This window comes from Melanotaenia boesemani, chromosome 8 (genome assembly GCF_017639745.1).
Source record: "Melanotaenia boesemani isolate fMelBoe1 chromosome 8, fMelBoe1.pri, whole genome shotgun sequence".
Lineage (NCBI taxonomy): Eukaryota > Metazoa > Chordata > Actinopteri > Atheriniformes > Melanotaeniidae > Melanotaenia > Melanotaenia boesemani.
In genome coordinates, this window is record NC_055689.1 from 10823506 (window position 1) to 11077831 (window position 254326).

Genomic DNA, 254326 nt, shown 5'->3' on the forward strand with positions numbered 1-254326 from the left:
CTCTTCTCTCTACTTTCTTTTCTATCTCTCTCTCTCTCTGTCCCCTCCGGTCGAGTCCAGCATTAAGAGTCTGATTTAATAAAGTTTTTCATGTCATCAAGAGGGACTTTATACATGTAGTATAAATCCCTGCTTGATAGAGTAAAATTGCCCAGCACCAGACAGCAGCCAGACAATCATTCTGTTTGCAACGATGCTGGACAAGACAAGTTAAAAAAAAAAAAAAAAAAAAAAAAAAGAAAATTCTCCTTCATCCAGGTGTTTATTTGCTCCAGACACTGACACATTAAGTCTATTGGACTGCAGTCATCTGGTGACAGAGACACATAAAGTTGTGTATCATCTGCATAACTTTGATAATTAATGCTATAGTTCTGTAATATTTGACCCAGAGGGAGCATATACAAGTTGAACAGAAGAGGTCCAAGGACTGACCCCTGGGGGACTCCACAATTCTTGGCCACTCGCTCGGATTCATAGCTGCCGATCGTAACAAAATAACTCCGGCCTTCTAAATAGGACCTGAACCAGTTAAGAACCGCTCCAGAAAGTTCAACCCAGTTTTCCTGCCTGTGCAACAGGATTCTGTGATCTACAGTGTCAAACGCAGCACTGAGATCCAACAGAACCAGGACTGATACTTGACCAGAATCAGTATTCAACCTAATATCATTTAACACTTTGACCAGAGCTGTTTCAGTGCTGTGATGAGGTCGGAAGCCGGACTGAAATTTATCAAGATTTCCACTTTGATTTAAAAAGTCATTTGTCTGGTGAAATACAACTTTCTAAAAATCTTGGAAATAAAAGAGAGGTTAGAGACAGGTCTATAGTTGTTCATTATAGAGGCGTCTAGAGTCCTTTTCTTTAGGAGTGACTTAATAGCAGCTATCTTTAGTGACTTGAAAAAAATGCCTGATGCCAGTAAGCTGTTAACTATCAGTAGGAGATCACTTTCTACTGAGGTAAAAACTGTTTTTAAAAAGTCAGATGGTATCATGTCCAGAGTGCATGTTGTTGATTTCAAATGTCAAACTGTTCCTTGTAGGATTTTTAAATCAACCATTTTAAATTGCGACATAACATCAGAATTATTTCTGGGTTTTAGACACAGACTAGTTTTCTTGTGCGACTGTGTGGAATTAATATTTTGCCTAATTGTTTTAATTTTTTGGCTAAAAAAGTTGGCAAATTGGTTGCATTTCTCAGTGGAAAGGAGCTCTGGGCTTATCTGTATAGGAGGATTTATAAGTTTTTAATCATAGCAAACAGAGTGCGAGAATTGTTGATATTCCTGTTAATTATTTCAGATAAATGCAGCTCTCTGGCCTTGCACAGCTCATTGTTATAGTTACGCAGGCTTTGTTTGTACAGCTCATAGTGAATTTGAAGTTTATTTTTCCGCCATTTCTGCTCAGTTTTTCTGCATTTTCTTTTTAGGCTGGTAACCACAGTGGTGTTTCTCCATGGTATTTTCTGTTTGCTTCAAGTGCTCTTGATTCTTATCGGTGCAACAGAATCCATTACATTCAAGACTTTCAGATTGAAATGATCCAGGAGTCCATCAACTGACTCTGCACTGGTTGTTGGGAAAAATAGCTAAGGCCTCAACAAACTTAGCACTTGTTCTTTCATTAATGTACCTCTTCCTAACCGAGGAGCAGGTTGGTTGGACATTCTAAATGATCAGTAAATCAAACAAAATACAAAAATGGTCAGACAAGGCCAAGTCAGTGACCACAACAGAAGAAATATCAACATCCTTTGAAATAACCAGGTCCAGAATGTGACCTCGAATGTGGGTCGGTTCTTTTACATGTTGCCACAAACCAAACATGTCCAATATGGAAGAAAATTCTTTGACATTACCATCCGTCATGTTATCTATGTGAATGTTAAAATCCCCACTTAAGATGAAATGGTTAAAATCAGTAGCGATAACCGACAATAATTCAGAAAATTCATCAATAAAATTTACTGTGTCCTGGACGTCTGTAGATGATTAGAAATAGGATTTTAGGAATGCCCCTTAAAATAAAGCTAAGATATTCAAAAGAAGTAAAATCAGCAAATGAAATCTCTTTACACTGGAATGAATCTTTAAATACGGCAGCTTCTCCTCCCCCTTTCCTCCCGTTTTAACATTTATTCATAAAACTAAAATACTGCTGAACATCTGTCTGTGATTATTATTGAACAATTACATAGCAGTTGTTTAATTTTTTCCACCATAAATTTGAAAATGACAAAGTAAACAACAAACAAACCCAGTCAGCTGCAAAATTAATAAACATATAATCTCGTTTTAATGGAACAACGCCCACTGCTCTCTTGCCATGACCAATACGGCAGACACATTGATCGTATCCTAGCAACGGGCCAAAGCTGTTTTTGCCAAAGAAGAACAATTTCCGGTGGCGAGGTCACGTGACTTCCGGAATAGAGTTGAGATATGGCGGCGCTGTTGTCAGCAATCTTAACTGCAGTTGGGTACTCTTGCGGAAGAGGCAAAATCAGGACAAAAACAGCCCAAATATCATCATGTGTGTACCAGGCTTTATTCTGTTCTAATTATATTATCCCGCATTTGGACAGTGTTAGATATTATTTTAATTTGACTTTGAATGTATAACTTGTGTATGACCTTAACAAGAACATTGTGTAATCTTGGATTAACATGCGTTGCTTTCTGTTTCTAAGTGAAGAAAAGGAAAAGCTGACATTTAAAGACTCAAACTGGTATTAGGGGATATGTCTGGCCTGCGACATGTGGATGTTTTTGGCCGTACTTCTGTTTTTGCAGAAACAGGAAACCGGCACCTCAGATGGAGCCAAAGCAGACAGATAAGGTTAAAAACAGAAGATGCAGAAAAAATCTGCCTTGCAACAGTTGATTAGTTAGTTATAGCGTCCAGTCACTGTTTAGTTTAGGCAAGGTATAATTACTGGGTTCAGGGAAAGAAGCGGGTTCTGATTTCAGTAGCAGAACTCCTTCCTCTGTAACCAGAGAGGGTGAGATAGTCTCAGAACCCAGAATTCTGTAACATTTCCAATTAAATGTAAAAATAAAAATCTTGACTTTGTTGTTCTCTGACCAAATCAACGAACATGCGTGGAAGGAAAACATGAACAGATCATATTATGAACTGTTCATCTGAGGATGTTGGTGACATTATCAGAGGTTGCCAGCTTCACAATAAGATGGTTTATGCAAAGAAATAATTTTTGTAAAAAAAAATTACTTAGGCCATTATTTTAGGAAGGTAATTTTATCTTAACTATGTAGCCCATTGTGCAACATTTTATTTAATCTGCTTTTAAAGTGGTTGCTTTGTTCTTTCCCAATCAAATGGTAACCTTAAAGGGATAGGTCTGATTTTATGTATGTTTAGTCAGTGTAAAACCTGTAGTAGCATTCAGCACTCTCTGAAACTAAAAAAAAGTTCAACCTCAAAAGAAATACACCAGGGTACATGGACACTGTATTAGAAACATTTTCAGTCCTTCACCTGGTGGGAAGACTGGGAGAGTGCTGTCTACTGCAAGTACACTGGCATAAGTACAGCTCCACCTCAAATACCAAAATCCAACTGATTAAGCATGTTTTATGTTACAGTATGTAACATATGTGCAGTTTGTAGCAACCCCAGTAGAAACAAGGATGTGTCTTTTCTGATGTTTCAAATGTGTTTAAAAATAAATTAGTCTTTTGCAGAAGTTGTTTACACTTTAAAGGAGTTTGAGTAACATTGTTTTGTAACTATCAATATGAAGCTGGCTAACTGGTTTGACCTGTTTTTTCATCCACGTCATTTCTCTGTAAATAACTCTGAAGGTCTCTGACCACTACGTTCTCAGTGCCCATGTCAGTTCGTACAAGCTTGTGAAAGCCCCCAGAGCACTCCATTTCTTCCACAAAGTACCCCCCGATAACTTTTGGGTCACTGTTAGTGTAGGCGGCCCGCAGCCAAATGATGTTGTGTGAGAATCCGTTGATGCATCCATTAATGCAGATCCCATATGGCTTTAGTTTGTCATATGAGTCTAGGTGCCACACAAAGTTAGGTCCCTGAGCAAAATATTGCCTCCTTCTGAGACGTTTGGCCTGGGCGAACTTGGGAACCAACTTGGTCCAGGAGAGAGAGAAGGATCCTGATGTCTTCTTTTCTGATAGAAATACCATGTCGTTTACACTTTGTAAACATCCACAGGTACCCGTGATCCTTTCCAGGGCCTTGCAGTTGGTCAACAATTAAATCTATCCCGGTGCCCAAGTCGTACCTTCGCCGGTAAAGGAACCTGGTTCTCAATAGCCTGTTTAAATGTCTCTCATTAATGATGGTTCCTTGTAAAACCAGGCTTTTCAGAATGCGTTTGTAGCTCATTCCCAGCCTAAAATAAAACTCGATCATACTGTCCCTGTCCATCATTTAGCTGTAGCCCCTATAATGCTCCTATCTTAGACCTTTGAAAAGATGTGCTCAATTTATTTACCCAGCTGTCCAAGAATGATAACATCATTATTTAGTATTTCACGGTCACGAATTAGTATTTCGTGTGCACGTTATACTTAGTTCGTGGACACAATTTATAATTTTATTTTTTTTACCATGACATCAGCGATGACTGTGCCATTATTTTTGTACCTCTTAAAATGACTGAAATCCTTGAAACACCTCTGCAGGTTCAAGACTATAAAATATCATACATCTAAAAATGACCTATACTACAAGTGGAAGAATCAGTAGGGTTACTAAGGAAGATTATTTCTTGGGTGAAATATGAAATTGAATACAGAAGCCTCCACTCATAAGCACAACACAAAGTTTTTAATTTAAATCATGGAAACTATGCATTATTATTCTATTATGTTTCTGATTATTATAATTTTTAGTAGCAGACCATTGAAAGTTGTGTTCCATTACATCTGTGAAAAATAGTCTTCATTCATTATCTAATATGTCATTACAGGCTTCAATTGTTGTAGGTGAATTTGATGCCGTTTCCTGTTGTTTCCACAAATAAATCATAAGACACTGTCTAGAATGGGGACCTCTTGGTCCAGTTCCTACTCTCCAAGAAGCACCTGCCAAACAAAGGCCTTTCCTCCTATCAAAATGTTTAATCCATATCTACGTTGTATGCCTCTACTAAATTGTGGATTGTCTCCCTTTTGGCTGATTGAGATTCATGGAGTTCAAGTACATAAAGCTTCAACCATTTTTTCAGATTATAAACATTTCAAGTTTTTCAGCATCACTTTATATTAATTATGTCAGTTAAATAATAGGTTATGTTCACACATTTCACACTGAGTGTTACTCATCTTAGTGGACAAATAATGAGGATAGACATTCCTGTAGTGTGTAGTGTGCTTTTCAAATTGAGTAAAATTACTAAGAAAGATTAGGTAGATTTGGAAGTATTTTAATTTTTTTAACTCAATTACACTGAAGGAAAAAAAAGCATATAAACAGATGATAAAATAATAAACTTGTCATTCAAGAATGTCACTGAAAAGCTTCCGCTTCTTGGACTCTCCGGTCTGTATTTCCTGCCAGTGGGCTCTTCTGTGTACAAAGTGGTAGAGGGCAAACTTGGCCCACACGTGACGAGCAAACTGATCCGACCTCAGCTGGCTTTCACTTGTAACTGGTGAAGGAAAAGAGATGGAAATGAGAGACATGAGCAGAGAAGGGAGGCAGTGAAAACTTGTAATGGTGTGAAGAAGCAATTGTCAGCCGTTAACGTTACCAAGTTCCTGTGCAATGCTTTGCCTCTGACTGACTGAAGCGCTGTTCCACACAGCTTCAAGTACCCGGCTTCCCAACCTGGAGCAGGCCATTTGGACGAACAGGCCCTGGGAGGACAAACAGTGTGACAAAAAGAACCATAGTTATTTTATGTTAGTTACTTTTTTGTCATTTTAACAAGTATAAATACAAATATAACAAATATCATGTACCTCCAGTCTCTTGAGGATCTTGCCCCTGCCTTTGTCACTGGATGTAGTAATGAGTGACTGAAGGACATGGCTGCCAGCAGGGTCTAAAGCCAAAGTGAGAAGGTCTGCAGGGCTCAGAGCACGCAGGCTGCTGAGGAGGAATGAGCGCTCCTTAAACTTAGCAAGTGCTTGGACCAGTCGGGATCCATGGTAGCAGATGGAGGTCAGAGGTACCTAAAAACAAGGAACAAGCATCCACATGAATAAATAAGTTTAAATGTGTCAACTGCCACATTTAATAGATTTCTTTGACTGCTTACCTTGTTGCTTATGGCGCCCTCTGCTGTGTCAGAGTGGTAATACACCTCATAAGTAAGCAGGGACATGAAGAGAGGGAGGCAGGTGGCAAGTCGAGAGCCTGGCTCTGCACAGTGGAAAGCCTAAAGGTAGCAAATATAACACGGCTTCAATTACTCACAAGTTCAACGTTGAAGAAATCACCTGGTCTTTACCAGCGTTTTAAACTAGCCAAGTATAACCTAGGAAGATCAACTACACACATTAGACTTCCTCATATTTTATTAAAGAAAAATGAAGCCAAAATGCTGAAAAAGTGTGTGAAAAAACTTCATTACTTTAAGTAAGTGATTGCTGGTACTTTAAAAGGTCTTGTAAGAGTATTTTAGTTGCATACAGAGAAGTTCATGGGTATTGCAGAATCGCATGGGAAGTGATGATTCTTTCAGTCAATCAATGGACTGCAGTGCGTTTAGGTTGGATCAGTAAGACTGGGAACCCAGGGGCCCCAAAAAAAGTATGACAGCTTGGATCAGATTTCCAGCACCGTTCCCAGTTTTTGCCTGAGTTTGGTGGAAACAGGGCTTTGGCACATGGTTTTCTACAAACCTGTTGCTGTGCATCATTACCAAACATTTCCACTTTGGTCTCTTCTGGCCAAAGGACCATTGTTCCAGAAGTCTTGCGGTTTGTACAGATGCAACTTAGCAAACTTTTGTTTACAGACATGCTCACACTTACTGATGATACATTAATGCATTTAATTAGCATCAACTGTCTGCAACTTAACCAGTACAGGTGTACTAAGTTTTTGTTAAATGTCCTGATGTGTAAAACGTTCAAATCTAACTACACCCTCTACTTTCTGTGTAACTCCACCCACTGCCAATTTTCAAAAAAATTGGCCTGAAACTGCAAGGGTTGGCGAGCAAGATGTGGGGTGATCGGGGAGTGGAGAGTGGGTGGGACACACAGGCAGAAATAATTGATTGACAAAGAGCAGCTCAGCAGTCGATAGCAAGATGGAAAGCGAGATTCACAAAGCACCAATGCCACAGAACGGTATTTGAGGTGGAAGACTTTTTCCCGCCTGAATCTCCTCAGCTACACATGAACAAGGTGGTCCTGAACCATATCAGTCTAAGCCATTAGAGTTGTTCCACTGACCAGTCAGCAACTTTGGAAAGCTGTGGAGACTCACAGCAGGTTGTAGCAGCTGCAGGAAGTGCAGCTAAGTTGCCGCTGCCACAATTTGAGCTGCTGTCTGTCGCCAGATGAGGTTCAGCAGGTAAAGAATAAAGTCCGATGTTACTTTTACCACCCTCAAAAGCACAAATCTATCCCATTGCAGGAATATTTAGTCCAAAACTCTGTGAAAGAATTCACAAAGAGTTCACATCCGTTCATAAGCGCGGTTTTCTATGTCTCCAATGCAAGGACCTGTCTATTTGCATCTGGAGGGAGGGGGTTGTCAAGTTGAGGGCGTTTTGAGGCATTTTTGACCCACAAAATTAAAGTTCCAAGTTCACTCCTGCGAACCAATGTCAGTTTCAGACATTGGTTAGCAGTGGTAATGCATCGTTATGAACTTACTTCCAACCGCCTATAGTTTTGTCATTTCTATAGTTGTGCTCATCTTCATTCTTCTGCTTCTTTGTTCTATTCCTAAATTTTTCTTTTTTTTCTCAGGTTTGTTTCTATTGCTTGTCGCATGTCAGCTATTCTGCTCAGCACTGCCCCTCTGATTTCCAGTGGTACTGCTCCATCTTCTCCAACAAGCGAAGGATAGCTCAGCTCCCTAAAAACAGACCAAATTACCCGTGTAACCGCCGCAGACGATGCAGACAAACTGTCTGTCCGTCGGCATATCCATCTTCTGCGTTAAATAAATAAATAAATAAATAAATAAATAAATAAATAAATAAATAAATGGACCTTAAAGCTAAATAAGGACGTACCTTCTTTATTCCATGCATGTAAATGGAAACAAAGCTGTTCTGATACTGATTCAAAACCCACTACAACTTCTTTGTTATAAAAGCAAAAACTTTTTGGTACTTACACGGAGAAGGCACTGCATCATCTCATCCTGCTTCTCTCCACTTTCTGCACAACTTTCTGCCAGCTGAACGATCACCCCCATGTGACCTGCAGCCAAGATGGCCTCTACACCCTGGACCAGCTCATCAAACAACTTCAGGAACTGGACAAACGTTAAAGACGTTATGGAGGAAAATCCCAGCAGTCATTAAATGTTCTCCACCTGCTCCATCAGTGGTGTAACCTACCATTTTATACTTGGCTGAGGCAGCAGTTAGCCTTTGTATGGGGAAGTTAGCGATGGGATGGAGGGCTAAGTCGACCAGATGGCCCTTTAGGTGGTTTTTGTAGAAGTCACGAAGAAGAGCTTTGTGGGACAGCTGTACAATCGTCTCTATGAGATGACTGGAGGCCTGGTCCTTCAGAAAGACCAGAAGTGGACTGTTGGACATGTAAAAATAATGTTAACCAACACACCAGTTTTAATAAACTACTTCAGGATTAAAACTGAGCAAAAAACATTGTCTCTAACCTAACTCCAGGAGCGGCACTGCGGCTCGTCAGGTACTCCATGCTGCGTTTGAGGAGTTGTTTGCAGAGTTTGGGTCGTTTTCTATGACACACAGTCAACATGGTCTGGAACACTGCGCTGGCAACAGCATCTGTAACACTTACTAAAGAGAAAGGAAATGTTTATTTAAACTCCCTGACAATCTAAAGATGAGCTGTGGCAAATAACCTGTAAAAACACCTAAGGCATTCACCTGCCAGACCTCCACTTTCATGTCCATTTCTTGGCTTTTTTTTGTCCAAAGAAACTCTGACATTTGACATGACTTAAACTGCTACTTTAAAGTCAGAGTAGAAGTTAACTGAGAAATTTTCACGGAAACATGTAATGTGCTGTAGAGTAGTCGCTTAAAACATGAGACTGAGAGAAGTGGTGTACTGAAATGTTGACTTGGACAGTTGAATGTTTTTCACTGGATTTTCTTTTAGAGCGCGTCTGAAATCAGGCCTCCATGATGCTGGAGGAGTGAGTATATGGAGTTAGCAAAAACTGGCCCCACCTATAACTGTATTTCTTTTAAATAAGCATGATGCATTAACCTTCAACTGCTAAATGTTCTGTCTTCATCATGTACATGCAACTTTCTGGATAGCAGAGCACTAGAGGAAGTGAGAAATCCAAAATTTGAAGAAATTAACTTTGACTTTTCCTTGCAACATTCATTGTTTTTGCAATAAATATTGTGCCAAAGCAAATATTTCAAGGTTACACAGCAGCTCATACACCACCGTTTCCATAAAATTCACTTTATAATGCCTGCAAAATTTAGTTGCAGTAACTCTTGTGCCAAGTTCCTTCACTGTCAGATTAACAGATTTCTACAGTTTGAAGCCAATAGGTTAAATCAAAATAGGCATGGGCTGTTTATTAATAGATAGAAACAGACAAAACAACATTTCTTTTGCTCAGACAGCTCTAAAAGCCACTCCGGTGCCTCTGCAGTGTGTGTTTTTGCCCTGAGGGTATTTATTGATTATTTGATTTTGCTCTGCTATAAAAACAACAGTGTAAGCTGTGTGGCAGAAGCTAGCTCTAGGGACATGGAACGCCACCTCTTTGGAGGGAAAGGAGCCTGAGCTGGTGCACGACGTTGAGCGGTTCCAGTTAGATATAGTTGGACTGACCTCGACGCATGGCTTGAGGCTTGGGGTCTCGAACCAGTGCCCCAGAGAAGGGCTGGATCCTCTTACATTTTGCAGTTACTCCCAGTGATAGACGCAGAGCAAGCGTGGGAATACTCATCGCCCTCTGGCTTGGAGCCTGCACATTGTGTTTTACCCTGCTGGATGAGAGGGTGGCCTCTGTCTGCCTTTGGGTAGAGGGATGGGCCTTGACTGTTGTTTGTGCTTACACAATGAACAGCAGTTCAGAGTACCCACGCTTTTTGAAGTCCTTGAATGAGGTGTTGGAGAGTACTCCTTCCGGGCACTCCCTCATTCCACTGGGGGATGTCAGTGCTCATGTGGGCAATGACAGTGAGACCTAGAGGGGCACGATTGGGAGGAATGGTCCCCCTGATCTGAACCTGAATGGTATTTTGTTATTTGATTTCTGTGCTAGTCATGGATTGTCCAATATGAACACCATGTTCAAGCTGTTCAAGAGGGGCAGCGTTGTCAACTGATCACCACCTGGTGGTAAGTTGGCTCAGATGGCGGAGGAGGATGCCGGCAAGGCCTGGCAGAACCAAACATGTTGTGATGGTATGAATGTCTGGCAGCGTCTCCTATCAGAATGAGTTTCAACTTCCATCTCTGCATTTCCACCGTGATTCTGAGTGGGCTGTGTTCCTGCCTTTATTATTGAGGTGGCTGACCAGAGGAAACTGGAATTTTTCTGGGTTTTGTTAATGTAAAAAGCTAATTTACACTCGGGTAAAACTGAACGTATGCAGGTATGAACTGTGGCATTCTGAAGGAAAATGACTCACGATTTATGTTTTCCATCAAGGTCTCTGTGAGGGTCTTCAATTCGTACCAAAATGAGGTGGGGATCTCAAAGTCTGTCAGCTGAGGAGCAATGCTGCGCTCTTTTGCACCTGGTTAAAAGCAAAAATATCAAAAGAGAAATGGAGGCATGAATACAAAACTTATAATGAACATGTACAGAGGCCCTGACTCAGCCTTGAAGAACCAGTGCTGAAAGGCCAACAGATCAAAAGATTTATGAAACTGAGGTTGAAAAACATGAAAATCTGTATCTTTTTCAGCTCTGTTTATCTCCTACAGCTACTTCTAGCATTACTCATAGAGTCAATTAAGGTACTTTAAACCCTGAGCGACCGTCCACAGCATGAACATTAACTACAATGATAATGATGTGGGCATCCAAACCAAAAAGAGATAAACATCTGTAAACAGTGATGCAGGGAACTTGCTGCACACTCCAGCTGCACCGAGGCCCCAAAGTAGATTTTAATGATCTGTTCCAGAGAAACAAAGGCTGCACAGACAAGAAGAGCGAGCAGGAGCTGCCACTCAGCGCAATCTTTTGCATGTCACTGGTTTGATGACATCCTTGCAATGGTCAGAGGACAACAGTAGACCATCAGAAGGCAGCGTGTCGCAGGTAATCTGATGCTTTTCTATGTGTGCTTTAGTTGAACATTTTAGAAATTGCAGCTTACAAGGGTGATATCAAAGGGAAAGTATTTCCTTCACCTTTAGTTCCTTACCAGAGGGCATGTTGAAGATCACAGGGAATATGTGAGGTTTTTTAATCCACATGGGCTGTCAAAACCAGAACTTCACTTGTAACAAATCAGAAATCATAAGTCAATTAACTGGATTATAAAAAGTTTAGTGGGACTGAAGCCTATAAAACACCAAGAGGTTCACTGGTTGACGTGAACGATTGTTTATGCATTGGAACTGTGGGAAATAGATCACCAATTAAAACAATGAACCTCACACACACATTCACTCTACAATGAGACAAACATCCTGAATCGAGACATCGTGCTGTGAAAATATGTGTTTCATGTCTACACTGGAGTACAAAGTTAAAAAAAGAAAAAGTCCATTTTCAAACAGTCCTGTGGCGCTGCACATGCATATATACTCTGCACCAAATTGCACTGCAATTTAATTTGCATATGACATGCTTCAGGCAGAGACTTGGTCTTGTTTTATTGACTTCACTGACTTGTAAAGGAATCATAAGTTTTGGACCTCTGCACTTCCAGCCTCGAGGATGTGGAATACCTCAGCTGTGAAGCTTGCTCACATCCAGTCAAAGAAAAGTGTCAAAGAAATATTTCCAGAGGAAAAAATAAGGTTGGGCTCATCAACGGGCAAGTTGCTGCACCAAGACAGGCCAAACATGCCGTTTCAAGTTATTCTCTGAGTATCACACACCTGTCAAACGCTTCAGCACTTTGTAAAAATAAAAACAAAAACCAGTAACAAGCTGTCACGAACACATGTCTCATCCCTGATTGGCGGTATGGAACTCAAAATGTGAGTTATAAAAACAAATCCTAAGGATTCATCTTTAAATGCATATGTGTGCACTTGAACAATGGAGGGGCCTTCCAGGAAACCTGCATCATCAATAGGCTCACATAAAATGATTTACCTGCTGTGTTTAGATGGTTTATAGTTATATTGCCATGAATGTGATCCCTACAGTGATTGCTGTCACCACCACTGGTGAACAGTGTATATAAAAAAAACGTTACACACCCGTTTTTAAAATGTCGGGTTAGGGTTATGCTTAGGGGTCATTGTTGTGCTAAAAGGAGAAATTCCTCCTCATCTTCCGCTTTCTTGGAGACTGATGAAGGTTCTGATCCAAAATTGAAATTATTTGGAACTGTTCATAATTCTATTAAAAGAAACACAACCCCAAACCATGATGCTTTCACTACCATGCTTCAGGTATGGTGTTCTTTTGGTGACACTCAGTGTCAACATACCTCAAAATTTAGTGGGTCCAGGATATTTTTCATTGCAAGAAAAACCTTCCATCTTGTAACCCTGTTATCCAGAATCATGGAGAACACGTCAGATTGTTGTCATGTGTAATACACAAACAGTATTTGCCTTCAGTGTTTCTGTTAGCCTCTTGCTAGCCTCCTGGACTAGTTTTAGTCCTGCCTTTTAATTAGTTTAGGAAAACCTGTCTGGATCTTAAACATTTCAAAGTTGTCCCATATTTTTAGCTGTGTTCTGTATTATATCCAGTACTATAGAAACATCTTTACCCTTCAGCTGAATTCTCCTGAATGTGATCCCTTTTCAAGCTTTGTACGCACTCGATGAACCAAAGACCAGAACCAGAGTCACATTAAAGGTGGAATAAGATTTGGAATTTCTCTTGGGTCTCCTTTTTTTAAAGATTACAACAATCTGACACTTCAACAGGGTGTTTACACTTTAAATCCACTTTCATGAGAATTCCCCTAATTTGAACAATATTGACGACCATCCCTTTTTTTTTTTTTTGTCGTTATAGTGATTGTTCCTGATGGGGACGATTTTTACCGACCAATCGCTGCACTTTACCTCAGAACTTTCACTCTGTGTCAGTTCTTAACACACAAGCCTAACAGATGCTTTTTTAGATTGTGTGACATCATGGGGACATCATTGTCATCATCATCATCTTTGGCATGAATTGGAAAAATGCATTGGCTTTACATGGAAACAATTTTTCTCTGTGAGCAAGTGTCTGCTGCTTCCTGTTGTTTAGGGTTTTTTGACCCCTTGCAAAAATCCTACCATTTCCAATTTTAACATCATCCTTAATGTTTCCACATTTTGGCTGGACACTGGTTTATCTTCTGTCCTTATTTGTACCAACACGTAGTACAGGTGTTACCAGAAAAATCTGTTGCTTTGATGCCGTTTGACCAAACACTTTAGCCACGACTGATTTCTCCTTACTGAACTGAAAGTCAGACAAACAAACTATAATCTAACTGTGTGTGTGTTTACCTGGACGGGCTTCGGTGCGAGGAGGTCCCACACATCCTCCCAGCACATGTAAAAGTGTGCGGACCACGTGTGAGCCGTGAACGTGTCTAATGAACTCTGCGCTGTTGTCTCTCACCACCTGACTTAGAGACAACACCTGGACCTCCAAAGCTCCACCACCCGCCTCCTCTTCTTCCTCTGTGGTAGATGTTGGATCACTCGGCGATGACTCTAGAGCACAAATTCACAGATCACACACACATGCGCGCGCGCACACACACACATACACCCAGAGGTGATTTTTATTAAACTACACCTGAGAAAAACTGTTATTAGTGGGAATACTTTGAATGTAATCAAACCACCATCCATAATAAATCGTAGCTGTTATCTTACCCATCCACCTGGACATCTGTCTGAGCGCGCTCTCCACTACGTGGCCACCACATCGGTCACATGACACCGCCTTAAATTCCGAGCCTGACTCTCCACCCAGTTCAACCAGCACCTCCGCCACCTGGTCAAGGCTGGACAGCGGGAGCAACCGCTGCAGAGTGATGCTTCCTGTTCGGTCCATCGCCACCAGGGCCGCTTTACCTTTAACTTCTGTTAGGACGTTCTCCACAAACATCTCTAGAAATGATATTGAGAGAATCAACAGCAATGACAGTGGCTGTAGTGCAGCTGGAGTCACAAATGCAGTAAAACCCACCTATTTTAAGTAAAATGCTACAGACAATAATGATAAATTCATGTGCAAGAACACTTGATCAATGTAATATTCTGGTTAAGTTCAGCAATAAGAAGTAGGTATAACAGTTTGGTCAAACAGCAGAAAATTAGTCATCAACTCTTCACATTTAGGTAATTTTTCAAACATGGCATTTTCATTCCCTCCAATTTTATTGTTTTCTCCATCACATGTGACAGCATACAAAACCACCATAAATGAAGCTGAAGTCTGGTTGGCTAAAACAAGCCATATCATGGCTAGAGGGGGATCCAGCAGCTGATTTATGTGCTGCGCTCAGGAGCACTGCTGCTGTTACAACCGAGGCATTACTGTTGGTGAAAGAAGAGGTGTTGGAGCTGGCCACGGCTGGCTGCATGTGGAAGTTATTCAGAATCAGCTTCTGAGGGACATTCAAATGTTTGATAGAATAAAGTTCAGTTTATTGGCTCACATGGACCCCAGAGAGCCTTAAATGTATAAAAATTTAGAGGTTTTTTTACTCGCAAATACTGACATCTACGTTCAGATTATCACTTATAGATGGTTTATGTATCTTGTAACTTGCATCAACACATCTGAACGTGTGAAAACAATAAGACAGAAACGGAAAATGAGGCCTCTGTGTCTGCAACCAAGCTTTATACCATCTGGAAAAGTGGGTCAGATAGTGGTTGGTGAGAAAACAAATTAATCTAATTAGTTTATTTAATTAAGCATCTTCATTAGGTATTCGGTCAGGTGTGTAAAAGAACTGACCCATACCTGAAGATCTGATTTTTATTTGCTCAAACACATTCAAAATTATGTCTCCATCTTAACCCTGTACTTTCAAAGCTTTTTTTTTTTTTTAGAGGGAAGCTACCCCGTAAAGCAACTGATGAATTGATTAACATGTCCTTAGCAAAGGGTGTCGTCCCAACCAGCATTAAGTCAGTCATTCCTGCCCCAAAAAAGGTGATGGTGAAGTGCCTGAATAACTACTGATCCATTGCTCCCACACCCCCTGTTAATAAGTGCCTTGACAGACGGAGACAAACCATGGACCGCCTCCACACTAACCTTGATCTACATCAGTTTACATACAGAGAAAAAAAAAGATACAGAGGAGTCGATTTCAAATGCTCTCCACTTGGCAGCACAGGACTTGAAGCACAGGGGATGTTAGAGCTGGGTGCTTTGTTGACTACTGCATGCTGATAAACAAACTACTCCGCCTGGGCCTCCACACCCAACTCTGCTCCTGGATCGCAGACTTTCTCAAAAATTGCCCACAGATGGTTAAGCTTGGCTCCCGACCTGACTAGCCCCAAGGATGTGTGCTGAGTCCACCCTTGTACTATCTTTACACTTATGACTGCTCTCCTATCCACTCTTCCAACTCTATCATTTAACAATAATTGGACATTGCAATGTTCTGACAATAGTTTGTCACTTAATACCAAGAATACAACAGAACAGGTCCCGAACTTCAGGAAAAACAAAACTGACCAATTCCTAATCTTAATTAACTGTTATTATTATTTAACGATGAGTGGAAGGAACTAGTGGACAGCTCCCCCAGGGTCCTGAAGAGGAATAAGTTGTGCATCTTCATGCAGTGTTTGCTCTGTTATAATGTGCACTGGTACGGAAAATAAAAAGTGACCTTCCAGCACACACTACCAACATTATTTATTTTCAGCTTCAGCAATTAATCATCACTTCAGTAAAGTAATCCTCACCTCTCTCCTCGTTATCTTCAAAGCCTTCACTTAGCCTCTCTCCCACTCTGCGGAAATAGCCCACACTCAGAGCATCCAGATGTTTCTTGTCACCATCCCTCTGAGCTTTTGGTCCATCCTTAACCCCCCTCTTCTTCTTTTTCTCTCCCCCTTCATCTTCCCTGAGGTGCTTCCTCTTCTTTCCTCCCCCTTTCTGCGGCCTCTTACCCTCTACTTTTGCCAGCATGTCTTGGACTTTGATCTGAAAGAGAAAATGCTAGTTTGATTTTCTGGTTAATTGATATTAAATTATTACAAAAGCCTGTACAGACACATCAAACCGTACAGCTCATAAAACTGAACATAGCCAACATATTGGGTTGTCATGAGATGAAGTACTTACCCTGGAACAGAAATACATAATATACGTGTTTATACGCCGGTAAAAAGGTAACACTGATTGTTTTCGATCTGCACAAACGACATGGCGGAACATTCAGGACAGACTGAAGCTTCAGTCAGTTTAAGGAATAAATATTAGGTGAGAGAAGAATAAGCAAATTTTATCATTAGCAATTAATATTTATTTTGATTCCACAAGTCATGCTGTACAAGGTTTATATGGCTTTCTATGACACATTTTTGTTCTTTTAAAGCGACATTATAAAAAGACCCAGGACTGTCACGCGACGCTAGCTGGCTGCACCGAAACTACATGAATCACCTCGATATTTTTGTCCAACTAAATAGACCAAGTTTATAAAGAATACGTCTTTTTTATCTGAGTAGATGTTTTGTTGAAACCATTAACGTATAAACATTTAACATGAGGAAGGTAACAGAGCATTTAACTCACATGTGAGATCTGTGGACAGGGGCAGCAGCGGTGTATTGTTGACGCACAGTGATGACGTAGCTCTCTCTCTCTCTGTCTCTTTCTCTCTCTCAATTGTTTTAAAACATTGTCCTGCTGGGTTTTGACCGGCAGAGGGCAGCAGAGTGTTTTTCCTGGTAGAATGAACGATATTTAACTTGTTTCTCTCGCTTATCCAGGGATAGGGTTAAAAGCTTCTCTCGACTTGAATATAACTTTAACCAGAACAACTGGTGACTTTATCACAGTTTTTGATGTGGGACACCACATTTCATCCCCAACCATAAAAAAGGAGAACTGTACAAGTTTTAAAACTGTAACGTTGTTTAAAGTTACTCAGTTTTTATGAATGTTTAAATATAGGGTTTCTATTTAAGAGCTAGACTTTTTTCAGCTCACATAATGAAAATAGTGAATTAATTGTTAACACTTAAACAATTTTAGCAAATATTTTGGATCAATCTTTAGTTTTTATAGATTTAAAAGTTACCTTACATTTCCATTTTTTGCCTTAGGATCAGTGCGGTTTTTTTTTTTTTTTTTTTTTTTTTTTTTTGTCTGTTTTGTTTTTTTTAAATGTAGAAACAAGTTTTGTCTGATGTCATAAATAATGGCATGTAAGGTTCTCTGTTAGGACTTGACATACATGATCAAACACACGGCCCCTTTCACCCCTGTGAAGATTACATCATCACACTTGCTGTGAAGTGCCGTCTATGTTGGGGTGTGTAGTCAAGTGAATTAGAGGTGAAACAGCCTGAGATGTTGAAGAAAATGGCATGACATACTTTCCACAGATACAGGGACAAAGTAGAAGAAAGTGGAGTATCAAATATACCATGAGTCAAAAACCTGTTGAGGCTTACACAAGAAAAGTGTTTTATTAGATCACCTAAAATTTCAAAGAAATACAGTAGAAAGATTAGATTTGTCCATGCTTTTAACTGTAATGATTGCATGGCTTCTGGGATGACAACAGTCATCTAGTCAGTCAGTTTACAAGCTTTAAGATGCATTATATAGACATTGAGGATGCCCAGAGGCTGATATTGTATGAGTTCCAATGACTGTGTGGCCATAGCTCAGCTGGAGGAGTGGTTGTTTTCAGGTGAAAATATGTTTGAGTCAATCTCCATCCATTCCAAGTGTTAGAGTATCCTTAAAGTACTATACTGAACCATGAAATTTGTCCCCACTATCCAAACATCGTTCACGGGATTGCAGAAAAAATTCACTGCATTACCAGTCAAAAGTTTGGACACACTTTCAAAGTGTGTTTAAACTTTTGACTGATATTGTATGATAAGAAGCACTATATGTGTTTGTGTGAACAGCCACCTAAGCAAACAAAGTTAAAATGCAAATGGGCACCTCTCCTTGAAATTCATGCAGCCCAGCCATGATAGTCTTTATTGTTTTGGACAATTTCAGTGCTTTAAATTTTCAATCAAACACAAAACACAAAAAAATAGTTACTAGTCTTTCTTGTCAAATTTCTTGAACAAAATTACAAATTAACCCCTCTCTTTAAAATTCACATAGCTCATCCATTAAAGTCTTTACTGTTGTGGATACTGATAGTGTATTTGTTTTATTATCATTTTATAAACAAATAAACAAATAATAACAGTCTTTGCCTTTTGTCCCAATTTTTTTGTCAAACTAGTTCGCTAAATTTGCTACCTATAACATCCATTCAGCATAGCCTAATGCTAATTTACAAAAGTCATGTAAAGGTATCAGACCAGTTCAATCTAATACCAGTTCCAGCACAATCAAATTATACTGACTAAAAACTAAATTAGTCCAGTTTATTGTAACTCTGTTAATTAAATGCTGGTTCATAAAAAGCAGCCTAGCAAAAGAAACCAATTGATTGCAGCTATTTAGTCAACCATCCTGCATACTATGTTCTTAGGCAACAATTAAGAAGAAAACTTCTTTTGAAAAGGAAGAAACTGATAGCAAAGCCACACCCAGGATGAGCAACTATCTGCCTCAACCAGTTGAGGGTTAAGAAGACAGTAAAAAAGGGGTCAACAGGCACAAGAACTATTGGCCAAGGATACTCAAAAAGAAAGAATAAAACAGAAACACAAGTTAAAGACAACAATGTCATATATTTATACATGAAAAGTGCAGGGCTGCTCAGTGGGATCATAGGATGAAGCACACAACAATAAGTCACACAATCCAACTATTTCTGTGTGTAATATACCTACAAACCAAATTTAATTTCTTCCCACTCTCCAGAATAGCAGTTAGTAAAATTAGAAGATAACAGCCAAAACAGAGACAAAATAAATCAAGCAGTAGTTGTTTTTTTATTATGCTAACATGTCCTCTTCACTACTGTTGCATCATCCCATTTTATCTTCTACCAGCAAAGTATGTGCAAGACAGATGCAAGGAAGTGATGTAAAAACTACTAAATATGAAATTTTAAGGTTTAATGTGTCATTCTAAATCAACATCAGTCATGTTAGAAAGATGTCTGATAATAGATGATGCACAGCATACATCACATACTGTATAAGGACGGTTGGCCTTGATTTCACGATGATTTCACCATGAGAATCATAATTATGGGTCTGTGCTTGTTGCCTGTCTGATAGCAGCATTAAGCTTCACAAGATAGCTCTTTTATATGTATGTGTGTGTGTGTGTGTGTGTGGGTGGGTGTATGTATAACTGTCCCACAGAGCTGTACTGCTTTAATGCTGATTAAAGTTGAAAATTGCTCAAATGAAACTTGCAACACAAGATAATCATAATGCTCTAAACAAACAATGTCAAGTTTATTTACTAATCATATACCTTCACTTGCTTTATAGCTTTATATTATCCATCTTCTGAATCTTCTACATCTTCTATGTCAATTTTTTTTGTTTGTTTGTTTTTAACTTGTCCTGTCCAGTATCCACCATGATAATCTGGTTGCTGTATCATGCTGAACAAATTTGCTCTGCCAAGGGGAGGCCTATGGGTAAGGCTCCTCTTGATAATCTGATTCATTTATTTATTTATTTACTTTGAATCACGGAATCTATGCATGAGGCATGAGCATGAGGAATAAGGAGTGATCAGTGATGAAGAGTGGTGAGTGAGATCGTGCAAATGCGACCACGCCTCTACGGAGGTCAAAGGCAGACCAGAGCAGCCCAGAGACCCGGGCCCTCAGCAGCAGCTGCCCCACCTCCCAAACGGCAGAGGGCCCGCACCATGCCTAGGAGGACCAGGGCCCCCCAGACAACCACCCCGCGTAGGCCAGCACACACCCCGATGTTCCAGCCGCACACCCTGGGAACCAGGGCGCCTTCGACCCCCTCCCCCCACCCCCCACTCCCCACCTACTCCAATCTGCACCCCATATAACCTCACACTCACACCCTCCCCTGTGCTGTACCCACAAGCACTCACCATCACGCAGTCACACATAACCCACCCACCATGCCCCGTGGGGGACACCCCAGGCCGGACCAGTGGACAGCGAGCCCCAAAAGCACCCCCCCCCCCGGATCTATGTCAACTTCAAAAGATAAATATATTAGAAATAGATATGTTCAGGTCTGTTTCTTAGAAAAGTACAGGAAAATACATTGGAGAATCTTGCAAACTAATGTTATTTGATACAATAATTCATTAATATGCTGATTTATTTGGGATTTTTTTATTGTAAGAACAACGAGCTTAGAGCAAAGAGACAGTGCAGCAGGTAAATGACTTGTTCACTAGCAGAGCTCCTGTGGGTTTTGTCTGTTTATGTGCGTCTCCAGGGCAACTGAAACAGCATGTGAATCAGCTCTTGCACAAGAACTTTAAACTAACACTGTAAGTGACAAATGGACACATTTCATCACATCAATGCATTCACACACATCTTTTGATGTCACAGAGTGCATATTATTATGAGTCATATGAATCAGAGCAAGAGCACAAATCTCATTGCGTTATATGCCACTCCTATCAAATCATAGGAGTCGACATGCCTAACAAAATAAATATGAAAACAGTAACTTCTGTGTTCATCTAAGGTTATAATTCATTTAGCTGTAGTCATCGTTTCAGCTGCTGTTTGCTGTAAAAAAAAATGCTTGCTATAGTAATAGTGTTGGTAAAAACTGTGTTAAATTAAAAATTATCTATCTGTTATCTCAACAAGCTTCAACCAGAAACCGGTTGATTACTCTATTGTGTTATAAGAAACAAGCAAAAAAACAAACCAAGTCGGACTAGAAGGGTTAGTAAACTATTTTTGGCTAGCTGTAGAGCTAAGAAGATTTTAAACCTTTATGCTAACTAGCTATTGTCACTACTAGCTAACAAATCACCTGTTGGCCTAAGAAATATGCTTTTTTTTCAACTCTAAAAAGCTGAACCGCAACTACTCTTTTTATATTTTACATAGATAAACAAATACAATGGCAATTTATAGGCACTGGAGAAAACAACAGTTTTCAACAACAACAACGACAGCTAACAGTTTCTGCTTGTCTCATTATTCATGCTAATAAAAGCTAATTAGCTGCATTTAGACATAGGATTGAATTTCTGTAGCAGATGGACATACAGAAAGAGCTGTTATGTCTTTGCTCTTTAATTTTCACTTAAAATACATATAGCTGTTTGAGCAGTAGGTTTGCTGTGCCTTTTTGATTCTCCTAACAAGAATGGTTAGAGGAACTGGGTTATTATTTAAGATATGTGTCAATACTAACAGCACAAACTAAAAATATGCACACGGTCACTACTCAGCATAATGGCACTGTGTCTAACTGTAGCCTACTGCACAACTGCAGAGAAAATCACTTTTTATATCAGTCATTTTTTACATTATTGACACTTTTATTTGATTATGTATTGTGGAAGTTACTGGGCGCATGTCTTTTGTAAGTTTAATATACCACAAAGGGTTCTTTTCATCCAAACGCTTTAATACATTTCCCTTGGCCTGCTGCAGGCTGTTTGGTTTCCCATGTACAGTGTGATAGCCAAGACCTGATCCCATCTATTATACTAAGATCCTCAGCGATCCCAAGTCACCTTCTTGTTTCCTCTCACAGCCTCGCTCTGCAGCAGCTGCAAATGTTGTCTATGCCATTTATCATGCCAACATTAGGCCAGAAGCATCAAGATTGCTAAATTGTCTCAATTTTTCAAATTACAAATATCCATGACAAAATTCTAACATAAAACTTTAAAAAATTATATAATGGAATAATATTTGTTTTAATTTGCAACTGTAAATGAACTGTATTTTTGGTCAGAAACTGAATATTACCATGTATTACATCACCTCAATCCTTGACAAAATTATAAAACTAATTTATTCTAGAGAATAAACTAAATTGTTTGTGCCCAAGGCTTGAATTATACCGGGGCTTTTAGAGGAGCCTTTGTCCAGCATGCACTGTGACTTTCCACATCATGTGCATGCGCATAGTGCGCACTAAAATAGTGCACATAGCGCAGTCAAAAATATGGTTACTATAACTGTATGCAGCTTGTTTAATCAGAAACAGGGACAGAAAGTTCTTTTACAACCACAAAAGAAAGCATATAAAGTGTTTTTTGTATGAACACTTTCTATGCTTTATATGCTCACAGCACGCTACAAACAACCAACGCTGCTGTCCACAGTGCTGAAGAACGAATCACATTTGGAGAATTTAATTAAATAAAGAAATAAAATACAAAGCTGACAAATGAATGCTATTCTTTTCAAGACCCATCAGGAACCTTTTCGAAAAATTAAATGTAACCTGAAAGTGAACTATTTTTTTTGCTGGGTTTTTAATGTTCTTTTGCCAGCCTTACTGTTGTTTGAAGACACATTTCCAGTTCGGACCCAAATAGCTGGATTCCCACCCCCCTATGTCAACCATCATTCATTTAGAAGATGTCTTTATCCAAAGTGTATTTGGGGTACAACAAGGGGTTAGGACACTTCAGCATGTGAACTGGCAAAGTTAGGGATCTATTCAGCCCCTATCCTACTTTATATTGTCAACTCTCAGTACTGTTCATATTTAGGTTAGTAGTATTTCATACTGACTTTATCCACACCACACTAACAAGTGGCTTCAGTGATAAAAAAAAAAAGCCAGTTAACCACTTTGGTTTAGACTAAAATATCTTGACATTAGATAGGTGCTTTGTGGTGAAATGTCATGCAATCATGACTCCACAGACGACGAGGAAAACCAAATGAGGAAGTCCTCTGACTTTTCTTCTTTTAATACCATAAGTGAAATTATTTTTCTTTCACCACAAATTGTGGGATTCTTAAAATGTGGTAATGTGTGTTTTCAGTGGTGATCCCTTGACTGAACACCTACTGAGTGAAGTAGAAGCAACTGGAACTCCTGTCGAATGTAATGTTATTTGAGGCATGAAGAGTCAGTAGATGAGGCATTCCAGTAACTTTGATGGTTCTGTAACATTCAGTTAAGAACCAACATGTGGTCCAGAGTTTCAAAAATTTAATAAAACCTCAAATCTGTAATTTTTTCCAGTTTTTTAAACCTTTAGATATCAGACACAAATCCAGATAAATCATTTGAGCTGTTTTCACAGAGCAAATTTGTTATATTTATTAAATAAGTAAAAAGTGATGGCAGCAATGCACTTTTTCAAGAAAATGTTGGGAGACATGGAGGCATGTTTACAATTGTTTACAAAAGTTTACACCACTCTTCTATTTAATGACATTTTATGGTCATTTAATAATAGCTTTTGCAGTTTTGCAGAAAAATCTGGAAGATTTTAGCTGCTCAGCAGTTTGTGGCATCTTGTTGTCTAATTCTTCATTCCCCATTATGTGCCATATATGATCAATATAAGACAGCTCAGGATGGAAAGAAAGTCAGAGAAGCACACATACTGTGTGAATTTGAAACCAAAGAGTAAGTGAAGATGTGAAGAATTGACGTACAGCATTCTTCTGTGCACAAAACCATAGGCCATAACATGGGCTGCTGTGCTGCATCCCATGTGATCTGCCTCAAACCTTTGTGCTACGTATCAAACATACCCTTCCAGTCTGGCTGGTCTCTTTAAGCCCCAAGATCCTGAAGAAAGATTTTTCTCTGCTGTTGGAGAGACTGTGTCATCACATTCACATTTCAGGACCCATTCCTACAGCGGGTAAAGGAATTGAACTTTTCAGTAGACTTCTTGGCCTGAACACATGGTTATCAAATGCATGTATCGCCCATGGGATAAAGTTCATTGATAACTTCAATAACTTTTGAAACTGTAAGGAATGACTCAGACCTGATGGTGTGCATTCAAATCTAACTAGATGTAGGTTACTTGGTGCACACTTGCGTCATGCTGTTGGGGTGGAAAACCCAAACATGAGTGTACAGATAAGAGCGAAGGACACAGCAGAGAGGCGATGAACTCCCAGCTCTCCCCCCTCACCAGACCCTCTTCTTCACATCACCCAAGGTCTTCAAAGGATGTCTCTATCTCGGTCTGGACCCACCATCTACCAAAAAATACAGGGCTCCCCCTTTTTCCCCTCCTCTTAGATAATCTGTCCTGGCAGAGCAGGGCATGGTAGGATGTGCAGGAGGTTCACGGAGCAGCAGCAGAATTCACAACAAAGATAACAGGCCATGATGCGTTCAGGGTCCTTGCTGTAGTTTTGCTACTACTGACAGCTGTTCTGAGAGCAAGCCTGGACCCAGTAGGATTCCTGTGTTAGTAAAATAAGGAATCGAACACGGTCAACTTGTGGGGTGAATCAATCAAATCTGTTAACTGTACCTTGTATAACTCAGAATACAACAGAGACCAGTGTAAACTTCATGTACTTAATATAAGATCTCTGTCCAACAAGTTAGTTAATGACTTCATCATTTCTCACAGTTTAGATAGTGTTGATAGACTCAGACCTGACTTTCAGCAGCCACATCAAAGCTGTCACTAAGACAGCTTTTTACCAACTCAGGAACATCAACAGAATTAAAAGTTTAGTCTACCAGAAAGACCAGGAGAAACTCATCCATGCATTCATCTCCAGCAAGCTGGATTACTGTAATGGTCTTTTAACAGGACTTCCTAAAAAGAGCATTAAACATCTGCTGCTAGAGTTTTAACCAGGACTAAGAGATCTAAACACATCACACCAGTTTTGAAATCTTTACACTGGCTTCCAGTCAGTCACAGAATAGACATGCGCCTATCCTAACTTCAACGTGCTGCTGGCATTACATTTAATAAGATTAGTCAGTCAAGTCACTGACATTTAATATTTGGACTTGTGTCTATTAAACAAAGATAGGGCAAACTGCATCCTGCATCTATTATAACAGTGTGGCTCTGTAGCGAAGGAGTCCAGGTTCTGGACTATCCTGCCTGAAGTCCAGACCTTTCAAATGAAAACATTTAATGCTTCACAAAACCCAACATATGATAAATTTATAGGATAGTTGAGCCGCTAGAATCCTATATCAACCTGGAATGAGACAAAATTCCTTTCCCAAATGTCCAGCATCTGCTCTCCTCAGTTCCCAGATGTTTACAGACTTTACAGATGAGATGCTGCAAGGTGGTAAACTTGGCCTTGTCCCAGCTTTTGTTGAGGTGTTGCTGTCATCAAATTCAAAATGCTCATATAATATGACAATAATATGCTTTACTTTAAATAATTAGCTGTTCATATGATTGAACTGTGAGAGCATTTAGAGATATTTAGTTTGCTATTTTAAATGCACTTTTAGCCTGATGAAGGGCCAAACACTGACTCCTTAGTTGTTGCTGGAATTTCAGGCAAAAAACAACAAAGTGTGCATTTTTTACATATTTTGTTATTTGGGGTGCCACAGTTGAGGTTCCACATTACCTTCAACAGGTGTTACACCTAAATCTGTGACCCATCAGAATCTGTGACCACAGGGGGCTACAGTGTGGATTTCTCTGCATGTGCGTCTTAGAAGATGAGCGAAGTCTTGAAAAAAACTTGTATTTAAGTCTGAGTTCATTATAATGCAGGTACAGTAAAGTCACACATTCTCATCATAGCTGTGAAAAATTGTGACCTATGTCACCAATTTTATAATCTGGACTCTTCTAACATAATATGTGACCCTCACATAGCCAAGAACACAGAGGTCACCATTTTTGATAGCTATCAGAAGCGTTACAATGAACTCAGGCCTAAATACAAGCGTTTTCAAGACTTTGTTCCTCTTCTAAGATGCACAGAAATGTACACTATCACTCTCTTGTGGTCACAGATTTTGGTGTAACACCAGCACTAGTTACCAATATGCTGATGTTTCACATCATTTTTGTGTGACTAAGTGGATCATAAAGCTAGTAGCTGTTGTGTTTCCTCTAATTCTCAGAACTTTATTGGGGCCAATTTTAAGTCTTACGAACATATCTATCTGTTTAGAGTCCTCCAAAAAAATGCTAACAATGCATATCCAGTAGAACTGATGCTACACACCGGTCGAATGCTGGTTGGCTGAAAGTTAATTCAAGCCAACACTGACCAACAACATCAGATTCCATGACAAACAAGACAAAACAGCAGGGCTCATCAGCACAAAAGCATTGCTTAAAAATGTTTCTGGCATCGATCCATAATCATTGAAACTTGGTTTTGCGATGTTTACATTCGCCACAAGCACAAATTAGCTCTTTCTCATGTCTAATGCCAACAAAAACAAGCAACAGGAAAAACAGAACAGATTTTCAGAACTGCCCCTATGTAAAGCTAAAACAGGTAGTCAGATGCAGGATCTGTTGATAACACTGTGCAGAGGTCCAGCTCTACATGTGCTTAATATTTATTGCTGAAAATTGGATGCAAACAGGCTTCTACAGACATTAGAATATCATGTGTAAGAATTACTGACTTTCAGTAGTAAAGATGAGGATAGAAATCAAGTCAAAACCAAGTCTAATTTATTTATAAAGCACATTTAAAAGCAACCTCAGCTGACCAAAGTGCTGTACAAAGCAAAGCAGGTAAAATACCCAGGCCATCATTAAAATAAAATAAAATAAATCAAATATATCTCATAATACAAAATACAAGAATAAAATAATATAAAATTACATTAAAATGACACAAAACACATATAAACATGAATACAATAAAAACGCAATTAAAATGTTCAAGCTGGAGGAAAAGCCAGTGAGAAAATGTGTGTTTTTAATAATGATTTAAACTGCTCAATACTTTAAAATTAAAAGGCAGACTGTTCCAGAGTTTGGGAGCAGCAACAGAAAAAGCTCTATCAGCTCTGCCTTTTAACCTTTTAAGAGCAGCTGGTTTGTTGATCTTAGTGCTCTGACAGGACTGTGAACGATTAAATACTCTGATAAATAAGAAGGTGCTGTGCTATTAAGACTTTTAAAAACAAGTAATAAAGTAGATCCTTTAAGAGATCCTGTACTGTACAGGAAGCCAGTGAAGTGAAGCCAGCACCAGAGTGATATATTCACATCGTTTTCTCCCTGTAAGAACACGAGCGGCCGAGTTTTGAACAATTTATAAATGACGGAGCAGCAACTGATCAATTCCAAAAATAGAGAGTTATTTTACCCTGCTCAAGAGCCATAAAAGAAAGAAGCTAGATTTGACCAGAGAGCTAGTTTGTTTATCAAATTTAAAATTAGAATCAAAGATCACACCAAGGTTTATCACAAAGTGAGATAACAGGCCAACTATACTGACATGACCAGCCAATAAGTGAGACTGACCAAAAACAATGACTTCAGTCTTGTCTTTGTTTAAAGAAAGGGAGTTTTTCCCAAACCACAAATAAACTTCCACAAGACAGACCACTGAAACCACTTCAGAGCTGCACCTCTAACACCAACACGTGTTACAACAGGATAGGATTTGATAATCAACCATATCAAAGGCTGATGTAAGGTCTAAAAGAAGCAGAGCAGCAGAGCTACCACTGTCAGCGACATGAGCAGGTCATTAAAAACTCTCAGCAGTATTGTTTCTGTCCTTTGAAACCATTTAAAACCAGACTGAAATTTTTCAGAAATACAATTAAGATCAAGGTATGACTGCAGCTGACCTCTCTAAAACCTCTGACAAGAAAGGAAGTTTAGAGATTGGTCTGTAATTCGAAAGTTAGAAGTGTCAAGATTTCTCTTTTTGATGAGAGGCTACGCAACAGCATGTTTGAAGGCAGCTGGAACACAGCCAGACCTCAGAATAACATAATAAAATGGCTGTTATGGACTCACAGCAAACTAGATATTAATGGCTCATTCTAAGAGATGGAAAACATAAAACAATCTGTAAAGCAAATAGATACCAGTACAAAAGCAGTTTTAATAATATGTATTTTTTGTAACTGACTTTTATTTAGGTACACACTGCGCCTTTAATGCTTCAGATTGCATGATTCAGATATGACTTCATTATGTCTCTTACTTGTGTTGTTTGACTTTGTTTTGAGGTTAGGATGTGGTTTTAATGGATCAGAGGTCAGAATGGATTTATCTTTTTATTTTATTTATTATATATATAGTTGATAGGAAAAAGTTGAATATTTTGCAACAAAGGGATGTCAACAAAACTGACAGTAGGGACTAATATTTTCTTTCAAGACTGTCCTGCTTCAGACAGAAGGTTATCTTTAAGGGGTCACAATATGCTTCCTGTGAGAAGTCGGTTAGAGAAAAACAGTCTAAAGCATCTCTCTACCCTTCCTCTGACTGCCTGTTTTACATTCTGCTTCCTGCATCGGAATAATAAGAATAAATAAAAAAAAAAATAGTAAACTCTCCGCTCTTCCTCTACCCATGTCTGCGCGCGTACATAGTATGACATCACACCGTGAGTGTCATGGGAATGAGCAAGATTTCAGCCCACACGGGGTAGGGCGAGGGTGGGCTGAGCATTGAGTTTGAGGGCTGTGTATATCAGCTTTAAGTACCGTGCACTGCATTCCTGTACAGGCGTATACGTATTCTGGTCCCACCGCGGAGCGAGTCGGAACAAAAGTTTCCAAAACCCTCGTTTATAGAGTGAGGTACAATTACACGGGAAGAAGCAGAGTTTTCACCACTGATCCGAAAAAGAATCTACAAAAGAGAAAGTAAGTGTTTCAGTCTCTCCTGACTTATTCTCTCTCCTTTTCTAAGTCATATTCTGTGTTGAGTTTAGTGTAAACTTGAAGTCTGACTGGATAATCAGTTTCAGACAGAATCTCAAAAAATTCTGGCATGCTTGTCAACAACAACAATAACACTGATAGAAATCTGATCTCATTCAGTTCCTAATTAATCTCTTACACAGAATATTTCCTTCCCTTTACCAGATTTCTGACACCTGGTTGTCTCTTTCTAAACCCTCCAAACTCCAAAAAAAGTAGCTGACTAAAATGCATTTTATAAACATATTGAATTAGTTCAGGTATTTCCATGGCTTCAGGCTGCTGGTTTGTAGCCAACCAGATGATGCATTTTTTATTTTTTATGCTGTTATTTCTTGAACCTTGAATGTGTTCTGAATAGTCAGTAAACAACAAACTCTTCCATTGGACTCACAGTTCTGACTATTGGTTGCTATTTGCAAACAGTTGACTTGAATTTATTTATTTAAGTGTAGCGGTCTTGCTTGCATGCAGCACACACTGATAGAGGATTGAAAAGTTTCAGAGACAGAGCAAGCAGCACAGAATAAGAAGTAAGGTGTATTAACAGAAAAGATTAGGAGTGCTTTATTTCAAGTTTGGCTGGCATCAGTATTATATAGTCTACTTTTCTTAAGTTTGTGAGGAGAAGACCAAGGCTGACAGAATTCTTCATTTAAGAGCTTAACTTGGGTCACATAGATTCATTAATGATATAATTCTGTGTTTTTAAAGCCTATCAAAACACAAATTACTCAAAAAGTGGCCAGGAAATCATTTTATACAGCATTTCTATTTAGAAAGGCCTAATTTTTGCAGTGATTAGTCTAAATGTTAACTTGTATTTTATCGCCTTAGTCATTTGACCCCCTTTTACTGTGGATTGGTATGCATATGCAAAAAAGTTTAATTTATGAATCTGAAGTCTGCAAGTATAAGGTGTTGGTTTCTATCATGTTATTACTCATTAGAGTTAACATGTTAGTTCCCTTTTAACTAAAATGAAAGGGTCAAAGGGTGTGAATCCACAGTTGGGTGGAGAACATGTTGCAAAATCATACAACCGATCCGCTCCATTGTGTCTGACACAATGTTTCTGCCAAATATAAGGAGGATCTGGAACTCTGTGAAGGAAGGGGACTGTCATTTGCCCGGCCGATGAACTCAACAAATCACAGAGTTGAAAAATCTCCAGTGTGCAACATATTGTCCTGCACACACACACACACACACACAGATGGTTCACACACAGGCATTCTTTTCACAAATGGATTTTGAGGTGTTTGATAGTGTGAGGTGCTCCTCCCTACAACCTCTTCAGCTGTTGTCTGCCCTTTCACCTCTGCCACATAACTTTAAGATCACTACACTTTTCCCAACAACACAACAGCAACACTTAGCGGTACCATGCTAATAAAGGATGTTTGCTAAGAAAGCTAATCGTTCTATAAACCAAGTACCTCCTATAAACTTAATAATGCTGTATTTCACCTGACTATGTACATTACTGCCATTCATTACAGTTTGTGGGCATTTCACAAGAGCTACCGAAAAATTACTAGGTGCTTTAATGTTTGGATAAATTAGATTTTTTTTTTTTTTTTTTTTTTAGCATAGCCCCTTTCACAGTTTTTTCTCTTACTTTCCCTAATAATGCTGTAAGGGGTCTGACATTTAACCCTGAGTAACAAATATGGAAATAGGCTGGGCTTATCTGCAATGAGACAAATGATCTTATTTCTTTACTGTTATTAGTGCGTTGTTAGTGTGACAAATGTTCATATGTTGCATGTTCCACCTACACCAGCAGTAAATTGTGTGTGCACGTTACGAGCGTAGAAACTACATTAATCTGCAGCAGCTGGGGTGCAGCAGATGGAGCCCAGCTGTTTGTAGGAGTTACGTTAGAGCACACAGGGAGTGTACCATACAAGGATGGCTTAATAACCCAGAATGCTTTGACATCTGACGGTCAAGCAAAGTCCAAGTCAGGAATGTGATAATTGTGGGAAAAAGAGAAAGAAAAGTGACATGACTGTTTTATAATGGAGAGATGAAAGTAAGGGAAGGTGAGACAGATGTTTGGTTATTTACATTGTTGTCAATACAAGGGTTCAGTGGAAAAGAATGAAATATTCAGAAGCATTGCCTCTTCATCAACTTCCATGTTTAGTTGTTTTAGCCACCAGCTTAAACTGATTCTCTGTTAAGGATTTATTGATTAATTCATTTGTAATATTTTTTTTTCCACTTTGATGTAATGGGGTGTTATTTCATGACATGGTTAAAAAAATGAAGGCGGACAACTGTGGTTATCTTGTTAATACAGCTTTTTATTTCCAATTTTAAACTTTTTGCACCCCTCACTTCTGAAATCATTATTTTTAATTTCTTATATATAATCTGATTTGTGTTAAATTTATTTACCTCGTTAACTTATTTTTGATCTTTAAATTGGGTCATTTTCAGGATGCCGGGCGAGAGGTTGACTGTAAGAGACACATCGGAGATTGGGCGTTTCCCCGGAGTAGCCCCGCCCACTAGAGTGGAGGTTACAATCCAGAAGGAGGGGGAGAAGAAGCAGGAGGAGGGAGGTTGTCGTCGCTGGCTCAGGAAGATGTGCCCGTGCTGCTTTAAGCGCCAGAACAGTACATCCTATGATGTTACAGATAAGTTGGAATTGACTAAACTCCCAACCACTGCCCCTGTTGTGACCCTAGCCCCAGAGCCTGCCAAGCCAAAGCCTGAGAATGGGGAAACAAAGGAAAAAGAAAATGAAAAAGAAGGTAAAATGACTAACTTTTAAACTGACATTTTTTTTTAGCACCAAAAGAGTTACTTGTGTTAAAATTTGAGATCCTATGTTCCACTAGAAATTAAGCTGTCTGTGTGCTCGGTGGACCTCCTGAGCTCCAAGACTGGTCAGAATAGAGTGGAGCATCACACTGATCTGTATCATGGGGATGAGCTGATTATCCGCAGAGGACAAACCTTTCAGATGGAGATGGAGCTGAACCGACCTTTCAATGCTGACACCGATAAGATGCACTTGGACCTAAAAACAGGTAACACACAAGCACTCAGAGAAATAATGCTGATAATATAAAGAATTGTCATAATCAGATTGATTTTTAGCAACAGAAGATACGTCTATTTTCTTTTCCAGTGAAATTTTGTTAAAATTGTTATGATTGAGATTTGTGCTGGGCACAACCACATTTATAAAAACAAAGACATTAAATCTCCAAAATATGAGAGATCCAGAGTCCTGATCATAGCCCTGAATATATCTTTCTCCACAGTGCTTAGTAGAACCTTTTTTTTGTTTTGTTTTGTTTCCCTTTCAGTGTCTCAGTAATATTTATTTGCTTTTTAGTTTATCAAAAGATAATTTCTGACTTGCTTCACTAGTAAACACTCATGTGTCACATGAGCTCATACAAAATTGGTAAAACATTCTAAGTTAGCAAAAAGTATTAGATTATTACAATTAATTAATAAAAGTAGTTAAAAGGAGTAGAAAAACGCTGAAATCTCCAGTGGGAACAACATACAGTATGTAACTAAATGGAGAGAAGCTGAAAGAGCTGGCAGAAAGTATGGACTTTGGATGCATGGCTAGGTAAAAACTAATGAAAAATAACTAAAAGAAACATAATTTAGTTGCACTTGTTGCAATGACAATAAAGTTCTGTTCTATAAATTGTGCAGTGTTTCTCATAAATAACTGACGTTTGTGAAACAGAATGGGTGGTACAAGCATGTGAATGTTAGGTGGTGGTTTCAGTCAACAAAACCCATTGAGCCATAGACAACTGGTTTCAGAATATGCACTGCTATCCTATGAAGTGCCTTTTCAACTGATATTAGCCGCATGTGAAAACACAAAGAAACAAACCACTGATAGAGCAAACCATGGGAAATGTGGTTACAATACTACAGATAGCCTCTGTGTTTAAATCGAGCAACAGTCCAATCATAGTTGCACCACAAGTTTTGGATTCCACCCAGCAGCCCTCAGTGTTAACAGTTTCCAGACCTCAGGACATTGGACACCTCCCTCTGGTATTTACCAGCCTCATACTACACACTGGGGAGTAATACATCACCACCCAGCAGTAATTTGCTGTAAATCACTGCTGAGATAATTTACCATAATTTTCTCAGTTGCACATGCAGCGCATAGATTGATTTATTTTTATTCCAAAGATTTGTCATTGTATGGCTTTTTAAGTAGGAAGTTGAACACAATTTCTGAGATCAATATCTACACAAAGTCAAAGGTGATTTGAGTAGATTTTCTTCTAAATAAATATTCAGTGATAAAAGAGGAAGGGTGGGGAACAAGGGTTTCCTGGTAAACTTCACACTGTCTTGACAAACTGGCTGCTCATCTGGGTGCCAAAAAAAAATATATATATATCAAAAAGAGTTCAGAGGAAAAGCATTTAGTGAGTTTTAAATAAGCTTGTAGGCATATTATCCTATAGCAAAATGCTAAATTATGTGGAAAAGGACTAAGATTGCTTTTCAAAGGGGGTTTGTGGAGCAGTTTCCCAGCATCACAGCTTTGTTTACTCAGACACATCATGCACAGCTGGGAAATAGGCTTTTATGCATATATGCTTTAGAGTTTTGTGTCATCTAGCAGAACTAATGAATGGTTTATGTGATAGGAATACATTTATTTTATTTCTTCTTATTGTTCTTGTAGTGAGATTTTACCTTTTAGAAGGTTGGCAGAGCATTAAAGTTCAAATGGTTCAAAGGAAGTCTGTTGCAAGCACGTGACTTTAAACACATTCACTGGAGTGAGAGGATCCATGAAATGCATGAAGCTACTGAGAACAAATGAGAGTGGTATTAGTGATGTACATTTTGTACAACAAGAATATAACCTGTCTGCTGTAGGTCCTTTGCCGACTGTATCCAAAGGAACCCATGTCATCATCCCGCTGGTGGACGATCTGGAAGATGAACGCTGGGAGGCCAAGATTACAAAGCAGGACGGCAACAAGATCAAGCTGTCCGTCAACTCTCCGGCTGACGCTGTTATCGGTCTGTACGGGCTCACAGTGATGACCAGGTCTTCGGAGAATGAGCCGGCAACAGCTTACAACTCCAGCAAGAACATCGTCATCCTCTTCAACCCTTGGTGTGAGGGTAAGTTGACCGGGAGTGGCAGCAGGGCAGAGAGTTTGTGGATGGAGGACTGTGGAAGGTGGGGTGAAGAAGATAAGTCATGGGCGATAAGAGAAGCAGAATAAGGGAAGAAAGGAAAGGCTAGAAGATATGGCTAGAACAACTCAAACACTGTTTGGATTTATATCATGTTGTAAATAGAATTTTTTTTAAGTTTCAGTATTTCTTATCCACTGTGTGGCAGAACTGCTGTGTTACAAATGCTTATCCATCAGCCTGGTAGCAAATACTCGGTGAAAATAGATAACTATTTCACCATTTAATCTCTGAAAGGAATCCTGGTATAATTTTACACATGGGTGAGAAAGGCCAGCAGAATCCATGACAGTTGCTGTCCATCAAATAGCTGCAGCATGACCGTGTGTAACTATGGGAGTTATGCAACTCCACTGGCCACCATTCAAGACTTCTGGCAGACTTGGTCTGTGTTTAAGATGAAACATACCTTAAGCTGCCTCATTTATGAAACATTTCTACATTCAGTCATGTTTTTTTAACCTACTATTCCACTGGGATGTGAATGCAACTCAAGAAAATACATGCAAATGCCAAATAAAATAGATTTTAAAAATGCAAATGCAAAGTATGTACAAGAAAGTCATTACAATAAAGTGAACCCTGCATATTCCACAGTGAGCTGCAAGTCAACCATTCATCATTACACTGTATTTTAATATTTATTTGCTCATTTAAATTATACAATTTATACATCATTGCAGAGATAGCAGATAAACTAGTGTTTATTTATTATGATTATCAAAATAATCATTCCAATAATCGGAGGAAATACTGGTAATCAACTGTGAAACCAGCCGTCATCTGGCTTTAACGTAGTTAGCTTCTTTCAGAGTCCACCTCCTGGGAGCACATGAACAACATTAGACATACCTTGCCTAATTGGTTTAAATGGCAATTTGATAAACATGACGATTCCTTGAAAGTATCTACTGTGGGGACATCAACTCTATTTACTCCCAATAAGGTTGTTTGCTACACTTTGAACAATCTAAGCAAGCTAAGTTTAAATCAAGCATGTTCTCAGACATGCAAGATATTTGAGTTAAGCCTTTAGTGCATTCAAACAGATAAATGGAGGACGTACTGTCTGTTTGCTCATTTTCCAAAACCACATGGATACTTTTCTTAATTTAATTTATGTTGTAACCTCAATCATGGCTCAACTGTGTTTATCACTTTTAAGTTCAAGTTTAGGTGATTTTTTTATCATTTGACTTCTTCATCCACATAAAATCTGTGCTTTAGCAACTGGAAAATGTAAAATTTTAAAACCAGGTCCCAAAGTGAATCAATTTGAAAATGCCAAAGTTTTCGTTACCTTGTTAACAACCCATATGCATCTTCCTTGAAGCCCACCTCTCTTTTAACCTGCGTGCACAAACCCGCTAGCAGCTACAGCAGTGTTGGAATAAAGTGGTTTGTTGCGTTCATGCTGCAGAACCTACAGAGCGTGATATGACTTTTACAACAAAATCTGCAGAAAATATAAATTCCACACAAAAATTTCATTTTTAGCTTAATTTCTACTTTTCCTGTGATGTAAAGAGACATTGCACGAGTTATTTATGTATTTATTTTTGTTTTGGTGTATTTTTATGGCAATGTTACTTACAAGCTTGGCGTATATACTCATGTTTACAGTGTTTACACAATGTTTACACATTTCTTGAAACGTTTCTTCTTCACAGAAAAGTGTTTTAAAACTAAATCAGTTCCATCTCTGGAAAGTAGCCTCAGCCTCTCCTCGATCCTCTTTTTATACCTAATAATGTTGCTACATATATTTATTTATACAACATCTGATAAGTTGTTTTTTATCTATTTTCAATCAAACAATCGTACAGAGTTTCAGTGTATTTGAAGATGTTAGAATAAAACAGGTAAGTCTTTTTTTTCATGGTGGAAGCTTATTATTCCTTTATACAGTTAAGAAAGCATTAGGAAATGAGGTTCATTGTTTATTCGGCAGAGTTTGGCAGATTATCCACACAGGATATTTGACAGAAAGAAGAGTATTTGCAAGCAGCAAACTAAAAGAAACAGTTGACCTAGCTTTGATATAAAACACTGTCTGTCTTTCATTATGGGTTGGCTGCTTTTGGCGGTGTGCCCAATCTCTTTTTCCCTCTTTCAATCTCTTTTTTCCCGAGACCAAACTCTCCCTCACGCTCATAAAAGTCAAAATCCTACAATTACTGTATAAAATGCCACGGGCCAAGTTCAGAGTAATCCATGCAGCTGGTGACAACCTGTCTTCTGCCTCGCTTTTACTGCCTTCATGTGTATTTCATGCTCCCCCCGCCTCCTTCCTCTCCCAGCCAGCTTTGTTCCTTTCTTGCTATCTGCTGACCCGACCCTCACTCCATCGCCACATTGCTCTGATTTCAGATCTACTCCCTCATATCCTCCTCTGTATTTCTTCTACATTCCAGAAATTTCTTAAAGAAGAGAAAACGGTGATTGTCACAGCTGACAGATACTCTTTTTCAAAACTCTCAAAACAGCATGTTTTTCTTTACTTTCTTCCCTGCCCCCACATTACCCTCCTAAGCATAACTTCCCCTCTTTCTCCAAACTATGCCCCTGTGACTTATTAAACCTTTTCCTTCCACTTGCTTATTCTTATGTCCGTCTTAAATAATTAGCTGCTTTGACTGATTTCCCTTTTTTTCACGTAAATCATTTTTCTTTCCCCCCCCCCCCCCCACCCAAGGGTTATCACGCTGGTGATAGAATGAGATTAAAAGGATGGAAAAAAAATAAACAGATTTGCAAAGCTCATGTACAGAGTCCACGCCCAAGTCGGTATTGCTGATTTCTCTCAAAACAGACTGTTTCCCTTAAATGACTAAGGGCCCCACTGCAAGGTTCATGAATTCATTGTTTCTTAACAATTTCCTGACTGTGAAGACTTGTGAAAATAATATGTGAAAAGGGCACATTCTTAGGGGTTTAGTCACTTTTTTTAAAAAGATTTTTACAATGAGAGAAGCAAGAAATCTTCAGTGCATTTCATCAAAGCAAATAACCCCAAAAGATGCTACCACTGTCAAGGTTGGATTTTATTTAACTTTAGGGATTACTGCATTGAAAGTATACAAATAAATAAATAAATAAAGGCTGTAAGAGTAATTGTGTCTTCCATACAGAGAGCTCAATTTTCAGTTGCATGACATAAAATAAAAGAAAATGGCAATATGTGTATTTACAATGTGTCTTGTACATTTTCAGAGGACACTGTGTTCCTGGATGATGAGGAGCAGAGGAAGGAGTATGTGTTGAATGATACTGGGCGGATCTACTACGGGACAGAGAAACAAATTGGTGCCCGCACGTGGAATTTCGGGCAGGTACAGACTGCAGAGCTGCATGCTTGAGTTACTGAATGATAATTACAGCATCAGTAGCCTGTGAAGCCCTGTCTGCATGTTTCAACTGAAGGCATTAATCCTAAAAGCAGGTTTACAAATACAACAGTTTTAACAAGTTCTAGAAATTATCTGAAATTTGATAAAATGAAAGCTCTGCAGCTACTCACCAGGAAGTAAGCGGCACATTTGCAGGGGACTACAGTAGTGATTACCAACAGCAGTTGAATGGTGAATGTGGAATACTTATTTATAGGATCAGGTTATTTATTAAAACATGTGTAAACAGAAAAGTAGACACAGTTTTTGAGGCAAAAACAGAGTTTGTATATCTCCTTAGAAGCTTTAGAGTCAACATTTCTTTACAGTCTGACCACTTTTATCCTTTCACAAGCCGGAACCATCTTACACAAGTATTCTTGTAATTTCAAGTAGTCTTCAGGAATAGTTCTCTAGGATTATTAAAGGACTTTCTAAAGCTCTTATTTGGATGTTGGCTGTCTTTTGTTCCATTCTCTGTCAAGATGATCCCACACTGCTTCAGTAAAGTTAAGGTCCGGGCTCTGGGGAGGATTCATCACTCCATAGGACAGGTTGTCTGATTTTTGGTCCAGTTTATGTGTCAAATGGCACTTTCAGCCTTTTCTTCCAATGAAGCATGGCTTCTTGACAGCCACCCTACCTCGGGGGTTAATTTCTGATGAGGCTTCATTGATTTTCTTCAATTTCCTAAAGACATTACTTTCAGATACATCTGCTGTAGATAAAACCTCTTAGCAACTTCTTGCAAAATTACTATTTATTCCAATTAAAAATAATGTAAATGTAACTTTTTTTGTCTTTGCTAAGCTATCAGTTTTGCTATATCCCTAAAGTTTGGTAACACAGTCCTATGAAAATGGTTGGGTATGGGAACTGGACTATTAAAAGCAGCCACTGTCCAAAGAAAAACTTTAAAAGAAAACCTTTAAAAAGCCTGCAAAGATGCTCAGGACCACTTTAAAAGATTAAAAGAAAGTCTGGTTCCTTGGAAGCTAAAAACAAAAATAAAATGTGGATAGCGATTCAAGAGCTTTTCACAGAAACGTAATTCAATTCCTTCTTCTTTTCGCCATTGTAGTTTCATGAGGGAATCCTGGAAGCATGCTTGTTTATTCTAGAGAAGAGTGACATGCCGCCATCTGGTCGAATGGATCCTGTCAATGTTGTCAGAGTCATATCTGCCATGGTAAACTTATTTTTATAACAAAATAAAGAAAAATTGTGAATATGTTACGATTTAGACTAAAATACCAATAATTTCTCAAATTCCTGAAAGAATTTTTTTTCCACACAAAACAAATCCCCAAAATGATCATGTCTCTACATCTCTTTGTCTTTTTTTTCCAGATAAATGCTCAGGATGATTTGGGAGTTCTGGTTGGGAACTGGTCAGGAAATTACTCTAGTGGGGTTTCTCCTGCGGCATGGAGCAGCAGTGTGGAGATCCTGAGGAAATACCACTCCACCAGTGGAACACCAGTGTGTTATGGACAGTGCTGGGTCTTCTCTGGGGTCACTACAACAGGTGAATGTCATAAAAAAAATAAACAAACAACAAACAAAAACCAAACAGAAGCTGCATTTTGTGGGGTTTTGAAAGCCAGTAGAGTGTTTACCATTTCTAACTTTTTTTAAATATAGTTGAAATCACTGCAAAAACATCATCTTTACATTAAACAGATGGTGATTTTGTTAGACAACACTATGATTAGGAGCAGAGCAGCAGCTTTTCAGTGCTTTTAAATGGACCGCAGCTGAACTCTTAGACCAAGAATAAACTTGCTTGTGTTCATGTTGGCATCTGCCTCCATCATGAGTGGAATTGTTCACATACTTGCTTCTGTACTATGCTTCTTATTGAAAGATTCCACTAGGAGGCAGCCTAGAGAATCCAGTTTGGAAAGAGTTGTAGAATTTGTGGGAAATTAGCTGCAGCAGAAAGGCATTTGATGAAATTGCTGAGCCAACTCAGGCATCTGATGACAAAACATGGTGGGCAAAACACCCCATTGGTAGCACCCCCACTGCGTTTCTCCATAAGCTTCCTCCATGCATGGATGTAATGGTCTTGAACTTGATTCCACATAATTTTACAAGTCAACTTCTAAAATGACTGATCTCTCTCCAGCTAATGTGTCAACCATATTCAAGCATATCGATCACTGTGCAGTGGAAATCATTGATCCTACAGAAGAGATCATTTCAGACTTGGTCAACAAACTTGTCTTTGAAACTTACATGTGGTCATATTGGTCCCAACACTGCCCCTACCATTTCCTTGCAATGCAAACATGTAGGATTCATTTCTGATGACATGCACAAATGACTCTTCAAACACAAAATGTGCGAGGCAGCTGTGATAAACACAAAGAAGCAAAAATATGTGAATGAGAGCTTTGTTGGTGTTTCAGCTGTGTGACATACTGTATAAGAGTAGAAAAGCAGCAAACTAGATGCAAACATCATGAACATAGTAGAAGGTCATGAATACAGTAATTAGCATATGTCAGTTTCTTGCTACTTTTAGCAATCATTGCTGGTACTGTCTATAGTAAGTGGTGGTAAGCTGTACAGCAGAAGGCATGTGACAGGAGGGTACTGTGTGTTCATTCTGTGTGTGCACACGTAAAGAGGCCACAGAGGATCCCTAAGAGTGTTCCCCATGTGCTCCATGTCAACTCAATTAACAATCCACAAGAATTTTTGATCTTATCAGTCCCTTTTCATTAGCCCTTACTGTAACACAACAGAACACTCCAGTCATTGTGTTTATTCGGGGAACCTCACGTGATAGCTAGCTGACTTTAGCACATAGCCTTATAGTTAATTTACACCCTAAATACCATGCACTGGCATTCCTGTCATACCTGCTACTTTTGTCACAAATGGAGCTACATGTGTTGCTTTCAATCACCCAGAGTGATAAAACTAGTCCCGTCATCATGACAGAAATATATGAAACATTATTGTCAAATTCAAGTCAGCTCAGTTATTAAATAGCCTTACAAATGCAATTATATTGTATCTGTCTGTCCTTGTTTCAGTGCTGCGCTGTCTTGGGATACCCGCTCGTAGTGTGACCAATTTCCAGTCTGCCCATGACACTGATGTATCCATCACTACAGACGTGTATTTTGATGAGAATATGCAGCCAATTGACCACCTCAATAATGACTCTGTCTGGTAAGATGTGAAAATTTTCAGGGACATGCTAATAAAAACACCTGCTATTAAAAACTATATCCTGAAAATGCACTGCATATATAGATCTACTCCAAAAGCCATCTCCTCTAAACGTGAAACCCCAGAGAAGTCATGGGCTTTCAATTACCTGCAACTCTGCTTTTTGAAGAAAGTAATCTTCGATCTGTCATTTATTGATCTCCTCAGTATGACAAAACGAGAGTTCAATTTCTCATTCCATGAGGCTTTTTAATACACTTTTGACGCATACAAAGAGGCATTAATGTAGTAGGTTAACTGGATCCACTGATTTCAATAATTTTTTTAAAAAATTTAAGCTAAGCTAGCTGTTTTCTAATCTATGCTAGGCTAATCTAGCTGTGGTGTTGAGGGAGCAGATGCCATAGTGTTGTTAATCCTATTAGCTGCATTGGCAAAAATGTGGATAACCCTCCCTATTCAAATAAAAATAAAATTAAACCTATTTCTTTTTAGGAATTTCCATGTATGGAATGATTGCTGGATGGCTAGACCAGACCTGCCTCCTGGCAACGGAGGTTGGCAGGCCGTTGATGCCACTCCCCAGGAGACGAGTCAGGGCACCTTCTGCTGTGGCCCTGCCTCTGTCAACGCCATCCGCTTGGGTCAAGTCTACCTCAAACATGACACACCTTTTGTCTTTGCTGAAGTGAGTGCAAATGTTCTTAACTAGGGATCTCTATGATGGCAAGCTATAATCACTAAGGATTTTCAAAGATAATCTTTTAAGCTGTAAAAAAGAAATCTAACTTTTTCCCCCAGCTTTTTTTCTTGTGTTCCTGAGATAAATTATCTATGGTGATGTTACAGAGTGGAATTTCATTGCTTTTTACGCAAAATGCACATTTGGGCTCAACTTCATCATCGGTATAAAAAGCTGATAATCTTTATTGTTATTTTCTTGCCAGGTCAACAGTGATAAAATCTACTGGCAGAGAAACCTGGATGGTACATTCAGCCAGATTCACAGTGAAAAGAAAGCCGTCGGCCGCTGCATTAGCACTAAAGCAGTGGGCTCCGAAGAGCGGGAGGACATCACACATCTGTACAAACACGAAGAAGGTACTGACAAGCACATTTTCCCTGACTAATTGCTAGCTTAGATTAATGTCTAAGAACCAGACAGAATGCCTTCTTAACTACATGGAACTCCTGAAAAGTGATGATTAAATCATTTCATTCTGCATAGATCATTTTTTTCGGCACAGATTCCTTCCAGCAGCCACTCTTCTTCACAATATGAAAATATGCCTCTATGTTTGCTTTATTTGGAAGAACTTTGTGCCATATCTCTTGTATCTTTCAATAAATCATGGATCCATGGACAGAATGAGACGCACTAACCCCTTCCTCCCTTTTCTCATCCAGGTTCAGAAGAGGAACGTATTGCTGTGGAGACTGCTTGTCGCCATGGCAGCAAATCAAAAACCTACTATCCACCCATTGAAGAGGATGTATGTGTGGAGGTTAAAATGGAGGGCGAGGGGCCCAGGATGGGAACTGACGCCCAGCTGAGTATTGTGGTGAAGAACCTAAGCTCACAACCACGTCAGACAACTCTGTACAGCCAGGTGGCCGTCATGTACTACACTGGTGTGCTGAAGAACGCTATCAGAAAGAATGAAATACCTGTGGAGCTATTGCCTAATGAAGGTGTGATTTCTACCGACATTAATTGCTCATACTTAATCTGCTTAGTATTACATCACAAATTTATGTGCATAATCTGTCAAAGTTCTGAGAAAAACCAAACAAAAAATACATCAGTGGCTCTATCGGGTGTGCCATGTCTTTTGGTAGTAGGACACCGTACAGTATTTATGGAAATTGTAAAAAAAAAAAAAAATGAGAAAAGAAAAGAAGAAAACCTGTAAAATTTCTCTGGAAATAAATGGGATTTTGCAGAAATATGTGAAAAACCAAGCACACTTTGGAGCCCAATAACTCAGACACATTCTGACATAGAAGCTTCATTCAAAATTTAAATGGACCAAAAAAAAACAAACAATTTGTCTCTGAAAAGGCTATTTTAATCTCGTTTACGATTTTGACGCAATCTCTGTTTACATTTGATGAAATTTTGGAAATTCCCTTCATAGAGTCCACACAGGTGATTAATGAAGTCATGCACTCTAATTTAAACTTTTCAGAAGTTTCACAGTTTCTCCTGTATTTATACAAATTGTACATCAAAACGTAGGCAATTTTCTCTTCTTTCACCCAACATGACCATCATTGTGATAGCCCTTATGGTTTTCGGTCAAATTGCCTTACAGTGCAGAATGCACCCACCCCACACTCCATTGACTTAGATTCATTTTTCTCCTCAAGTCAGGAGGTAAGGGGTATATTTAACTTGCCATAAAACTGCGTAAGAGATGGCAGAGTCACACAAATTACACCCGTTATTTCAGCAGACCTTTCTGCTGCTCACAGTTGAATTTTCTTTTGATACAACATATTATTTTTGAACAGCTACTGTTTTTTGAGGGGTGCGCTGAGCCTGAAACCAACTGAAACCTGTACCTTTATGTCTGCCTCTGTGTTACTTAGAAAAGATAGTACTGCAAATCTTTGAAGCTAACAACCAGCAAGAAAGTAAATATCTGTTATGCAGAATTGTTCCCTTGTAAAACCTTCTTTTTTTATAGAAAAAACCATTGAATGGGTCCTGCCCTACCAACAGTACCAGGAGCAACTGGTGGATCAGGCAGCACTGATGCTGACATTATCTGGAAGAGTCAATGAAACCAAGCAAGTGATAGCCAACCAAACAACCTTCAGGCTCCGTACACCTGACCTCACCATCACGGTAGGCTTTTAAATAGCATTTGAGTAAAAATTATTTTCCCACTTTCTCTTTAATCGCTAATGGTTTTCTTGTCTTGCAGCCTGTGGGCGAAGCTGTGGTCGGTAAGGAAATGGCAGCCAAGATTACCTTCACTAACCCTCTGCCACGCACACTCAAGCAAGTGGTGTTCAGAGTGGAGGGCCTGGGTCTCCAGAAGGGTCACGAAGTGGTTGTCGGGTTAGCAATCTTCCCTCCCCTTATTACCATCCATATATCTCTTCCCCACAGACTTTGTTCTTCTCCAGACTAACATTTCTCTTTTCATTGTCCCTTTCAGTGATGTTGGAGGTCACTCCACCGTGACACTGACTGAGCACTTCATCCCCAATCAGCCAGGACCCAGGAAGCTGGTGGCATCTCTCGACTGCAAACAGCTCACACAAGTGCATGGAGTGGCTGACATTGTTGTTTATGAACAACAGGAGTGAACCACAACATGCAGGTCCTCTCATATCATTTTTACTTAGAGGATTAAAGCTGAGAGCTTCTATTCTACTATTCTAATATTCTAAGTGTGCCAAGTCCCTGTACTTTAAACATTTTTTTATTCTGTACTTATGCTAAATTTGTAATTTTGATATATTAAAACTACAAATAGACAATTAATAACTGTAACATTATCAGCATTATTATGCTTTTTTATTTCAGTACTATAAACACATTTTTGACTTGCTGTGGTGAAGTATGATGCAGGATTTACAGTTAATGTGTACACAGCAGCCATAGTATTTTTATTAATATGCATTCATGCAGTGAAGTTTTAAATTTATTCTAATACAAGTGCAATTCAAGACTCTGAAAAAAACATGTGAAGATGCAAAGTTACCATTTTGTGATAATGTAAATAGTGTATGGGTATTATTCGGTTAGCTTGTCATAATGTGAAAAGTACTGACAAAATGAACTTCACGTGGCTTTAACTGGGGGAATGAAAAGCAAAAAAACTTCACCTCCAAACATTGTTTTTAATATTCTTGTATTTCTTCATCATTCTAACTCTAAGCACTTGACATAAAATGTGAAGGAAACTATGTATAACCATCACAGTATTTATCTACATCATCTACCTGGAATGTTTTTGTATCTGTGTTGTGTTATTAATAAAACTCATGGAAAGCTACCCATGAATCACTTGATTCGATGAGACCACTGGTTAAAAGGAGAAGCATGTTAAAATGAGCTGAGCTTCACACAGGAAACAAGTTTATTTTTCCATTTCTGCAATCAAAGAGTTTTAAAGTACCAAATTGTAGCCCGCTGTTAGAACAATGCCCCAATCTCAGGTGTGCAAGTTGAAGCAGGAGACACACCTTAGCAACATGTCATTAAAGATGACTGATGTTTTTAGAGCTGCTTCAAATGGCACATAATCAGCGGTGGTATTGCGTCATCTCATGCTAACATACTGTGTTGATTTAACACTGTAACTCAAGTCTTTTTAACATTTTTATTTACTGACTTTCTTTATTATATCTTCATTATATCAGATCCTAACTTCACTTTAACAAGGGTCAAAACTCTCCTCTATCCATGAAGTAAAATGAATCATTTAGTCTTTCTAATGAAAAGAACAGAAAAGTCAGTGTCCAAGAATATCTGCTGCTACTGGAGTAGCTGGCTTAAAGATGTTTCTGTATTCTAATTCTCATGTTTGCACTAGATTTTGAAGTTTTTATAGCTGGTTGATAGCGGAATCAAGTAAGGAAAATATGATAAATACATATAATAGGGTTCTGTCTTAATGTAAATACATAGGTATTCCAAGTTCAAGGTATTTCTACTGTAAAATATTGTACTTCTCACTGTTATTTAATTTATTAGGCAGCCATGGCTGATTTACTATAATCAGTAATCAAAAATAAATAAATGAGTAATTATTATTCAAATCAACTTTCAGACTTGGCTTGTCCTGGTTTAACCAGCCATTTAATGCACAATAACTAGAACTTAACCCGGGTTTGCAATATAGGCACCTAGTCTATCAGTTTTTTGAACGGTAGTGATTAAGTAATTATTTTTTCTGTTCTTCTACTTTAAATAGAAAAGTTTGAGGTCTAACTCTTTATTTTTTACACAAGCTGAATATTTAATTTCACAGGGTTGTGGTTGAGTTAGTTGATTGGCTGGTTGGCTGACTACAAGTGTCCTGCTGACCTTCAGCTGCTGCCCTTTATACTTGTTTCCTTCCATTTCTACCTCATCCTTTGTCTTGCTGGTCTGAAGGCTTGACACAGGCACAACAACGCAGAGGGGCTTTGGGGGTTCGTGTAAGAACTTTTTTGAGGACGGAAATGTTACACCCATCCTTGTCCTCGCTGGCCTTACAACGACAGCGGTAAATTAGGTTACTTTCCATTATTTCTTACAGCCTGAACCAGTGAGATAGTTGATAAGAGGTATGCCCTGTAAAGCATGCAAAGAAAACATTCCTGGCTTCTGCTCACTTTGGATCCCTTTATCTCTCTTGACTGTCAAAATTTTGCTTTTCATCCAAAGTATTTGTTACAACTCATTTATTTGTAGATATCTAAAACAGTCTTCTAAAAAGTTGATAATAATGAAAGACAGTGGTTGATATAATTATTTTACTTTAGCAGAAATCTGGCTGTAACTCTTAAAACTAACATAAAATAGTAATTTCTCTCACCATCCACATTTCTTTTTCTGAGTACCCCACCAAACATCCTATTTCCTTGGACGTTACTTTTATAGCTAAGTTCGGTCATAAAAAAATATATTGAAATTTGAGCCGTGTTTAGACGTCCGACGCGGACCAGATTTAGTAAAAAGTACTGTTGTCTTTTCTAAAAAGGAAGGTATGTATGAAGTCGAGCGTTGTAAAGCTGCTATGCCCCCTCAGCAGTGAGTAAAATAGTGCTCCAAGCTGCCAGACAGCGGTGGAACAGACCTGGTATCTGCACAGCTGACAGGCTTCTCAACTGAGACATCAGTAGAGCCAAAGTCAGTGATTGGTACTGTTCAGTTTTATCAGAGATTCATTTTTTTATTTGATGTCCTGGTAAAAAAAAACAAACAAAAAAAACCTTTTGGACTGAGTGTCAGCAGCAATTTCCACCTGCTGCTTCAGAATCATCTAAAACACACAGACAGTTTAAATGAAGAACAAGACTATTTTCAAATGGTTCCAGAAAAGTGAGAAAATTTTATGAAAAAAAAAAAAGTGATAGAAAATGCAGCCTTGATGCAAAATTGGTTTGATTAGTTTCTCAAAAATTTGTTCAGCTGATGTGGCCAGTTAGGAAAATTTTAACTTATAATTGTGGATGTACTCCCCCCTGTCACTGAGTTTGGCCCATCCAGCCACTGGTACTTTTCCCATTCTTCAAAATAAAACTGTAAAAAAACAAATAAATCTCAGAAAGACAGATTTTCCAAACACATTTTCTCTGTACCATTCAATATTCCTTCAATTCTGACCAGTTTCCCAATCCCAGCTGATAAAATCATCTGTACATTATGATGCTGCCACCACCATGTTTTGCCATGGGGATGGTGTTTTTGGGGTGAAGAGCTGTGTTGGCTTTGCAGCAACCATGGTGTTTTCCTTGAGGGTCAAAACAAAAACCTCTTATTTTAGTGTCACCTGAGGAGCCTCGGATCATATATCTGTGTTTTCCACTTTTGCTTAACTTTTCTTTACACATTTATAATTATTATCATTGTCATATGTATTTATGTGTGTTTTGCTGGTCACTTCTAAAGTTTATATTGGTCAAATCAAGTTGTCTTTGCTGCAGAGTTTTCTTGCTCCTTTAGTATTACCTTTGGTCTGACTCTGAAGTAATTGTTTAGCTTATTCATGGGCTTAAAAGCTTCATGCATACATGCAACTTAAAAAAATATTTTGAATATGTTTGAAGTATATTTATTTTACTTCATTTTACTTCAACACACAAATTATTTTTAGGGATTAATAACAGCTGGAACATTATTTCAATAAGTCTTGAATTTTATTACACTTAAGAAATTCAGAGTCAAAACCAGTGTCAAATCCAAATCATAGTATTGTACATAAATTAAGTCACAATGATTTATTTATTTATTTATTTATAGAAAACAGAATAGCTATTTAAAAATCTGCTCTGGGTCTTCTGAGGAAAAAACACCCTTTGTAAATTAGTTTTCTCTGTTTAGAGACCTTGTTTATAGGTTTTAATCCACACTTACACTACACAGTCATAATGCTAAAATATATTTGTGTGCATCCAATAAAATCCTAAAACTGTTAAGAAAAATATATGCATTTCTATTTTTGTTCATTTACGTCTCCCTTTCAGCATGGGGCTCATCCTTTTAATCAGTGTTAATATGACTAGATTTCAAAGTTATGGGGTAGGTATATTTAATAAGATTCAGTGGTAGGAAGTAAACCTACATCCAGAACTGCTGGTAACTCCTCTCTTTCTCCTTCCCCTCAAGTTAGGAGTCTGAGTGTTATCCTTGACATCACAATCTTTCCAATCTCACATCAATAACATCACTCGTTCAGCATTTTTCCTTCTACGTAACATTAATCGCTCTCGCCCCTCCCTTACCCCCCATCCTCCGCCACCGTCCTTGTCCACAGCCTTGTCACCTCCTGGATTGATTACTGCAACACCTTCTTGTTTAGTTTTACTCAAAACCCCTGCATAAACTTTAACTTGTCTAGAACTCAGCCCTTCATATTATAAGCAGAACCCCCCTCACCCACCACATCTGCTTCACTGGCTTCCTGTTAAACATTGCATTGACTTGAAAATCCTTCTGTATACATTCAAGGCCATCCACCACCTTTCCCCTCCATATTTGTCTGAGTTGGTACAGATCAATGCTTCATCCCAGACCTTCCTCCTCTCTTCATCTTTCTGTCAGAGATATCATCTCTTCTCCACTTTATTCATCCAAACTTAAAATTTACCGTATCAAAATTGCTACTCCATATAACTTGATTCACTCCCCAGCATTTAATTAATTTCTCTTTGATTTTATTTTCTCTTATCTGGTGATTCAGCATTTGCATTTTATGATTCATGCTGAGTTTTATTGTACAGTGTCCTTGTATGTTTTGAAAGGCACTTTAAAATAAAATGTATTATTATTGGTATTGTTTTATGTTGATTCTTTTCAAATATGAACATGGTACAGAATAAGCTTCTAGTTCTAGTTTTCAAATCTGTGAGGCTTTCTAAGTCCAATTTAAACTGAAAAAAAAAGTATGTTAATATTAAATATTTTGAATGGTTTTAGTTTGTTTGCATTTGACATTTGCTAAACTACCTGATCTGACTGGGAGAAACGGATTAAAAATACCACTTGTTACTGACCTCTGCTGGTTATTTCATGCATTGCAAGTAGGTTTTCCAAATAGACATTTTAATTTGTGTAAGGGTATAAAATACAGACAAAATGTGTGACATAGAGTGAAACAACATGAAACAGACACCAGAGGCAAAAAAAAACGTGTCAGGCACATGTTAAAGTGTGAGCCAGTAGCTGGAGGGCTGCTACATAATAAATTAGGCCAGTTCATCCTGAGAGATGAATTTACACTGGATATCGTAGTTTGGCTGATGTGTGATCAGAAAGTCCATCATGAAAATAAATATATTTTACTCATTATACTAATACACTGACTAACAAAAATGCAAGCAAAGAGCTTCACTAAAGTATTATTAAGAATTGACTTTAAACTCATGTCTGCGTATGCCTCAAAACACTACATCAACTTGATTCACATGCAAATGATGCAGTGTTAAAACCACCACAATAAATTGTCTATGGTACTTTCAGTCCTTGCAGAGCATCACAGGTGTGTTCAGTCGACAGATTTACAAATACTTTCCACCACTCTGTTGAACTCTTCTGGCTGGTCAGCATACACATGGTGCGAGGCTTCATTTATCAGCTGCAAAATGGAACAAACAAGGAAAGTGCTGTCATGGCCCTACTAACATTTCCATTTTAAACCTAATTTAAAGGTTACTCATTTAGAGTGCAACTGGACAATTTTAGGTTCACAGCTGTATAAAGTTCATGTGTATCTCTGTCTGCACTCACCAGCACTCTGGTGTGGGTCTGGCTCCTGATTTCGGCCATTCTGTCCCCAGATGAGCTGCTGACCCAGGAACGGCCTCCGTACAGCAATGTGACAGGCATCTTTGGAGGCAGCAGATGGACCCGCTGCAGCATGGGCCTCTTAGCCCAGCCCAGGGTCTCCGACATGGCTCGGAAACCCACTTCTCCACTGGAAGAGAGATGGGAAAAAGAGAAATGAAATGAAAATTTTGCTTTTTTTTCACTGTCAGAAATGAGATTTTGGGATAGGTGGTGGGCTTTTTTGGACATACCTTGGACTTTGGGCATTACAGTGGTAGATGTACTGCGTCATAGTGTCGTCATCAAACAGATCTTCAAATTTTCTTTTAAAATCAGGCCGGAATCTGTTCACCAAGCCTGGACCTGAATCAGTTATGATGATAGGAGAATATTACAACATGACATATTTCAACAGCAGATTAATTTCCACTTCTTACCCCATGGGCCTGCTGCTCTGATGACAGCCAGCGGGTTGAAGAGGGAAACAATCGATGCAAGAACTTTCACCCAGCGGGGAGGAGACGGCCTCTTCCCTATCTCTGAGCTCTGACCCTCCTGGGTCTGTGTCTGAGATCGTTCAGGGAAGCCCCATGGATCCACCAGGATAAGGTGTGACACCCTACAGGATACAGTACAACACATTACCAGGTGGTATCTGTTATCAGCTTGCATGTAGAAAAAGGTGCAGTGCAATGCTGCTTTTCAGTAATCCTCCACTGGGACCAAGTGATAGAAAATAATATTGTGATCATTTTTTTTGCCATGTCGCTTAGATGTACATATAATTCACAACTTTTCTAAGTTTGCCAGTATCACAAATTCTACCACAACACAATTTGTATTTGATTTAATTCAGGAGCCAGTGATCAGAATAAGACTACATCACATGCTAATGTAACACAGTCACTTCCACCATATTAAATCAGAAAGAGCAAATAAAACATTAAAATATAATTTCATTCCTGAGCTCAGACTTATAATGAAAATTAATCTGTTCTTTTAGTAAAAATAGACGGTACCACATTCTGCTAAATGAGCTTTAAAATGTTCACATCATGAAAAAGAAAACAAAGAATAAAATCAATTTGCTTGATCAGTATTTTAAGTCTGGATTGATGTTTTTGGCTCAATAATCACTGGATTGATGTGTGGGTCAAAGTGTTGTTACACCCCTAGTAAATATAACCCACTTCACTGCACTTATGTTCCACAGACCACCATTTTTTTCCAACATAGACGACCAGATGTGCAGTCCTCCAAAAGTCTAACAAAGCGTGACCCTTGGAAATGGAACTATGCACTGGTCAAATGCTGATTGGCTGAAAGTTTGTTCAAATCAGGAGGGACCAAACAACCAATTTAATAACGAAGCTAAAGGACCAACGGCACCAACACGAACAGCCTACAACTCAGGTTGCTCCACATATTTCTGATACTGCCCCCAAGTGGCAGGAAAATGCTACAACATATAGAAATACAGGTAAGAGCTTTCAGAGATCTTCAGACTCGAATATGTTCTCGTGCGCTTTTTGAATTCCAGTTTTTTGTTTGACTAGCAAAATTAACTTATTTCTAATGTTATGTGGACATATTGATTATAGGTGTGTTTTTTGAAGAGGACAATCTAAAGATAAAGCATAACGGTGAGGCTGTACCCTCCTCCATATAATACTTTGAGAAGAAATGCAGTTTAGCAGGACCACTGCGTTAAGAAGGATAAGTTGTAAACACAAGCTGATATAGAAAAACATGCCTCAAAAACAAAAAGTCATTTTTACTCAGAGATTGGGCAACTAATGCCACCAGAAAGAAAGCATGCTGGCATTGATGAAGGATTTTCTCTGTTTGTTACAGACTTTCACATTGCATACTGTAATCTGATCCAATGATGAAATAACAATATTGATTATTGCAGTTTTAATTGTAAGCTGAAGGAAATTGTTTGGTAAAACACATGTATTTTGTTCTCATAAAAAACTTTAATTCCACACCAGTAAAAAGAAATGAATAAATTAAGCTCTAGCCAGCATGAGAGGTTTAGCTTAATGTGGAAATTGGCTGACATAAAGTAATAAAATCACCCCACAGGCACATCTTGAGGTCACTAACTGAAACTCTGTATTTTGTTGGTCAAATGCTTGCATTAGGCTCTGTGTGCAAAGATAAGCTAAACTTTCCAGCTGCTAACGGCAGATCCATAATTATTACTGCCACGCATTGCAGCAACTTTCCCTTCAGCATCGTCAGTGGTTAACTGTGTTGCTGATGCAGGCCTGCAGGATATTTAACATGTCAAAATGTACAGTGGTGCTTGAAAGTTTACGAACTAGACTATCATGACAAGTCCTTGCTGCCATAATACAACCTGAATAGTCTGCCTGTGCATCGCAGGGCGGACACAGATGCAAATAATTGAATTCAGATTTCTCTTCTCAACTAGTTTTTATTTTATTTCTAGTTTTCTTCAGTGGCTGAGAAATTAAAGGGTTTGGTTTACAGTTTTAAGCTTTCTAGAAAATTCTACCATTTGAAAGAAAGCCTTAGGTCCTAATGAATTACGCATGACACAGCCCACTTAAACTCAGTTGCTATCCCATTGATTAGAACCACATGACTCAAATTATACTAACAAATTAAATGCATATCCTACTCAGTCACATAGTTTTGCCACTCATTAAAGTATGTATAATTTTTCTCTGTTAATGCATTTTTAGCTATGCTATTTTTGTCTAAATAGGTGCAGCTGGGACCAGATCCAGATAAATCTCAAGAAAAAGGAAATTACCCAACAAAGAATGGCTGGAGAATGATGAAGTTAAGGTTTGGGAATATCTCTGCAGTAGCCTCAGTCACACTAAGCTTGGGGAGGATGTGTGAATAAACCCACCATCATGTTAAAGTTGAGACTCTTAAGTGGATTTTCTTTAGTTAATTATGGATCTGCCATTTGCAGCTGGACATGAAGTATGAAGTATAGACATATTCAAAAAGGTTCACAACTTTTTAAACATCGCTGTATAATTCTCAAGACAAAACAGAAAAGTCTGCAATGTTTTCCATATTGTTTTAGGTTGCATCAGCATCTGCATCCTTTACCTAGAGGGGTACTGGATAGCGTAAGAGGTAGCCAGGTAGCCCCCAAGACTGTGTCCCAGCAGGATCATGTTCTCCAGACCTACAGATTCCCTCCATTGTTCAATAGAGTCAACAAACTGCTCCTCTGCCTTGGCAGCATCTGAGGGGAAGTAAGGTCTGGAACTTCTGCCAAAACCTAGGAGGTCAAAGGCGTAGACGGGTCGTGAGTGGCTCAGAGCATCCAGGTTCCTGATCCACAGTCCGACTCCTCCTCCAAAGCCATGGACCATTACCAGGGGAGTCTTATGTGCTGGAGGAAAAGCAAGAACAGGAAAGACACGAGGCCCAGTGTCACTGATAATACAATGCATAATCTGAAGGACACACCTGTTGCCTCAGAGTAAAGAAACAAAGACTGGGATGAGATTGGCAAAGGCCAGTACCTTGTTCTGCAGGTTTACAGGCCGACTTTTTGGTGAGGGTTAGAGTCCATATTCGGTTCTGGTTTGGAAGGGTCACAAATCTGGCCCACAGGTCATTCTGAATACCTGTTATGAGGAGTAATGGAGGTGTAAGCAATATTTCTAAATTAGCGCTCTGTGGTTATGTAATCACCCAGTGTAGGGTATGTCAACAGTCTTACAGGCGAGAATCTTGGACTCTGTAGTCTTCAAAAGGGACATGGAGGTTGGACGCCAGGAAGGCCACCAGCTCCAGATTGAACTTGACCTAACCAAGTTGAGATGGGAAGAGTGGCATGCCAGGAATGAAGTGATAGCAGATCGTGGAGCTGTTCAATACAAGCTGAATGAATATGACCAGCTCTTTAAGAGAAAGTCCAATGTGCACTACACACTATCATTATTTGCATGAGCTCACACAAAGGATACACAGCCAGGGGACACATTTTATAGCCATCATGCTGTAAATCAAAGACAAACCCACACCTTAAAAACAGATTAAGCTTTTAATGCATATTATGCTTAGTCATGAGCTTTTATTAGTAATAATTACATAACAATGCAACTGGTTTCTTACCTAATACTTTTAGTTTCCAAACTGAAACAAAGAAAGTGAGTAAACTAAGCTAAATTGGGATCATCTTGTGCTTTCCCAGTCTGTCTGATGGTAGAAATGGACCAATGTCTTGTTTATCCCTCCGCCTTCGGGCAACCAGGTACCTGTCACCTCAACAATGATGCAGCTAAAATTTGCTGAGTCATTCAGATTAGTGTCACTCACCACTGCTCTTTTTCTATATACCCAGTTACAATTATAAAAGACCTGTTTATTGGAATCAAGACAGTCTGGTTTAATGACTATTACCACTCCTGTGGGGGTCCTACTTCTTAAGCATTACCTTGACAGTGTTACATAACACAGGAAGTCAGTGACAGGTTGCATTTGATGTAGTTTTATTTTGCTTGTGTCTTATTCATGTTCCATATAGCCAAGTGATGATAGTTTTTATGTTAAAATGCTGTAAACTTAATGACCACATTTCCACGTGTTAAAAAAGTGTTAATTTGACTAATTGTAACACATTACAGGCAAATATAATGTGAACATGAACATTTAATAAAGCCTAGACTATAAAATTAATGCAAGTACAATGGCAAAAATTTTGTTAAATTCTGCTCACACATACTAATAAATGTCTTCACACCTACAGTTTATCTAAGACACAATATGATGTAAGCAAAGTGAAATTGTACGGAGGAGAGATGTATTTAGCTGAACTACTCACTCTGTTTCACAGTCGTTCTGCATTGGAGCCGTGGTTGTAGCGGGATCCATTAGCTGACATATTCCGGTCATAACATTCAGATGAAACAAGAGTGACAACACACTATCCCTTTGCTGCTTTGAAATTACATTAAGTCCTCTATGCTAATTTCTCATGTTTTGTAACCCGTGAATTCCAACGTCATCTGACGGGGACAAAGATCGTCTCTACTAAAGATGCCATTACTGTAGCAAATAATACACTGTTTTATATTTATTACGAGTGAGATATTCGTTATTCGAAATTTAAACATAGGGGGAAAAAAGTCGTATTCCTATGATTGAACTTCATACTCGTCTTTCAAGTACAAAACGCGTGAGAATAACACCAGCACAGTCACATCTCCAAATGCTGTAAGAACACACCATCTTCATTTTATCTACCTCTCTATGTTCTGTGGTAGTCGACACCAGTGCCATTTAAATAGCTCGAAAGAGACGCCTCCTCTTTCCGGGGTACTCGGAATATTTTGTGAGCAACACCAAGTCCGCTTCCGGTTAAGGAGGACACGTCACTTATTCGACTGAGGAAGAGAACCCGTGCAAATCTCGCATTAAAGCTATAGTTTGTAAAAGAAAATCTAAGCATGTCGAGCTCGGTCTTGTCGGTTATTTCTCGGTTTCTGGAGGAATACACCACCACAACCCCCACTAGGCTGAAAGTGGTGGACGCATACTTGCTTTACATCTTGCTAACAGGAGCGCTGCAGTTCCTTTACTGCCTACTCGTCGGCACCTTCCCATTCAATAGCTTTTTGTCGGGCTTCATTTCATGTGTGGGCTCTTTCATTCTCGCAGGTAAATATCCAGATAATTATAAAATGTATTTTCCTGCCAATTGTACTATTTTTTGTCCCTCAGGTAAAGGTTTTCCCTCTGTAACTGGACTTGTGGCCTTTGGTCGCGCGTGCAGAAGCAAGCTAGCTAACCAAGCTAAAACAAATAATGACTTGTATTGTAAATTTTATTATTATTATTAAAAGCGTAATTTCAGTGTGTAGGGAGCCAAATCGGTTGACCAGTTAAATTAAAATGTACAAAATCACCAACTTGTACTTCACATTCATCCGAAGTCCGAAGATTTTATTTAAAAATTTTTTTAAAACCTTTAACGTCATGCACTTGCACCAGTGTGGTTCAGAGCAACAGCATTAATTAATGATAATAAAAATTAAAAATCTAAAGAGATCTAAAGAGAGCAGAGGGCTTCCATGTTTAGGTGCCTGGGAAGCAGTTGGGAGGGGTTAAGGACCTCTGTTGGCTCACTGGGGACTTGATCCTGAGTTCTCCAGACCTAAGACCACTGTTGTAACCACAAGGCAAGGCCAATTTATTTGTATAGCATATTTCATGCACAAGACAATTCAAAGTGCTTTACATAAAACATTTCAGCAGGGTGCAGAAAGCAATACAAGTGCATTAAAAAAAACAAAGATTAAAAGAAATGCAATTATTGAAATAAAAACTGAAGGAAGATGCTAAAATAAAATGGATAAAATGCAAGGAATAAAGTTCCAGTGTGGGAAAAGACAATATTAAAATATGATTCCAGCTTAAAAAAACCAGATGTAGATTTTGACTTCTAAATAAAAACTGTTGAAATGCAGCAGAGAACAGGTGGGTCTTTAACCTGGATTTAAATAAACTGTGTTTCAGCTGATCTAAGGCTTTCTGGGAGTTTTTTCCAGACTCTTTAAGGATTACATTTACAGCATACAGGACATAAATGAATAAATTCAGTTTTCAGAAACATAAAGGAATGGTTCCGCATGAAGAAAAAAAGGAAAAAAAGCGACGTGATGGCTGTGATAAGGTGCACCCCATCCCTCTGCCATATTACATCAGCATTAAATGTAAATAATAGTGGAGGAGAATCTCATTCTGACCAAAAAGTAAACTGGCTCAGATAAACAGTCTTTTAGCCATTAATTGATTCATAGTTCAAATAACATGAAGCAGTGATGAAATTGTGAAAATACAAGAGACTCCTGTCAGTAATAATGAGACATAATGATTCATGTTTGACTAGACTCGCATAATAACTTTGAATAGGTTGGTCGTAATCAGTTGGTTTTTGGGAACAACCATACATGCATGCCTCATACATGCCACATGTAGCCATGTGACCTGGAAGTGCTTGATCAAATAAAATTTTACGTATAAAGTGCTTTTCATGCACAAAGCAACACAAAGTGCTTTATATAATAAAACAAGTTATGCATATTAAAAAAAAAAAAAGAAAATGCCCTCACATCAGAGTATATAACAGCAATTAAAAAACACACACCTCATATTTTCTTTCACACATGAACCAATAAAAATCACATGTACACCCACCCCTACCCCATGCGGTCCAGGTCTATCCCTTCTTGTTTTCCTTTAAACTGCTGGTGGACCAAGTTGCTCTTTAGGCAGTCCTGAAATCTTTCTGCTGCTTCTCCAGTCTTTCTGTTCCAGATGATGAACCTTAATGCAACATGGAGTGCAGCTGACCACTGTATTCTTTGTTCTGCTCGCTTGGATCCACTGAGGTGAACCTGCAGTTGGCAAAGAAGTGGTTCTATTAAAAATAAGCCAATCTCACTGAGGCTGCAGAGCAGAACAAGGACAGCTGCTGTCAGCTGCAATCCAAGATGCTGGAATTGGGATCCACAGGAGGAGCGACTGATTATACAGACAGCTGAGCACATAGTTATTAATCTGTCATAAAGGCTTTACAGGGGAACACTATATTTTGAAAAAATAATCTTGTACAAAACAAACATCCAAACTGTTCAAGTAATCTTGAAAATGGTTAGCTCAAGTCCTACTGCCTTCGTTATGGAGTTAAAGATAACAGTGAGTTCTCTTTGTCTTTTTCAGTGTGTCTTCGCATCCAGATCAACCCTCAGAACAAAGGAGACTTCTTGTCCGTTTCCCCAGAGAGAGCCTTCGCTGACTTCCTGTTTGCTCACACCGTCCTCCATCTTGTTGTGATGAACTTCATCGGCTGAATCAGACGTACATCAAACTAAGATCAACCCCTAAACTTTCAGAAGGTTTATATTCTACACATTTTTTTTAAAAAGGAATGTTGTGTTGTGTACTGCTCATGACCTTAAAGAGATTGAATTGCTAAATTTTTGCTCAGCTTTTAAGAATCTTCAGCGCCCACTTGTTTCCACGGCAGCCCTTAGCTTCATACTTCTTATTATCTCTTGTTTTCCTCTGCATCAGAACATTTTTTTTATGTACAAAACAGTTCACAACAAGAATCAATACCAGTCAGTGCATGGAAATAATGCAGCAAGTATCTTTTAAAGACACCAAAAAAGATTATTCTTTCAGTGGGAAATGACCAGACATGGAGGAACCATACCTTTGTCCTTTGAGTGCTTTCAGTCTTTCTTGTTGTTGCCTTGTACAGGGCTTAAAAGTATTCCGGCACCGTGCCGGATCTCTGGCTTTTCACTATGATTCAGGAAAAAAAAAAAACTATGGATATAGTGGTTGAGACTTTGAATTGTAGAAAATGAATTTAACAATGAACAATGTTAAAGTCGGAAATTACACATATTCATCTTCGAAAATAAGCAGAACTTGCTGCATATATTTCCAGTGTTTAGCAAATAATGATATGCCACACTTCGTTTTTCTCCGCCGAGTTAACCTGTAGCCTGAACGTTATCTCCGAGTGGTCTTAAACGCACCATCCAAGCTGATGATTGTTTCACCAAAATCAGAAAAAAGGAGAGTAAATTCATGAAGCCAGGGAAAGACGTCCTAATTGACAATGGCCTTAGAACCAAATGGCGCTGGGCATGGATAGAAGAAAGGGTGGAGACGACAAGCTTTTTGGGAGCTGGTGCCAGAAATTAAGAGAGCCAGGTAGGCCTACTTGTTTCTGTGTTGTGCTCGAAGAAGCTGGTGTATGCAACTAGTGGCAAAAAAGTTCTATGACACCACGAAGGAGACCCCGGCAGCAGTCCAACAACAAAGTCGTTTGGCGGGAGCAACAGCCACAGCTGACGTAGCGGCCCTGGTGACTGATCCATGTTAAAAGGGAGAGGAGAGGAGTCAAAGCCCAACCAAAAAAAAAAGAAGAAATAGAACAGGAAAAAAAACATGTCAATGAGCTGTGGTGATTGCACTGGAGGCTTCAGTTTAGCAGTTCTCAGTTTCTGAAGTAAACTGTATTTATTTTCTATCCATTTCTTATGCAGGTTAATCAGGTCTTGGAGCATTTTAACCTTTTTGTTGCTGTTGTTAATTGAACTGACTTGTAGTTTAGTGTATTAAATTGCATTTGTTTATTTTGTATTTTCTATAACCTAATTTGATATTGTTTTGAACAAAAAAACGATGGAAATGTTGCAATTTAAAATTACAATGTTACCTAAAGTTCACTGTTGCTCTGTAACTTTTTTTTTTTTTGCATAAATGGCCCTTTACTAAATTAAATGATTGCTAAATGAATAATTTAAATTAATTAGCCTGACTGAGTTTCACATGTCCTTATAACATTATTACCTTTACTTTCTAAAATTCACATTTAAACAAACACAATGCCAAAAGTTGTTTGCCTATAGTGTGTATGCATCAGATCCGCTGCACCTCCGCTCCCCAGAAAAAAGTTCAGGCTCAGGCTTTTTTTACTTTAAGCCCTGCTTATGACCTTGTTGTCGGAGGAACAACTCCAGATAGAGGATGTTACAGGCTGCCTGACTGGAGTGCTTCTTTGTGCATCTAAGTCAATACTTTACTAACTCGAACATCACTAATCCAAACACTTCTTCCTTTTCCACCTTACAGATCATGCCAAGATATTAAAACTCCCCCTGCAAGACATGAAGCTGCATCGCTGTTTGGACCGCGTCCTCCCACCGTCAGCGCTGAATGAGATGCAGCATTTTTTCATTTGATGCAGAACATCTTTTTTTTTTTTTTTTTTTTTTACTGATGGTTAATTTTTTTTACGCTGACATTTGTAAAGCAATTCCTCTTTGCACTCAAATAAAAACTATAATTGTAAATGTGTTTCTGCCTATTGGATTTCTAGAAATTTAAATGAGTAGGTCTTGAGTTTCTCCACTTTCATTCAGATAAAAATGCTAGAGTTAACTGAGAAGCTGAGAAGTTTAGCCTTTTTAACCAAAATTGGTTAAAAAAATAATTTAAAATGTAATAAATTATAGTTAATATTTATCATAACGAATTTGCAGACATTAGGGATGGTTTAATGAAGCCCCGTGAATGTGTTGAGTCTTTCTGGCCAACTGCATTGCCAAAAGTGTGGAGACCCCACAGCTGATTTGGTAGAACTGACATCTGCTGGTCATTTAATGTCCAGCAGTCCTGTAAACTACATATTGGTGGAAATGTAAACACAATGATGCAACTATATTGTAAATCTATAAATATATTCAAATATGAATAAAGTTTATCTATCTATCGATCTATTTCAGCAGTTTAAAGTTAAATCTTAACTTATTGCAATGTATCATATACAATCATTCCCAAGCTGCCAATGTATTTTGGTTTTGTTGGTGCTGCATGTGTTGTATCACCTCAATGTTACCTGGACTTAGGCAGCGCATTTCTTGCATTTCCCGCGGCTTTTTCAGCAGCCGAATCACACAAGACACTCGCGTGAATCAGAAAAAACGGGGCCTCATTTGTCTTTGGTCACGTGATGTTCAGGAAAATAATATGGACTTCGCATCAGGCTTCATTTGGACACGCCCCCTTTACTCGATGCAGGCTTTGGGGCTTTTGTGTCAGACGTAACATCACTAGCAGACATCAACAGGCATTTTGTGAGATGTCACATCTTTACTGCACACACAGTCAGCTCTTGCTTGTGGGACCTCTGGCCTCAGTCTGCAGAAACTGAAATGCAGCCAAGTGTCCTCTTGGTTTTTAAACCATTGCATTTTGAACACGATGTATTAAGAAAAGACTTTATCTCCCACATGGCTCCATCAATATTGGTATAAACCTGCAAGCTTAGACTAGTCCCTGATCCATTATTTTATGTGAAATGAAATGTGCTGAAGCATAGAGCCCTGGGATTGGGGGAAAAAAAGTCTGGATGATGTTAAAAAAAAAACATACTGCATTCAATATCCTTGTTAAATGTGGTGTGATATATTGTATAAACACTTAAATTGTACAGATCTTGGGTTTATTAATGAGGGCTGCATTCCCATTAATTGTACATAAAAGAATTTACTCCGATTCATGCACTGATGCCTGTTATATTGCAAGTCTAATGTATGGGAAACAAATTCCTGGACTGTATTTTATAGTAAAAACAAAAGGATAAATTCCTCCTATTGCATAACATTGCATGTATTTAGTATCTGATAGTTTATTGGCTAATGAAAACCTAAGGCAATCAAAAAACGACAAATACAACATTTAAATGTTGTCAGCGTATAAAATGAGGCATATTTTAAGTTCCTGATACATTCATAACTCAGTAATCAAATCATATATTTAATGGAAGCACTGAAGACACCGCAGACCTCTGCCAAGCCACTGTCATTTGTTAGTTTTATTTATTTATTTTTTGCCAATGATTGTGTGCGTTAGTTTTGGAGTTAGAAGCTCTAATGGCAAAATTATCGCTATCTCCCCAGAGAAAAAGAATCCTTTAAAAAAATTCCTGTATTTATGTGGTGATTTGGATCATCCCCAAAATCTAACCAACTGTTCTTTATCCCATTTCTGAGATTTCCATTAAAATCCATTCATTGCTTTTTGAGTTATCTTGCAGGCAGACAGGGAGGCAGACGCTGCTGGATACATTACCTTCACCTTGGTGGAGGTAATGAGATGAAAGTAAGCAACAGCATGCAAATCACTGTTAAACATTAAACATTAAAGCACTGTTAAAAAGATGTTATCTGAGAAGCGATTTGAATGTGGATAGTCCTGTGTTGTCTCTGACTGAATGTGGGAGAAAGTTCCAAAGTGAGGGGGCTGCAGTGGTGAAGGCTCTGCCTCCCCAGGTTAGCTTGGTCCTGAGCTGGGGGAGAAGGAAGTTGGAGTCTGAGGAAAAGAGACTTTGGGATGAAGTGTAAGGGTGAAGAAGGAGGGGGCCTGGTTATAAAAGGCTTTGAAATTGATGAGGAGGATTTGAAGTATGATGAGGGATGGAAAGCTTGTGGAGGTTCTTAAGAACAGAGGTCATGTGGTCTGAGATGCAGGGTTGGATAAAAGAAGGCAAGCGGTTGTGCTCTGAGTGTACTAGAGTTTGTTGAGTTTAGAAAGCTGTTGCAGTAATCCAGTCAAGGGGTGACTGGAGATAAATCCCAAATATGGCTGACTAAAATCAATAAAACCTTAAACTATATAAAAACATTTCCTCAACTAGTGTTAAAAGCCAAGGGAAAAAAAGTGTGTTTTAAGGAGATTTTTGAAAACAGACAATGAAGAGGCTTTATGTTGGAAGGCAGCTCATTACACAGTTTCAGTGTTGCCAAAGCAACGTCTTAAGAGTGACCATGAGCTGTTGGTCAGTAGACCTTAAAAGCCCTGATGAGGTGTAGGGCTGAAGCAAGTCAGATAAATATGATGGTGCTAGATCATTCAAGGATTTATACATTAAAAGAAGGACTTTAAAATGGACTCTAAAACCAACAGGAAGCCAATGAAGTGAAGCCAGTCGTTCAGTTTTAACTCAGAGTCAACCTTTACGCCCAGACTAGTAACAATGGGCTTAACAAAGGGTGACAAAATATCCAGACATGCAGGGAGAGCAGCCGAGGAGCAACTAGGTACGAACAAAATTACCCCAGTCTTCTTCTCATTAAAACTCAGGAAGTTGGAGGCCAGCCACTCCTTCATGTCTCTAAGGCACAGCAGAACATTCTCCTTAGTCTTCTTTAATGAGGGATATATCTGGCAATCATTTGCATAAAAATGAAATGGAATATTATATTTACATAATATGGTCCCTTAGGGAAGCAAAAAGAAAGTTAAAATGAGAGGGCCAAGAATAGAGCCCTGTGGCACTCCACAAGAAAGGGGGGCCGGTGAAGACATAAAATCTTCAAGATTCACAGAGAAGCTTCTCTCGGATAAATAGGACTTGAACCATTTTAGGGCAGAACCTTGTATGCCAACATAGTGTTCCAAGTGTGATCATTAAATTTTTATGGTTGGCCATGTCAAAGGCTGCCATTGAATCTAAAATCATCAGTAGAACAGTCTCCCCAAAGTCTGTGGGCAGTAAGATGTCATTAAAACCTTTTAATAGTGCAGTTTCTGTACTGTGAGGGGTTTTAAAACCAGACTGAAAGACCTCAAGAATTTTGTTTCTATCTAAAAAGGCCTTTAATTGGACAAAACCACATTTTTTTTAAATTTTGGAAGAGAAAGGAAGCCCAGATAATGGTCTAAAATTAGACAAAGCTGATGGGTCCATACCAGGTTTTTTGAAAACTGGTTTTATGATTGCGTGTTTACAATCACTGGGCACTACACCAGAGGACAGACTGCTGTTTCTAACACTGCAGACATGAGGGCCAATCACAGGTAAGGCATCTTTAAACAGTGGAGGGGGCACAACATTCATTGATGAGCCTGATGGTTTAAGCTGACTAATAATGTCCTCTAACACCCTTAGGGCCATTACTGATAAAGCAGATCAGATTATGCTGTCTACAAGGTCCCTTGAATTATGGGATAACGCCAGAAATCAGGTAATGATCAGATGTTTGGTGTACATGTAAATGAAACAAACCTATCATGATGGAAATCTTTTAGTGCAGCTGTTTGTTCTAAATATGGGTCTTGGCATTGTGCCCTTCTGACTTTAATGCTTTGCTTGATGTTTAACCAAGCATGTCCCAAACTGTAACATACTCAACATCCAACTTACCTAATGTGCAAATATAATTTTCAGCTGTATGTTAGTAAAATATAAGAGGTCTTTGTGTTGCACTTTTGAGCTTGTATGTCTGCTGAGTGTAATTATTTTTATACTATTTAATAAAGTGTCTTAGAGTGTGTAGTAGGGTTACACCCATGGGCAACTTTATGAAGTATTCCCCTTCAGTTGCTTGTTAATAGCTAATCAATGCATTTAGGCATGTAAAGATGGTAATGATGACTTGCTGAAGTTCAACTGAGCTTTAAAATGTAGAAGAAAGGGGATTTAATTGACTTCAATTGGATCATGTTTGTCAATGCAGACAGGCTGGTCTGAGACAGCCATCTCTAGGATTTACAGGGAATGATCGGGAAAAAAAAGAGTCAGTTGTCTGGATGAATATCCCTTGTTGATATCAGAGGTCAGATGAGAATGGACAGACTAGTTGGATATGATAGAAAGGCAACAGTAACTCATAACCACTGGTTCCAAGCAAGATTTGCAGAATACCATCTCTGAACGGACAGCACGTCCAGCTTTGAAGCAGATGGGCTACAGCAGCAGAAGACCACACCAGGTGCTGGTCTTGTCAGCTAAGAACAGGAATCTGAGGCACCAATGCACACACACTCACCAAAACTGGACAACAGAAGATGGAAAAGCGTTGCCTGGTCTGATGAGACTCAATTTTTGCTGTCACATTCAGATGGGATTTGAATTTGGTGTAAACACCATGAAAGCTTGGATCCATCCTGCCTTGTATGAGTGTTCCGGGCTGGTGGTGTAGTAATGTGGGAGTTATATTGCTAACAGACAGACAGACAGACAGACAAACCATCTTTAATGAAAACACAGCCTCCACCTTGGTGGATGTAATGAATACTTCAAAAGCATATTTGTTATCTGTAAATTCACATATGGGTGTTTGATTGGTGATTTCACATATGGGTGATTGCAGGACATCGTAACAAAGTTAATGATGAGGTAATGATTCGGTACTTTTTAAGTACTCAGTATGAGTTTTCACTTTACTCAGAGGCCATAAAAAGTTAATGACTGGTGAGTTAATGATGAAGATCTGTAGAACTGTTGATCAAAATTAGTCTTTTAGCAAATAGTAAAAAGGAGTTGTTACAGATTTGCTACTGTTCAGTTAATTTGAATCACTCACCAGAAAAGAAGTAAGATAAGGAATAATTAATTAATCATTACCAATTTAATGATTAATTAGCAACTGGTCTGTGATTGACCAACTGACCATTAAGTAATCATTCAGTAAGCATTAGCCAGTTTATCATATTTCACGGGAACGCAACGCTCAGGTAATCATTAATTGCCTGGATAGTTAAGTTGGCAGGCCATCCATCTCCCATGCGGTCGACCTGAGTTTGAATCCCACAGGGACGAATGATAACACCTTCTAGTTGGATCTTTAGGCAAGACCCTTAACACTACTGCCTAACCACCTTTAGATGTAAGTCACTTTGGAAAAAAAGCATCTGCTAAATGACTGTAGAATAGAATAAATGAATCATTAGCCCCTGATTTGCTCCTCATTAGTTGCTGAGTAACAAAGCAAATTTTACAAACTTTTACCAAAAGTGATACAAATCAAACATTATTTTAAATGGAGATCATTCATTATCACTGAGATTTAACTTTAAAGGCAAAAGGCCTTAATGTTGTGGGAAATTGGCCAGTTCCAATATTTGATACATCCAAATTGTACTGGTGGATTCATGTAAAGCACAAAACACGAGTTAATAAGTAGAAAAAGAGAAATTCATGAACTGCATGTAGCCTGTTAGCCAGAGTGTTGCCATTATTACAAACAATGAAGAAATGAATTATGCAGCCACAGTAATAAAACCAGACATTAGGAGGCATCATGGTTCTATTTTGTATGATTTACATAGAAGCAAGTTTGCCAAACATGACTCATATTCAAGGTGGAGCTTCTAAATGATGCCAGACAAACTACCAGTCAAAGGAAAAGTTAACCCAAAATAAAACATTTTAGATCTTATATAACAGAAATATAAGGCAGACTTTCACAAATCTGAAAGAATGCTGAGATATGAAAAGGAAATAATTAGTTTGGAACATCAGATTGACTTGACCATATTTTTTTTAGAAATAACAACTGAAGAGCGAAGGGAGCGATTTAAGGGGAACTTCGTTTTTGTTTTTAGGTTAGTGACACTTTAGATATTGTTTATTGTCATTACATAAATCTTATCCATCAGCTTAGAGTCAGTTCATATTCTTCCCCTGCTAATCCATGCATGCCTCAGTCATATTTTCCCCCAAGAAGATTATTCCAAAAGCTGAGTGTCTGACAGTGTTTAAAGATGAAAAAAAATCTTCGATTATTTTAAAGTAACACAGCTGTTTTTTATTTTTTATTTTACAACTTTTCACACATTTGGAGTTAAAACGTTGTTTAATCCGCTCAGTTTATTTCCAAAAACTCAGAAAAATGCAGCAAATTCAGCTTATTGGAATTTTTTTTTTGTTAAACGTAACTCAGCACTGGAAACAATCTGGCACTTACACAGTTAACATCTGGAACATCTGGATCCAACTTACAGTCATGTGACCAACAGGAAATCCGACATTGCGGAACTTTGAGTAAGTCTGTGTTTGCGCTGGGCAGAAAAATTCATCAAATAAACCACAAACCTGAAATTGAAACATGTCCCAGCTCTTCATACTCACCCTCAGCCTGTTACCATGGATCCCAGGTATGACTACTGAGGTCATCTAATTACAAAAGCTGTCAAAAAAACATTTGCAGCTACAGATAATTGTAGGGGGAAAAAAAAAGATGATTAATGTTGCTGCCTCCTCAATTTATTATTGTATTTTTGGCAAGTGCTTTTACTACAATGTAAGATGCTCTTTATGCCTCACTTCACTTTACTATTGCAGTACTTTGCTGTATTAATCATATGGTGAAGACAGACTTGAAAGGTTGATAAAGCTGCTGTTTTCTGCAGGAGCAAGAGAGAGATTTAGTGTTTTTGTAAATCTTCCAAGCTTTCATTCTGTTTGCCCCCTGGCAGCATTATGTTTAATGTTTATTCTGTCAGGCCTTTGGATTCCTTTGTATTATAAAAGGATGATAAAATTTTGGAATATAAAAACTTAAAAAAGGGAAGTTAACTCTTGTAGATTGCTATATTTTGGTGTCTTTTTGGGTCATTGAAGGACAAAAAAGTTCCCTAAAAGTTAGTAACAAAATAGATTTTGCTTCATTGTTTTTTTTTTTTTTTTTTTTTTTTTGGCAGTCAGATTAATGATTTACTTTCCTTTCAGGTCAATAGAGGACAAAAACAGTCCTATCCCAAAAAACTGCTATAATAAAAACAGAATAATTTGCTCAGATGTTTTAATCATCTTCAGTCCTAATGAAAAATACCAAATATGTAATCATTCAAATTATTTTAACCATTTAAATGCCAGTTTTCTAACACAAGGTCACTGTTTTCATGAACCAGAGGGACGAAAAAGTCCCAGTGACTCCCATTAAAAACATATATTTTCATTTCTCAACCATTAGAAAATATAAACCTGCATCCTCTAATGTGAGTGTTTTATTTTAGAAAAAAAATAGTAAAATTTTTTCATTATGACATGGTGCCATTTTCCCATTATAGGCCTATGTTTAAAACACCTGCCCTTACTCAGTAGTAAAACCATTTAAAAAAAAGTCCCAGATTACCTGCAGGACCGTGCTAAGTAACTCAGGAAATTGACATGAAAAATGTGGCTATTCCTCAAAGCAGATAAAAGCAAGTGTCTTCTATTCTGGTTGTGGCAACTCTTAAAGCATAAATTAGTGCTCATCTTTCATCATCTCCACTTTCTATCAGGGGTCCTCTGTAAGGTAACCACAGAGACAGAGTTCACAGTTCTCGAGGGTCAATCCCTCACGATCCCGTGCCACTATGAGCCTCAGTATGCCAGCTATGTGAAGTACTGGTGTCATGGGAGGACGAAGGAGTTCTGCACCAGCTTGGCTCGGACCGATGACCCCCTCATGATCAATCCAGCTGAGGAGAAAGTCAGCATCTTTGATGACCCAATCCAGCTGGTGTTCAGTGTGACCATGAACAACCTGAAGGAAGAGGACTCAGGATGGTACATTTGTGGCGTGGAGATTGGTAACATGTGGAGCGCTGATGATATCGCTTTCACAAATGTTAAAATCATTCACGGTAAGTAATAGAAGGTATTTTTATCTGATAAGTCCCATCTACAAAGATAGTTTCATTACATTTTCATGATATTTTTTGCAGGCATGTCAGCAGTGAACAGCAGACTGAGCGGAGAGGAGGGAAGAAGTCTCACAATCGAATGTCTCTACAGTGAAAGATACAGGCATTTCTATTTCCTTTGGATCAAAATTTCATTATTGTGCTAGTTTTAGAGTTTCCCACTACACCAGCTGCTCAAAGAGCCCCGGTCACATCAGGAAACTTCAAGAACATGATTATTTGTAGGAAATTTTATCATTAAAGTCAGCTGTTGTTGGACCGTCAGCATTCACTGACTCCCCTCTGACTGCTGCCAACAGACAAAGTGAGAAGAAGTGGTGTCGGAGTGGAGACTGGAGATCCTGCCTGTCGACCGGTTCTGAAGGAAGCTACGAAGACTCCTCAGTGGCCATCAGAGATGACAGAACTAGGTCTTTCACTATAACGTTTAAGAAGCTGCATGTGAAAGACACGGCCTGGTACTGGTGTTCTGCAGGGCAGCAGAAGATAACTGTGCATGTGCTGGTCACACCACGACCCACCACGACCAGTAGGTTGAAAAAAAAAAAAAAAAAAAAAAAAAAACTAAAAAAGTGGTTTGCGAGTGTATATTGAAATATGCCATAATAATAGTCCTCCAACCACAATGTGTTACTTTTAAAGGCATTTAGTAGAATAGATCTGTTAAGCCAAATGACTCTTACCAGCAATCTTTAGTTACTCTTACTTAGTGACATTTTGTCAGTAAGGGAGACAACATGCTTGTCTCATTATTCCAGTAGTCATGGTTTTATTCTGAATCATGTAAAGTAGTAACACCCCAGAGAATTTCTTTCTCTACTTGGGATTACTGGAATGAAATGATCTTTAAGGCATGTCCATCTTGGCTTCATGTCTTACAGCAGATGGCTTTGTCATTATCATTACACAACAAGTAGCTTTGTGCCGCTTTATTGTTTTTTTTTTTTTTTTTTTAAATATTTTATACTTGACTTTTAAAAGGTTTCACATTAAATTTCTCGATGTTACAGTTAGACACATTTCACACTGAGGGAAAACGGTCCAAATTAAAAATGTAACATAATGATAGAACTATATAAAAAGTTAGAGAATCTCCAAAGTTTCTGTCTGAACGGAGCAAAGACCTTGGTTACCTCTAAAAATTTTATTGAATCTTCCTCTGGTGTTTTAAAAATGGTGTGAAAAGTTGGACCGACTGAAGTGGTCAGTCATTTCAGCAGTCTGATCAGTGATATTTATACAGGCTCCCTGAAGGTCTGATTAAAGTACAGAGAAGTGCACCCTTAAAATACATTTATTTGTTCTAAGCCAAGCTTTCATTGACAGTCAGACTTGCCTCCTGAAACTACTAAATGTCACTTAAATTTGTTGAAATCAAACAGTTGAGTGCATCAAATATATTTAGTTTGCATAGCAGGGGCTTGAATACTGATGTTATGTTGGATGCTGTATTGTGAACATGCATGTGCTTGCAACAATGTGTAATTTTTCACTTCTATGTTTAATTTCTTCATCTACAGCAGTACTGTCTGTGACATCTCCACCAGTACCAAGTCATTCTCTTGCACACATGCCTCCACCCAAACCCATCACTAAAGAGTCTTGGAATAGTCAAAGGTAAGCGTGAGGAACCTTCTCATGTCATGTGTTTAAATGGCTGTTGACTCCTTTTACAGACTGCTTTCTGTCTGTTTCAGTCTCATGTTGGCATCTGTGACAGTGTGTTTGTCGGTCATTGTCCTTGTGGCTTTGGTTGTATTGGCAAGAAAGCTGTGGAAAGTGCACAGTAAGGATTATTCATCTCTTTTTTTCTAACATGCATTTACTAATCATGTAAAAAGCAACAAATACACTAAGACAATTTGATAATTATCACTTTCCATTCCTAGAGAAAGATCCACTGATAAGAGCGGTTGGAGAGATGAAAGCTAAATACAGTGTACGTCCACATTACGTACATTTTCAAACATCCTGTCAGATAATATTTAATAACAGCTTTATGTAGATTTTCCCTCCATGCTCATGTTATGTTTGTCTCCTGCAGGGTTATTCAGCAGATACAGCTGATCTGCAAAATGGAACTGTGATTTTCCTCAACAAGGATTCTCAAGATGTACACATGTACTAAGATCCTTCTGCACAATGTTTCATGTTATTCTTTGTAACCGAATGTAATTTTTGTGTTAATCTACTGCACATGCCTTCCCTTGTTAGGGTTCTGTTTATACTTTATGTTCATACTACACAGTGTTACACTTGCGACTGAGACAGTCTGAAGAGCTCACAAAGCTATCTACATTAAAAATGTTCATAGGATTGTTTTCTTCAAGAAACAGATGAGACAATGAGAGCTGACTTGAACATAAATTTTCAGTTTGATGTACCACTGTGTGTTTTGCACAGGGGAGTCTTCTACTCGGTGTGACATTTTAATTACAAACAATACTCTTATTCTGTTTCCAGTTTTGACTCAATAAAAATTCCACCTTCCACGCTTGTCACTACTATTTATTAAATACAGATTTCTTTGTCTTTCATGCACCATTTTGCACTGAAAAATATTCTTTGTGAATTTCAGTAACAGATTTAGTTGACTGGCTTTTGCTCTTTTTATTCACATTTAGAAGATGCAAGACACATAAATATAAGGTAAAAAGAAAAGTTACAAGTCTGAAAGAAAGTTAACGAAACAACAAAAAGTTTCTATCTTTTAGGTGGTTTTTGTTTGTTTGAAAGAAGACTTATGGGTATAACGAGGAATGAAGACAGGTTAAATTTTTCTATGATCTACATTAACAATGTGCATCAGAACATCATGGGGTTTTAACATATTTAAAATAATATTATTTATTGTTGTGACCTGTTTCACCTGGTTTTTCAATGCCTCCAGTCACCTTTTGACATAATTTGATCCCACTTGTTTTATCTGAAACTGGTACTAAATGCTGACAAAACAATTGGTATGTTATTCTCTAATAACTAGGAAGGGGCCTGTAATCTTCCCTTCCATTAAAACCGCACAGGTTACACATATTGAGTTTGTGGTCTTTTATGAATATTTAGGCATTTTAGTTGATAAAAGCTTTCTTTTAAGTTCCACACTGAATAGCTTTTATAGAAGCTGAAACTAAAATAAGGTTTCTTCTTTAGGAACAGAGTGTATTTTAAATTTAATGCCAGGAAAAGGCATGTTCTCTTTCATAATATTCCGCTCGATGTCTCACTATGGGATGCAAGCCTCTCTGCAGCCCTCAGAAGCATTAATCTCATTACGCCAACCCTGATTGGCTGATGAACGTGTGAATGTATCCGTCCGCATCATGTAGTGCCATCTGCCTTAAATAGCTCATGCGGACGGACCAACTCATTCAAAAACCTCTTCTCACTCGGAGCATATCTCGCGTCCACGGCTAGCTAGCTTAACTGCTCACAGGCTGATCCTTCGGCTTCGGTCGCCGAGCGCTACCTAGCTTGGACTCTTGGCTCTTTGGTCACACCAGACCACAGTGCTTCCTTGCCCCTCCACGGTTCGGTCGCACTATCCTTGTCGCCCCACCATGGCGTCTCGAGCACCGGGTATTAGCACACCAGCTAATTTCTCTGTCTCCCCACAGTTAGCACACCAGCTAGCTGCCTCTATTCCCTGCGTGCACACCAGCTCGCGAGGAATGGAGGCTAAAACCCCTCACACCAGAGGGCTCGGAGACTCTGGGGCTCGTCCCTGTCGTTGCGGGAACAAGATATCGAGCAGAGACCCACACCAGGTCTGCTCGAGTTGCCTGGGGCTGGAACATGCCCGACTGGCTATCAATGTTCCCGGTTCGTGTCAACACTGCTCGGTGTTCACCACGAAGAGTCTCCACAGACGGCTAGCCCGCCAGGTTAGCCTGTCTGGGTAGGACCCCTATCTCCCCTCCGCCGGTGCTGAGGTCAAGGAGGAGGAGAAGGGAGCTGCCGCGGTGGTGGTACCGCAGGCTGGCGCCAGCTGGGGCTCCCAGCTCGACGTAGCCGCGGATTCCCCGCCGGAGGAAGACGTCCTGGATTTGGACTACGGGGAAGACGACGATGTCGCCTCAAACTTCCTCATTTCCGAGGATGAAGAGGAGGACGATGTCTTCATCACTCCTACCCATGCTGCACAGCATGCGGCCTCCGTTGCTTCTCGGGATGGAGACGAGAGTGGCACACCAGCTTCTCCCCTCCCCAGCTCGGACATGCTCGACGTGTGTAAACGCACGGCCGCCCGACTGGCCGTCCCCTGGCCCGCAGTCGTAGCTGAGACCTCCAGATCCCGCTACGAGGGGAAGAGATTGCCCTTGGCCAAAAGTGCTACGAAGCAACTTCTCCCCGTCTTCCCAGAGCTGCTGGTTGAAGTGACACGTTCATGGAAGGACCGTCCTTACAGCAGCAGGAGCCCGATTCCCGGGGCCTCGTCCCTCGATTGTGAGGCAATGGAGAGCCTGGGCTTGCTCCGCATGCCTCCGATGGAGCCTCTTGTTGCAGCCCACCTCCACCCCCGGCTGTCTGCAGTGTCCTCCAGGAGTCCCAGCCTGCCGTCTAAATCTGACCGTTTTCAGTCGGCCCTGACTGAGAAGGCTTATAAGGCAGCGGTGCTTTCGGCCCGGGCGCTTAATGTCCTCTCCCTGCTCACTGCTTACCAAGCCGAATTGTGCGAGGATTTTGGACACACACAGGACCCAGCAACGTGGGAGGAGATTCCGGTCATCACCGACCTATGTCTCCGCGTCCAACGCTGTGCGGTTCAGGCCACGGGCAGAGCGTTGGGAACTATGGTGCTGCAGGAACGGGCGCGGTGGCTGAACCTCGCCAACCTGTCGGACAGGGAGAAGGATGACATGCTGGACATGCCCATTGTCCCGGAGGGGATTTTTGGCTCTGCATTGGCTTCGATGCAACGGCGTTGTGAAGCCAAGAAGAAGGAGGATGAAGCTCTCCAGCTCTGCCTCCCTCGGAAACCTCCTACTCCCTCTCCGCCTGTGCAGCGCAAAACCTTCACGCCGGCTGTTTCTCAGGTTTCACGTTTCAAAATACCCAAACAGCCAAGGCCCCAGCCCGCCCCGCCTCCTCCACCCGGTCGGGCCGGCTGGTCTAAGAAGCCCTCGGCCTCTGTTGCAGCCCCGCCGGCTCCGCCCGCGCAAGCTGCTAACTTCCAGGCCAGGAAGAAGAAACGGGCGGCCTGACAGCCCTGCATCTTGCCAGTGCAGCTAGACGTTCCTCGTTCTCTAGCTCCACCTGTGTGGCTTCCAAGCGTGCTCCCGGGGATATCTCCCGCCCCCTTCTCCCAGCTGCCACGGACCGTGCCAGAGCATGGGGAGAGGAACGGACATTTGTCAGCAGAGGTTTTGGCGGTTGCCCCTCTCAAACGTCCACAAGCACGCACACACACATTATGTTTGAAAAAATTAAAATGTGTTCCGCTGCAGCATCCAGGCCAAAGGCCGAGGGCGCAGCTAATAAAAAAAGCCAAAATCATGAACGGCGCGGTGGCGGCACCTGCCGCTTCCCGGTGGCAGGCGGTTGCCCCTCCCGGGACAGCGGCAGCAGTACACCCATCGCTGCGCTGTCATCTCGGACGTGGATGCACGGCGCAGTCCCGGAACCATTTCGCTGTTTCGGCGAGAGAGGGCGCTACCGCATCACGGATAGAGCCTCCTATGGTGGACGGGCTGCAGGGTGCGCCTCCTCCCTCCCTCAGGTGGGAGAGGTGGGCCGCACACGCAGCCCCACCCTGGGTGTTAAGGACGATTTCGAGGGGATACAGGTTGCAGTTCGCCACCGTTCCCCCTCGTTTCGCCGGCATTTTGCATTCCCAGGCTTGAGGGGAGTCAGCCCACGTTTTACAGGGGGAAATCAGCTCCTTGTTAAACAAGGGAGCGATTTGTGTTGTACCTCCTGCACAGTGTCAGAGCGGGTTTTACTCCAGGTATTTTCTGGTCCCCAAACGGGGGGGGGGAACGGGATTCGCCCTATCCTGGATCTTCGTGCTCTGAACAGATATCTCCGGAAATACAAATTCAGGATGCTCCCTGTTGCGTCTTGTGCGACAGAACGATTGGTTCACTTCTGTCGACCTGAAGGACGCGTATTTCCACATCCCTATCTACCCTCCCCAAAATTCCTGAGGTTCGCTTTCCAGGGGATTTGCTACGAGTACCGAGTGCTTCCTTTCGGTCTCTCTCTGAGTCCGCGGGTGTTCGTGCGGTGCACGGAAGCGGCAATAGCTCCGCTGAGGCGCCAGGGCATCCGCTTGGCCACATACCTGGACGACTGGCTGCTGCTGGCACAGTCGGAGCAGGAGGCCAGGGCGCACACGCATGTTCTCGTGGAGCACCTGTCCGATCTGGGTTTTGTGATAAACACAGAAAAAAGCGTGCTGTCCCCAGCGCAGAGCATAATTTTTCTGGGCCTGTCTCTGGACTCGCTGTCTTTCACAGCGCGCCTCTCGGCGGACCGCGTGAGGGTTTTCAGGACATGTCTCGGATTTTTTCGTCCGGGAAAATCGGTCCAATTCAGGCTGTGTCTTCGATTGCTCGGACTGATGGCGTCCGCCATTCTCGTTGTCCGGCTCGGTCGCCTCCACATGAGGGATTTTCAGCTTTGGGTGGCCTCATGCGGCCTGGACCCCGCCCGTCATGGCGCACGCAGGGTGCGGATCACTGCTGCGTGTGCCAGGACACTGCGTCACTGGCGGATCCCGGCCTTTCTGACGCAGGGAGTCCCTATGGGCTCCATCATGTCCAGGTGGTCACTACGGATGCGAGCCTGACGGGCTGGGGTGGGATCCACGAGGGCCGAACTGTGAGGGGCAGATGGAGCGTCGGTCTCCAGCGGTCCCACATAAACTTTCTGGAGCTTTCGGCGGTTTTTCTCTCCCTGAAGCATTTCCTTCCGTCCCTCGTGGGCCATCATGTCCTGGTAAGGACGGACAATACAACGACGGTGGCGTACATCAACCGTCAAGGGGGTTTGCGCTCCCACCAGTTACACATGCTGGCACGCAGACTGATCCTCTGGAGCGGCGATCGCCTCCTCTCTCTGAGGGCAACTCACGTCCAGGGGGTCCTGAATACGGGCGCGGACCTGCTGTCCAGAGGCGCGCCTGTATACGGGGAATGGACTCTGCACCCAGAGGTGGTGGGACAGATTTGGACCCGTTACGGTCGGGCCACAGTGGATCTGTTCGCATCAAGAGAAAATGCGCACTGCGCTCTGTTTTATTCTCTGCGCAGCATGGATGCTCCTCTGGGCGTAGACGCACTAGCGCACGTCTGGCCGCCCGGGCTCCTTTATGCATTCCCTCCCCTGGCGTTGATACCCCTCACTCTGGCCAGAGTGAGGGAATATGGCCACACACTGATATTGGTAGCTCCGCTTTGGCCTGCCATGCATTGGCTGGCGGAGATATATCAGTTGCTGCGTGCTCAGCCTTGGCAACTCCCGCTACGCAGGGACCTGTTACTTCAGGGGAGGGGGACGGTCTTCCACCCACACCCAGAACGCCTGGCACTGTGGGCTTGGCCCCTGAGTGGCTCAGTCTGTCAGCTATGGGACTCCCACCGCGGGTGATTTCCACTATACAGAGTGCTCGAGCCCCCTCCACTAGATCTCTGTATGGTTCTAAGTGGGGGGTCTTCGTGGAGTGGTGCAATAGACACGGCCACGTTCCTCTTCAGTGCCCGGTGGGGGTGATTTTGTCATTCTTGCAGGACCTGATTGACAAGAAGAAAGCCTTCTCCACGGTAAAAGTGTATTTGGCAGCTATTGCTGCCTGTCACGTGGGGTTTGAGAAGCACACGGCGAGTCAGCATCCATTGGTCTGCCGCTTTATGAAGGGTGCACGCAGGCTCCTTCCTGTGTCCAGACCGCTGGTACCACCGTGGGATCTGGCTGTGGTTCTGGAGGGGCTTAAGGGCCCTCCCTTTGAGCCACTGGAGGGGGCAGATTTAAAACACGTCTCCCTCAAGGCGGTGTTGTTGCTGGCTCTGGCGTCAGCTAAGCGAGTCAGTGACGTCCATGCGCTTTCGGTGCATCCGACATGTGCCCAGTTTTTCCCGGGCGGTGTGAGGATGGTTTTGAGGCCCAACCCGACTTTTGTGCCTAAGGTGGTGGGCTCATGTTCTCCTATTGATCTTGTGGCTTTCCCTGCCTCGTCAGGGGACTCGCGGTCACATGCCTTGTGTCCAGTATGCGCGGTGCGCGCTTACACGGATAGGACTGGGGGTTTCAGGCGGAGCGATCAGTTGTTCGTCTCCTGGTCTGGTCCTCATAAGGGAAAACCTGTCACAAAGCAGCGCCTGTCACACTGGGTGGTGGAGGCGATTGCTTTGGCCTATACGGGTCAGGGTTTGCAGCCTCCTGGGGGCCTGCGGGCACATTCGACTCGGGGCATGGCCGCTTCCTGGGCCCTATTCAGAGGGGTCTCTGTTCAGGACATCTGTGCAGCGGCGAGTTGGTCCTCGCCTCTCACCTTTGTCCGTTTCTATATGCTGGACGTCTCCGCTCCGTGCGTGGCACGCGCAGTTTTGCTGTCCTGACCGGATCGGAGTTCTTTTCCCGGTGGGTTGGTGGACGCTAGATAAGCTTGTCTGGCAATTCGGGAGCTACCACATCCCATAGTGAGACATCGAGCGGAATATTATGAAAGAGAACTTTAGGTTATTTACATAACCCCGGTTCTCTGAGTAATATGAGCGAGATGTCTCACCAGACAACCCTTCTTGCTGGGGCGAGTGAGAAGAGGTGCTTATCTTGAATGAGTTGGTCCGTCCGCATGAGCTATTTAAGGCAGATGGCACTACATGATGCGGACGGATACATTCACACATTCATCAGCCAATCAGGGTTGGCGTAATGAGATTAATGCTTCTGAGGGCTGCAGAGAGGCTTGCATCCCATAGTGAGACATCTCGCTCATATTACTCAGAGAACCGGGGTTATGTAAATAACCTAAAGTTATATCTTCCTGATTACAGTGACATTAATTTTGTTACATGGACAATTTTTTTTATCTATGTGGCTGAAATCAATCTGATCAGAGATTCCATGACATGTGGATGCTGGTTAAAGTGATCAGATGAGTTGTGTGTTTACATAATGGAAAGATTAATGTGATGCTTTTGACATTTGCATTGGGTACTAATTTGGAAGAAGATAAAAACAAAATTTTTTTTTTATGTTAAACCTTTTGACTGTTGAGCTGCTCCACTCTTTCAGTTTCCAACAAAAACATATCCACCACAGTCCTTTTGTATTTTGCTGCTGCCATTTTAAAAGTCTTTAGTAAGTCTCCTAACCCCCATGTGGTTCAAGCATCTGGAGAAACAACATCCACTGCAGAAATGATTAGAATGAGGGCGTGCATGGTTCATTTTTCCTGCTGATCCCATTGTGAAAAGGTTCAAACCACCCCTCTCGATCGGATTGTAAATTCTTACTGATCAAAGCCACTCGGCTGCGTACGTGATGCATTTCTGTTCTGATTGGACATTCGATTGTACCAAAAGAGCTTCATGTAAATGCAACTTATGTTTATAAGAATGCTCTCTACACATGTTGGGTACTGTCTATCAAGGAGTAAAATATTTGCAAAAGGATATAAACCCCTCATTCATTACTGCACTTACTCTGGTTAATTGGTCATCATTATCCAGAGGCGAGGCAAAGCAAGGCAAAAGCAAACACATTCCATATATAAGACATTTCAAAGTGCTTTGCTTAAAACATTACAAGTGGTGCAAAAAAAAGCATTAAAAGTAGTAAATGGCAGCAACAAATAGCAAAAATCACAATAAAATAATGAAAAATTATATATTAAATTAAAATTATTAAAAGCAAAATAATCAAAAGCTACCATGCAGATTTCATGCATAAGCGCATGACAAAAGAAATGTTTTTAACCTGGATTCAAAAGTGTCTACATTTGGTGAAAGATTAATCTCCATTCACAGTTTATTCTACTTATTTGCAGCATAACAGCTAAATGCTGCTTCTCCCTGTTTAGCCTGGACAAGTTGACCTGAGTTTTAAGAGCTCTGCTAGGTTTATTAGGTTTATATCCTCTGAAAATATCCCAGATGTATTGTGGACCTAAACCGTTCTGGGATTTGTAACCAATAGGGTTTGAAAATCTATTCTGCGACTGACTGGAAGCCAGTGTAAAGATTTCATACACCCAGACTCCTGCCAGCAAATTTATCTTCTTACATGTCACACAGACTGTCCAGTCATAGCCTTCACTCCCAGTCCTTCATTAACTTCAGTGTTCCCTCAGTACGTACAGAGATCAGATGAAAGGAATTCCCCTCAACATGGAATTCATTACAGCAGGATTTCAAGCTTGCTTGATCCCGTTGAGGAATTTTAAACTCATTTTAAGCAAACTGGAAAACATAACATTGAGGTCTTGTTTGTGTTTGTATTTACTTTTAATTCCATTTCATTTAACACTTTTATAAGACTATTATCTGTCTGTACTGCACAGCATGTTTGTAACTACTTGTATGTATTTGTGGACAGGCCACCCTGGTAAATGAGACCCTGTGTCTCAATGAGTTAAACCTGCATATGGTAAAATAATAATAACAATAAATAAAATATATTGGTATTCCGATCTCCAAATCCAAAATGTTAAAGTAAAACATGTTCAATATAAAGAAAGAGAGAGACACAGAGAGAGCGATAACAACTGTGTCACAATGGCAAGTGAATGAGCAAAATATCCAACAGAACACCTAGAGCAAGCTTGTTAGCTAATGAAGGCTAATCATGTAGCAGAAATGTTTGCGTTCAGTAGCTTACTTTCCCTTGATAAAGGTGCAGTAAATAATGTTTAACTAGCTCTGCTGTAATGTTATAATGTATATTTTTTCTGTTAAATTAAACTTTGTTGTCTTTTGTTCTCTTTTTAGAACAATATTGAGGCTACATGTTGCTAGCTTGGTGCGCTAATCTCGCTTCAACATTGTTTGGATCTGCTGTTTCTGAAAAAGCTACTATAGAGTGCCATAACACAACAGGCACACAATAGAGTGCTCCCGCTATATTACATCCAGAAATGTGAAACTGACTCCCCAAAGAAAGACCAAAACCTTGTGAAAATAACCATTAAAGTTGCAGAGTCTGTATTTTTAGTGTTGTTTGGGAGCTCCTCTCATTCAAACTTTTAATTAAATGAAGAGATGAGACGAGTGATGCTGCTCAAGAAATATGAAACCCTTTAAACTAAATGACTTACACAGTAAGAATCTGTCAGATCCAAACTACTGTTGTTGCTGGAAATAAATAAATACAAGTGGAATATTAAATGTATGATAATAAATATGTTAAAGCTCATGTGACTGAGATGGAAAACATATGTTCAGATTCTGGTGAAATGATAAAACCTGTTTATTTAATGACAGCATAATAAAATGACACATTTAGATGGGAAAAAGCGAGAGCTTCCCTATTTTATAAAGTTATTCTAACAAAGAAGGAAACAAATTAAGTCAGAATAAATTAAGAGTTCACAAATTAACACTGAAAAGAAAAGAACATTTCATGCTTGAACTAGCTGTTCTCATACTGAACCATAAACACTGTGTTGGGATAAATCGAATTAACGAGAGCCAAAATAAACAAATAAAAAGCTGTGAAGCTGACAACATCCTGAATTAATTCATTTCAGTGTTTGTCCTGCATATGAATACAAATAAAATCCTTCTTTAGTTATTATAATTGTTTAAAAATGCCTAATTATTGATTATCATTATTGTTCATTGTATTGTATTGTCGCCATGCCTGTCATATCATTTAAGACAAATTGTAGTGCATATTAACAATAACAAAGCACAGTTATTAATGCACAGTTAATAATAAAAACTTTGTGTACGGTTACAAGAGGCTTTTTTGGAAAATACAGAGTTCAGCATGTACACCAGACTTGGTAGTCAGAATAATCATCTATTCTTTACATGCACAGTAAATGACCAGATTTAGCTCAGTTCCAGACTAGTGATTGTCACAAGAAGATGTGGGTTTTTTCCACATGTCCAAAATGCGGAAAGGGCACATAAATCGTGCGATGTTAGCATTTTACATTTCCAGTGGTCAGCTGACATGATGTAATGTCATCATCCATCCCCCTTCTCTGCCCTGTGATATCACTTTTGGGACAGTTTCATGTGTCATATTATTTAAAAATTTAAACAAATGCAGAACAAAAACATGTTACTATTTCAAAAAGAAGACAACGATGCAGATATTTACAACTCAATGAGGGGAGTAGATTTACTAAATTTAAATATTTTTTTGTGAAACTGCTGCTTTACTGACTGGATCAGTGCACCAATTTAAAATCCTGCTTTTACACAACATTCTCAGTCAGACTCCCTCAGCTAAATGTGTTTCTAGGTTAATACAAACCTGATGGAGGAAATTAAAAGGAACAATGAACTCGCACTCGCTTCTGGATTGGGAGTACAACGTTGTTTCATTTAATTAAATTTATTTTCTAATTAAAACATTTCTTTGTGTGCAACCTCTTTTGCGATTGTAATTGCCATGTACATTGTACATTCTGAAAGAATTTAATTTATAACATACTGGTAATGTTTTTGAATCACAGTATTTCCGTAATGACCCTGGGAAAAAATCTTAATTTTGCTGATTACTAAAACTTGGTGATGATTGTCAAAAAATGTTATAATTTGCCAACTTCTTAGTGCAGCATCACAGTTTTGCTCTTAATGTTTTTTTTTCCTTCTATAAATGATGGGGTTATATTCTGTGAACATAAGTGCATTGAATTCATTGCAGCTGATTCTACACTCCTGTCTTCTCTCCTCAGTGTTGCAGGGACTCGTCATTAATCTTAATGCATTTTTAGCTGAATTGGTTCTGCCACTAGATGGAGGTCAATGCTGCATGAAATATGTTGTTTTCATTATAGTTTGAATGTGTATGTGTGTCCATGCTCTAAACATGTTTCTTTGTGTTCTTCACCAAACACAAATGATGTTGCTACAGCCCGCAGAGCACAGCAAAATGTACAACTCCAACATTTTAATATTCACACAATGTGTTTGCTTGTCATTGTCAGTTTGAAAACATTCAAATTCTTGCATTTCATGCATTAGGAACTGCATTTTTGTAACATTTCCCTTGAGTACTGCTGTTCGCCTGTATCAACAATCAATAAATTTGTACTCACCTTGTGCTCTCCTGCTGCAAATAATACGGCATCAGTTTGAAATAGGCTAAAGGATAACACTCTTCTATGCTCTGCAACTATTGATATGAAGGCCAGCTGTTGGACAGACATACGTGGTCAACAACAAATGCTCAGATATTCTTATTCATGTAAGACCTTATTGAAATGAGGAGTGGGGTGCATCTTAATGAGAACAAAAGTAATCAAATGACCATATATTTAAAAAAAAATCAAAGAACAAAACATAAACTCTTAAAAAATACCTTGAGCAGCCAAATTCTTAAAATATTTTAATGCATAAATCATTTTGCACCCTGTAAGGCATAATCTCACAATAACTGGATATAGAAACACAAAAACACACACATTCTGTGTAAATCTGAATATGTTATTTTGCTTGTAGACACCTGGATTTATTTTGCTGGTGTTACAAAAACACTCCGGTCTACGCATGCTGTGGTATGTAAACAGCTTATCCAGGTTTCTGAAAATTCTCTGCTTTTAAAGATGTATTTGACTCAATCAGACACAATCATGTTAATGTCATACATCTAGTGTGATTAAAACCTGGAAAAGACTCAAAAATTGGGTACAAGCTGCACTGAGTGAAAGGAATAAATCCCATCTGTGTCTCTATAGTAACGGTACATTAAAAATGAGACAAAATAAAGTGGTTTCTTAGTGCAGAGTCATTGTGAGCCACAGGAGCCACCAAAATGCTAAGGTTGGAAATAAAGGGCACCAGCTGGTCCTTCTGCAGACATGAATTTCCCTCTCTGTTAGACATACACCTTCAGACCAGACTTCACTTGCCTTAAAAACTAACCGTTTATATGTCAAACTATTTTTATGAGAATGTTACAGTGAGGAAAACATGAGTCATAACCTTTTACTTACTGTTTTTCCTCCAAAGTCCCAGTGTACAGCCTTTCATTGTGTAAAATAAAGCAATATCCAAGATGGTTTCAATATAGCTGAAGCAAGGATAGAACCAGGAGCAGCTTGATATAGAAATGAGCTGCTTTTTAAAAAGAATTGTAAAAAAGACACCAGTCTTCGCCAACATAATGGCTTTCAGAATGAAATAAATTATTACCTGCCTGAAAAAGAAAAGGTTCATTTTTCAAATGCTTGCTAAGTTAAAATTGATCTGCATAATTTTTCTGCTTCACTTTTATTTCCACAATCTGAACAGCGTTGTCTTGGTTTTTACTCACTGCCTGTAGCCTTTTTTTTCTCATTTTCAAAAAGATAAAGTTGTAGATCAATTTTACATTTCCATCAATAATTGGATAAAAAACATAAACAAGAACACCATGAAGGACTAAAAACATGCAACCTATGAGAGAGGTACCGGTAAAGGAATGTACAGGGTTCTGTTATGATGTCTTTCAGCCACTCAGCAGATTCAGAAATGTTGTAATACTGCTTTATTTCAAACACTGCATATACAAGATGACATTTCAGTATTTTCAGGACCTTGATAAACATAGTTATGTGCAATGACTGTATGTAATGTCAAAATCTGGTCCTTACTAAGTCCTTAATGAATTAAGTTAAACCTCAGATGAACAACACATGGCACTATACTGCTTTATTATTTACTTAACAGAAACTAAGCCAAAATATAGAAGTGTGTGAAAAACTAAGTACATCGTGTGGTTTAATAGTTTGTTGAACTGCCTTTGTTCATCTCTTGTCAGATATTGCCAAAGGCTTTCCAAAAAATGGAAAGCTTATAGGCAGGATTTTAAGGTAACTACACACTTGTTGTGCCTGAGTTTAGTGGACATACATCCACATGATGAGACTCTAAAAGGCTCAATTGTCCTTTTTAACCAACTGTTATTTTGGAAAAGTCAGCAGGGCACTGTGTGCAGATCTCTACAGTCCCAAAGGCACATAACAGGTCAATGGGTCTTTTTTAAAACAAGGCCACTTAAGGGTCTGAAGGTGAGCAACAGGATTTTAAAACTGAAATGAAGAGTAGCACAGCTGTGGATCTAGTTTTAGCATTTTTAATAAAGTGGAAGGAGCTTACACAACTTGTTATAAAGCCACAACTGAAAAAGATGACCGGATTTTTGAGATTGATTTAATTAGGAAAAAAAAAGGAAACAAAGAACAACAACAACAACACACAAAAAAAACAACAATACTGAACAACAGGCTTACTTTAGAGAAAAACGTTTTTCTGGCAAATTTTCCAAACAAGTGTACTTGTTCAGTTTCTGTACTGTCATTGGCTTTAATGTTTAACATAGCAACTGAGGCCTGTAGAGTCTGAGATGTATTGCTTGGGTTTTATGTACTTTTATTTTTAACCCTCCACAGTCTGAGATTGGGGTAAACCTTCTTGCACATCCTTAGCGAGTTTGGCACCTGACTTGAATGTTTTCCCGGTGGCCTGTACCCGAAAGTGCTTGTCAAATAAATAAATAATAATAAAAAAAAAAGCATGGTGCATTACATTGGTGTGGTTGATTGGTCTGCCTGGCACTGACACCTGTGCACAGACAAAATTATTTGTGCATGTCAGTTGTCCCTAATAATGGCGACTAGTCAAAATGGTAGTAATTTTTATTTATTTATTGCTTTTTATCAACACGAGCAAAGTGTGCAGAGGCAGAACGGCTGAGATGCAGAGAAACGTGGTGGCAAAATGGACTCTGAAAAGATGATAAGATGAAAGGGGGAAAACATGATGAGGAGGAGGCAAGTGTCAGAAAATGTCAGATATTTTAAAATCAGCAGCAGCGTTCAGTTCACTGTTTAATAAATTAGTGATGGAGGAGAGACAGCTGGTCTGTTACAAGCTACAAACTTTAGTCTGACCATAACATGATGAGCACAAGTTGAAATTCTCCATGCCACTTTTTATGTAGCTGTAATAACCCCAATAACCCTGGTACTACAGCTGTAGTAATGACCCTGGTACTACAGCTGTAGTAATGACCCTGGTACTACAGCTGTAGTAATGACCCTGGTACTGCTGCTGTAGTAATAACCCTGGTACTAAAGCTGTAGTAATAACCCTGGTACTACAGCTGTAGTAATAACCCTGGTACTACTGCTGTAGTAATAACCCTGGTACTACTGCTGTAGTAATGACCCCAGCACTGCTGCTGTAGTAATAACCCTGGTACTACAGCTGTAGTAATAACCCTGGTACTACTGCTGTAGTAATTATCTTGATAATACTTGTTGTCAAAACTTCATTCTATTGTTAAAGTTGCTGTGGTTTGTTGCTGTACTGTTGTATCTCTCATCACCCCAAACATAAAAACTTCTGGTTAGTCCAACCTTGGACATACTGGGGCTCCTATATGGGATTTCCTTGTATCATAGATAAACTATTAGTTAATTTTGTGACGGGTGGATATGTCAATACTAAGGCTACTCAGCTTAACTAGTCTGTACACATAGACTACTGTCCACATCTGTCCACATCTGTCCTTGTCCATTTCAGAACCAGCTGTAAACTGGGCCAATGAGGAACATTTTATTAGTCCAGGTTAAAACCTGAAACTTTTTGACTTCATCAGTTTGTCAGTGTGTTTATCTGATTCTAAACGATGTAATTGCAGCATTTTATGCTTGTTGGCTTATTTTACTGCATGAAATATTTGGTGGATCCTGTTGGATGAAGCGTACCTCCACATGTGTATTGCTAAATGATAAAGTTTGGGAACCCCTTTTAAGGATGGACAGTCTCCTATCTAAGTTGAGTCGAATTTTTCATATTCTAATGTTAGTTGAATCACATCAGGTGAAGCTGCTGTTCACCATTTTTTGTTTTTACTGTTGCAGCAGAAATTGATGTTGACAAGTTATATTTATGATAAACTGACAAAATGACACAATCATGTTGTTTCAGATTAACATGCGAATAACAGAGTTTTGTTGGGACTGTTGTATTCAGTCTTTTGATGAGAGTAAGAGAGAGAAAAGCTCTGGACTGGTGGCATATAATTGTGTGGGAATTGGTCTAAATAGAATATTTCTCTTTGGTGATTACTAAGCCTGTGTGTGCACATGCATCTGTGTATTTGCATGTAAGCATATGTGTGCAGTAAATGAATTAGGGCAGTCTGGGCCAGTGTACGACTCCTGGCCTGACTTTTTGTGCCTGCTTACCAGATTGATGGACAGTGATGGAGGTTCTCTGAAAGAATTGCTGTTATTTTTCCTTCCTGGCATTGTGTTAACACAGTGGAATGCTGCTGACCAGCAAACTGCGAAAACTTTGGCTTTGATGGAGGTGATCACACTTATAGATGACCAATTAATCAAGTGCATTTAATTAGCAGTTCTTGGCTGCTTCTCATACTCAATTTCTGTGGAAGCAGGAAGTTTGTATCTAGGTTTCGCTTCTGCATTTTGGCTTAGTTTTTGTTGAATAAATAAAGACATGGTGTCATATGCATATATCTGAAATTGTATTTACCTTATTTTAATACTTGGTAAGAAGCAGAGGATTTTTGTTTTTTTATGTCCTGATACATAAAACCTTTAGAATTGAAAGAGGCTCTGCTTTCTTTTTCACATAAGTGTGCATTAGTATGCTTTATGTGTTATGCCTATTGCAAATAAGCCTCAGCTCAAATGTCTACAATCCATTAAAAAGCTATCGTAGCTAGATGGAAGTACATGTTTGAGGTTCAAAACAAAAACTGGGCGAACAAAATCTTGATGGTAATCAAATTTGTTCATTTTATATCTCTAGTTGGCAACGACTGTTGATGTTCTGCTAAAAGTCATTTAGGTAAACACCCCCCTTTTTTCCCCCCAAATTAGACTAATATCATCTCTCTGGGTCTATTGAAAAACAACTGAAAGTTTTTCAATTAGCTCTGATCGAAAAACCATTTCAAACTATAACGTGAGCCACAAGGGACTCTTTATAAAATAACAGGGAAAGATGTCTCAGATTATAGCGTCCTTACGCTAACAGGGGAAAAAAAGGTATGAGGCACAACAGAAATTGGATAACATTTTTGTTTATTCATACTCCAGTGCCCACACATATCAGGACTGCAAATATTTATGATTAATATTTCATCACTGAGGTGATTTTTCCATTTGCTTTAACATTCATTTGTTCAGTTAAAATAGTCTGATTGTTCTGCAGCATGCTGTAAATGTGATTATTTTGTATTCTTCTGGCTCACAAATAAGGCTAAATTGTTTATTTCTGGGGTAGCTGTGTCCTTCTGTAAAAGCAAAATGCCAGAGGATAAGAAATGGTTTTGACCGTTCACTTATGGGGCTGTGTCATGGTTCAAATCCTTTGACAACGAGAATTGTGATTTTAAATGTCATTGCCAGCATGGAGCAGCATTCCCACAATGTGGCCTAACTGGGTCAAGAGGCATTGTATTCTCATCATCTGCAGAAAATGCACGGTGATGACAATGCGCACAGAGAGCAGACGGAGGCCTGTTGTGAATTTGATGTCGACTATCTCTGCCTCCCAGAAAAAAAGAAGAAAAATGACTGTCTATAGTGCAGTCCATAATTGGATGCTAAAAACTCTGACCCATGATTTGTTTTCTTACCTGCATGTTTGTTTCCTTCCCTAAACTCACAGTTTTAAAACTTTCTGCATTTGAAGCTCAACAAATCTTTAATATTTGTTCCTTTTTTGTTTTTCATTAGTGTGAATGTGTACTTGTCATAAAATGAAACAAAATGTGAACAGACTCTCAAATGATTATTACTTTCCTTAGAAAGATGCTGAAGAAAACAAAAGCACACACGGATCAATATCTATTTCATGCTTCTGAAGAACCATTTGCAATGTACTATTTATTGTTACCACGACTCAATTTTGACCTGCATTGGTGCATATGGGGATATTAAGGTGAGCTGGGTAATTTAGAAACCGATGATGCCAACAGCTCGTGTGTTACAGTCCGACTCATTTTCAGTACTGACTTCTGGAGCAAAAACTCCGACTCAGCAGGGCCCTAATGTTTTCTGGGACAGTGCACCCTCAATGGTCCTTTTACTCACTTTTCCATTGCAGACTTCTGTCTTATTTTAAAGCCGTTGCAAGTGGGAACCGTTAGCTTTTACTGACAGGTTTGGCATTAACGTAGCCCTGGATAAGCAGGTCTTAGCCTGCGGATAGCTTTGTGGGCTTGTTTGTTGTTTGTGGCTTTGTCTCTTCTCAATAAAGCCATCATCAAGAATTTTCTATTGTCAGCAGTGTTCCAGATAACTTGCAAATTCTTGGTGATCTGCACCCTTGGCATTAGGTGTTGATGTGCTGACACAAGCTGCTCGATAGCCTGAAGGAGTGAGCTCACGGCATTTTTTATTGGAATCATTTGAAGGTCCAGATGCAACTCTAAGGTCCTGTGTCAGGGCTTTGCTTTCCTATATTTTAAGAGCAACACTTTCAGATACCATTCGACTGTAGTAAATAGTTTTTGTTGTTGTGTTTTTTAGGTCTGCCACTTCTTCTATTGTCCTCCATTTGGTCAATTTCCTTGGTTTTCCTAAGGACACAATACAGACCACGCTGAGCGGTGGCATGTTTTCAGCTGGTATTATTGCACCTGCCAGAATCAGATGGTTTTTGCAAAAATACATTTTTTATGGCTGTCAAACTGTCATTTTTGCTGTTTTTTTTTTGTAGAAACAAATTATGTGTCGTTACAACAGCCTGCTGATAACAAAAGTGCCTAAAGATACAATTTAAAATAACTTTTATAGAAAAAAATAAATAAAAAGCATACCTCTGAAAATAGTTAGACACAAGGACTAGACTGACAATAAGAGGAAAAAGTAGACAATACCCCCTCTAAAGAACCTCAGAAAGCCTGGAGAATTATTGCTTAACAATACTTTTAAAGATTAAAAGACCGTTTGGCAGCTTGGATGCAAAATAGAAAGAAATACTCAGTAGATAAAAACTTTTGTTCTGTATTTCACTGTTTGCCAAAAAATCATTTTACCAACATATAGAAGTCCATGAAAATCGTGCAAGAGAACAACCCGTCATTGTTCATACACTGGACAGAACAGTCTTCTTTACTGGTCTGTATGTGTACTGGACATTAGGAAAAAAATAAAATCACATGTTAAACTACTGATGTAAATTCGAACTTAATGAAATTACTTGAAGTTAACTTTCCCCTGTATGTGTAGTATATGTTTGTCTAACCTCAAGCTCACCTCAGGGCTCTCTCTCTCTCTCTCTCTCTCTCTCTCTCTCTCTCTATATATATATATATATATATATATATATATTTATATACATGTTGTTTATCGTTTTATTTGGATGCCCATTAGTGGCAAAACTGCAGCTATTCTTCCTGGGCTCCGACACATAAAAATGTAGAACCTTTCTAACAATTAGAAACAAACATAAAGATGTAGATGAGGAAAGTAAACAATCACATTTATATAGTTTATATATATATATATAAACTATATAAATGTGATTGTTTTCTAACTTTACACATAAAAGATTTCCTTTTTCATTTGTCATTATTATTTAGATTCTATTTTTTTTAATTTATATATTTTTCATTTGTTGCCATGTTCCATTTATTTTCCATGTTACAAATTTACATAACTCTGAATGAATTTAGAAAATCACAAGACATTTAATCGAAGGTATTTGGAAATGTAAAATACAGTGTTTCATATTATGAGTAGAATATTTAGTCAAGATCTAAAACTTCTGTAAAGAAATGTATATTTCCACATGTATGTAGTAATCCTGACCACCTAAACTGGCTCACCACATGATACAAACTGAAGTCAGACATATATTTAGTAAGAAGGATATAAAAGGTATAACAAATTATGTCCCTGCCTTGGAAATGTTTTAGATTTAAACATAAAAAAATGCAGCCTCAATCTAGAATTTCCATTATGTTAACCAGTTTTAACCTTGCTTTAAATCTGAACCTGCAGCTTATTTGTTAATATCTACTCGTTGTAGCCAAACAACATTAAAGAGATCAAATTTGCTGCAGTGATCTAATGGTTCAGAGAAGTCAGTTTCCTTTTATTTAGATGACCACACCTTAAAAGAATGGATGCTCCAAGGTGAGTAGAAATGGGTGTTTTATGCAGGCTTTGGGTATGCTTTGTCTGTGCACAACAGTCTGTCGCATATACAAATGAAAAGACAGTTGCTTTTTAGAAATCAAACTTCATTGCAATCCTCGCCAAAAACCTAACATAAAGCATTAAAAAAATTAATTGAAAGGCTCCAAAGACAAAAAAAATCCATTGTGTTAACCTCTTTCAAATCAATGGACCACTAGTGCTGGTCGCCAGCACAGGACTGGGGGGTGCAGAAAAAGGTAACAACACAGTTGAGCTGCTCCATATTTAAGAGTTATCAGAAGCATTGCCAAGGTCTGCAATCTCATAGAGCTGCCACATTTCACCGTATGACATTCGTCTGCTGCGGGATGATGGGAAGGAAGCAGCAACCGTGACGGTTAGGGATGAAGGACACACTTGTGCTGGAGTGTCATTTACATCAGGGTCAAAAAGGCAACGCCAGCCCTGCCATACTGAATATTGTATTTCTATTCTGTAAACAATACAAGATAGAAAACCTTTTCATCGGAGACAACACTTATGATAAATGGCTGTTTTGGAAAGGCAAAGTGAAATAGGACATTAAGTCGGTATTCAAGAAGCAAGAAAACCTCATGTCAAACTATGCAAATATAAACATGCAGCATTTTTTAAAGTCAATAACATTAATAGGTTGTGACTTGACAGAATACTTGTCACTAATTGCTGCTTAGGCAGGGGAGGAGATGAATCAGTGTACAATTGGTATTATGCATTAGAAAAACAAAGAAACAAACAAACAGAAAAAAACAATCCCAGGAAAAGGCATCTAACGTTAGCACTTAAGCTGTTAATGGCACATAAAAGCTTTTCAGTAAACTGTGAGATGACATTTAGTTTAAAATTTGAATAACAGTACAAAATCAATAATTCACTGTATAGTGAAGAGATTAATATTCCAAACACAAACATAATTTATTTATAAACTTAATGGACAAACTATCGTTTTATTATTTATTTCATGCTACAAGTCAAACTGTGATAAATGTATAGACTTTAGCCAAACCAGTCTCATAATAAGTGGCAAAATAAAATAAAAACTTTTCTACACATGTGTCAGGTAGCAGCACATCATGTGATGTTTTGCATTAAGTATAAAATGAGCGACGATATATAACTCTATACATATATAAAATAGTTATAATTTACATTGTATGTTGAATAATTTACATTTGAGAGTGAAGCAGAAGCACTGGTGGAAGTGAAAATGCAAATATACTGAGGAAAAGCTTTCTCTGTCACAAAGGACTTGAGCCTTAAAGCCTGTGCATACTCTGCAAGAAAAGAGAAATTTGTTCTCTCTCACGGGAAAGCAAAAAAAAAAAAAAAAAAAAAAAAAAAGGCTGGGCAGAACTTTTTTTTATGCTGTGTCTGACAGCTATTGTGTAATTGGTCAGAAATTTGAACTGGGTGTGGTTAATGGTTAAAACAGGAAGCAGAAAGCTGCTATTTTGGCTTTTCTACTGATGTAAAAAGTTCAACAAGGTTAAACAGATATTTCAGAGGAACAGCTGACTGAGGCAGTGAGAAAGTACGAAAAGCTATACAACACACAATGTAAGGCTGTAAAGACATAGACGCCACCCCGTCACATTGTGCCACAGAAGATGTTTCTTGTAAAGTATCAAATGTCCTGGCCAGAATTAACTGTATTCTATCCACCTAAAAAACTTAACTTATTTTGAATTTCAAGGCAGCAACACATCTAAACAAAAGTTTGGACCGGTGCAACAAAAGGCTGAAAGAATAATTGGTAAAACCAACTGGAGGACCATTGTACAACTATTTAGGTGAACTGGCAACAGGTCAGGTAAATGACTGGGTATAAAAGCAGCATTTCAGAGAGGCAGAGCCTCTCAGATATAAAGCTGGGCAAGCTGTAAAAAACTGTCTCTAAAATTGTGGGTCAATTTCAGAAAAATGTTCCTTAACGTATAATTGTTAAGCCCCTGACAGCCTACAGTGTATTATATCATGAAAAGATGCAAGAAATCAAGACGGCTCTCTTTCTGCATGGGATCAGGTCTCCGGCAGCACTGCATTAAAAATAGGCAGGACTGGTCGGGGTATTGAGTGGCGCAAAACCACAAATAACTACAGATATGTTTTTTTTTTTTTTTTGTGTTGCTGATGTTTTTGTTGTTGTTATGATTGTTTTTTTAAAGCTTGACTGACTTTTAAAAAGTGCTTTACTTGCAGATAACATAGGTAGTATTCTGTATCTTTGCAAGTGTAGCAGTTGTTCTGTTTTGATGCTATTGCTTTCTATGTGGTGTATCTTTGTCTTATTTTCACTCTCTTTTTATCTTTTGTTTACTCTCTCTTTTCTTTTGCCCTTCCTGTCAGGTCTAGCATTGATATGTAAATTAAGCAATACACAAATTAAAGTATCAAGAGTAGCTGTATATAAAATTCTACCTGGTAGAGCAAATTTGTTGGGCACAACACAGCAGCCAGACCATTATTCTGCTTGCTGATGCTGGACAGGACAAGTAAAAAAAACATAAAAATACACACAACCACAAAACTAAACAAATAAAGAAAAACAGTCATGATTCTCTACTAGAAATCACTACATGACTTCCAGAAATCACTGTCTGTGAAGAGAGTTCACCCAGAAATCCACAAATGCAGGTTAAAGCTCTATCATGCAAAGAAGACCTTATAATTGAACTTGATCCCGAAATGCTGCCATCTTTTCTCAACCAAAGCTCATTTTAAATGTTCTGAGACAAGGTGGAAAGTTGCACTTTGATCAGATTAGTCCGAATTTAAAATTCTTTCTGAAAACCATGAAAGCTGTCCCATGGACTAAAGAGGAGATGGACCATCCAGCTTGTTATCAGAGGACAGCTGAAAAGCCTGCATCTGTAATCCTGCTCCTCCTGCTCCCATCCACACATCTCCTCAAGGAAAGGCTTGCATATTTGAGCAATATAGCAATAGTATGTAGTTTAGCATGGACATTAGGCAATGCTAAACCACATACTACACAACAGCATGGTTTCGCAGGAGAAGACTCCAGGCATTGAACTGGCCTGTCTCCAGTCCAGACCTTTCACCAGTAGAAAATATGTGGTCAATCAAGAAATGAAAAATTTGGTAATGAAGGCAGGTATGTTGATTTGCTAGAATCCTGCATCAGACCAGAATGGGACATTCCTCTCCTAAAATTCCAGCAACTTCCCGGATGATAGCAGTTAAATCACCCTGCTACAACTTTTTTGAAAAGCATCGCTTCCATCAAATTCAAAATGTTATCAGAGGACAGCTGACAAGCCTGCATCTGTAAATGGTAAAATGTGTCACTTTTAACCTCTAATATGTTGTTTATGACTTATTAAGAAGAAAATATGAATTATTGAAATTTGCAGCTGATTGTATTATGTTTTATTCACATTTAACACAGCATCCCAACTTTATTGGAACTGAAGTTTTAAGATTAATCAGCAAACTTTTAGTTAACATATAACATATTATAAGTGTGTGTGTGTGTTTATTTTTTTTTACATCAGTTTAGAGTGAGAGCCTATTTTGTTGTTTTTGTAACACTGGGGTTAAATTTTTTTCTGGATTATTATTTGTGTATTTGTGTGTATGTGAGTCATTGCAGTCATATACTAAAGGCTCAGCTCTTGATATAACTCCTCTGGTTCATTTTAGTGTATTCCCCATGCATTGTGAGGCTGTATATGTGTAGCAGAGAAGGGAAGTGTCAGTGCTCCATGTGAGGAATACCAACTGAGGCAAAAGTGTAGAATTATCTCAGCCTTTTGCAGGTACAAAGGGAAATCATTAGAGAAGAATAGAATTAGATTGGGGTGATGGGATGTTGTAAGTAGTGTGTGAGAAACTGTATATGCAGCAACTGTTCAGAGGTTTTGAAAGCAAATCCAAGCTAGAAAACCTCTGGCTATCCTCCTCCACAGTGAACATTTGCAAAGAGGCTGTACTGTTATTGCACTTAAAGTTTCAATCATTGTCTACCTGCCCTTCACTAACTAGCTGCTCACACTTTATGCACTGGAGTCCTGAAATGTACAAGTGATGCTCTGGAATGATGGCATGTGGGTGCACAAATGTCCTCAGCATTCACACTGCAATATCTCTGTGATTCAAGTAAAGTTATCTGGAACATTAGTGGGAAGATTACTGTTTGTGCGAACTTGTGTGTGTTGGTGGAAGTTTGACCTTTCTTCTGACCTGTCTGCAGCTTTCTGCTCCCTTCCTGTTATTGTGGGTGATTACAGATGCAGTATTCCTATCTACACAAAAAGAAACTTCTCCTGTTTGTATGAACGTGTTGTAAAGGAAACACAGCGATTCCCACAACTTGGTTTCTGCTTCATGTGCTGCCTCCTCCGCACTGTTCCCCGCCCTCAAATTTCCAGCTGGAAGGGCAGATTTTTTTTTAGCAGAAGGCCGCCTGCTGTGCAGTGCATGTGTGAACAGCAACTGCAGGAAAAAAAACAAACTGTCTGGACTTCCTCTTGAAAATCTAAGGTATTCATATCTGAAGTCAGGTATAGAGCAGAATGAAACTACAGGCGACCTAAATCTTCACCTTTTTCAGACCTCAAGTTTGACAAGATGTTACAGTGAAATGGGGGTTTAAGCTAGCCTTAGCAATTTAGCATGCTACTGTCAGTGTGCCTCCACAAAACAAAACATATTCTTAGGCTTAATATTACAGCTGTTGTCACATTCCGCCAATCAGTCTAGTTAAATTAATATTTATACAGTCCTTAAACAATCTTAAAAAGTGAGAAATATGAGTTAAAAGGGGATAAATCTGGAGCTGACTGTCCATCCATCCATCCATCCATCCATCCATCCATCCATCCATCCATTTTCCACCACTCATTTAGGGTCAGGTTGTGGGGGCAGTAACTTAAGCAGAGAAGCTTAGACTTCCCTCTGCTCTTTCACTTCTTCCAGCTCCCCTGGGGGAATCCCAAGGCGTGCTTAGATTAGCCAAGAGACATAGTCCCTCCAGTGTGTTTTTGGGTCTTCCCTGGGATCACACATCTCAGTTTCCCTGCTCTTTTGTTTAGGGGTCCTGGAGAGGAGGGTCCATCAGATGGTCAAACTTTGGATTTAAGTGGAGCAGTGTGGTGTTCTCCCAGGCCGTGAAACAATGGACCATCTCTGCACCCTCTACAGGGTCTTGGAGGGGTCATGGGAGTTCGTCCAATCAGTCTACATGTGTTTTGTGGACGTCGAGAAGGTGTTTGACCCCCCCCCCCCAGGACTCCCCATCGGGGGGTGCTCCAGGAGTACGGAGAACCAGATCCCCTTGTACAAGCTGTTTGATCCCTGTATGACCAGTGGACCTCACCAAGGCTCCCCTTTGTCACAAATCTAAATAAAAAAACAATAAAGATTTAAAACTGAAAATTATAAAAACAAGTTGCAAACCGCAATTAATAATAATATAGAAAGTGATAAAAGTAAGAGGATAGGCGCTTGGTTTCCCTTTTAATATACTTGATGAGCACCAGTCAGAACAGAAGCCTTTATACCTGGGTACTCTAGCTTCCTCCCACAGTCCAGAGGAATGCATGTCAGGTTAGCTGGTCACTCTAAATTCTCCATGGCAACCTGTCCAGGGTGTACCCTGCCTCTCGACTGCTAATTACTGGGATAGGCTCCAGTTCCCGCGCAACCCTGAATTGGAATAAGTAGTAGAGAAAATGAATGTATGCATTAATGAATGAGTAGTGTTGTGTCAAAGCAAACTAAAAAATAAAGAAAGTGCAAAATTTCTTGGCATCCCCCTCCCAACTGAACTGAGGCTCCTGGACTTCTTTACTCTGCATCATCACTATGCAGCTGTTTCGCCCCCCTACGTCTTCAGTCAGATGAATATAGCTTCAGTGTGCTTATGATAATAACACGTCACATTTTTGGCAGTAACAGTAACAGAGCTGTAGCCATGGAAACAGTAATTAGCTAAATTACTCATAACTAAAAACAAATAAATAAATAACAGCATTTTTCCCATCAGTGTGCATCAATGAGTTCACTTCAAGTGATTTTTACTGGTGAGCTACAGAGATCTTGGAGTACTTGTATCCGTTTAAAGGAGGAAAACTGAAGGAAATGAAATTTCAAGGAGGGTCCTCTAGGTTCAGCATGACTCATCACAAGCTTTGGATTTTTATGTCTGTTGTCTGTTTTGACAAATGTTGCATTTGTAGAAATAAGAAAAAAAAGAAGAGAAAAATCTAGTTATGTCCTGAATTTATTTTTCTGACTTGTGCAATCCAGGATGAAAAATATTGTTGATTTGTGCCTTGAATAAAAAATGGGCACACTTAACATTCTGTACCAAAACTTAACTGCATTTTCTGTTGTGTACTTTAATCAGTAATACTGAAAAGTATGTATTCAAGTCGATGTGTTTATATAAAAGCCCAACATCTTTAACTATCTGTTAAATATGTATGGATCCAACTGATGCCAAACATGATTTAAAAATAAACCAAAAATAAATTAATTTCAAACAAAATGTATGTGCACAAAGTCTTTGACACCAAACATGTAAGAATTTTGTACAAATCCAACACCTATTGGAAAAACTATTGTAAAGGGCCACGCGGGACTACATCAATAATTCAGTTCGAGGTATCTCACATTTGACCTCATAGAAAAATTCATTCCCTTTTGTTGGACCAAGTTCTGACAAAGATGAGAGGAGATACTTGAAAGAAGACAGGAAAAAGGAGAGCAGCATCAGTATGATAACTGTGAGCTCTCGCAGCGTTGCTGCATTCTCACTTCACATGGTGATTGATGGGATCATGGACAACCTTATAAAAAGAGGAAATCAAATTCTGATTGGAAAACATCCCAGCAATAAAGATGTGTATGCATCCACTGACAGAGTATATATTATGATGCCAGTGTGTTGGCTCTTCTTTTTTATTTAATTTGAATGAAATCATATTTTAATGTTGAAAGATGTCCTTGAAAATATAATGCAAGTGCATTCAGTTTAAATCGCTCTACAATATGCTTTTAAATAGTTATATAAACCAGACAAAGACAAAGACTTACGTCCTATTACAAAGTGCCAGTTGATTTTAGAGGAGGTAAATCGTGCACTGTTCTGCTTAGTCAGGGTACTCTTAGAAATGGCACTACTTTAAAACCTTAATTTCCATATAACTGCCATCATTAGTGTAATTTCTTTCGGCTGTTGAATAAATTCTGGAGGTCTTTAATCAACGGTGCGCGCCTGTAGGTGCACTAATGGAGATCCCTGAGAAAGATTTTTGGAATGATTATAAAACATGCATGTAATTTAGTCCTTGCGGCATGTTCACCGTGGCACAGAATTTGGACAAGATGACTGCAGCAAATAGGAAGACAGCTTTTTCATACTTGTTTTGACAGCAGGATAATTGTCAAATTTGATATGGTAGTTATATCTTTTTTTTCTACCTGCTGTGGGCAAGACGAAAAAAGAAAAAATAGTAGTCTACTTATATTTTTCAAGTCAAATGTGTCTATGACAACCATTGTAAGCTGGGCTTTTGTAGACAGCTAATGACACAGACTGAGAATTAGATTCCTACAGATATAGAAGACATCTATTTGCTTTATGGGATGGCTAGGATTAAGGTATTTTACAGCCATTGTGTTAGGTAAACTGTGCAATGTGTCATCAGCTGTGATAAAGAGGTGTTGTGATGGGCTTTGAGATGGTTGCATCTTTTGTGTGTGGGGATAATTTACTTTTTTATTCCCGTGTATTTGCTCAGTTGCACGAGATAAGGCCAGGGGCATCAGCAGACATGAAGCTCTACTGGGGCAAAGGCCTCCCATTACTCAAATCACATCTTTTATTATTAAGGTCTGTGTGTGTGTGTGTGTGTGTGTGTGTGTGTGTGTGTGAAATGTACAATACAATATGTTACACGAAGGTCCCTTCAAAAACCCATTATTTCTGCTACTTCCATGCAGCTGCTACCTAACTGAAATAACTGATAGAGAAAAATGTAGGCCAGTGTTATTAGTCTTTGTGAAAAATATCATTTATGATCATGATCTTTTACAGGTATGATCAATGGTTTGGCAGCAGCTTGGCAGCATTTAGTCAAGTTAACGTGTCAAGATGACTTGTTGAAGTTCAAACTGAGCATCAGAATGAGAAAGAAAGGGGATTCAAGTCTCAAAGACTATGGAGCCAGATTTGTTACAGGTTGTGAACTTGTCTTTAATTTTGTGCATCTTTCCAGAGCCTCTGAAAATCACTGTAATCAAGCCTCTACTAAAAATGGACGATCTAGACAATACACAAATGGACAACCACAGGGTGATCTCGAATCTTCCAATTTTTAGCAAAATAAATGGAAAAGTTGTTTTTCATTAGCTAAATGACTTTTTAGCTAAAAACAACTGCTATGATGTTTTCCAGTCAGGTTTTAGACAGCACCACAGCACTGAGGCTGCTCTGACTGAAGTCATTAATGACATATAATAATAATAGATCAGATTTATATAGCGTTTTTCAAGGCATCCAAAGTGCTTTTACATTGTATCCATTATTCATCCACTCCTCACTCATACCTGGTGATGGTAAGCTACATGTGTAGCCACAGCTGCCCTGGGGCAGACTGAGGGAAATGTGGAAGCCAACCCATGCCTACGGCCTCTCCGATTACCACCGAACATTCATATCCACATTCATACACCAGCGATGCCAACACTGGAGGCAAGGAGGGTGAAGTCTCTTGCCCAAGGACACAATGTCAAATGACTAGGGTTGGAATCAAACTGCCAACCTTCCAATTATTGGATGACCCACTCTATCACCTGAGCCACTGCTGCCCCAGTGGCTCAAGTGGTTTGATATGTTTGAATACAGACGATGGAAAAATGTCAGTCTGGACCTCAGTGCTGCATTTGATACAGTTGACCACAATATATTACTCAAACGACTGGAGAACTAAGTGGGCCTCTCTGGCACTGTACTGAACTGGTTAAAAAGTACTTAGAGAATAGGAATTACTTGATGTCAATAGGTAACTTTACATCTGAGCAGGCAAGAATTACATGCTGAGTTCCCCAAGATTCCATCCTGGGGCCTCTTCTGTTAAACATCTACATCAGGCCTTGATGTTGGTGACCCCTGATGTAGATGGTGTGGGGGGGGGGTCTTTTGTAAAAGGAAGCTGCATGTTTTTCATTTCATTTGCGGGGTGACTGAGGAGACGGTGAAACGACACAATGTGGAGCAATACTTCACTACGAGTTGTTAAAGTTACATGTAGAAAAGTATAGTGGCCTGTTTGGTTCAACGTATCTTGTGAATCTGCATTTTCAGATATGAATTTCATAAAGAACAAACACAGAACATGCCTCACTGTTGCACATCTGCAAGATTCACCTGTTACAGTGTCAAGTTACACACCTGATTACAATACACTGGTAAACAGCATGGAAGGCCAGTCTTCACAATAAAAAAGAAACAGATACCAGATACTGTCAGTGGAAACATGGTTGTCAGAAATGTTTAATTAAAATATTGAAGAATTTTGTTGAATTCAAAAGTGTGTTTATAAAATGTAACAGATTTTGATCAGAACTGCAGCAGATTTGTTCAGTTGAAATATGTTCAAATTTATTTAATATAAAAGTATGCTTTTCTTAAATAGTACATACCTTTTCAAACATGGTTCAACATAGTTTATGAATTGCTATAAGTGTCAGTGACTGGTGATGTAAAGATCGTTTCAGGAAGACCCAGAAATTCAGCCCACACATGGTGATGAGTTTAAACAATTTATTTGGAGCTGAAGAGTAGAGGCAGGAAGGGAGCAGTTTGACGGCAGGCACAGCAACCAGGTACAGGAAGTGGGGCTAGGCAGAAAAAAAAAAAAAAAAAAAAAGAAAGAGGTGGTCGGTCCAGAAAGAGGTCAATTCCAGGTAGGCAGAGATCAGGTAAGTCCGGCAGGGGATCAGGCAATGGGGAGTCCAGGTGTGGTAGCAAGGTCGGCAACAGAGATCTACAGTAGAACAAGACAAGGATTTACTGCAGGATATCTCACAGGGAAGGTAAATGACCATCTGGCAGGGAAGCATGAACGAGAGAGGGTTTAAGTAGGGCAGAGCAAAGGTGCAGGTAGTGTGGTAATCAGGGGTGCCACAGGAACCGCTGAAGCTGTGCTCCGCTTAGCCTGCCGAGGTTACCGCCACAACAGGCACCGGCGACCTTACTGCCACAGCTGCAGCTGGCCACCTCGACAATATAGGCACAGAACACAGCCCATTCGGACTCAATGTCCCCCGCCTCATCCGGGACATGGTTGAAGCTCTGCCGGAGATGGGAGTTGAAACTCTTTCTAACAGGGGACTCTACCAGACGTTCCCAGCAGACCCTCACAAAACGCTTGGGTCTGCCAGGCCTGACCGGCATCCTCCCCCACCATCTGAGCCAACTCACCACCAGGTGGTGATCAGCTGACAGCTCTGCCCCTCTCTTCACCCGAGTAGCCATAACATGCGATTGCAAGTCCGACGACACGACTACAAAGTCGGACTGCAACCTAGGGTGTCCTGGTACCAAGTGCACATGTGGGCACTCTTATGTCTGAACAAGGTGTTCGTTATGGACAGTCCATGATGAGCCCAGAAGTCCAACAACAAAACACCACTCGGTTTTAGATTAGGGGGGCTGTTCCTCCCAATCACGCCCCTCCAGGTCTCGCTGTCATTGCCCACGTGAGCACTGAAGTCCTCCGGCAGAACGAGGGAGTCCCCAGAAGGAGTGTTCACCAACACCCCCTCCAAGGACTCCAAAAAGGGTGGGTACTTTGAACTGCTATTTGGTGCATAAGCACAAACAACAGTCAGGACCCGTCCCCTGACCCGAAGGCTGAGGGTGGCAACCCTTTCGTCCACCGGGGTGAACCCCAACGTACAGGCACCAAGCTGGAGGGGAATGAGCATGCCCACACCTGCTCGGCGCCTCTCATAAGGAGCAACTCCAGAATGGAAGAGGGTCCCGCCCCTCTCAAGGACAGTGGTTCCAGAGCCCAAGCTGTGCGTCGAGGTGAGTCCAACTATATCTAGCCGGAACCGCTCAACCTCGCGCACCAGCTCAGGCTCCCTCCCCGCCAGAGAGGTGACATTCCACATCCCTAGAGCTAGCTTTTGCAGCCAAGGATCACACCGCCAGGGTCCCCAGCTCACACTGCACCCGACCCCTATGGCCCCACCTGCAGGTGGTTAGCCCACGGGAGGGGAGGCCCATGTCCCCCTTTCGGGCTGAGCCTGACCGGGCCCCATGGGCAAAGGCCCGGCCACCAAGCGCTCGCTTCCGTGCCCCACCTCCAGGCCTGGCTCCAGAAGGGGGACCCCGGTGACACACGTCCGGACAAGGGAAACCTTGGGTCTGGCTTTCTCCTCATCATAGGGGTGATTTGAGCCGCACTTCGTCTGGTCCCTCAACTAGACACCTGTTTGCCAGGGTGTCTACTAGGGGCATGAGCCCCCGACAACATAGCTGCTAGGATCGTCAGGACGCGCAAACCCCTCCATCACCACCACCACCAACAAGAGCCACGGCATCGTTAAGAAATCAGACAATATTGAGGGTCTAAGGCAGGGCTACTCAATTCGGTCCTACGAGGGCCGCAATCCAGCAGGTTTTCCATGTATCCCTGCAACAACACACCTAAGTCAAATTAATGAGTCATTGTGTAGAACCTGATTGGCTGTTAGAGCCACCTAATTTGACTCAGAACATATGGAAATTTGTCTTTGCAAATCATTCAACAAAAAGCTATTTATAAAAGGAGTGCCATAATTTTGTCTCTTGTTTGATACACAGTTAGCTTGTTTACATTTAGATGTAAACATTTTCCATTTGTTGTACATGAAGTTTGGTATTATAATTCCAATTCACAACAAAAGCTTTTGTGATGTAGCCAAACTGCAACAAAACTGTACCAGTTGCTTTACATAAAACATCACATAGAGGCGTAACTTAGAGTTAACAGGAATCTTCTCAAGATATTGAACCATTCCTCTATATAACCATTAAACTGACCGTCTTCCGTGACCGTGTTCAGTTTTTTACTCCACTATACATACTGAAATTGTGCCTGTGTCCTATATTGTTTAGGGTAAACTACTAAAATAGCAGCCGCTTCGAAGAGAAAATTGACAAGCCTTTCACTCAGAATCAATATGGCTCTCTGAGTCTTTGTGAATCACAGGTTATTTGGTTTTGCAAAGCAGATTTTCAATAGTATTGCTCTATCTTAGCCCACAAGAAGCAGTGAAAGCAAACCTTATACTTAGCAGAAAAGAATAAGAAGAAAATGTTTATGAACTGTATGATTGACATACATACTTACATACTATCTAAAAGCCACAGTCTTTCTGTGAAAACATGTTTTTCATTCAGATCTGCTCCATCTCATGAGATGAAAGGAAGATAGAATTTCTATGAGCTCTAAAGGATGTACCACAAAAAATAGAAATAAAAAGCCTTGACCCAGTGACATTGAAAGAAAAGAGATGCTGACACTTTTAAATTTAATTTTATTGTAAATAAACTGAAGACACATTTGTACATTTGTACAATATTCACATTCAAAGCGTTTGCAATCTAATGTAAGCAGACTGAGATCTCCCAAATAAGTACTTTTTTACGGTGGCCCCGAGGCTCAAAACACAACAAAACACAAGAACAAAACAAAACAAAACAAAAAACCCCAGAAACATTTCAGAAAACCCAACAACATAATTGAAAAACAAAACACAACATTTCTTCTGAGGTTGTAATAAAGATAGCATGTTGGTTTAGTTGTTTTTTGTCAAATCTTTTTGCTTCAGCTTATCCTTCAACAACAATGTATTAATGGTTGTGATATATTTTCTGAAATGTTTTTTTTTGTTTGTTTGTTTTGTCAAATGCTTTATTTTCTCTTTTGTTGACTTTTCTAAAACGTCATCTTTGGTTTTGATGTTGTATGTCAGCCAGTATTGTTGTGTCCTTCACCCCAAGTCCTCAAAGTTAATTCTTTGTTCTTATGTTGCAATAAACAAAGAAAATCCATAACATATAAACAATAATGGTTACAATGTTATGGTAAAAATGTTAGAAATAAAAAGAAGACTTGCTTCCCTTTAATAAAGTCCAGCCACCCACTCATACATTTGAGTATTGCTGTAGGTCTATTTCTAATGGGATCTACAACAGGGTCGACAAGACAGCTGTACTTCACATTGAAAATTAGCTTCATTATATTTACAGGAAACACAGACAAAACACAGAAAACTAAGCATAAAGAAATAAATTTGTACAAAAAATTAATCACTACATAAAGCACATTTTAAGCCTTCAGTTTGTCATATTAACCATTTGTTTTTGGATGAATTTAGCCACTTAAAATAATTTTAAAGGGTTCATTTGGTGACAAAAAAGTAATGTCTATTTATTATTTTCCCTGTATTTTTCACTGTTTTGCCCCCTTACCCATCTTTATGTCAAACAATCAATCTGATAACAATCTCTGTGGACTGCATGAGATGCAGGTTTTCCCCAGCAATCACCTACTGACTCCCTCCCCTCTTTCAAAGGCCAGACAATAATCTTATACATTTAATCAATGCACCAAGATTATTTATTTAATGTCTTAAAGTAAGTCCATTGACTTTTCTTTCATGTTGGAACATAACAAACATACCTTAGCAGTGGATCTCGTAGGCAACCTGTGACCCAAAGAGGAGGCTCTGACTCAGAAAGAGTTCCTCCGGATCTGTCGTTAGGGGTCCCTCTCCTCCTTCTGCTGGGTTTCTGCGAAGCCCCATGCCCCCCGATCTTGTCAGCGTCTGCACAACTTCATGGTCGAGGAGAGCCTCCTTCATACCTTTGTGTTGGACAAACCCACTCATCATGGGGCACCTGGATGAAGTAGAGCCCATGACAGGCTTGGACCGGTTGAGTACGTACATTTCATGACCGTGGTCGTCACGGTACTCTTCCAGCTGTGCAAAGGTCGTCGGTCCATCTGAGTAGTCGTTCACATAGAGAATGCTCTCTTCTTTGCTGGTACAGTAAGAGCCAGAATCCTCTTTCTGGTATTGCTGGTGACGAGTGTAGATCATAATCAAGAGAAGAACAGCAGTGAGCGCCAATAAGGAGATGCCAACAGCAATAGCAGTCTGTGTGGCAGGACCCAGGGCGTTGAAGTCCATGCTATCCTGTTCATACAATGGCTCCTGGCTAATGTCCAGAACTTCCGGCTGATAGAAGGAGCTGGATGAAGACGAAACGTAGGAATGTGTGTTCAAACGAGGCCAGAATTGGGATGAATATGATGAAGAAGACATGTTGACAGCCAAGTGAAAAGTAACTCTAGCCACACCACCTGGATTCCAAGCCTCACATTCGTAGCGCCCTGCATGTGCCACAGTCACATTACTGAGGAACAGCATGCCGCTGCCCATGTCAGGATCAAAACTGTCCCTTTCACCACCTTCCTCAGCCCCACGCACCAGCCCATGATTCCCTCCACCACTTCCCACTTTCATCCCCTCACTGCTGGGAAGAGCTGTCACCACGGCCCCAGGTCTAAATAGCTCCCCATTGGGTCCGAGCTCTTGAAACAAGCCACGAGGGGATAACTGGGCCTTACCATGGGAGGATTTCTTCCACGTAACCTGAGGCTGAGGGTATCCTGAGGCCTGGCAAGAGACCCGGAGGCTTTCCCCGAGTCGCACAGTAAGGTGGCTGGGCTCCAGCTGCACCACCGGAGGGATGCACACAAGACTGTTGGGAGCCACCTCCACTAGACTGAGGTGGGAAAGACGAGGTGGTTCTGAACACATCAGCCGACGTTGCTCTGCAGAACTCAACAGTCGCTGTCCGTCCTCACTGATCCAGGTTCTCAGCCAGCCAAGAGCACAATCACAACGCCATGGGTTGTCTGAAAGAGAGAGAGCATGGATTGAATATAAAGTTGTTTAAAAGTTGACTGAAATTTTAAGCAATCTCCAAAATATTATTTTCAGCACACTGTATGCTGGAGAAGATCATTTTATTTACTACCATCAGGAATAGCTCTTCAGGCTTGTTGAAGAACATTTCAAAGCTCTTCTGTTGATGTTGGCTGCTTTTTCTTCTGTTGTCAGTCAAGATGATCTCGTACTGCTTTAATAATGTTAAGATCAGAGGAGGATTCATCACTCCATAAGACCTGTGGCCACTGATTTTTAGTCCAGTCTATTTTTTGACAGCCTCCCTTCCACAAAGGCCGTTTCTGAGTTTCGGTGAACAGCATCAACTGCATCAAGGCAAGGTCTAAATGCATTTTTCTGTTTTTTTCTTTTTTTTTTTTTTGGCTAGTATTTGTTTGATTTTTTTCTCTATTTCTTAAGAACATCACTACTACATATTGTTGTAGATGGACTTTTAAGACAGTCATTTCTTCTTTTGCCCTTCAAGTCTAGTTTCGTCTAGGTTTTAATGAAATACTGCACATGATGCTGAGATTTGCCAAGTTTTCAGCTAATAGCTCTCTCGTAATGGCCTTGTTGGTGCAAAAGTACAATTCTACTTCTGTCAAGATGTGTTATCTTTAGTATTTTCTGTGGAGGCAACAAAAAATGGGGGCAAATTGTATATTTTTTCATAAAGCTCCATTAACAAGGTGCCCAGATACAAATTACTCTTTGCCACGTTTTTTTAAGTGCAGACACATGCTAGTGAGTTGTGTCGTCTTTTTAAATAGATCAGTTGTTAAGTCATTATAAAGTGTGTGTGAGAAAACAAACAAAAGAAAAAGAAAAACAACAAACAAACCCCACATTGCTCTGCAAATGATCAGGTTAAATGATTGAACTGAAAATAAGTGAAAAAAGTCTTCAAAGAAAAATTCACCTTTGCCTTTAGACAACCTAGAGAACTGCTGCTTAAGACCACTTTCAGAGCTTACAAGAGAACTAGGCTCTTTTGAAGCAAGATATAATAAAAATATATGGCTCAAGAGTTTTCCACAACCATGTTATTTTTTATTCACAACTCATCTGTTATCTGACCATGTTGGAGAGTTAAAAAGGTTAGTCGGTAAACCACACTCTGAGGCAGTGTGAAGAAACAGCTGCTACATAAAAGACCAAATAGTACTTGTTATTGTATAAAGACCTAAAAGGAGCAAAGAAAAGTCCCGTCCCCAGTTCCCATGTCACCTGCGTACAGATGGCCAATTACCGTAAGAAGTACATCAGACTGTCAGATTGTTGGTTTGAGAAAGTTACAGAAATAGTTGGTCTGATTTTACAAAGGTGTGGGAAGGAGGATTTCTGTAACGAAAATATACTATCTCCCTAATTGGCCTCTACATGAGGTCCTTTTAATTGGCTGTTTCTTCACTACACTTTAAAATTTCTCATTAGGAGGTCTATGGTTGCATGAAATCCTTTGATGTGTAAATTGTGTTTAACGGCACTTCACTTTCTTTAGCTGTTGTGACTGGGTGTAAAAAAGATTTGGGGTAAATTTATGTAGCGGTGTTAGTTCTTCAGAAATAAAATCAGCCAAATTGGACAATTACATTATATTACTATAAAGTATAATTTGATCAAGCAAATTCTCCCTACCTGTGACACGGAGCACCTGCAGACTGACAAGTGGCTTAAGGAACGAGGGTCCCAGGGTGCGGAGGTGATTCCTGCTGAGGTCCAGCAGGGCTAGAGACGACAACCCGGACAGAGCATGCTCCGCTAGCAACTCTATGCTGTTTTCCTGCAGATGGAGCTCTTGTAGGCGCTGTAAAGAGAAATAGTAAAAGAAATATTATATAAAAAAATAAAAATAAAGCAGAGGAAAGAAAAGTTAAACAAGTCTTCCACCTAAAATGACCACAGGTTGCTTTTAACACCCTTATATATGGGTCTGGTAAAGTAGCCCCTACAGTTGGGAGCAAGGAAATAGGACTCATGAGCATTTCACATCAGGTCAGAATAATCTGTAATAAAAAAAAAAAAAGAAGAAAAGCAAAAGAAATGTGTCTTTTACATCTGTCAAGAATTGTTTTACACCTCTGAGTTACCTTTATTACACTTTTTAAAACATCCTTGTACTTATTGGTTGGGTTTGAACAACAACATTACTTGGCTAGAGGTAGAAATTCAAAACTACTTGATTAGGATTAGGAAATATCATGGTATGGGCTAAAATACTTTCCTTTTAGAACAAAACCATTCCCTTAATAAATGCCATTTGTTAGTTTGTGTTACATGTAAACACAACATGAAGAATTTTCACTCCCTGGTAGGGTTAACATCACTACGATAAGGCTAGAGTTAAAAAAAAGACTTGGTTAAGGTTAGGAGACCATCATTACCATCGTTAGGGCTAAATGCTTTATTTAAACACCATGACAACGTTCTTACCATTTACATGCAGCACCTGTCATGGCCACTGGGGGTCACATTCTTTGAATATAATTATAAGTATCTTTTCCGTGTATTGGGGAAATGGCCCCACATTGGATTTAATGCTAATTTTAAAATTTTAAGATTTTGTTTAGCTGGACATGTTATAATTTGGATTTACAGTTGCACATATTCTTTTGACATTTTCTGTTAAAATGCATGCTATATTTAGTTTTTATTACTGTAAAAGTATCCCTCATGCAGCTCACACAGCCTAACCTGCAGTCCCCTGAAGGTGTGGTCCTGGACACGGGTGATCTGGTTGCTGGCAAGATAAAGGATCCGAAGGTGCTCCAGACCCCGAAACATGTCAGGAGTGACCAGATGGATGAGGTTACCATTTAGGGCCAGCTCCAGCAACTGCCCCTGGTTAAGAAAAGCGCCTGGCTCCAGGGCAGAGATGCTGTTGTTCTGGAGGTACAGATAATGGAGGCTTCTGAGGCGAGTCAGGTCCTGAAGACGGATCTGCACTATGGCGTTATCCTGGAGGAAGATAGTCTTTGTGGAAGACAGGGGTAATGAAATTAGTAAAGTTATCCCAGACAGTTTTTTTAATTAGTTTGTGTTACTCTCTTGACAGGTAGAAAAATTTCTCAACCATAAAGAGCTGCCTTTGAAAGCTACCTCACTGGGGTCTGCAAAGCTTTGGAAATATGTTAATGAATGCAACCAAATCAAAATTAAATGAGATTCTTAAGAATCATCATTGCAATAACATTCACTTGTGCTACTTTTTTCTTGTTTTGTGGTTCAAGTTTTGCATAAATCTGCAGAAACAATAGACTGATAAGTGCACCGTAGGTGTGATAGACAATGGATGGTTGCCTGCCTGCTTGGTAATGTACCGTCATCATGAATTGAGGTGAGGTATGATCGACGACATAGACCTGCTGATTGAGGTTAATGGAACAATTTATGCAGACCTTGCTATTCATTAATATTAATGAGCTGCAGTAATGTTGGAGGGCCTGAACCTGAGAGGAAACTATGATGTAATGCTAAACATCTTCTCAACAGATGATCAGAGGGTGTATGAGAGTTACTTTCTGAGAAAGAATGAATAATTACACAACCAACAGCACAGCCCCTCCCTTAGGCTTACATCAAAGAGGGTCACAGCGAATTGATTAACCACAGTCATTTCAGGGTAATAAGAATGGATCACAGGGGAAGCCAACTGGAAACCGCAGAGGCAAAGAGGACGGGTCAGCTGCAATGCACTGACAGCCTGTGCCCTGACTTCTTGTCGATCAACCCACTGACCTCGGTGATAGAAGGGATGCCCTGCGGGATTTCTTTGATCCCGAGGGATCCGCACTCCACTGTGAGGCTGTAGCAGCGACATCCGGAGGGACAACCCAGGGACTGGTGTGGGAAGAGAGCCAAGGTGATCAGGGTGAGTCTGTAAAACCATAAGTGGTCCATGATGTTTCTGTTGTGTGGTTTGTCTTCTGAGAGAAAACCTGACGGAATAAGTAGGATAAGGAGTGGAAATCAAACATCAATCTCTCACCTAAGTTGCACAGCCATCATCTTTTCCCCCTCACAGTGATGTATTTCATCCTCAAAGCAGAGACTGACAGTATTTGAATATGTTGAATAAGCAGATGATTGTGAAATGGCAAGGGAGGATTGACAAAAAAGCAAGAGGAACATAAGCATATCTCTTCATCCTTGGCTGATTACTATTCAACTGTGTCTGTTCAGTGGAATTGCTGCAGCTTTTATTATGGGCTTCAATTAATTAAAGATGTGATAAAAGATGTGCAGGTTGCCTCAAGGACCTTTCTCTTGTCTATTTAATGCATGCACAAACACATCCACACTATCCCTGCAGTTCTATCTCTATCTTTGTCTTATAAACACACACATAAATGTGCAGCGCAGAAAGAGAGGGTCTGTTTTAAACCCTGTAATCTCACAAAACACCTTTACCTCCTCGAAGCAAATCTCAAGTGGTAACAACTCTAATGATCTGATGAAAGTCATCATTACTGGCAGCTTTCTGCACCTAACAGCAATATCTCAGATATGATCCCATCACTGAGTAACTCATCCATGCACTTTTTTTTCTCTACAAGCCAGAAGGGACTTATCATTCTGCCTGACTGCTCACGTCAAAACGGCCTCATACTCTCTACCCAATACCATGTAGCACAGCAGTGTACACAATCGTTCCTTAGCAGCAGATCGCATGAAGATACAGCACAGTTGGGGATTAATACATGTTGACATGTCACACTGGGTCACTCATTCTGCTCCACTGACAAAGGGTTGATATCCTGCACCACCTGCCTATAGAAGCTCCTTTCTTTAGAGAAGCAGACTTCTCATTGATCCAAGCTGCAGCCTCCCATCATTATAAAACATTCATGTGCACCCAGGCCCCTTCTCCTTATCCCATCAAGCTTGCCTCACATGTTAAATTTCTGATTTGCTTTTGGTTGCGGAGGCACCCACACAGATAACTGATGGCGTTTACAGCTAGCTGGGAATTATCTGACAATGATCTAGTTTATTAATTACTGGAATGTGTGCAGATCTAATTAAAGCAGCGTGATGAAAGGCCCTGTGCCTGAAATAAACTACGACTGATAAATATTTAGTGTGCGGGCTGCGTTCATGGACCAATATCAAGCATGTCCCATTTGTAATGTTTTAATACAGACCAGTAATTTAATGCCTAAGTGCAAAAGCACTTGGATCATCATTTCAGTTGACGAGAAGTAATTCCCACCACAGCCACACTGCATTATTAAGCCAATGAACAATGAACTCAATTTTAATATTGTATGTGCGCTTTCGAGCGCATTTACGAGGATAGCCGACCTGATTAATTCAATGTGACCTACATGAGCTTTTCAATCGTCATCTCTCAGGAAGAATAATATTAAAAAAAAGCCAAGACATTTCTTATCAAAAGCATACCGTGTCCCCCAAACAGGCATGAAGAGAAATCATGTGTTTCTATTGTTGGGGACAGAAAGCACAAAAATTGAATTTTGAATAAGGCCTTGGTCTGTCATTGAGCTTTTGTTATTTTTTTCTCTGCGAGATGATTTCTAAATAGCTTTGAATTGCCTGAAATGTGTCAAAAGGAAAGCAGAGAGGAAGACACTGACCTGCCCTCGGCTAAGAATACACAGAACAGGATGCACAGGATGATATTTGCTGAGAAATATGAGCCCATCAATGCAAATGACACCCTGCCAGGTAGAGAAAATAGATTTTTTTTCCTCCTCATCATAGAGACTCTTATTTTTAAAGAATAAAAATAAATATGTATATTCTATTGCATTTGCAGTGTTTGGATGGTGTGCTGCGGCAGGAGGATATAATATGTTCTGGCATTGGAAAGAAGATGGTGACAAATGTGAAGCAACAGGACTCTTTAAATGTTGTTTTACTGTACAATATGGGCCCTAAAGTTACAAATCAAGCCTCCAATTGACTCTTTTGTCATGCTGATGTGGGATTTTAGTAGTAAGAGGTCAATTTGTTCATTTCAGGCTGAGTAATCCTCTGTGGAACATGCATAATCTGCACAATCAGATGCTTGTTAGTTAAGCTGCTCTCGGCAAAGTCGACATTTTCATGGAGGGAGCTGCTTTGTTCAGCTTTAGGAAGGAAAAAAAAAAACAAAAACAAGGTCAGGCATATATCTCTGTGTGAAAATGTGTAAATTGCATGATTAAAGCTTAATGTTGTGTACATAGACCAATCTGTCAAATAAAAGTGACTGCAGAGACCTGGTTGTGGCAGATGTCAGTCAACAAATGCCAAAGGAAATCTAACTAAGCCACACATCGAACAAAGCCTTTTCAGCATTCATCTCCAGCATCTAAGTCCTTAAATGCATCCACAAACATCTCTGCAACCATTATTTGACACTTTACATCATCTTGGAGTGTGTTTATTCAGGCATTTCTGAAAATGACATATGTTTGTTTTATTGTTGACATAATGCCTTATTTTCACAGACCAAACAAATCTTTCTCTGCCCAGCAATCACACTCTGCTAGCCAAACATTCACGGTACACGTAATGCACTGCAATGTTTTTCCAGGAAAGATAGGCATTGATGTGCCGGAGGATCAGCAGCCAGCTGAAGTGCTGCAGGCAGAAACAAAGTTCACCTCCCTGTGCTGCCACCGGTGCAGGTCGACCTAATCTGTTGTTATGGTAACTCTTGTGATGAGGGAAGGTCTGCTCACTGGGCCCGAAGGCCAGTCATGGTTCCCATGAGTTGGTGTTAGGCAAACAACTGCAGAAATCGAAGCTGTCATTTCCCAGGGAAAATAGCTCACAGGCACTTGAGCTATCAGATGACCCAGAGCTAAATTGCAAATTTGCTTTTAGTCTAACTTTCCGTCTTCTTCGTCGACTTTGACTTTTTCTGCTGCTTTGCTCTCTCTCGCTCTATACTCTCTCGTTCCCTTCACGGTTGCTCTGAAAGACTCAATCATTTTTTCATCCTGTGTCTCTGACCTCTCTCTTTTCTCATCTCCCGTCCTTCTGCTGTGACTGACAGGTGCTAAATCATTTGTCTTAGAGCATCCTTTTGTCCACAAATAGACTGAGGCCAAGGCACTAACCCAACACCGTGGCACTAACCCAAGAGCAACACACGGTCTTTGAGAGACTGTCACAAAAATGCACACACACTTGCTCATACGCATGCAGGGCACGCCTACAAAGTAGCAGTTTAGCACAAACACAGGCCACCAGCATTCAGGGACACACTCAGGAAAACGCCGATGCTTAAACATTCGCACATCCTGCCTCCATCGGCAGCAGCTACTATCACTCGCAGACATGGATCAAGTCGGACACAAGCACTCACATATTTTTGTGTCAGTAGTAAAAGAAGCTGTGCTCAGTTAATAGGTCTGCATTGATTGCTTTATTTTTCCACGACTGCTCTGTCCAGTTTGTATCTGCAGTCATTGATTTTCACAGTGAAAGCAGATGGGAGGGGGTGGGGAGGGGACTGGCATTTGTGAATGTCTATGTTGAAGAGAAACAGAGTAAATGAGTGCACGCTTCTTATTGCTGGACTCCTTGTGTGTATGCATATCTCTCTCTCTGTAGAAACTTGTGTCTAGCTTACTGTCAGACTGCCTGAAGGAGAATCGCCCTCCAAGCAGAGCAGCAGCAGCAGCGCGCTACCACCACTCCCAGTGGAACATTTAGACTAAAACACTTCATCCATTGCCCCCTTACTCAGAAAAACTTCATGAATCCCTCTTTTTTTAAAAAGTGTGTACATGATAAACTGTTGTGACAACTAAAGACAGTTGTTGGTAGAAAAGCTCTGAAGTTATTGATGTAAATGCACACATGTTTGAATAAACCACAGCAACTAATGTTATGTAGCAGCCAGCGGCAGCACCATTACTATAGATACTATAGATGGAACAAAATAGAAAACTGAACATGCCTCGTCGCCTCACGTGTAACAAGTTTCTGACTTTAAATTCTTGCAAGTCAATTTGATTTGTGGCTGATAATTGAGAGCTAAAAGCACAATGGCATTCGCAAAGCTGCATAATCAATGTCCATTTTCTGCACGAGATTTATTGTTAGGCTTTCGCTACTACGACAGCGTGATTGTAACATCACATTGTGATTGCTTGAAGCTTAAAAGGAGATTTGAAACCTCATTTAAGCCCTTTTCAGTGTTTTTCTTTCACTCTGAGCTGCCTTTCTTCTAAATCCAGTGCTTTATCTGCATGATGAAACAGAGGCAATGTTGTAAAAGCTTTATAAAAAATGCATGATTTCCAAACAACAAAAGCATTATGCAGAAGAAAGTCATACATTTTTTAGACTGATATACATTTATCCAAATCAAATTAATGTAATATAAAAGGATTCCACTTTTCTCATCAAGCAGCAATATAAGAGACCACAATTTAATAAAACCGCTGTCAGCATGTTTATTACTGCTTGTTTACAAAACACACAAGCACAATGCTCAAGTGTAAAGCACTGTTTTGGGGTCTAACAATCCACTGAAAGGGAACAAGAACACAGGAAGGGAATTCTCTCTTTGCCTCTTGATACAGAGAAATACAATCAACAAAATGATACTGAGAACAACTGTTGATTTTCTATACAACAGGGAAGATGGCTATTGGCGTTTGAATACCAGTTTTTGCAAATACACTTTAAAAAGCTATTTAGATGATGCCCTTAGTCAACTGAAACAACAGTTAAGAAAAACTTTGTGGCTGACAAGTCTTGAAATCGTCCTTGATTACTTCAAGATACAAAATGTTAAAAATGTTTGTAAAGTTAAGGATATCCAGGTACTAAAAATAGATTATGCTGTCTTCATTTTCAGCCAAATAAAATCTAAAACTATAACACAAACAGCATGTGAAAAATACATACAGTACTTGACTTCTCCAGCTGATATCTGAATGAAATGATTAACACTGGGAGGTAAATTCAGTTAGCTTAGCTTAAGTTTGCATAATGACTGGAGACAGTGTTCATCTGGCTGTGTCAATAAGGTCACAAAATTGTCCCAGCACTTACAAAAAAAAACATCATAACTTATTAATAAATAATTATTAAAGAGGTTTTTATGTTTTCTTGCTGATATTTGGATGTGGTGAATAAAACCACTCAGAGGCTAACATTAGCTTAGCTTAGCATAACTGTAAATGAATTCCCACGCTTTTGTCACAAAGGGGACAGCCCTACAGCTGTCACTATTTCACAAAATTATAGGAAGAAATCTGTTTACATTTTCAAGAATATAACATAAACTGGTATTATTGAAGGAAAAGTGTGTTAATCTTTGAGACTTAAATATTTTTATTTTTCTAGCTGATATTAGGATGAGCAGACTTGGAGGCTAACTTGCTCATCTTAGCATAAACACTGTAAACATATTTACATGCCTTTGTCAAAAAAGGTGATAGTATCTTCCTAAAATAAACTAACATATTTAGGAGTTAACATAGTATTTTTTTATGTAATATATTTAGATGTGAAGATTAACTAAAATTAATACTACTACTACTACTACTACTACTACTGCTTATAATAATAATAATAATAATAATAATAATAATAATAATAATAATAATAATAATAATAATAATAATAAAAACCTATAGAATGACATATTTAATTTTGGAAAAAAAAAAAAAACAAAAAAAAAACAACAATATCCTCCAGCAATCCTTGCAACTCTTGTTTATTGACCCATTCAGTCATTTTATTTTAATGCTCAAAACACAAGACATGCATTCACAAATAATGATAATAAAATGTAATACTGATATGAGGTTTTACAAGTGTATTCTGGACTGACAGCTGATTTAATGGATTATCATACCCTAGGCTGGCACATAAAGGCAATCTGTTTCATATCTGAAAATGTTTATCCTAAGCGAAGCTAAATTATCATATTTTCATAATAAAGTTTGATCTGCCATCCTAACATATGGCAAAAAAGCAAACAAGGACATTAATCCGAGTGTCAAACTGTTTATTCAAAATGATAATTATGCATATTTTAAGGAAACAATAAGGTGAATAAAACATCATCATTGTGTGCATTTGTGTGATTCTGTAAACACTGGCAGCAGTTACATAAATATGTTACCTTTTAAGTAAAGCTGTCAACATTTCCTGTTCCTCCCCTTTTTCCAATGAACCTTTGAGTCAATATCACCTGTCTGACACTTTCTTCTGTGGTTTCTGATGATCTCTTGTGTCAGTTCTTTTCAAATGCCAATTTTGTCTAACCTCTCTGTCTCACATATTGTCATTCTAACAGTTAAGGTTGGTTGATGAAATCAACCAGAGGTATTTCATTCACAGGTGGCCCTTCGGACAGGCAGTAGAATTTATGAGTCAGTAGATTATGCCCGATCAAAACAGCTGGCTTGATTTTTATATGTTGTTTTGCCCCATTTTTGCCAGTCAGGTTACAACCCTCTTCCTCTTTTCCTCTCCATCTATATAAGTCACTGACACACATACATACACCATTCACATTTGATGGCCGCTCAGTGGAGGCCTGTTTTACATTGTAAGGGATAAATGAGATCAGACAGGTTGGCGGATGGGTGTAGAGGAGCCATATCTTCCACTGAGAAGCACAACAGTCCCTTTCATTTTGATTTTTCTCTCAGTTCTGAAATGAAGTATTCACATGGATGGCTTTTTTGTTCAACTGTTTGCTTTTAAGCCTTAGTATTTCTGTGTTTCCTCCGGATGTTCCAGATGGATGAATCTGAATTGAGAATATTGCTTATTTTTTAATGGAGGTTCAGTTGAACATGCTAATTTTAATCAAGCAGCACTAAAAGTGAAAGTTTATTTGTATCTGAAAATAGAAATGATGGATTGATAACCACTGCTTATCATCCCACTCTATTGCATTTCTGTAATATTGGGGGTGCAGTGATGTGTGCTGTGGGAGTCAATGAATCCTCATAAATTATGTTTCTTTGTTGCCATGGAAGTGACAGCATCTGCTGACTCCAAGTGATGGATGTCAGATTGATGTCAAATTACAGTCAGGCACAGAACCTATATTGTGGTTACATATGCATTTTCACATAAAGAAAACAAATATTAAAGCTGTAAAATAATCTATTTTTCTCTTTACTTTTCTTCTTATGAATTTAATATATTGCTGATCTTTGTCATCTACCCAGAGTCAGGCCAGAATTGAGGCACCAGTACAATTACAGCCTATAGAGAGAATCCAACCATCATTGTCTGGCCCGACAGTACCCAATTAAAAATTAAAAATCTCTGAAGGCGTTAGAAGTCAGCTTGTCCATTCGGATCTGTCAATGCAATACAAATTCCCCACCCTTGGAGTTAAACAAACGAGGTCCTATCTATTGGCCCAGTACTTGGCTTCACAATATTCCTGTGCTGAATAGCAATTACCTGCAGGGATGTGCACTACAACTCTGACATTACCAAAGAAACAGCAATGCTGAACATTCAGAATGTGAAAACATGTTGGTCTTCCTGTAGGGACATATAATATTAAATAGTGAGCCATTGCTAACCTAATCATGGCATATTGCTCCTGGCAACTCCCATAGTGTCACTGTAATATCTCTGCCAGATTCCTATGGGGTGCATGCTGTGCTCAGCATGGACCCTGTCAAGCACTGTTTTTCCCATCACAACATTATGTCTTTTTATATTTCAGTGTGACTTGGTCACACAGAAATTTTGCAAAGAGACAGACTTGATTTGTGTATAAAATGTCATGTAGTGTTATACTCCATGATGGCTCAAACTTAAGTTCTGAATAACTGCATGGACCTGTTTGCCTCCTAGTTGATTGCCTTTCTAAACTACATCTTAAGAACAGAAATGGGGAGTAGATTTGACATCCCATCACCACAGTGAGTCCAAGCAATGACCCAATTGTCAATATAGTGTGCAAACTTTGCTTAACCTAATGCAGTCCTATACAGCAGCTCTGCAGCAAAGCCAGCATTTATGATGATAGAATTTGATGATTCCTCTACAAAAACGACGACCTCCTCTGTGGTGCTCTTAAGCTTTTTTATATCATTATTTGATTATTAAAAGATAGTAGATGATTAGGTACATTGCTCAGTTTAATCCGCAACAGCCCTGATGTAGCTGTTGTCTTAACAAAGCTTAGTTTGATCTTTTGTTCTTTCTATTTACATAATCTACATAAGACACACAATATGAGGGAACATTATAGGCATCATTATAGGCATCACAGACATCTGCCCAAGTATACTAAAACAAATAATGATTGGTCCTACATGTGAATAGGAAGCACCTAAAAAGGCTGGCAACTATCGACATGAAATTATAAATAACAGTAGTTATTTAACTCATAGCTACATATAAAAAGGTGTATAATTATTTAGTCATAGCTATCCTGATTAAAGTGGTCAGACTAAGTACTGGAATAATAGGCTATGGGTAATCTGTATTTAGCTACACAAAAACAAAAATCATTTCTACACCACGTGTAACTAAGCTATTGAGACATAACGAGGAGGTGCAACGTTTTAGTTGGGTGGCACTTGAAATCATGGCGTTTAATTTCATATTAAACTTCAATTATGCCATTATTCCAGTCACAGAAACAACTCGTCTCTTTTGTTTCACTCCCACTCTGTAATCTCACAAAGCACCCAGCAGGCAGTTTTAAACCACTTCAAAAAATACATCCGTACAAAACCATTCCGTTTTTATATCAAGTGGGGGTCGCAATGTTTGTGAAACCTCAGTAGTATCCCAGGCGCATGCTGTTTCCCCTGATTTTTTACCCCCCGAAAACACAACCGCGACCTACCTGCTTTCTGGCGTGCACAGACTTGATCTCCGCAGCAGTCTCCCTTCTCCACTTGCTCGAGCGACTTGAAAAGGAAAATTATTCTAAAAAAAATAAAACAAAACAAAACAAAACAAAACAAAATGAAGAGTCGTACTTTCAGTCTGCTCCCTCGCTTCTAACTGAGCAGCGGCTTACAGCTCGTCCATTGTAACTGGAAACTGCTCTCATCTGCCAAGGCTGGACGTCAGCGCTGATGATGGTCGGCTCTGATATTGTTATGCGGCTTTCATTCGTTTCCCCGCTTATCCCTGCCTCCGCCGGATGCTGTCCTCCAATAGTGACCCACTCTTCTAATTACCTCTGCTCGGATGGATTCCCTCCCCCTCTCTCTTTCTCTCTGTGTGCATGAGTGAGAAAGTGAAGGGGATGTCTTTGTATTCCTTATTTTTAATTATTTACTTTTAAATGCATTAACTGTTAGGTCTCGTCGCTACGTGGAGTAGTTAGTTAACTTTAAGTGAGGAAAAAGGCGAGACTTTATACAGTAGTGTCACTTTATGGAGAAAAGACACGTTTATTATGAGCACAGTGATTTCAGGACCATGGACAGCTGCCGTGTCTTTTATTATGGAAGGTTGGGGGCATGTCAAATGTAATCCTCGGCTCTCTGATGCCGAAAGACAAACGCTTCAATTTATATTTCCGGCTGTGACGAAGGCAAGAAATGGGTAGAAAACCCGTGACGAGACTGAGCTTTATAAAGTACCATTTCTGTCAGGCCAAGGGCAAGTGAATTCAAGCTGAACCGCAACCTTTCAATATCCTGAAAAACCATATTGCGCAGCCAGAGCGCGTGGCGGCCGACAGAGAGGCTGGGCAGAGGTTATTCTTTGTTTTCTCGTACTTTAGGGACATCTGTTGCTGACTGTCTCAAACTGTTCTGTTGTATATGATGCATTTTTAGACAAGCGCTCAATTTCCCTTAAAAAAAAACAAAAAAACAAACAAACAAACAAACAAAAAAAAACACAAACCAAACAAAAAAAGACCCCACAAACAAACAAACAACCAAAAAAAAAAAAAAAAAAAAAAAAAAAAACAGCTTCAAGCTTTTTTCGATGCCAAGAACAAAACCAGACATTTTTGAAGAATATTATAGAACATATGGACTTTGAAAAATAGCTAATTGGTATTCTAAAAATCAAAGGTCATTTATTTAGCAGAGGAAAAAAAAAGATTTTAAACATTATTCACACTGAAGAGTAAACAGAGAAAAACCAATGATGAATACAAGTGCAGTTGTTCTTGTAGCTGCTGGTATCTACTGGCTGAGGTATGGATCTGTTTTAAAGCTAACAGAGGATAACCCACCAAACCCTCAAACCCCACTACCCCAGTCTCATGTCTGCCCATATTTCACACATTGGTTATCCATGTATAGAAGTGAACAAATACGTCTAACATTTGTTGTCCCCTTCTGTCACAGATGTATATTTCATGAAAATATTCAGCTCAGCTTTATTTATACATGGCTTTATCATATGCATAAGAACAACCCAAAGTGCTTTATGGTTCAGAGAAAAACTCATTTAAATTGGACAATTATAAAGGCAAATTGCAAACAATAAGCAATAGTGATAGTAATAAAACAAGAAAATAGATGTTTACTTTGGTTGATAAGCTGCCAGTCAGAATAGGAGTGGCACATATAATTTCATGGTGGGAGTGGAGGAGATCATGTTGAGATGAGAGATCATTTGACACTTAGATTGTGTACAGACATTAAACTAATTGTGACTTGGTCTCCATAGCAAATACTTACATAACATATACCCTTTTTAAATTATTTAATTTAATTATTTTTTAAAAACACTAATTTGTTGATATAAGTTTACAGCCTTCACAGACACCGCAACAGGGATCATTATTGGGCCAGTCTCCTGCAGGTTTTAGATGCTTCCCCAGCTGCAGCACACCTGATTTAAATTAAATGGTTCTCCAATAGCTTGTTGTCAAGTTCTGCACTTGCCTCTTGATGACCCCCTAATTTGAGTCAGGTGTGTTACAGCGGAAAAACATCCAAAACCTGCAGGAGTCCAGCCCAAGATGTCTGGACTTGGTGATCCCTGCACCACAAAATATATTAGCCTACTTTGGCCAGCCTAGTTATCTCCATTGAGGCCCAACAATAATTCTTAGTTCTTTTTGCTACTCATGTAGCTGGCTAATCTGTCATAATTCTTAATCCAAGCCTAATCTGCTATTTACATTCACTTACTTTATTACATGCTCATTGCTATTACTGGGTCGGACACTCTTTCTTCATAGCATAGATTCAACATAGTGTCTGAAATAGATTTTGATTCATATTGACATGATAGCATCACTAGTTGCTGCAGATTTGCTGGCTGATCGGAGCACATTGAACTCAATGTCATGTTCAAGAAACCAGTTGTTGATGATTTGAGCTTTGTGACAGTATTTTCCTGCTGGAAGTCTCCATCAGAAGATGCTACACAGCAGTCCTAAAGGGATGGATATGGTCAGCAACCAATACTCAGGTAGGCTGTTCAAATGATGCTCAGCTGGTACTAAAAGGTTTAAATTGTGCCCAGAAAATATCCTCCACACCATAACACCACCATCACCCGGAACTGTTGATACAAGGCAGGATGAATCCATGCTTTCATGTTGTTTACATCAAATTCTGCTGTGGTATTTCTGGTTACCTGTAAGTTATTTTTCTTTGCCGAGTATTATTGGGTAGCAATTTATTTAGGTGAAGACCTGACTATTTATGAATAGTTCTTACAATCAAGTTGCGGTTTGTGATTTTTCTGTGTAGTTACTAAAATTCTTCACATGTAATCACTCCTCCTACCACACCACAAGCAACAAAGTCCACTTGGGATCAGCTGAGTTTGGATCACAGACGTTACATGCCCATGCCTGATTGAATGCATCTCCCCTTTGATCATGACTTCATCACACAGTAATCCCATATCACACACCAACACTGACCCACATTTAGCTTAGCTTGATTACCAGCTGTCTTGTTGCATATGTGTACATATTTATGTAAGTTTGTGTAAACATGTACATATACATGGCTAAATGTACACTGGTGTATATGAAAAGGCTTCCATGCCTGAAGAACATTAGTATATGTCTAACTGTGTGTCTTTGAAATGTTGAGTGTGCTGTAGAGTGTGTATGTGTGAGTTCTGATTTTAATGATCTCCTCCTACCCCCCCCTCTGGGCCAGAATGAGCCTGTACGACCCACATCAGGATAATTAATATCACATTTAAATGTCTGTTAGAGCACAAGGGTCCTTTCCTTACATCCTGCTGCTCTTAACTCACCTTTTCTGGCTCACATGAGAAGCAACAAATGTTAAATCTAAACACACAGGCATTTTGTATGTATTCAAAGCCCCATTAGGATTTTATTTGCACATTAACTGGTCCACAAACTTTGTTGCAAGTTTTGTTTTCCACCATTAAAAACCAGAAGCCCCTTATTAAACAGCACCAGAGTGTGACTGGTTGGCTTATAAATGGTTATAAAGCCAAAGTTGCTCATTTGAAGTCTCAGATCTGCAGAGAAATCACTCCTTTGTACAAACTCAACACTGCTCAACTAAGTGCACTTGACCTGGTCCCAGTTCCATTAGTGCTGTTCCGAGGCTGACTGTACAATACGGAGGATCTTTGGACTGTTTTTGGGAGTGTGTGTGTGTGTGTGCATGTGAGTGTGTTTGAATAAAAACCCTTCATCCCTTTGCAGATACTCCTGTGAGAATTTGGCTGTAATTAGTGTTCTCTATCTCAACTTGCCTTGTAAATAAAAACACCTCCAAATCAAAGTGGGAACACATTGGGTCCATCCCTCCTACAGAAGCTTTGCCCCTTCTGATCTTGAAATTATGTGCTGCTTTGTTGCCATTTGGTTTCTGTATAGCCAAGAAACCATGTTTTTCAGTTTTATTTTTCTCCTCTCTTTGTCACAGCATGTGAAAGAAACTTAAATCAATAAGCACAGGCTGACACAGAAGTAGACACGACCTCTTTGTCATTGTGAAACATAAATTTGTGACAGATTCATCCATCTCTTTGTTACTGAAATTGACAGATTTGAGCAATTTTCAAAATGGTAGGAAAACATAAACTTTGATGACTTCATTCACAGTCAGACAGATAGATGGAGTTGAAACCATCCAAACAAAACTAAATTACCAACAGGGCAGTAACCATTTACATATTTTAGGGAGTAATATAAATGGGCACAATTTCCATTTAAATATGGTGAAAAAAAGAATATCCAGGTGAGTAAATTGCCTTATTTGTTCCGGATTTGGTCTACATGGGTTAGAATCAATAACATGCACAGGCAGATGCTGGAAAGAAAGCAGTGATTTAATTCAAAACTACACACACCCACACCCACATAAACACACCGTGTAATGAGATGATCTCCCACTGAAAAGCATGCAGGACATGAAAGCTTTACAAATCGCCGGCAAAACAACAGCTGTAATGCGACAAGCAGACATTTGTTTCACTAATCACTGAGGGGATTGTCACGTAGCCGAATGGAGGCTACCAGCGACTTATGTTATTAGGTCCTACAAGAGTGACTCCAAAACACCAGCATATACCAAAGCACACTGTGGATGGGTCTGTTGTCCAGCATCCCGAGCCTTGGTCCTCACACCTTGACATCTGTCAGGGATTTTGACGTATGAGATCACAGAGTGAGGGATTACACTGATCTGTGGGGAGAAAAGAGGTTTGTTCCTGTCAGATAACACATGGATGTAGGGTACATATCAAGTAAACAAGACTGGGTTATACAAGCCTGTAGATTAAAGGTTTAGGCTTATTTAAATTACAAAACCAGAATTTTCACATTCTATGCCAGTGTCTCTAAAATACAGTCTTTCTAAAACATGTGCCTTTGGCAACTGGTTTTGATTAAATCTGCATGCTGGAACTAATTATTATTTTTTTTTACCCATTAGAGGAACAGAATATATTATAAAAAGCATCAATATGTCACATTGCTCTGCCAAACATGTTAAAAACCTGATGGTTTGTGGGTTTTTATGGTTTGGATTTGTATTTTGTTCTGTCATACTTGGGTTAGTTTAAGGTTTGTGTTTATTGCTTTTGGTTTAGTTAGTATTCAAGTTATTTTTGCTTCCCAGTTTATTTCTCACAGCCAGTTTCTTTGATTCAATCTAGTCGAACTTGCCATCCATATGGTCTCAGTTTGTGTCACGTTTAGTCACACCTGTTGGTCATTTGTCACCTGTCCCTTAGTGTATTTATTCTGTCCAGCTTCACATGTACCTTGCCAGGTCATTGTCATCATCTTGTTCCTGCTCCCAGTTCTTCCTCATGTCACATTTCAGATCGGCTCTATTGATTTACTGTTTTCTGTCTTTGAACCTGTAAGGAATTTAAGTCTCTTTTTGTCTTTATAAATTGCCTCCTGGTGAGCCCTAAACCTTTTTTTTTCTTTTTTTTTCTGTGAACTGGGACAAAGAAACACACCATTATTTTCATATCCAACAATATAACATTTATTTTACTGGTTGTGTTCCTGGTGAAATAGTTAACTTGACTGCCTGTTGCTCAAAGTCAACTAGGGAAGCCTTCAGCTCTCTATAATCATCTACAAAACCAAACCCAGTAGTTTTTTTTTATATCAGTAGAGCAGCATTTATCTCATTTTTCTCTTTTGCCTTTAGAGCCTTAGTTTAAAGTAAAATTGTTGAAGGTTTTAAATGTGAAAGTCTCCTAGATGTAATCTACACATTAATTCAATTCTATGTTTCCATGGAGAGCAATGTGATGTCAGGTTGTGGGATCATTTACATACATAGATATGCATTGCTTCAATGATTCACTAGTATCAATATATATTGAAAGTAACAATCAAACGTTGATGAAGTAGTAATTGTAAGATGTGCTTAAGTAAGAATTGTTTACATTTGTTTTGTCCAATAAACAAAATATCTTTTAAATTTGATGAGGAAACATCAAACGTGTGGTGAGTAACTATGATAGAGTCAGACTGTTGCTATAACTAAGTTTTTTTATTTTTAAGACTGTATAGGGAAAAGATTTACACAATATCCTGCTTTAATGTCTAAAAACAGAAATGTTGTCTTTCAGTTTTCTTTTACTTGATATGAACATTTGAAAAGCTAAATGAAGATAATGTGACAGTCTTTTTCTAATTAAAAGACCAAATTGTTTTTACTTTAAACATCAGAATGATTTCATGAATAGATTTAGATTTTGATACTTTATGTTTTTCTTGCCATTTGATACAAAATCAGCATTTCATGTCCTGTTATATAGATCACTGGCTCCTGAATCAAAATCATGACAGAATTTGTAACATCAAGCTGAATGAATATAGAATTGTATCATGATCAAATTTGTGACTTACACCCCAAACAACAAGAATAAATTGGATTAAAATTGTGAACTGGATTAAATTGGATTTTGATGAACTTGATTATAGTTAATAAAACTTAAGTGTATCAAAACATATTCTCTTGTATTGTATCATTTCATATTGTATTGTACCATATCGTAACATATCATATCATGTCATATCATTTCGTATCGCGTCACATCGTACTGTATTGTGTTGCATCGCATCGCATCATATCGTATCGTATCGTATCGTATCGTATCGTATCGTATCGTATCGTATCGTATCGTATTGTATTGTAACGTAATGTAATGTATCATGTCGTGAATTGTGCTGAATTGAATTTTTATGTATTTGGACATACATTAAACTTGTTTACTTTGTGTTTAAATGAGCACTATGTTACATTTTGACCTTTGAAGTGTGTCTCTGACTCATCTTGATGGCACACTGACATTCAGTATGTACATACTGCCTGGCCAAAAAAATAGTCACTACCTGGATTTAACTAAGCAAATAAGTCTGAGCCTCCTATTAAATAATTACTGCATGGGCGATTATCTTTTAGCTGGCAGACATTTCTTAAACAACCATGTGGAAAGACACATCCTGTGGTCGTGGAAAAGTCTGTTTAAGAAGGGTCAAATCATTGGCATGCATCAAGCAGAGGAAACATCTAAAGAGCTTGCAGAAACTACTAAAATTGGGTAAAGTACTGTCCAACACATTAAAAGCTATTGTAGAAAGTGAGGAAAAGAAAAGAAAAGAGCAGAAATGTCCTGAGAGATCTTGCTGATTCAAGACAAAACTATTATCATCTCCAAGGAGATATCAACAGAGGGAATAAGAAGAAAAGATTGTCAAATTCTAAACAGATCCTTTAATAGGGTTTATCTGTCAGCTGCTTGCATTAGTACATGAAAAGGTTCTTTCTGTCAGACACACGTCCAAACAGATAACAAGGTGCCAACAATCGGGGAAACAGTATCTCCCCTTGTTCTGGGTATCCCCTGGTGCCTTTTCATCTGTGATTTCAGGAAGTCCATTACTATTGCAGATGGGTATCGTGCTCCTTCACCACAATCAATACTCTTCCATTAAGGTGATGAACGGTATGTTTCCCAAACCGTCTGCAGTCAAGACAAATTCTCAGGACCCACTGATCCGAATCAGTCAGTGTCAGCATGACAGCACAACACCCAGGCAATGTGAAGGGTGAAGAGGATGACTGAAGGGCCATGTCCAACCAACTCCCCCAGCCTCACGTTTGGACACCTGCTATGTAATTAAATTCTGTCCTTTACCTTAGCACTCAAATCAGACATACTCATTCATTTCCCACACCTTGAACAAGTAATAATTTTTATCTGTTGAGTCTCCAAGGTAATTTTGATTCAGTTTGAAATTATGAGGCTAGAAAATGGCATTATTTACTTTAATATTGAATATTTGTTCAATAGTTCTACCTTCTCTTCTATGGTGAAACACAATGGCTCATATCCACAAACAAAACTCAATATCAAGTAAATGAAATGGGATTTAAATTCCTAACACAAGTTCCTTTTTTGTTTTGTAAATTGTTTATCATATAAGATGAACCAGGCTGGTTTTAAAAAAGTGCCCATTCTGGCTGCTAAAAAGGTGGTATGGAAACTGGTATGGCACCTGTGCAAATTCAAAAGTCAGCATAATGACAAGAAAATACATTTCTTCTCATCCTCAGTAAACATTAGAACCAATGCTGACAGAAAACACCCACTATTCTTTTTAATTCATAAAAGGAATGCAAAGTCACCGCCTCGGGAAATGGGAATTAGCTTTACTATTTTTTTCCCAGAGATGGCCATGCTGTGAAAACCTTGGCAAAGACAGCAGCATTTAATTTAATAAAGTCTGCACTGTTAGCTTGCTCCACAAGCTGTTTTCCCCCAATTTAACAGCTGACATGTTCTACTATCCTTTGGTAATCCAAAGAGAAAAGAGAAATGCAGAGTAACAAAGCAATTACTGGGTGACTGACGGCCTCGCAGTTGCATATTCAGCAGAGCCAGCAAGCAAATCCTGCAGAAAGCCTAAAGTTCAAATCTCTCTATGACTTGCAAAGGATGATATGAGTGTTGCTGATGAGTAAGATGATGACATCATGAAATAAAACAAATAATTTAGGTGCTGTGTTTTAATTATTCAAACAGAAAAGAGATGAAAGTTATGGTCAATTTAATACCAGAACCACAAGGACATATGTGATTATTTTGCTGTTGGTCAACTTTCAAACAAGCTCTGGGCCTTTTTATTTATATATATATATATATATATATATATATATATATATATATATATATATATATATATATATATGTAGTAATGTGAGCTTACAGAAATATGTGAGTTCTTCTGTTAGTCTTGTCAGAAGCACCACTTTCCTCTGTCATCCAAGAAATTAGACCCAAAAGAAAAAATAAAAAAAGTCACTTTTCAGGACTGTAGTAAAATTTTATCTAACCAAATGAGTCACTTGAGAAGAAATTCTCATCTACACTGAAATCCTGGCAAGAGGCAGCACTTGCCCAGGCTAAAAGAGATGGTGATGAAGTGCATAGCTATTCTGCAGTGCTCCTTAGGGCTCGGCATCACCACTAATTTCCTGAATTGATTTGATTTCATTCGGCTCACGAGACCCTGATTCAATTCCGATTAAATATCATTTGATTCTGTATTGATTAATTTCCAGATATTTCTGTAAATTTATTGATTATTAAAGACTCTCAGGTAACTATTATTATGAAACACTAAGGCATTGTGTATATATATTTAAAAAATATTCAAGTTAACTTTTATGTCCGGAAGCAGTGGCATGTCACATAACTGTTACTTTTATTTTATTTTTAATAAATGAAATACCAAACAAAATTACTATGCAAACTGTACACCTTAAGTGCACTTGTAATAGCTGTGTATTGGTTATGCAGGTTATTATTGTAAACATGGTGAAAAGCTGCCTGATCTCTGGACAGTTTATTAAACAAAAAGACATAGCATAATATAAAAACCATGTTTAAAAAATAAATCGTAAAGTGAATGAAAAGACAGCCTGAGATAAAATGACTAACAACAATTCACTTATACCTGAGGAAGAACATATTTCAGATCAAACTGTGAACCCCTTATTGTTATTGTTACAGTTTGCCTTAGGATCAGTTCATGCCTTAAATCTTTACACTTTATTTATTATCACTGTGCAATGTCAGATATTTGTTGTGCCTGTGCACTTTTTATTTTTAATGGCTACTTCAGTGTTAAAATGTCCTGTCTCGTCTTCACCGTGGGACAGTGGGAAGAGTAATCCCGATTCCTTTGTATGTCTTGTACATGAAATTGACAAACCACGGTCAATGTCAGACCTTTAACTGCGATGAAGGAAGCGCAAAGTTTGAGTCCCGGCTGATTTTAATTATTTTTTTTTGTAAATTTAGAGAAACTCATATCTGTCTCAAATCACCTGAGAAGTGACCCCAAAAGATAAACATGTGATGAAGAATACAGAATATCAGAATTGTAAATGCTCCAAACTGACTTTACATGCAAAACAAAGAACAAAAAATGTTTTTTCCCCTCTGTGAGGGCATTATATAAAAACTGCAAACAGTTCAAATAACAAAGTCCATGAAACTGAAGAAGCTGTTACAGAAGATTACATTCAGATTTTTCTGCAAGAAAAGGAGCTGGTCTACAACTTGCGGTTTGAGGCAGCTCCTTTTGCTGTTACAATGTCCTCAGTCATCTGAGAGGACAGTGGTTCCAGGTATCTCCTTGCTCGATGACCCAAAAGGGGATACTCCCTCGCATGTGCTCCCCACCAGGTCAGTGGGTTGTCAGAGAGTAGGATCGGTTTTCCCTCCATATATCTGCTCACTTCTTCCTGTGCCTCTTCAGCTGGAGTAGTCTGTGATGGTGCTGTTTTTAGATGCGTAGGGAGGTCCAAGGAGAGTCATCAAGACTGATTTCTTAAATCTCTTTAGTGAAGGAGGGATTGCATCCTTTTCCTTAACAGGACAAGGAGGGATGTATTTCTCCTTTGCACCACCATCAGCTTGCTGTCCCTGGACAAGAAGGGCAGTGTACTGAAGAGAGGATCTAATACAGATTCTACATCCAGCTTGTCCTTCAGGGTTAAATACCTTAAAAAATATTACACATACTCATCATTACAGCTGCAATTAATATTGTGCAATAATGTAGATATTTTGTACACCCTTACACACAAATACATGCATTGACAAACTCATGCACAGCATGCATTTAGTTAGCCTAGCTTGAGCTTAAGGTCTTTGCAGACAGCTACACTGCTCATCTCCATGTTTGCCTCAATCAATGTGCAGCGATTACTCTCCTTCCTGTGGACTTCAGGTGATAGAAGAGCTGCTGAGATGGTTGGCTGCTGCTCCAGGAAGCACACCAACATATCCTGTACACTATTCCACAGGCTTACCACATCAATAACCAGCTTATGTGCAGGCAGATTCAGCATTTGTTGCTTTTCTTTTAACTTGAGACCGGCCGTTGCGCTACAACGAAAGAATGAAAAAATGTGCCTCACTGTCCCGAGCAGGCGTGCAGTTGCTGGAATCTTGAGGGCTGCTTGTGAGGCCAAGTTTAGCTTGTGTGTAACAGAAATATTAACTCCACAGCTCGGACTATATTAGCGTCATGTTCTTTCACAATGACGAGGTCTTTGTCTGTTAGTTACCACTCCTGTAATGTATCAGAAAGTAGGTCTGCCAGATTTTTTTGCTGTGTGATTTGATTGAATTTGCCTGGTTTGTAAAACATGAGACAATAGTAGCCACTCCTCGTCTATATAGTGACAAGTTATTGTCAGATACGAATCAGTAGATATCGATGTCCAGCTGTCACAGGTTAGGACAACCCTCATAACAAACTTCAACAAAGTTGTGATGCCATTTTTCACCTCTGCATGGAGCTTAGGTATGGTCTCCTTGCTAAAATGTTTACGTGTTGGCAACACATTGAATAGCTCTAGTAAGTTAACGAGAACTTGGAATTCCTCTTTTTCACAGATGCTACTGTACTTAAGATGAATGGGTTTAGGAAGATTTATGATTTAAACAGCTAAATGTTATAAAAAAAAAAAAAAATACAACTGCAACTTGATTTCTATGCTTACAAAAGTAGTGGTCATCATCCTGGTGTCTGTTAGTCATCAGTCAACCAAAGATAAACCTCTTAACTCTGTGCAGTAGGGATGTCCAATGTCGATTCTCAAGGGGCTGCTATTTTGCAGGTATTCTATGGCTGATAGAAAATGAGCTGCTTTTCTAATACAAAAAATAACAAAAAACAACAATGGTCCAAGGTTAAAAATAAAATAAAAAAAAAAAATATATATATAAAAATCTATCATGCAGACAAAAAAACCCACAAGCTTCCATCTGATAAAAGCACCTCAGCCACCCTTGATGCACAGGCAGAAGCACTTCACTGCACAATATGATGGTCACACAAGGATTACAAACATCAGACATGCCTTTCTTTAGTTACATTCCTGAAAAAGTGATCATAGGTTAGCTGCTAATCCATTCTATGAGTCATGTTGTTTATTATCTGTGCCAAACAGGACTGCAGGAGCTGATGAGATTGTGCATCTTATGACAGAATTACACTCAACACAGCATGCTGGCAATCACAAGGAGAAGTGTTGTGTCTGTTGGCAGTTAATAGACATGTTGCTGAGTTCATTATGTAGCGTAATCCTGTGGCCTGGCTGCATTCATGATGGATGTTACGACCTGATGGTGAAATGGCTTTCTGCAGCAGTGGTGCCTTACAAGAATCTTGACTCACTTAAAGTCAGAATTATGCTTTTCTGATTCCAACTGATAGTGAATAATGGACTGCTCAGCACATTTTAAGAAAGTGTGCTTTCATCTCATCATCAAACATGAGACTTGAACTACTTTCAGCCAAATGGAATCTGACAAGCACATTCTTCCCTGTTAATGATTAATATTGTGGTCCTTTGGGTTGATGATTTTCAACTTGTGGTGCAATACTGCAAGAAGCAAAATAAGGACTAGTACTGGTGATAAAAATACCAACGCTTTTTAATAGGGATGCATATTATTGGATTTTTGGCTGATATTCGACATGCCAGTATGTTGCTACTCATTTGGCTGATATCCCATATTTAATTTTGAAGCTGATATCAGCCGATACTGATATCGTGCCAATAATCTCTGCTTTTCAACAGGGCTGTCAAAATGAACGTGTTTATGAAAAAAGATGAATCTGTGGAAATAACACATAAACAACAAAATTATTACTCATACCATATCAAAAATCTGAATTTAGCATTATTTTGATGAGAAAAGCTGATTTAGGTGCCTTGTCACAGCAGTAAACCAAATCCAACAAAAATCACTTTATTTTTTTTATTTATGAAGTTTCTGGTAATTTTCAAGACTTATATTTACATGGTTTTGTTTTTATATTATTGGGTGTTACAAACAAAATAAGAGTAACAAAATAATTACTTTTTCTTTTTTTAAATATGAATTTGGCATTAACTCGTTGAGAGAAGCTGATTTTGGGCATGTAGGTGCCTTGTCACAAGGGTGAACCAAATCCACCATAAACACCATTATCCTCATTTATGATCCTGACAGTTTTCAAATCTAGCATTTAGACGATGGCCGCATCATGACCCATTTGATAGCTAACATAAATGAACACTCAGACTTTGCATCTGACATTCCGGTTCACACTCATTACCAGTTGGTGGTGTATGTGATGCTGATGGGTGCTTGTTTGCTTGCTCGTTTACCTGCGCAGCTGATTCACATGACGGTACAACATCAAAACACAACAAGGGAAAAGAGGCGCAAAGTGTGATTGTGACAGAGGCACTTTAGACCAGAAATGTTCTTTTTTAGATAGTCCAAGCCGCAAGTCACTTTTAGTTGTATTAGTTGCATTATAATATCCAAGGAATTTTAAATCTATACTCAACCTTCATCTATTAGCAATTTCTTTGTGTTACTGAATTTGGAAAACATGTAGATCAGTGGTTCCCAAACTTTTTCTGCAGGGTCCCCTTTTCATCAACAACAATAATGTCAAGTGCCCCCTCCTGATCCCACTACCACATGCACCTTGATGCTTGTGGCTCTAAGCTCTTTGCTAACATAGATGCTAACATTAGCTTTTATATTACAGGGACTAGCAGGTGTATTTTAAGTTGGGTGAAAGTGGATGTGGTCGATCCAGCATCCTGGATTTTCATACCACCAACGTTCCAGTTTACTGCTCTGTCCAGGGAAATGACAGCAAGTAACGCAGACATCAGACATCAGACATCAGACATCAGACATCAGACAGAGAAACGCTCATGAAAAAATAAAAGGTTGCATACAAAATGCATACATCTTCAATACTGTGTTTGTAGTGACCCTGAAACACACAAATCTTACAGGAAACAACCGTTTGCAGTAAATTGGAAGACTGTCTCTGAAGGGTCATACAATGCTTTCATTTATGTAATCGGAGTAATTAGATAATTAGTAAAAGAATAAGTAGTAAGTGTTGTCATGGAGGCATGGACTTAAACTGCTCAACTAGCTTTAGTATTTATTTCTATTTTATGGTACATTAGTTGTGCAAAATCAATGGAAAGTGACAGTAAAAATGTAGATGTAATTAAAAACCGTGTTTCTATTGGTATCTAATTGCTTCAATAAAAAAATTATGATGTTTTTATTATTATAAAATGAGCCGTATACTGCCATATTTGTGCCACCATTTTTACTATTGTGTCTCTGAATGGACAAACAACTCTGCTTGTGAAGTGAGACCTCGCTGAGATTTAAAAATGTCGTGCTGGCTTTGTTTGATAGCTGCTAGAGCCCCATCTAAATGGAAGAGTAATGCCTCAAAAGACACATAGAAGGAGACAGGACACATGTACACAATTTTGAAGTAGTTACCTGTAATGCAGTCATTGCTGCACCGGAGGCCACTGGATCCTCTCACAGATGAAAACATGTTTATGTCTGGAAAATTGTTGGACACTGACAGCCACCATCCATTCTAAACTATATGCCCATCTTTACAACGAGATGTCAATAATTTTTATACCCCGTACCTTTAAAGTCAAACATTTCCTGAAGATTGTGCCAGTTTAAAATTTTGTCATGTTTTAGCTGGGTGTGCTGCTCTGGTCAACCAGAACACAGTGCAGACACTTTGTCCTTGCTGGAGAGGACTTTGACATATCTCTCTTTCTGTGCTGTCCTCCCTCAGGCTCCTGCACAAGAGACTCCAGCATAGAAAATTGACTTTGATCAATCCAGACTCAGCTGACACCTGAAGCACGGTGCCACCCACAGTGAAAATTGCAATCAAGAAAATTTTTGCATAACAAGATCTGGATATCAAAAATCAAGATCTTGCAATTTCTACCTCATCTCTGTTCACAAAAAAAAAAAAAAAAAAAGATGCTATGCAGGGTTTCAGTGAAGCAAGTTACAAACCCAGGTGTTGTTATTTGTAGCTTTATTCATCCATTGACATGCGTATGAGTGGAATCAAATGCAGGCTCAGGAGAGAAGCAGGTGAAGCAAATAAACCTTTATTTAACAAAATACAAAGCGCTGCAGTGGCAGGGAGTCCAGGAATCATAAATCCAAAAGTTCAGATCTGAAAGAGGCAGGGACAAGGGAGGGAGAGAGAACAAAAAAAAAACCAGAACAAACAAACAAAAAGAGAGAGATATGAGGAGAATGCACACAACAAAGAAATGTGAGGGTATGGCAAGCAAGAACAAAAACAAGTCTTGGGGTATATGCAATGTGGAGGGATAATGACTAACACGGTGCTGGTGAATTAATTGGAAGGCTAAGAGCACCTGAATGAAAGCAGTGAAAGACAAACTGAAAGGAATGAGCATGAAGACAGACTGCAAAACCCAATATAGATACATAAATAATGGAAATACTAACCAAGCATAGAGTAGCATGTACAACAAGTAATCAACAAGAAAACCAAAAGATCAAACAAAACCCTTGCAACACAAACCATAGACCATGACATTTATTTTAAATCAAAGATAAATCAGATTCCTTGGCAACAGAAAGCACTTTAAACAAAATCTCTTCCAAATAGAAGGTCTCAGTAAGCATTTCTACTTTTAGATTTTCTTTTTAGCAACAAGCACAGTTAAGTTTTTATTATTTTTATTATCTAATTACATCCAAAAAGAAGACATTAAAAAGAATGTAAAGAAGTGAAATGTCATGACAATATTTATAGCATCCACAGCTGAAACTTCAAATAGTCCAAATCTGTACAGGCTTTCTGAAGAGCAGCTGTGACTGTTTGTGGATAATTTTTTATAATTACAGTCATGCTGCCCTCCTCTGACTCTGTATGGTACTGTTTAATTAATTCCAGATGAGCCATATGGTGTTATTTTTTAATGCATTAGTTCTGCATCAGAGTACAGTATAGGTGTTTTGATGAGAGTGTTATTATTCTGTGTCAAAGAAAGTCAAATTTTTTTTTTTTTTTTTTTGCAAACAAAAGGCCATTCCACACATTGTAATCCATAGTGAGGGGATGTTGTGCAACTGTATCAAACTAATCTATGGCAAGAAAAAGCACTTCGAATTTTACACTTAGGGTAATACCCTCTCCAACCCCATATAATGGGAAAGTAATAACAAGGCTCTCCACCTGCCTTCTGTAGTTCAGTGCCTGAGGCTAAGTCAGCGCTGAATTACAAACAGGGCAGAGAAGTGCTGCTGCATTGCTCTCAGTGGGTGGAAAGGTTTTTATTATACTTCTATCCCCACAACACAACCCACAGAGATCAGTGCATTTATGCTTTTTTTCTCTCCAAGTTATCTTCTGTTGGAAAAACTGCAGTTTTACCTTTGCAAGCTGCTTAAGATGAGATGAGAGGGGGTTAAATGATGACTACTTGTGACTCACTCAGTATGCAAGGTGTGACAGGCCTTCATAACCATACACTGCTTTTAAGCAGTCTGCATATGATCGCTGGGTGCATTTTAAGTGCTGAGCATTAAAGGCATGAATATGAAGAAGTTGGAGAGCAGTATAAATTGTAAATTTAATAAAGTGTAAATTACAAGTTATACATTTTCCCTTTATCCCCCAAAAGTTATGTCAGTAGCTTCAAAGCAGTGTTTCTCAATCCTGCCCTCCATGTTTGTAAGAGCTTTCCATGCTATCGCTAGTAATAATGAGCTAGCTAGTATAGAACATAGCTGGTTCTACGTTAACATAGAGAATATTTTGACTTGATGCTTTAACAAGACAAATACAAATGAAAGATTTTATTTCTGTTTCTGCCAACAGTTGGGTATCTTGCTAATAAAAAAGAAGTGGATGTGCACAAATTCAGTGAATCCAAAGCTGTGGTTGGTGCTCACAAAACTACTTCTTTAATAAATGTACATTTTCATTGTTTATGAATTACTTTGTGATAAAATAAATCAGTCTGAAAATATTGTTACATGGTTCAGAAATTGAATATCAGCAATTTTTCTTAATAATCTTAGCTGGATTTTGATAGTGGTTGCGTGTTTGTTTTTCAATCTTATTCCCATGGCCTCAATATGTCATCATTTTTATTATCTATATATAATATTTATTATATTTATTATTGAATGATATATTTACTATCATTCAATCTTTCAAAAATTCAAAGCCAGAGAAAGTCTTGCCTTTTAACTTTTAGCTAATCTTTTTTGCCTATTGCAGGCAGTTGTTAAAATATTCTGCCTGGCACTTTTGTTAGAAGACAGTTGCGGGGCTTTCTCTTTGTTTCCTATCAATGACAAGTTTGTAGCTTTGTTTGCACGTTTTATTGAAAATATGTCTGATGAGGTTGCACCCTTTGATTATACTCTTGTCACATATCAAACATACTGACTGTAAACTTTGAGAAAATATTCATACACTCTAGGTAAAATAAATAAATAAATAAATAAACTAAAAGACAAAACAGCATACAGTAAACACAGTTGCAGTTTGCCCACTAATGCTGTATTCTTGGCCACATTTGCTAGCTAGCTAGTGTAGGATAATGTTAGCCACAAAATGTCAGCAGGGACAAAAACCTCTTACTATACTGTTAGAGAGGGGGAATTTTACTTGTCAAATATTAAATGTATCTAATATTAGTTTGTGAGGTAAAAATAGTATTTATTCTTGACAAAAATCACAGTGTCATAAAGCTGCAACTATTCAAATGATGCTAGCTCATAACCTATTTAAGTCTTGGTATAGAAACCTAGTCAGTTTCATGAATTAAACTAAAATTAGCAAAGGAGAAACTAAACTGAATGCGGAAAAGAAATAATATTTAAACAAGAAGCACATGTAAAACAGTAAATATCTGTAATAAACAGAAAAAAATTGTTTTCCAAACCAATGAAATCAACACACAGCTCCCCATAATGAAACACAAAAATTGATCTTTAAAATAGATTTTATTTACCATTTTGTAATTCAACAGTTTTACGATATACAGCTGACAGGACTAAGACATTTCAATGGATTTTGGCCCTAAAGGTTGAAGAACAAGAAGAACAGACAAGGTTAGATAGATAGACAGATATATATGATAGAAGGTACCAGAAGAACTGTGTTCTTTTTTTTCTCTCTAGTGCTTTTCTCTCCTTCTTCCTTTATTGAAACAAAATCAACAACACTGCAAATTCTTTCAGCCATACCACTGAAAGACATTATTTACTTGTGCTGTTTTAAATTGAAGTGAATTATTAATCACATGTATATCTTGCTGCTTATTAAAAAACTTTGATTTCTTTAAAGTGCTGCAACATGAGATTATGCTTATATGAGCAGTAGTAAGAAATTCAAGAGGTAATGTTTACAGAGAACCACAAAAATAGGGTAAAATCAGTTTTGCTTTTTCTCTATAGTTGAACAGTAGTGCTATGTATTCAAATGCAAAAGTGGTACGACTAGTTTACGTTCTTCAACATCAGCGACTTTCTGCACAGTGATGGTAAATAATGTTACATTAATATTTGAAGACCTGGGTCAATAATTTATTGTTCTCAGTTGTGTTTTTCAGGAGCAAGGTTTGGTAGCCACAAAAATGAAGGTTTACATAGCCAACAAGACAATTAAATCAATTTAAAATAGTTAATGGATCCCTGTCTTATACATATGCCACATTATTTGCCTAAAATATCACCATAAAACAACATTTTCTGAAGAATGAAATTTCTAGTTTCACGTGCTGATTTAATCCTGGTAGCACAGTCATTTTGGTATTTGATATTTTTCTTTTTTTTACAACACCTAAAATGACCAAAATGCTCGCATTTAGGGCCACAGGATAAAGGTAAACAGCAATGTATGACTGTTGGCACTATGCTGTGTGAAACAGCTTGAAGATGTAATACTGTTAAAAAAAACAAAAACAAAACAAAAAAAAACAACAAACAAACAAAAGCATAATCATATAGCTGCAGTTTCTGCCTACACCAGAGCTCACAGTAAAAAGTAACCATTCTTTTGTAGTTCAAGTTTCGATCCAAAGCTTTTTGTTTGGCAATGCTTTTAATATCAGCTGGCTTTATCTTATTTTCTATGAATACAACCTCAAATACAAACAAAAAGCAGTGTCATTGAACAATGATTAAAATCTGAATAGGTTTCTTTCTTGTCTTTAAGTATAAAATGTCTGTTTTTTCAAAAGATAAGACTGTTTATGATTAGCAGAATAGGACAGGGCTAGTTCTGGTAGATTAGAGGTACATGGACATCAATACTGACACTACACCTGCTTTACATGCAGGCTCAGCAGTAAGAGCTAAACTACTACACAAAGAATGCACAATACACCTGACATAATCTACATTACACTATCAGAAACATGACAAATCAAAACTTAGATCAATTCATACCGGCCCTCCCCTGACCCGCAGAAACACACCCTCCCCCAAAAATAAAAGTAAAGATAAACAAACGCACATACACAATCTGATTATATTTATGTTTTCTTTTTTTTCCTTTTTGTTTTATTACATTACTGTACATTAGGAGGAAGAGATGTGGGGCCAGCAGAGATGGCGGAGGTTGGGATTTATGGGGAGTGTGGTGGCTTAGCTTCACTTATTACAACAAGAACATACAAGACAATTACAAGAAGAATACGGTCTGAGCTACATGCTGTCCCACTATATACTGAGCACAAGAAGTTCCTGTTCACATCCTTCAACAAGTAAAACTTATTTAGAAAGAGGATGTCCTAATGTTTCACAAGAACAGTAAATTTAGATTAGAAGATACTGGCTTGTGTCACAGAGCACCTGATTTTGCAGGATTAATTAAAAAAATAATTATAAAAAAGATTAGAAAATATGCCATATGGTTTGAATTATTACAAATAAATCAGAAGCTTGAGCTAAAAACAGCTAATTACCCCCACAAAGTTATGCTTTTCCATTTAGGGGATTAGGCAGAGCCCATTCCTGTATTTTTTTCTGCATGAAAGCCAGTTAAGCTGGCTAGAAATGTGTGCTTGTTTCAAAATGCTTATTGTGCTTGATGTGGTTCATTACATCCAAGTGCCTTTGCTGAACACTGAATCCTTCCCAAACATTATTTTCATTTTTTTCAGATCTCAGCTACAGGTCTTCTCTGTCCTGAGTTTCAGCATTGCGCCATCTTGTGGATTTCTGGAGCAGCCGGTATTTTAACCTTAAACATCTTTCGTCTTAAAATTAGATTGTAGGTATAAATGAATGAATAAATATGTGCAAATTTAGTTCAAAGCTGTGCTTTAAATTTAATTATTTTTTAAAAAATATGTCAATTCATTTTTTTTAAAAAAAGGGAAATGTGCTTATTTGATGTCTTTCAGACTTTTGAATAAGATTATAATTTTTTTCTTTTGTTTTCTTTCTAAATATAAAGCTACAACCTGTATAAGGTTAGCTTAGCTTAGCATAAAAAACACACTGCCCTGCCAATCCAAAACTAAAACTCTATCCTTTTGAGCATTAGCTTTATTTGTATACAAAACAGTGAGCTGATTTATGTATTGTCAGTCTCTGGACAGTCTCTTGGATGAAATCAGCTGCCAGACTGTTTTCTTTTATTTTGTTTTGAACAAAAGGTTTTGATAAGTTAAATTTGAAAGATTTAGAAGTGGTGGAAGTTGAACAGTGCTAACTGCTATTTGTTAGGCTAGATGTCGCCTCCTGTTTTTGAGCTTCATGCTCAGCTAAGCTAAGCTAACTGTAGCTGCTCAACTAACTTTTGTCAAGAACAGCATGTCTGCTGTATATATAAATGTGCTGTATATCATGTTTATATATTTTAAGTGCTTACACCAGTTTTGCAACCCTAAATTTAATAATTACCAAATTTTATAAACCTGAAGACACAATGGAAAGAAGCAGAGCCACAGCTGATGGAATTCCCAAAATGGTCCCTGTTTGTGAAGCTAGAGGCATCTCCCCACCATTTGAACCTGTTGGTTCATCACTGCACACCTCTACCACCACACTACAACAACACTGTACTGGACATTATCCAATCAGACACTCTGGGTAAACCCAGCTGTGTATGCTAAAGAGACCCCTCTGAATCACACCTCACCCTCCAACAAAACAGCAACAAGAAGTCACAGATAAGAAATGGTAAACATGGTTAATGATTCTATAGTTTATATCTTTGTACAAAATAAATGTATGCATTCTTTATTATTATTATTTACTAAATTACTTTACAACAAGAGGTAAAAAGGAGAAATCTACTGAAAGAACAATACTGTGCAGCTACATTTAAAACTACATAATTCTTTACAGAGTTCTTGCTTTCTTCTTAAAACAAGCAGCATCTCTATGCTTTCTGTCTCTCCATCAGTTACAGAACAGCTTGGCTCAGAGCTTTAATACATTAAAGGATTCCACTGACAGTAAGAAACTGACAGCATGTCAGTATCTGAGAGATATATGTTACCAAAAACACGTGCAACACTCATGTAGCTTAGGTAATGTTTTTGGTAACACGCATGAACAGGGCAGACTACTGCTACCCAATGGAGATGCCAACAATGACGCAGATTCTCCTTCACAGACCACATCGCCAGAAGCATTTCACCCAAAATCAATGCCTGGAAGACTTAAGAAGAGATGGCACTTCTAATATATATATGTATATATATATGTATATATATATATATATATATATATATATATATATATATATATATATATATATACTTGCATCCACCTGTCCTGTGTATATGCATGGGTGCTTTTTGACAGCGAGTACAGTTAGGTGGTTTCTGTCCCTTTAACAGTTTCCACAGACAAGGAACCGTAAAGTTTAACTTCACTCGGACCCTGAGAAATGGGCGCTGGGACCTCTTCTGTCATATACAAATGTGCTTTGTGCATGCATGTGGGTAAATGCAGCATTACAGTACAACTCACTGACATTTATCTGCCTACTTCTCAAAGTCTAAGCAGTTTTAGTGGAAAAAATGTTACTAATGGAGGAAATTTCCACAGAAAAATCTGTCTTAAATATCACTTATCTTCTCAGGTGGTTGTTAAATATTTGTGCTCTATCAAACTTGTATTAAAGAAGCAGCAGCATAAAAAAAGCAAGAACCTTATTCTTAAGCTGAGATCAACTGTGTTTGAGGTCACTGTGTGCTGTGAAATATACAGAGTGTATGAACGTGACTCCTTCTGTTGCTATAGAATAGATCTTTCAATTTTTCAGCATCTTAAGACTGTAAATGGCCAGTTCTGACACAGCTTACCCTCCTTCCTCTACAGTTGCAGCACCACACGTTTCCAGCTGTCCAATCTACAAAGTCGCTACAAAGTCATCCTTCCCAAACAGCCCCGGCTAACTGAATTCAGGAGAACAGTGGGTCTATATGCTGCTGCATGCACAAAACAAAACACATGCAGCTTCACAATCTACTGTACCTCTAACTGCTGATGGAGATGGCATTTACAAGTTTAACAAAAAAAAAGAAAGGAAAAACAAACTGCATTATTAAATTATGCAGAACAAATTAACAACTCACCCACACACACAGACTTACACACAAACATACACACACATCTTTTGGATGATGACCCAGTTTCTTCTTCCTTTCATTTTTTTTCTTCATTTATCTAGAGACGACACGCAGACAGATAGAAGTGGTTAGGACAGATATAATAAGCCCTTACAATATGTAAAGGTCTCCAGTGAATGGGATCTCCCCCACAGAGGACTGTGGGAAAGTGGGGTGAGGATGGAGAAGAAGGGAGGAAAAGGGAGGAAGAGAAGGAGGAGACGGTGGGCCGCAGAGGCCGTGCCCAGTAGCACTGATAGGAGGGAGGGGGGGGGGCGTCTATGCGCTGGGGTTGGGGTTGTTGTGTGTGTTGGTGGAGCCGTTGCTTCCCTGGATGGTGAGGCTGATCTCATCCTTCCTCTCCTTCTCTTTCTCGTCTTCATTTTGCTCTTCCTTCAGCTCCTCCTTCTCCTTTAAGGGACGAGCCTCAACAGTGTCTTCGGAGGCCACGGGGGCATAGCGGCCTGTCCTGTGCTCCTGCAGGGCAGGGCCCCACTTTGGATGTGCTTGGCATGCGAACTTCAACCGCTGGGGCAGAAGTGGAGAGAAAGACGTCAGTGAGAGCAAACACTTTAGGCTGCTGTCATTTAAACAAGTTCAAAAAGGATTATTATTATCTATTAGCAGAGAAGCAAACTAGCCATCATTACCAATTGATATATCAGTAACAGAAATTGTCAATTAATTATGAAATCAATAAAAAGTAGTAAGCATTTTTAAAAAATAATGTAAAATATCAGTCAAAAGGTTGGACGTACTTTACCATTAAACCTAACATGAAAGTGTGTCTAAATGTTTAACTGGTACTGTATTACATTTATTGTTACTTTTGAAGATATACAGTATATAATAAAGTGTTTTTGGAACATGACAGAGAGTCAGCATTGTCTTTACAGTGTGTAAGAACTACTGACATCTAGTGGTAAAGATGAGCACAGCAATGACTTTAAATGCCAAACACAGTTCTGAATGGATGGTGGCCATCAGTGGCCACAATTCTTCCAGACATAAACATGTTTTCATCTGTGAATGGATCAGTGGAACAGGTGCAGCAACGGCTGCACTACAAGTAACTTCTTCATAATTGTGTTCATGTGTACTGTCGTCCTCTATGTACCTTTTAAGACTTATCCCAAATGTGCTCTAGCACCTGTCAAACAACACCGGTACTGTTAAAGTTCAGGGGGTTCTCATTACAAAAAAAAAAAAAAAAAAAAAATTGCCCCTCATTTCTTGGGTCAGGTTTTGACTGTTTTTAAATGTTTTAAAATGCAAAACATCAATTAATGCACTGGTGAGCAAAAGATGCATCATATTCTAAACAACTGGATTTTTCAATATATTTTTAAACTGTCAGAAGTCTGAGAAAGTCATACATCATATGTGACTTTTGGCATAATAAAGTTAAGTAAGTTTGAACTGGTTTAGTTAATATAGTGCTGGGTACTGCACTACAGTACAGCTCATATCTGCTTTATCTCAGAACAGAAAAGTTTCAAAGGCCTTTTCTGACTGGAACAACATCTTGAACTTGGTACTGTACCTCTCTAAAGGTGGCCCCTGGGGACCGAGAGATCTTGTAGAGTGCATAGATGGGTATGCAGACCACTGAGGACAGAGCCATGGCGAAGCCAATAGCCAAGGACCAGCCAGGGTAAACATAGTCATTGTAGGTGATGGGCTTGTACTGGATCACTGTGAAGATCAGGATGAACTATGGGATCACAAGAAAAATAGATCATGTTATTTAAAATAGTTTATGTACTGAATATTATAATTATATCTTATAAATGTCCCTCAGAACATCTCTGAGATCCAATGCATTTAAAGCAAAACAACAACTGAAAGAAGGCAGATTATAAATTTTCTTATAATGCATGTTTAATTAGATAACCCACCAAAGTGTACTGAAAAAGGATATTTACTATCAATGGAAATATATATATATATATATTATTTATTTATTTATTTTAAGTAGGTAGTTTTTCTACCAAACCCAAAGTTATGCACACAAACATATACTAGAAATGAGCATTCGGTACAGTTAGACAGAACCACTTATTTTTTATCTAAAAGCTGCAGATTATTAATAAAAAAAAATCCTTGCTAGCAGCAGAGAGTTTAGTCACAGTTCTGACAGGGACCCAGAGAGCAGCATGTTCTTCTCTGGAGCAACACAAGAGAGAAGAAAAGTGCCTGAATTCTGACCAGTAATCCACAACAATTAATTTCTTGGTTGACCGAGTAGCTTAGTGGACTAATTCGCCTGTTTGGGAAATACCATTGACAGCCGCTGCATGTGTCCAGTTCCCACTCAGAAAGATTTGTTTTGAGTGCTTTATACTGGAAACAAAGCCAACAACAACCAAAGAGATTAGCGGTGATGGCAGCTCAAATGTAGGTCAGGTCCTTAACAACTGCCAGTAACACAGGAAGGTTTAAAAAAAACCTTCCTTAAAATAAACTTTATATCATTCAGCCACAGAGCGGTTTGTTGTTCTGCTAAGAAAAATCTCGGGAGCTGTTATAGCAGACTAACATGACTCAAAGTAACTGAACTGTCAGGACTGGTCTCAGATCAGCAGGTGTGTGTATAGCCCTTTTCACACATAAGACCAATGGATTTGATCAATCTGTTAAAGTGACGACATGCATTCATTCTAATGGTAGTCATTTTTCTGTTAATATTCCTCACACTTAATTCAGACAGAATGAGCTGTGATACAACTGTAGGGGAACTGACCCCAGAAGTGCAAGCATTACAGAAATAAATAAATGAGCATTATCTGCATTTTCATGAATAGAATCATTGTTTCTCAAATCAGGAACTGTTTCAATTAATCTACCAGCTCTGTAGAATAATTCAGTCCAGATTTGAACATCCAAAGTCATGTAGTTTTTCAGCAGAACCTAGTGAAATGTGACCAAAGCCCCCAAAGAGCAGTGGAATCACCCTTTTTATCACACATGAGACGCTAACTTCAGCAACGTCTGCCACGATGTGCAAAGACACATGCGCATGCACACACAGGTGAGCACACTCCTACCAGCTGACAGGCAAAGCGTGTGTCAGAAAATACGCGAAAATAGTATAAAAATAATAGGCTTCAAAAATTTACCCGCCATCCTGCCAATAAAGCTGATGTACTGTAGTTTTTCTTCAAAGATTTCTTACAGCCCTTCATCACCGTCTCTGCTCTATCGTACCAATCTGTGGTCTAGTGTAGATTTAAACTGCAGCTGGATCTCTCAACCACACGTTTTCTAACACCCAGCCTTTTCCAATTCATGAGCATACAAACCACAGCGGGTGACAGTGGTGATGAAAAACTCCTTTTTTAAGCCACAATACTTAACTTTGGCAGATTTTCTCTCTGAGGCGCCCCCTAACAAAGGTTAATTAATCATCTGTCTTACATCCTGTCTTTTCTCTGAGCTCTCTTCAGCCATTAAAAGTCAGTCGCTCTTGTCTTGTCTCTTGTTCTGTCATTCTCATTCTTTTCCTTGATTCCTCGGATAGTGTCCTCCTGCATTTCTTTGCTGAATCAGCCACGGTGCACATTAAAAACAGCCAGTGTGCTGATATTCAGCTGGTGGCTTGTAATGCGGTGCCATAAAACACAAAACAGCTGCCACGTGACGCCCTGGGCTGGAAAAAGGAAGTTGTGAAGCAGGGTTTCTCAGCCTCAAGACGCTGCAGGTCAATAACAACTCGTGGGATGTGCATAATTAATATCAGCGTGACAACAAAACGAGTCAAAAGCACAGAGGTTTAATGTTGAAAACTTATATAGTGCTGCTTTAACAGGAAGAAAAAGCCTCCAGCAGAACCAGACCAACAACAGAATAAGAGTTGATATTAGCATCCTAAGAGCGAAGCACTTGTGTAAAACATGAACAGAAGTAGTTGAAAATATCACTTTTTCACATATCCTCCTGACTACCTGTAGTTCAAATTTGTCCTCTGTGGGGGACATTTGTAAACTTGTAAATTTGTGAATATCTCTCACCCACTGCATTCTACTGAGTTAACTCCTTTTGCTATCTACAAAGGACGTTTAGGGCTTTTCAATGATACCAAATGTGAAGGGGTGGGGCTTTGGTACCTTTTGGTAACAAAAAAAATGTGACTGGACAGTATTTTTTTTCCTGGTAGTCAAGAGGATATTTAAACTTACAAAAGAGTCAGTTTAATACTATATGGGTTTAATTAGGCTAAAGTAACCATATAATTATCATCACAAGCAAAAACATGATATTTTACTTCACCAGAGGACAGCGTCTCCACATTGTCACTGCTGTTTGTCAGATTTAAACGAATAACACCGCACAAATCTTCAACTCCTTTGAGAATGACAGTTTTCTAATAACTTTTTTTTTTACATAAAAAATGCATAGTTATAGACATAGTGGTGAGTGGGAATGGTTGGCATACTGAGAAGGCAGAAATGTTTCCTCTTATTCACTTTTCACATGATGTGAAACAGCATGGTGCTGCTGCTGCTTGTTATTGTGGGTAAAAACACAGAGAAGGAAAGTTTAAACAGAGCTGTTGCTTATTTATTCAATAATGCAAACCTTTGGACTGTGCTTAACCATATGTCAGATTAACACACCTCTGCTGTGTGTGTTCACCTGTTAATATGACAGCAGCATTTCCCACCTGCTTGTTGAAAGCGATACGTATTTGTTTCCTGGTCAGATTGCTGCTGCTAAGTGTTAAGTAAAGTGTGTTGCTGTGAACTCAAATACAACACAGAGTTCAGTCACTGCAGTGTGTGTGTGAAACAGCTTCACTAGATGTGTATGTGTTAACTTACAGAGATGATGACGGGGGAGATGAATCTCCAGCAGACTTTGAAGAAGAGAGGAGGAGGGAAGCCCAGCATCATCTCCACATCTTTGAAGTAGTTCCTGTGACCTGCAAAGAAGCAAAAAAGAGAAAATGTTTTTCCAAAAAGTTTCATGTTCTGGGTCCAAAGAGCTGAAACTAAGACAGAGAAGTGAAGAGCAATCCTGTGCTTTACATGTGATACAGGTTTTCCTCTTTCTTCTTTTTTAAACTCTACATCTGAGATAGTTTCTTTTCTCGGTGAGCAAAGCATTCGCATTGATCTCTCCTGACGGTGTGTCCCATTATGCTGCATGAATACAACTTATACTCTTCAGTGTTTTAAGTTTTGTACTGACGCCTTTGACCTCAGAGCAGCCATAAGTGAAAAAGACCTCTTTGCTTTCAAGAACTATTTAAATTTTGACACTTCTGCTTCGCTCTGCCGCCATGTTTTCTATGATCACAGGCCTGCTTTGTGAGCAACATCCTGCTGGAAACCGGAGGCAGGGTTATATTTCAAACTGCTGAACACAATGACTGGAGTTATTTTAACTGTAACAAACCTCTGATGAGTTGATAAAATCGTTTGAAACACTGTTAAAATGAAAGGACTAAACTTATAAAAACCTTTTGCAGTCATTAGAGAGAAGGGAACACATTTGCTTTAGCCTGAAAACACAAAATATAAAATATTGTAATATTAAAAAAAAAAAATACATGTAAGAACTTCTTGTCTTTTATATTGTCTTTCTTGCAGAGCTCCAACTTTCCAATTTTTCCAGGTCCAGAAATGTTGGTTTCTGTATTTCCTTTATGTCATCTGATCCTTTTCTTTTAACATTTCAGAACATGTCTTAAAATGAATGGATATGACATGATAACAACCCTGAAAGTCAAAATATTTTGCTATTTAATGGTATCAACTGAACTGTGAGCATTTACAAAATTCACATGATAATGTAAACTAGGATATAACAGTTACTGCAAAGTCAGTATTAAGCTGCAAAACTGATTCAGCAGCCTCAGGAGCAGCTGTGCTAAGTTAAAAGATTCAGAAGTGAACGGCCTGTCATCGGTTACTCCTGTTGCTTTTATTCAGCTTTTGTTTTCAGTACATAATAAACTACAGTTAGTTAATCTGACTGCTGGAGATACTAACAAAAGGTAGAATGGATAAATACACATATTCAGCTGCAATATAATTAACTGACAGTAAAGTTTCTGCAAAAGAAAAAAGCATGCATTGTTTTCTTAAACAAATTGTCTGTTTCTTTGTATTTTGTCTTTCTGTGCATGAGTGCTTTTGCCTTTGCTTTCCAATAGCACAACTAGCTTAACATGTATGAGGGGAGAATAAGACTGCTTTACATTTTTACAATTTAAAGGTTCATCATTTATGTTAAACAAGATTATTACTTGAACAAAAAAGGCAAACAAATCCACATACTTATCATAAATGAGATATGAAGATCCTAAGGAAGTTGAGTCCATACAACTGGGTTTGAATATAACTTTCCCAAAAGTGCCCTGAGAGGATTGGGGGTGTATAAACACAACTGATCTGAATTGATATAAGACTTATGTGAAGTCCGTTACCCAGTAATCATCCAAGAAGAACTTTCTCCTGTATGATTTTTTAAAAATGGGGTTATAAATACAATAAGCTAGCAGTTTTAAAATGAAAAGAAAAAGACAGATTCAAAGAACGATTGTAATACCAACTACAGGAATCATGTGGAAATCTTTGATTTTTATTTTCACAGAGAGAAAAATAATAAATTTGTCCCATTATGTGTCATGAAAGCATGTTTAGTCAATTTCCCTCTTACCGTAAATATACATGATGCAGATACACATGATGCAGGAGATGATGACCAATGAGAAGCTAGCAGCATAGTTGTCCATCAGTAGCAGCCAATAGATTCCTGCCTGCACACAGGAGGAAGAGATTATTATTCCTCATGACAGAAGACAGTTTGAAATCCTCGACATGACTGCATGTGTTCAGGACCTACCTGTGTTGTTAGAGGCACCCCCAACAGAAAGCCAACGATGGCCACAGACAGCGTAACTATGGTCTTGTTCCGGATAATCCAGTCTGTACCGATCTCATCAACGATGGCTGTCACCAACGTCTCCAGCAGACAGAACTGCAAGAACAGGAAGGTTTGAGGATTCAATTAAAATGAGAGATGAGACAGTTAGTTCTCAAGTTTCTGCTAACATGATGTGGTAAATGGGACAGATGACTGAGGGCAGTCCTCCATGTTTTATTTAACACATCTGCTCTTCAGTAAAGATGTGCTGTAGCTAACAATCTCATTTCAATTTACAATTTTACATTTAAAAGGGGAAAATGTTCTTGTTTGTCATAAATATCCCTTTGAACTGACTATAATACAAATGTTAGTCATTGGAAAAATGATGTATCACAGTGTAATACAAAAAGTATCTTAAAATGATGCATCACACAGTGATTACGTACCCACAAAACGAAGCCAAAATGCAGCAGTGTGTAAAAGATTAGGGGCACTCAATGACTCAATAACTTCAATAAACCACCTGATGAGAAGTAGCAGCTTCAACTTGAAGGAACTATATTCTGAATGACGTTATCAGTCACTCACGTCATAATGAAGGAATTTTTGGCTTCTCTTCGTCATTGAGTTTTTTGAGCAAGTGTGGTTTACTCACTTGGGTTGCTCAGCCCCGTATTTGTTCAAAAACACTGTCAGTCCATGACAAATTGAGCAAATATTTGTTTGATTCATAGTGAAACACACTGTCTTTGTATTTATTTCTTTGTGTAACACAGTCTCCTGCTCTCACCTGAGTTCCCAGTCCCAGAAGGATGAGCATGAAGAAGAACAGCAGTGACCAGAGTGGTGAGATGGGCAGCAGAGTAAGGGCTTCTGGGTAAGCCACAAAGGCTAATCCTGGGCCGTGATCAGCCACCTCTGACACGGGGACGTTCAGGTGGAGCGCCATGAAGCCCAGGATGGAAAAAATAACAAAGCCGGCATACACACTGGTCGCACAGTTGGTTATACTGATGATGATGCTGTCTCTGTATGTCACACAGGGAGGGAAAAAGACATGATGCACTTTTGCATATGCTATATGAAGTGTACTCAGCCTTGTTACCACCAAATACCTAATGTTACTGTCAGAAGATTATTCAGAAACTTTTTGTATTTCATATTTGCATGTTTATCTGTCTGAGAGAAAATGACTTAGAGCTTTATAACTACTTCCAACATGGTCTAAAACATTTCCCTCAAGATGTTTCACAGCTTGGCTGAAAGTAATTTCTTTGGTACATTTTCCATCCCACTCTTCCAGGGAAAAGTTTTATAATCTGAGATTCTTGGCCCCTTGATGGACAAAATCCTCAGCCTCCAAAACCTGAGATAATTTTGAGATGCTTTAAGAACATGTAGTTCCCTATTTTTATCTTGAGCTCTGTTTATTTTGAGAATTTGTTGGTATTGATTTGGGCCCATTCTTCCCTCTAAAATTTAAATGTTTCTGTCGCTACCGACTGCAACAAAGAATAATTGATCTACGCTGCATTGAATAGGGGAAATCAATAGCGTTTTATTAAACTGTGGGTGGATTTTCTCCAAAGCTTTATATTGCTTTATTTAGAAAGTTTTATTATATCTTTGTCACTTCACGGCTGCATCAAGGCCTGTTTAAATGTTTATTTAAGAGTCTGATAAATCTTCCTCTGGGCTTAATGTCTTTTGTGGTCACAGAGTGGTTTTGATTTAACAATAGAAATATGACTTAAATGTTTCTTGCTTCCCTCACCCTTTAAACAGTGATGGCTAAACTTTGGACATTTCATAGCATTGTTATTTAAATATATTACAAATGAAATAGTAAACTACTGTACCAGTCAAAAATATGGACACTTATCCATTAAATCCAGTGGGTAAGTGTGTCCAAACCTTTGACTGCTAGTGTATTTATCTGACTCAAGAAGACGAGTGTAGTGAGTTTTCTGACAGTGAATCTGGAATATACCTGCAGAGCCACGTCTCGTCTTTTCCCTCTCAGTCTGAGGCTTTGTTCAGATTTAACAAGGGAATTATGTGGTTTCACACTGCTTTCATCCCTCACATTTCCTGTTTGGGTTATCACAGTGTCTGACTCTCACTCTGCACTTCTGCATGTGCACCGATTGATGGTGTAACGGGAAAGCAGGGATGGAGCTGCTTTCTGATTAGGACCTTCATGCAGCTGTTTGCACAGATAAAAGTCTCCTGGAAGAGAATCTCAGGCTCCTGGAAGAGCAGCAAATTATATCCTCTACCTTCTTCTTTGCCCTCTGCAACTCCTTGAGGCCTTCACTGTCAGCATGTGAGGACGATCAAAGGAAATAAAGGACATCTTTTTTGCCTTTATCGCTTCTTTTCCACGATTTTAACCTTTTGCATGGCTTCATGCTCACTCCCTTGGTGGCCAAACACTGTCAGACTAGCCCCTTAATACAAGTTCTGAAAGTGCTATCTCTGTCCTTCATCCTGCTGAAGTGTTTCTCACTTTCTCTCACTTCTCTTTTTATGCCTTACATCTGGAAGTTGGCTCCTGATTGATTAACTTTCTGCTTAAAGGATCTTTCAACTGACTCATGACAACTTTTCATGTTAACCTTGACAACTAAAAGAGATCATAACCATATAAATTATTCTTTACTTGTTTTATCATTTGGAAAAGTTGCAGCTGATGCATTTTGTGTATGCAATTTTATTTCTTTTATATTTTTTTCTAAAATGAATCTTTGGTTAAATATAATCTAACAGCTAGCAATTCTTTGCTATTTTAGGTCAAATCTGTTTAATCATGTTTAATCAATTTCTCTGAATAAGTCTGGACATCTAGAAAACCTTTGCCTTTAATCTAATTTAGCCACGTTTTAGCTCAGATATCTACACACTATCTGGTCGCCTTTTAGATCTTTTAGAACATATAGCTAGCAGATCTGAGGAGAGGTTTGATTTACTTTGACTAAGCTTATATTGGAAGACAAAGACTGAGTTGAGTTTTCATAAATTATGTTTAATTCTATTAAAATTTGAAAATAAAAAGGTGAAGCTGTATTATAAAGTGGGCTAATGCGGTTGACTTAACAGTCACTTTCTGAACAAGCAGCATAGTAATAAATTATTATCTTTTTCGTAATACCCCATGAAACCACCCCATGGTTTCACCTTTTTTTTAGTGTAAAAGTAAACATTAAGAACTTGGCTTTTAAGTTTAGTGTTGAAGCAGGTGGATTTAAGTACTTTAAGATAGAAACAAGTTAGAAGTTTTCCTGTGTCCTGCCTTCCTGCTAAACATCTACTGACTTAGTTTAACGTTAGCTTGAACTTTACATTTCACTATTTCATTTCAATTCATTTGGATAAATTAAATGAAAACTTTATGACAGCTTTAAGAACCAGAATAATAAATATACACATAAACAAACTTAGCTAAAATGTACAGAAGTTTGTGTTGGCCAAGTAGAGAATATTGCAGGGGATTTGGGCACATGTTATGCTATGTTGCTCATTCCACAAAAGTATTACCCTTACAAGTTATTTCTCATTGTAAAGGTGACTTATTAGGTTTTCCAAAGACATATAATGAAACACCAATCGGTATAAATAAAAGGCAAAAATAACCGACCAAATACAAATTTCCTTACTGTTTGTGCAAGCATCTAAATATACAAACACTCTAATAAGTGGTTGGATTTCTCCAAAGTAGGGAACAACTCATATAAATCAGCTTTTCTCTGCAGTCTGGAGTACCAACCTGAAACAGTTGTTGTGAAACTTATTATAAGAAGCCATAGTAATGAGACCACCCCAGGCACAGCCCAGGGAGTAGAAGATCTGTGAGGCAGCATCTCCCCACACCTACGAGGAAAAAAGCCCACAAGCAAGCAAAAGCAGAGATGAAAAAATAAGAAAAAAAATTATTTTCCCACATTGACTTTCCACCTACCAGGTAATGTTAGCTCATACCTTTGCATCAAGGACCTTCTGCCACTGTGGAGTCAGGTAATACTTAATGCCATTTATGGCTCCATCCAGGGTGATCCCACGTATGAAGAGGATGGTCAGAACGACATATGGGAATGTGGCTGTAAAGTAAACCACCTGGACATGCACAAATAATCATGGAAAGAGTGAGCCGCAGAAGAGCCTACAAGACTTTCAATATACATATGTCAGTAGTAGATCAGTGTGTATCTGTTTTTGCATGCTGACCTTTCCGGAGGATTTAACTCCTCTGATGAGACAGAGGAAAACCACAAACCAGGACACAGCCAAGCAGCCCAGGATAGGGAGACGGACCTCTCCAAAATTCCCAATATCATCAGAGATGTTCAACACATAGTGCCTGAGATAGAAAGTCAAATAAACAGAGAAAATATGATTAAATATTTCACTTTCACAGGCTCAGATTTTTTTCCTCTAGAAAAAGTCACTAAAACTTTAAACATGTCAATACTGGCAAAGTGATGTTTGTCTTTGCTCAAGGAAGCATAATATCACTATATCTGCACCGGCAATGCATGCATCCAACTAGCAAGAGAGCACAGAGAAGATCAGGAACTTTAGAAACCCTAGGAACACTGCCTCAGATACATGGTGCTGGCACTCAGAAATCAGTTGTTGGTTTGGACCACTTTTACACTCATAGACAACCTTTCTTGTAATTTCTTTAAGAAGTCTTTAGAAAATAGTTCTCTAAACTTCTTGAAGGACTTTAAAGCTGTTCTTTAGATGTTGGATGCCTTTGGTTCTGTTCTCTGACCAGATGATCCCACAGTGGTTCAGTAATGTTAAAATCCAGGCTTTGGGGAAGATTCATCCCTCCATAAGTTTCCATATGCTGGATTTTTTCCTGTTTCTTAAGGACATTACTTTCAGATACTGTTCATTTGCTGTTCACACTTTTTATAGCCTGATGCTTCTTTGTTGTCCTTCACTTGTCAAGTTTCATCAGTTCTTTGACACACCATGAGATATGTAAAGTTTCCAGCTAACAGTCGTCTGAGATCACCTTGTTTTTGAAAAATGCTATTTTATGTCTGTCCAACTGTGTTGTTGTTTTTGTAGATTAAACCAGAAAAAAAGAGCATATTATGTTTCTTTGGAAATATTTTCTGCTATTTGTAGACATACAATTGTTCATCCCTTGAGTTAGATGCCTTTTGATTCACTAGACAGTGTTAAGGCCAAAACAAATAAATAAAAAAAAAATACAAGGGCTGGACTGAAATGATTAATTAAAAAAAAAAAACATACAATGTCCAAATGAAAACTCTAAGAGACCTTCAGAAAGCCTGGAGGACTATTCCTCAAAACACAAAAAAAGAAAGTCTGGCTTAGAGATGAGGGGTGGCTCAAGACTTCTGCCAAGTACTTCTGACTGTTAAGACTGCACCATTAAAAGCCGATTAAACAGTACAGTAATCTGGGAAACCTTCAGCATGGCACTACTGATGACGCAATCCCAAATTCAAATCTAGTTCAAATATTTGAATGCTGTCAACAACCACGAGACACATTCAAGGCCAGCTTACCTAGCAAGTGTAAGTTCATTTTGACCTGTGAGTCAAGTATGATTGTCCTGCAGAACTCAGTCCAAAGTGGCTGTTTGTGTAACTTGGCAGAATAAAGTGTATTACACAACCAATCTTTACTTAACCAAAATTTAGTGATTTACAAATAGAGAAGTCACGTGTCCTTTCTACACGACTGTTTAAACTTCCTGACCTGGAAGTGAAAAAAAAGTGTTTGTGTACTCTGGTAAAACAGACAGTGTGTCATTAAAGGTTCATAAATCCCTTCTAGGTCTTACTTCCAGTACTCCTCGCTGGGGCTGGTCCTTTTGGTGCGATTGACCACCTCTGACACGCCTGCTACCAGCCTGGTGGCGTTTACCAGGGTGCTGTTGAGCTGTGAGCCGGAGCCAACCACTCCGCTGCAGTCGGGTGTGTTCCAGGGGTTGTTGCAGTACGTCCACGGCAGCAAGTTGGTCATGGACATAAAAAAGTAGTAGAAGGCAATGCAAATGACCACGTTGTAATAGATCCCAATGTAGGTGGACACCACCATCATGCCGTAGCCCACACCTGCAGGATAGAGAACATAACCACATACTGAGTTACGTTTATGTAAGAGTCTGTACATTTAAGCTATTCACTTACAGTCAGATTTTATACCAGAGACGTCACATAAACATGACTTCCCTTTCTTTTCTTTACCCCTTTAAATAATTGTCCATACATATTTACATGTGGATAACAAGATTAGAAGCCCCCACCCCACCCACAGCACTGACCTTTGAACATAGGGCTGATCTTCCAGACCCCCAGACACCCCTGGCTGGCGAACTGTCCAAAGGAAAGCTCGAGGAAGAAGAGGGGAATGCCGCAGAATACCAACATGATGAAGTATGGTAGCATGAAGGCACCTGAGGGAGATGCAGCAAGTCAGAATCTGTCTCACTTTAGTTTACTGTTTCCTGTAAACAGCAAGAAGCACTTTTTATTGCACATTACTGGTAACGTATATATTGGATCCTTTATGAAATTGTTGTGGTGACCCAAGTGTGTAGCTGAACATGATGACTTTGTTACTGCAGAGATATCAGATAAATCATAAAATTATTTATCAAATATCAGTAAGGGTAAAAACAGGCTAGTGTGCACATAAGAATTATTAAACATGTATGCAATTAGATATTTAAACAAACACTTACATGCAAAGAGCACTATATTATAGACCTTAAATAAACACAGCAAACTAACTATCCAAACAGATTTGATCACTGTCTAAAATATTTCCCTCTGAGATTAATGAAGTACTTTTAATTCATTTAATAAGTAATATTAACTTTGTCCATTAAAACTGGAGTAACTCTTTCAAAGCTAATGCTTTTTGTTGCTTTTTGTTAGTATCTGAACTGCAGAGTTATGATTGAGCTGAAGTATTTCAATTTATTTATTTATTTATTGCTGTTGTTTTTGTTTATTTGTTTTTTAAGACCAGGATGTCTTGAAAATGTGTTTCAGTAATGAAGCCAACTTTGAAACAGCTGCATGAATCATGAAGCTTGGAGCATCTTCATGTGTTTTTAACAAAAATGATGCTTTTGTGACCTTTATAGGAGACTTAAAGCCCAACTTATGGCCTCAGATCTAACCCAGAGAGTTTTTTTCTTCCCAAAATACTGGACAGCATAACTCTTTTGGTCTTAGAACCAGTAAATACGTTAATCAATTTCCCTCTATTACTTTTTTATTGATTTTTGAGTCTTTTGTTACCTCTGGGCATGGTAACTGTTTTGAGACATGTAACCGATGTCATATTGAAAATGAATTTACACTAGCAGTCAAAGGTTTAGACACACTTAGTGGAAAAGTATTTCCAAACTTTTGATTTGTACTGTATGTTTCAACAAACACTTTCTCTGTTGCAACATCTTTCTATTATTTTGAGTTAAATTTAGGCTTTAAATGATTTTTTAAAGATATGTATTACCAAGTCAAAAATGTATTAAATCATAAATAAAGGAGACATATATATATGTCTCCTTTATTTATGATTTAATACATTTTTGACTTGATATATATATATATATATATATAAACAATTAAGAGAATATGTAATATCTTGTCTGTCATGGAAACCTCCCCCACATGAGCAGAGAGGTCATTAAATATCCAGCTTGGTTGTTCAGACTGATATCAGACATCTATAAGGAACATTTGTTTGTGTTTTTATATTTTACTTAATCATTAAGTCAACAATGTCATCTCAGCCGCTGACACTGGCAAAACCAAAAGCTTATCACTGCTGGTAAAACTCAGCCGTCCCACCACACTCTCCACTGCTGGATGCATGGCCCACATACAGTGAGTCAGTGCATGGGAATGCAGGTCTCCGACATGAATAACACTAATCCAAATATTTGCAGCATAAACATATGAACCAATGTGGGAGTCGTGCCAGGGAAATAATCTCAATCACTGGGTGAGGGAACCTTGACCGAATTGGCAGCCGTTTGGAGAGTTTTGGACATTTTCCAGAGCATTTTCAAAGACACAAAAGTGCCTAAAACATATTTCTGTCTTTTGAATCCAGAGATTTTTGGTTGCATCTGCTTTTAGGGAGAAAAAAAACAAAACATATATACTGACAGGAAAAGAGGCTGAATTTCCATCTCTGTCATCACGCTCCTGTGTTGTAGACACAGCTGCTGCATGAAGAAAGCTGCACGTCAGCAGCACCTGGATTCTCCCAGTGTGCTCAGACATATTTTGACACTGCTCACAGCTCAATAAACAATAACGTATTTATGCAAAATGAACAATAAAAGATGCTTTGGATGCAAGTTATCCACAGAGAGTGAGAGTGTGTGTGGCTGGTGTGGGCAGCTGCACTGAGCATGCTCATATAGAACATACTCGACACATCTGGACTAAAGAAAAAAAAAATGCCCTGAAAAGATTTTATGCACGAAAATACAAAGCACACCTCAAATTAGAAGTTATTTGCCTGGTAATTTTAGGCTACAGGTTGGGGGTGTTGCAGTGAGAACAATGTGGGTCTGACTCCAAACCTCCTCCTGTGCTTCCAGTCAGATGCGTGACAGAAAGCCGGCACTGTTTAAAGCTTCAAGATGCAAACTGGAATCAGGAGTCATTGAGTCTGAGCCCGAAATCAAGAGAATTTAAAGCTATTTTGCTCACCTGTATCATGGAGTAGTTTGAATAAAAGAAACAAGCATCTTAAACAATTGTTAGTTTTGCAAAAGCAACATTTCATCAACATGGTTTTATTTTGAAATGTTTAATGTTATAGTTTGTAGCGTGGAGCATTTTTGTTTGTATAGTTTGTTCTCATGAATGCATCTGCTGCTCCAGCTCTCACGTTCATTTGCACAGATGATTTATTCCAGCTAGTATAACAATGTGTTCCAACACAATGAGATAGATGTCAGTATTCGCCAATATTATTAGATTACTGTCTTTGAAGATTTTCACTGTGTGATTATAACAGCCAAAAGGACTCTAGTCGTATTGTTGCCCTATAAGAAAATGATAAAAAGAATTAAATTAGAGTACAAAAAGGTCCAATTTCTCTGAATAATTTAAATGAACTTAAATTAAATATACTTTATTTATCTCAGAGAGAAACTGGAATGTTGTAGTAAGGTGTTTTTTTAAGGCAGCCATATACATTCATTTAAAAACAATTCAAAAACTTTCTCAAAATTTCTCAAAAAGTTGAGAATCAGTTTCTAATATTTGGCAGATTTTAATGTTTTAAGAGGTTAGATGTGTTGATCATGTTACATGTAAGCATGGTAATAACATGCCTGCTGACAAAAACTTATTACTATCTATGATGAGAATGTAAATATTTTATCTTATAAAATCACATAACTGAACCATAAATTTATTTGTACAAACATAATGACAAAAAAATAGAAACATTATTTAAAATACAGCACTGCTAAAAGTTTGGACACACTTTTCCATTAAAAGTGTGTCCAAACTGTTGACTGATACTGTATGTATTTTCTTTTTAATGAACTTGGTTGCTGTGAGATCTACTTCCATTATATGAGCCCAAAACCTCTCTTCAGAAATAAATGTGGGTGCGCTGTTTATCTCTGAATACAAATCTTGTTATCTTGCTTGTGATATTTATGTTGACGTACTTGTGACAAGATTTGCAATAACCAAACAGCAGGCGGTTTGATGACTGTGCCTTGCTTATTTGTGGAGCATCGGCTGTTATACTACGGTGGCAAGCTAACAAACAACAACATTTACAATTTAAAATCCATATTACCTCCAAACCCTGCTTCTCACTTTATGAGGTCTCATGATTGTTCTCTTAAGCTAGCTAGTTTTATTTATTTTTGCAGCTATGTAACCAGCTAACTTTAGCTTACTTTACTGATTGATTAAGTCAAGATGATACGAGAGCGCCCTCTGATGGTGAGTTGGATAAACTACTTCTAACAGTCTGATGCGCCCAAACAAACAGGTTTTAGTCTGAAGCTTTTACTGACTGTAATTTTGTACTAGCATACCAGCATAATGTTCAAAACTTGCCCATATTTAAAGTTTAATCAAATGTTTGAACCAAATAGGTATATAGGAACAGCTTCACACTCTATCAAAGTCAAAGTTAATCATACCTCCTCCATTTCTGTAGCAGAGGTAGGGAAACCTCCAGACGTTGCCCAGGCCCACTGCATAGCCCACACTTGTGAGGACAAACTCAATCTGGTTGCCCCAGTTCCCCCTCCGGGAGTTTTCATCCTTCTTCACTGGCTCCCCTGGAACTGCTCCATTCTACAAAGACAGAGACAGACATGGAGGTGACTTTGGCTGAAAGGAAAGAAAGTGTGTTTCTGAGACTGTTTGGCTCTCATACATCCAACCACATTAAAAACAACTTATTACAAGCTTGATACTCATAAACAGAGAAAACTATACCAAGAAATCTTAGTTACCCCTTGTTACCATGAGATTATAAGACTGGGTGTTTTTAGGGGGTTATTTTCATCAAAATCATGCAATACAACACAAAAATAAACTATAAACATCTTTTAGGTGCATGTGAAGTGATGCTTACACTTGTTACTGAATACGTTTAGTAGAGCACTGTCCCGTCCACCCCAAAGTTTAGCAGAAGGTGGGCTCGCTGGAGCAGACAGGATGTGAAGTGAAATCAGCGCCTTCAGAGTTGCCCAAAAGCATTTGCTCTTGTCCTGATTTCCAGCTTTTCCTCTCCTGCCTCGATCACTCCATCTGCTGGCATCAGATGGTCCCTCTCTCGTGACCTCTCCTATACCCTCAGCTGTGTCTGTCCGTCCTGTTACATGCGCTTTTGCATGTGTGTGTGTGCATGTAAGAGTGGTTGTGGATTTGATGCTCTTTTTGAAAAATAAATATTCCTAACTAAGATCACTGAGGTAAAGACCCAAAACTTTAAATGTCGACAAAGTCTTCAGCTCTGGCTAATTTGGCTCGACATGGCCCGAGTTAGTACAGTAAACGTAAATTAATCCAACTGGAGAATCTTCTAACAAAAATGTATAAAGTTATAGTCAATGCAAAAGTGTCTAAAAACACAAAATAATCTCTTAAAGTTTACACAAGTTTAAAGTTACAGTAAGTTTAAGTCATTTCTTTAGACTTATAAAACATTCAGGTTGAGGTTCAGTGATATTGGTAAGGTGGAAATGTTCTTATATGCCGTTTAAAAGGCTTGACCATACCTGGTTATCCAGAGCCCTAAAGGCAGCTGGGAGGCATATTTTGAAGATGGACTGGTTTGTCTGGTTAAAATTAGTAATTGCACTGCCTCACACGCAACTAAGTGTTTGGAGTCTGGAGCCCTGCTATCCCCTGGTGTTCAGAATGAAAACAGGACTGATTGTGAACTTTGTAACCAAATTAAATTTGGGATTTATAAATGTGATTTTTCTTTTTATGGTTACAGTTGAACAGTGCACATTTAGCCTTCTGCATTTGTCTTATAAAAATATTTGGTGTCATATGAGCACATTCAGACTTTTTGTGCATGACACAGCATAAAAAAACATTCATGCTGTCTGTGTGCAGCAGAAGCTAAACTATGGATGAAACTCTAAAACCACAGCATTCATCTGCAGATGAATATTTCACCATTAACATGAAAGTTTATATTACAAATCCCATTTCCACAAAAACTTGGTAGTTTTGTAAAATGCATCAAAATGATCATTTTAATTGTTTTGGCAGTTTTGCAAGAGAAATCTTTGTAAATAGTGTAAATGATCTATTCCAGAATATAAAGTCCTCTTTTTGAGCCTTAAGTCCTGCAATCATGAGCATTTAAGCACTAAAGGCTAATGTGTCTTATCCTTGGCCATTTGGGGATGTGGAAGCGTAGACCTTCTGGTTTAAGAACAATAACCTTTATGGTAACTTTTTAACTCTTGCTTTTAATCATTTTATTGTAATTTATTATTTTTTTGTGATTCTTGCTATTTGTTGCTGCCATTTACTATTTCTTAATATCTGCAATGCTTTTGTTTTATTTAAAGCACTTTGAATTGTCCTGTACATGAAATGTACTATACAAATAAACTGCCTTGCCTTATCTTGCATCTTACTTTTAAGCATGCACACTGTTGGGTAAGGTAGCTTTAATTACATGTTCCATATAATAGCTGTTTATTTTTCATTTATAAGTAAAATAAAAAAGTACATATGTGTTGATTGTGCTTTTTTAACAGCAAAATAAAGGCTACTAACCACAAGACAGAGCAAGTACCAATATTGGGTCATGGTTGTACTATTTAGTGGTCTTTAATTTCAACATAAGCTATGTACCAAATGATGGTTTTGTACTTGAAGAGCACTTAATTTCTACCAGGATTTAATGCTGTAATTGTAACTCTGGAATTCTTGACCTCAATAATCTTTCTTTTTTACAAATATGTTTTATATGAGAATGTTTTGCCAGAAAAGAAGAAAGGGAAAGCATAAAAAAACAAAACTAAACAAAAAAAAAAAAAAAATTGGACCAAAATAATGAAGCCATGACACACTGCTTGAAAAACAGGTGAATACTTTTATATCCAATTCTGACACCCTTACCTGTCAACTATGGATCTAATGATTTTACAGTCTGATTTTCTCCTCTGAATCAAATTCTAGATTTGTTTCACATTTAAATTATTTTTAAAATTATTTTCATTTGACAATGTTTTAAATATGTAAACAAATTAACTACAGATTTAAAGATACAGACCTTTACAAATTTTCTTAACGTGTTTTTAATTTTGTTCCATAAAACTGCAGGAGACAAAAGTCCTGCTGAATAAAAACAGAAACACCAAAGACCACCTCTTTTTAATGCACTGCTACCAAGACTTAGTCAAAAATTTTTTAAACCAGACAGCAAAATTGCAATGGCCACATAAAATAAACAGCTGCTAAATTTTCTCCAGAGCTCTGTAGTTTGTCTTCGAGTCTGGCTGTTAGAAGGGAAAAACAAACATGAGCTCTCCAACATCCTTGGCTTTTCTTTGCAGGGCTTTTCGGCTGCAGGTGCAACAAACAGGAAGGTCAGCAAACATAAGCTTTGTTAGAGACGGGAATCTCAGAGTGAGCCCTCAGTCACTGCAGCGTATGGGTCAAAACCACCAGCAGCTAGCCCGCCATCGCAGTAGGTTGCACATTATATAGTCTCTGTCCAGAGTTGACTTTGGAAGGAAAAGAAGCGTTGGAGGCAGTGTGCAGCTGTGTGTGTTCTTGTTCTATTCAACAGAACTTCTTGTACTGACTCCCTGTCAGCATCCAGGTCTGGGTGCACAGAAAAAAATAAAAAATAAAAAAATACACATGCATAAATATACAGGCTGACAGGTTGTGCTCTGGTCTATAACCAGACCAGCAGGAGAGGAAACACTAGGAATAGCAATGACCCTTGAATCTGTGGTGTTCATTCTCCAAAGCTTAACCTGATGCATTCAAGACAGGTGTATACACACCGTCAACATAGCTGAATTTGAATTAAGTGGTGTAGTGAGTGAACTAAAACAAACAAACAAAAAAAAACTCTTCAGTTTTTATACAGAATTAAAACATGGATGTCTTTTACCAAACACAAAACTGATTTATTATTAACTAAATGCAACTTCTTGTCCTTCAATTGTTCTTTTTTAACAGCTGAAGCTAAAGAGTTGAAACCTTTTACTTTTAATGCCATTCCAATACAACCTCAATTCCACAAAAGTTGGAACGCTGTGCTCTAGTTACAGCAGTCCTCTGTCTGCTTCACCACTGCTGGGCAAAGGGAAAGAAGTTGAGCCTGAAGCTAGCTGCAGCTTTTTCCAGGAGTAATCACTTCTCCTCCGCCTCCTGACGTCTGTGTGGAGGCGGAAAGTTTAGCAGCTGTTGCTATCTGAGTTTTTAGACAGTTTTTGGTAGTGGAGGCAAGAGACCAGAGCAGCAAGTTTACTAAACCCTCAGAAATGTTGCTTCAGGAGCGAAAAGATCAGACGGAAAGATGAGGAAAACAAAATGGTTTTGTTGTTGCTGAACGTTCCTGTGGGCGGTGTTTAACTTACTTAGCATAACAGCCGCTAACCTATATAAAGCAGCCAACACAGATTTGATCCCGAACTCTCACTTTCTCATCTACATGCTGAACAACAAAGGACACTAGAGTCCACACAATGTTAAAATATAACAATGTAAACACACTTGTTTATAGAACATAGAACACACAAACAATATACAAACAACATCTCATACATATCATATCCAGTTTAATATTTCTCTGTAGACACCATGAGTTGTCTATAACTGTCATTTATAGCTAGTGATAAATACAGTATGCATCACATACACAGTGGTGAAAATAAGTATTTTAACTCCATGTTTTGTTTTCCTTTTTGGCCATTTACAAAAGAAATGAACAGTACAGTTTTAATGGTGTGTGCATTGCAATCGTAAAAGTAATTAAAGCCGCAAGCGGCATCCATCGGGTCCGAGCGTCCTGGACCCCGCCACCCGATGTCGCCATGACAAGAGGTGGTGTAAAGCGTTAAGGACCCAACATGTATGAATCCTGTCAAGTTTGGTGCAGTTCCCATTTATTTCTATGGAGATATAAGCAAACCGTGTTTCATGGCGAGAAGGTCATTTTCCGTCGGTTGCCACGGCAACACGCTTTCTGCTATTACAAAGATTTGAGGAGCGTTTGGTCCCCAACTTGTCAGGAAGCTTCCCACCAAGTTTGGAGTCAGTCGCACGAATCCCCTCAGACTAGTTCGTTCAAATGTGAGTGAAATCCAAGATGGCGGCCACTCCGTTGCCATGGCAACAGGTGTTCGATTGACTTGTTTGCTGGACTTGGGGTGTGACAGGTATGAATACTGTGAACTCTGGTGCAGATCCCATGTATTTCTGTGGAGATATGAGCAAACCGTGTTTCATGGCGAGAAGGCGTTTTTCCGTCTGTTGCCACGGTAACATGCTTTCTGCTATTAGAAAGATTTGAGGAGCGTTTGGTCCCCAACTTGTCAGGAAGCTTCCCACCAAGTTTGGAGTCAATCGCACGAATCCCCTCAGACTAGTTCGTTCAAATACGATGTGTGTAAAGTGGAAAAAATGGCAAAAAAATGGCCGCACACGCCACGATGGCGGGCACCCCGTTGCCATGGCGACAGGTGTTACATTGAGTTTTTTTGGTCAACACGGGGTGGTACACGTGTGTGCCGAGTTTCGTCTTCCTACGTTGAAGTAGACTTCCTGGGCCCCATTCATGTGGTGATTTTTGGTGACTCTAGGTGGCGCTGTTGAGCCAATTTTGCATTGAATAGTATGCGGACCTAAGAATATTGCGATTTTCACCGGGCTTGACATGTGTGCCAAGTTTCACAACTTTTCATGGGTGTTTAGGGGGTCAAATTTGGGGTCGAAGCACTTAGAAGGAGGAGGAGGAGGAGGAGACTAAACATTTCAACTACAATAGGGCCTTGCCATACTTTGTATGGCTCGGACCCTAATGAGTGTTTTCCACTTAATGAAGTTCTGCTTTCATACATGTTCATAGCGAGTATTTATATTTAATAAATGTTCAAATGTTTTCTATATTAAGTTACACTTAAGATTTTAATGATAAACTGCTGACTTGTTAAGGGTCAAAAAGAGTATTTCATCAGGGAGCTGAATCATTGTTTACACAATTTGTATATTTCTTTATAATTGTTTAGAGATTATTTAGTTATTAAATTTTATTTTAATCTTCAGACGTTCAAGGCTCACTACTATTGATGGGGGCAGGAACAGACGAAAAGACTGGGAATGGTGGATTGACTGGCTTTTCTTTATTTCTTTCACAGACACTTGAAAGCAATAGTCAACCAAAAAACTGCTTTTTTGTAAACAACCAGATCTTTCATGTCTTAAATTTCAGACGTTAGGACATCAGAAGGATGCTGAAGAAATGGTAACTATAAACACACACATTTATACATATTTTTCACTGAAATTATAAATGTATGTTTCAATTATTTTACAGTTTTAGATATGCATATCATAACAATTTAAAGGGAATGTGGATTTCTTTATTGTGAGTTGTCAAAAATGAAAGATTGTGGCTTTTGCATTTGTCCAGAAGATTTTTTTAGCTAGTTTATCTGTACACCCAATGAACTCCTTCCACTACTGCCCCATTTTGCGTCCCACAGCGGAGTTTAGTAATTTAGTAGTTTGGTAATTTTTTTCATGATATCCTTAAAAAACAACAACAACTGTCTCTGCCCAGCCACCTTGGTCATCAGTCATTCAGTCTGTCAGAAAGATAGCCTCCACACCCTCCCTCCTTTCCTTCCACTGACACATGATCCTCTAGGACCATCTGGGCTTTACATAACAATCTACATTACCATCCCCTCTTGCATTCGGTCATATTTAATCTGCAACTTTCCAAGATATCTGTTATTGGAGTCAGACTACAGACTTACTGCCTACATACAGGTCTTGAAAAGGTTACACTTGATATTTCAAATACCTGTGTTTCCCTCAGGCACAATACTTGTGCCTGAGGGAATATAGTAAGTAAACATGTCAAGATAAGAGAGGAAAATGTTATAAAATGCTGTTGCATAACTTTTACAAAAACAGAGCAAAAAGATTTGGAAGTGGTGATAAGAAAAGGTGATGCAATACCAAATCCACAACAACAATAGAAGAATTCCCAAGAAAATGACAGCAAATCAAAATTTCCAAGATAGTTCATTTTAAAAGCAATCGTGTATTAACAATTGTGAACATAAAAGGCAGTTGTGAATTTCCTGTGAAAATCTTACTGCTTTGAATGTCAAACAGTCCATTCTTTCTTACAGATGTAGAGCTACGGGACTATCATGCACAGACCGACTGATAACGCAAAACTATGTTGTGCAGCAAAGAACTTTTATTTATAGTCCAAAAGTCCAGGTTTGTGAACTTATTTTCACACCTTCAGACACTTAAACTATATATTGAACATACTGAAAAGAAATCTTGCACACAACTGTAGTAAATCCAGTAAAACAAACTCACGACACAATACGATATGTAAGTCATTAAGTGTGACATAAGCAGGGGTGCACATTAACACTTGTAGTCATGTTATCAGGGGAGAACCTATGGTTGTTGCTTGGTCTTCAGATTTTTAAAGACATATTTTCCTTAACCCACCTCACAGGAGGAACAAAAAAGAGGGATGCGGGGTTCATCATTCATTTGAAGCCAGCTGACCTCCTGCAAACATCTTTCCGAGAGCATGCTCTTCTTTTGCGGTTCAGACTCAGTCTGGCATTATTTTAGGGGTGGAGGAACACCAGAGTAATTGCTTAATTAAAACAATGGCTCATAACCAGTAACTCAGTAGCATCAACAACCTGCCGTCAGACGCTCATTAACAAACACTTTTAGCTGCTTTAACTTTAATATTTTGGAAACCTTCTGACAGAAGCCACAGGACGTTAGTTCTTCTCTGTTTATCGTTGTTTGAAGCAATTCATGCTTTTTCTTTATTTTGTCTCTCTTTTATCTGTTGGGAGATGTGTGCTTCCCTCGACAGGTCTATGAACCACATAGTACCTTTACAGGACTATCTATCCCAAATAAGGTACACAAACTAGCGCTGCAACGCTTCATTTTTTATTTTGGTAGCGCATGTTCAATTGCACGCCACTTATGTGCACCTTTGGACATAAGGAAGCTGGATGGAGCTCACGTTGGTGATTCCTGGTTGCACTTCTTCCCATTTAGCTAAGAGATTGCTGACAATGAAAATGTGACTGAAGTTACATGCTGCTCCTCAGCAGTGCCACATAAACCAAAAGGATGGTAAGCAGGTCAGGTTGTATTAATAAGGTAATACATTTTCACATACGGAAATCAAACATTATTACACTTTGCTTCTGGTGAGCTTGTGTCTTTTTCAGTTTGAAGCCTGCTACTTTGTATGGTCAGCACAAACAGTACATTCGTGCTGGCAGTCGTATTAATGAACTTTTCTGTAACATTCAGAAAGTTTCAGTCCAGCAGTCTGTCGATTAGTGACTAAAAAGAATCACAAGTTCCTAACTCTGTTCTCCACTAAGCTGATCTTAAAAAGAACGCCAGCTCAGTGCCTGAAATGTAAATGCCAGCAGAGCCACTCATCTCTGCTGTGCAGGCTCAGACTGTAAGTGCTGGAAGTGACAGAAGGTTGGTTCAGTGTGATTTACCCAAAAACATGTCACCAGTCTGTAACAGCCTGCAGCAGTAAGGTGAAGAAAATACGTGGTATTCTGTTGGAAGGTGAGGATGGTGGATGCAGAACCATTCATAAAGTGCTGTTAACTTGTCACAAGAAACAGCGACATACTCAAAGCTCTGCCTTTGCAGAGAAATGGCATTTTTCACCATTTAGGAGCAATGACAGACTTAAAGTAGCACTATGTAACTCTCTGAGTATAAAAATGTGTTTCTGACTTGTTTTGATGGCCCAGTTACATTTCCAACGTACAATCATGGAGCCGTTGTTGCCCAGCAACATACCACGGTTAAGAAACCACACTTTGCAACTTTATGTTCCAGCCATGGATCATTACATTAGAGTAATTTCACTAAGAAAAAGTCTGTCAAAGTTCAGTAGTGCTTCTTAAAGTTCTCTTTAAGCTTCCTACCAGATTAGATCCCCATTATTTTGCAAGTTTCTCACAGTTATTGCAGAAGCATTCAAGCTTATTAGGATGGACTGGTACAGTCACCTGTAGGTCTCTCTAGAGGTGATCTTGTTTGATGTCTTGCTGGACCACTCTAGCATTTTCACAAAATTTTTATGAATCAGCTTGAATTTTTTTTCCTGAATGTGCTTTGGGTTATTCTGTATTGAAACTTTTTTTTTCTAGTCTGAGATCCTGAGGTCTCTAGAGAAGAATTTCACAAAGGTAGCAGAATAATAACACCTCAGCATGATACTTCCACTGCCATGTTTGACTGTAGAGGTGACAAAAATGAGGAAAAGCTTAGTGCATGGACTTTCTTTCTTGTTTGTAAGCTGTCATTTTCGGAGAAATATCCACCTAACAAGCAGTTGTAACTAAGTGACATTGTCCAGGCGGTTTGGTTCACTTGACTCAAATGCTGTGTGAAAGCAAACCAAACCAAATAAAGCTGCAAAATATTTTGGAATTCCCCGCCTAACTGAACTAAGTCCCCAGCCCAATGCGACCATAGAATGACTTCTGTTTGCCAATTCAAACAAAAAGTCCTGATTTGCAAAAAGTTGCACTGAGTCCATTTCTTATATCTTTTCACAAACCACAAATAACATAAATAATGCGCAAAAGTCTTGAACATCCCCTAATTGCCTTATTACTTGTAAAACAGAAAATGGGTTCAGGGATTTATTCAAATATGACTAACCACTGGGTCATACCTCGATGTAGGTGTCGTTTTCTCTGCTTAAAATATTCATACATCCATTCCTATGAAAATAATCAGTCACATTGACTGAATAAATATGACATAAAAAGAGTGGTTGTTAAAGGTGTTTTTAATTTAGACTGTAAACAATTTCTTCAAACCTCTGGCTTTGGTTTTCACTCTAGAACAAGCAACTGTGAGACCACTTAAAGACAGATGATTGATTGCCTTTTTGATTATGTCCACTGAATTTCTTTAGACACAGGTAGACTCTACTGATAGCAGCACCCGAACTCAGATATGATAATAAGTTCTAAATATTTTTAATGCTGTCAAAATCAAGTCCACACAGTGTAAAGAGATGCCAGCCATCGGAGTGTTTCAACAAATACAAAGTTCCTTACAGGCTGTGAAAACACAAACATGAAGTTACTTTACCTTCCCTTCAAACACAAAAAGTGGTTTACACAGATTTTAAAGAAGCAGTGCACACATTTGCACTTCTCTTGCTTTGACAATACCTTGCATTATTTCCATCTGTGGTACGCTTCATCAGCTACAACTCCCTCGTACAATTGCAACAAGAAAGCAGTCGGTTGAGTGCAGAGCTCTGCAAAGGTCTGATAATCTCCAACAGAAAGTGATTTGCTAATATCGTGCAACTGCTTACTGTGCATCTCATTTCCTGTCTGAAAGAATTTTATTTTGTGGTACCTCCAGTAGAGCGATGGCATTTTACTGACAGCTCACGGCCCCTCATGGGAAGCCGTCCTTCTGTGATGCAGTGAAAGTTCAAACTGCTAGTTGAGCATAAAGATGTATCCTAATGCTGTGAAATCTATATGCGAACATATGAACTGGTGCTACAGGAGAGATAATAACTGTTAGTGGTGTTATGAGGAAGGGATAAGCAAGGAAAAATGATTTATATGAGCTAAACATTTAAGCATGAGTATGACATTTAAGAAGAAATACTAAGATCATGATGAATTTCTACTGTTCATTCAAGTAATTCTAAAAGCTGCTAATGTAGGTTAATTTAACCAGTTTTGCACCTTTTAAATATATAGAAGTCACCAACTTTAAACACACATAACAAGCAGAATCGCTTCAGTATGTTCAGCTAGTGTCGTGGAATGTATGGAGGGGGTAGCCGGCAAACCCAGAACAGCATGGAAACAACTCAAAATTAGCCTTTAACTAATGCTTTGCATAAAAAAGGTTTGTTGTTTTTACCTCTTGCTGCAATTGCAGATGTTCTGGTCACTGTCCCTGACTGTGCAGCTGTGCCCTTCAGAGCCTTGCATCTGAACTCAGGACGTTTGCTCAGCACTACTCAACAACAAACAATCTGTTGTCCACCCTGAAGCTCCTCTCACTGTTCTTGGACAAGTTAAACAAGGCTTATTTTATGCTAAATTGGTTCACACTGACAGGAAATCCCCATAATTACACATAGCTGCACAGCCTCATTGGACTTTGTTATTGAAAACAAAGATCAATAGGACTATTCTGAATGGTTCATTTCAACACTGCAGAAAAACAAAAAAGATTGAGCAATGATGCAGCATTGTTGTGACAGAGTGACATGCCTTCAGCCTAAATCCACAAGTAGATGTATACCTTTTGTTATTTTTCTTTACATTTTTGTTCATCTTGACAGAAGTTTAGACAAACCTGTTCTTGCATGCGTCCCGTGCTATTACATAATCATGCTTGTAACATGTTAAAGGACCCATTCATCAGAATAATAAAGATCAAGATGGAAAACTTTAATAATTATTGAACATGTCTCTGTGTTTTTGCTACCTTTTGAAAACCATTTTGTTCTTTTTAAGATGCACCATTTAACTTTTCGATCTGAAAACTTTCCTGACTTGTTTAATGGCACAGTGACATCTATTATGTACATTTCTGGAGTCATCACTGCCCAGCAGCGTCCTGAAGCTGAGAAACCGCACTTCACAACTTTTGCTTCCAGGTAGCTGCATGAAGTTGTAACAAAATATTGCTTAACACACTGTGTCACACACTTACAAGCAGATATCAACACACCAGTTGCTTTGAATGCACATCAAGGCTGATTCAATAAAGAAACCTAAGAAGAGTAGAAAGAGACGGAGCAAGATATAAACCAAGAGTGGCTGGAGAGAGCTCACGGTACAGGTACGATTAATGCCGAATTAGCCGTCGTTAGGGGTCTCACTAAAAAAAACTGCCTAAGTTCCATGTTGCATCTTTAAAAATAATAACTAAACCAGCTGTGATTCCTTGACATAACAGTGAAGCTATTTTGAATCCTGGATCAAAAATGATGTAAGCTGCGTTGTTGAATGTGATGGAGCTGAACAGTGTGGGAAGGAAGAGGTGATGCAGGAAATGTTTTGTCGGTACAGACATCTGTCTAAACACAGAAAAGGCAAGGGGTCAGACCAGTGTGTATATATATCTTTTTATAAAAACAGTTTATCAAGATTGTGCTCAGTGATCAGTGCTCAAGAGCTGCCTACTGGGTACATCTCTTGGTATCTGAAGTCAGTACCAACTTGAGAACTCAGAAAACACAACCTTAAACCTTTGTTAGGGGTTCATTTGGTCCGAAAATAACTCTGAATGATTTAGATTTTCAGGGGATGTTTTTCATCACAAGTTCACCTGCTTATTTCTTTTTCCACCTAAGCTAAAGTTCAAACCACGTTGCTTCCCCTGTATTTTAGAAGTGTGAAGTGGAAAAATGGCTTTTTTCCAGCTTTAGCTGTTAAAAGCAAATTCATATCACCAGTTGAATAGTTTTCTCAACTAAAGAAAGAAATGCATTAATAAAAGTTGAGTATTTGTGTAAAATTTCATATTCCAACTAATTCCAATGTCCCATTTGTCACTGAAATTACTATTAGTAGTTGTGCCAGAATTTAAATACACTTACAGCTCGCTTTGGTGAAAAGAAGCTCATGTAAGTTAAAATCCAGAATTTACTCAGCTAATATGTGACAGAGGAATTACAAAGTCAGCTTTGATGGTGAACTTGCTGTTATATTGTGGTGTTTTTAACAAGCTGGGCCATATCAATGAGTTACCTGCAACGAGATTGTGGTTAAAAGAGGAATAAATTGTGGCTGAAGTACAGACAAAACAAATATTTGACAGTAAAATTGAGCTGGTGAAGCCGCCTGAGCTTGGGTTGCAGTGTGAACTCTGAGGGTAAATTCACACCAGCCCTTCTGATGTGAATTCCTAGTTTGTTTGCTCGGAAAGTTTGGTGTGATTGGGGAGGTTTCGAATGTGCAAACATACTCTGATGCAGATCAACAAAGTGAGCTCTGGTCCACCTTCAAATGTAGGTCTTGGTCTACAGGTCTACAGGAAGCGGACTACAATGCAAAAGGGACTACAATGCAGCTCATTGTTGGTAAACAAAACCAAAACACATGTAAAAAGATAGCCGGAAGAAGTGGCTCAAATACTGTACAAGTTCTGATAGATATGGTCAGGATTTGACGCAGTTCCATGTTTTGCTCTTATGAGGTAGAAACAAAAGTTTTCCAGCACTAACCAATAGATGAGAGTTTTCTTCTTCATTGTTTATCCTGCCCTCTCCTCTCCTCTGGTGACGATGGTAATGCATTATTCAAAAAGTTTGTTTTTACCTGAGTGGACTATTAGGAGTAAATGCACCTGAAGATTCAGTAGTTTGCTCTCTCATATTGTAATAGTGTGCTTCAAGAGTTGAAAGAAGGAGACCCTTTGGCAGAGAGTGGTAGAGTAGTATTGAGTGGGTCAGTCCACTCCATAAAAGTGATCTGAATCCATGAATGAAATCATGGTGTTGGTGGTGTTTTGCTCTACATCTGTAGTATTTGACCAAAGCATCCCACAGAAATTGTGTAAATATGTTGAATTAGGTCATAATACACCTCCTTTAAATGCTAAATGGACTTCTGATAAATGCAAAACGTCTGGACTTCTTTTGCACGAAAAAAATATTTTAAGCCAGACAATACACAACTGAGCTAATGTAGGTAAAATGTCAGAACAAGTAACTTTTTTCATGCTAGTGCTTTCCTTTTTAGTTGGTATGAATGCTGTAAAGTTTCTGGATCTGAAGACTAGTGATTCATGTCAGTAGAATTCCTTGCATTAAATTTAAATCAATCCTTTCTATATTTAAATTTTAATAATGCAAACATGAATCTCTCCTGTCACAATTTAGTAAACAGCTCAATGCTGTATTAAAGCCAGTCCAAGGTGGTATTTTTCTATGAAGCAGAAAACAACATGTTGTCATTTGGTAGAGGTTTCCCAGCCTATAATCAGACTCCGATTCATTAAAAGTGGCACACGTAATCTCCCCTGCAGCACCTATGCAGAGTTTAGTAAACATGTCTGTCTGCAATGATTGAATCCACTCAGCTTTTATAAGACAAAAAGCCTACCGGATCCCCCCTAAAACCAGGCAGCTCAAAGCATCCTTTATGAGTGAGCTGTGAGGTGAGAGTAATAGGCCTAAAGACAGTGTAGACTGTGGCTTCTCAACCTGCTACCATTGGGGCCACATACCAAAGAATCTCATTGGGCAGGGCTGAATAAATCTCCCTCCACGGCTGATTAATTGAATCCAATAGCTGGGGTGTCATGAGGAGGAGAGAGGAGGATGAGAGAAAGCTGGGTGCTGTCAGATGAAGAGTGGGATAGGAGCTGGGGGTCACGTACAGGATACATCACTCCAAACAGTCGTATTAAAAAGAAGGCAGTCCCTTTTTTCACTGCTCAGATTTTACATGTCGGGAAATACTGAAGAATCATCTGTTTCTTACACACTATAAAAATTTGGTAAACACAACCCTGTGCAATAACTCACTTAAAAATAAAAAAGTAAAAAAAAATGCAGAAGCACACTGTGGTAAAACTAAGTACACCCCAGTAAAGCAATGACTTTTGGAAGCACCTTTACACAAATAATTGTGAAGGAATTTTGGTTTGCGCTTCTTCACCATGTTACTTCATTACACTGAGGTTTTTAGCATTTGTTTATGTACAGTTTTATTACAGCATTTCAATGTTGACTCTGATTGGGTCATTACAAAACCTTGATTCTTTTATTTTTCGGCTATTCTGTTGTAAATTTGCAGCAGTATTTGCTTTTTTACATTTGAATGACCAGACTTTGGTTAAAGACAGATTTTGTGGCGACAAAACAAGCCCAAATCATTGCTCCTCCACCACCATGCTTAACAGTTGGTATGAGATGTTGATATGTGTTGACGTGCTGCGTTTTGTTTTCACCAAATTTCCTGCTGTGCATTGTGACCAAACATCTTTACTGGGCACTGGGCAGTTCTAAGGGTTATTTCAGAAGAAATCTGGGAAATCAGGAATTCTTACCTGGTAATCCTACAAACAAGTAGTATGAATTCAGTTTACAGATAGATAAAAATCTTTGAATTGAAAGAGGATGTAATCTCTTATACAATGGTATATTGAGAGTCTTTATTTTATTTATCTTTAATTTATCTGCATTCACCAATGCTACAGTCATTGTCATATCACTCATTCTATAGGTGTCATGTGTACACATCCTAAGAAATCCCACAACCACAAAGTGAAATAAAACATCGCAATGACAAGCAGCAGTATATCAAGATGTGATAAAAGATTAGAGTCTGAAAACAATCGCAACATAACAAAATCTCAAAGAGCTTGTTAGCAAATACCTGTATGATCTAATCCCCCTTCGAGTCAACACATCTTTCACTTCTAAAGGTAGATAATATATGACTGTGAACAATACTACTTACGCTGCTCTTGCTTTGTATGTGAAATAAAAAATTAAAATAAAAAGAAGAAAAAAACAAGTACTTTATAAGTGTCAGAAGATCAGATCATACACAGATCTAAAAGCATGGGAAGAGTAGCTTTCTGGTAAGATGACAGCTGATGTATAGCCAGCACAGTGATGCACCCACAAGTACGTGATGAGTCTTGACAGCCATCTAAAACACAGCTGAATACAGTCAAAGTATTGGAGGACCTTTAATACTAAAAAATGATGTGGCATCCCGAAGCTCTGTAGCATGTCACACATTTTGCTTTCTCGCTTTCTGTAAATAAAACCATCAGCAACAATTTAGTTGGAGACGTGTTTGCCCCATCATCTCCTTTCTCCTATCTGGCCTTTGGAACAGGTGCAAACACAGTTTCCTTTAGACATGATTTTACATGAACCTGTTACTTAAAAAAAAAAAAAAAAACGTTATATTTTGCTTGTACATTTCCCTGAATTGAAATTGATAAAGCTTTATAATCAAAAACAATGTTCTGGATATCAGATATGTGTCTGATTCTCCTGAATGAAACCTGTAACCTCTGTTATTGGTTAGTAGTTCCATACATTTAGCAAGTAAAGACAGCTTGTCATGATCTGTGGGTTTTTAGTCTTGTCATTCCGAGTTCTTTGTTTTATTTTTCAGTTTTTTCCCCTTGTGTATTCTGTTTTGCTTTCTGCTTCCTGTCATTATTGCACCTGGTTTGATTAGGTAACTCACTTTATTTGTATCTTGTTAGCTGTCCTCAGTGTATTTGAACCCACTGGTTTAAGTTTCTCCTGGCCAGATCATCGTCATTGCCTAGTCCCTTTGTCTTTGTAGTTTTTCTATCAGTCTAGTCTGTTTCTTTATTTTTTCATTTTAGTTTGTGTTCCAGAGGACTGCTGTAGCAGTACCATTTGTTTTTGGACAAATAAACATCCAATGCCTTCATCAGCCTTCCTCTTTTCACATTTTGAGTCTTGTCTCAATACCACGCCCTGACATAACTACCCTCTTACTCTTACACATGTCTAAGATCTCTCTCTGATAAGAAGCTGTTCTTGGGGAGTTGAAATCTGATCTGAGATCTTCACTGAAGTATTATTTTGGTATCAAAGACCAAACATAAACTAGAGTGAGCTTGTTTCAATCATAACTGTTCCAAGTCCCTTGTTAAAAGGTCAATTGGTTACAGAGGGCAATGGCCAAATCCCAGATGTACAAATGCTCCATACACTGTTTAACAGTGAAAGTAAAATTCTAACACAAAACCACAATATGTTGAACCTAAACACTACTATTGCATTATTTACAATCCCATCCAGTTCCCTACCTTTAGAAAATTCTTCATTTTGAGGAAGTTGATGCAAAAACCTTTAGAATAGTCCAAAAAAGCCCAGAGACAGACTGACTCTTCTCCATCTCTGAGACAATTATAGCAACAAACTTACCAGGCTGGAATCCTCAAATACCTTCCCTGGGTAAAGAAGGAGTGGGGGGGCTGCATGTGCAGACATCTTTGTCAGAAAGAAAGGTGGGGGTGAGGGCGAGGAGGGGTGTGGCTAGAGCAGAGGTTAAATGTTTGAAATTTTAAGTCAGAAATCAATCTTTCCTGTTGTAAGTGAAAAGTGAAGTTTCATTCCAGGGATAACCACTGACTGTGGATGTAATCTGCATGTAAGATCCTGGTAAAATCCGTAAACATGATTTATTTTTGATAAGCAGCTCTATAGCACGCAGAGGCAAAATCTGTTTTTGACAGACTCCTCTGCTGTCCATTTTCTGAGAGTTTTGGATGACAGCACCCTGTCAAAGCATTGTGAAGATAATCTCCCGATCCAATTCAGAAATAGGCTGTTCTCTGATTAAACAATGGTATTACGTGAGCTCAAATGGACGAGAGAGATGGGAAGAGGCAGACAGAAACAGAGACGGACACTGAGAGCTCTGAGAGGAAGACGGAGTGGCAGATAAGAGAGTCAGAGAGACAGAGGGGCGAGGGGCAGCGATGGCCGATGTGTGTCATCAGGCAGGCAGGTCTAGTAGGAGCTGCTGTAGCCATGTGCACCCACCCAACCCCTGCCCCCAACCCTCTTGCTTGTTCACTCATTTGCTTAACAAGTTCATTTGTGCATAGGCCTTCATCGGGGTATGGCAGTCAAGTGATGCGCGAGACTGGCCCCGGGAGCTGTTGGCCCTTGCAAGCTGTTCACCTGCATCCTACTCACCCCCCTGCACAACCCTCCTGTGCAAGAGCATAAACATGGCATCCAATAATGCCAGCAGTGTGATCAAATGGTGTGTGAATACAGGGTTCAAGCTGCAGTATTTCCACAACATCAGCTGCGGAGCTAAAATTCAAGTCGTTCCTTTGACTTGTGTTGCTTGTAGATTAAAAGATCAGTTTAAAAACAGACAGTCCACAGAAGCTGCTTTGATAATCGGCCGCTTTATAACTTATTGTTCCAACTCCCGATGTACCTATGTGGAAAAAAAAGCCAAACATATTCTGTAATTTGCTGCATTTCTTTGACTTATGTTGGTAAACACATGAAACAGCATCTTTCTGTCTTTTAGAGGGCAGCAGAAGCCTTTTGCCATGTTGGATTCAGTCAGCTGGAAGTTAGAGGACGATGATGAAGTGCCTAAGAACCCTGAGGTTGTGTAATTATGAAGTGCATGACATCTGCAGCACCATCAGTCATGTTTTTACTGTAAAACATTTACTTATCCTGCAAATTACATTAAGGGGACCTCAAGGACATTTAAAACGGAGTAACTTTGGGGTTTAAATATTAAATGACAGTAAATCTGAAAACAATAATATCTTTGCACACATGGCTCCCTGCACAGGTATTAAAGCATTTAAAACATATTAAATGTGGCCTTTATTCACACACAAATTATGTAAAAATAAAGATGCTGTAAGGAAAAGAACTGAATAATAATAATAAAAAAAAGATCATCATCTAAATGCTTTATTCATTTTACAATCTTTTCTTAAAATATGTGCCGGATTTCTCAAATTCATATATATATATATATATATATATATATATATATATATATTTATTTTTTTTTTTTTACTATAACATTTTGATTTAATTATTTTTAGGAAGTAATTAATAATTCTTAATGTTCGGCAATTTATATAAGAATCCAAAAACTAATTCTATTTTTTTGGGGGGGTATTTTACCAGCTAACATCTCTTTCACTTAAAACAGATAATCAGTTAAATGAAAAAAATTATAGATAGATCTTTTAAAAATCTATTAAAAAAATATTTAAAAATCTATTTCGGTCCAAGATAGGTTTTGAGTTTTCTCTCTGGGACAAATTGTTTTAAAAAAGGACATAGTGTGAGGTTGAATTATTGACCTTTATCTTCAGTAACTGCCTTGTTCTCCGCTTTTGAAATACCAAAAAAATGTGCATCAAACCATCAAACTAAATCACCGATCATTCTTCATTCCTCTTGTTTGCCTGTTTCAGCCCTCTCCACAGAGCTGCTGTTAACAAACATCATCTCCACGGAGTTGCCCTCAATCCTTGTACTGCACAGCTAGTTTGCTGTTTCAACAAGCGCGTGCACACGGGCACAAACACACACACGCAGGCTCAATAAGCACTATCGGCCTTAAACCCCCCTCATGTTTCCTTGCTAACACGGTGAGCACGCTGCCTCAATGAGCCTCATCATCAGCTCTTTTCTCCCCTGGTCTTTGCTTCCTACAAATACATGACAAAGCTGATGAATAAGCCTCATCAGCCTTTTCTCCTCACCCAGTTTCCGAGTTTTTCTTAAACTTTCCATTCTTTCTAAAACTTGCAGCACAATGAAATGCAAATATGGAGCATGCAGGTTAGAACATTTTATCACTTATAACTGCTGAAGAACGTGGGTTGTTACAAGAATGCCGTTATTTCAGTTTATTTATGCTTTGCTCTTTATATCACACACCATCCATTTAAATATAGTTTATTTAATAATGCGCCATATTTCATGTAGCTATAGTGATACGAGTGTGCTCTGAGTTATGAGTACCCTGAATTGTTTGTGCTGAATTGTAACTATTTGCTATGAGTCTAAAGGTCTATCATTATAATCAATGAATGCTAGAAGATGACACTTGACTTAATAGATCAAGCACCAATGTTTCTAAGTGAATGAACAGAATTATAATCTTTTCTCTTTTCATTCTCTTCTTTTATATCTTGAATGTAGAAACCCAGCAACAATAATTTTTCTAGCATGAGCATGTTCTTACGTCAGATGATAGCTAGCAGAGCCTTGGTCAACAAAATGTGATCAACAAGGGATGAAAAGACTTCACTGACAGAAAAACTATGAATATAAATTCAGATGCTCTGAAACATGAACTTTTTACATCATTTTTGCATTGTATTTTGGATTCTCAATTTCATCTGCTAAAGGGTTTAATGTTTAAGGTAAGAAAATGTGTATTTCCTTTTGGATAAATGAAAGCTTCACTGCAGCAACAGAAAAGGGAAATTTGAGCAGTTTTCCTGTCCAATTTTAGTGTTTGTCTGTGTTGTGGTTATTTTTATTAAAAAACACCATTTAAAGGCATATGAACCACCATGCATAATGTTGTACATTAAACAGATTACCATCAAATTCAACCAGTGCTGGTTAAATACAACCATGAAGCTTTCACTGTATTGCATTGAGAACATTTAACACATGCACAGCATTCATCATTAATGATGGCGAGACATGGAGGTGTCTACAGGCAAAACAGAAAAAGATGACTGGCTCTCTGCGTGGATTTGAGGGCATCACACCTGTGGGAGATGAGGGTGCTGTAACACCCACAGTTTACTGGTGAGAGGGTTAAACACCTGCACTTTTCCCGTATTTTTTTTTTAAATAAACTTTTCACATATTTTGCATAAATGTCACTGCGCTGGCCGTCTGCACTCTGCCCAGCACTGCAGCCTCCTCCTCTCCCCCTCCCTCACCAGTTTTGAATCATCTGCACGTCTTTTAGATGCGCAGAGGGTTGACACAGCGCTAGTCTGGTCTGCTGACAACAACGTTTCTTCTGCTAGTTACTGTGATTTTAAACACGAATTGTTGTTCACAATTTAGCACTTTTAATGGGAGAAAAGAGGATTTTTCCCGTGACGCATTGATAGGACGTTTACTACATTCTTTGAGATTTTATTGTGTCAGGGATGCAGGAGGCGTAATGTGTCTTTCTGAGAATGCACATTATCATGATCTATTGCACCACCATTGTTGTCTGAAACTGATGCCAGAACTCTAAACTCTGCACTGCCCTCTAGTGGACGTACTGACTAACAACCTTGCCAATGTAAAGGACACAAGGGAGTATGTGGGCATTGACCTTTGACAACCTTTGACACATATGTACCTATTTACATACATAAGTGAAGCATAAATGCTTACCAGAGGAGAAAAATATCCATTGTCTTTCCCCTTTTTCTTAATATTTTCTTTAAGGCAAGTAATGTTTTTTTGCACGTTCCAAACCTACCTCCTGCTTTCCTTTTATGTTTAAACCATGACATAAGCTGCATTTACTGATGCATGATAATGTGCATTACTGAGATCTTTTCATTTTATTTTTATGGAGGGGGTTGGTGGTGTTAGTGTATCACACATCTTTGTATTGGGCCTACATTTTTAGTAATTGGTTAAAGGTAATATTACTGCATGAGGCTTCTATATAATAACACTGGCAGGAAATGCTGAATACATCTATTCAGCATGTTCCAACATCCTGCATAGATATCATTGCACTCATATCAACCTAAATGAATACAAGATTTACAACAAAGAGGGAATTAACTTTGCATCATAACAGCAATCACAGCATAGATGGATGTTTGACATACAGTCATATCTTTACTAAAAAAGTTTGCAAGTGAGTGAATAAAATCTAACAAAGTCTAAAATAACCTCAACTATCTGTATATTTAAAAGTTGGAATTTATATCAGAAAGGCATAAGGAGTGAAAAGGACCCTCAGACCTATTTCCCACAGTATTAAAGCGTAGCACCTTACAAGCCTGAATGTGAAGTAGCTTAGTGCCACTTTCACACAGAAAGGCAAATCTGAACTCACCACAATGGTCCTGTTAGTTCTGGTTTGCAATGAGGAGTTCCAGGAACCAGAATTAATGGGTGGTGTGGTACAGTTAAAAGTCAAGGGGTCCTAAAAGAAGTTTTTCAGTGACGATTATCTTGATACAGATTGTTGGAATTTTAGGAACTCATGGTGTGTTCACATACAAATATCTTCAAGTTTCCTTCTGCCTGTCTGTGTATGCTTTTTTTATTTATATATTTATTATATTTTTTATAATTGAATTAAAATTAGGACTAAATAGGCTCATGCACAGTTATAATTACTAATATTGGAATATATCCATGTCAATTCACATCTCAATTGACACACACAAGAACAGAAAATGCTACCAGTTGCCACTGTAGGCTTTGGGCTGTTCGCTCTTGCCATGACCCCATCATTCTTTAATGGAGTATTTTTGCCTGAGGAGGGAAACTCAAGCAGGGTTACTGACCACAGTATGACCTTCACAGTTATGTGTTTTACTCACAGCCCCTAAAATACTAAGTAAAACTTAATAAAACTAATGAACCCAGCGATCAAATACAATCCTTAAGCCTTTTGAATTACCTCAAAGTGATAATGAAAGAGCTTGTGAAGCTTGTACATAAAGCAGCTTTAACTTTAGCTAATGCATGGTTTACCTAAATTTTTGTCGTGTTTTACGGCAGAGGGAAAATCATAAAATCCAGACTGTTTCCTACTATATTTTATGATTAATTATAGTATTTACAGAATACTATCAGGACAGGAGATAAAAAGTTTTACAAAATGAACAGAGCATAAACACATGAACAAACAACTCAATTCTGAATGACCTCAAGGTCTGACCCCTTTAACCCAAGTCAAAGTCTGTCTCGGTTTTCCCTGTTGCTGCCAGCTGTTGTCTGAAATCCTGACATTTTTAACATCTCTAAGGTATGAGACACATTCTGAAAAGGAGCTCTTCAGTTTCTTATTTCAGTTACTTGGCTGCCTTGAACCATCCATGCATGCATTCATGTATCCATTCATCCTCTATACCAGTACATCCCGTTCAGAGTTGTGGTCGGCTGAAGCCTTCGCCAGCTGTAACGAGGCAAAAGGAAGGGAGCACCATGAAGAAGCTGCCAGTCAGTTACAGCAGCTTTTCTCAATCCTGGTCCTCAGGACTCACTGCCTACATGTTTTAGATGTTTTCCTACACCAACACATCTGATTCAGATTATTGGACAGTCTCATTAAGTTATCTGGAAGCCTGTTAACAAACTATTTTTTTTTTTAAAAAAAGAACCACTGTGTTAAAGCATTGGTTCTCAAACCTGGGGTCGGGACCCCTATGGGGGTCACAATATAATTTAATGGGGTTACCAGATAATTGTACAAGATATACAGCCTACATTTATCAAAAAAAAAAAAAAGAGAATTTTTACCAGGGCTCATGGTTAAACAATTAATGAAGAGATAAATGTTTGAAAATAGCTCTTTAATTTTTAAACATATTAAACAACAAAGTTAGTACACATGCCATATAAAAAATCTGAATTTGACATTATCTCCACCAGAGAAGCTGATTGTGGGCCTGTAGGTGCCTTGTCACAGTGGAGAGCCACTGAAAACCTCTTTATCTTCATTTATGAAGCAAGAACATTTTTCTTGTTCTGGAGGCCACGAGAACAAAATGACGTCAGTTTGCTTTCGCGGACGTGAATGGGGACAGTTTTTGACACATTAGCTGAGCAGCACTTTCTTCTTGTGGGGATCCGAGAAGTATTGTGTGATTTATCAGATGTTTGAGGTGGGCATTGGTAATGCGGAAAAGAATGAAGCGGAAAGCTGTGGCGTCCGTATTTCCCATGATGAGCGGATAAACGGATAGTTTTAATGAACAGCTGATCAAAGTTGTGAGAAAGTACGTAAGTGTAAATAGCATGTGTGCTTTAAAGACACGGCCACCTCCACGTGCATCCCCACCCCATCGCAAAAGAAGCTTCTCGTGGAGTATGAAATGACTGGACCAATACAAACTTTTTTGCTGTTCTTTCGGCCTCGAGAGCAAGAACAAAGTTCTCGCTTCTTGCTGAGTATGTAACAAGCTTAAGCCGTTGCGTGGGCTGTGGGGGTCGCAAATACCAACTTATGTTATCTTGGGGGTTGTGGCTGAAAATGTTTGAGAACCACTGAAACGTCTAAACGTCTTGCTTTGTCACCGAACATTAACAGCATTTTCTGGTAGAGTACATTGAAAGGGCGGCTTTTTAACAGTAGTACATTTGATCTTTTAAATTTTATCCAACTTTCTTTCATTTCTCTGGCATATGGACATGAGCGTAATCTGTGTTTGTCTTAACTATCAACAGCGACCACTACACCATAAGAACAGCAGACATAACAATCTGCTAGATGAGCTGCATGATTATAGCTTGCTCTATCTGGTGCTTTATGTTGACTGATGGATTAGGTCACACAGGGGATTTTATAACCATCATGCAATAAAGCATAAATGTAGCAAGATGTGCTAAATTGCTCTTGTTAATTCTGCCTTCTGATGACAAGTTATAGGGAGCAGTAATTATCTGCTGTTTCATTTTATAACTCTCCTTTAACACGATAGACAAGAAGCTGAAATTATTCAGTAACATTTCATTTATATGGTAGAAATGCACAACAAAAACTCATTTCTGGGCACTTTGAACACACAGAAATCCAATTATTATGTTCTAAAAAGTTTTTCCTTAACCCAAGAATAGTCTTAATTCAAGAAAACACAGCCTCTAGACAGTAGGGGTGTAACAGTACATTAATGTACTTTTAATACATCAATTCAATTATCAATGATACAATTTAATTGATCCAATTGATAAAATATGAATAAATTATTTAAATCTGCATGTTATATTAAGCGCTGGCTACTGAATCTAATCCAATCAAAGTCGAGGCAGAATTTCTGATACAAATACTGTATCACCATTTACTGAATCTATATAATATCATGCTCAACTTCTTATTTGCACCCCCACTAGAAAGGGCTAATTCAACCATCTCTCAACTTTAGACTCGAGTCGCACTTAGGTCCCATTTCCAGTGAGTTGAGAGTCAACTTGGACTTGTACTCAAAAGACTTGAGACTTGACTCGGACTCAAGATTTGAGACTTGTGTACAATAATATATATATTTTTTATGATCTTCTCTTTGTCTGATCTCCTGTCTGCTGTCATTTCTCCAGACGTAATACTGACGTAAAATCACACAGATACGCCTGCAGTACACGTGCAATCCATCAAAACATTGACAGTACTGGTGAAAGCAAGCAGCTGTTGCTACAGCGCCATCGTAACCTTTGGGTATTAAAAACCGAACAAAAAGGGACCAATATAAAAGCAGCAAACTGGAACATCTGTGGTATAAAAATCCAAGATGCTGCTGGATCCACCACAACCTCTTCATCCACCAAGAGGTTAGTCACTGTTATATAAAAGCTAATGTTAGCATCTATGTTAGCAAGGAGCACTCTCCCTTCAAATGTTATGATGCAACAAGCCACAGTAGTGTAAACACTAGCTTGTTACTACCTTTGTACTAAAATAATGTTAACTTCATCAGACTGGCTCCACTGAATGTTTTCAGAAGGAGAATGATAAATTTACTGAAGACAGTTTCCATAAACTGTGACTTTACTATGATGGAGTTAAACTGGGGCCAAACTGGGATTAGACCTACTGTAAACAACGTGGCGTTACTGGGTCTGTTTATTAGAAAAGTACAGCTGTTGCTGATTTAGGAATGTAAGGAATATTTACAGGGCCTGCAAGTATTTTATCTAAATAAATGAAAAGATTGAGTTTTTTATTTTTACTCAATTTTAAAAAGTTTGAAATGATTATTTTCTGTACTCATCTTGGAGTTATTTCAAACCCTTTAAAAAAATTAAGACTTTCACACAACATGTTGAGCCACTGTCCTGCGTATTTTACCTCATTTTTACTGCTGCTATAGACTTGAGTCAAATTATTAATGGATCATTAAGAGGCTTGGTTGCAAAACTTGGCAACAAGCTGTTATTTGGATCAGGTGTGTTTCAGCAGGTAAATGTTTAAATACTGCAGGACAGTTTGTGATCCTGCACAAAAGTTCATCATGTTGGCCCACCTCTACATTCAGGAAAAAAAAACATGCTATAAATGCAGTTTTAGTATTTTTAATTTTTTCTGTGGGTCGAGATAGATTTTGGTTTACATTAAAAACTCTTAGATAAATTATGTTAAGAGCATTTTTACTAATCTGAATACATTTCCATGCTCATCTACAGGTTTTCCGAATTCAGTAAAGCAAGAAAATCATCCAGAGCATTTGCCAGTTTAAGCTATAGATTAGTACTGTTAAATGCTGGCAGACGAAGGCTGAGTAGGGATTTCACATTCCTTGGATATTATAATGAAGTCTTCTAAGCAGACCAGACTACAGGCGTTGCAAAGCAGATTTCTCATTACAACTGAAAGTGACTTGTGACTTAACTTGGACTTGAAAAAAAGAACTGGTGAAAATGGTTGATTTAACATTTAAATATATAGTATCAATGGTGAAATGGTCAAAACTTGAAAGAGTAATGGGATAACAAACACTTACTTCTGGCACTACATACTCAAACCAAGTGGTAGCGATGGCTCATGCAGGTTAACCTTCACACATTTGTAATAAGATTCATTATAACTGAAAAAAGTGTTGTACCAAACAGTTGAGCAGGCAGTAAAGGGTTAAAATAGCAAAACACATTACTATAAATAATGGACTTTTACTACCATGTTAGCAAGAAACGTTCAGAACATAAGTCATTAATACAATACACCATACATCATACCTTCTTCTGTTGATGATTTAAGTCAATACGGGGACAATTTTACGTTACAATCTTACATACGGCCCGTTAAAGAAAGTATTAATTAGTGAGATCTAAACTTTTCCTCTTTTTAACCTTTAACAATAACAAGTTGCCTTTTGGTTAGCTAGCTGTCTTTTTGTTAAGCTAGCTGCTTGGTTAAATTTAGCTTGATATTTAATGCAAATTTACTCTTTTATAAGAAAGCTAATAAGCACAAAGATATTTAAAGGCCTATAGTTTGTTTTTTCTCTTAGTGAAGTTGTATGTAGCATTTTCAGTTTGGTGAATCAGGAAGTATTTCTTGAGTGGTGAACTAAGCTAATAGCTACTCATTATGGAGCAAGCAAAAAAGCTATTTTTCCCTCCAACTTAAACAACTTTAACTTTAAAAACTTCCACATTGATTAAAGCAAAGTATGTTATGGACCGTTACACCAAATCACTTTAATGTCAGACATTTACATGGGCCGTGGACCCTGTTACAACATGAATGTTCTGCATTAAACAAAATGTAAAGACAGCAAAAATAACTGATGTAACAGTAGCTGTTTCATCGTAGTCGTTTGCTTGGCTTGGTTGTTATTCTGATTCTGATTCTTAAAACACGCTGATTGCAGGTAAGACACTTGAAACAACATAACCTTCAAAAGAAGATCTAAATCAACTATAATACTCAAGAAATATCTCAGGGAAAAATTTTTTAAAGTATTAGCAGTACCCTACTGAAATCCAAGGGGTGAATTCGGCAACTTAGAGTTAGAGAGAGAGAATTAGAGATGTAAACTCTGCTAAAAGACTTCAATCAAACCTGCTTTTTTAATGCCAAAGATTTATGTGAAGAAGCTTGAGTTTGAATATGCACATATGAAGTCAATGACATTTCCTTCCACTTCTCCATCCCTTTCATCAGTATCCCAGCTCTTCTCTCAGTAAACTCATCAGTTGACCTCTCCACTCACACATCCTTAATTCCTTTGTTCATCCACATGATGCACATGTCATCTGTTTGCTATGTTTTGTGTAGTATGAGTGAATGTTTTTGTAAAGCAGCTGTGAGCCCGGAAGCCAAACTTAGTGAAGTCAGAAGCAGACCTAAGGTTGGAGCCACCACAGGGAGATGGACAAGAGGCACAAATATGCATGTTCACACATTAACACACACATTTTCTAAATCTATTTCTGTCTCTTTTCCACATGTGTCTGTTCCCTTGCTTACAAAACCTTGGCGCAGCGAGTAAACACAGCTACTTTGCACTTCCGCTCCATAAACTGCAACACCTGCCCCCAGATGGGTATTGTGGGTGTGTGTGTGTGTGTGTGTGGAAAGGGGGGCTCTGCTGGCTTCCAACACCAGATGTAATGTACTGAACTGTATATTAGCAGCTACGTAAACCTTTTGTATGATGACCGTGGATGTTTCACAGCTGATTCCATTTAAATAAGTTTCACAGCACTTTTCTTGCTGTTTGTGATGTTTAAACTAAACAGTTATTCTGGGAAAACGTATAAAGTTCTTCACTGAAACCATAACAACTTGTAGGGCAGACGGGCTAAATTTATATCAATGCACGGCTATAGATAAACAGGTAGGTATTGGGAGTGCAGCAAATCTCTGGATGAATGCCTATACGGTGAAAAGATTAGTACTTTTCTTCACAACCATCTCCTAAGCATCTTTGACACCAATAGCAGTTTGAGTTAGTTTTCAGATGTCGCAATCAGAAATAACCTGATCTCACCTACTGTATGTAGTCAGTAAAACATTGACTGACTGAATAAATTAGATTATTAAACATTAGATAATTATTAGAATAATTAGACTACATGAAGACAGAGCTTTTGTCTGGGTATGGATATGGTATCATCTAATCTTTTCTTTCTGTAAAAGGATGTCAAAGCCAGTCACCAGTGTTCACTTTGCAATTTCCATATCCGTCTGAACTTCTTATTATTCCAATTACTATCCAAGCATGCCTTGAAATCACACACATGACCTCAGACGATTGTCCCAACATGGCAGGGTCATTTTACCGCTGTGAGAAAAGACGTCAGCCATGTAATGACAACGGAAATGGGGAAAAACAAGGTTTTGATCAGAGCTAGGCAACCAAACTACTTGTGAAAGAGGAAACTGGGTGATTTAGGATGTTTTTGAAGATAGTGAAAGAGTTGTTATTCCAAGTGTGCTGAAAACAACTCTCTTGAAAACCCAAAGCAGACTTTACTGCTTCGAATCATCCCTCCCTGCCTACCTGTAGAAAAGGATTAAATACAGTGTAGTCTGATGTTCTGTTGGCTTGACAATTATCTGTGAAAAAATCGTGCGTGCACGGGTATAAGCAATCAGCTCAATTAGCTCAGTCTGATTCAATAATACAGACATTGTGAGATATTTCTCCTTATTACACCCAGCATCACTTAGGAAATGTTAGAAGAAAGAGAAAAACGTGCACAATAATATTACAAGTACAGATTTAATTTTCTTTTTGCCCTTTCTTGTACAACCAAGTCACAGTGGAGCAGCAATTAAAGACTGTATCTTGTATAAACAGTGGACAAATTGTAAGAAAAAAACTACTGGAATAAAATTAAACGCTCAGTTCAAGGAATCTCATGTAAAAATCTGTGTACTCTCGTTTTTTTTAAATCAGCAAACCTCTGAGCTGCAACCTACAGGTTGAAAATGCTCTTGCTTGCTTGCCCTTCAAATCCACTTTAACATCTTTCCACTTGACAACACTTTACCAGATCTCTTTCATTGCACCCTGGGATTTGTGCCACCCAAGACAATTGTTATTGGTTTATAAATATACTAACAAATTGAGGTGTTTTTCCAGAATATATCCCAGAAAATTAGGCTGTCCATATCAGACTATTCTCCAGATCTGGCTAAGAGAGACTAGACAGGACAGCTCTACCTCATTCAAAAACTGGTCCAACTTTAGCATTTAAGGCAACTCCAGTTTAGCTATGTTCTCTCAGCACTGTGACTTCAACAGTATCTACAGTTTCTGAGATTATTTAAACTTTTCACTTAAATTTTCACAAAATAGATGCTTTTAAGTCCTGCTAATTAACATCCATTTTATAAATTCAACAGAAGTAGAGAAGAGCTTCCCCACACAACTAAATTCAAAACTAAACTAAATACAACTTAGAAATTCCTTCAATGACGGTAGATTCAGCTTGTTCAGCTGTGTGAGTTTCCGTGACGACCGTGACACTATCGGCAGGAGAAATCCTCCATCTGCTCCTCACCGGAGCAAGATCCATGCACCTGCATGAGAGCTTTTTGAAAATGCTCATATGTTTTGTCTGATTTTCAGCTGGTTGAAGTGTTTTCCAAAGCGTGTGCCCTGTCCTCTGATGGAAACCTGTGTATGCGTGCATGTGTCTGTGTGTGGGTGCTCACTGCCGTCAACACGGAGAGCAGGCACAGCTATGACATGCCGTCATGTAAGTCAGATAAATAGCACCAGACTGTTTACTTTTTGATAAAAGGATTAAATTTAAACCTGTTCTAGAGGAAATATAACTTTAATGACCATGTTGGATTATTTGAAAGTACATATGTGTGTGGTGACTTCACTTCCTGCTGTGGAATGTGGCAGTGACCGCAGTCTTAGCATTAGCTGCTAATATGAGAGTCCGTGGTCCTAGTGTTAGCTGCTAATGTGAGCGGTAATACGCTGCAAAATACTTTACAGGTTAATGTAATCCACACTGGTGAATGAAAACATCTGAATGTGACATGATCTCAGAAAGAGAAGCTGATTTTGGACGGAAATGACACAGGAAACCAGTTGTGTATGTATATGCTAAGATCTTGTTGAGTCTCGGTAAGTCATATGGGAGTGGGGTCACGTTTCCAGAAGAGAGGCACATAAAAAAATCGATGTCCAAGTTTTATAAATCAATATTGAATTTATTTAATTTGAATCAATTCAAATTGATAAATCAGTCTTTTAAACCCAGCCCTAATGAGGATATTACCATTGTTTTGGGCAGACATGAGCCACTGGACATCTGGTACTTCATATAACTTGAAGGAGATGTTGAAGAAGAGATCCTGTCTGAATAGAATAAGTGGTAATATCGGGATGGCAAATTAAACAGGATCTTTGGGCTCATAAATGAATTATTTTTCCATAAATATGATTTGTATAAGGTAAAAAGACACATTTCTATTTCCATGTTTGATCTCTGTCATATTTGAACTCAATGTCTGCACACTGTTATAAAGCTCTCTAAAGAGAGAAAACCTTCAAATAGAAATCAAGGTAGATTTAGCTCACCATTCGAATGTAGACATAAAGTTGCCTCGATTAAAAATTTTTAACTTATTTTCACTGTTTATGATTAATATAAATGGTATTTTTTTATGTTAATTAACCTCTAAAGAGGGATATATTTGTAAGGCATATTCATAGGAAAGATTTTATATGTTATTTATTACTGATTACAAGAAAAAAAACAAACTCTCAAACTATACTACTGAACTTTGGAGGCTAACTATACTGTATACACATAAATTTAAACGATAGTCGTCACATACGACTGCCGGAACAGTCAGTGATTAGACAAGTTAGACTCGACTCTGTAGCGTGCCCGCTGGTTCTGAAGCGAGTGTATAATTTGACAGCAGATCAGAAAGAGGATGAGTCTGTAATTATGAAGAAAAATTTGGACACGCATGCACAGGCAGCACTATTTGTAGAAGAAAAAAGAAGAAAAAGCTGTCAGTTAAAGGTTTGGGAGAAATATGTTGTATGGCTGTTAACAAATCTAAACAGTCCAGATATGTAGGATTAGCACACATATGCACACACACACACAAGCTCCCACATGCACATAATCTGAAACTCTAAATAACTTCCACCCTTCACCTACAAGAACCATCCATTTCTGAGATTTGTGAGTGAAAGAATTGAGCATCTGCTGTGTTGGTCATTTGAGGAGCATAAAAACAAACAAACATTTGCGTACATCCCTGTAGATGTGTGTTTTTATGTGTGTCTCCCCAGAAAACTATAGTGAGCTGACTCAGCCTTGACAGTTGCAAACGGAATCAGGAGACAAGGACTTGGCAAATAACGTATGCCGGCTGCAAGGTCGGATGCACACACACACACACACACAAACACACACACAACTTTTATTGTCTTTAACCGGCTACAATGGAAATAACTGTATATCTTATCTTGAACAGATCAGAGGATTTAATTGCTTCAGTGAGTCGTCGGTTCATAAAGGACAGCAGAGCGAGGGATGCATGTGCCAAAGTGTGCAATTAACGCTGCTTGTGGAAGGGGATGGGTGGGCAGCTGGTGGTGGTGGGTGGGGGTTGGAAGGGGGCATAAATATCATCCTTTTCTGGAGACTTCTACTTTTCTCCTCTGTCACTCTCTTTCACACACACGGCAGACCAGCCCACTTCCTTACCAACTCCATCTCTCGCAGCACTGCCCGGACTTCCCACTGCAATTACTTCTAAAACTTTTCAGGGCCGCCACACGTGGTCAGGTTTTTAAAGAGCTGTGTCCCCCTCCTCACGTGGCGTGGGGGGTATTGAGTCGTCACCGACCCCCTGAATGATCACCGAAAAATAAGGCGGCGTAGACAATAGCTCGTCTTGATGAATTCAATTCTTTCAGGACCCTGTACCGTTGTCCAGGCAGCTCCGAGCAAAACAATCGTTGCTTTGATAGTCCAAGAAACACACACTCACTCCGTCGCTCTTAGAAACCCCCCCCCCCCACCCCCCTTAACTACTTCCGAATTAGGATCTAAAGATGATATACATCTCACCGGAACTTGGGATTCTGTTCAGTCTTTTTCCCTTTTTTCCAAGCCTCTTTTCTATGACTTCAGACAAAGAAAAGCTTCTTTCTGCTTTAATCGATGTCAGGTGCAACAAATTCAGAAGAAGCAACAACATCTGTTTTGCTTCCTTGTGAGTAAAAACATCAACATGAAATAAATTAAAAAACAATATGATGGCTTGGACTGACCTGGTCTGCGGTGGAAGCGGCAATGGTGTTCGACTCGGACATGATTTGATGCTGTGACCCAGTGGTGCTTCTCTGCCGGCCACTGTGGGCTCCTTCATTCACACCTTGCCTTTCAGTTCCGCAGCGAAAGAGGGGGGAGAAAACACAGTATACCCTCCCTTTTGCCCTGGCTTGATTAATGCCTGAATTACTTTCACCTCATTTCATCTGATGGAGCTCTGCTTCCTCTCCGCCTCTCTTGCTCATTCGGCATGGTAGCCCACTCTCTTGCCTATCTCTCTTTTTCTCTCTCACCCCCCTCCCTTTCCTCTGTGATCCCAGTTCAGCCACCCCTCTCCATCCATCCATCCCTCCCTCTCTCTTCACTCTTACTTTTTACTCACCCCTCCCTCACTTTCCTCTCCCTAGTTTACTTTCTCTTTCTGTCCCCCTTTTTCTGTTGCATTTCTTCATTGCAGGATTATGATCCCACCCTCCTTTTCCTCTGCCATCCGCCTCCCACGTCACCCCCCCCCACCCCATAAAAAAGACACAGGAGAGATCCACAGTCCTTTTGCTCTACCTCCACAATGAATGGCTCGTTGTCACTCCAGCACCTAGGCTGAATACAGAGCAAGCAAGCAGGACAGAGGAGGACCCATGGTGGGGGTGATGGTGGAGGGGACAGGGGGGTGCTGAACTTCAAGTTTAGCTGGCCGGAGTAAAGTGGTGGGGGTGGGAGAGGGTATGGGGGAACCCATAGGCTCCAGCCAAGTTCTCTTTCTCGCTCCCTCACTTTTTTCCCTCAACAGATTAACACAAGGACACAAAAAAAAGTGGGAAGCCCGAAAAGTGAGGAGCCTGCAAGCCTTCCACCGGACTCCCCTTTGCCCCCCATCTCCCTCCTCCCATCCCATTTTCTCTCTGTCTCTCTTATTTCTTCCGTTTGTTTTCAGGGGTAGCTGCTGCAACTCTGCAGACCACCAACAACTTCTCTTTCAGTAGTACTTGACTCTTCCAAATCCTCGTCTGTCTCTACAACCTGACATTGCCAATGCCCCCCGCCCGCCTGCCGTGTCACACCAAGAGGCCGGCCCGAGCCAAAGCCCACCTCCTTCGCCTCATCTGCAACATGTTTGCAGAGTTACACCCTTTGAAATGCAAGCGCTTCCCTCCTGAGCCTCTGTTTTGATGCCCACATTGACGTGCTTGTTTGCCAGCATATGGCTAAAGGCTACCCACAACAAAAAGGGCATGGGGGGGGGGGGGGGCAGGAAAAAAGGTAAGAGTGCATCCACAATAGAGGAGTGATTGAGAGATCCACAAAAACATCACTCAAGCGGAAGTATGAGATGCTGTCTTTCAACAGGTCACTCAGCATTAATTCTCTGACAGGATGGGGCGCGGGTGATGTCGAAAGTTGACAAGCAACTGGCACTCGGCCTAATGGGTGTTTGATAGCTGCGGACAATGGCCGCTTGCCGCTTGAGTGGAGGCCCTCAAGTTATGTTTAACACGAGACGAGCAACACAGACAGGATGCTATTCATTTGTCTATCAATTCAAAGCAATAGAATCTCACAGGGGATGCAATAAAAGAATAATTAGCATTTACCCGCCCTATTCAGTGAGCTGAGAGGAAGTACTAAAAGCAAAGAAAACAAGTGCTCCTGTCAAACGATTGCACAAGCTGATACATGTAGAACAGACACATTATTATTTCGGAGACACTAATGGAGTTAAAAAAGAAATAATTCATCAACTGTCAACTCATCCTTTACAAAAAGAAAAAAAAAACATACATGTTTCACATGTGAAACCCATGTGAATGTCAATGTGAAACCTATATTTTCACATGTCAGCCTAAGCAAATTTCCATGTAAAACCTATACAAAACCGCAAGTGTTTCACACAGGAATTAACATGGGTTTTCCATTATATTATCATAAAAAAATGTATAAAATCACTTGTTTCACATGTGCAAAATATGTGTTACATGTGCAAATTCACATGGTTTTTCCATAAGACATTTGACACTTTTTCTATTTAAGAATAGTCATTGTTAAAGAGTTAAGAAAACAGCAGAAAATAGCAAGTTTTTAGCTTTCATAGCACAGAGCCTTTTTCTTTTTACCATTAACAGTTACATGACATATCACTTTTCCTCACTGGAGTGGAAAAAAGAAAAACAGAATCTGTTGCAGTACCTGCTCTGAGAGAACAACTTTACCTCCTTACCCTCTAATCCGAGGCTGGTTTCATGTCATGGATCAGAAAAGGACGTCAGCTTGGCTTTCTTGAAAGAAAAATCTGACACTCGGACAAGCCAGTCAGATACTAAAGCCAGCAAATACTAATGTGTTTATCTATCCATCCAATTTTTTTTATAAGTTACTGACTAATTAATTTAACAGGAGTGTCCCTATCACATTTTTTGTACTGATTTAAGCTATATATGGATGAAGTACATGCCAACACCACATTTAAGCCAAGTTTGCATTTTTTATACGGTATTCTTTAAAATATTTTTTTTCAAAAATGTATAAATAACACCACATAGCATTTGATATGTAAATGATTAAATGAAGCATTTAGTGTCATCAAGACACAGAACACAACATGTCTAGGACTTTAATGATACTTATCTCGCATTATACACATTATACCTCCACCATCATTTCACCAACATCACAAATGATTCTGTGATGTTGGTGAAAGGCAATCTTTATGCCTGCGATTAAAAGATTATCAATAATATATAAATTCAATTCAATTCAATTTTATTTATATAGAACATATAAAAACACACTTCAGTTGACCAACATGCTTCACAATAACAGCTGCAATCACACATACATATAATCACAAATATTAATAAGCCAAGGTATACTAGCATTTAAGGCTGGGCCTGACGTACAGGGGGAGGCTGTTTCATAAAGAAGGCTCAATCACCTCTGCTTTTTAGCCTAGCTTTAGGAACAGCTGACACGAGCTGGTCAGCTCACCTCAGGGCTCTGGGATGACATAAATATATCTACAGAGTTCAGAAATGGCTTCAGTAAAGTGCATCATCAACCATGTGCAAAGTACCTTACGGTTAATGACTCTGATTTAACACAGAGATCAGAGAAAAGTGCATGAGATTTGCCATGCATTTAATTTGAATGAGTAACAAAGAAACTGATGCTTCTGTACTAAACACAACTTAAAAGTATAAAAGACCTTAGAGGGAACATTGGAGGCTACATTAGAGCAGCAGAACCTCAGCACTTTACAAATAAGACTCATAGGGCATCAAACCACAGCAAACAGAACAGCAAAAATATTTTCTGCTGTTTTAGGTTAAAAATCTAGTTAACTCAGCTTCCCACCATCTATATTTGTCTTGTATTGAGATAGCATTAGGGTATCTAGTTGAAACTAATTTTTAGCAACTGAAGCTGAAACTTCTTCCTTGAATAATTAGCTCGTAACATCAAAAGCTTTACAAAGCTTTGAAAGCCTGCGATGCAAAACACAAACATCTATCAAAACGGTTGCTACAAATCAAGACTAAAGCTTCTAACATTACACAACATCAGCTTAGGTTGCTTCTGCTTTCTCAAACAAGACTGATGCTGATGTGAGTGAAGACAACATCTATTAAGCTAATGAAAGGCTTAACCAAAGAGCAAGGTGAGCAAAGTTTTCTGAAAATGACAAATGTTAAGATGATTACTGCCGGTATAAAATTATCTGTGACTTCATTTTCAGGAGTTACTGAGGCATAGCAAGCTGTGTGGCATATGATGAATCAAAATGTACAAACTGTTCACATACTTTCAAGGCTGGTACGTATTTTTTTTCTAAACCTAAGGCACTAACAGCAAAACAGTTAAAAGCTGCTATAATTCTGGTTTAATACAATGTGTACACTAGTTGTCAGAAGAGCTCAGCTTATCAGTACTGTTGTTGCCAATTCTCTTTGTCTATGTGGCATGCCACTCCTGAGAAACACACACACACTGAGCGAGACTGCACACTGGATGTTTTGTGTGGTGCTGTATTTCACTGTTGCTTTCAGTTTATAAGGTTATAATGGCTTACACTAACTGGTACTTGCTTCTTTAATGGGCTATTTCAGGACTATGACAGTGACTAAACAATACACAAACTCAGACCTGTGTATGCTAAATTTAGCACCTAAATCTGAGCTTCATTATCCCGCCATTACTTTCCGCTTTGTTTTATATTTTAGCGCTAATGTTTAAAACTATTATTTACACAGCCAACATTTTATCTGCAGTAAACCACAGATGAGGATTACCTGTGCTGTATCCATGTGTTTGACCAAGCAACGTACACCTACGCAGTCTTGACCAATATCACTGATCCTGGGCAGTAGGTGTACTTACTTAGAGACAGGAGTTAAAAAAAAAAAAATCTGCTCTTTCTACATGCATTTAAAAGAACTATGAAAAGTTCAGGCTCGAGTCTAAATGTGCCGTATGGTGCATCATTAGATGCTCCACAGGGACACTTCTGACTAGTTATGCCTTAGGAGGAGTCTGTTGACCTACGATGAGATCAAGCCTTATAAAAAACTTTACAAGTGCACCCACTCAGACATGCTTTGACTTGACTATACTTTAGTAATGGAGGCATTAATTTAAGGCCATCAGTGAACATTTAGTTCTAACTGTTGAAGATGAAACCTTTCTTAAAATAACAGCTTTTGTGGCTGCAGCTGGTTGTTTATAGAAGGAGCTCGTTTTGTTAACTAATTGCCCCATTACATTTGGTCATTTAACTCTAATTAGAGAAGCACAGATGCTGCTGCTGATAATAAGGGCAACTTGTTAAGATCCTCATTTATTTCTACGTTTGATAGACTTACATTAATTCTGACACAGAGACTAACACTGCTAACATTTAGTCACTGAATCCTGAACAGGCTTCACACTCTGAAATACCAGCAGTCACAAAGATCAAGGAGAGGCAATAGCACCAAACGTTAACACAAAGTCGAAGATGTTAATCAGTTAATCAATCAGAAACATCAGGGGACAAGAGCAGATAGACAAGTAGCAAGAAAAAGGCTGGGAGGACATCGCTGATAAGGTCAGAATGGACCTTATCATTCGTCCTCCAGCCTTTACTGTTAACATCCCAACGCATGCCAAAATCTATTATAGGTAAACCTGAGGCCAAACGCAAACGTTGACCAATAGAAATTCATGTTTAACCAAATTCTAAATGAAAGGGAAAAAGGAAAAAATGAAGGTAGGGAGCCTTTTTTTTTTATTTAAGATCCAGAACCAGAACAAATATGAATCAATTTGACATTTAGAATACATTAAAGTACATGCCTTACTTTTCCTTTTAAGCTTTACTTCTAAGCTGTAAATAAAAGACTGGCTGAACCTTTGGTCATACATAGATAGAGGGAGATCTACAAGATGTCAAATTAAACCCTTCACTGAACTCAGGTCAATACTTCTCTGTGATTTAAATAACAATCAGGATTATAAATAATATTAGAAACACTGAAATCATGTCTTTAAATTCATGTTCTTGTCAGTCTTAATTCATTATCTGATTTATGATCACTTGGCAGAGGTAACACCTTTAGCCTTAGAGAGATAATAGTACTCATTATCTTGTTTCCCCTTGTTTTTTCTCACATTTTTCAAAGAATTCATATCAGCATTCACAAATAAATTCAAATATCACTGCATAGATAGATATGCAACATCCCTTCAAAACCGTTCTGTATGAGAGAGCTTTGTGGTTCTAAAGGCCAACAAACTCAATTAATATTCAGCAAAAAGTCACAAAACTGTATTATTGTTAACATTTCCTGGTGTGGTTCCTCCCACAGTCCAAAGATGATGCCCACTTGTTGTGTACGACAGTGACTGTCAGTCTCTCTGACTAGCTTGTGAGGCTTATCCGCCCAGTACGAACTAGATGGATAAGGTTACATCAGACATACCAAAATGTCAAACTGCAATCAATGCATCAGTGTCGAGAACTACACATAGAGCATTTAAATATCCCCGTAGCTTGGACTACAGTAATACAAATAGTGACCTGTACAAGTCCCCATCCATCTGAAGCAAAGGTATAAGCACCGCTGATGTGCACAATAAATATTCTAAAACAAAAGAGAAAACCCAAAACTGAGGTCAGTATAAAGATATATAATCACAGACATTTATTTGACCTCATAGGGGGTTCTGATTACTGATTCACTAAACTTTGAGGTTTGACAGCTTTAAGGTTTATCCATCACTTATTTGAGTTTCTTGACAAAACAGCAAGATACATCCTGATGAAACCAAATCAGCTCAGAAAATATATGTCTTAAATGCATCTCATATGCCTCTCTAAGTTATCATTTTCAAGCTATCTGTATGACTACAGCACCGCACCGTACCTTAAAGAAGATTTTGATAGTGACATCATGTGTGATCTATATATCTGTCCCTTAAAGCAATTAAGATAATTTCTCTTCACCTCTCGTTAGCTTTGGCATGCATGTGACGGGACATCTGACTATGAGAGCAGCCTTGAGCCGAAGGAGGCATGGATGAGCCCAAGTCTGAGTGGTTCATGCGAGGAAAAGCTGAAAGAATGGAGTCGTGACTTGTGAGGGAAGACTGGATAAAATAAGTGAAGGGTAGAGTGGTGAGGAGAGAACTGCAGAGGACTGAAGTTTATAATATGACAAGCACCACAGGAGCTGTGGAGCAGGAGAAAAGGGGAAAATATGTAAAAAGAACTGCAGTTTTGCAACGGCAGTTCAGCTTTGTCCAACTTAACAAAAGGACTAAATGTGCTGAAGTGCAGATGGAGGGAGAATAGACTTTTCTTTTTCAGTTCAAATAGACACTTTAATTAGAAGCATAGAAATAAAATGTGTTTAAAAAACAGGGATCAACAGCTACTGTCAACATTTTAAAAAACTGAGGCAAAACAGAGAGGTGGACATGTTTCAGATGATCAGCGGTCCAGCTGAGATGAACTGGACACGACCTGGCCTTGCCAACCCTCTGGACACCCAAGGGAGAGAGACACGAAAGACAAGGAAGCGCAAAAAAAGAAGGAAAAAAAAGGAACAGAGAGGCATTTCCAACGCTTGGTTAAACCTGAAGTTTCCATGATAATCTCTCCACCCATCCCCCGACCCCTCATCCCTCACTGCTTTGGCTGGGAGGGCCCCAGCTGTTCGGTCTGTATAAATAGCGTGAGGCTTCGGCCCGGACCCCCGGGGAGAGCGGGCCTCATTGGAGAGAAGGCATGGGAACAAATCAGGCTGGAAAAAGCACACAACATACACATTTTGACAAACATATGGGACCATTGCTGGGGATGAAAGTGAGGAACATGTGAGAAAAGTTGGCCTCACGTGGCAGAAGTCACTGTCGCGCTGAAAATGTGAAAGAGGGGGCTGGCGAACAAACAGACGGGATGGGAACAATAGTAAATATGCCGTCTTGACTCAAAATGAAGACGAAGCACTGTCCAAGGTGCTGCTGCGTCGCTGCATGCAACTTCGTCTGCTGCTTATTGTGTGCAAAGACAGAGACACCAAAGGAATGAAGTGTGTTTAAGGAAAAGTCTGCCTCTTTTTTCATACACATGTCAAAGTCAATACTTTTTACAGCACATGTTTAATTCTGGAACTGTTGAGTTACCTAATTTTGATTCCTAAAAGTTTGCTTCCTCCTATTTTTATTTTCTGACAGCCTAAAATCTTTGAATTTTTAGTTCGTCACAAAAAAACAAACTATTTCTATAAGTAAACACAGAGACCGTGATGTGTCATTTGTCAGGCTTATAAACAGTTTATTTAAAGATTAAAACAGGATATATAATATAATATCAATAACAGCGGTTTTTGAGAGGTTTTCCAACAGTTCCCTCCATGTGTTGAAAGGTTCTTAAGAAAGATGCTGAACCCCTACACTGCCCTGGAGAGGGTCTGAAATACAGCTGAGGATACACAGTCGACAATAAAAAGTTTGTACATCATCACCGCCTGTGATCACTCTTCTACTTGGATCATGTTTTTATTCTGAAAGCAGCTGTTCTCCAGCTGAGCTGCACCTGGTTCTGTCACATTTCACCACAATCAACACAAAACTTTTTCACAACAATCCAAGAGCCAAAAAGACTTTATTTTATCTAAGTGCGCTGCTGTGGACTTTGAACAGAGCCGGAAATGGAGAGAGGAAGAACGGTGATAAATAACACAAGGGGGGGTGTGACACCAAACGGGAGATGGATCCAGCCCTGAGAAAAACTGACTCCTCCCCTCATCCCTGGTTTACAGCTGACATTTAATATACACACACATACATCCAGCCAGAAAGCAGGTTGGGTTCAAGCGCAACAAATTACCTAAATATGCTTCTCAAAAGGTCTTTGAAAAGACTTCAACTGGAAACAGCTGAAGATGATAACACTAAAAGAAAATGGGGTAAGATTTAGGAGCTCCGTTGTGAAGACACAATGTCAGAGCCCTGTCCATAATTCCACTGACTTCAGAGACCATAGAGGAAAAGTGTGAAGTCCCCTCTTTTTAACTTGTGCAGTTAGAGGGAGGGTAGAAGGGGAAAAGAAGAAAATCAGAAAACGAAATTTTCAGCCCGAGTGGTTTTTCCTAATGAAATCTAAAGGTTTGAAACACAATAGAGTCCCTTTTTACTCTTATGTGTGTGAGTATACATTGGAAGTCGGCTGGTGGTGGGCTACCTTTTCACGAGTGCCCAGCAGTGGACGTGTTTGGCATTTGTGGCCCTTGTCGCTCAATTGTACTCTCACCACAGTAGCTGCCATTTAAGCTGACGCTCGTTGATGCCCGTGTCCCGTACGGAAGATTGCATTGGATTTTTTTTTCTTTTCCAATGAGCTGGTCAATCAGGAGGTGGAGAGATAAAATCACATCTGATTTCACTCTGTCCACCTGCCCTCTGAGCTCTGCCTCTCTCCGTTTCTCGGTTCACATCTGTTTGTTGGCCGTTGGCCCCAGAGGCAGTCAACACGGTTGCTGAGCACTGCTGTTCACTAAACTGGCTGACTGGCAATTCAATATGTCTCTTACATAAGAACAGAGAGAGAGGCGAATAAAGTCTCTAGTTTCACCTGTAAGTCAAATCAAGGGGTGCACGTGCTAGACGGACAGCTTAAACAACAGAAAACATCTGACAATATTCAGGGGCTGCAAATGCAGCATGACTATTACAGCATGTCAGGAATAGACTTTAAACAGAGGAGGATGTGATTATAATCATATCTTTAAGAAACGTTTCAGTATTGTGCAGAACATGAATAAAAACTAAATTAAATTATTTGCAATTAATGAAAACAGTACAAAGAAAATAGAAGTGATAAAAACTTGTATTTACACAGAGACTTGAATACTGTTTACACTCTAAAGGATGACCTTGATGCGTTAAGTTTCAGCCATTTTGTTTCTAGGTGTGTGCATGTGTGTGTGTGTGTGTGTGCGTTTGGCTGTGGGTTCTACTATTTCTTTCCATTTAGTTTCTGCTTCACAGCCTACAGCACACATTAGCCCCACAACCCCTGGGAAATGGCACACGCACAAACACACACTCACTGAGTGAAAACATTCATTCTCCTACATCTTCACACATACTGAAAGGCTCTGAATATGAGGCGCACACTAGTTCAATCACAGCCTTACAAAGCGACAGTATCTGTCATTATATAATTGACTCATCACATGGTTCACAACAGAATTTTTAATTTTTTTTTTAATTGTGCTGAGACCACTTTAATATGTTTGAGCAAAATAAAACAGAATGATTCGTATAAAGTCAAAAGGCAGTTTCTATTTCTTCCTGCCCTCTGCCTCTTCATCTGGAATGACATCCATCCTCACGTCCATAAATCTTTTCTTAGGCCTCTTACTTTCTTTCTGGCAATGAAGAAGAAATAAACCCCAAAAATATCAACAAGAATGTACTAATTTGTATTAATACCTGCAAGTAGTAGGTTCACATAGTTTTAAAAAGCATTTCTAAACTGTGCTGTTTCCTGGTTTTATTTCACTGCAAACTTTAAATTTGGGGATTTAAAACTGTGGGTTAGATAAGAAAAGACATCATACTGAGATCTGGTTACTTTGCAAAAGCTCATTTTCATTCCATATTTGAACACTTAAAATACAAATTAATGAAGAAAAGGGTTTTAAAGAGTATTACAAGCAGTATCAAAAGACACAAGAATGTGTTTAATCCAGATTAAGATTAAGCACAATTTTTGCTGGACTCTGTCTTGACTATTTCAGCTCTAGTAAATAGAGATGTACAGTAGAAGTAATGGCAATGGGACCTGACAAGCATAGCTTGAGCTCTAACTAGCATTATGATAGGCAGACAGACTCTGGTTGAAGCATGCAAGGCCATGTGGGCGTCTGCAATGCAGAAATAGGAAAAGGTTTACGGCTATTTTAAACAACAGGGGAAACTTGATCTGTATATTAAAATTACGCATTTTTTATCTTCTTCTTTTTGTTGTGTTTTTGTTCAATCTAAGTCTACATGCACATAGGTTACATGAGTTTGTACTGTGCAATGATTTGGAAAATCAGGTCATCAGAAAACATCAGAAAAACAGATTCCAAGCCAACATAGATACCAATACTGGTGCAAACAGCAAGACTTCAGTTCGGAAAAATGTATTTGGCTGATGTGTAAGAGCCAAAACCAACCATTTATGCTTTTTTTTATATAAAAAATGGCTACATTGCAAACATCTAGTACAAATACAGCTGTGTTTAAAGCGGTCTATGTGTGATTTTCTTTGTAGTTTGGTTTCTCTCAAACGCAGCAGACAGACAGTCCACTCCCCCTCCCATCCAAAAAACTCTACTGCACACGTGTGTTATTGTACGAGCATCAACAATTTTTCCCTTTTAACAGAGTTAAATCCTGCTGGTGTCTTTATGCATGATGATGTTGAATTCAACATTTACACTGTGTTTTAAGGCAGTATATTGTGATAAAGCCAATAGTTCACCAGTCCTGGGTGAAATGAGTGTGTGAATATAAAATGTTTTTCCTTTACTGGGAGACAAAATCCTACAAACTCTGGGGTTAAAATTAAAAAGTTGGCCTATATCACACTTTGATCACAGGCCAGTCTGACGTGACCTCTTCACCTATTTGGCCTTGATGGTGATGGAGGAGCAGCTGTGGCCTGCACAGCCTGACAGATGAATGCAGGCCCGAGTGGACAAATAAGCAACACGTCCGTCCAACTCCTCCTTCTTCCCCTCCTACTCTCACATCCCGGCACATACATCGACACAGTAGACATTTTAAAGACTACAAGTGTAAAAGAAGTAACTAAGGAGTAAAAACAAAGAGACAGATATCCCTCCATCCTGTAAAAAGCTTGTGCCAGGGCACCATCTGCTCATCCGCTCAGTGGAAGTTGTGGCTTTCAGGGCAGTCAAAGACAACGCTGTTAAGATTGAGGGGATGGGGCTCCTTTTCAGAGCTGTGACCGAGTAGGAGAATTAAGTTTGGACAGAAAAGAGTCCTGGCAGAAGGCGAGCGGCCTAGCCAAACGGTAGCAGGAAGCTACCGCCTTGTGTGTCTTGAGATTTATGTTGACCGGTCTATCCACCAACCATCTGGGCTAGCAGAGATAAATCTGACCTGACGAAAAGGCCAAGGGACGCCCAAAGAAGTAGAGCAATGTTGAGGAAAAACAAGCAACAAAGGCATTTTACAGTCTTCAAATTGAAGGTGAAAATGAGTGGATTACGTGTGAAATGTGAGACGAATGAGTCCCCCTTACAAATTGTTGCTGTAGATGTGAGAAAACAAGCAAAGGAGGAAGAGATGGACAAGGCAAATAAAAGGCATTAAGGAGAGGGTGGAGCACAGTGAAGAATAAAGTGACAGCTGACGATGGGAGCGTCTGTGCGTTCACACATGCTTTCTTTGATTCGTTGTTGACGACTCTTAAGCAAAGCTGACATCACTGTCCAACACTGCTGAAGACAACAGCCCCAGCCATCAGAAGCAACCAGTCACAACAGGCAGGTTCTCCATCAGAGTGCACTAGCAGCTGTTTTCTACAATCTCCCCATCACTCTGCACTTTATTTACTTTCATAAATAAATTATGTATTGTGAAAGCAAACTTCAAGGTTGTCATAAAATCAAAGGTTAGAAAAATGTAATATATCATTAAAAACTGTGTTTCTGTTGGTATCTAATCACTTTAATAAAATAACTGTTGTGTTTTTCAGCCATTTCTATCCACTTGCCATGGGGCCACATAAATGGCAGCTGCCATATTTGTGCCACAATTTTTCCTGATTGGATAAACAACTCTATGTGTGAAATGAGAACACTTTAGAGAGCTTTAAAAGTACAGTACTGGCTTTGTTTGACAGGGGCTACAGCACCATCTGGGAAAAGTAATGCCTTAAAAAAGTACATTAAAGAAAACGGTACACAATGTTGAAAAAGTTACTTGTAGTGCAGATGAAAACATGTTTATGTTTATGGAAGAATTTTGGCCTCTGATGGCCACCATCCATTAACAACTATGCCTGGAATTTGATGTTCTTCCTATGCCCATTTTTACCACAAGATTTTTACACACAGAGTCATTTTTACACAGTGTACCTTTTAATGAAAGACTGTTCCTAATCTTGTTGCTGCATTCTTTTCTGCAGCCTTTTATTTACAATATTCCTTTTTTTTTCTGCATGCGTCCACAAGTGAAAACCTCATGACTTAAAAGGTTAACAAACTTATTATGCCACAAACCCCCAGTGGCTGCAGGAAGTCATGGCAGCCACTACAGACTGACTTTCTTATGATCCTTGATGGCTGTCAAAAGGTTTGAAGCTTCATGATGACTATTGAAGATCTAGAAACTGGCAGGGACATTTAAAAAGAAATCTTTGTGACAGTTATTTAACTTTTTCTCAATCTTAACAACTACCCAGCTGTGGCAGATTAGCCCAAAGACTGACTGACTGACTGACTGACTTGACAACCAAATGAGCAAGAATCCAATCTCCACCGTCCAACAGAGAGCGAAAGAAGAGAGCAGGCGAGACTGATAACGTCCTCCTCTTAAGATGGTGTATACACAGGTTTTTTTTTTTCTTTTAGTGTGAAGGCTCATCTTGAAAGGGCGGAAAGAGTGGAAGAAAAAGAAAAAGTCAGCGGGGAGGAAAGCAGGACTTCAAACAGGCAAGAATGTCAGTGGAGAGCTGGAGCTCAGAGTTTGTGTTTATCGCTGTCTTAAGATGGACTGAAGGACTTGGACTGAGAGGGAGAGACGGAGGGAGAAGTGACCTGACTGTCAATGATGCCAAACCTCTATTTAAAGCTTCACAGTCAGCGAAAGCCTGACACCAACACATTTACCTCTTGGCCTCGACTCTTATCAGACAAAAAACAGCAAAAATGTGCTTATTGTTTGAGGCAAAGAGGAGATGAGTGGAGCAAAGTAAATGCAGAGAGTAGCTTCTTTGCCCCTGAAAAAAAGACAAAGTTTACATACTTTTTGGACAGGGTGAAGAGCAGATGGCAGATCCGTCTTCAACACATCACTAAGAAGGAAATTCCGACATATTCAGGAAAAAAAAAATGTTAATCTGTAACTTATCTTATAAAAAATTACTGATTCAAATAAACTGTGAGGATTACTTCTTTAGTTTTGAGAGTAGGAGCTCTTTGAGTGCAGAGAAACTAAACCACCTGGCCTCAAAGTGGGACAAAAGGGGGAGGCAGAGAGTAACTCAACTAGTGGTCCAGCTGCTGCATCCCACCAGAGCGACACAGCTGAGATGTGGCTGCATCCATGTGTGGCAGAGAGTGTGTGCACTGTTCTTTAAACAAGAAGAAAAAAACTTACCAGGATCCCAGCAAACTGCTTCTCTTCCATCCTTCAGGACCCTGTCGGCAAAGATCCTCTGCCTCTCTGCTGCTCTCTCTCTCTCTGTCTGTCTGGGATGGATTCGTCCACCGCTCGCTATGAGGGTTTGGAGTTTTCTGAGGTGGCTGAAGTTTCACTCAAGTGCCTTCACTCCGCCGCGTCGGGCTCTCTATCTCCGTTCCCCCTTCTTCTGTGTTGCTTGCAAGTGTAGCTGGAGTGGCGTCGCTGCTTTGTGTTAATTCTGCTCTAATCCAGAAACTTTTCTATGCTGTGAAAAGAACACGTGAGAGGCAGAGGGGGGTGGAGGGAGGGGAGGAGAGGGGACGGAGGGCAAGGCAAGGCAACACTTTTGAGTTATTTTTCTCCTTAACTATGATCAAACCATCTTCTAGATCTTTAAATATGACCTATTTTTGAAGCCCAAGAAAATCTTCTCATACATCATCAACCTTTAATGCTCTGGGCAATAACTAAATAAACTGCTTGAATGACTGTAAAAATTTTCAAAAGCATGTAGTAAAAGATTTGCATATTGTAGCGAAGCAGCTACCATAACAAAGTGCCCTTTTGTGAGCAGAGATTAACTGTTACGGGAAACATTCAGACTGCACACTGACTGCTGCTGTATGTTGGCCAAGCTGGGAAAAGAACACTGAACCCAGATTAGAAAGGTGGCAGAAAACACTTTCGCTTCAGTGAAACATTTTTGAAATGCTCATTTTGACGAGATGCTTCTTTGTTTGTTTTTAGAAATTTAAATAGTTTTACTATTAGTTTCTGAAAGTGCTTCCTGTGATTCATACAAGTATGAGCTAACTTTTTTCCCCTTGAATAACTTTATTGCTTGACACAAACTCCGTTTCTAGAATAGTTAGAATATTTACTAAAATCTTGTCTAATTTAACACAGGTACAAATAACATGTTTCATCTACTTCATTATGATTAGATACACAGGTAATCACTGCTCTGGAAGATTCCAAAATCAACAATTTGGTGACAGGTATGGGTGCCACAACTGGGTATAAAAAGAGCCTCACCCAAAGACAGTTTTCTTAAAACAAGAATGGGCTGTGGCTCCCCACTTTGTGCCAAAGTTAGTTTGAGAATTATCAACAGAAAAAAAAATCTAAATGCAAGTTTAGAAAATTTCTTTTATTTATTTCTTTTATTTTTTACATGCACATGCTAAATATTATCTCTTGTCTAAAACACTATCATGTTCTCTGTGACGGACACTACAAACAATCAATCAATCAAGTAACCATAATTATTGGGAGAAAAAAACTGTAATCCCATCTACATAAGCATCATCACTTTATTTACCTGCATATATTAATGTTCATATGGGTAAAACAAGCAAAAATGCTATCTCCATGCATTTTCTATTAGACAGCGTTAACTGTAGTTTGTGCCCTTTTTTCAGTAATTTTTTTGCATTTGGTTTGTGAACATATCTGCCAAATTTCTATTAAAATGCTATATACTATATTTTTAATTAGCATTATGTGAATTGCTAATTACTTCTACTAAACTGTTTTTACTAAGTATGTGCTAAAGTTGTGGCATAAAATGTACAGAGACAATACTCACAAAAAGCTAGGGATATTCAGCTTTTTGTATGATGTCAAATTTACTAAATTTAAGTAACTTTAAACTTCCCAATGCACATGTTCAACTGCTCAATGTTTGCTTATTGCACAGCATCCTTTCTATCAAGGTGACTACATGCATGAACCATGACATGACAATAATTATATGTATATATATATATATATATATATATATATATATATATATATATTTATATATATATATAGATAGAGAGAGAGAGAGAGAGAGAGACTGTTTTTTGTTGTTTTTTGGGGGGCACCAGTGTAAATGTAACAAGTACATAAACACTGATCACCCAAAACATGAAAACTGCTGATGCTTGAAGTAAATGATCTTGATCATATCAGTAGCAAATAAAATCCAGGACCCACACAGCTATATGTTGCTCTAGACAAAATATATCAGTAAGTAAACTTTGATTTAATTAGCAATAATCATAACGTCTTTCACAATAAAACAAAACACACATGAGAGAGAAAAAAAGTTTAGACAAAAGCCAGTTTGAAATACCACTATAGCAACAGTTGTTTGATGTATAGCAGAGAAAGGCATGCACAGAATGTGCCCAAACAAGTCTGATCCAAGCAGGTTGCTTCCAGTAACCCAGAGCAGAAAAAGGATTTAAACTTGTAAAAGATACAAAACGAAAGTAAAAAAAAAGATAACCAAAGGTTTGGTTGAGCCCCATGAGGTTGTCATGTAAAGACTCAAATGAGAAAATCTTCTGCCTTACTCCTTTCAGCTGACTCTATCACTGACTCAGTGAATACAAATAAAAACTGTGGACAGCGAACTAAAAGCACTCCAGCAAAAGAAGAGAAAAATGGCCAAATATAGCCACCATTCAGTGTTACGAAGATGAAACCCACACACAAGCAAACACTTCCCCTATCACATTAACAAAAGCACACATGGACCCAAAGCTGTCCCGGGACATCCATCGCACACAGCACTCTGCACACTGATGAAAAGATAACTGGAAACAAAACTGGGTTAAAAACTGAAACTCACCATTCACAATGTGATGCTGGAAGAAAAAAAAAAGACAACAAAACAAAGAAAAATAGCAACTTGGACATCAGTAGAGGGAGCCGGCTCACCCCCCTAAGGAACAAAAAGTGAAGTGTGTGATCAAACCACACAGCTCTGGGTCTGTCCCACTGGATGACTTTACAAAAGTATGAACACACAAGAGTGAGCCAAGCCTATTGGACAACTTTAGGAGGAGTGGCAGCATGATGTTTGTTAGTCATAATTAGAGATGTTCTTGGGCCTAAACATTGAGCCTTCTAGCAAAGAACACAAAAACAGTCTATTTATTATACATAATTTATTATTATTATTATTATTATTATTAATATTTTGTTATTTTAAGTTAATTTTGTTATTATGGACATAGGGGACAGTGCCTCTAGACTGGCAGATTGGAGTGGTGGGTGGAGGGTTTGCTCCAACTGCAGGGAGACCACACTCCTCAGTCTCCCTGGTAAAGTCTATTCTGGGATCATGGAGAGGAGGGTCCGTCAAATAGTCGAACCTTGGATTGAGGAGGAGCAGTGTAGTTTCTTCCTGGTCGTGGAACAGTGGACCAGTTTTACACCCTCTTAAGGGTCTTGGAGGGGGTATGGGAGTTTGCGCAACCAGTCTACATGTGATTTACGGAACTTAGAGAAGACGTTCGACCATGTCCCCCAGTGACTCCTGTGGGGGATGGTCCGAAAGTATGGAGTACTGGACCCTCTTGTACAAGCTGTCCAACCCTGTACAACTGGTGCCAGAGCTTGGTCCGCATTGCCAGCAGTAAGTTGGATTAATTTCCAGTGAGGGTTGGCCTCCACCAAGGCTGCTCTTTGTCACGAATTTGTAAATAACTTTTATGAACAGAATGTCTAGGTGAAGCTGAGGTGGATCCAATTTGGTGGCCTCTGGATGGGGTCTCTGCTTTTTGCAGATGATGTTGTTTTGTTGGCTTCAGTGGGTTGTGATCTCCAAAGTTCACTGGAGCAATTCGCAGCCAAGTGTGAAGCAGTTTGGGATGAGAATCCTCACCTCGAAATCCGAGACCATGGTCCTCAGCAGGAAAAAATGTCCTCTCTAGGACAGGAAGCAGAGGTTGGGGAAGAATAGAGCAGGAGATCGACAGGCGGATCGGTTTGGTATCTGCAGTGATTCAGATTGGTCTGTTGTGGTGAAGAAGGAGCTGATTTGAAAGGCAAAGCTCTCAATTTACAGGTCAATCTACGTTTCTATCGTCACCTGTGGTGACGAGTTGTGGGTAGTGACCAAAAGAACAAGACTGCAAATACCAGCGGCCAAACTGAGTTTCCTCTGAAGGGTGGTCAGGCTCTCCCTTAGAGATAGGGTGAGAAGCTTGGTCATCTGGGAGGGGCTCAGAGTAGAGTCCCTGTTCCTTCGCATCGAGAGGAGCCAGATGAAGTGGCTCAGGCATCTGGTCATGATGACTCCTGGACACCTACCCTGGTGAGGTACTCTGTGAAGATCACACCAAGAGGAAACCCCTGGGAAGACCCAGGACATGATGGAGGGGCTACATCTCATTTCCCAGCTGGCAAATGTGGATAGGATTAGGAGAGTCTGGACTTCCCTGCTTAGGCAGTTGCCCCTGGGACCTGATACTGGATAAGAAGCAAGAAAATGGATGGATGGATATTCTTTATTATTACATTATTGTTTTTTAATTTAAAGAAAAACATATTTTGAATTTGAATTTTAGTTTGATGATAAAATGATTAACAAAGTAAGTAAATGATGCTTTCTGCAGCCCATTTCATGACGAAAAAGCTTGCATAATATAGCAGCACTGCTCACAAAGCAATGAGATTGACAAGTTCGGTTCAAAAAGTGACACGGCTTCAAAAGAAAGATTTTGACTGAGGATGATTGCGGTATTTTGGAAAATTCAAAGCATTTCCGACGACAACAAAAGAGTACAGAAGGAGCGCTTGCTCCTGTCCTGACACAATGACAGAGATGATTGGCAGGGCTTCAGAAATGAATGTGTTTATTGTGTAAGCACATGCTGTTCTTATCTGTAACCCATGGCCAAAGTAACCTGTTACAGCTGCTGGGCCCGTGTATACTGTTTACCTCCGACTCCAAACTGAAATTGTGGAAAGTAAATAAGATCCTAGAAAGCCACCAGAAATTGGGGGAGGGGATAAAAAAAAAAAAAAAACAACTTAACCTAGCCTCCTTGATGTTGGAACAGCCTAGGATTATGTGTTAATTTCACAGATGTATTAGAAAACATTTCATCACTGTCCATGAGGAAAGAAAAACATTACATTCAATGAACCGCATTTATGCATTTAAAAGCCCAAAGGTTAAAGAAAATTTGTGGAAAAGGATTTGCAGGATTTTTGCCGACCAACTTTATTGTAATTAGGAATGGTCAGATAGTATAAATTTCAATGACAGCAACATACTCACAAAAACTGGAATACAGTCAAAATTAATCAGAAAAGTTTCCAGAATATACAATTAACACCATAAAGAAGACTCGACAATCAGCAGATTAATCTTCAAAAGTTAAGGGTGTCCATATAAAATTAGCATAATTCAAAGGTTTAGTTTTTGCAAACAAGGATACATCAAGGTTCAAAACAATGCCAAACTAACAATAACTTTTTTCAATCCAAGATTATGAAAAACTTTGGTTATTTACAATCTAACCTTAAAAAGAGAAAGTCTGAAGAAGTCTTAGTGCATAAAGGTCAAGGATGGAAAATGTGGAACGTACACATGATAAGTTATGCTATACAAAAATATGAGTGAATGGACATTAAACAGAGCATAAATATGAACGTATATACCTAGGCTTACTAAACTAGTGTATTATTATTGTGTTAGTGTGTGTGTGTGTGTGTGTGTGTAGGACAGTTATACAGTGGCAGTGGAGTACAGTCTTAATCAGAGAGTGAATGAGGAGATGAGGGGGTGTGAAGTGTTGTGTAGGGGTCAGTATAAAGGTACATCAGTGTCTGTCAGTAACTCTGATGCAGAGGTGTTTCCTGGAATTTTGGAGATATGCTGCCATCTTTTCCTGAGAGGTCTATGATTATTTCAAAAAGACTGACTGTGCATGGCTAATAACAGTTTATTTTTCTAGACAAATTGTGTGTTTGAGGGACCTGCCTGAAGTCCTGATTTGCCTGTTACTGAAAATACGCAAAACATCATAAAATGGATCATTGAAATCATAGAAATTCCACCGACTAGAAGGCAATTCTTTTACTCATTTTTCTCATGGACTTTGATCAAACCATCTTTTCGATCTTTAAATATGACACCAGAAAAAGAACATGTGACCAGCAGAAGGGGTTGGAGGGCAAGGCAAGGCAACAGTTTTGAGTTGTTTTTCTCCTTGGCTATGATCAAACCATCACACAGACCTTTAAATATTACCTATGGCCAAAACAATATTCTCATACATCACTGACCTTTAATGCTCTGGGCATAATTTAAAAAACTGGCAAAACGAATGTAAAGAATTTCAAAAGCATGTAGTAAAGGATTTGCATACTGTAGCAAAGCAGCTACCATAACAAAGTGCCCTTTTGTGAGCAGAGATTAATTGTTAGGGAAACATTCAGACTGCACACTGACTGCTGCTGTATGTTGGCCAAACTGGGAAAAGAACACTGAACCCAGATTAGAAAGGTGGCAGAAAACACTTTCGCTTCAGTGAAACATTTTTGAAATGCTCATTTAGACAAGATGTTAACTTTTTCTTTTTTTTTTCATTAGTTTTACTATTAGTTTCTGAAAGTGTTAACTGCGATTCATCAAGTATAAGCTAACTTTTTTTCCCTTGAATAACTTGATTAATTGCTTGACACAAACTCCATTTCTAGAATAATTAGAATATTTACTAAAATCTTGTCTAATTTAACACAAGTACAAATAACATGATTCATCAACTTCATTATGATTAGATAATTATAAACCAATTTGAAGTTTGATGCAGTCAAATTTAAAGAATACACGTTACAGTAACGATATTACCTTTTTGGGCAACGAAGTAAAGTAGTGCGTTACTATTGGTAAGGAAATGACTTTACTGGACTACAGTAGTGCATTTTTCTGCGTTACTCGAGCCGTGTTTGCCTGTGTGTAAAGTTCTGATCTATTTTAAGTTGTACGCGCATGCTGCTGCCTGTGTGTGTGCTTGCCTGGGCACGTTGCCATAGAGATCGATTTGCATGACGTAGCTGATTGTGCGCCAACTAAAGAGAAAGAAAAATTAAGCTGGAGTCGGAGATACAGGCTTTTGGTCAGTGGCGATATTTGCATTATTTTCAGTTCTGTACAGTTTCAGTCCAAACTTGTGGGGAAAGATCCTGCTCACCGGTCAGTGGGAGGAGACCTTCAACAGCCGACCCACCTAAACAAGCTAAGCTTTTTTCAACATTTCCTGGAGCGCAGCAGCCGGTAAAACAGAAATTAACAAGCTAGTTGCAGGGTTTATTGTAGGAGACATGCTTCCCCTGCCGACTACTGAATTGCCCAGGTTTAGAAAAATACTATAAAAAATTATTATGAGAGAAGTGTGCCCATTTCTTCCCACAGACAGGGATGTTCTTGTGGTTTTAAAGCCATTTTGTTTAAAATATACAGTGAACACGACGCCGACAGGCAGTGATGATTCGGCTATGATGTTTGTCCATGTCTACACGGTGAATTAAGAAATAAGTAGCGATGTTACTTTTCAAAGGCAGTAACGAGTAATTTCATTACAATTTGCAGAAGTAATGAGTAACTAGTAACTAATTACTCTTTCAGACTACCCCAACACTGATCTGATTACTCACAGAGAACTGGTTTTGATTGTCAAGTAAATGCACTCAGTGTTTTATTTAAAAAAAAAAAAATTATCTGAGAATGTCTTTAATATTTAAGTAAAATAGATGGTGTTACATAATTAGCTGTAAATGAATCAAAATCTAATCTAATTGGATTTAATCGAATCAATTCAGGAAATCAGTGACGATACCCAGCCCTATTAATCACTACGTTGTCACGTGGGGGTCACTAACAATTAGGCTAGGTTCACACTGCAGGCTGAAGTGACCCAAATCCGATTTTTTTGCCACTATGCGACCTGTATCTGATCGTTTCATAACAGTCTGAACAAGACAGATCCAATGTTTTTCAAATGCGACCCAGGCCACTTGGATATGTGATCCTAAATCCGATGCCATGCAACTTCAGTCTGAACGGCCAGGTCGCATTAATCCGACCTATACATCATACACAACACTGTTTATAAACTCTTATCTGTAAAGGCGCTCACATCACTCTCCCATCACTCCTGGCTGTGACTCTGTACCCACATGTTTCTCTGTACAGATGTTGCTGCCACTGCTCCACTAAATGCCATGGCCAAATATCTGGCTCTCCTCTTTTGTAATCTCCTTTACAAATCTCGCCATTGAAAATGTGCTGGCTACGGTTGGACAATAAGTTTAAAATTGCAACATAAGCTCCGCAGTTACCGCAAACAGTAACACATCACACACACGCTCACTGTCATGTCCTGTCAAAAAGTTTGATAACCATTGCAGTAGACAGTGAAATTTATGGAATACACAGTTAACACTGTTCAGGAAGACTGCACAATCAGCAGGTTCATTGGTAAAGAGTGAGGGTGTCATGATTGAGGATAAGAGCTCATGTCACCCCACCGCTAATCGCTCTTTACTGGCTTCCAGTTGCAGCATGCATCAAATTTAAAGCTCTGCGTCTGGCTTACAAAACAATAACCCAAAGAGCTCCTGTCTACCTTAACTCCTTAATGCAGAGCTACACTCCCTCTCGACAGGTGTGCTCTGCCAGTGAAAGACACCTAGTGCTCCCACCATAACGTGGCACGAAATCAGTAGCTAGACTCTTTTCCTCTGTTGTGGCCTGGTGGTGGAACAATCTACCAAACTCGAGTTCGGTAGATCGAAACAGAGTCCTTATCTACTGTTAAGAGCAAAAGCCACGAGAGAAAAGCCGATCAGCTGATCACCGACGGAGGCAACCACTGGAAAAGTGCGGGTGGGGAACCCTCTCACAGAGAAAAGGGTGTGTGTTAAAACGCCCCCATTCTCCACGGAGGCGATGTCCATGGGTTGCTCTATTAATGTTGAGTTTTTTCTGGAATCCATCCATAGAGCTGGCTCATCTTTACCATCATTCATCCCGTCATCATAACAGAGAAATGACAGATGTATGGGGCTTGTTATGCAGCGCATGCGTTATTTGCGTTGAAAATTTAAACGCAATTAATTGTCCATCTTACCTGAAGGTCAGCTGACATCTTCAATTTGCTGGTTACATTAAACCAACACAGACAACAATCACAAACTGTAGAGCAGCTGAAATGAAAAAAAAAAATACACTCGTAAATTTAGGGTGGCACCTAAACATAAATTATAAAAGTGTAAATCTGCACAAACCAGTTAACCCCTATCATACAGTAAATTTCCTCAGTCACTGATGTCAGATTTGGCATTTAAAACTGATAAGCAGTGGGGCCTCTAATACCTGGGGCTATATTCTGAAACTTCATGAAGCTCATGAAGACATCCTGTCCCAGTACAATAGTCAAAGTTTTTACTAAAATGTTTTTTTAAATAGTATTTACAATCAGCTCAGCCCTGAAAGAAACCAAGAAAAGTTCAGGATATTTCTAAAAGTTCAATAAATTTTACATCTGATTTGTTAATTTTTTGTACCTTAATTTAACAAGCAAAAAAAAAAAAAAAGATCTTCAGTGTCTTTACAATTTTATTGTACTTTAAATAAAGACAAATTTCGAATTTGATGTAAGCAACACCAAAAAATTTTTGATAGAGGCATGTTTACCATCGTTTTACATCAGCCTTCACTTTGGGGAACTAAATATGGTGACTGTTAGAGGAGTCTTGCAAAAGAATCTGTTCTTTATAGCTCAATACAACATTTCAGAAATCCATAATTATCGTATGATTTTCCTCTTCACAATGCCCACTTATCTTTTACAAGCTGTAAATCATTATTATTACTTATTGTCTGCTATGTTGGCTGATTCAGAACTGAATGAAAATAAGCCCTTTTAAACATAAAGATGACTTGACTGCTGAACAACGTTTCCTAATTGGGTGAAAAGAAATAAAGAATTTTCACTAACAGTTTTCTGGAATAAAGAAAAAAAAAGCGCTTTACTCAGCTGAAAGTAAATTAGATTCTGTTAATGAAATTAAAGTCTCTGGAAATCACCATGTATTACACCATCTTTTAAAATGTTTGTTGAAAATCTGTGAAGATCTTCATTAGGGCTGAACAATTAGTCAATTTTAAATCGAAATCTCGAAAAAGATTTTAAAACAGCAATTAATTTTCATGTTACACAGCGTGCCTGATCCAGGTTGCAACCTACTGTGTCCACCGTTTTACAAAACGTCCTGATTCCTGTCGTCTTTCTCGTGCAACAGTCATTTAAATCATTTGATGGCTACACTCAGCTGTCAAGACAAAATTCTGGATCCATTTTAAGTCACAATACAGCTCAGAAATGTCTGCAATAATCATAGATTCCGTTCGTTCAGCTACGAGTCAAGCCATGGGCATAAAGTACATTAAAGAGTGTGCTCACCATCGTGTAAGACCATGTTTGTGTGTGTGCGTTAGGGTTGTGCTCTGCAGTGAACAATACAGGTAGCAAGTAGAGTGAGAAATGTTGTGCTGTGGTGTAAATAAAATAAAGAACATCAAACTGGTTTTTAAAACAAGGACAAGGTACAAACCTGTTCTAGAGGAAATGTAGCCTTCAGGTTTCAGTGTTTTGGCCACTGGTTGCATCTTCCAGTTGACCAGTAATCCTCCATCTCACTATATCAGCTCTAGTTCACATTCATCCAAGTTGTGTAGGCTGAAACAAATCAACTGGGACTGGGTTTTACGTTCTCATTCACTGATTTCACTAGTGTGGGAAACTACTGAACTTTTAGTCTTCAACTGTCGTTGAGTTATGACTCACCTGAGGTTTCATCAGGCTATGTGTGATTATGTGTCATCAATCTCCTTAGGATAGTTGAAAGGTTGCTAATGGGGGGTGAGGAAGAGGTGATGTCTCAGTCTTCCTCTAAGTTAAGTGAAGGTTTCTCTACTTCGACATGGATAGCCTGTTTCACACTCTGCCCAAACCCAAGGGGATTGATGACACCTATTCACACTTCATATGAAATCATGGACAATGGTAATTCAAACGAGATCTCACGAGAGTCAAAAATCTCAATTGCATCATTACTCTAAAACATCAGTGGTTTCATATACTACTGAAGTAAAATATTCCATCAGAACTAAACCCCGTCCAGTTGAGTTGACTCAATCTACGTTGGTTTTTCGAAAGGAATTATGACCCTACCAGCGCTAGCTTGTATGCGTTTTATACTCCTGCTGGGGTACTCGCGTTTGAGGATGACTCATCCTCTGCAGATTTAAATATTTTCAATGCAGGTGGAAAGGGCAAGCAGTCCCCTAAACAGCTAACAATGCAGAGCCCAGGGAGCTGACACCAAATGCAGACTGGCAGAAAGTGAACTTGAACAGAGAAGGTCTAAATCTGGCTGACAGCAACTAATTTCATAACAAGCAGGATCAAGTGTTCAGGATGTCACCCTCTTGATCACAAAAGCATCCCCTGTAATTACATTCTCTGGTTGTGATCAATACCTTTAAGTACTGTTTTTTTTTACAACATGAACTTTCTCCACAAAAGCTAATGAGCTCTTTCTTGTTTCCGGGTAAAATACAGCGACAGGAAACCAAGAGGCACGTACAATTCAAGCTGTTTCCCATTGTTAGCACTTCCCCTGTGTGGCAGTGGAAATATATAGCAGGTAGTTAAACATTTGAGAAGCACTATGCAAAGCTGCAGAGGTATGTTGAGCCCCTTATTCAAAATCATGATTTTCTGCCTCAAATACCCTCTAGCCTCTACTTCAGTCTGGACCCAAATCAGCGTCTTGTGTCAATTGTCTTTAATGGTAAAGCTTATACAGAGGTGACAGAACTCACCTTAAAAGTCATGGATCTAAATATCTTTAACATGTCTGGCTGAAACAGACATTACCTGCTACAAGAATTACCTCAAAGCTGTCATAAACATGCCACATCAGCCAAACTTTACTTAATATATTTTAGGGTCGGCCTCTTGACTTCAGTACCATTGTAGTAGTTACACATTAGGATAACTGAAGTTTTCTACATTATGGCCCCGTTTTCTGCTGACAAAATGACCTGATGAGTCAAAAAACTGTAAGTCAGACAGCATACAACCAATAGATAATTAATGAGGTTGTTATTGTTAAATCCAGTTACACTATTTTTGGTGCAAATGACCACGGTGAAGCCTTGCAAGAAAGACTCGTATGCAACACCAACCTCCTGTAGTTACACAATCACAGAGCTGTTTTGTATTTCCAAACTGCATCTGCACCGTAACAGTGTGAGAGCTCTTAGTTCCCTTTCTGACATGATGTACAACAGAGCGGACTCAAGACAAAACAACCTCCATTATTGTTAGCCATGTTCACAATGCATCATATTGTTGGGCTTGCAAAGCAGCTGTGTCTCTTATCAATGAGGTCAATATGCGGCAGTATGATTGTGACTCCATGGGCTCTGTTTTGTCATGATAGACCACCTTTTCTCACACTGTGTACATATACGGCTAAATACGACTAAGAAACTGTTACAGCACTCAAAGCAGTTCTAACTATGCTCCGGCCTTTGTTCAGCACTGAGGAGAATAGAGTCAGCAAATGAGGCATTACTTTGGACAGCTGGAAAATTAAAAAAGACTCACAATACGGCGAAGGAAATGGGAATGAGAAAAAATGGGTTTTAATATGAGGTGCACAAATCATATATTTTTTTAATGGTGACATTTAAATGTTATTGACTGCTGTAGTAGATGCATTAGAAGGAGAAACTCATTATCTATATCAGTAAATCTACAAGCTTTAAAACCAACCACACAGCAGCATGGGCTGCCATGACAACGGATTTACAAATCTCAGCCGAAAAGTGCAGAGATGATGAAAATAGAGCAGAAAAACAATCATTCTCTGACGCCAGTCCATTAGCTACAACAAAAACTCACACAAGCACAAAATATGCCCGTGCAGGGGTCATGCTCTGTTATCTTTGAATGGGACAAAGACCTTCACCCAGAGTTAACGACAGAAACGGCAACAAAAACACCACAAATATGCAATAATAAGTTTAGAGTTCACCTGTGTGCAATAATACATGTCAAGTGATTCCATGTAACACACATACATTCAAATGAAGAAGAAAAAAAAAAGAAAAAAATGTATTTACTATGTTTAAATGCTGTCATCAAAGTAGAAATTTAATGCAAGAGAAATCTGTTCACCTTTCTTTTATTCAGATCTCATTATTTAATTCTTATTCAGTTCATTAATTATTATTCAGTAATCACTTTATCAGTCAGAAGTCTGGATCTATAGATCGTTATTAAATAAAAAGAATGATATGAAAAATACTTTATTAATCCCAGAGGGAAACTGCAATGTTTTGTTTGTTTGTTCGTTCATTTATTCATATTTTAGGTATGGTACAGCTGTGGTGTACAACTGGTATTTTTGCCATCTCTCCAATATGTTTAGCACCCATGCAGTTATACTCTTTTCACATCGGTTGCAGGACAGAATCGTTGTGTGTGTTGTTCTGTGCTGAGATTATCAGAGCACACCACACACAGTACGATCAGAACTGTTAAATACCTGTTTTTCTATCTTCACATGTTAGAGTGGTCTGGGTTAGATTTTTTTTAAAAATCGGATTTGTGCTGTTAGACTGTAATAAAAAGACCTGATATGGGTCACATATGAGCAAAAAAGTTGGATTTGAGTCACTTCACTGCAGTGTGAACTGAGCCTAAGTACAAGCGAAGCATGCCATGTTTTAGTCTTTGACTCTAAACTGGACCATATTTCACAAAAACAACATTATGACCACAATCACTTTTGTGAAATTTAAATTAACTCAAGTTTGTGATTTTTATTTATTTATTTTTTTAACAGCTTTAATAATAAATGCAAAATGTAGCTTTTTTTTTTATTCCTCAGTTTACCAACAACTTTCTACAGAGCTCCTGGACCAGGAGCTTCTAGCCGAACATGACAGGCATCTTTTCCCCTTAAATGTATCACGTGTTTACTATGGGCTAGTAAATAATTACAGCAAGTTAATAGACCTGTCACACAAAAAATTTATTGACTTTCACTGTTTATTTTATGACTCTATTATAGTGTAAGCCTAATGATAGTTTCATAACACATATACATTGTGCATATGCTGGATTTATGCTTATTACATTTTTAATTTTTCATGTGAAACTAATGTGTTGTGACAGAACTACACATTAATCTTGTCATTTCTATGTGACTGTGTGCAAATCAGCGCACAAACTACACAAAGTAAAAAGTCTGTTTTGGACTTTTGAGTAGACACTTTAAGTTTTTTTTTTTTTTCCGCTTTACTGAACTCATCATGACTTAGCTCCATTGTTGAGTTTAGGTAAGATATCAGTGACTTTACCGTAATAGTGAAATAAATATACCCAAAGTATAAAATCAGTTACAACTGCAGGGTTTAAATATGGACAGCAGACTGTTCTAGCCTGTGTTTAAATCAACCAAAAAAAAAGAAAAAAAAAAAACAGGTGCTCAAGTGTTAAAAGACCCTTGATGACCATCTTACAGTACCTGAATTCAGCCAACAAGGTTTTACTTTTTTTCTTTCTTGTATCAAAAGAACCTGCCTCCTGACATGTCCAAAGTCGTCGTGCAGGTTGGGTTGCCAGAACTGCTGTTTTTCCACCTAGATGAGCAGCTTCTGATAGCCTGAAAGATAAGTGCACTGAGTGAGACACGGAGGCACTTCTCATAGACTGAAGCTTCCAGATTCAATGTACTAACCTGCCATACTGTTATTTGGTGCCCTCTAGTGGTCGCAGCAGAAACCACTCAATTTCTTTTCTTACATCTTCTCTACACAATGACTAGCAAGCTGCCATGCATAACTCTGCAACATCGCTGCATATTTTTTCTCTTTATTCTTTTGTTTTTCTTCAGCTCTGTTCATGCTCCTCCCCTCCTCTTTGCCTCTAATGCTCTAATGCCACAGTATTTGGGCATTCCAGACGTCCAGACATGTCTGGACTAATGCTTCACAAAAAAAACACTGAAATATCTGCGAGCCAGGCTGTGAAAACTGTCTGATACGAGTCATGGGAAAATTCTACCAACATATTTTTCTTTTTATTCTTTAATAAATATGCTGCAAGTTACTCGACAAAGTTTTATGGCAAAAAAAAGTTTCTAGACACTTAAATCCTTTTTAATAACCCTGGCTTCTAGACCTGGTCTGCAGTCTTCTTAGGATTACTGTTTATGTTAAACACTTATGAGATATAATTTTTACATAAATAAGTCAAGGGAAGTGGGTGCACATTTTGCTCTATGTAATGTCTATCCCCTCCCAGACAATTAGCCTTGGCCATGATCTTTTACTGTGTTTCTGCTGAAAATCAAACCAACCAAAATGGATTTTAACAAGTTATGATAGCAACAATATTAAATAGTATTAGTCATAATGTAAGTAAACAACCAAAATACAAAACCAGCTGACACAGATCAACATTAGTCAGAGTTTTACTGCTACTTGCTAATTCATTATTTGAATTTTTTTAATTGAATTTCCCTTTGGGATTAATAAAGTATTTTTCATTTCATCATTTCATTTCATTATAGAAAGTTTACAGTTAGTGCTGAGCAAACTGGAGCTTTTTCAGAACTTTTCTGGCTTTTTGTTACTGAAATGATGGTAAAGGAAACTAAACAGCCAAAACAGCTTGCTCAGTAATGCTAAAATGTTTATTCGGTGAAGGGCACTAAAGTTCCTGCTAAGGGGATAGTTTCTTATAATCCTTTATGTGTTTGTCACTACAAGTTGTAGCCAACATGATTTGGTGTGAGACGTTGGTTTTACAGATTTGTCTTTTTTTTTTTTTTTTTTTTTTTCAAAAAGTTGTAAAACGTTTACATTTCTTACACTTTTAATGTGCAACATGTTGACATTCATTCACTAGCATCATATTAGTATCACATTAGCATTCAGTCTTGTGCAAAAGACTTGCAGTACTACTTTTTTTCAGGAATTGTCATGACAAGAGGAAATGTAAGTGCATTGTTTACCTGAAAAACACAGAAATACATATACATACAGCCTACATGGCAAAAACAGTTCATCCTAGAGTTTGTAAAAGCATGCTATTAGCTATTAGCATTGTCCAGGATTCACTATGTTGCTGCAAAAATACAACTCTACGTCTGTCAAACTGTTGTCTTTGGCCAATGATGCAACAAGCTTCCAGCAAATATGCAGCTTAAAATAGGTTTTGCGCAGAGTTGCCTGCTTTTTGTAAATGCAACACTGGTTTTTTGCCTTGAGTTAGATAACTTTATAAGCCTGAATGATGCATAGCTCAGCACTGAATGTTTACAAAGACACAAAAACACATTCCTCTGAAAAAACTGAGAATAAAAACTTCCAAAGACCTTCAGGAAGTCCAGAGGACTATTACTCAAGATCATAAGACAGTTTGGCTCCTTGGAAGCAATATATAAAGAAACCAAGGGCGGTTCAAGACTTTTCATCAGTACTGTTGATTCCATTTTAATACTTTTTAATGCTTGAGTGACTCATCAGACCTGAACCTTTGTGTGGTTGTAAGAGTCCCTGGCTTGCTACTTTTATGCATAACTGTGCACCCCACAGGGCTCAGCAACACGACAGCAAATGAAAAACTTCAGGGCCAGATGAAAGAAAGGTGCTCCTGTAATGTATGAAGGTAAGGATCCGGTGGGAGGAGGGTAAAAAGTCAGAGTGATTGGGGGCTGGGGTTGCTGCCATTCATGCATGCTCAGTCTCAGTTTACATACCTCACTTTTACCACGAGTCCAACCAGTTAGGCAGCATTAAAGCAACATCTGGTAAACACACAGAGAACACTTTCCTACTAGGCTGATAGGGAGTTTTGGTGTAAATAAACATAATGGATAATCCTGTAGATGATCGGTTCTTTATTTGATCTTCATGTGATGTTCATGATGTCAGTTGATTTATTTAAAGGAAAAACCTAAAATGAATCTTAAAGTGAAAGAAAACAGAAAAGGGGAAATGGTTGCCTGACTAATGAACTGGAGTTTTTACAGGTTTATGTGAAAAAATCCCCAAAGCAGCAACAGAATCCTGCTTCATATGTCCTCACAAAGGCCCGAAAAAAGGGAACATATCACTTCTGTTCTTAGATAATTACCCTTGCTTCCCGTGCATCAACAAATTTCTTTTACAATGTTGCTGCTGGTGTACAAGGCACTGAATGGTTTTGGTCTAAAATATATATCTGATATGCTGACGCCACTAAGACTTCTAAGATCATCTGGGTCAAGTTTGCCTCCCATCCTGACAGCTAAAACTAAACAAGAAGAATCAGTGTTTTGGTCCCAATATCTGGGACAAGCTACCAGAAAAACCTGAAATCTGCTCCAAACCTTTGTTCTAATAAATCGGATCTAAAAAGTCTTTTATTTGCCAACGCTTTTAATTATAAGAGTTTTCCCTTTTCTTTTTCTTTCTAAATATTTTTCACATATGTACTTTGACAGCCATTTTAATGATGATCATAATGATGATGTATTTCCCACTGTCTATTTAAATCTTAGGAAACCCACTGTGTGTTTTCTGTTGTCCATTTCTATTTCATCTTGTTCTGTTTAATTTCTTTTAACTTGTTTAAGCTTCTATTTTTAATACACACTGCAAACTTTATTTTTCATCTTGCTTATAATGTGCTATGTGAAGCCCTTTGTTTTCATTTAGATTGTCTCCTTGGCATCTATTTCTGTTCTGGTCTATGTGTTTTTGCAACTTTTTGGAACAAACGGGAAGATGTCATTTGACCCTCCCGTTCACACATCTGGGACCCACAGCCTTTAACTTTGTGACCTTAAATATTTTCACTTAAGTATGGGGAAACTAATTAATTGCTTAATTGTGGTGGTAATTCAAATATTTTAACTTAAAAGGAACTCTGACTAGGAGGAACAATAGACCTTGTTTGATACACATTCGCTTCAGCTGTAGAAATGGCATATCAAAAGTACTCTAATGAAAGTTCTAAACAATGAATTTCATACTCATGAATTTCACGCTGTTGTTTATGTTGCATATGTTCTGGGTAATAAAATATGAGGTTTGCTGCGCTCTCTGTGCTATAGAGCAGTATATTGTATCAATGTTTTCTGTTCATTCTTTTCAATGTGGAACTGAGAGAAAAATGAAGAAAATATAAAAGACGTGGACAATCAGATGGATGAAGATGACAAAGTCAACCAAAATATCTGTCATTTGTTTAGCAGCTGCTTGCTAGTACACACTCAGAGACACCGTTTGTTGCAAAGAGCTTCCTGTCGGCAGCAGTTCAAGGCAAGCTCCAGCATCAAATGTTTTCTAATAAAGAATAGAATTAGAATAGAGCCTTAAGCACTGTATAACAATATAATCATGAGCATGGTTAATCACACAAACAAGCTGATAATGTTTAACAATGTCATCAGATGTTTTCATGTGCATAATGGCACATGAAAACATTGTGAGAGTTTACCTCAGACTGACAAACAGACTTCTCTCTTATTTTTCCAACTGCTTACCTGCATAAATATGATCTGTAGTTATCGGGTAACAGACATCTGTTTGAGTTGCTGCATTGGTCGTAGTTGAAGAAAACTGCAAACTTCCAGATAGCAGGACTACATGAATCAGTGGATTTTCAGGTTCCTCCTTGTCTAAGGTCAGTCCGATAATCTAGGGTCAGTCTGATGGTTCAGAGGCTGTGCCAAGAGGAGTGGCCTGTTGGTTTTAACTTATATTTACAACTTTTTTTCAGACCCTTTACTTCCTTTAGCATCTGTGGTCAACAAACTGACTCAAAGGAGGAGAGAAGTGTTGAGAACATAAATGCGGGTCCTTAAGAAGTTGTGTCCGTCACAGGCTTTCTCCCATTCGGCTCTCCTCTTCTGATCACTCAGAAAGCAGTGAAGACTTATGCTGCTGTTTTTTGTTTCCCTTTGACAGGAAACTAAAATCAAAAGTTTCTCAGTGTAGCATCCTTTCAGTAGATCTACGGTTTTCAGATGAAAAGAAAATCTAGCCACAAATGCATCTCATTTGCCTTCACTTCCTGATCTTGTACAGAGAACAACCCTGATGTATCATCCTCCCAGAATGCAATGCACAAGTTAAATAATACCAACCTTCATTGGTCAAAAACATAGTAAACGCATAAGAATTTTAAAGTACTAAGTTTCCCTGTGTCAGTAACAATGAATTTTAGTAGAACAAGGCAATGTGCAAACAGTCGCGGTTCCTTTTCAGCATAGTGAAACTAAGGAATTGCTTGTGTGGTGGTTATTTATTGTAAGTGGTGATGTGCATAAATGAAATCACTTACAAAACCAGTACTCACCATGAAAATGTTGTTTCAATATAAGTTTAAAAGAAGGAACCCTGTTTCTGTTCACCCTTAAGATGAGGAACAGAAACAGAAAATGTGAAGATAAAACAGTAGGGGATATCTGTGGTTAAGGTGTGATGACCACACAGTGAAATTTTTACTGAGATCATGTTTTGTTTTCATCTAACTTCTCTTGTTGTCATTCTCCTATTCTTGATGTTTCTTTTGCACTTTGCTGTAATGCTTTAATGTTTTATGTAAAGCACGTTGAGTTGTCTTGTACATGAAATACAGATAAACTAACCTTGTCTTACCACTGAGAAACTGGACCCATTTAGTTCTTTTTGGGTGGTTTTCCTTAAAACCTGGGAAACAGTCACACTGGTAAACAACAATATCATCAAGAACTGTGGGTTTGTGTTGTTTTTTGTTGCTGTCTATTTAGTTTTCTGGTCTTTTGTCATTTTTGAGTTTTGTCTTGTTTCCTGTTTTATTTTGTAGAGTTGTGTATTCTGGCTGCTTTACTTCCTGTTCCCTGCTGCCCGTCATTGTCACACCTGCTTCTCGCTTTGTAATTTGTCCCTCTGTAAATATGGTCCAGGTTTTCCTTTAACTGTTGCCAGTTCATTGTGCGTGTTAGTCAGTTAGTCCCATCTCTTCCATAGTCCTCATGTGTGTATTAGTTGTGTCGTCTAGTCTTCAGTTGTGTCTTTTGTCTAAGTAAACCTCCGTACCACCACCATCTGCGTTCAGTGTTTCAGTCCTGCATTTGGGTCCCACTTCCTCGTCTCCAGCTTCCACGTTCCCAGACATATTCCATTATTATCCATTTTATTAAATTAATAACTGTTTCAGCTTTTTTAACTGCATAAAACTCCTGTACCCTATGGGACCCTTCAAAATGTTTGACTAAATAAAATTGAAACTCTTACAGCTTCCAAAGGAATTAAGAGGCTACGTATAGCAGCCAGGTACAACCATTTAAAGGCACAAGATTTATTGATAATCACCAATGTGAGCATCTCTATAAAAGCAGCTGGTTAGGCTTTTTGTTGGTCTGGAACATTCAGGTGTGTCTTAGTACAATGCCAAAAAGGAATAACAGCAATAATCTTAGAAAAGCAACTGTTGCTGCCTGTCGATCTGGCCACTTCTAATGCTTTAGGTTTGCAAATTTGTATTTGAACAAACAAAAACACTTCTGGAGCCATGTTTGGACAGAGAAGACCAAAGCTGAGCTGTTTGTCCATAGCACACAGTTCCACGTTTGGCAAAAACCCAAACACAACATACCCGTTTAAACACCTCATACCAGCTGTCAAGCAAGTTGGTGGAGGGGTGATGATTTGAGCTTTAGTTGCAGCTACACGATCTGGATGCCTTGGAATTATTAATGCCTTATTTATGTTCCAAGATAAATACACACACTGACAGAGCCTTTTGTGTATCTGCCACGTCCTATATGTCTGTACCTCTTTCATAGAGTTTTCCTTTCAGAGAGCTTGTGGATGCATCCCCAAACGTAGCAAACAATGAAGTAACCAGATGAAGAAGAAACCACAGGGGCGGTGTTCCCCAGTTTTACCTCACGTGCAACCGGTTAAAGGAACAAAGAAGAAAGAAAAAGCCGCAATGACAGCACAGATCACCAACATTTAAAGCGCCTCTTCTCTTTAAGTCTCTTTGTGAGAATGTGCATTGTCATAATCTCGTCCACCATCGCCATGTTGGCTACTGAATGAAACTGACATTGGAACTCAGAAGTTAACTCTGCCCTATACCAGAAGTGTTCCCTAAAAACCAGGCCAACATCTAAAGCTTAGCAGAAATACAAAAGGGCAATGATCGCAAACACAGCAGCAAATCTACAGCACAATGGCTGAAAAACAAATATTAAGGTCTTGCAATCACCCATTTAGACCAAAGTCTACACCTTGACTTGACTGAAATGCTGTGACAGAATACTGAGAGAGTAATACCGTTTTTTCTGGGGAACAGTAATTCCAATAAAATGTATTTACAATAAATCTAAATATCACGGATAGAAGATAAAATTAAATATTTAAATTTTAGTGCAGTCTTCCCATGAATGGACATCCCAGTAACTTTAGATGTATTATGCAATGCTTGTAGAAACTGCGAAAACCCCAAAGATGCTACATTTCAGACTCTCCAAGCCTTGGTTAGCATGTTTAATGTTACGATTAGGAAAAGACTGAATGGCTTGATTTCAAGACATCTGGAACAATTTTCTTTGGAGCGATGAGACCAAAGTGGAGATTAGAGTTGGGCCAATATCCATAGTAGCATCGGAAATACTTCCCTATCGTGGCGGTTGTTTAGAGTTGGTGGGCAGAGAAGCAGCTGCACGCGAGTCACAGGTGTGCTAACATTTAGCATTAGCGGTATGTTAGTAACTTGGTATCATTCCTCATTAGAAAGTCATAGTAGCAAAACAGCAACATGCCAAATATGCAGGACTTACGTTTCCAGAGGCAACATGAATGCTGCCAAATTTAACACCAGCGACTTTATAAAGCATCTGGGTTGTCATCACTTGAAAGAGCACGAGTTTATTACCTTAAAGGAAAAGTGCAGTGTTTGCAACAATAACAAACACTGGCAAATGCTTTTAAAAATCATGAGGAATTTGCAGAAGAAAGCCAGAGCCATCGCAATAACAGACAATGTTTTAGAATTTATTGTCCTGGATTAACAAACCCTGTTCTTTGTGGAAAACGTACATCCAATTTCAAGATAGTTTTTGAATAGAAATTCTTTTATCCGAGTTTATTTACTCAATAATTACAAAAATTCTGAGGGAATCCTGGTTTCCTTCAGCAGTCATAAAAAGAGCAGTCATAAAACATGAATTATATAGATAAATATTAAGGCTGTCAAAAGAAATGCGTTAACAGTGCTTACTAATTTATGTAACTAACTGCGTTAATTTTTTAAACGGAATTAACGCTCCCTCATCCCCCACACTTTTCCCGGTGAGATGGTTCAAGACTCGCACTCCTTCATTTAAAGAAAAAAAACTTTTCCAGCAGTTCTGTACTTTTATGCCTTCTCCTCCTCTGCTTCTATTTCTCCTCTCTCCTGTTGTTCCGTGACCAGCTGTCCGTGATCAGCTTTTCTGTTGCTAGCGGAAACTAGCGGTTCGTGGTTCATATTTAACCCAAAGTATTATCACTGGACACGCTATTAATGGCAAAAAACGATCAGTCTCATGTCGAATAAGGTCCATGTCACTATCACATGAAGCTGAAGAATGAAATAGAATTTATAGTCTTAATAAAATAACAGTTGTCGGATTGGTTCTCTGTGTCGGCAGATACCTCAATCTCAATCGGAATCGGTATTACACAGAAAAAAATGACATCGGAACATCTCTAACCATAACAATTTCATTAAAAAATTTGAATAAAAAAACTTCCAATCCTTCTGTTAGTAACTATTTCCAGCTAAACATAGACCTAAATAATTTTATTATGCTTTTTTTAACCTTCTTAACAGCATTCCAACTTCTTCTAATACCATACAATAACACTGTTATAATCTGGGACTTCAGGATGTTGCGATTGCAAATATTAATGCAAATTAGGAGGCAAGAGGAAAGGAGGGTGGGAATCGAACCGCCAACCTTTCAGTCACTGGACGGCCAGCTCTACCGCCTGAGCCACTGCCGTCCCGGTTCAGCTAATTCTTGTAAATTTTGCATATCCTTCTAATTTTGTCCAGTCACCACAACTTTAATGCAACTTTGACAAATCCCAGCGCTTCTGTGTGTGTTACCTGATACACGTCATTAACTTCTGTATTTCTGATTTTGAACATGCAAACAGGTGTGAGGAAAATGTAACCAAACTAATATTGAACAGAAAAGAATTAATTACACTTTTTATGTTTGGTTGATTATTTCTCCCTTCAGTAACACCAACTGGTGTTGTCTTATATATCGTTGGAAAGCCTGATCAGCCATCTTTACAACAAGGCACATTTTTTAAGAACTGAGCTTCTGTGAAATGACCCCCAAATATGACTTAAAATCCCCTGCAATCTTCTCCTGCTGGTATTCAGTCTTGTTCTGAGTTTGTTGGTGAACTTCAGTAGCGTGTGGAAGATCTATTCACAGCCAAAACAACCAGCATCTACTTGTCAAGCTGATCCAACTTGTGTTCCATTGGGTTGAGGTCTGGAATCATAGCAAGTCATCCCATCGTCTCCACTCCCAAATTCTGGAGGTAGACTGTGATGATTCTGGCTCTGTGAGGGAAAGTGATGTCATCCTGAAGGATGGAGTTAGGGCCCAGATTCTAGGGATAGGGGATCAGAACTCATACTGATATGTCCATCACTCAGATACCAGTCATACTAATAAGTATGACTATACTTATTAGTATGACTGCACTCATACACACACCTCAAACTTTTATTGTTATATTTTATCTCTTTTATTTCTTCTTTATACCTGTGCTTCTCTGAAATCTTACATTTTATTGGAAACACTGATGTTAATGTAAGCTTTTTAATGGTTCTAGTATTTTTAATTTAATGCCGTTTTGTCCATTTTTTTTTATTGTGTGTGTCTAACCAGGGACAGTGGTTGCAAACTAGCCTTGGCTAGAAATCTGTGTGCAAGGTATCTACTTTATATGATTTCATGAAGAAATGTTTTATGCATTTGTCCCTGTTAAATAAACATGTAAATAAATAAACAGGACAATATTGCAGGGGATTGTAGTACCTTTATGGGGGTTATTACCCCACATTTAGCTGTGTTGCTCATTCTACAAATACATGATATTTACAAGTTATACCTCGTTTTAAAGGTGACTAATCAGGCTTTCGAACAACACATAAAACACCAATTTGTATTAGTAAAGGGGAAAAAATAATCAACCAAACACAAGTTCCCTTATTTCTGTACTAAATTTATATAGAAGTCTACATCGCAGAACCCTGCAGTTATAATGGTAGAGTAATCCAATAAAAAAATATGTATGCAAACGATATGAAAGTGTGTTAGACAGGGCAGGAAATGCTGAAAGAAAAATACTCCACCATGCTCCTCCCTTCATCACTCCCCCTCCTCACCACTGCTTCTACTACTACGTGAGTCATAACGGGGAGCCCACAATCAATGCCACGTGTTCTTCACGGCTGCCATCAATAAATAACTTTTTTTTTTTTAAATCCACAACCCAATGCAAGCAACCTGCTGAAACCTTTGTTTTTAATAAAAATACCTGCCAATGTGGTCGCGTGCTTTTTTTAACCTCCACGGGCTGCTCCTTTAAGAGGATTATCCCACGTTATGGTTCACGTTATGGCTGGTAACCATCCGCTCATTAACTACTGAGCAGAAAGGCAAGAGAAAAAGGTGGAATTAAAACAGAACACAGCAGCTTCTGTCCCTCATTAAAGAAAAGTTGTCTTACCTTAGAACGAGCCCTTGTCTTCTTCCCTTGAAGCTGTTCAAGTATAAGTTATTATAATAATTTTCTGTCAATATTGGCTTATTGGGAGTTGCATCACCTTGGTCTTCGGTCCCGCCTCGGTCACTGCCGGGGCAACAACTCCTCCTCAATCCCCGCCTTTTTTTTTTTTTTTTTTTTTTTTTTTTTAAGCCCCTCAACTCATAAAACAGGCGGGGGTCAGCAGCGTGTGAGGGCTCTGTGTCTAAAGACGCGCATACAACCTGTTATAGTTCGGCGCGAGCTGCTGCATCATCGCCTGGTCTCTGTTACCACTGCATGGGTTTCAGTCGCTAAAACGGGTTAATTTTAGCTTCTATGTGCAAAGTGTGAATGAAAGCCTTGACATGTTCGCAAACTTTAGCGCTTAAAAGCTCCAAAAAGGGGTTTGCTATGAGGGAAGCTGCGCTACATGACAGTGGTGAAGCTACACGTGTTCGGTGTGTGGGAGGTGAGAGCATGTGCTGTTCGGTCTTTTGTTATGAGAGCGTGCCGCAACCATCCCTTTCATAGACCCCCGTGATTTTGGCTCTTTGTGTGCGCAGTTGCTTTGCAGCAAAATGTGATCGTGTCCATCATGTGGTGTGTTTGGACGATAATGCAAATTAAATTCCTCTTTAACAGTCCGGTGATGGCAGAGGTAACGAGCCAATGCAACCTCCAGACAGGTGTGGTAGACTGGTGCAGGACCCGCCGGTGAGGAATGGAAGCTTCGGGGCTTCAACTTAAAAAAATCGAAAACATAAAAAGCTGGAGTGTGACAAATGACAGAATGACAGCCGAGGGATGGAGGATGACACTTCGGAGGTTTTGTCATGCAGATGGGGGCTTTACCTTGTTTGTGGACCGATCGGGTTGGAAGGTTGTGGGGAGCGCGGAGGAGGAGGCGGGCATGGTCAGAGGCTGGGGTGAGAGGAGGGAGAAGAGGAGGTTCGACACTTGGGATGATGGGAAATATTATCATAGTGAGCGCAATAATAGCAGGGAATATTTACTTCAAAACTACTAATAAAAAATGTTGATGTTCAAGTTTACTTTTACAGTTATTTTAAAAGAGAAATACTTCTACATGTAGACTTGGATTTTCAATGAGCAATCCAATTATACAAATGTACAGGGGCAAACTGAGTCATTTTGGGGTTAGGGGTACATGCAGCCATGGACTCTCAACTTCCCTTATTTTTCCCTATTTTTCTAATAAAAACTTTTTTGATAACTATTCAGCAGATTGTCTCAGTGACTCAAATAACCTGGCATCAGAAGTTTAATGAACAACAAAAAAGGCAGTGCTACAGCAGCTTACAGGAACACACACGCATAAACACGAATAAACAGAGAAATAAACTGATGGAAAACCTGTGAAGACAAGAAAAGAAATACTTCTGTTCGATCGCTTGCTGACTCTCCTGCTGCTCATAATGAACTTGTTAAAACCATATTAACCATATTAGGCTTGGACACCAAAGCAAAAAAAAAAAAAAAAAAAAACAAATGCAAGAAAGCTCAATAGTCAGCATTTTTCACAGATAAGAAAGAGACTGACGATGAAACATTGATGGTGATGATGGTGGGTCCAGGTCCAGTCTCCAGTATGTCCTGAGCTGAATGCTTGCCCCTATTTTCCCCATAATTTATAATATTTAAACTTCTTTAATATAGAAATTCTAAGCAACAGCTACTGATAACTAAGCCAAAATGTTAGAAACTATAGATTTCACATGAGAAGATGTTTTGATTACTTATAAATTCAAAATTTAATAACAAGTGGATGGAGATAACTTTATTCCAGATGACAAATCCAGCACAAAAACAGCAGCACTCCTTCGTGACTGAGTCTGCCATTTACTCAGAATTAATCTCCTTATCTGCTCTTTATGTCAAAGAGAAAACATGCTTATCTGTATATATATATACAACACAGCACAATTTACAGGAAGAATCATTTCCTAAATTGTTATCTTTGGATTAGAATTCAATCTGAGAATGTTCAAAGCTAAAATCAGTCTCAAGTAATCATTTGGGACTGAGAACTGAAAGTTACCTTCACTGTCAGCTGTCGACATGGGAGTCTTTCCATGCCCCCAGTTTGACCCAAAGGAATGATATTTGAGTTTTCAGGGAGTGGCTGTCTGGGAGAAATCCTGTGGATGCATATATATATAAATAAAGAACAAATGCTAGACTTTGTGCATCTGATGTCTACTCATTTAAATTAGAAGCTAAATGTTACCAGATATCAATATTACACCATTTTAGATTATTAGCTGTTACTGATCGCTTTCTGCCTACAAACAGGGTATGTAGAGTTTGACTTCTGACCTAGTAACAGTTGACAAAACCCAGAAGCCCACAGGGTTAGGTAAACAAAGCCACAGACACACGCATAGCTTTGTTTCCTTGACAACACACTCACACAAGCATACACTCAGAATACTAATAGTAATCCCACTAAGACGAACTGGTAAGAGGGTAATGTTACAGTGTGGCTCCACGATAATGTTAGTGATCTTCATTTTTATTTTTAACATCTTATACAGAATTATAGAATTTATTATGTTTTTTTATCCTCCTCAGCTCTGTTAGATTAACTTTAATAAATTATTGTTTGTCCCAGAAAACAAAGACTTGCAACCATCCTTTGAATAATATTTATACATGTAAAACTCTCAGGATACACGACGATATCCATCTTATTTAGTCTTTAAGGAAAAGGATATGGGTGTGTAATAAAATCTATTATCATTTATGTTATAGCCCAGTCCAAAAGAAAGAATTAATTTCCTGCTATAACATCTGGAACTTTATGTTTCTACAGGCCAGGTGAAACACAGATGAAACTCATTTTTTACACGTTGATTTAAGCCCTATAAGATTTTCCTAAACCCCAATGCTGTTAATGTTTGGCACATATTCTAATTTGCCAACAGCTACTTTTTTTTTTCTTTTGTTTACTATGTTTTACTGAGGGGCTGACTTTAAATGGGGCACGTTGTGGAGTCAGATGAGAGATCACCATGTGGGGCAAAGACATGAATATGTCAGGAGGAAAAACTTCAGCTGTGAATAATAAAAGGACTGATGGCTGATTGACATTTGGCTTCGGATGTTTAACGCAGTCATTAGTAATATCTAAGTCCATTTGTTTGCTAAGAGGAGTTCTTCTGTATAACATCCGTAGAATTTAAAAATATCCAGACTTTAAAAATTCTCTAAATTATAAAATGCTCTTGTTGAATTCATAACTTTTGTGTTGTTAGGGTCAGTTTGGACCCAGTTGTAAAAGTAAGATTATAAAGCAATACTTGAAGCCAAAACTGAAATGATTAGTGCGCTGTCATCCAACACACTGCCAGCCTGCTCCTCTGCCAATCATTGGAGCTTTAGAGGATTTTCTTTTTGGGTTGTTTTCCTGTTTACCTGCACACAAACTAAACAAATAAAGCTGGGTATGTCCAGCGTTTAGTGTAGAATTGGTGACTTCGTGGGGAACATCTCCAGTTTCCAGTATGCAAAATTGAGAAGAACATTTTCAGTGAGTCAAGTTCTGGATAATATTTCTGGTGAAAATAAACAAAAAAGCTTTACAGATGAGTGGCTTTCTGAGGAGGAAGACAATGTGGAGTATCATCCATACGTCACATCTGATGAGTCTGATGAGGAGGTTACTGTTAGTGAAATTGCTTCCCCTGAATGATTCAAATCCAAAGATGGTTAAATCGGTTGGAGGTCAGGACCCCATGATGCAGGTCAGCTGCTGCAAATGCTTAAAAATAACCCCTGGCGTCACAAGGTTTGCTGTGACAAGAGCCAGTAACATCAAGACATGTTTTGGGTTATTTATGTCCATTTCCATAAAAATAAAAAGGCATCCTTGCTCTGAGAAACACTTTTTAGCCTTTTTCTTGAAGCAAATGTATATGAGTCAACACTAACCTGTAACATCATAGATGTTCCTATAGTTATTCTTAAAAAGAAAAATAAATAAAACTAATTTAAAAATTGTATTCTAATGCCCCTCAGCAATAGTCAGATAACACTACAACCGTTTATTTATTTATATGATTCTCTTGAGGTTCATTTTACCATCTTTTTTTTTTATTAAAACTGAGGGGCATACTGACAAAAAACATGTCCCACATCAAAAACAAGAGTAATATTTTTGTGAATGGGGAAGCCTAACAAGGTAACCAAGACATAAAAAGAGAAATTGGATGACAGATCCTTGTTTGTGTGTGTGTGTGTGTGTGTGTGTGTGCGTGTGTATTTTACAGCTGATTTAGGACACTGGTCAAAACCGACCTTTTTAGTATATGAGATGGTAGCCCACAAGGTCAAAAGGGGATCCCTAATCTTTTTGGGGTAAATCAACACCAATTTATTAATAATTCAAGGAGGCTGCACATAAACATAAAGCACCTCTGTAATAATAATAATAAAAAAATAGCATAAATTCAGTGACTTAAAGAGCCGAAACACACGCAAGAAAAGGTTTACAGTGTAGCAAACATAAATATCACCTAAAGTCCACCGTTTGTGGTACAAACTAAACCGAGGAGGACATCTAGTGGATAAACTGAGTTACTACAATGAAAACAGTACAACGCTTACAGTAATCTAAACAGGAGCTCTATGGATCAAACACGAGGAGTTTAATTTGGGGTAAGATTTAGAACACAGTGGAATAAGCCAACAGCTTATTAAAATGAAAATGTTTCCAGTATCAGGGGATACAATATCAACCAGTTAATTAAGATTAAAAAATGCTTTTAAACAAATATTGTACTAGATTATTACAAAAGTGTCTGTTTTAGAGTTATTATATTTACACACACACACACACATGCACGCACACTCACACGCACGCACACACACACACACACACACACACACACACACACACATACACACCTTAACTGAGCACAGAGCCTTTTGCTTTACCAAGTGAACTAATTCATGTCCACATACATATTTACTCAAAAACCGATTGCTGAAGGTCTTTTATGACCCAACAGTTTTCATAACATTCTTGTGAAGATCCCAGGTGAGAAGCATGTATTTTATACATTTGCATCATCATCCAATGGTCTGTTGTTTCCCACGTTGCTATAGTCCTTTCTACTTTTTGGTGAGAACTCAAGAGATTTTATCCTAAATTTAAGAAAAGTCCCAATTAAAAAACAAATTTAAAAAAATGACAAAATATAAGAAACACAAGCTAAAGCTTTATATAAAACTTTTTTTTTTTATTTGAACAATAAATCTGATGAACACTAGGGGGCAGTCTTTTGCCTTCCTGTTCATTTAGGTTTTCTATTTAATTTTCAGCAAACTGACAAAATGTCAGTTTAGGTGTTTTAAAGTAGTTTTTATAATACTTAAAGATGGCCTTTAGCTACAATTTATAACTTAACCAATTATAACTTAACACAAGTTAAAAGATAAATGTAGAAAATAACATTATGAAATAATAGATAAAATATCATGTCATCACTAGACAGACCTTCAGTGTACATAAAGCCAAAAGATATGGAGTCATGTGACTTGGACAAGTTGGATATATGAATAAAACAACAGCACATTAATAGTAAAAGTACTTTAATTTTGAGCCCTTGTGAGCATATAAAACAACTGCACTCCAGGAAAACAATACAAATCAGCTTACAATTCAGTTTCAAGTATATAGCCGCTTAACCATTGGTTAGAGTAAATTTCTTCATTCATAAAACAATCTGTTCATAATAAAACTCATGTCCATATCTGAAATCCTACAACACAACAAGCTGTACATGTCATATAAATTTGAGTTAAGTGAAAATCGGCTGACCCTGCATGCGCTATTACACAAAATGAGTTTTAGTACCTGGATATGATGGCAATGTTAAAGTAAGCCTTCATGCAACCAAATAAAATGTCTGAACCGCTGGCTGAGCCCACAGCACATAGCAAATCTAAAGCATTATGTAACCAAGAAAAGTGTAAGTTAAAAAAATTCAAAATGACCTGAACTTGATCAGAATAGTTTAAAAAATATGTAAACATTTTAATTTTTTTTTTCTTTATGTACAAAATCCTGGGTCCTGCCCACAATCAGCAAATAAGCAGTCTCTTTAAGGCACTCACCAACAATAACTTAGAAAGACAGGGCAAGGAAATGTCTTAAATACTAAGCTACTATAACTTAGCCAGAGTATCTATGCACAGATATATACAAAAAAAAAAAAAAAAAAAAAAAAAAAAGAGAGGCACTTAGTTTTGGAAAATCTCAAAATTTCAGCAATTTCCCACCTAAATCACCGAACAAGGTCCAATATGGCTGCATACAGTAAGGCCCCTACAGGAAAGTTTTAATACATTCATTTAGAATTAGTTATCTGGGCCAACTCGTGCACTCTATCCACGATGGATAGGTATAAGTGTCCAGAAGCCGAGTAAGGCCTACATGTGCCTCTTCATGTGGAGAGCAAGGTGGTCTGAGCGGGAGAAGGCGCGCTCGCAGAGGTGACACTGGAAAGGTCTGTGTCCGGTGTGCTTTCTGAAGTGACGAGTCAGCTCATCCGATCTGGCGAACTTCCAGCCGCAGCCTTCCCAGTTGCAGTGGTAGGGCTTTTCACCTGAAATATAAAGACAAGAAAGTTTTAGGTAGTGAATTAAGGTTTTAGTTGTACACAAACCACGCAGCTGTCAACAAAGGGTGTATTTTCTTTTGAAATGTTCTCACCTGTGTGCGTCCTCATGTGTGCTTTAAGGTGAGAGCTCTTAGTGTAGGTTTTCCCACAGCCAGGGAACTCGCAGTTGTGCGTGGCGGCGCGTTTTCTGGTCCACGACCTACGGCCTCGCTTCTGTTTGGTGCACCCCACCTCTTCCTGGGTGTAAAAGTCTAGCAAGGACGGCGATGAGGGAGGAGTAAGCATCATCCCCTGCATGGAAGCAGGATGATGCTGCTGGTGAACATGTACGGGCTCCCTGTGCATGTTGTACTGTCCTTGAAACTGCGCGTAATGCGGCGGATATGGCGCGTTCATGTACTGGTTTGACAGGTGGTGCGGATTGGGGTGATGATGATGTTGATGATGAGAGTGCATGGTTGAGTTCATCTGCGCCAGATTGCAGTCAGTACGTCCTTGATGCCCCGCTTGATGAGCCGGGTGCGCACCGAATCCCTGCACCGCAGCTGGAACTGTGGTCTGATGGTGCGTAAAAGCTGCTGGATGCACGGACTGCATTTGGTGTTTGTCATATTCTTGTTCCATGAAGTTTCCACCAACAGCAGTCATCATGCAAGACAGAACGCCTGGCTCGGTTTTAATTTTGTATACAGGCGGGGATGCAGATGTCGCCACTTGAGGATGAGAAGGAGCTGATGGAATGCTGGCTGGATTTAGAGCTCGCAGTTCTGTATACTCGCGACCATCTCTCGCCTTACCAGCTCTGTCAGATGAGCTTTCCCCCAGGTAACTCATCTCAGGTGTCAGAAGCTCCGCCATCAGGCTGCGGACTGGGCTCGAGTCACTAAAGTTTGCCGTGCCATGGTAGCCTTGTGCGACCAAGTGAGAAGAAGCGCGATCGCTGCAGTCTGGCACAGAACCGCCGCTGCAGCTTTCTGGAGAGTCTGGCAGAGAGTACGCGCATGGCTGCTGCGGTTGAGATGGTGAAATGTTCCCAATGTCGTGATTGCCAACGACTTCGCTGCCGATGGTGTTTGACAAAATGAACTCGAGGTCTAGAAACTTCCCCAGCTCGTCTTCATCTTTGGGCTGTAGCGCAGGAGAGTGAACGATGCTGAACTCCACCTCAATGCGCTGGTTGTCTGCGTCACCTGTTGCGCTGCTCCGAACGCACTCATCCATCTTGCACAGCTTTAAAAGGAATGCCAAGATAAAACTTGATGTTAGAAAAAAAGTAAATCTGCAAACTAGCAATCAATAAGTACGTTTACAAAAATCAGTCAAAAACACAGCATCCAAATTCAGTCCTTTACTTACATTATCCATGGCTTTGCCAGTCTGGAACGACGTAATGATAGGCATCAATGCTTCAGCCACAGCCATGCTGATACTTTGTGTGACTTAAAAATAAAACAGCAAAATATTTAAAACTCCAATCCCAAACAGACTATGCTGTCTGTGTCCATAGAGCTGAGTCAAGCTGCTTTTCAGGATTCAGAACGTGAGCATCAACACTGGTGACGAACTCTTTTATAGCTTCTTTCCACTCAGGCCGGAGGTGTGGCCTCTACACCTACTCAAACTTGCACGCACACGCGCACAAAAAAAAAAAAAAGAAAAAAAGAAAAAAGAAAAAGCTTTAAGCAGGTAAGTCTCAAGTACATTGGATGAAAATGATAAAAAAATTTATCCGTGATTTTCTTTCTGGTCAAAAGCATTTCTCTGCGCTAAGAGCTCTGCGAGAGGCTCCTAATTTCTGTTTTTATGCTGCTAGGGAAAAAAGTTAAAGAGAACAAATAAGTCAAATAAAACATGAAAATAACACAGTTTTCATCATAATCATGAGTAAGAATCTATCCGAATAGACATATTCAGAACACAGGAAACCACTATCACTGGTATTGTCCGTGTTTCAAATTATCAATTTCAATCAGCTTCCACGTGAAACTCGACAACTCCCTTGAGGTAGGTACAGGGGGCGACACTAAACCTGAAGAAAAAAAACATGAAACACACGAGTCAAAACTTCAGTGTGTATAAGGAAACGGAAAAATAGAAATGGGCTACTCTCAAGAGGAGAACAACCGAACCAGAGCAGCTATGCGTAAAGCCAGTAAATCCTCTGTTCCCACAAATTTAGCAATTTAAATGTTCTCGACAGTTTCGTCCCAGCCACTCCAAACGCCTCATTACTTGGTCCCTGAAATCATCCCTGCCAGCTCAGCACAAACACAAACGTGTGAAGCGGTGACTCATTCCCGCGGCCCATCGAGACAACCTGTTAATCCGGGAGTAAACAATAGGCTACATGTTACTTAAAGATTTCCCAACCGCCATTAGTGTACCCTGCAATCATTCCTATGGTAATGTACAGGCGCAGGAGGCTATTTACCGGAGAAAGAACTGCAGAGAAGTATTAAGAAAAACACAAACAATTAATAAAATAGTGTAAATTCACATGGTATTTCTCAATATATAAAAAAAACAGCTCCACAAAATCAAATATGTATCATCACTTTTTTACTTCTAATTTTTGTAATTCATGCCTGTTTTGAATAATGGGGGAGTTGATGAAATTTGTATTCATCAATGAGTTTTCTTAAAAGTAACTGCAACGATTTTAATAATAATAATAAAAAAAAAAATTCCCACAGATAGTTCATGGTAAAACTAAACTTTATTGCAAATAACACAACTTTTCAAGTATATAGTTTCACTGTTAACATAAAAATGCAACATTTAACTGGTCCAGTATCTAATTACATTACATCAAATTTATCTTGAGTTTAATAGGAAACAGGCTCATGCACACTTTGCCATTGCTCCTTCTCCCTCTGCTCCTGCAGGTGTTGTGAAATGCGGCGTCCAGCAGCTTTCTGCTCTTATACTCCGTTATTTTTGACCTGCTCTGCTTACGCAAAACAAATTCCGGTTTAGCCTCTCTGCCAAGTGGAAATGGACTCTGTTTCCTGAGGAAAAACTTCACACTTGCTTCCTGTACTTTCACTCTATAGTCACCTTCAGACACTCAGAAGGATACAGATGTACTGTTGCCCTTTTTCCCAAATCACTAAATATGTCCTATAATAAAACAGAAAACGTTATATATAAATAGATATATAATAGATGTAAAAATAAACTGATATATAATATCATTATTTGTCTCTGTAAACTAGAATGAAGGAGTCCTCCTTGCCTGTAACCGTTGCTCTGTCTATACTGTCTTTGAAAAAACAAACAATAAAATCCAACTTAGAAAACATAAAGAAAAGTTAAATTTCACTAAAACCTGGCATTAGCTTCGCTTCATGGACAACTCATCCATCTTGTCTCATCAAAGACTTCATCAAACTCAGCTCATGTAAAAAAACAACTTGCCAAGAATAGATGGGCAGACAGAGATAAAGGATCACTCTGGGCTCAGGTTTCTCTTTTGTGACTGTCTTTTCTGAAATGGGAGGAAGTCTTTCAGCTAAAGTGTTTGCTAAACACAATTACAAGATTACAGTTGAGCAGACAATGAGAACCAAGGCATCCTGACTTGGACACACTGAAATGTTAACTACGCAAACATAAATAGCCAAGCTTTAGCATCTTTAGTTTTTTTAAATATGAATTGATTTCCTCCACTCTGTCTTGGAGTGTGCCTATTGAAACTTGACTCTCTCATTTAGAGTTGTCCACAATGCAAGAATGCCTCATTACTTTTTTTTTAAAAATACACACACACACACACCAAATTGCTCATTAATTCAAACTCTGTTAGCTAAAAGTAGCTTATTATTAAAAAAAAAAGTCTACTAAAGATAAAAGATAAAAGGTTCTAACTGAAAATAGTGGATATAATTAGCTAAACTTATACTTAAAAAAGTTAAAGTACCCACTAGATAAGTGCTTGATGTATTCGATTTACGAGCCTACTGCCCCCCAAGCAAAGGCTAAGTGGCTAAAACAGAGGGGAGCTCGTGATGTCTTGTTACGTGTTAAAAACATTGTAGCAGAAAATCATAGATATTGTTAGCTAAAATGACATTTTAAAACGCTAAAATATAGGCTAATTTCTCCATTAAAAGTAATTTGCAAGCTTATTTTTGGAATTTTGCTAATTATTGTGGCTAGAATGACATCTTACATGTTCTTCACTTGAATAAATGTTGGAGTCAGCAAATATCAGTAATAAAACAATGGGATGTTGGATATATGAAACACTGGAAATTTGTGCATTGAAAACAGTTATTGCTACAGACCATTAATAATTATGACTAATCAAACCCAGGCTAATTATAATTCAATTTAAGATATTTGGAGCTGTAGGTGTTGCTGAAGAGCTGGTACTTGCGTTTATCTATTATTGCTGAGAGTAGTATGTCAGACAGAGACTTGAAATTTCTGGTTTCATGTTAATATTGGGTTTAATGCATCAGAGTATCAGAAATCTGAACCAACATAAATTTGCTTCTTCCATACAAATGCATCTTTCACTCATTTCGAAACACACATTGTTTTTTCTGTTCCTGTTTAAAACACGAGCCGTGCTGAGAACAGTCAAGAACAATCTACTTTGCGGAATATAGGGACACACACAGACAAACACAAACACCAGTAGCAATTATTCTCCTTAACCCAGAAAGAGAGGGGAAGCCCACTTGTTATCTTGGATAAATATGCTGCCGTGCATGGCATGAAAAAGCAACAAAGTGATTAGAGAGAGAGAAAAAAAGAAAGTACAGCGACAGCGAGGAGACATGCTAGTAACCTTCTAGAAAGATATCAACAGAAGGTTTGAAGGAGAGGAAACAAGAAAAAAAAAAGACAAACAAGCAAGGAGAATCATGGGAAAGCGAAACTGTAATAGCATTGGCCAGAAACATGTCTAATCTTTAATCCTGCCCTTCCTGAGTCCTAAAAAATGTCTGTTGGGTCAAACAGCGGAAAATTCAGGCGTCTGATCAGACTTGACAAGATTTCACTGGCTGGTACAACATGGTTCAACAGACAGCGATACATTTAATAATAAAATAAAATAAAAATATTTGTAATTTATATTTAATCATTATTGTGTAATGGTATATATATGATTATTGCATAACTGTATTGTAGGAAATGTATAAAAAGAAACAAGTTTAATATAACTAAATCACATGCCAGAGTCAGCATGATCACATATGCAAAATAAGTCGCTCCTATCAAACAAAAGATTATTGCCCCACTCTAGCTGCCAACAGTGTTAAAGGGTTTACTCAAGCTCATGGTGGCTAAATGGTTTAGTAGCATTCAGCACTAATGATGCCATTAACAGCTAGCTGTTAGCCTAATGAGATCAGACTAGCAGTGCTTGGCAGACTGTTGCCTTAATTATAGATACGTATGTTACATGATCAGGATCAGAAGAAACTAAATGCTTGAGTAGAAATAATAAATGAGTGATTAAAGACACTATTAATATAATTTATTAAGTTCTTTCTTTAACTTAATGCAGCTGTGTTTGTTCATTCTGACTTTTTTAAAGCTACAATAAAATTTAAGCTTCATACAGTTTTAACTTTATTTTTATTTATTTATTTTTTTTAAAAATTGATCCATTTTTTGTAAACCTCATCCTTTCAGCATCATGGCAAGCAGAATGATGGTCTGGTAGCTTTGTGGATATAAGACTCCCCTTATTATAAAGGGTCTCCTTTCTTATTTCTGAATTACATATTCATGGTGGACCTGATTGGAGGAACAAAAACAGGGGAGAGTAAGGAAATGAAGATAAGACAAAAATACAAAAGACAGAAAACAACATAAACAGCTGCTTCACCTGTTACAAAATAACTGAAAACAATCTACAGTCTCTATGAGAAAACAGCAGATAATCATTAGAAGCACGTATAGGAAGACAAACTGAGAAAAGAAAAAGAACAACATTACACCAGTAGGAAGTACAGTATATGAAAACATAACTGTATATTTGTGATTAAACCTGCAGATAACACAACAACTGCATGTAGCTATGGAATGAAAGTGTGTGACTGCAAAATATCAGGAATGAGTTGTGTTTATTGGCTGCATGGTGGTGTGGTGGTTAGCACCGCAGCCTCACAGCAAGAAGGTCGCCGGTTCCTGGGGGGTGGTGGCCTTTCTGTGTGGAGTTTGCATGTTCTCCCCATGTATGCGTTGGTTCTCTCCGGGTTCTCCGGCTTCCTCCCACCATCCAAAGACATGCATGTTAGGTTAATTGTTTATTCTCAATTTTCCCTAGGAGTGAGTGTGTGTGTCAATGGTTGTTTGTCCATATCTGTGTTGGCCCTGCGACAGACTGGTGACCTGTCCTGGGTGTAGCCTGCCTCTCACCTGTTAAAATCCTGGGATAGGCTCCAGCTTACCGGCGACCTGTGATGAATGAATGAATGAATGAATGAATGAGTTGTGTTTATTGATGCGTGCATTCATACAGTGTTTTTGTGCAGTGTTTTCATAGAATTGTGTAATCTTAACTAAGAAACACTTGTTGGTGTTGATGCTGTTCAGCTATCTTGGATAGTAATAAGATCAAATTTGATTTTACAGTCCATAACAGTGTTCTCAACTTACAGGTTAGATCAGGGGTGTCCAGCTGTGGTCCTCAAAAGACGCAGTCCAGCGGGTTTTAGATGTTGCCCTGCACCAACACACCTGATTTATATTAGATGGCTTTTCTCAACAGCTTGTTATCAAGTGCTGCCCAAACATGTTGAACCATTAATCTGATTCAGGTGTGAAGTACCAGGAAACATCCAAAACCTGCAGGACAGCTGTCTTCGAGGACAGACTTTGGACACCCCTGGGTTAGATCCTCTTGTCAAATATAAAACATAAACATACACTTTATACTTCTTTGTAAATAATTGAGAAAAAACGCCTTATTCCCACAGTCTGAAAGATGACTACAACAAGTTGACTAAGAGCTTCTTTTCAAAGAGGGTTTAGGTTTGAACAACAGAATCACTTCTTAAAAGTGAGCTGTTGTTATTCAACTTGATCTTTATTCTTGGACTTTATTGTAGTGCACTTGGAAAACCGGTCTCACTCCTCTCTGTCTCAGTTTCAGCTTCAAGGCTCCGTATTGGCCTGAAGCACCTGATAGTCTATACCCACCAACTGCTACCAGCTCACTTAGTACCTCACAAAGCATTAGCAGTTCCACCTGTTATATTTTATCACAGTGTGTGTGTGTCTCATGTCTAGCAAAAACAGCTGCCTTGTAATGATATCAGGAAACAGAGTCTCACAATGAACGTTGGGTCTTTATTTGGATTTTTTACATGTTAGGGCACAATTCCAGATTCACAAAATGCTGCATGTGTCCGAATGACCAAAATATACTGTAAGAAGGGAAGAACTTTAAAAGGCCTCCAAAGCACATAAAATTGTATAAAACAAGGCAAGGCAAGTTTATTTGTATAGCACGTTTCATGTACAAGACAATTCAGGGTGCTTTACATAAAACAAAAGCTTTGTAGCAGGGTGCAGGAAGCATTAAAAAGAACAAATGCAACAGGAAAGATGGACTGTATGGAGGCTTAGCTTTGTGCAAACAATGAAAAAGTCAAGTATTGTGGAAGTAAAAAGCAGCACATTTACCTCCTTTTTTTAACTTAAGATATTTGTATGTACCTTGAACTCATTTGCTAGCCTGGTGTAACAGACAGGAAGCCAGTTGGATAAAAAAAAGACAACAAATCAAAAGGTCACAGACACTTAAAGGTTTGTTAAAATAATGTTATAATTTTGACCAGTAATAACCTGTTATTTAGAGATCATCAATAGTTCACAAAATGGGACTTTTGGACCTTCCTTTAGGGACATTTGCAGTTTTCACTTGGCCTGCTTAACACTGAATTCTGCACTTGCTTTTTATTTTTATACTACATTGTTGAAATGTATATGCTCAATGTATTGTTGGCATGTTTAGATTTATTGTTTATAGATTTTGTTGGAACTACTATTTAGCTGGAAAAAATATCTTTTAGAAATGTCCACAACTGTTTGCATAGCTCTCTGTCGCAGTATTACAGCAGTATATCAGGTTGAGGTTCAGAATTCCTTCTTATGAAAGATATTGTGCTTATTTTTAGATTTTGCTCTGATGGCCTCATGAAATATTTTGGTATACAGAGGAGTTCATGGTTGATCCAATGTATGTAAGGTGTATAAGACCTGTGATTCAAAATAAATCTGAATCACCACCCCTCTACCACTTGTTTAGAGGAGTTTATCCCAATGTGCTGTTTGGTCTTTACCAAACATGACACTGTGCAAAAATGGCAGCTGCTTGTAGAATTATTAATTACAGTTTTTTTTGGAAATAGTGTTTTAATCCTTCCCAGATTGACAGGCAGCAACAAGCTGATGTCTTTCCTTGCTAACAACTGAATGCTCCAGACCAGCATACTTCAAAAAACGTCTGATATAAAGAGGTACTCACATTTACTGATAATAAGTTAATCAAGTGCATAAGATTTGCAAAACCTGGCTGCAATCTATCCTCTTCATTTCAGTTGAAGCAGTAAAGGTTTACTCAGTTTATTACACATTATATTTGCATTTTGGTTTAGTTAAACAAATAATGACACAATGTAATACTGCGTATCATGTTTTCAACCTGAGGTTATATTTTCCTAAGGCCTAGTAAGGACCAGATGAGTTTCCATTGTCTGAAACTTTAGAGTCCAAACTAATGGATTCTTTATACAAACAAATGCAACAAGTTATCATTTTTTGACTTATCAGTTTTCTTTTACAAACTTGTAAATGTAAAGAGCAATACTAGTGGGCATTGTGAGATCAGGAGAACAGGTTTTCACTATAAATCTATGACAGGACTGTCACAGTCGGACATAGATGGACTTAGAATCCTTTGTCAACTAATCACTTATTCTTGTTAGATATTCGCTTTTATACAGAAATGATACATTAACATCCATAATATTCTATTCTATTCTATTCTATTCTATTCTATTCTATTCTATTGCATTAAAGCCAGGTAACACAAGAGGCCTAGTCATTAAACCAGGACTTGACACCACCGTTAGTCCTTTGTGCCATAAATAGCGAGCAATTGATGCGTCACTGGGTGGATGGATGTTGAGAAACATTTGTGGAAAACAGAGGTTGTATAGGGTTCCTGTGCAGAATAATATCTGCCTATATGATCCGTTAAGATGCAGTCCTTGTGCTCTTGGGCAATAAGTGATAGCTCCTCATCCATTTTGGCTGTCCCACTTAGCTCGTCTTACAGTAGCTGAGCTATGCTACTTTCCTGATACTTTAGCCTGGTGCATGACAAGGGAGGAAAATTATATCCATTGTCGTGTTTTTGTAAGCGATAAAGTAAAAAATATGATGCTATATAAAATTTTGTTATTATTTAACACAATATAGCTTATTTCTGCATATGAGTGTAACATGGTACATGTCACACAAGACATCTTGCTGCTCCAGTATTTTAGCACAAGTTTCATTATCAGACCAGAGTAAGACAAACATAAGTGTTACTATGAGACCAAACATCTCAGCACTTGTGTTGAAACTCTGTAGGACCAGAAGCCAAGAAACTAGATCTTATCAAGATCATAAGCCTCTAATTACACTGACATTGAATCATCCAGCCTATTCACCCTTAAGAGAGTCACGACCATAGCAATCAAGAGAAATTCAAATATCTGTGATGGATGTCAAATGACGTAGGGCTTTCTCAAACACCTCATGTCTTTGCCTTCTGTCACGGGCCACAGAGAAACTGAACACAACACATGCACAATGTGGGTGGGTGAGAGGCCAAAGGGTGATGTATTGTGTACAACAACATGTATTCAGTGTCAGTGTGGTGTCTCACGGTACGGTGACAAGTTTGTGTTGTAGTGGAGCACCGATGCTGAACATAAATCCACAAAACAGAGTTTTTTCTCTGCAGGATTTAAATATCTCTTTACTGTTAACTTTTAGAGAGTTTTAACAAGATATAAACAATTCTGTTTATTGTTATTAGTTAGGCTACACAAATAGTGTGGATCTAATGATGGTATCAGTCCACCACTTGGACTGAGGCTAAGCCTTTGGTAACGTTATCTTGCTAAGTTCACTCAAATCTGACTTTTCCTGTTGATGAACTTTTTTAACAACTGTGTGAATGTAAAAATCGGACTCAAATCCAACCCGAATCCCAGATTGGCTGTTTTTATGAGGATAGCTATATGATAAGCGTGATACATTTATATTTGATTCCATGCAACCTTTACTTCATACATATACAAGCTAGCAGTAGTGCTAACAGCAGTGCTAGCAGCTGCTAAAGCCATTTAGTTTGTCTTATTCTTTATAATCTTTTTGTTAATAACAATATAATCAAATCTCCATTTCAAAATTATTCAGGTCTTAATTTAATTTGAATGGTCTCACAAGCGATGTCTTCTGTTGTTTTTGACCCAAATGGTACACACAAAAAATAATCCTATTGATGCGTGTGGCGTTTCAGTGGGACGTTGTATTAGCATGAAAGTCAGATATAAGACACCTGTTGTGAATCCTGAAATTTGATCTGTATTGTAGATCATCATTTTAAAAGATGATTCTCCTCTGACATCAAAAAGTAATTTTCATCCGGAAAACTGCTCTTCACTGGATATTTTTTCTTTTTTGTACCATTATTTGTAAACGCCAACAACATGCCACATTTAAAGTCTCTTAAATCTCTTTTTTTCTCTCCATTCTAAAGATCAATTTGAGCTTCAACAAGTCATCTTGATCATGTCTACATGACTAAATACACTGAGTTGCTGCCATGTGACTGGTTGATTAGCAGTTGAACAGGTGTACCTGATAAAATGGTGAGTGTATATTGATCATCGTTGACAATATCTATGTATTTGGATTTAAAACTGATGTTTTTAATATTTATTGGAAGGAAACATCTTTGAGTCCTGAACATAATCTCTACCTAAAAAGTGATTACTAGCCAACATTTATCTGCTATTAAAAGCAACATCACATATTTGCATGATGCAGTTGTGCAAAGATTGCAGAGCTTAATCACTTGAATGAGATGTGAGGTAACAGCTCTGAATTCTGATATCTCTAATCTTTCCAGGTGCCTTCACAGAACTGTGGATGACTGTGATAACAAAGACTAAAGTACTGTAATCGTTTTACTGAGGTCAAATCTATAGGAACATTAATACTCAATTAATACATTAATATCAAGCATGAATCAAAACATACTTGCTATTTCATTGCAAAACCTGAAAGTTAAACATAATTACAAAACCTGAAAAAGATTAGATGTAATTCAGTGGCTGCTGTAGATTTTTCTTTGTTTTAATTCTGCATCATACAGATGTCAAACAGAATTTTTTTTCACTAAACTTTCTGCATTAGAAGAAGATTTGCTTCTAAAGCATCTGTACAGATCCCATACTACCCTTCCAACCAGCTTACAGAGGATTCTATTAAACAGAAGGTAGCTCACAAATTTAAAACAAAAAACTTGTGTGTTAATTGACATATAATAGTTGTTGGATGAAAAGTTGTGAAAGGCATTATGGCATTAAGAAGCATAAAAAACCCTAAAGGCTAAAGGAAAAATGAATCTTACATGGAAGTGAGGGTGGAGGGGAGGACAAACTTTCAACTATCTCTGTTTCCTCTCAGACCTGGCAGATGAGTTCTATGAAAGCCAGAAGACAGACACGAGAGCAAATAATTACCTTTCCCAGGTAGCTGCACCAATTGTTGGCAGCTGAAGGATGAATGTGTGTGTGTGTCCCCAACACAGCATGTCCTTTTGACCTTGCAGCACTGCAGACACACACAGAGAGACGGTTTTGTGTCCCCAGACAAGAGGTCTGCTTTCACCTGAGCAGGCATGGCCAATTACACCCTCCAATCCCCCCTCAGCAGAGACAAAGGGGAGCCGAGCGGGATGAGTGACTGGGACCAGGCTGGGAGCCTCTTCATTAGTGGAGGAGGGGCGAGGAGTGAATTTGGTAGTACAACGAGAGAGAATTTTCATTATTCAGAAGTTGAAATTACATAGATTTAAAAAAAAAATGCTTATCATGGGATTCATGTGGTAATAAAACCAGCATGTAATTTGGCTGATCGTGTTTTTAATGGAACTGCAGGTAAATTGTGTTGGTCTCCCTATAATGCACCTTTTTTGTGTGGCTTTTGGCAGATTTTCTGGTGTGTCAGTATATTTTGTTCTGTGGACAGAACATGTTTGGGTGTGCTTAGTTTACAACAATGTTTGTGGGGTGCGTGTCAAAGTAGTATCTGAATGCTAGGACTGAAGTTTTCCCAGTACACTGTGTTAAAACAAAATGATCGGTTGCATTCACCTTTACCTGCCTGTGGTTTCAGTGGTGCCTTCACGTGTATGAACAGGTTCAGACATGGCCACAAGCACTAACTCTGAGAGGCTGCACTCATAGGTTATCACTGAAGACATTTGGCTATGATAGATTCCTCCCTGTGGCATATGCAAGAGCGTAATAAGTGGTGTAAAGGTGTGTGGGCAATTACCATGTAAGATTAAAACAGACCTACACAGATTTATGCACACACATGCAGCTACAGTAAATCCATTCACTTGAACCTTGAGCCTTTAAAACTGTTAAATGTTGGTGGATCATCACAGTCTGGCAGACGAAAATAAAGAGCTAAAGCTTGCAGAGTCTTTAAGTTTCTTCTGGGCACATGTGTGTGTGTGTGTGTGTTTGGGGGGGGGGGGGGGGGGGGGGGGTCTATGGTCTTGGTGCAGGCCTATGGCATCTGCACCAAGAGTAATTCAACATTTTCCTATTATAGCTTTAATAATTCTGATGATCTAAGTATTTTGTGAATTCTAGATCCTATTTTTTTAAGTGCCAGTTTCCAATCCCATTTCGCTCGTGTTTTCTTGTCCTCCTCTGAGACAAGGTATTTCATAATTTACTCCCAAATGTCTGTGCTGTGCTGTCAGAGTGCATTGTCGTGTACAGTACATTAAACCTGCCAGGCCTTTGAAATAGCTGTCACGAAGATAAGGTTGCTGTTATTGAGGCCATTATGAGATTAAAGCCTTGAACAGCTGCAGGGCCTCCTTCAAAGAGAGAAGGAATCTATGCTAACTTTTCACAAGCAAAGATTCAACTAAACACACACGCAATCACATACACACAAATCAGGATTTTTATTCATTGTCTGCCATTTTTGCACTGTGGTGATCAACTGAAGAACTATTTTTTATTAGCCATCTATCTGGCTTACAAATGCTAACCAATAAGCTAACAAGCGAATGGAGCATTACAGTAATGCTCCTCACTCACCAAAATTCATTTTATGTATTATTGTTATGACTGAATAACAGAGTAAAGCTGTAGTATGGCTAACTTTACTAAATGGTAAAAGGTACAGTACAGTGCTACAGTTTATGGTTAGTTGACCCATTTTATTATAACCTAGCAAATAATTAGCCTTATTTTTATAGTGAAATTAATTGCTAGCTTATAATAAGTTTACAGCAATGTATCTGAGGTATGTGTCAAAGTAATTTCTGAATGCTAGGACTGAAGTTTTCCCTGTACACTGTGTTAATTGCGCGTCCAATCTTCTAATTTATCGATAAGTGAGTTCAGCAAACTATGATAGTGGAGTAGTTAATCTATCCTGTTAACCTTGTGTTTTCTGTATAATTTCTGAACAAAATATGTCTGAGAAATACCCCAGTACAGATGATTCTTCCCCTACCCCTACATTTATACATACATACACACACATACACATACACATATATATACATAGTTACCATGGAGTGGGGCAGGCAGGGGTCCATGAAGAGATTCCTCAAAGAAAACAGGTTGGGAGCCACTGATGAAGGGTACACTGCTACACTAGACTACATAAACTACATAGATAACGTTAAGTCACATCACATGGTAGTTGTCACTGGCAGTGGCCTGAAGACAACTCATCATCAAACCACATCCATAGTCTGCTAAGGATGCTTTTAGTTTTTTTTTGGTCCATATCTCTTCACAACTATAATTAATAACAGCAATTGAAAAGCATTCTCCTTACTGCTCTAATCGTTGTATGTCATGTGAAATGTCAGTAATATACTATATATGCTGTTAATATTTATACACTCCTCATTCTAAGAAAAGGTTACAGAATCTAATGTTTTATTGGACTGCCGGTTGCTTTGATTACGGCATGTATCAGCTGTGGCATCAATTCAACAAACTTTTGTAACGTCAAAACATGTATTTCTATATAGAGTTGCATTAATTTTTTGCCAAGATCTTGTAATGATGGAAGAGTCGGATTGGATGAATCCTGGCATTGACATCTTGGAATGTGCCTGTGCCACCAAGGAAGAAGAAATCTGTTGATCTGGTTATTCAATATATTCACGTGACCTCTTTCTTTGGGCACATATTGTCGTTGAACCTAGACCTGACCAAGTGCAGCAACCCCAGATCATAGACTGCCCCCACAGGCTTGTATAGTAGGCACTAGGCATGATGGCTCAATCACTTCATTCAAATTCAAATTTCATTTATAGAGCCCTTTTCATGCACAAAGCAACGCAAAGTGCTGTACATAATAAAAGCAAATTATGCATATTAAAAGAATTAAAAGCATTCACAGATCAAAGAATATAACAAAAAAATAAAACAACACACCTCATAAAAGTTCACACACAATCACACTCAAACTCACACACAAACAAAGCACACACTCCCCCTCCCCCCACCCGCCCGTACCCCATTCTGTACAAACATGAACTCCCATCCCTAGTTACTGTCTCTGAACTGAATATAAATATAAAAAAAAATAATAAAATGAAAACATATACTTCATGTGCCTCTCTTCCTACCCTGTTGCACCCACCCCCGTGGAACAGAGTAAATCTGAACCCATCCGACAACACGAGTTCTTTCATTCCTCCAGAATCAAATCTTTATGCTCCCTAGCACATTAAGGTATTGTTTTTCCTGACTGGCCTCACTGATAAGTGATTTTCTTAAGGCCACATGACTGTTTAATCCTTGAATCCCTTGAAATCCTTTTGAATATGTGTGGAAATGAAATAAAATATGCTTTATTTTCCTAGAGGGAAATTTCAACTCTTACTTTTGCTGTAAGTTCTACTGTTTTTATGATTTGATTTCACCAAACGTTTAAGTGATAGCCAGATGCGATCAGTCAAGAATCTTTTTCCGACCATCATCTTTAAGGAAGACAATGGTTCTTTAGAAGGAGGGTGGAAAGCTGGAAAGATAACCCATGTAATAATTATCTAATGAGAGGTGCTTACCTATTTTCTTAAAATCCAAGAGGTGACTGTTTTTTTTGGATGGACAGTGTATATGAATATACAACCTATTTTCTCATGTTTTGTCTTTGATGTTCAGCACATTTAGTTTACGTTTAATGAAATATGCTGTGGTAAATTATGGCCCTGATTTAGCACCATAGTATACACAATTTTCACATTCAGTGAGCCTTGTACAAGGTATGTGAATTTAAAAGGCTTGAATTTCAGCCAGGTTGCCTTAAGAGCTTGTCTGTATTTGTGCTGACTGTACATGACTGAGGGGAAGGAGGCAGCATGTAAAACAAGAGCAACTAGAAGAACAGGACCAGCTTCTGGCTGAGAGCCTTGGTGCAAATGAACTATGTGTGCTGTCCAGCCCTCTGTCCAGTATCTCCAAGGCCACTAACTGTTTCATGGTCTTGTCTCTAGTCAGTGGAGAGAGGGCTACAGATGAAATGGTGCTGTTTCAAATAGCCTCTTCTCAAAGCTGTTCATAGTGTTACTAAAGGACACAGATGAAAAATGATGAGTGTGACCATTAAACTACAGACAGCGTGAGAGAGAAAATAAAATATTCCAGCAGCTAACTAGTTCCTGAATTCATGTGACCTTTAAAGCTGAGCACAGACGCTAGATCTTCTGCTTAAACAAATGATAAATTTGTTAGTTGCAATTTGACAGTAATAAATGCTATATTTTTTCTTTACATCAATTCTAAAGATAGCATCTCCTATTTTAAGTCTGTAGTAAGTGAAGACTTTCATCTGCGCTGTCATTGAGAAAAAACGTACAGCTGTGCCATGAAAGGGAAACTTTGTGGACATATCTGTTGGTTTCTTAGCTCATTTATCTATTTGTTTTTCTCAGAAAAGCTGGTATTTATGGTCTTAATTTGTCATTATTTATGGTTAATGGTGTTATTTTCTACAGAGTTCAGCACTGACAGGCTAATTCCTCTCTGCCTGATTAAACGTTTCTGAAAGCCACAAGGTGGTCTTTGGATGTTTTGCACAGGGCTTAGCTGGCATACATTCATCTTTAGGCTTTTCAAATCAGCCTGACAAGTTTTCTACCCCTTAATTTGTCATCATATGTGTTCACTGACTTTGCTAAACTACCTGCCCCCACTCTCCTGCCACATTTGGAAGGCTAATGGGGTCCACTTGAGATAACTACTGTTTGACCAAGCCTGTCTCAAACCTTTGTTTCAACAAGCAGAAAGCAAGCTTATGCAAAGAGGAAATTCACATAACCCCCAAAACACACATATAAAAAACTGTTGATGTTTCTGCATCATTCAGATGTTTTTATATTGCATGCATCTTTCAACCAAATAAGAAAAACTAAAAGCTGATGTTCAAAGTTTCTGTATCACTCAAAGACAACCTAATGCTTACACTACGTGGGGCAAACTCAATACTAGCCACAAAAAAGTAATTTAATTCTGACCTACTCAGTCATTTATTATCTCGTTGCTGGTGGTTTAAGGTCTTATTCCCATATTGAAGTGTTTTAAATGCCATTTCTTTCTCCTTTATGCTTTCCTGCCCCCTTTAAAAGGAAAAAAAAAAAAAAAAACATTACATGGAGAAATGGGAAAAATGCTACCAGACTCAGCTTAGCTTATTAAGCACTTTTAAGTAAAACCTAAGTTGCGACACTTTAATCTAAAGTGAGGCTAAATGAATTTAAATAGTTATAAAGAAATAAATACACAACTTTCAAATTGTGCACCAGAAAGAGAGAGAAAAAGAGATGACGCTACAGAAATTAACAGCGAAAAGTCATTTTTATAGGATTCAGACATTTATCTTCAGACCTTTTAATAGACTAGAGCCACATGAATGCACAAAGTTAAATATTTCATTAACTCAACAGTTTTTTTTTACCATCATATTAAAAAAATATATAAATGTACTTTAAAAATAATGTGATGACAATCAACTAGTCATAAAATAAAATTAGATCAGAAATGAATAGTTTTCTAATAAATTTGTTAATAATGATAATTACGACTTCTAATTTGTCTTCCAATAAAGTGTGGCATATTTATATAACATGAAAGAATGTCAGATTTTACTTCAGTAAATGAGTGATTTTTAAAACTAAAACGATCACTTTTCCCAGACAATATCAGTTTCTTTTTCATTAAAGTACGATTTTAATCTTTGGAATTTTCACTTTTTCTTTTTATGAATATTTAATGATCTTTCTTTGACAAGTTCATTTTTTCTGAGAAGGTTGGTACTTCTCAACACACGGTTCTCTATCATGTTCCTGTGAGCAGATCTTTGTTATCACCTTGTCCATGTAGCGCACACAGAAGCCTGGACAGTTCCTCGCAGCTCTTATCAGACTCTGGTCTCTGGTATTTCCGTTACAGAGAAGGCGCTATCTCACCTTGCCCTCTACAATGTCCAGTCTGTCCACTGCAGATTAGTGGAAACAACATGTAGAGGATTCTGCTGACTGTGTGGCAGCTGAAGGTCTAGTTATGTATCTCTGTCCTGTAGTTCATATAGATATATTGTTTTTTCTTTATCTTCTCATATTTAGCCTCTGGTTTATATTTTTCCAGAGCTAGCACTTTCTGTCCTAAACCATTTGAAAAGAAAAAAATTTGTAGGAAAATTCATTTTAATTTCCTGGAACTATTGTGTTAAGGTCACAACAGTGGGTGGATTTTCTTAGAGTAGGAAGTGTTGTGATGATACTTTTAGAACAGTGGCTCTAGATAAGTTACATTTAGTTTAATTAGTTATGATAGTTACTAGTCCATTTTATTTATTTTCAATGAAAAGTTAATCATTTTTTATTTTTCTTTTGAAGTCACAATAAAAAGATGTTTCATAATGGAGCAAAATTAAAAATGAGCCAGTGCTCAGTTTATTAAAGCAAGAGAAGTTTTTTTTTGTATGCTACAGTTCATGTACAAGACAATTTAAGGTACTTTACACAAAACGTTAAAAGCATTACAGTGGAGTGTAGGAAGCATTAAAATGTGCATTAAATAACAAACTTTAAAAATAAATAAAATGAATTATATAAAAACAGAAAAAAGCTAAAATAAAATAATAAAATAAGTCAAGACCAGGATTTAATTCTATTGCTGATCTTCCTAGCACCATTAGTGCATTAGGCTGCACATGTGCACAGCACACCGGACAGATCTGTTCTCTCAACCCCAAGAATCAGAAACAGAATCAGATTTAAAATTAGAATAACAATCAGAATCAGTATCAGAAATATAATCAGAGTAAGAATCAAAATCAGAATCAGAATTAAAATCAGAACAATAATCAGAATCAGATTCAGATTCTGAATCAGAATCACAGTCAGATTTAAAATTAAAATAAGAATCAGTATCAGAATCAGAATTATAATAAGAATCAGAATCAGAACTAGAATCAGTATCAGTACCAGTACCAGTACCAGTATCAGTATCAGTATCAGAATTAGAATTATAATCAGAATCAGAATCAGAATCAGAATCAGAATTATAATTATAATCAGAATCAGAATCAGAATTAGAATAAGAATCAGTATCAGTATCAGTATCAGTATCAGTATCTGTATCAGTATCAGTATCAGTATCAGAATCAGAATAAAAATTGGAGCTAAATAAAAAAATATATTATTATATATTATTTACATATGATAAATATGTAAATATGTAAATATGTAAATATATATTACATGTGACTCCCAGAGCCTCTGGTTGAATGTGTCTTCAAAAAGGTCTTTCTCCAAAGACTGTAAAAAAAAGTTGACATTCCAGTGGTTTAGCTTTGCTTGGTTTTTTATAAAATGTGCTGATTCATTCAAGATAATTTTATGATGTAACTGTCACATAGTGACTAAGCTATTTAATCCAGTAGCAGCTGTGGTTTGTCTGTGCTGTCTCTAGCATGTGCACTACACCATAGATGATTTTCTGTCAGTGACAGACAATAAGGTTTTCTGATTTCTGATTTATTCAATCAAAAAAAAAAAAAAAAAAAAAAAAAAAATAAAAAAATAAAAAAAAGTAAAAACACACCTCAATCATATTAGGTTCAGTATGTTCTTTGGGGTAATTACCATGTACTGTTGTGTGCTTACAGGCTTGGGGCACATAGTTACGAGTTGGATGAATCAAACCCATCTGTAGATGATGACGCAAATCTTCTAATGGCACTGCTTGTTCTAAATATGGGTCTTGGCATTGTGCCGCTCTGAGTTTGCTTGATGTTTATTCAAGCACATTCCAAACTGTAACAACATTCTTAACATAATACTTGAGTTAAATCAACTGATCTAGTGTGGAAATATGCTATTCAACTGTATGTTAGTAAAATATCAAAGGTCTTTGCATTGCACTTTTGAGCTTGTATGTCTGCTCTGAGTGTAATAATTTTTATTCTAAATAATCAAGTGTCCTAGAGTGGGTAATAAGGTTACACCCTCTGGCCACTTTATGAAGTACACCCCTTCAATTGTGTGTTAATAGCTAATCAATGCATTTAGGCATGTAAACATGGTAATGATGACTTGCTGAAGTTCAAACAGAGCTTTAAAATGTGGAAGGGGGATTTAAGTGACTTTGATTGGAGCATGTTTGTTAGTGCCAGACAGGCTGGTCTGAGACAGCCACCTCTAGGATTTACAGGGACTGATCTGAAAAAGAGAAAATAAAGGCAGTTGTCTGGATGAACATGTCTTATTGATATCAGATGTCAGAGGAGTATGGGCAGACTGGTTGGAGATGATAGAAAGGCAACAGTCACTCAAATAACCACTGGTCCATACCGAGGTTTGAAGAATACCATCTCTGAACGGACAGCATGTCCAACTTTGAAGCAGATAGGCTACAGCAGCAGAAGACCACAACAGGCGCCACTCCTGTCATCTTAGAAGAGGAAAATGAGGCTATAGTTCACACAGACCCCCCAAAACTGGACAATGGAAGATTAGAAAAATGTTGGAAGTCT

At 38.7% G+C, this 254326-nt stretch overlaps 8 protein-coding genes, 1 long non-coding RNA gene and 1 pseudogene across 16 annotated transcripts; 5 read left to right on the forward strand and 5 right to left on the reverse strand.

Annotated features, from left to right (window-relative positions):
• The first annotated feature begins 2565 nt into the window (after positions 1–2565).
• On the forward strand, positions 2566–27453 carry LOC121644845. The gene is made up of 3 exons (XR_006011322.1): positions 2566–2849; positions 18118–18126; positions 27444–27453. It is a non-coding gene; the product is annotated as an uncharacterized LOC121644845 (long non-coding RNA).
• On the reverse strand, positions 5412–17078 carry LOC121644844 (nucleolar protein 9). Its single transcript, XM_041993080.1, has 12 exons — positions 17058–17078; positions 16223–16463; positions 14165–14401; positions 13790–13999; positions 10783–10890; positions 8814–8955; positions 8530–8722; positions 8304–8444; positions 6265–6384; positions 5966–6178; positions 5755–5860; positions 5412–5652 (listed from the first exon to the last, which is right to left on the reverse strand). Exons 2-12 carry the CDS (start codon positions 16446–16448, stop codon positions 5498–5500), a joined length of 1851 nt encoding a protein of 616 aa, XP_041849014.1. The 5' UTR covers positions 16449–16463; positions 17058–17078; the 3' UTR covers positions 5412–5497.
• Positions 27454–28931: 1478 nt separating the features above from the next.
• tgm1l1 (transglutaminase 1 like 1) lies at positions 28932–45223 on the forward strand. Its single transcript, XM_041991838.1, has 14 exons — positions 28932–29158; positions 31664–31980; positions 32068–32259; positions 34106–34357; positions 37646–37764; positions 38903–39010; positions 39172–39349; positions 40869–41007; positions 41503–41695; positions 41955–42108; positions 42415–42699; positions 43698–43858; positions 43938–44074; positions 44175–45223. The coding sequence occupies exons 2-14, from the start codon at positions 31665–31667 to the stop codon at positions 44323–44325; spliced, it is 2385 nt and encodes a 794-aa protein (XP_041847772.1). The 5' UTR covers positions 28932–29158; position 31664; the 3' UTR covers positions 44326–45223.
• A 1268-nt stretch (positions 45224–46491) lies between these two features.
• On the reverse strand, positions 46492–55027 carry abhd4 (abhydrolase domain containing 4, N-acyl phospholipase B). Its single transcript, XM_041991839.1, has 9 exons — positions 54819–55027; positions 53715–53800; positions 53515–53619; positions 53093–53381; positions 50434–50615; positions 50248–50359; positions 49958–50144; positions 47201–49805; positions 46492–46600 (listed from the first exon to the last, which is right to left on the reverse strand). The coding sequence occupies exons 1-8, from the start codon at positions 54887–54889 to the stop codon at positions 49716–49718; spliced, it is 1122 nt and encodes a 373-aa protein (XP_041847773.1). The 5' UTR covers positions 54890–55027; the 3' UTR covers positions 46492–46600; positions 47201–49715.
• A 308-nt stretch (positions 55028–55335) lies between these two features.
• On the forward strand, positions 55336–59868 carry dad1 (defender against cell death 1). Of its 2 annotated transcripts, none has more exons than XM_041991841.1 (3): positions 55336–55654; positions 57719–57856; positions 59648–59868. In XM_041991841.1, exons 1-2 carry the CDS (start codon positions 55444–55446, stop codon positions 57847–57849), a joined length of 342 nt encoding a protein of 113 aa, XP_041847775.1. In that variant the 5' UTR covers positions 55336–55443; the 3' UTR covers positions 57850–57856; positions 59648–59868. The 2 variants fall into 2 exon arrangements, with proteins under 2 accessions (XP_041847775.1, XP_041847774.1); XM_041991840.1 differs by having other exon boundaries at positions 55337–55654; positions 57719–57894.
• Positions 59869–66304: 6436 nt separating this feature from the next.
• On the forward strand, positions 66305–70482 carry pigr (polymeric immunoglobulin receptor). 2 transcript variants are annotated; one of them, XM_041993216.1, is made up of 8 exons: positions 66305–66457; positions 67589–67933; positions 68015–68096; positions 68293–68522; positions 69514–69610; positions 69691–69779; positions 69883–69932; positions 70038–70482. In XM_041993216.1, the coding sequence occupies exons 1-8, from the start codon at positions 66409–66411 to the stop codon at positions 70119–70121; spliced, it is 1026 nt and encodes a 341-aa protein (XP_041849150.1). In that variant the 5' UTR covers positions 66305–66408; the 3' UTR covers positions 70122–70482. The 2 variants fall into 2 exon arrangements, with proteins under 2 accessions (XP_041849150.1, XP_041849151.1); XM_041993217.1 differs by having other exon boundaries at positions 69517–69610.
• Positions 70483–73485: 3003 nt separating this feature from the next.
• Positions 73486–76548, forward strand: LOC121644399 (annotated as a pseudogene).
• Positions 76549–101847: 25299 nt separating this feature from the next.
• Positions 101848–117326, reverse strand: lrrc24 (leucine rich repeat containing 24). Its single transcript, XM_041991479.1, has 5 exons — positions 117091–117326; positions 108027–108226; positions 106983–107261; positions 105927–106095; positions 101848–104254 (listed from the first exon to the last, which is right to left on the reverse strand). The coding sequence occupies exons 2-5, from the start codon at positions 108186–108188 to the stop codon at positions 103014–103016; spliced, it is 1851 nt and encodes a 616-aa protein (XP_041847413.1). The 5' UTR covers positions 108189–108226; positions 117091–117326; the 3' UTR covers positions 101848–103013.
• A 21469-nt stretch (positions 117327–138795) lies between these two features.
• Positions 138796–227493, reverse strand: slc6a9 (solute carrier family 6 member 9). 6 transcript variants are annotated; one of them, XM_041993022.1, is made up of 15 exons: positions 227334–227493; positions 217079–217216; positions 202664–202952; positions 156729–156885; positions 152856–152987; positions 152373–152646; positions 150773–150905; positions 150527–150661; positions 150315–150418; positions 147339–147576; positions 146525–146659; positions 146339–146438; positions 144496–144596; positions 141219–141389; positions 138796–140203 (listed from the first exon to the last, which is right to left on the reverse strand). In XM_041993022.1, the coding sequence occupies exons 3-15, from the start codon at positions 202691–202693 to the stop codon at positions 139955–139957; spliced, it is 1959 nt and encodes a 652-aa protein (XP_041848956.1). In that variant the 5' UTR covers positions 202694–202952; positions 217079–217216; positions 227334–227493; the 3' UTR covers positions 138796–139954. The 6 variants fall into 6 exon arrangements, with proteins under 6 accessions (XP_041848956.1, XP_041848958.1, XP_041848957.1 ...); XM_041993024.1 differs by lacking the exon at positions 227334–227493 and adding an exon at positions 221087–221378; XM_041993023.1 differs by lacking the exon at positions 217079–217216.
• Positions 227494–232951: 5458 nt separating this feature from the next.
• Positions 232952–235556, reverse strand: klf17 (Kruppel-like factor 17). Its single transcript, XM_041993734.1, has 3 exons — positions 235352–235556; positions 234088–235225; positions 232952–233980 (listed from the first exon to the last, which is right to left on the reverse strand). Exons 1-3 carry the CDS (start codon positions 235415–235417, stop codon positions 233805–233807), a joined length of 1380 nt encoding a protein of 459 aa, XP_041849668.1. The 5' UTR covers positions 235418–235556; the 3' UTR covers positions 232952–233804.
• Between the last annotated feature and the right edge of the window lie 18770 nt (positions 235557–254326).

What these genes read in the sequence shown, in the direction of transcription:
- slc6a9 (XM_041993020.1), bottom strand. Translation starts at nt 188,829, where the DNA reads ATGTCCGAGTCGAACACCATTGCCGCTTCCACCGCAGACCAG. An exon ending in GATCAGCCCTATGTTCAAAG is followed by an intron (nt 152,647 to 152,855) that starts GTCAGTGCTGTG and finishes TCTATCCTGCAG; the next exon opens with GTGTGGGCTACGGCATGATG. An exon ending in GGGTGCCTCTAACAACACAG is followed by an intron (nt 146,439 to 146,524) that starts GTAGGTCCTGAA and finishes TCCTGTGTGCAG; the next exon opens with GCAGGAATCTATTGGCTGCT.
- dad1 (XM_041991841.1), top strand. Translation starts at nt 55,444, where the DNA reads ATGTCGAGCTCGGTCTTGTCGGTTATTTCTCGGTTTCTGGAGGAATAC. An exon ending in GGGCTCTTTCATTCTCGCAG is followed by an intron (nt 55,655 to 57,718) that starts GTAAATATCCAG and finishes TGTCTTTTTCAG; the next exon opens with TGTGTCTTCGCATCCAGATC.
- tgm1l1 (XM_041991838.1), top strand. Translation starts at nt 31,665, where the DNA reads ATGCCGGGCGAGAGGTTGACTGTAAGAGACACATCGGAGATTGGGCGT. An exon ending in CTTCAACCCTTGGTGTGAGG is followed by an intron (nt 34,358 to 37,645) that starts GTAAGTTGACCG and finishes GTACATTTTCAG; the next exon opens with AGGACACTGTGTTCCTGGAT. An exon ending in GCACGTGGAATTTCGGGCAG is followed by an intron (nt 37,765 to 38,902) that starts GTACAGACTGCA and finishes TCGCCATTGTAG; the next exon opens with TTTCATGAGGGAATCCTGGA.
- abhd4 (XM_041991839.1), bottom strand. Translation starts at nt 54,889, where the DNA reads ATGACCGGAATATGTCAGCTAATGGATCCCGCTACAACCACGGCTCCA. An exon ending in CAGAACGACTGTGAAACAGA is followed by an intron (nt 53,801 to 54,818) that starts GTGAGTAGTTCA and finishes CAACTTGGTTAG; the next exon opens with GTCAAGTTCAATCTGGAGCT. An exon ending in GCTATCCAGTACCCCTCTAG is followed by an intron (nt 50,616 to 53,092) that starts GTAAAGGATGCA and finishes TGTATCCTGTAG; the next exon opens with GGTGTCACACCTTATCCTGG.
- pigr (XM_041993216.1), top strand. Translation starts at nt 66,409, where the DNA reads ATGTCCCAGCTCTTCATACTCACCCTCAGCCTGTTACCATGGATCCCA. An exon ending in AAATGTTAAAATCATTCACG is followed by an intron (nt 67,934 to 68,014) that starts GTAAGTAATAGA and finishes TATTTTTTGCAG; the next exon opens with GCATGTCAGCAGTGAACAGC. An exon ending in ACCACGACCCACCACGACCA is followed by an intron (nt 68,523 to 69,513) that starts GTAGGTTGAAAA and finishes CTTCATCTACAG; the next exon opens with CAGTACTGTCTGTGACATCT.
- LOC121644844 (XM_041993080.1), bottom strand. Translation starts at nt 16,448, where the DNA reads ATGCTGGCAAAAGTAGAGGGTAAGAGGCCGCAGAAAGGGGGAGGAAAG. An exon ending in TGAAGATAACGAGGAGAGAG is followed by an intron (nt 14,402 to 16,222) that starts GTGAGGATTACT and finishes TATCATTTCTAG; the next exon opens with AGATGTTTGTGGAGAACGTC. An exon ending in CCTCAGCCAAGTATAAAATG is followed by an intron (nt 8,445 to 8,529) that starts GTAGGTTACACC and finishes ACGTTTGTCCAG; the next exon opens with TTCCTGAAGTTGTTTGATGA.
- lrrc24 (XM_041991479.1), bottom strand. Translation starts at nt 108,188, where the DNA reads ATGGACCACTTATGGTTTTACAGACTCACCCTGATCACCTTGGCTCTC. An exon ending in GCATCCCTTCTATCACCGAG is followed by an intron (nt 107,262 to 108,026) that starts GTCAGTGGGTTG and finishes TCTTCCACAAAG; the next exon opens with ACTATCTTCCTCCAGGATAA. An exon ending in ACACCTTCAGGGGACTGCAG is followed by an intron (nt 106,096 to 106,982) that starts GTTAGGCTGTGT and finishes TTCTCTTTACAG; the next exon opens with CGCCTACAAGAGCTCCATCT.
- klf17 (XM_041993734.1), bottom strand. Translation starts at nt 235,417, where the DNA reads ATGGCTGTGGCTGAAGCATTGATGCCTATCATTACGTCGTTCCAGACT. An exon ending in CTGGCAAAGCCATGGATAAT is followed by an intron (nt 235,226 to 235,351) that starts GTAAGTAAAGGA and finishes TTCCTTTTAAAG; the next exon opens with CTGTGCAAGATGGATGAGTG. An exon ending in ACACATGAGGACGCACACAG is followed by an intron (nt 233,981 to 234,087) that starts GTGAGAACATTT and finishes TTTATATTTCAG; the next exon opens with GTGAAAAGCCCTACCACTGC.